This window comes from Barbatula barbatula (genome assembly GCF_947034865.1).
Source record: "Barbatula barbatula genome assembly, chromosome: 19".
Lineage (NCBI taxonomy): Eukaryota > Metazoa > Chordata > Actinopteri > Cypriniformes > Nemacheilidae > Barbatula > Barbatula barbatula.
In genome coordinates, this window is record NC_136782.1 from 11291754 (window position 1) to 11545644 (window position 253891).

A 253891-nucleotide genomic window follows, 5' to 3' on the forward strand; every position below is an offset into this window, starting at 1 on the left:
GCTCAGGGGCAAAGTAGGGCTGAATGACTTTGAAAAATACTAGCGATCTTTTTACCAATATTGTGATTGCGATTTAATATGCTTAATATTCTGTAATATTTAATAATGAAAATCAATAAATCATGGTAACCAACGCAATATTAGACCGATTTACCATAAACTATTGGCCAGTTTTATTATGAAACCAGGCGATGCATGAATTGATTGAAATATTTTTACATTTATGCATTTGGCAGAGGCTTTTATCCAAAGTGACTTACATTGCATCAAACCGTACATGCATTCTGGATCGAACCCATGACCTTGTTAGCGCCATGCTCTCACCACTTATCTAGACCAAAGCTTTTATAGATCTACCTGAATCACACTGGTATATTGAATGATTTGTTACATTTCTGGTCGTGTAAATATATCGTAATTATCATGACATAAATCACTGACAAACAAGGTAGGATTGGCAAATTGGGAGGACCTGGAAGACTCCCGATGGTCTGGTCTGTTTTTGGGCTAGGAGTGCCTGTGTAGTTATGCTAATGCAGATGCGAACTGGTACGAATCACGAATCGCAAATGCAAGGGCCGAAATGCAAATATGGACAGATGGATTAAACAGATTAGATTACAAACATGAGTCGGACTGACAGCACACAAACTTCTGCCCCCCACCCCAGTAGCATCATGCTCTCTTCGCTCGCAGACAGTCACCATGAGAGAGCAAGCTCCCTTCCTGAGCACTTTGGTGAAAAAGCCACGTGTTGCGCCTTTTCCATGCATTTTTTAATGCGTTTGAGATGATACTAGTCAGCTCCGGGCAGGATCGCATCAAACTGTACATCCCCATCTTTGCGGATAGAAAATATCACAAATGCAATTAATCGTTCAGCCCTAGTGCAAAAAGTTATTTCATTCCTCATGTTTTGGCTATGTTTCTTCGTTAGGAATATTCCATACCAATCCATCTCAACAAAATTTTTGTGTTTCGATTGGATTTCATGATTTACTACATTTAAATCTGACAATTTGATAGTATAATATAGGAATTGTTTCGTAGTTAGTTTTATTACTCACATAAAGCCACGTTTTGCTTGCCTTCAGTGCCTGGCAAGTGTTCATATTTTACCCCGGTGATTGAACTACCCTCTTCTTTTACTCTCTTCTTCCTCTGCTGGGTCTGCCTCAAAAATGGCCTATTTATTATTATTTCGAAAGCCCTCCAATCAGAGCCCATTGTCACTCGGACATCCGTTAAAATAAAACACTTAAGTACAACAAACACTTCTCTCCGCCTCATTATATATCTCGGTTCGAGAATACGAATGAATAATTAATACACTTATCATTCCAGCTTAAAGGAAGAGACCAAACAACAACAACCCAATATGCCCCAATCATCAACCCTGATTGCAGATTCACATTGTTTTCAATCAGGAAGGTTATTTTGGGGCACCTTGGTATTTCTCTCCTTTGAACTTCCTTGAACTTTGTGTCTGGTCAGTTCACAGGACAAGGTTATGTTCTGCGCTTGTTTGTTGTGAGTTGTTTAATATGTGCAGTGTGCGGCTAAATCAATACTCGCAGATACAACTTTACTGTTTGTTTCTGTGCTCGTCTCCTCTGTATAGAAAACACTGCAGAACAAGAGATCATTATTTTCACAGCCTTAACATTACCCCCGCAGGATAAAACCCATTGAGAAACACTGTATACATTAAACAAAAGCTAATTAGAAAAGCGGTAAATGCAGTGCATTAAATAAATACATAATAATTAAACTGTGCACATCAGTTGTCAATGTCAATGTCAAGTTTAATTATACAGTACTATTTAACTCAACCGAGGTTGACCAATGTGCTGCACAATAAAACTGATTCAAATCGAAACAAACCGTACAGAGCTGTTTAAAACAATAATAATAATAAAAACAGCATAGTAAAAAGTTTCAATTACAGAAAGCCAAGTCAAACAGGTGAGTTTTCAGCTTTTGAAAATGTAGATAGTGAAGATGCAGATCTAATGCAGAGGGGCAGAGCATTCCCCAATCTATGGGCAGTAACACGGCCACCCCTGGATTTTAGCTTAGACTTTGGGATGCATTGTAAGGTCTGGTTGGACGAACGAAGAGATACGATGGGCCGATGTTTAGTCTGTATGTCCGATAGATAAGAAGGGGCAAGACCGTTTAAAGACTTAAAAACAAATTGTTAAATCAACTCTACCGCACAGGTAGCCAGTGTAGAGAGCATAAAACTGGGGTAATATGGTAACGTTTTTTGGTATTTGTTAACAGCCTAGCAGCTGGATTTTGAACTAACTGCAGACGGGATACGGCTGATTTACCAATCCCAAAATACAGGGAGTTGCAGTAAACTAATCTAAATTTAATACAAGCATGAAATACTTTTGTCAAAATATTTACGGATAAAATAGGTTTCGCTTTAGCAAGAAGTCGAAGCTGAAAAAATCACTGTTTATCAAATCTTGATCCATCATCAAAAATAAAACCCAGATTTTTAACCCAAGGCTTTACCGATGAAGTTAAATCGCCAAGATGTACATATAAAGTATGTGAGTCTGATGGACCAAACACAATAATTTCAGTTAGCTAAAATTATTTTCTGTTTTAATCTCAAATTTAAAGACAACCAGGCTTTCACATCAGACAAGCAAGACATTGGTGCTTCCAGACCATTTGTACTCTGTTTTAGGGCAGATAGATTTGGGTGTCATCTGCAATGGAAAAGACAGACCATGTTTCTTAAAGATGGAACCCATTGTGAGCATATACAGAGAGAAAAGAATAGGAGCCGGAATGGATCCCTGGGGAACATCACAAGAGGTCAAATCAACTATATTTACTCTAAAACTTCGATTTGTGAAATATGATTTAAACCAGTTTATGACACGCCCTTTTATCCCTACACAGTGCTCTAGACGCGTAAGCAGTATAGTATGGTCAACAATGTCAAAGGCGGAACCCAGGTCTGTTACTCAGTTGGACAAATGCTTTTTCATTTCTAATAATTAACTTCACAGAGATCCACAAAAATATTATAGCCTTGAACAGCAGGGGAACACAAATACATTGAAGAAATACCACCACACCTTTGATGTTGACAGATTTCTAGAATGCATAACAGATATTACATTTAGTCAGTCTTGAAAGAGAATCTGACAAGATCATAAAGACGTGCAGACATGCATGCGATCAGACACGGCGCTTTATTTTGTTGTATCAGGGAACGACTCACTGAATCTGACAGAGTGGTCCACTTTAATACAAGACTGCAGTAAGAGGAACAGACTGGTAAAATGGGTTTGTTTCACTGTGGGCCAATGAATGTGCTGTGTACTTTATCATTGTGAATGTCATCGCGGTAGAAGCTATCTCTATCTTAGCACACACACAAACACAGTAATACACTGTCAAAAATAAAGAAGTTTACTGTTATTTTGTCATAGATTTTCATGTATAATGTCCAAGAAAATGTAATGTTACTGTTTTATTTACAGTTTTTTGTTAGTTTTAATATTTAATATTTTGTTATTTATTTTTAATATACGGTCCAAAACGTCAAATTACTGCAAATTTACAAGAAACATTGGGAAAACGTGTCATTTTTATGGGACAAATACTTTAAATTTTACCTTATATTTCTGGCGCCCCAGCTTTTTTTTACGAGCTTTTTTTAAATTGAGTTTTATCTACAATCCTGTGAAAAATATATGCAATTATTGACTAATTTAGGAAAGTATCAAAATGAGGGAACCTGAGTAGGAGATGTCCAACAACACCTCAACAGTTTCTGACCAATTTCTTTTCCAAATAATAATTTATTCATTCTTTGCAGTGTATACTGTATACTTTCATCTATTAATTCAGTGCATGCAGCATGGCTTACATCATTTCAATAATGCAGTGTGGCGTAACTGAAGCACTAGCCCACTAGCAGTGAATTTTGAGTAATATCAGACCCGTAGTAGCAAGTTGCAGCCATTTTTGTCCAAAGCAGTGGAAATCGTAAACATGACATTGGCTTGATGTTATAAACATCTCCAATTGAACTTTAAGAGCACCCCAGGCACAGAGGGTTAGATGTTCTCTTTTTGTCTAAATCATAATAACGCTTTGTTATTTCTTTGTCTGGTAAAAAACATACTGTGCCATCATGTTGTCCCAGAATGTTTCACTGGATGTATGATGCTCTTGCAGGTGAGAAGAACTGTAATCCTTTGGTTTTCTTGACTCTTTTGTGATTTGTCTTTTATGTATTCCTGTAGGTGCTCTTATGGTGACTGTTCTCTTATGTAACAGTTCCCTAAATGTGGTTTTAGTGAGTCTGGTAGAGATGGTTGCAGTAAAACCTGTCTGTCCTAAATCTAATTAGCAAATAAAACGTTGTAAATTCCTGTTTTTCACATGGACCAAATAGGCAACTGGTGATTTATTAGAATAAAAATATGCTTTGTATTTTCTTGAGTGATATAAAATTTGATTAGATTGTATTATCTATGAAACTATTTCCTGGCACTGCATCTATTTGCAGTATCTCATTCTTTCTTTCTTCATTCATTTGTTATTTCATATGTAATGTTGACTATACGTATACAGCTCGACTGAACTCCGCCAACTTGTGATGAATTGTGGGTAATATCAGCCGTTTGAGGGTTCATGGATTTGCACTTCACTGGGTACTTTGAGAGTGCTTGTTTCAACGTACAATGTATGACTTTCTTTCTTTCGCAAAACACAAAGGAAGATCATTTGAAGAAAGTTGGTTACCGAACAGCGCAGGCACCCATTATCTTCTTTTGTGTTGACACAAAACCAATGCAATTGAACATGTGACGTTTAACAACATTCTTCAAAATATCTTATTTTGTGTTCTGCCGAAGAAAGAGGGTGAGAAAATGATTCATTTTTGCCTGAACTATCCCTTCAAATATAAGGTATATTTTCTAAATGGCCAGTTTATACACTCGTAAAGTAATATTCCTTCAGACTTTGAAAGACTTTCTGTCAGTGTTTGTGTAAAGGGAAGTCCCGAGCCACAGTGAGCTGCTCCTATTTTTGCAACATTGATGGAGAACTCTGTGACCGAGGATGATCTGAAGCAGTGATTTGAAACAGCCCCAATGTTTCTGTGTTTTTTTTTCCACGCATCCCTCCACATCCATCGCCAAGGCCTGATAAATTGGTTAATGCCTTTTAAATCTGCCACTGCCACCGCATTGATACGATGGGCAAAAGGAAATATGTGGCACCCCGGCATGAGGAATTTATGAGTTTTGTCAGCATTCATTACTGCCATAGCCTCAAGGCAAAACAAAGGGAATTCAACTGTCTTGGCTCTCCGTTTCTCCTGCCGTTCCCCGGAGAGTTCAATGGCACACCGCGGTCACCTGCACACACAAACATACACACACGTGCACCAGTGGATAGGACTTGCGGTTCAGTGGTCTTATGTGCCGCAGGGATCAGGCTGAGCTGTGACCAGCCTGCACTACAGGGAAGCTTCAATCATCCAATATACCGTCTCAGGATTCCTTGTTTTGTATGATTTATGTTGAGCCTATGACTGTTTGGATTCACTGAAAAATCTCAAAGTTTTATTGGACTGTGAATTTTGTGTGTTTGAGTGGATGAAAAGTTAAATAAGAATCATATAAGGCCAAACGGATAGTCCTGGTCTTTTGTCACCTCTGACCTTTTCACTGTGTCACTGCTGTTGGTTATTTTAGCTGTATACATTTTTTTATTACCTTCTTTATTATGTGGTGATAACATTTTTTGACTTTGTTGTAAATATGGTCTGAGTTAGTTGAAGGTGCACGCCATTTACAATCTCTCATACTTTATTGCTTATTTTAACACAGCAAACACTGTACACAAGAAGAAACTAGACAGCAGAATACACAGAAAGCTGTTCAGTGTTCTGCAGACTAAATGTAATTTATAAAAAATGCCTGAAATAAAGTATGAAAAAAGGAAGCAAACCGCAGTGTCTTATACAGCCCAGGCAGCTATTAACTAGTGCTTGTTTACCTTGCTGTTATACAATATCTTGCCGCGGCGTTTGCTACCTTGAAGAACGTTGGAGTTTGCAGCCTGCCATGGCTGCCATAGAATGAGGATTGACACGTAACACTTAGAAAAAAAATGCAAATAGATTGAGAAATTAGATGGCATTCTGTCTGCTCGGCTACTTGAACTGCCATGGCAATACAAACAGGGCAGATGATGCACTACAGTCTTCCAATCCCCTAAACTTCTCGGCTGTAATATTTTTATGTGTGTGTATGTGTGTGTGTGTGTGTGTGTGTGTGTGTGTGTGTGTGTGCGTGCGTGCGTGCGTGTGTGTGTGTGCGTTTTCTGTTTTTCACTATATTTAAGGTTGAGTCAGAGAAGTATTTTTGGGTAGGTTTAGCTTTGGTGTTCCAGTTGCGAATTGTTGAATGTCCTTTTGTTAATGTCATTTATGATTCAGTCTATTTGTAATACTTAAGGTATACAGAAACACTCAGACAAAATGCAGCAACCTTGAACTTAAACCTGAATAAATGCGTGCTAGTTTAAAACTGGTTGTGGAATAAAAACATTTTAATACCTTGATAAACTGGCAATAACCTAATAATCAGCAAAATGTGTAGCAACGTTTTAGAGCCTTCAACATAAGTTTATTTTTTAAATCATTCTCTTACAAACACAATACCTGTGAAAGTAAATGGTAGTTACTTTAGAAATATACTACTTTATTATATATTATTAGTAATTTATATACAATATTACTGCATCATATTAATAACCCCTGTTCTTCATAATACCATTCAGCTTAGGCTGTAGCCAAGGCAGGCTCATTTTACTTTACATCTATGCATTTGCTGGATGTTTTTATCCAAAAAGAAAGAAAAACATTCTGTCATCCTCAATTCGTTCCAAACCTGTATAAATGTATTTGTTCTGTTGAACACTAAGAAAGATATTTGGATGAATGTTAGCAACTGAGATTTCTGGGGCACCATTGACTACCATAGTAGAATATTTTATATTAGAACAAGACACTTTGAAGAAACTAGGAAAACAAACAGTTCTGGGCTACCCCAGAAATTTCGGTTGTTTTCATTGTTCTAAACATCTTTCTTTGTGTTCAACAGAGCATGTAAATTCATACAGGTTTGGAACTACTTAGGGGTGACTAATTCATGACAGAATTTGTATTTTTGGTTGAAGTATTCCTTTAATTATTCCTGTTTATTATTATGTGTTTCCCTGCAATGCCGTGGATTGAAGCGCGCGCAAAATAAAGATGAGGCGGAGCCGATGTCTGCCGCTGTTGTCATATGTTGTCGTGTGTTTCCCAGATATCATAGCTCGTGTAGAGGGGGCTCAGCAAAGGGGGTTGCCGAGATGTTGTTGCATGTTTTATAAAGATTGCAATTTCTGACTGTTTCAATGGTCAGCCCTCGGGCCTCCCTCAAAAGCGGGGCCCCAGGCAATTGCCTGCCTTGCCTGCCCCATTCCCACGCCTCTGTATAACCTTTACATGGCAAATGCAATGCTCTAACAGTTAATCTATACTTCTAGTTCATTATGCGTGCACCTGAAAATCTAGTTATTCTAAAAGTTATGATAGGTTTTACTATATAATAAATTACATGTTAGGTAGGTCAACTAACATTACATTTATCATATTGCAGTGTACCGAATTGCTAGTACTATAGGCCTACTAAATAATTACCATGAACTGTGCACTTAATATGTGATTATTGAACATTTTTGTATTCCTATGATTAAAGTAACCTGAAACATAGTCTCTACGATCTGTAATGTAGTGCTGTTGAACAAAATACACTTAAAATGTGATGTTAAAATCTGTTCTTCAGGCAGTGGAAAACGGGATGCTTAAGATTTAATTTGCATTACGCTAACTTACAATGACTGACAGGTTAATGCGGTAGAATGCAACCGAAATGATTGCGCTCATAAATCATTACAAATACTCATACACAGATGGATGAGTTTTCGCCGTGATTTATGGGTGAGCAGCTGGACAACGGCAATGACATTTTTCCCCATATCTTTGTGATGTCACTTCTTTTTGTTGTTCTGCTCCTTTAAACAATTTGATTTGTTTTATTCTTTCTGTTTCTGTAAACATAATATATATATACATACACATATTGGTAATGATAAACATTTGAAGGTAAAGTTGAAGTTAGTTGACTGTGAATTACGAGACTGTTACGCACACTCTTGAACACAGGGGGCGCTGTTTGTGTGTGAAACGCTGTGATTTCCAGCATGCGCCAGGGACAGCCTTGAGACAGTCACATCTGACCAATACATACCTTTTGTATATTCTACTTTCTAAACCCATTGTATGAACGCATTTAAATTCAGTCTAAACTTCAGAGATGTTCAAAACGATTCTTTGTCCGCAACAAATGTGTGCTCCGTACTGTCACCTATGGAAATGCAGACAGTTACAGTAGTTCAAATGGCCAGTTTTAACACCATTTGTCATAAACGGCACGATATTACGTTTTAAAATACATGAAGGTAGAAGTACCTATCAGTCGCTTATTGTATTTCTCATGTGACAGTGTTTGCAGTAGAATTGCACGTTTAGTGCGCGGGTGCGCGAGTGTGCCCGTGTTTACTCCCTCCTTTCTCCGCATCTCATTATCCCGCGAGCGTCTCTAGGTGATATAGCGCCGCCAGTCTGAAGCAGGTGTTCAACATGGCGATCTCGGGATTCGGATCTCACTCTATTTCACTCTTTTTCTACGCGATTTTAGCAACGTTTCTGCACACAGGTAAGACAGCGGAGTGTGCATGCACGCCTGTGTGTGATGTCTAGGGCAGTGTGGTAACATATGCAATTCACTGGAGCATGATGCTCTCCATATAGTATTTTCTCTCTATACATTACGCTTAAAGATATCTGCGTATTGAAGTGCGACTTATAGTTGAACAGTCTGCGTGGGAAAAGCCAAGAAGTGTTGTTAACCACGCTTGACAGTTCTGCAAGATGTTTGTGGTTCTTCAGGAAGAGAAAGTACTCTCCCGTACTCTCTAGGCTTTAGGATGCCTAGTGTTGCTGATGCGAGGGGATAAGTCCATTTCACTCAGCCAGAAGTCAATACTGCACGCTGGTTGTCTAAAAAATGCAAATGCGCATTGTGGATTTTTGTAATGTGATATAAAACAATACATTTAGAGAATGTTTTATTACCCAGAGGTAAATGCCTTTAAACTACCAACGCGCGCACTGCAGAATAAAACAGTCCGCTTCAATTTACTTCACGGAGTGAGAGAAACATTGTGCGCAATATCATGCATTTCATTTTTTTCTAACTTGAGCTCTCTTCTATTTCGTGTGAGGTTTTTATGGACTCTTGTATATTCTACTAGTTAATGCAAAATGGTTTTGGTATACTTAAAAGATGCTTATTGTGCTTAACGCTCCTCCGCTGTACCGAGATTGCTGCGAGATTCGCTCCGTGCGCTTCCCGTCCATCAACAGGTTTTCCGCAAGTTACTGCGCGTGCTGAAAATAATCCTGCCATGTTGGAGTCATTTTCATGTATTTTATAAATAAACATTTCGAAACATGCCCTCGTTTAAAGCTTAAACTCAGTTGTCATAACTAAACTGACTGTAGCAGTTAACAGCGCATCGCAGGAGATACCTAGAAGAGCAACAGTCAGTGTGCTCACGTTAGTTTGAGACAGATCTTTGGATGCATCTGCCGCCTTACTAAAACAGCATTATGGCATTCTGTTTCTGCATGCATGACAGGTGGTTTTCCTGAAAAGCCACTTCATTTTTTTCCTCCTGAATCCTGTCCTCGTATACTGTGCACTAAAGCGTCTCATAAGAGTCCCTCCAATAGCCTATCCTTTCTTACATATGACATGAAATGCTTTTGAGATGTAATGATAATACATGCAGTTTTATTCTCAAATATGAATTGAGAAATGTGTATTTGTTGGCTTGCTGAACCTTTAAAGATGATGTAGTGTAGTAGAAATATACATACAAAAACATACAAAAACATACACACATATATAAATATATATATATATATATATGTGTGTGTGTGTGTGTGTGTACTGTATATGTCTGTATATATGTGTTTGTGTATAAATGTCCGTATGTTTGTATGTATATGTAAATATATATATATACACATTTATACTGTAAGTTCACAATTTTAGAAAAAGCTCCACTAACCAAACAACTAGAAAGAAGCTAAAGACCATGTAGACTGCAGTGAAGAGCCGGAGTCTTAAAAGAGAAATGTATATTAGTTTTACATTTAGCAAATACTGAGCATTATATATATATATATATATATATATGCACATTTGCCCTACTAGACCAATAAACAGTTCATCCATATGTATATAAATAGAGTAAGAGATAATACAAATTCAGAATTCTCACAGGTAAACAATGCTATAGTACTGAAATGGGATATTCATGTAAATTGCCTTATGTCAAGGGTAATTTTCAGTGTGCGTGACTCACAGGTAAAGTCTCCATTGGTCTGTGAGGAGCTGGAGTTGTAAATATTAGAAACGCACTGCAGCTTTTGCATAATTCACGATGTCCCGTGATGAATGTTATGGAAGATGAATGTTCTGACACTTCCCACAACAATCAGCGCTAATTTACAATCTTCTAAAATCATGCGAGAAACCCTCAGAAACATAGCCGGAGAGAAAAGACTAGTCAAAGAAACGGAGTGCGTATACGGTTGCGTTTGAAACCATTTGCGGTGAATTGTGTTCCTGCACGCCTGCGCTGAGATTGTCACACTGTTACTTATTTGTTTTCTCAAAATGGCCTGAATCCCAACAAACTGGTGATTGGCAGTATATTATAAAACGTATACCCCCGGTGCATTCGGTTTCCAAGGCATCATTTTCCTTTCTATTTAAAGCCATAGAATTTATAGCTCATTAGATTTACATTATCCCTGCTTAATAAGCCTTGTGCTGATTGCTAAATAATGCACAACACTACATTATGGTCATACCAGATGCTAAAGTTGCCGAGACAAGTTTTCATAAGAAGTGTGAAGATGATGAGGTGTTGTGAGAAAGTTATGCTGCGCGGCAAAATTCATGTTTTTTTTTGACGTGTCATTAAGGAACTTGAATGGGAATAAGCGCATCTCTCTTCAAAGCAGTCTTTTTAAATTCAAAGCTGCCTTTAAAGTTCTATAATTATGACAGCTCACCAATTCTGCTTCATTTTTGTTTATTTCATAGAACAGACCGACCATATTTTAATATGAGTCTGCAATCTGTTATACAGCTCCATTGAGGTTATTACATATTGCTCATCCACTTACATAACGTTCACAACAGAACCCTCTCCGGCGAGTAAACACGCGAGCACAGAGGAAGATTCAAAGAGCTACAAAAACCTCTCCTATCTTGCTTTTCTGTTTATACCTCTGTGTTACTAAACATCAGAGCTGAAGTATCCCTCGTCGGTACTAGACCGTAAACAAAATGATGCTTGAAGCCGATAGACTATCTCTGCTTTGGAAGGGATACTGGTGGTGAACTATGCAGCGGCACATAGTCAATTAGTTGTAACAGATTGAAGAAAACCCCAGTGGTGAGTGAATGCTTCATTCATGACACTGCTGGAGTATTGAGAGTGGAATATGATGATGGGAGGGGGCTCCTGTCTTCTGCGATAAATATTGTCATTGTTCGCATTCTGCCCTGTCTTTCATGGACCCAGCTCATTCCGTGTCCTAGTTGTTTGGCACTGGCCATGAAAACATTTCGTTGTTTATCAGGGTACAAAGTTCACGGTCTGCTTGGTTTAAAGCACACTGAAGAGCTACGGAAAGCTATGTAGCAACAACCTAGACGACGTAGATACAATTGATCGGTTTGTAACGTTCTTGTCATTTCGGGAGGTATTTTGATCGATGTCACCAAAAGTAGATGCAATTTGTAAGGGTCATTCTTATAGGGGTAGTTAACTAAAAAATGAAAATGATTTTATCATTTACTCATCCTCCTGACTTTCTTTCTTCTGCAGAACACAATATATATTTTGAAAAATGTTGGTTCCCAAACAACATTGGAGCCCATTGACTTCCCTTGTATGGACACAAAACCACTGAAACATTTCTCAAAATATCTTCTTTTGCTTTCCAAACAAGAAAGAGTCATATACGTGTTTGGGGTGATAAAACGATGACGGAATCTTTAACGTTTGGATTGAATTGTTGCATCAATGAAGATTTCTGTTATTTCTGTGAATGATTATTTCAAAATAATCCCTTCCAACCACCTGTCATATTTCCTCACTACTTTTTATGAGCTCATCGATTCAAGGTAGATAAAATCAAATACTATCTCACCATTTTCCTTTATTCAACATCCTGGTTTAGCATTTCAGTTTTTTTTAATTATGGCACATTACGTAAGCAAAACAGCATATGAATTCCATTTCTTTAAATAATAACTAGCTGTAAATTATTTTCCTTCCATTCTTTGAGATCTGTTCCAAAAACCCAAATTTGGAGATCATGGTTAACTCCTGTATTGTACTGGTATGGTTCGAATCTGTTTACAAACGTTGTGCTTCCCATAGACCTTTAAGAACGTGTCTTTATACGCAAGTTGTGATGACCTAATTCATGTCGCCGTGCTCTGGAGTGTTTGTCGAGAAACAATTTCAGAAACATTTGAACGATGACATGCCTCCGAAGCTCGACTCTAGATGTGACCCACTTAGCCAGTGATGGAACCTATAGTGTCTCAGCCTCGTCTCCAGAGACCCCCGCGTTCACTCAAGCCTTGTTTTTGTTTTGGTCTTTGTTGTTATATAGCATCTCTTCCTCCTCCCCTTAAACAAAATTGATTGCGATCGCAGCGCTTTAAAATATTTAAAGCAGAGAGGTGCGAGCTAGTTAGAATCCGCTGTGACATCGTGAATGCATTCTCCAGCGCAGATCGCATCACCATCGATCAATTGAGACGTAGAGTGGGACTCCAGCTGTCTGAGTAAGAGAGAGTGACCAATCAATAGAACATACAGATGGTGACTCAGAGGGGAGGTGCTATTCAATAGAGCTGCTAAATACCTAAGAATGTCAGGACGCTGGATATTCACAGTGGTTGATCTCATCACCTCAAGCAGAACGAGGTTCTGGGACGGAAACATCTGTCTGCACAGTCATGATAACATCCGGTAAAGCATATGGATACTTCTTATAGAATAGTGCTTCTTGAGTACTTTTGCTTAAGGATGATGGGCATCAAGTTAAATAAAATGGTACAAACAGTAAAATGTATTTAAGGGGTAGTTCACCATCTTTCTTTCTTTGGAAGACAAAATAATAAATTGCGATGAAATGACTCAGTGATTTTGTGTCCATACTGTTTAATGGAAGTCAATGGGTGAAAGTGTTGTTTAGTTACCAGCGATCTTAAAATTCGTATTTTCTGTTCTCCAGAAGAAAGAAAGTCCATGAGGGTTAGAAATGACAGAATGTTTTATTTTGGTTGTAATATTCTCAATAGGGCTGGGCGTTTTATATCGCGATTCACCTTAAGCATATATGTCTAAATCGATTCTGTGTTTTATGCAGTTTTTCGGTGAACAATGGCTCTTTGATCAGTAGGAAGTACATGTCGAGCTAAAATCACTACGAAATTTAGTTTATTACGTGCATTTGAAAAAGCAACATTCGTCAAACATCATCATTATAAATACTGTAATACTGAATCAATTGTTCAGAAAAACTGAAATACTGAAGATACCTGCAAAGTTTCGAAGAACAGCGATAGACTATGGGACTGTGGGTACATACTTTTCCACTTTTTCCTCGTCTTTTTGTAGAATAAATAGTGGGAGTAGTTTGTTCACATTGAAAGATCTCAAAAAGCGCACTTTAAGTTCCCTAATGATGCACTTTTTCAACCGAAAATATGAAGTGTGGAACTGTGGACACTTCACACACTCAACGGTTGCAGTTTCACTTACGTACGTATAGTTAGTTGCATTTCATTGTTTGCATTTAGCATTTTTCATTTCCCGTCTTATGCCCTTTTTGTCTGACAGACCCTTTAGGAAACTGCAGATCGAATGAACTGCATTGATGTGCACTCAAAGTTGGCTAAAAAGTTGTGTGCTTTTTGAATAATTAGGTTAATATCAGATAACGTACCACACTTGTAGTGCACAGCTTACTTATGTGTAATGATATCTAGTGTGTAGGCATAGTGTTGCTATAATTTGACATTTATTTAGCTGTTGTCTGATAAAATACACAGTACCGCATAACTTGTGACTTATTAAAGATTCGATAATACACAATAATTGCAGAAGGGCCACAAACACAGTTTCTGTCAAAGGTTTTTAAAAAAGCTCAAAAGCTGTGTTTTCTTTATCCTATTGGGACACGCTATCTTATTTACAGTTTTACATAGGTCTCTGTGTATTGATCTCTGGTCCAGTGGGGGAATGGTGTCCACGTACTGATGCCTCTTGTGGTTGATTGAGTAATGGTACAGTATCATATGTGTCGGATTGAATAACCGTAGGTCGGCAGAATTACACAAAGGGATTTTTCTCTCAGTTTCATAGGCGTTTGTTTGGCATGACATGTTATTAATGTCATTTCACAGCATTAAGAACACAGCTGAAACCTTTTCCTTGCTGTAGATGTCAACCCTTGTGTAAGAAGCGTGCGCCTGTCTCATTCATTTCAACAAATGTTAACGTAATGCGCCACGTGTCCGTGGCACAGTTCTGATAATAAACTCGCCAAGGTGTTGTAGAACATAGCGGTGAACCATTTCCCTGTAGGGATATTTGCTTAATTGTATTAAAATTGTCACGTCACTTGAATAAATCAGGTTCGCTTTTATATTTCTCCACTCTGATGAAGTCTGTGGTGGCTTTTAAGGCGGGGATTTAAAAGATAAACTTCAGGACAGTCATATTCTGAGACATCACACTTTGGCTTGGTCTCTTTTGAAAGATCTTAGTAGTTTACTTCTCATCTATTCAATGGGGATGTTATCTCTCTCCTCTGCTCTTCTCTGTCTTTTTCCATCCAGAGCTTTGAGCACTTAACACAATAGCTATTTAAATGTAGCTGAACAAGGTTATTGATTTGTGTAACACAAAGGCAGAAATGTAATACAGGGGAGTATCACAACTTAAGTTAGTTTGTTGTTTCGCCTGACTTTTATTTGGCGTATAATAGAATTCCAAATGTAAAAGTAAATTAGATGATAACACCAGCAAAACGGTGTGTCACCACTAATATATAACAGTTTTTTCCAGTGTTGCGATTTTTGTCAAGTGAGTAGAGATTTAGCATGAGATAATGCAACATCTCCGGATCACATGGACCGTATAAACCTTTTTGCTAAACGTAAACAATACTGGTCCAGAAGTAGTTTAACACTACACAAATGCTATATACAGTATATTGTATACACATATAGACTGCTCTATACCTGTATGCATTGTCGTTCTTTGTTAGAAAGTGAAGAGAATTGATTTGTTTGGATGGTTCATTCACCTTTTGTTTATCGCGAAGTTTTCATCTCTTACAAATAAGGTTGTTTTCGAGTTGTATTGTGTTCAAATTGTTGTTTAAATGTAATGCTTTCAACCTTGAAATGCCAGTTTAGTGCCTCATAAATACGAATCAAATCCCAGATAGCACAGGTACGTCTGTAAGATGTCTGCTAAAGATCTGGAAAACATCTGCTGTGTAAAAACATCTAATAAACATCTTAGAAAGGGCAGCCGTTTTCATACTGTATGTCACAGACATGGATCAAAACCAGCACGTGTCAGAGAGTGACAAGCTTGAGAAATATCTAAAATGGGTAGGAAGAATATTGTGAACCAAAGCCAGAGTAGTTCCACTGATAATAGGGGCTCTTGGGGCTGTGACACCCAAGCCAGAAAATGGCTTGAACAGACATCTCAGTCCAGAAGAGTGCAATCCTAGCAATAGCTGAGATACTCGACAGCATCCACTTGTTAAAAGATTGAGAGGAACCGGGCAGTGAAGGGATTGTGTTTTTATTACATACAGTTTTATTCAAAGACATAGTTGATTTTTTTATTCAAAACGGTTGACAAATTGTCAAAAACTATAATACTAACTTTAAAGAGCTTACCATAGAAAATTATTGATAGTGAACCTTAACTATATTGCAACATAGGTCCCATTTTGGGATACAGTCAACGTGACTGTAATTACAGCATACATCATATCCCAAAATGCAAAGCCATCCAACATACAAAACATACAGTAAGTGAGAAGGATGCTTCATGCCACATAAACTTTATATTAGGCAACAAATGTGACGCAGATAGAAGAGAGCTCTGACTGGCCTTTGAGAAACAATGGCTAATTCCTCCTGACAGGGAAGAGGTTATCTTAGCCTCTGTAATTGGTTTGCTGCCATGGAAGTTGGATTATTTGTAAAACCTCATTCAGCCCCTCACATTTTATCAGCCGTGCGGCGTCGAAAGTAAAACTCTCTTTTTCTTTTCTGGAAAAGAGACGGCTTAAAAAGAAGCATGAGGACATTCAAACAGTGCTCTGCTTGAGATGGGAAATAGAAATGTGGAGTTTCTCTTGAAATTAAATAAACCATATTCCAATCCCCATTTGCGACAAAATGTCCCAGATAAAAATAATTTATATATTAAGTGTATTGCAGAAAATGAAGGATTACATAGAAATGACTAAAATTGGCTTTTAGATAATTATATATCTTTGGTTTCAATTCAATATTATTGAACATAAAACCATAACTGCAATCCATTTTTCAATCTGATTCTTCAATCTGTTTTTTTGTTGTCAGACGTTTCTGCGTCTACTCCTCACATCTTTGCCGAAGGACATTTATATTTTAGGACATTAAACCGAAATTTCAACCGCCTGACCATGAAGAGTTCGATAATGAAAGTTTAACGCACACGGTCATCTACTAACTGCTAATTAAATCATTTGATGAGATTTGTCGGCCGTCACAGCTTGAGCGTATTTGTTTATTCACGCTAGTACAAGGGATGATTTGACAGGGATGATTCAAATTTAATTTTGGATGGTCTCATAAACATAGCTCAGGTGAAACAGCTGTCCGGATGAATCTTTCAGAGGGCTAGTTTTCCCTGCCCCGGCACATGCTGACAAACACTGAATTTTAATGGTTGTTGGGTTTTGTTCAATCAGTGTTTGTACTGTGTTTCCCATCGTAAGCAAACAGTCATCTTCAGAATTTTGAACATGTTGCCATTTGTGGAGCAGCGTGAACCACGGAGAAAAAACTGCTGATTTTGAAGATGAAGAAATCCCGATTGCACAATAGCAGTTAATAGAGATTGTCTGCACAATTTTAAAGCACATGCAATTGTTTGCTGGGGTGAGTACCTGCTCTTGATTTTGGTCCTCAACATCTTTTGCTGAAACATATGTAATTCGTTCCTGAGATGTTTGGCCTTTTCTTGTGTCTGGCTGAAGGCATTCATTTAGGTTAGTGATATGGAAAATTACCAAGCTGATATGGAAATGACAGTCAACGTGGAAATATCATAATATACAATGTATATTAGATCTTCACTTGAGTGAAATGTTTCTCATTATGTTAAAAGGTTTTGATCTGAAGATATATGCTTAAAAATGTGTTTCATAGATCAAAATATAGCAAATTGTGCACATTTTTTTTGAATGATATTTTTTAAATGAAAGACTGACAATATAAATTCCCTCTTATTTTAGAGATAAATTATGGTTAGGGTTTGGGGTAAGTATAGGCTTTTATACAAAATGTTGTTCAACATACAAAGTACGTTGACCAAAGAACATCTCTCACTTGGAAAATGAATTTCGAGCGAAGAAGGTCATATTCTCTATTGTATCATTTTGTCATTATTAGATGTTTTTACTCTTGCTTTCACAAAGCACAAACGCTTCCACTTAAATCTAAATGCACACGCCGGACCTTTGCTTCATTCTTTATAGGGCTAAATTGGTTAGTTAGTATAGCCATTATTATGATGAATCACACGTTCCGGGTGGTGTGGGATGTTCGTGGCACGAGGTATTCCTTGTTCGGTGCTTATGTATAATTATGCACGAAGGTTTCGGAGACACAGGGGTATGTCATGTACAGACAGAAATGTATGTTTGTTTTTCTCTCCCCATTTGTCTTCTTCCAGTCAGTCACCTTTCTGTTATTCATTACGTCTCTTCATTACTGACATCCGTTAAATCTCTCCCAGCGAAACCTCTGCGTCGCCTTGATGGGGATGTTATCATACTTTTACAGTGGTCTAATTATGGTGCATTAAGCCAACACAATGACATATAAGCTTGTCACCGTATGCAAAGTGGTGCGACGACACCGTTCTTTGTTTCTTTTAACAGTTGTCCGAAAGGCTGGGAGAGGGTTTGTGTTCTGTCGCAGATGTAATTAGAGCCAGAATTTATGGGACCAATCAGGCTTTCAGTCAAGCACGGCCTAGTTGAAGGTGACATGCGGATGTATTGCTCCATAATGTAAACATCCTGTCAGAACCGTGGCGCTCGCCGGCATGCTGTCACAACCCTTTTAAATGGGCTTGTCTCCACAAGCCTTTTAAATCATTATCAGTCTAGCTGGTTAGGTCACATGGCGTGTAGTATATACGATAGTCTGGCACATCTGGGCCCCCGAGAAGTGACTTTGAACCGGTGCTGAGGGTTTTCTCTAAGAAGGAAAGAAGGTGGATTGAAATGGGGTGCCACATTTTTAGGAAGGGAAATCAGTCTTTCGGGCTAACTTGGAACTCCATGGCAAAAAAGGTTTTGTAAAGGTGCTGTGTGTAATGTTTTGGATAATCTGCAATAATAACACACATAACTAAGTGTTCAGAGGTGTATAAAGACATTACATTATGAAGCGTTATGTTTTTGTTACATAAGACTGAGCTATTTCTATCTATACACACCGCGGGTCCCCTTACATGGAATTCACCATGTTGTTTCTACAGTAGCCCTAAACGGACAAACTGCTCTAGAGAACACATGTGGCGAACGTGACGTGACGACCATTTTAGTTCTGTGTCAGCCACCGCAGTGCTTCGAAAGGGAGGGGTGGACTCAACCTCAGCTAGATTCCGCAAAAAATTCATGTCTTGAAATTAACTTGTTGATGTGGTTTTCCTTGTTTTACTTCAAGTGAATGACACGAGAGTCACGTGACTAAATGATGATGCTCGGGCGGTTAACCTCTCCTTTCATGATACTTTGTATTTTCAGGTCGACCTTTTCTACACAGCTCTTATGGGTCTCTCACAATTATTATGTGCCAGCCTTTCCATGTGACCCCTGTGTCTTTAGCTGTTCTGTTTTTTCCTTTGACAGCTTCTGGGCACACACTCATAAATTTGCATTCACATCCTGGGTGGCTCATAATGAATACGTTGAAACTTATTTTTGAGTGCATTTGCTGATTCTACCCCACCACGCTTACCGGAGGATTCATGGTGCTGTGAAAAGCTCTTCTCTCAATTCTTAGAGAGCTCTGAAATATTGAATGAACATACATTTCGCAAACATCCTATTTTATCGAGCTTTGTTGTGTGCCTTTAAAGGACCGTTTGACTTCTGCCTTTAAGGACTCTCGAATAAAGCCACTGACCGTGCCCCGACTTCCTTTTGTGAAAAGAGCCCATTATGGGCTAAAACGATGGAGCTGTTTTTAAGGTGCGAGCATATCTCCCCAGGTGAACCCACCATAGGCCTGCCAGATATTTCCTATCTGCAAGGACACAGAAGGATGAATGGCTTCCACCGAAGCTAAGCGCTCTCCAAAGCTTTCATTTGCACCTGCAATTTATCAGCCATCACCAGAGAGCTCCTTAATGTCGTGCCAAGGATCTTATTAGGGATGTCCTTTATGAGCTTTAATGAGACTTATGTCTTCCTTGAGTATTTCATTTTCCTCACATGAGCTTTTTGGTTAAACCTCTAGGTGAAGGAAATCTCTAAACAACAGAGCCCAAACTTGGTGTTCTGGTGGTCAAAATGTAACAGGTGAAGGGACATGTGATCGATGTGTATTGTGTCTTATGTCCACGATAAAATAAAGGAACCACTCCAATCTTGCCTTTAATCAGTATTCCTGCATGTATTGTGTCAATGCAATGTGGAAGGCTGTGAGGATGCAAAGATGCATGAAAAATCAAGCTTATTCCGTTAATCTGGTCAATGTAAAATTACTATTGCGTTGTTTAAACGTGAATATTAACTTGTTTTCCTTTGCAGTATTCAAGATCTGACAAAAACTGCATCTTTTACCTTGTCTGAAGTTTGTTGTGTCTTAAATTTGGTAGAAATGTTGAACTAGTTCAGAGATTGAAACAAAAATGATAGTTTATCTTAAACACATATATAAATAGTAAGCAAGAAAATAACTAACTGATACTAAAATCACAACCATAGATAAATGAATATTCTACTTTTTTTAATGCACTGTGTGTTATAGTAGCTATATAAACCGCTGGAGGTTTTATGTGGCCAAACTTAACTTCCGGTAGACCTCGGCAAAGAGTCAATAACTGTTAATTAATTGTGATTTAATTTAATACAATTACTATACTGTGCAATAACATAATAAAATACATTTATATGTATATAAATTAAATCTCAAATAAATTGTTAAATAATAACTAAACACAGACTGGAAGTTAACTTCCGATTAAAACCGTCTCCACAAGTAAGAAAACAAAAACATGTGCTTGCATTATCATTAGCAAATACAGAAGCAAATATGTCATAAAGGATAAACTAGACTGTTAGCTAAAGCCTAATGCCACATACAGCCCTGAATACCAATAGCAGGATAATGTCATAAGAATCATTATGTAAGTTTCATTAGCACAGTCAGAGCAATATCACATCATAACCATGCATGACTATCTAAGTACTGTAGAAGAGCCAGTGAAGCAGGCAAATAGATTCAACGTTACAGATCAATTTATCAAATTAGATTGAAGCTGTTTCCATTGACAACAGTTATTCATTACGTGAACCCAAACCTAACAATATAAAAATATTAAAATGTGACTAAATGACAAATACAATGCAGTCAGACGACTATAACCAAAACAAACTTTTCCAGGAAAACAATGCTGGCGTGACGGAAATTGAAAGCCACGGATGAAAGACCCGTTCCTGTGGTGTTTTCCTGTGAGATTTTAATTAGAAGTGTCAAGTCAAATTAGATATGATGATCTCAGTAGATACAAATGGCTTTTTGTGTTTTGCAAACACGGGCCGGCTGAAGTTTCAAAAACACTCTGCGCTCCGTATCCTGCTTTAAAACTGCTGCTGAAAATATTTCGCCCTTAGAAATAGGAACAACAACTCCAAAAATACTTCCAAATGGGTGGTTTTCTCGCCGAGTTCCCTCGCTACCACCAAAGGCTGCCAGTGAAAAGGTTGAGGAGCCATCTGTCAGCATTTGTGGTCCGCTCCAGCAATCTGCTTTGGTCTTGCGGACCATGAGACTGCCTGGTATCCGGTTACAGAGCGGTTCGCCGCCTCACACACAGAGGCGTGGACCTCTAAGGCTCGCACCTCGGCTGCCGGGACGTCTAATAACAGGCTCGATCACATCTGTTTACTAGCGCTGAGCTCCGGGGGGCTTTTCTGGTTTGGGGCTGTTTGGTTAAGATGGCGACGGCGGTTAATTAGTTTATTCATGTTAGACAGAGAAGAGATAATTGGGAAATTGAAACACTGGCGAGTGAGAGGCAAGTTTATGGATTTTGTGTGTAAACAAAAAATTTTGTGCAAAAAATGTGAGCTCGTGCAGGATTGATGGCTGTTTGGTGTGTACAGGAATGATAAGAAGAGGTTCTTGGTTTGTGTGTTATACAGCCGCGGAAAAAAATAAGAGACCATTTTTTCCAATAATTCTCATTTCTCATATGAACTCCCAGGATTGTTTTGTTGCTGAGCTCAGCAGTGTGTTGTTTTATTCTCAGAATATACCACATTGTTCACATTGTTGATTTGGACGCTCTTAATGTTCCTGGCATCCTTCTGATAGATTTGTTGTGTTTTTGAAATCTAACTATGGTCTGTTTCACTTGCATGGAGATCTCCCTGAACCCCATGATGTGAGTTCCAAACGCAAACACCACATGTAGAATCAACTCCCTTTATCGTGCTTCATTTAGACTACACCTAAAAATATGCTTCAGTCCAAATATTTATGGAGCTTACTGTATATAGATTTGAGTTTAGGTAAAATTATTATTTTGTGTTATTCTGTGAATTACTAACTATCTTTCTCCCAAATTTCGAAAAGAAATATTGTTTCTATTTGCATTCATTTTCAGAAAATGAAAACTGGAGAATCAGGTCAAAAATAAGAGAAAAGATGCTCTGTATTTCAGTCCACAAACACTGCAAAGAAAACCAGTTCGTACCGTTTGTACAGTGCCTCTGATTAACAACTTCAAAGGCCATTTTCTCAATATTTAGATATTTTGGACCCTCAGCTTCCAGAGTTTGAAACGGTTGTATCGCCGCCAGATATTGTCCCATCCAAACAACCATACACCAATAGAAAACTAAATTATTAAGCTTTCAGATGATGTCAAAATTTCACTTTCTAAAAATGTGTTGTCCAGGGTCACTTATGTGCATATTGACTTGTATCGAATATACAATAACAGTTATACTGTAAAGTTTCACACCCAGCGTGCGTTTAGCTCTACGCCCGGCTCATTGTGAAAGTCAAGAGACCCTGTAATGACACCTGGGCCTGAATAAATGTAGCGTCCCTACAAAATTCAATTCTACAGTCAGTTTGAAAATGAAGGGAGGAAAATTGGAGCGTAACTTATAATAACCTCCCATCTGCCGGTACCAAAATAGAAGGGTATTATTATGTCCCTGCCAGAGGGAAACGCCCTGTGTTTAGCCTGGTGTTGCGGCTCTGTGGTGATCAGAGGCTGCGTTCTTTCGGTTCTAGGTTTTTTTTAATGAAGCTCAAATTAGCCCGTCACGGTCAGCCTATGAAAATCTATTCAAGCTTGTTTTATATCGACTCCACGGTCCCCAACTTTACGGGGTAAACATGTGTCCTCAAATCAGAGCGGGTTGTTTTTGTTTATAGTCGTTGGTATTATTTAAAAAACAACAATTGATTGTTGTTTACGTTGGGCGTTTGTTTGTGCATAAATATTATTTGCCGTCGTTCCCTCTCCCGCATTGTTTGCCATCTAACTCGTGTCAGACCAGATTAAACAAACCATGATCAAGACGCAGTTTCTGACGTTTTCACGGGTCTCTATTCATATCTGTGAGTCATATTCCTAAGTAACAAAGTCTCTGGTGTCTCATATGATGCAATTCATTGTAATGCACTGTGCCTTTGAACTCTGTCTTTCATGTCAGTCAGCCAAACAGCCCATTTTCATTGTTTTATAATACCCTTTTTAGTCAGTTTGGGCTGTTGAAAAACATGGTCATGCCACACTGCTAGGCTCAAGTTTGCTTATTAAAGGCATTTGTAGAGTTTGCCATCGCATCTTTAGAAAGATATTGTGTAACATAAATTGTGGCTTACAACCATGTTGAAAAAAACAAAGTTTTATCTTAAAAGGAGAGTTCATCTAAAATATCAGATTTTGTGTTCGGTAGAAGAAAGAAAGAAAGAAAAAAAGAAAAAAAGAAAGAAAGAAAGAAAGAAAAAAAAGAAAGAAAGAAAGAAAATGACAGGTTTTAAATGACATGATGATGAATAAATGATCAAATCATATTCATTTTTGAGAAACCCTTTAGGTTTTCATTTGCTCTCTTTTTAACATCATTGATTCGTATAAGATATCAGAGACATCTCATCTGTAAATGTTCTCTCTTATGGGTGACCGACCAATCGACTAGTCGATCTTCCTGAAGCCGTGTATAATTTGGCTGGTTTCTGGTTAACCTTACCCTAAACAGTCACTGTTAGTTTTGCATTACCCGCATTGAGGTTTAGTTCTATGGTGTGGGTTGGGCAGCATTGGCACGGTAGTTATTAAGTGAGACCTCCGAGTTCACCTCCAGCTGGAAGAGGGTCCCGCTCGGTGACCGTGTGGGGGTGTGGAGTGCATTCTTGGAGGAGGGAGGTCAGCAGATGGAGCGGGTGACACAGATTCCAGCCCTCTGAGCCGGTCTGCATGGGCACCAGCATTAGTCATGGTCGAGCAGCGCATCTCTGATGACATCCAACACACTTTATACACGAGCTCATCGACACACCTGCACAGATGGAGAGAACATTAGCTTTTTATTTGTTCTTTTATTTGGCTTTAATGTTTAAGTAGCATCATTTGAGGTTTAATGTGCACAGATATGAGTCCATTTATTACCTTGTCTGTTTTATTGCTATTCAAGATCTTTGGAAACATTTTTTTAGGTTTCTGCATGCCGTATGTATACGTATACCCAGGGCAGTATGGAGGGATAGGTATTCGTCACTTTTGATCCTTAATTATTTTCAAGCTCTCCTGGTACTTGACTCATACAAGGAGGTCAAACTGTTAGGCCAAGGGAAAAACACACCATATTGCATTCAGCCCCTTTTATTCAACCACAGCCGACGGGCTTCACTCGGCCGGTGGAGATTTGGACAACCCCTACCGTCTCCACCACCTGTGATATTTTCCATCTCTGGAGGGAGTTTTTACGGCTGGTAACTCTCCTCTCATCGCCTCTACACCTCAATGCGGTTCTGCAACTTAAGTGGGTCGGATGAAAATGTTAGATGTAAATTATTCAGAGTGGCACTTTCTGAAAATGAACTGGTTGAATAGACCCTTTTCCCTGTTTTTCCTGTTGCCTGTGTTAAATGACATGTCAGTCACTCAAGTAGGTTTAAGTTCACAAATTACCTTGCAAAATTCATGTCATGTATCATGCATTAGTGTGGGCCCTGGGGTATCCATTTCAGGCATAACCTTTGTTGCATTTGCTCGTATTAGTTCGGCGGGAAGAGGCTTTTTAGATGTGCTTAAAAACGCTGACGCGCGTTAACATACAGGAACATGATTCAATGAACAAATGTTGGATTTTTATATCGATTTCAACCTCGTTGACATCTTTTATTCCCTTTAATAGTGAGCATTGGGCCAACAGTGCAGCTCTTTGTCCAATTGTTACACTCTTTATGATGTAGTACATTAGAAGCGTGTCTGTAAATGTATGTTCCCTCAAATCAAACTGGGTCTCTTCAACAGATATACGCTCTTCATTGTTCATCTCTTTTTTGCTCCCAAATATATCTGTGCTAAAATAGGTCAGAAAATGATGCCCTCGTTGTAGTTTACCACAGTTTTTCAGCATCCAACCATTGTCAAAGGACATGCTTATGATCTGGGACGCGCAACATTAGCTTGGCATCGTGAAACGGCATGGCTTGGATCAAGAAATCATGCTTAAAACTTAATTTTCTGGGTTAACTAGTAAAAAGTGTAGACCAGTTAAAACATTCCGGTCAATTTCAAAGGTTCAGTCTTGTTTATTCTTTTCCAAGCATGCACTAGGGCATGAATCATTTATTTGGTTGCATTGTTCGCGAGTTTTATGTTAATTGTTGTGATATTTAGAAGATATTTATCTCTACTCATTTGTAAGTTGGTTGTTACTACTTGTTTTGTTTTATAACAAGGGTCAAGTCTAGTGTAAAGTTTTAGGTACCCCATGTGATGAATGTAATAAATATTTATGTATTGTTGTCAGTAGTTTAAGTGTTTAAGTGAAATTTCATCACGAATAACTCCCCTCAAGTTGTTCCAAACCTGTATACATTTCTTTGTTCTGTTGAACACAAAGAAAGATATTAGGAAAAATATTAGCTACTGACATTTCTGGGACATCGTTGACTACCATAGTAGGAAACATTTAAATGGTACTCAAAGCTGCCCCAGAACTGTTTGCTTTGCTTAAATTCGTCAAAATATCCATAATAATTTTGCGTTTAACAGAAAAATACCATAATATTTTCTATACTTTGGTAGTCTATGGTGTAGAAATGTCAGTTGCTGACATTTTTCCAAATATCTGTCTTGTTGTTCAACAGAACAATGAAATCTATACAGATGTGCAACAACCTGGGTGGGTAGTTTATTAAAGAATTTGAATTTTTGGGTGAACTGTCCCTTTAAGTTTATGCACAAGCCATAAAAACGATTACATTTATTTTATAGTGTCTTGAGTTTTTTAACTTGGCTCTTAAGTTTATGCAAAAGCTGTTTCCTTTATTTTTTAGGGTCTTGTTTTTAAGCACCATCAAACTCCTGCACATTTAGCATCTGAACACGGTTGTGTCTGCTAAGTTGGAACATGAAGGGAATAAACACAAAATACAATTCCACGGCACACAACCCGAATTTCAGCATTTTATTGTGTACTATTTTCCCAATGCCTCCTGCAGAAAATAGCATATGATTGTGTGTAAGAGACAGGAAAATATTGATCAAAACCCTGTAATGCATTTATAAAAACACGATAAAACACAATATCGGTGCCCCTGGCTTTCACAAGTTCTTAATATGACAGCGAATGAATCACCTCATTTGTAATGCGTTATGTTTCTCACGATGGCTTATAAATAAAATGATCACCTCGTTCTCACAATGAAATTTCTACCTCACTTCCCACTGGGAACGATCTTATTGAAAGTTTATCAACTGGAAAATATACTGTGCGATTTGCATAACGATGCTGGAAAATTACAAAAGATGACATTCCGTTCGTTCTTAGTTTGTGTGTTTCATTGAGGTGGCTGGATGAGCTGAGCAGTGGAGAGATGCATTAAGAAAGACATGATATTCGCTGGCTCCATCACTTGGACTGTGTATTAGGTCAAAGTAGGTCCTGCTGGTGGCTAGAGGCAGCAGCTTCCTCACCCTGTCATGTTCTTTATTAATGGGCTTTTAGCAGAAAGCCAGGGGGGAAAGAGACACGCAGTTAATTCCTCAATGTACACAAGTGAACCTCCTCATCCATAGTGACCTGTCCTTCATTGGTCTCTTGGAAACTGGCCAGAAGCAGGAGCAAAAAGTGAAGGGCCATCAATATGACCCTCCTCTATTAGTACAGTGGCTTAGCAGTTGGCACTTGAGAGCCTTTATGCTCATATGGGGAATGCTGATTTGAACTTTTACGGATCCCACCCCGCTTAGTTTTTTCAGATTGTTCTAGACTAGTGTTCTTTTTCTGTTTCTAAATATAAAAAATTAAATAAACATTTGACCAAAAATCTGTATTTAATAAATGGTTACATCAAAAATAAAATAATATCAAGTAGATAAAACATGAAACCAAAATCAGTATTTAACAGATAGTTACACAATTTGTTTTAAATAATAATAATAAGTAGATAGATAAAATAAGACATGTTATATACAAAATAAGATAAGATAAGTTAAAATATATTTTTTATATTTAATTAATTAATATGAATTCATATTGAATCAAAAGTCGGAAAATGTATCTTTACTGTGGCTTTTCTTTCAATTGACATCAGATTGGCTACTTGGGCAGAATATCCAATAATCGCTCTTTTTCGGAGTAAACCACCCACTTTTCTAGACCCCGCCCTCTTCTTTCTCATTCAGTTTCACTCAGGAATATGTCATAATACTAAAGTAAAGGCGACTGTGACTTTGTTCACAGAACTTCTCGGATAATCCGTTATTTGCTTTCTGGTCAATTATGCAACATTACCAGGTTGCAAGTCCAATTCAATGTTGCCTTTTAACTTCATTTACAATTTTAAATAATACTCCATAAAGCATATAAATCAGTGGCAATCTTTTGATGGTAAACGTCTTCGAACAGAGTATGACAGCTTTTTATCATTTTACTGCGAGAGACGTGAACAGAATAACTTGTCAACATTTGCATTAGCCTGGCACCCTAACACACGATATTCGGAAAACCGACTGTGGTCCGTAAAGGTCAGATCCCGTCAGGCTCCCATTTCCTTCCAGCCGATCTCGGCCCTGTCAGTCGCCCTTGTACGTACACTCTTCCTGATTTAGCCAGCGTCTATCCATCATTGACATGACGGTAATGTGGGGTCGAGCTTCTCTTCAGTTCATCCCGGCTCTGAGCGACTGAGTTGTTGTTATGGCATAATGTGTCTGTCAATCTGTTTATAATTGAGCTGTGAGCTCTATTTTGTCTCACTGCGGCGCGGCGAGCGGGGGTCAGAGAGAGAGTAGGAGGTCCAGCCTCTGGGTTCATCTATCAGAGGTCTGCATGTCTGATGATTGCCTCTGTCTTGCAGACATTGTGGGGAAGATGGCCGTTGATGGTCGGCCCGTCTCACCTCTGTGGTCAGAAAATACATTTGACTCCTTTTGTGTTGTGGTTTGCTGAAGAGCCGTCTAAAATACCCACACAAAAGGAGATGCACCAGATGTCCCTCTCTCAAGTGTGATTGCTCTCAATCGAGGGGAGTAAGAAAGGGCCTTTTGTTGTTTTGTGTGTGTACTGTACACAAAATGTATTTGTGAGTGTTTATATGTGTGTATACGTGAGCTTTTGAAAAAATGTCATGGTCATCACACAGCAATTTTTTCTCCGTATCTTCAAATTCCTAATATTAATTATAAAATGTATTTTAGTACCTGACAAAATTTGGATTTTTTTATTTATGCTTGCAACAAGAAAAACAGCATACAAAAAGTTGTTCTATAGCTGCAATTTGTAACTTTTGCTGATATTTTGCCATCTCTGTTTGTAACACCCAACTTGTATTTAAAAAAACATTTTCAGCTTTTTGCCTTTGTTTTTAAGAGGACAGAGACTGGAATAAATGTACAGATTGCAGAAATGTATTTTCTAAAGGGATATTCACCCAAAAATGTGTATTATGTAATTTGCTCGCCCACTTTTGATTTCAAACCTGTATTACTCTCTTTTTTCTGCAAAATACAAAAGAAGGTATTTTGAAGCTGTTGCTCTGTCTTCAAAATATCTTCTTTTGTGTTCTGATGACAGAACTTACATTTTTGGGTGTACTATCTCTTTAATATCTTTTTGCTTCCGAAGTAAATTCTTGTTTTCGGAATGTTCAGACCTTTTTTTTAAAAGCGCAACACAAAACCGGCATGATATTTTGTCGTGTATAAGATACACCGGGCTTTCTTTTTTAAACGATGCCCTGGAGCTAACAATATTTGAACATTTTTGCCGGTAGGCTGTGATTTCATGATTAGTTTTAAATGGAAAGAACCCTGTATCTGTTTTATGATGTTACCAGCCCGACATTCTATTTGATTTTATGAACACAATTCCATAGGTGAGGCTTCCAGGATGTATGTGGGAGAGCCGTTGTGTCGTGCTGATAGCATCCTGTTCCATAAGCAGTTGAATGAGGCCTGTAAGTGCTAATGTGTCGCATTTCCAGTCGATGTTCTGATGAATCTGATTTTAATGGTAGGCTTCATGCTGTTTCGGAAAGAAAGGCATTCACACTCGCGACAGAACAGTCACACTGTATACATTACGAGCCATTAGACAGACCCACTGACATCAACAGCGTGGCGCTTGAGATGTGCTGATTCAGCATCATACTGAACAAACACGTCTGGTAAGCAATGATGATGCAGTACAGCACAAACAACAGTGAAAGCTCATATTATGTGCACGGACTCCTGAGCTCTCGTGTTATTAATTAGAAGTGGGCAAATTAGTCAGTCGTGCAAACATCAAAATCTCTCAAGCGTTACCGTTATTATTATAAGGTGCATTCAGTTCAGAAATACAATATATTAAGCATATACTCACACGCACAAAAGAAAAAGTATTTACTGTTATTGGATCCGAAAAATGAACACAATCGCACAGCAAAAATGTTACTGTTTTACGATAATAACGGCGGAATTCGTATGAATTCGTACAATATCATTCATACATTTTAGTACGGCTTGCTTTCGCTCCAGTAATGTTTGGTTTATGGGCAGGGTAAGGCTTCAGTATTGTACGTCTTGGTGTGATTCGCAACGTACAAATTCATACGAATAGTTACCTCGTGAATTCGCATGAAATCAGGTTAGAAAAACTCATCAATGGCGGGGAAGAATTCATTATTCATGTAGCCTACTATAATTGGCACCACAGAATTAAATTCTTCAAAATGAGAAACAGTATAAGACGCACTGCAAAATGTGTATCTGTAAATCGAAAAATATTGAGCATTTGTTATTCTGATATTCTTGCATTGCACATCTGTGTGGAATAAGTTAAAATGCTGCGGAATCCTCTTCCTGTCTCTCTTATTCAGCATCCTGTTGAGTTTATTCCAATTAAATTCATATGCTCATGAATCGAAAGGAAGACGATTCAGAATTTAGCCACCACATAGCGTTACACCTGATGCTTGTGGCGTTTCTTTAGTCATTCAAACAGATTCGTTTTCTCTCTCATTCCCGGCGTCAGCTAGAAACGCAGATTGGGTCTTTTTGTCTCTGTATTGCACACCTCCTTGTTAATTTCTCTAATGAGAGCTGACGATAAAAAGCATCCCACTTCTCTAACTCCGTCGTCCAACCTGCGGTTCGCTGCAACATCTGTCTCCTGTCTCCAGGACAATCTTGAACGTGAAATTAATGGAGGCATTGTGTGAATGAGGGCCGTAAAAGCTACTATAACAGAGACTGTTTTTACTTCCGCCATAAGAAAATGAGAGCAAAACAGGAATAGCTCCCAACAACAATTTGACATCCAAAGGTTTTCTTTTCGCTTAAATGCTGAGATAAAGACTCTTGTCGCTCTAAGCCGGTTTCTTTCCCACTTGGTGTAAACGTTCGTAGCCATTCTTTATTCGGCTTTCATTCTTGTGAGTGCTCGTTTATATTTCGTATAGCTCTCACGTTAATTGCTGTCTTCATTAATGTATTTTCTTCAGAAAGAAAGACAAGCTATCATGTGTATAGTGAATCGTGCTATTGTGTTGAACAGCGCTAATATGAACCCGTTCTTTGGCTCTCATAATGGGCAAGAGGCAATTAATTGGTATCTGGGGAGGACTCAACATATGTCCCTACATTGACAGCTGTAGCTAAATGGATAAATTGTGCATTTTTCACAGGAACACAGAGTGTGGAAACAATATGCGGTAATGATTACCATATCCTAAAGACATATCCTGAATATATATACAGTATATGCGTTATATCTTGATGGCTGAAGGACGTGTGTTTTAGATAGTGTTGTAAAAGTAAATACATTTACATTTAGCAGACGCTTTTATCCAAAGCGACTTACAAAGAGTTCAGGGATTATTAAGCGATATGTCATACAAAAAGCAATAGTACATTAAGTGCTACTACAAAGTTACTAGTTTCAACAAAAGCTAGACCAAAGCTGCCCTAGTTCATAGGACATACTACGTATACAAAACCAAAGTGATGTCATCTTTACAAAACAGAAATTGCAAGAATTTATTTCTATAGCGTCATTTGGACATGCACTGATGATTCGTATATGCATTTGATGTAGATTTTATGTTATTTCAAAGGCTTTTTTCTACTGAACATTTAAAAACTTAATGTAATTTCAAACCTAATACGTTTCTTTCTTCCACAGAACACAAAAGAAGATATTTTATAGAATGTTGGTAACCAAACAGCATTGACTTCCATTGTATGGGCACTAAACAACTGAGGCATTTCTGTGTTGCGCAAAATGATTATTTTGGGTGACCTCCAAAATTTTAAAACTTTCAGTATGCATTCTTGTCATTTCAAACCTGTATTTCTTTCTTCTGCAAACCGCAAAAGAATATATTTTGAAAAATGTTGATATCAGAAAACTGTTGGTCCCCCGTTGACTTGCATTGTTTTTTTTTTGGTTACCAAAATTTTTCAAAATATCTTTTGTGTTTTGTGGAGGAAAGTAAATCACACAGGTTTAAAATGACAACAGGGTGAGTAAATCATGACAGAATTTTCGTTTGGAAGGTGAACTTCTCCTTTAAGATATCTATGACCTTTGTTATGATTGGCTTTGAATTCAAAAACTACATTTGTAGTTCACATTGCAGTTCATCAAAGTGAACAAAAATGCTAAATTTCAAGTTGTAAACTAGGGGATATCAACCTTTTTGACCAAGCTGCAGTATCAACCACAGCACAACCCAGCCATAACGTATATGCCACTTATAAATCAAATATAGATTTTTCAAATCTTGTTTGTGCTGCGTTTATAATCGTGGTTTCTGTAAATGTTAGAGTGCATACTATAGTATGACAAATCTTTTAAAGCAAAGAAAATCTAGTCCATTTTGAACTTCATAAGGCCCCATGCACACCATGATTATTATTGCCCATTGCAATACGCTAAGTAATGCGCGGTCACGGTGAACGGCTCCATCAATACAGTTTGCAGTTTCCAGTGTTATTGCAGGGGTCTGCTGCGATGTGAGTGGATTGATTCTGCTTTGCAGTTATAGGTAATGTTGTGTTGGGCATGACAGATGTTCATGCTCCAATGAGAATGAAAGTGAGAGAGGAAGAAGTGGCTGCTAAACTCTTGGGATGCTGCCAGATGCTTCGGGTCTCCATGACAACTCCCCACACTGCTCCTCTCCTTTTAAACTGTTATATATTTATTTTTTTCTGTCAGCACTTCCAAAATAAGTTAATTAAAGCTGAGGAAGGGGAGCATGCTGGGTAAGATGACAGGAGTGCTAAGATGATTTGTGATGGATAACTGCACTCTCTCATTTATTTATTTATGCCATCAGAAGCTCGCTGTAATTCCTTAATTGGTAAGAAGTGCAAATGGTAATTTTGAGAATATGTTGTCTATCTTGGAGACTTTATACATTGATGTTGAATAAAAAAGTAATATCTTGGACATATTAAATAACACGTTGGGTTATAGATGCGTATCTGTATACACGCGCGTCACAAATCACCGCTGTGGATTAAAGAGCCTTGATTATAAATGAACGTTATTGCTCAACCTTCATAACGCAAATGGAAAATAACTCAGACAGAATATCTCAGTGTAATTATATATGTAAATTAGTCGCCTATAGATAGAGAGAGTGGCCTCGTATTGACCCGGTCAGGCAAACAACCAAGACTGAACACAGGATGGATGCTATATATTAGTTTTCAAATGCCTCAATACAGCAGGAAAACAACCATGTGTATGAATTTCTGTTTGTCTTCCCTAAAGGGATAGTTTACCCAAAAATACAAATTCTGCCATCTTTTTTTCACCCTCATGTGATTTAAAACCTGTGTCCCAGTGGTTTTGTAGCCATACAGTGGAAGTCAATGGGAGACAGTGTTGTTTTGTTACCAACATTCTTCACACCAACTTCTTTTGTTTTCTGCTGAAGGAAGAAAGTCATACAGGTTTGATATGACACGAGGGTGAGAAAACAATTAAGTCATTTTAACGTTTGGGGACCTATCTTTCTATCGATCAGCCTATCCAAACCCCTAAATACATTTGGCAAAATGTGTCCTGCGGTGACCCCAAATGAATACTGGATATATATAATCATTTTCTTGCAAGTCAGACGTACGAGATGACAATCTTCTGGTAATTACTTCTTAGAAGATAGAAAGGACAGGCCACTTAAATTACTCTGTAGGGCAATATTGTACTGGCTTGTTTACAACAGCTAAAGAGAAGCACTTAACTGACTGAATGTCCAACAGACAGCCGATCATGATGACAAATGAAAAATAAACATTCATTGACAGGGCATATTCAACAGAACATATGTAGAACGGGATGTGATGGGAACAGGTTGGAGAGAATTGCTGCCGTCCTGAATCACTATTGCTAGATGTTGGTTTTAAAGCATGTGGCCTTGATGATGTCATTGTAAAGGCTGAACAAGGTACTACATTCGTGATGATTGATGAAAGACATTTTCTGTAAGGAAGGTTAAAGGAACAGTTCACCCAAAAATGTAAATTCTGTCTTCATTTACTCATCCTTTAGTTGTTGCAAATCTTTATAAATGTCCTTTTTTTGATTCGAAAGATATTTGGAAGAATGCTTGTAACCAAAAAGTTCTTACACCGTGTCTACACCGGACGAGACTGGCGCGATATGACAAAAAAGACACATTAGAACTCATTATAATTTTACATTTTGTTCACACTGGATGCGGCACGGGAGCAAAAATTACTCTATCAATGTCTTTGTCCTGTTGAGCACAGAAGCATTTAGAAGATATTTAGAAGAATGTAGAAAAGCAAAAAAGTTCTGGGGCACTTTTGACGACCGTTGTAAATGTTCCTACTATGCTAGCTATGGTAAGCACTCTTCACAATATCTTTCTCTGTGTTCAACCAAACAAAGACATTTAAACAGATTTGTAACCACTCAAGTGTGAGTAATTTTCATTCTTGGGTGAACTGTGCCTTTAACAACAGTGAGCATTCCGATCTCTTCTATTACAGACACAACGTCCACCCCAAAACTGGATTTGTTTGTGAAACCGTGATACTGTCTCGGTGCTCGCTCTTTGATAACAGTTTTTTCTGCAGGAAGCTCAAAAGTAGAGACAGATAGATAGATAGACGGACAGAGAGATATGAAAAGAGAAGGGGTTATCCATCAAAGACTCCAACTAAGATTTGGATCCTCCGTAAAGATTAGGCGCGTTAAAGAAAGATGGATCGCTATTGTCACAGCTAAGCATCATCCCCCAAATGCTTAAATTAAATAAAAAAATTCTCAAGGGTGGTCTAAATTACATCTGTAATAACTGCAATGGGCCTGGTCCGGCCCGGGTTCACTCATTATCAGAAACACACAGGCAGGATTGCAGCTTGACAAATGAATACTATTTACTTGCATTAACTCCATTGATTAGTGACAGGAAACGGGGGCGGCTTTGCATCTGGCTATATAAACAAAGGTGAAAACACTTTTTTACATGTTTTTCACTTTAGAAAAGCAAATTTATTACACAATTTTCACAGATTATTGACATTGTTGTGTTTTGCAGTCATTTGTGTTTGAGCTTCTGTAACATGCTTTCAAACCAACCTAACACAGAACTGTTTTTTTACGTTTCAAGCAATTCCAGTGTATGAAATGTAGCGTCATCTAGGCATCACTCTACGCCTCCCTTTCGAAGTACTATGGCCGCTCACACAGGACAATGATGTTGACGCGTTTCCACTTCTTTGCGAAGGAGATAACATATTGACAAAACGCATTCTGTAGAGAAGTTTGTCCTTTTAGGGCTCCTGTAGAAACAACATGGAGAATTCCATGTAAGGGGACCCGCGTGTATGTTGTAAGTGTTGAACGACCTGAGATTTTTTGAAGTCTTCTATTATGTGATACAAGTCGATGTCGACTAGTGGATGACCTCAATAATAAATCAAATAATAGTGAGGGAGTAAATGTTTTGTAACAGGATTTGATGGGTGTGGGCAAAGACACTTGTATCTGCCGGCGAGCTGCGGGAGAATGGAGGAACTCCCACAAAAAAGCATCTCGATATATACTGTAGTATCCAAATACAAATAAATGTTTACTGCAGATTACTATGCAGTAAAATAGCAGCAGGTGGATCTATACAGTTTCTTCATATCTGAAGCATGGGTACAGACCAAACTTCCCTAACATTTACAACAAGTCAACAGGAAGGGTCATGTGCACTAATAGATGAAACAACAGTAAGATGTGCCAAGTTTCTTTGTGACGGCATATGATTTTAGAATCAATATATTTATTAGCTAGTGCAGCTGACGCTTTATCATAGCGGACATACAAATGCAGCACCTCTGTGATAGCAGCCAATATTCAATACAAAAATTGCATATAATATGAAAAGATCTTTGTGTAGAAGCACAGCGCACTGAAATCTATGTAAGTTAGGCTTTAACTGTACCTGCAAGCTTTTGCAGCGTCAGACCAAATCGTGAATGTTGTGGATGGAAACAGGACACATTGTTAATGATGCGTGCCGAAACAGGACAAGATAACATATATTATTGCCGGGAGTGTGACAGAACCCTGCTGGAGGGAATGACATCCGTCCCGCGCACAGCTCTCTCGGGACAGTGTCAAAATTACATGACCCGCAACTATTCAACATCAAGCTTTAAAGTGGCCCTAACTTACACAGATCTGTGTATCTCATGTTAATCTTGAGTACTTACAGAATACTATCGCACCCTTCAAATATCTGCAGAGTCTTTAGTTTGATCAAGTTTATAAAATTGAAACAAGTGAAAGTCCTTCTCCTGCTCTCCATGGTTGATGTGTGGCCGTGCCGCGTGCCTTTCCGGTAGAATTGTCCAATAAGGGACTAAGAAAAGTTGTTGCGTAACTATTTTTCACTTTTGAAAAAAACGTTCACAAACAACCCTTTAAAGTTCGCGTTAGAGCCCCTAGAATGTAGATAGAAATAGCTCCTTCTAAGGTCATAAAAACATAATGCTTCATAATGTGAGTTCTTCATACACCTCTAAAGACATATGTATGTTATATTGCATTTCTTTTTTGGAGATCTTCGAAAAAATTACACACACCACCAGAAAGGTGATTTGTGTGTTTTGTCCATGTTTGAATACTTCTTTTGTTTTGATTATATGTACAGGGTAAGAATTATGGCTCTGGGGTCAAATGTACTTCTTCATTGACTTTCATGATGGTGTGAGTTTAAAGCCGGACTGCATGTTTTTGCCCAGTCCAGTGTTTGGGAAATCTTCTTAGGGAAAACATTTATTTCTAGTGGAACAATGTTTTCGGCAAAGGCATGGGTTTCGATTCCATGGAAACACACACAAACTTAGCTTGAATTCAGTGTTATATGTTACAGTTTTATCTGCCAAAGGCATTGATGTAAATGTAAAGCACACTTGAAGTTTCTCTGTAAGTGATAAACGGTTTTGTTTCTGCATTGCATGTTCCCGTCTGCTATAATTATAGACTTCTACAGTTGTTTTGGATTGAGGTGTAAAGTTTTTCGACTCTTTTACATATTGATTTTGACAAACTGCTGTATTTCCTACTGTATTATAGACAGACACATTGATCCTTAAGCCAGTGCCAATGCTAGGAACTATTCGACATTTCTTTGCTTTCATATTGGCCGATTCCACTCTGTACCTGACAGGCCCACATCCACCTCTATATCCACTTCAGACTATGAAATTGCGAGATCCAGTTGAAGTAAGTCATAGGAATCGTGTGTTCCTGGGTAATCTCTCAAAGCTTCACCATTCTGCTACCATGACAATGAAACCAAATGCACTAACAGAGCTGGCACAGAGCGTGCAGAGCCCTCGGGGAGACAGCTCAGTTTTTGACATGTTTCGGAGATGTCTGTCATCCAGTCTGGCAGCCGGCAGCACTCCTAAACTAAGCTCAGTCCACCTTGTATTAGCATACATTTCCTTTGCCACTGAATCTATGTGAACAAAAGTTATTACTATAATTGTGCTTAGTCTGGATGGCCTGGAGAACAAGAGTGAAAGTTGCAATTAGCACACATGGTATTACCTTTAAGTAAAAGAGGAACATTTGTTTTTTAATGAATTCTATTACATTACATTGTTTGTTTTTTAATGTGTTTAGAAATGATGCAATGATTCACTCAGCTCGCGATGCCATTCACGATACTGATCTCACGATACGATTTTTTTATGATTTATTTTAACAAAATGAGTTGAGATACTTTAGAAATGAACAACTGCCCTTGTATTATTTCTCAAATGCTGCACATTTCTTTTTAAAATGAAAATATCTTATATCTGAAATAACAAAACCAAACTGCAATTTTAAAACAAATTCCAAATTGAATAAAAACGTTATATTACTTTAATATCTTTAATATAAACAAACTAACACTTTATCTGTGCTTTTCTTGGATTTTACATTGAAGAAAATTCAGCATGTCCACGTTTAAGCCTACAGTAAACACAGCGGCCCCTGCTGTTCAAAACATGTATTGCGATTCATTTGCCATCTCAACCGACTTGAATCATCACATATTTTAATCGATTTTCAATCGGCTCATATCCCTAGTGTTTAGGCAACTATTGTTCGGCGTTGAACATAACAATCGCCATCATTTGTGTGAACTATAATTCTTATAATCTTGAAGTAAATTAGAACTCACACATTTTTGATCAGTGATTATGTAAATGAATGGGTTTAATAATATATCCCCTTTAATCCCGGATGGTGATCATTACCAGCCAGAATGTCTTCAGGATGACTTTGCGAGAAATTTGGAATGACGCGCCAAGCATTTGGCTCGGTACATGTTGCGTCGGCTTATCCAGATTTGAGCATTTCGGATGAGCGGCCTTAAATGATCTCTAATGAAAATCTATGCCATTAGTACATGTGTAATTAGTAGCAAGCCGGTATTGAAACCCTTGAAGGCCTTGGCCTTTTGGCTCTCTGCCTGCCCTTCTATGAGACTGTCTAAATCCTCATTAGCTGCATGGCGTCCTTTTTTTATGAGCAAGGCCTGTTATGTTACACCTTTCATCTATTCTACAGAGCCTGTCAGTGATCATTAATGGAGCTCTGAGGTTCTATTAGTTTAATGCACATGATGAATTGTACTCAAGTGCCCTGCTGGCAATATCCTGTAGACAGACTTCTTATCTGTTTAGTTTCAAAGTCCTGTCCTGCTACTAAATGCAAAAGATGATTAGAACGGTTTTCCATTGTTGTCTGTTTAATTGGTGTAATACATCACAAGCTGATCAGACATGTATCAAGAAAGAAAAAATATTATTCTGAGTTTCTGAAAGTACATTTCTCATTCTTATTCAACAAATGTGAATTCTTTGCACAATTAAATTAAGATTTCAGGAAAAGCCATACGCAGTCTTCTTGGCTGACACACATACGGAACTAAACTAATAATGACAGACATTTCGGGTATTAACTAGATAAACACGCACATACTGAGCAAATAAACAAATGTGCCAGCGTTTGAGCATATTAAGCTCTTAATACAATAAAATGTATACTAAATATTAAATGGATATTCAAGTTCTTATGGAAAATGTGAACATGGTCTCTATGATTTTTACTTTGTCACTGATGTATTTAATTGCCTGATTTTTGTCTGAAATTGTTTCTTCTAAATATCAAAGAGATTATCAGTGAGATTCAATGGGGAGCAAGAGAAGACTTTGAGACTTCAGTAATCTCACGTATGTTTCCTCTAGAGATCACAACTGTGTCACAAACCGTGTGTGCCAGATTTGCCAAGATACAAAGGTCTGCCATCCAAAATTATAGAATTCAATGTAACCTCTAATATACATTTTTTCAAACTTGTGTTATCATCATAAATTGTATACCCTATCACTCTTGAGGTTCTGATGGAATTTCCCTTTTTTTAAATGTAGTTAGTGAGTAGCATTGCTATTTGAAGCATAAACATTTGCCAAGTCGCAACGCTCAAAATACACAGAAAAAAGAATATATTTTCTTTTACAGAAATCACGTTTTAAAGACTACAATAAACAGCTTATTGGGACCGCAACAAACTTTTTCCTGGGTAAGTGACATGAACCCCAAAATTACATTGATCCTGCCATCTGGAACATGGATGCGCGGGACATCTCAACACACACTCCAAGCGATAGATCAATCAAAAGAGACTGGCTCGGCTTGACCAATCAGAGCGTTTCAGAAGGATGGACTTTATAGAACCAGGAACTCAACAGCCTGAAACACTATGACGGTGTAAAACACATGCAATATATAAAGCATTTTTTACAAATTGAAAAAAAGAACACCTATTGTTTAGCACATCATAAACATAATAAAGACTGATAGCAAAAAAATAGGAATAGGACCCCTTTAAGAGAAACATAATGATCTTTTAGGAGAACAGTGCACCCAAAAATAAACATTAGACTTTTACTCGCCCTTGTGTTATTTCAAAGTAAGTTCGCATACAATGTAGGCATATAATGAAGCTGTGCTGTGCACTATACAGCTTAAATGAATCACGTCAGCTACTAACAACTTAAATTTTGGTGTGTTCCAACAAATATATCGTATGGCTTCCGTAAGATTTGTAATATAGCATAAACACCATCTAGACTGCTTATATGATGCTCTTATAGTGTATAGCTTGACAGCCCATCATCACTTTAAGCTGCTGTTGTATGGAAAAGATGTGAATATTCTTTGTTTACAGAAACCCGTGTGATACAGGTTTATAAAAACAGTAAATAATGACGGATTTTTTATTGTGGGGTAAGCTATTTGTTTATGTCTCCTGAGCTGTGAGGAAAAACAAGCACTGAACAATAAAATGTTCCTCTGGGTATAACAAAACAATGTTGTGTTTTGAAGAATACCTCGGATAGTAGTTTACAACAGAACACGACAAATGATGTCCAGCAGATTGTGCAAAAACCTTCATCCATGTTGAGTGTTTTGCTGAAATCAGTGCGCTGTTGTTTTTCCTATTCCAAGTGCAAAAGGGCCCAGCCCCTGATGAGAGAGAGCTCTAAGCTCAACACAAGACAGAAGATTGAAGGCAATGGGGTGACAGACATTTGCATAATGTTGGGGGAAAGAAAAGTCCAAACAAGCCACCACTTCCTGTCTTAAAGTGATAGTTCACCTGAAAATAGAAATCCTGTCTTTGTTACTTCACCCTCATGTCATTCCCAACCTGTTTGGAGAATGAAGAAGTTTAACTGAATTCTGCTTATTGTCACACAATCAAAGTGAATGGAGACCAGAGACTGTCGAACTCCATCAATGACAAAACCTTGCACGAGGAACTGACCAAAGCTGTTATTTCCTTCTCAAATCTCATTCACGTTTGAGTATATTGCAAAATATAACACAAAACATGAAAGCTTTTCAGTCCATAACTTTCATTTGACTTTGTCCTTTACATAAACCTCTTGGATAGTAGGGTCGACTGTGTGGTTTTTCAGTTTCTTCATAATAACCAGTTCTGTAGGCCAGACATGTATCGTACATGTATCGTATAAGAGTCCATAAATTAGTGGCTACCCTTTGAGCATATTTAAAGCCATCTGGGTTTCACTCGAGACCAGTCCCTATGGATATGTAAGAGAAATGTACTTTTTTTTCAAGCTGCTGGATGGCCACGTCGGCCTCTCACCCCACAGTAAACCCTGACATGAATAAAAGGACTACGTCAACATGCTAAGAATATGCCTCAGAGCCGTATGCGGTTAAAGGAGCTGGCTGCGTATCGATCGTGCCGAGTGGATTTTGTTGAGACTGTAGGCGCTGATGTAGCCCTGGTCCCGTCTCTTTCCTGTCACAGCTCAGCTCACTTTAATTAAATGGCTCTCGGTCGCGTACGAGAGTGAACGGACGGCGCCGGCAGACTGCGTCATTTCCCCAGTTTCCTTTTCTTGACCTTTCCTCATTTACTTCCAGCACTGGCCCAAAGCGATTCTTAAGGGTCTTAATTCACCTTAATTTGCCCTGTTTCTTTCAGTTCAACCTGGTGCCTTTCTGACCCTTATTCGATAGTGATGTCACCGACGTCTGCCAGTCCCCGTTTCACCTGACCTTCTTTGTAGTTACCACAGGCTCAATTCATCCTGGCCAAGCAGGGATCATTACAGTTGGTTTTGATGGTAAATTTGTGGAGAATGAGATCATTCATACAGTATGTGCCTGTATTAACATAAGTACTGTGCTGTTAGGCCTTAAATGTGTTTTCGGAAGTGCCGGTGGTCATTGTAAGCCGGATTTCTGTTCCGTGTGTACTGTTTGCGTGCTCTGAATGGGTCCAGGGAGAGTGCTTAGAGTTGATGCTGTTGCTGACTAAGAATATTCACCGGAGAGCTCCAGATAGATACATCAATATACATAATGAACTTGGTGTCCGTGCAGACTTGGTGCATTTAATTAAGCTGTCTTAAAATGGTCGGGCTGCCAATAATGGACAATGCAGAATAACAATGAATATTTAGCGCAGCCTTCCAGCACTCGGGTCATTCAATGCATGTGCAATTGCTACTGTACTGTATGTATGATACGATCCTCTTTAAATGTAGGTTTGGGTAGTTGTAGCCAAATGCAATGTTCCGATTCTACAGGACGATTAACAGCTTAAAGCCATTACAAGTACTATTTTCCTTATCCTATCAATCATCAAACTGTTGGTTTTTAGGAAACACTGCCTCCGCTGGTGTGGAGGTTTGGTATATTTCCCTGAGGTTCTGTTTAGACAAAAAATGGGAAAAAACACGTTTTGCTTAAGCTGTTCGGGTGCCAAGTCCTCTCCAGGCTTGCACGTATCTACGTCTCTTAGATGGACCATTTTCTTTTCACAACACTCTGTTAGCCAGTCAAAATGTCTCTCACAGTTAGTTTTGGTCAAATGGAGCACTCGCCTGGCCTTTTTTGATCTCTCAGACAAATGAGAGGTCTCTCTTCCAAAGAGCGAGTGTTTTCTGGCTACTAAAACAGTGCGAGGTCTGTTATCTCGAAATGTTGAGGAGCACGTCTGTGTGTTCTGCCACGCAGTAACTTGATTGCAGTGTTCGGCAAATGGGTGCTCGGTTAAAACCTATAATGGCAACCCAAGGTTGTTGCTGACTGTGGAAGCTGCAGCGGCGTATGTTGCCTTATTTGTTTTGTTGCAAGTGCAGTTCTTATTGAACTTTTCCTCGTTTAAGAGGAGAGATGTGAACATTTGTTCATGCATTCTTTTAATGTGCATGCGTGCGTGTTTGTGTGTGTGTTAGTCTCTATCACAACTGTGGAAGGTAGGGGAGATAACAATACAGCTATAATATATATATTCATTGATTAATAAACAATAAAATGACAAAAGCTTTTATATTGAAAAAGTTTGTGTTAAATTTAACTGAAATAATCATGCAAACTAAAATTATTAAAACGTAGTCTAGTTCAAAACATTAAAAAAACAACATAAAACAAAATAAAACAAAGACAAGCACTGTAATGACTTTGCAACCTCTCCTTAAGGACTCACTCTATTTAAGTATTGATGAATATCGTAAAGCCAAAACAACTGATCTCAAATTCATAATGAAATGTCTAGTTAAACCCCTAGTGGCTGGTTGAGGTTTATACATCCATTAGGGTGAATTTTTTTCTGGTCTGTTTTGTGGCCTACTCAGTCTGCTTGGTCATGATTTTTCTTAAAGCTTGTTAAGGATATTATATATCAAATTAAAGGATCAGTTTTACCCTGTGTCGCCTACATGTACACTGATGTAATGGTCTTTTTCTTTGGCAAGCAGTTCTGAATCCGTTAACAGTCGTGGTTACAGTTGATCGGTGCCAATGAGGGAAAGCAGTAATGATTAAGGAGACGTACTGCAGCACTGCTACACTAAATGCACACAGAATGGACGCGTACACATGCTAGCAGGTGCTGACTCTGCAGCACAGTATGTATGAGCCTTCACCACCCATCAAGAGCTGACCGCTGACTCAATCTGAGCCCTTATGAAACCCAAGGCTGTTTGGTTTGCTGCAAGATGAATAATCTTCCATTATGAAAATGACTACGGCCTCCTTTGGGAACACGCTGGGTTTGTTTTAACATTAGAGGCATACGAGATTTGGCACCTTCCGCAAATAAGCCACAAACACAGCGCCTGAAAGTAATTTGATTTTTTCATCAAATGGTCAGTGAATGGATGTGACCTTCAGAAAATGTTACCTGTGAATTTCAAGAGACTAAACTACATTTTTTTTGTGTAACACTTTACAATTAGGTTGTAATTGGTAACATTATTCAATGCATTAGTTAACATCTGCTAACAATGACGTTATGTTTATTGCTAGTGTTTAGGGTTTTGGCTGTAATGAAGCGCGCGACAAGGAGACGTAATCCACAAAGGTATTTAATGATAATCTATAGGCGAGAGACCACAGGAACCACGCAAACATAAACAATAACCGACAATGAACAGATGAAAACTCAGGGCTTAAATAATGAAGAGAATCCAATCAACAGGTGTGAACTAATAAGTAACTATGGAAACAAATGACTAAGAGGAACCAAAACACAGAAACTGAGTCGAAGCTGATGAACATTAAAACAATGTTCTGCAAACATAAACGCGACAGTTAGCTTATGCTAGCTAATGCATTAACGAAAGCATTTGATAATCTTAGTTCATGCTAATTTTAGCATTTACTAATACATCTTTTTTAATTAAAAGTTCTAACTGTTAATATAAGTTAATGGGTTAACATCGATTGTATTTGCATTAGCTAACATTAACAAAGATGAATAAGCTGTATAGCTCATTGTTAGTTCATTTTAGCTAATGTTAACAAATTCAAACTGTTGCTATGTTTTGGAATGGGGAAATCATGCATTTTTTCTGTGAAATAAAATAAATTAAAAGCATATAATTTGTTATTTTGGTGAATTAAAAATATTTTTACGTCATTTTATTTTATTTTAATAGTCAAAACTGCTGTACAGTGTGATTTTAATGGTTGGATACTGTTGAGCACGACTTGACCTCTGAAGTTAAAATCGCCGTAAACCGGGAGTTGCGATAAGTTTTACATCCGATTTTGGTGCGTTTCAGAGTGAATTGGAATATTTAAAGAGAAACATAGTGGGTGTGGCTTTCTTCTTTCTCTGTGATTTGATTGGATGTATGAAAACAGCCGTTGCATTTTGAAATGGAACTAGCAGCAGACTGATAGTTGAAGGGGAGGAGTTAACGGATGCTCCACCCAAGCCATCTAACATCCATCATTTAAGATGGATAGTCATTACAGGAAGGAAGTGCATTTTTAAAGTTAAACTACAGATTATGAGAGCACACATTTTTTTCAAAAAAATTAACCACATTGATAAACTATTTACAATAAACACGGCAATATTTCTTGAAAAATAGGCATTGTCATTTTTACTTTTACTTGATTTAAAACCGTTTTCAATAGGCTTAACATAGTTTAAAACTAGCTACTCTTCCTACTAAGATAATTTTTTTATTTTAAATGTTAACTTTTGTGTGTAGGAAAAACAGGGTTTTCCACATAGAGAGTGTTGAATGTGCTGCACCTTTGTCTGGCATTATAATCAGCTATTTTATATTACCTGAACAACTCGGAAGGCTCAGGAAAGTCAATGTAATACTTTTTATGAGTCAGTATTTATCACGCACACCTGACAATAATCTCCAGCTGTCTCTGGATCTTGACAATGTGATTTCTCTGACAAACATTGTCAAATAGTATTCACATCATTATCCATTCTGCCACTAGTCCAACAGTTGTGTCTGAGACAGATGGCTCTGAATGCAGGAGGTACGTGTTTCCATGTGCCATATACTTGTTATTGCCCACTTACGGAAACTAATTAGATATCTGTGCCATAAGTACATTTGTGCCATAAAGTTCTTTTGATTTGCCAACTCGCTCGAACTATTTCATCGATGTATTTTTGTGCTAACCAGTCGAGATGATGTCAGGCCATTAGAAACAAGACATTGTATCGGTTGCTTGGTTTCTGTGGTGTTATACTGGGTAGGTACTTTCATGTTAATACTTATTGTACACCAAATGGATTGTGATTGACATCACTCGACGTAACGTTGGATGATGTGTGTTATAAGAGGCAGCAGAGAGATCACCCGCTGGAAATAAAGGCTCACGGTGTAATAGATTAAGATCATAATGATATTTCAATGAGGTTATACCAAAAGTCTTCTTTTATTGATGTTAGAAAGCATCAAAATCCAATCGTAAAAATGTAAATGGTTTTCTAAAGCACCTGCACTTAATAGCAGTTATATCTCTGACAGTACAAATGAGCAAGACATCCATTCATTCAGACAGCGCGTGTATTTCATTTTCCGTTTTGTGAAGTTATTGGGTCGTTATGGTCTTCCTGTACGATAAATTGGAATATAATGGTAGGGGAGTACAGATACATTAATTATATTAAAAAGTAAAAGCCTATCTAAGGGTGCTTTATCTGGGTGATACAATGTCTATGAATTTAGCTTGGACTATACCTGAATCATTAGTTTTTAATTTATAATCACAGTCTGAAATGTTAAATCAGGGCCCTCTTGAAATATTTTCACAATGCCAACTCAGCGCAGATGAATCTGTGTGGCTAAAGAGTTTCATTTGTTTCACTTTAGTAGTTCATCTGCATAGTTTTATTTAACTAATTGGTTACGCAACTTATTTCTCTCATTCGGAACATCCAGCACGGCGAAACCTCTTTGTTTACAGAACTAGGTCAAGCACGCACTTGAAGTAATACACATAAAAAAGACAGTGTAGAATGTTTTGGAAAGCTTTTTGAGTTATGTTCACCGTAGCTGCACTTGTCACAACAGGTCATGTCAAGCTTGCACCATTTCATTGTTATAAATGAAAGGTTTGTTTCTGTCGCTTACATCATAGGTCTCTTAAGGGCTAGTCAACAACTGTAATGAGGCAGAATAAAAATATATTTTATTAATAATGGACCAGATCACACACTTATTAATACTGGAATTTCAAACTTGAAAATAGAGTATTGGGTCAAAGCCAATTAGGGCGATCAGGAAATATAGAATGGTGAAAAAAGTCAAATAGACTTGTGAGCTAAAATAATCTGTAATAAATGCATGTACAAATTTTTATCTCTGGTTAACAAAGTTTTACATAAATTTAAAAGGATTTACAGTATAAAAATGATTTGCATAAATGTATTTATACCACAGCTTTGAAGAGTTTACTATTATTTAATGTATTCATTTAAACAGCGCAAACAGTGCACTGGATCACCTGTGCTGACATAATGTGGAAAATATTTTTAACTTGTGAACAGTAGTGTATCCTTTTTGTCAGACAACAAAAGCTCTGGTGTTAGGTGGCAGCAGTCCGCAGTTCATACTTTCACACCAGGTGTGACTATAAAGCCCAATACTATCAGAGCAGAGATCAGACCCCTTGTAGATCATGTCAGAGAAAGGGCACGTGAATGTTCCAGACCCTTGGTGATTTCCAAATGGCAACCGTGACCTTTAGATGGGGTTAAGATAAACAATTGAAGAAGAAAAAGCCTGGGTGTGAAATGAGTGAGTAAACCTGCCATTACACACCATCTGCTTTTGGAGCAGATGGCAATAAGATCCACCGGCACTACCAAAAGATACAACGTTGTGATCTGGCTGAACGTTGAACGCCTGCCTTCGTTTGTTCTTGATACAACCAGGCAAGACTTTGTGTTGGCAAACACACAGTAAAAACACATACTTGGCAAGTACACGGTTTCACACAGTAGCGATATTTATGGACTTGGAATCTGTCTGTGAGGATTTGTACAGTCTCTGGGAGACATTTCTTCACAGGCAACTTTTAAGTGCGTATTGCTTGGCATTTGAATCCTCAAAAAGTCAAGAGGGCGGTATGGAACTACAGGCCTGACTGGTGAATATTGGAGACCGTTGGGTGACCCTCAACGTCCTTCTGGGATTTTAATATTTAGAATCATTTTCACATATTAACATAAGGGATGGAGAATTTAGGACATGTAAATCAGGGCCTCACTAAACACATTGAAGAGCGTACGGGGGCTGTGCCCCGATTTTATAATTTTGTCCCAGGCCCCAGGAATTCAAACAAAGACCCTTTCTAGCAAGTAGTCATTACAAGAACATCTCGAAGGTCTCCTTTACATGGCATCCCCCATTCACACTTCACTCCCAACGTGCTAGCACATGTCTCGGCTGCTCGCAGCTTTGATCAAGCCTCCAGCGATTCTTGGATATAATTTTATAGAACGGCATTCGCAGCCTGTCTCCGAGCTTGAGAGGAGAGATACGTTTTGAGCGGGTCAGTTTGATGTGAGCTTTCATAGTGTTATTTAGAAATTTAATGAGACTTCTGTTCTCCTTTCTAGACTTTCCCATTGATTTCCTCCTGCTGAGCAATCCATCATCTTTTCTGTTCAGCCCGGTACATATCAATCCTTTGGAACTCAAACCATTAACCTCTTTTTCATAAATCCTTTTCGCCCCCTTGCTGTATTTCCTTATTCATTTATGTGTGTGTGGTTTATTTTGTAATATGTATCATCTTTAGTGAACAATTACTTTCTATCAAAGCTGTGCCTTGTGGGTTAGGTAGCATAAGGCATATTCATTATTTCACATGGGGATGAGATGTGAAAAGAATTGTTTGAGAACTGAGAATCAAACACGGCCACTTACTCAAAATGTTCTTCAATTATGCTACAGAATTTACTGTAGGAGTCATTTCTAAACCTGTGGTGGTTTGTACTGTTGCTTCTCACCAATGTGGGCAGAAATACATATCGCTGCTGTCCTTCTAAAACCTTGTATTTCAGGATAAATGATTATTATTAGTCACCTTTTATCTTTGTCACTGGGTTTTGCAAATATCTAACAATACAAATATTTTCAAATGCTTTTTACAGTGTGCAGTCATTTAAAAATTACAATGTTTTTTCCATTTCCTAAAAAAAGAGCTAATTTGGACATAAGAGGAGCTTGTTTGGATCGCTGTTTAAGGTTCTTTAATTTAATAACATGTCAAAAAAATGACCAAATAATGCTGTTGTCAGTGGAGATGTGGGCAACTTTAAGATTCAACCCAATTTATTGATTTCTCTGTCTTTAAGTGTGAAGGTTTTGCTGGCACAGGCCAAAGAGCAGAAAACATGACTCCCCAATAAAAGTGTGGAGTGTGTGTGGTGTGTTCACTTATTGTTTTCTTGTATTGCTTTCTTTTCGTGTTATTAGGGATTGGGGAAGTATCAAACAAAAACGTGATACCCTCACACATACACAATAAGCGGCAAGCTTCGCTTATGATGTGTTTTCTGTAGACCTGAGAGGCTTTGTGGAATGTGCCATGAAGCACAATTACGTCCAATTCTACAGATTATTAATATCTGTTTAGTATGATGATTAATATACAGCATATTTTGTTATTCCCTTGTATACTGTATTTATTCAATATTTTGTTCAATATCAGTTTTAGCCAAGTCAGATATTGTACCTACACTAGTGAGCAAAAGTGATTTCCCCCAGATTAAACTAACAAAATATGAGTCATTTAATGAACAAAACCGTCCCAGTTATGTCATGATTCTCGTGGTGAGACACGGAGAGAGGACCCAGGTGCAGACAGCGGGTAAGGGGTTAACAAATAATTTAATAAATAATTAAACAAAGACCCACGAGGGGGTAACAGAACAAAACATGGATACAATAACATGACTAAGACTAACTACACAAAGACTTAACATAAACTCAAAACAAGAACTACAAATACACTGAACTAGACTTGACAAGACACATGGACTCACCACACAACCACAACGAACCAGCACAAGACAGAAGACACAAGGGCATTAAATAAGGGAGCAAATCAAGAGGGAAACAGGTGAAGGGCATTAATCAATAACGAGGGTAACGAGAGGATGGGAACAAAGACGAGACAGGAGAGAGAGTATGGAAGGCCATAAGAACAATAATTGCCTCTCTCCACACAAAACATGAGGTTCTGTCATGATCCTGCCACTATACTAAGAGAAACATGACATGATGCAGCAGAATCATGACAAGTTAAACTTAAGGTATTTAAAAGTTTGCAAAAAGGCAAACTACAATATTCTGAATCAGGGAAAGTTGGTTTTATTTGATTATACAAAATCGCAGACAAGCTTGGAGGAAATTAAGCATGCATTGAATACAGTTTTATCAGTTAATATTTGTTGATCCTCTCTAGCAACAGGTTGCAGCTATTCTTGGGGGCCATGACTCAATAAACTTTGTTGTGTTGAATATTTGCCAAGCCTCCTTGAATTCCTCTCAAAGCTGAGCTTCAGTTTATCCCCCTGGCACATATATGCAACAAACAGTGTTTCTGATTCATCTTTAATAATACATTTAAAATAACAAGCAAAACGTCACTTACTGTGTGTTCACATAGAGCGCGAATGAGGCGTCAAAAACGCGCTATTCGCGAGTAGTTTGACACTTGAACATTTTGTGTTTACTCGCTTCATTCGCGTCATTCGCGTCATTCGCTTCATTCGCGTCATTCGCGTCGTTCGCGCTATTCGCGCGTGAAAAACACGTCATTCGCGCTATTCGCGTCATTCGCGAGTGAAATTCGCTTCACGAAAATGTTTTTACAATTTACCGGATTCTCCGACCTCCTCACTCACTTTCTTCCAAGCAAGATCCTTTTTATTCCTATTTTTATGAACACGTATCATATAGCTCCGGGTGTCCACACACTGAGATGAGCTTGTCCTCCATTTTTTATTTCTGCCTCTGCTCGCTACGTCGTCTACGTCACTACTCAAGCAGGCGCCTGATTGGTTAACGCGGCGCGAATTTTCGCCAAAGTTCAGATTTTTCAACTCGCGCGATTCGCGTCATTCGCGCCATTCGCGCAATTCGCGTCATTCGCGCCATTTGCGCTATTTGCGTCATTCGCGCCGCCTCATTCGCGCTATTCGCGCCGCAAGCGCGTCTATCGCGTCTTTGCATTGACTTAACATGTAAATCACTCGCGCTTGACGCCTCATTCGCGCTCGGTGTGAACACACAGTTAGACACCACTTTGGCCAAGACTGGCCTGTGTGTTACATACAGCAGTAGTTCCTTCTCTTCCATTTACTCCCCCCCTTCTGCCCCCATTAAAGAGATACTCCATCCAAAAATTCTGTCATGAAGTAACCGCCGAAGTTGATGTTGAACACAAAGAACGATATTTGGAATAATGTAAGCAACTGACCGTCATTGACTGCCATAGTAGGAAAAATTCTAATGGAAGTCAAATGTGCCCCAGAACTGTTTGCTTTCAAAAATATTCTTCAAAATATCTTGTTTTGTACAATAATTCTAAATGAAATGAATACAATGACCTACTATCATATTCAATTATGTCAAAGAAATATCAGTTGCTAACATTTTTCCAAATATCTTTCTTTGTGTTCAACAGAACAACGACATTTATACAAGATGGCTTATACTTAAGTTTGAGTAAATTATGACAGAATTATTTGGGTGGAGTATCCCTTTAATTTGTGGTTATTGAGTAAACAGCCTTGTTGTCCACTTTATAGACCTCATGATGTCAGATTCCAGCTACAGGCTAATGAAGTTAATAACAAAATGAGATTTCATGAGCAGAACCTCTGAAGCTCTAAAGCTTCTCCATCTGAAGTAATTACGCAGAGCCGACCGCACAGACTGGTGTGATCTCAGCGTGATCCAGGCTGCTCCGTTCTGCTTGTTAATTTCACCTTAACATGACAATCTAATACAGCAAAAGAAGATTCTGTGTTAATAAAGGCTCAGTAAAGGTTAGGTCAACAGGAGAAGCCAAACCCGAACTGGACCCCTCACGTATGTACCAGTGCAAACCAGGGGCTTAATGTCACTTCTCTGTCTTTTAATGAAGAGAGGCCAGGGTTTGCATAGGTTGAGTCAAGAGCCTGGGGACGAGCATCATCATACAGCACAAATTTCCTTGACTTTATTATTACAAGGGCTGTGTTAATAGGGCTAAAACTGGAGGATAAGAGAAGTTTGATATTCTTCCCGTGTTTTAAAATGCGCAATAATTGGTTTGATCAGTTACCTTGGCAAAGTCATGTCTGGAACTACATTCACAAGTAAAATACATATTGTGAATGCTGTGGCAAAATAGATGAGCAATATACAGTACATGACATCATACAAATGATTAAAACAACAGTTCCCTTTCTGTCGGTCTCTCGACGTTGTGTCGACAGAATGGGGTTTGACTTGAGAACCTACCTTCTCTGACTGACTTGAACAGGCCAATGAAAATTGGCGAATGAAATTTGCATGCCGGACTCCGCCCCCGGATATCCGGGTATAAAAGGGAGCCGGCGTGCTGCATTCATTCACCTTTTGTTCTTCGGAGCCTTCGCATCTCATGCTGACGACTCTGCAGACAATCTCTACGTGTTGCTGGTCTTACGACGTGGTGCAGCGGACTGTCCCGATTCCTGTGACTTCCCCTGGGCGTCTCGGCAACTGCCAAAGCGTCTTTCTAAAGAGCGAGCCCTTTTCAGGGCTTAAGACATTCTACAGCGCGGCATGTCCCGCTGTGCTCGTGGGTGCGGCGCACTCATTGAGGAAGGGGACGGACACGATGTCTGCCTCAGGTGTCTGGGACTCCAGCACGCTGAGGCGGCATTTGTGGATACATCTTGCCCGCACTGCGGGCGGATGGTGATTCAGACATTGCGGTCACGGGTGGCTGCGTTCTTGCGAGAATCAGCCACCACCTCGAGTGCTTCCCGTTCTGCGGCAGCAGTGGCATCAGCCCTGCCGTCCGCTTCGGCGAGCACCGAGGGTGATTTGGGAATTACCGTGAGCCTCAATCCGTCAGCCACCGGCTCGCGGACCGTTCACGCCCCACCTCGCTTGTCTGACCGTCCCGGAAGAGGCGGTACGCCGCCTTGTTCCTCCGTCACGCACTCGGACACGGGGCGTGACGACGATGAGATGTCGCTCGCAGCATCGGAGGGCGACCTCCTGGCATCCGACCCCGACGAGTCCTTGGAGCTTCCTCCCCCGGGGGGTCGAGCTCAGGATGAAGCGGACGTCGAGATGTCAGCCATGCTTTCCCGGGCCGCCGCGAGTATTGGGCTGCAGTGCACCGCACCGCCTCTTCCCCAACGCTCGCGGTTGGACACATGGTATCTCGGGACCGGCCGTGACTCTAAGCCACGGTCGGCCCCGGTACCATTTTTTCCGGAGGTGCATGAGGAGCTCAGTCGGACTTGGAACGCCCCCTTTTCGGCGCGTGCACGTCAGACTGGCTCGGTCGCCCTGACTTCCCTCGATGACGGGGCAGCTAAGGGCTATGTCGACATCCCACAGGTGGAACGTGCAGTCGCGGTGCACCTGTGCCCGCAGACAGCTGCCACCTGGAGGGATCGACCAAGGCTCCCTTCCAAGGCGTGTAAGTTTTCGGCATCGCTGGTGTCGAAGGCTTACAACGCTGCGGGTCAAGCTGCCTCGGCTCTTCACGCCATGGCCATCCTGCAGGTCCATCAGGCCAAGGCGTTGAAGGAGTTGCACGAGGGAAAGTCCGACCCAGGGCTAATGCAGGAGCTCCGCACTGCCACTGACCTCGCTCTCCGGGCGACGAAGGTGACGGCGCGAGCCCTGGGTCGTACGATGTCCACACTGGTGGTCCAGGAGAGACACCTTTGGCTCAACCTTGCGCAGATGCGGGACGCTGAGAAGGTTCGCTTTCTCGACGCTCCCATCGCGCAGGGTGGGCTGTTTGGTGATACGGTCGAGGACTTCTCTCAGCAGTTCTCGACTGTAAAGAAGCAGACGGAGGCGATTAAACACATCCTGCCCCGCCGCGACCCGGCCGCCTATCGTCCGTCGAGGTCCCGCGCGGCGTCTGCTTCCCAGCAGCCCCGCCCCTCTCCGACTCAGACTCCGGCCCCAGCGCCCCCTGCACAGGCGGCCTCCCGGAGAAGGACGTCGAAGAGGAGAGCACCATCCCGTCACCAACCTCCGCGGAAGCAGAAGCGTTCCTGACGGGGTGAACCCAGGGAGATCGAGTCCACCGGGCCCGACCCAGGCAACTACATCGCCGGAGGGTCGGATTGGGACGGTGCCTGCCCCGTCCCAGCAACACCAGCCGGGCCCTTTTCAGGGCCTGGTGCCCACATTCTCACGAAAAGAGCTGTCTCTCCCCCTGGGTCTTTCTCACAGCCGCTCTCACCCTCCGCAGGACGGTGCTCGGCTACCCCACGTTGTGTTTCGGCGAGACACACGGTTGGGTATAACTCTCAGTGGCCACCAGCACCCTCAGTCAGACGGTGCGGTATGCCGCGATATCGCCCGACAGGCACCTCGGCAGAGCCGCTCTCCTCCCCGGGGTCCCCCCCGCGTCGAGGGAGCCGTACTGCCAGCCATCGAACCACCCCCCACGGGGGCAATGAATCAGATCGAACCTCTGGTCCCCCTGTCTCGGTACCTGGGAGCCTGGTTGGCTCTTCCCAGACCAGCACGGTGGCTAGAGCGAACGATCCGTCTCGGCTATGCGATTCAGTTCGCCAAGCGCCCACCCAAGTTTCGGGGCATCCTCTTCACATCAGTGGGAGTAGATGCTCCCGTGCTTCGGGCCGAGGTCGCTACCCTTCTGGCGAAGGGGGCGGTCGAGCTCGTCCCTTTGGCCGAGATGTACTCCGGGTTTTACAGCCCGTATTTCATTGTCCCCAAGAAAAGTGGCGGGCTGCGCCCCATCTTGGACCTGCGTACCCTGAACAAGCACCTACACAAGCTGCCGTTCAGGATGCTAACGCAGAAGCGCATTCTGACGTCCGTCAGGCGTCAGGATTGGTTCATGGCGATCGACCTGAAGGACGCGTACTTCCATGTGTCCATCCTCCCTCGTCACCGGCCGTTCCTACGGTTCACTTTCGAGGGACAGGCATATCAGTACCGCGTCCTCCCATTTGGTCTGTCCCTGTCTCCTCGAGTCTTTACGAAGGTCGTGGAGGCCGCCCTCACTCCCCTCAGGGAGCAGGGGGTGCGCATACTCAACTATCTCGACGACTGGCTCATCTTGGCGCACTCGCGAGATCTGTTGTGTACACACAGGGACCTGGTGCTCCGGCACCTAGACCATTTGGGGTTACAGGTCAACCGAGAGAAGAGCAAGCTCTCCCCTGTGCAGAGCATCCTTTTCCTCGGTATGGAACTCGACTCTGTCTCCATGTTGGCACGTCTTTCTTCCGAGCGTGCCCAGTCGGTGCTGACCTGCCTGAGGAGCTTCAGGCAGCAGCCAGCGGTCCCCCTGAAACATTTTCAGAGGCTCCTGGGACACATGGCGTCCTCGGCGGGGGTGGTCCCCCTCGGGTTGATGCACATGAGACCGCTACAGCACTGGCTACAGAGCAGAGTTCCTTGGAGTGCGTGGCACTCCGGCAGCAGGCGCGTCCCGATCACGCCCTTCTGCCGGCGCACCCTAACCCCATGGTCTTCAATGACCTTTTTGCGGACAGGGGTCCCTCTTGGGCAGGTTTCGAGGCGCGTCGTGGTGACGACCGACGCCTCCCTGCAGGGTTGGGGTGCTGTGTGCAACGGGCACGCAGTGTCGGGTCTCTGGACGGGCCCCCGCCTGCGCTGGCATATCAATCGCCTAGAGTTGTTGGCGGTGCTGCTTGCACTGAGGAGGTTCCTTCCCCTTGTGCAGGACAAGCACGTGCTGGTCCGGTCGGACAGCACGACTGCTGTGGCGTATATCAACCGACAGGGTGGTATTCGTTCACGGCAGCTATCGCAACTCGCCCGACGCCTCCTCCTGTGGAGCCAGCAGGTGACGAAGTCCCTGTTAGCCACTCACATCCCGGGCGACCTGAACCAGACAGCCGATGCGCTCTCTCGTCAGTCGACGCCCCGTGGAGAGTGGCGGCTCCACCCCCGCGCAGTCCAGCTCATTTGGGTGCAGTTCGGGCAGGCACAGGTGGACCTGTTCGCCTCCCTGGACACCACCCATTGCCCGCTTTGGTACTCCCTGACCGAGGCCCCCCTCGGCACGGATGCTTTGGCGCACAGCTGGCCGCGGGACAAGCGGAAGTACGCCTTCCCCCCAGTGAGCCTCATTGCACACGTCCTGTGCAAGGTCAGGGAAGAGGAGCATCAAGTGCTACTAGTTGCGCCTTACTGGCCCAACCGGACTTGGTTCTCGGAGCTAATGCTCCTGACGACAACTCCCCCCTGGCCGATTCCCCTGACGAAGGACCTTCTTTCTCAGGGGAAGGGCACGTTGTGGCATCCGAGACCAGACCTCTGGAACCTCCATGTCTGGCCCCTGGACGGGACGAGGAGATCCTGAGTGGTCTACCCCCAGCGGTGGTAGAGACCATTGTTCAGGCAAGGGCCCCGGCCACGAGGCGGTTATACGCTTTTAAGTGGCGCCTCTTCTCGTCCTGGTGTTCTTCTCGTGGAGAAGACCCACGGATATGCTCGATTGGGAGCGTGCTGTCCTTCCTGCAGTCGAGACTCGAGAACAATCTCTCCCCTTCCACGCTGAAAGTGTATGTAGCCGCAATTGCCGCTCATCACGAACCAGTTAGTGGGAAGTCTCTGGGACAGCACGACCTGGTCATTAGGTTCCTGAGGGGCGCGAGAAGGCTGAATCCAGCCCGTCCGCGCTCCGTTCCCTCTTGGGACCTCAATGTGGTCCTGGCCCCCCTTCGAGCCCCTCGGAGATGCCGCTCTTTCTCATCTCTCGATGAAGACGGCTCTCCTAGTTGCGCTCGCTTCCATCAAGAGGGTAGGGGACCTACAAGCATTTTCCGTGGCCACGGATTGCCTAGAGTTCGGGCCTGGTCAATCTCACGTTATCCTGAGACCCCGGCCTGGCTACGTGCCCAAAGTTCCCACCACTCCCTTCCGGGACCAGGTGGTGAACCTGCAGGCGCTCCCTTCTGGGGAGGAAGACCCAACCCCTTCCGTGTTGTGTCCAGTACGCGCGCTGCGCCTCTACTTGGACCGCACACAGAGCTTCAGGAGCTCTGACCAGCTCTTTGTCTGTTTTGGAGGTCAGCACAAGGGGAGGGCTGTCTCCAAACAGAGGTTGGCGCACTGGATCGTGGACGCCATCACTATGGCTTACCGATCACAGGATCTCCCGTGCCCGCTTGCAGTGAGGGCACACTCCACCAGGGGTGTGGCCTCCTCGTGGGCACTGGCGCAGGGCGCCCCTCTGGCAGACATATGTAGAGCTGCGGGTTGGGCTACGCCCAGCACCTTCGCGAGGTTTTACAGCCTCCGCGTGGAACCAGTATTTGCCAGAGTCTTACGAGACACCGCCAGGTAAGTTCCGGCAGCCGGTGGGCGTACGCCTGCGATAGCACCCCTCCACAGGTGAGACGTGGTGCTATCCAGCCTCCCCTCTTCCCCCCACGTGGGCGAAGAGTAGGCATTCCATCCATCACTAAGCACTCCTCGGCGGCGGGCTCGGCGGAGCAGCCCTGCCTCCCTTGGCCTGTTTCTGAGCTCTAGCAGTGACTCAAACAAGGCCTAGTGCTCCACACGTGGTAACCCCCCCACAGGGCGGTTCCGTCTGATGTCTGCTCATGAATGGCTCTCAATCAATGGCCCATGACCTCTCCCAGGTGTACTTCACCTGCTCGCGACACCATCTCGTGTCTGCATGTCTCCCACGTGCTCTCCCCTATCCGGTGAGACCGTGTGTGAATCTCCACTAAACTCCTCCCTGCGGTAGGAAGTGGTCTCCGTAGCGCGTTCCCTCAGGGGGGAATCACGCTTCCCAGTGGCCCTTACGGTGCCGGGCGGCTTCTCGCTGTTAAGAGAACTAGGCCGCCGTCCGTGACGGCCGGAGGAAGGGGCTCCCATCTTGTAGGTAAGCTCTGGACCCCTTCCCTTCCACTGGAAGGTTGCAATTCATGCTAGCGCCCACGTTTTGACACGCCCAGGCCAGTCAACGTCGCTTCGCGAGGAATTGTGACGCGGCACAGCGCTGTGGCGTTTTCCGAGGAACCCCATTCTGTCGACACAACGTCGAGAGACCGACAGAAAGGGAACGTCTCGGTTACGTATGTAACCTCCGTTCCCTGATGGAGGGAACGAGACGTTGTGTCCTTCATGCCACAACGCTGGCCGCCCGCTGCAGCAGTCGGGGCAAGATCCTCAGGCTCCTCAGCACAAAAGGTGAATGAATGCAGCACGCCGGCTCCCTTTTATACCCGGATATCCGGGGGCGGAGTCCGGCATGCAAATTTCATTCGCCAATTTTCATTGGCCTGTTCAAGTCAGTCAGAGAAGGTAGGTTCTCAAGTCAAACCCCATTCTGTCGACACAACGTCTCGTTCCCTCCATCAGGGAACGGAGGTTACATACGTAACCGAGACGATTTCCAGAATAAAAAGCGCATTTTCTGATACTGAATAGTTTCAAGACAGACTTAAAAATGTCAAAATAGATTAAAAGGGGATAGTTCACCTTAAAATGAATATTCTTTCATCATTTACTCATCCTAATTTCATTTCAAGCTTGTATGACTTTCTTTCTTCTGCAGAACACAAAAGAAGGTATTTTGAAGAATGTTGATAACCAAACAGCCCGGCCCCCATCTGCTTTCATTGTATGGAGACAAAACCACATTATTCAAAATTATATACAGAGTCATACACAGGTTTGGAATGACATGAGGGTGAATAAATGATGGCAGCATTTTCATTTTTGGATGAACTTATCCTTACCGTAAGTTGAAGAGTTGTTAATAATGACATCATTTGCTTTTGTAGAGCACACAAGGCACTGTTATTTCACCTTCATTGAATCATGTTTACCAGCCAAATTCCTTGTGAATAACGACCCATAATCCCACAGAGAGATCCAATCAGAGTTGGCGTTACCATGGAAATAGGATTTGCAGTAAAGGAGTTCATGTGTGACCCGTCCTATGAAGCATGGCAAATGATGCAATCGAGTTGGCCTCTAAATGATTTACATAGTTCTTGTTTTTAGTCATAAATCAGGAGTTTAATGTACTGTCAGTTTTAATTTGATTAAATATTGATATATTGGCAATGTTTTATGTGGTGCAAAATGTGCCTGGTATTTTTTTGCTTAAAGAATTACATAAGTAGGCCTACATAATCATATTAAAATTTTTGTAAGACTTAAATACTTAACATTAAAATTGGTCATTTTGTGAAGTTTGTAACCAGACCGTTCTATTCATAGTGCTGGTAAGTGTGTGTCAAATTTTTTTATACTACCTGGACTATAAAAACTCTTGAAACGTTTTGCCCATTTTAGCAAATAAATGCAGTAGAACCCAACGCTGCCAAAAGTGAGCAGACCCTCTCAAAACCTATTGGGTAATATTGAAAATCTCAAATACTAGGTATCTGGCTTAGCTTATGTCTATCATCATTTTGAACACATTTGCAGTTATAGTATTCCAACCCTGTCTCCAATACACAAAATCATTTCTCTGTAATAACACGAAATGTTGTCCGATTGCTTTACTCAACAAGGCTTCAATCAGAATGTATAAGCATTTAGTGTTAATGGACACTTTTGAACAGCACCCAACATCTTCAAGCCGCAGATCTCTCTGATTAGATGGATTGACAGCCATGACCCTTCTGCCTCTCTCTGAACTCTCGGTGTTGGTGTTGGTCCGGTTGCTGGTGCTCTTTGTTGCACGACGCCCATTTAGAATTCTCATTGATCTCCATCCACTGTCAAGGTTTCTGGCCCCTGTCAGATTCATTGTCGTATTGTTCTGCAGTCAGTGATTGCATTTGGCTGTTGCTGAGCATGGCTATCACTTCCTTAACCCGCGTAGCTTCTGCTTGATGGCTCTGTTAACTTACCTGTAAATTGAAAAAAGATTAAGTGCAGAAGCACATTCACAGTTGTCGGACACACTGCAAACGCGTCCTTGTTCTGTGCGAACTGAATGAGGCACATATTAATAGTCTTGTTTTTTAAAGGAGCAGTGCACACCAAAATATATGTTTTACTCATTCCCATAAAGATCCAAACCTGAATTACTTTATTGTATACTTTACTTTTTATTTTATTAAAGGTGCTTAGATTTTCTAAAAATGTTATTATATTTATTAAATGTTTATTAAAAATGTTAACTTGTATGATTTTTTCAATGTTTTGTGAGTCCCTATTCACTGTAGTTCCACAGAAAAACGACCAACTAGTGCATTATTCAGATGATCTCCTCCTGTGTTATACAGAAAAAAGAGAAGTCCTGTGGGTTTGGAACAGCATGAGCGACAGTAAGCGATGCCAGAACTTTCATTTTCGGGCGAACCGTTCCTTTAAGCTGTTTATGTGTTCTGAGGATCTAGTCATCACCCACATTCTGCCCATAATAAGAGCATGCAAGTATTATTTACACCCGATGAATGTTCCTCTGTGCTCTCGGAGAGCGAAGTTGGTGGGTCTGTGGGAAGTTCGCTCATTTCAGTCTCTGCTCTCGTCCCAGGAGGTCCACCATTGGCTGATTGTAGTCCGCTAACTCTCAGCATGTTATGATGGATGATGGTATTGTTATTCAGCATTTCTCCTGCACGCTTTTCTGCCAAAAGCCCGTCTCCTCCGATGCCCATTGTTCTTCATCCACAGCGAGAGTCACCTCTATGCTGTGGAAATAAATGAGAGATAACAAAATTGAGACATTAATTACTGAGTTTATCTCAGGTGAAATTGCACCAATAGATGACTTAACCAAGCATCCATCATGGGCGTGGCTTCTTTGTGTGGCCAGGTTGGAAGACAGAGGTCAAAGCGAGAGATGAATTATGTCTCAGTGGTTATTTTACGGAACTATAAACCGGGCAAGAATGATGTACTGCCATGTGCTCTTTCTCTCCTCGCAATCTGACTTTGCTCAGGAGGCTTGTTTGCACACTAATTTCACCTGTTCTTCATTGGCCCAGCGGTGCCTTTAATTTCTGTTTCTGATGAGTAAAACCTGCTTCTGTTGGGCAAGAATCTTCAACCACCTAAAACACATTGTGCCGTTCTTTACAATGAAATATATATTTGCCAGGGTATACATATATATCAGATTAAAACCTGCAGACATTGCAACCCTGAACTTAAAATAACAAAATTGCATAGTAGTTAAACAACATAGAAAAATAATACAAATATATATATGTTAACTGTGCTTAGATGATATATTTGCAGTATGTATGCATTAGACAGAGACGACTTACTGTGAGGTCAAAAGTGATGTCAGGCTTTGGACAATTGACGTCTTCACTTTTTATTCAGATATTATTAAAGATGAATTAAAAACGTTGTATTCAGGTTGCATACTTGTACCTGGGGTATAAACCCAAGCTCCGCTTTGAGAAGGACACTTGGCAAAAAAGAAGGCAACACATATGCAATGTTTATGAGGATAGCTCAGTAGAAATGACTAATACAAGAGAGGATTAACAATATTAATAACAGATACATTGAATTGTATTCAATGTTTGCTGTCCTGTAAGCTTTTGTTTGTCCGTCAATCTTTTGTAAATTGAAATGAAACTCCATTATTCCCTGATATGCTGTATATTACATTTTTGAGGGCATTAAAAGCAAACATTGTAAAAATATGACATCACATTTGGCCACCACGGTATATAATTTTAACACGATTTCCTACCATATGAAAAGTCTTGAAATGCTACCTCACCATTTTATTTTATAGCTGAAACAAAATATCACATATTGCAGAATTATTCATCAATGCTTAGATGGACTCCATAAATCCTGTCCATTTTTTAGCTCTATCTGATTCAACAAATCTCTGGCCATCAGTCTTTCTCCGGGACGGGATTTTCTCAGAAGCGTGCGACCTGCACCAGAGCTGGAACCATTGTGAAAGTCTATCTCTTGTTCCTCCAGAGTTACATGTCATTATTTGCTTTGACATCCAGTTTTCAGAGGCTTTGACAGGGGTTGTCAGACCCAGACAGAATGTCAGTGTTTGCAGGAGGGATTTCCAAGCCATCTGCATTTGAGAGGTAATATATGTCATGTTTAATATGAGTTTTATTATCAGCATAGGCTTGCAGTTATTTTTGTTAAAGATAAATGCGATGCCAGTGCTCATGTGGCGCAATATGCTTGTGAGAAATCTTGCAGGAGACTTTATATTTATATTGAAAACCACCCTCTCCTTATTAAAATGTGAAAATGCTTTATGAATAACGCTCTATGGTTGGCACTACTGAATTTTTGGAAAATTTTAAGGAAACAACACAGCTAAATGTGATAATTATATGCCCAATGTGTATCGTGTCAACAAAAATATGCACATACACTGTATCTGTTCAGATAATGACCTCTGCATACTCGAGGGAGGATGTTTTCTTGTGTTATGCAAAGCATCGTCTTCTATATCGTCTGAACAGGCCGCATACCCGCTCCGCTATTACATAATGCTGTTCCTTCATTTAAACAGCAGATATGAAGTCTCAGAGGTAGTTAGATGTAATGACGAGTGGTAAGTAGGTTTTCAGTATCCCTGGAATGTGAAAGACTGGCGGAGGAGTCTACAGGTACAGTTTGATCACAGGCAGGTGGCTAATGAGGAGCACCTGATAGACAGACACGCAGGTCCACACGGGAGGAGTATGTAGTGCAGTGTGTCGGCTGCTGCGCTTCTTATATCAGACACACAAACTTATGAGAATGACATTGAATCGTGAGGTTTATGTTTTATCTGTACTGAAATACAGGAGATTTTTAAAAACAAAAGCAAAAATTCCGTAAACATCTAAAACAAAACTGTAATAGGGATGGGTCATGGTAGTCGACAAATCAAATGAGATATTGTTAATAGTTCACGTGTTTCCTTCCAGCTTCAAAAACAATTGGAAAATTTTACTCATGTCTCTTAAAGAGAAAGCCCCCAGTAATGTCCCCAGAGATTGCGACGATGTCTCAAAATGTGCTCAAATTTGCCAGAATGTTCCGTTATCAAAAGTAGGTCAACACGATAGAAAAGGAAAAATTGGATAACTTGCGATTAAAAGCGATACACGTATATGTGATATACTGCTTTAACTGTGTTAAATCAATTTGAACTATATTTACATATATTTAAAAACTAAAAATGTATTACAAACCAAGGGTGTCATGATAACGTACAAATAATGCTATCACTCACATTCATTTTTCATTTAGTTTTTTCTTATGTTGGCCAATAAATCACACTCAAAATGCGAGTGTAGGTAGGTGGAGAGAGGGGGTTTATCACTGTTGTGGCGCTTTTGTAGGCAAAACTGTTATAAGCAACATTTTAAATGGGTGATATTGTGTCGCAAATTGTAATTTACGATATTGTGTAGAAACATCACAAAATTTACAATCAAGAATTTTTATCATCAAATTATCATCAAAACCGGTATACTGTGACATCCCTAAGTTTTGGACAAACGTTTACAGCTTAAAGAATCTGATTTATTTTTGAAAAATACAATTCTTTTTAGACTTTTGTTCTTAAAGACAGAATGATAGCTACATCTATATAATTAAGCCAGTTCGTAATACTTTTAAAGAAGCCAAAGAAAGAACATTCTGGCATGAACTACTCACTCTCAAGTCGTTTTTTAAAAAGTCAGTTGTGTTGCTGTTCATGGGGCCGTCAGAAAGCTCCTGGAGGTCTTAATAAGCCCTAGGGTTGCCGCACGACTTTAGGTTGCGTAATTCATGACCGATGTTAAATTATTTTGGGCAGAGTATCCCTTAAATACTGTATAATGTTACCTGGAAAATTTGTAACCGTTTGTTTTGCAATTGTTGTTGAAAAGTTTGTTGTTTGATCTGATCCTCCCATATCTTTGCTTTTTCAGCATCTTCTGCATATTTGACCCTTGTTCACCGGTGACTGTATGATGTTAAGATCCATCTATTAGCACTGACACCTATTATCATTTTCAGAGGTATACACCCATATCAATTTAATTGTATGTTGTGAGCATCTGGGTGTATAAATGCATTTTCCAGATTTTGTATGGATTTAAACTTTTGAGTTTTTAATATGAACGTAAACATTTCTGTCATGATTCTGCCTGCTCTTGTCTTGATTTTCTGGTCTAGGGGCAGAATCATGACAGACCCACGTGTTTTATGTGGAGAGAAACATATTATTGTCAATCAGGACATAATATGCGTTCTCTCCTGTCTCGTCATTTGGCCCCGCCCCTCTCGTTCCTAGTATAGCTTTCCTCCTGTGTCGCATTACCCACTCCTGCCCATCGTTATCTCCTTTGTTAGTCTCCCTATATAATACCCTCTTGTCCATTGTCTTGTGCTGGTTGATTGTACCTGTTTCCCGTACATGTATCCTGCCTTGTTTCCACGTTTCCTGCCATGTATGTAGTGTTCCTAGTTCATGTATGGTTTCAGAGTTCCTTGTTTGTTAGTCCTAGTTGTTTCTTTTTGCCCCCCTTGTGGGAAGTCTTTGTTTTCAGTTTTGTATCTTAGTTTTGTTAGTGTTTTCCCCCATCGAGGGTGTTTTTGTTCTTGTTTGTATTTATTAAAGTCTTGTTAACCCCTTCATCGTCCGTGTCTGCCTGCAATTGGGTTCTTCTCCTCACACATCACGACACATTTCTCTGTAAAGGTGTTGCAGTTTTCATTGTTTTATAAAAAAGTTATATTTAATAGTTTTATAGTTATTTATTGCATATCTGATTTCCAAAACACGTACTGTAGTTTCACACACCCTAGTCAGACTCAGCCACACATCGATGTTCTTCGGACTGTGTTCAGAATAATTTGACAATACACAGAAATCTCATTGTTGGCAACTTTGCGGGATTGCAGGCAATTGTGATTATGGGTGAAGTCTTGATTTGTCTGCACAGATGGATCCAGACAGCTTTCAGTTTTGTGTCAGCAGCTGTATGACAACCCAGTAATGACAGCGCCACTTTGACTTGGGAGGCAGTGCTTCAATAATTAATGACCACACATCATGCCCTTATTCATATTAAACTCCACTAATGTACAGTGCCATGTCTGTGAATATTTCTTTGTGACATGCTGGATAGCTTGTGGGAACACATCGATGATGAACGAGGGATCGTACGTAAACCATCTCGGCCGAATGGGTGATTCCTCAGTCTGATGAGAAACATGCAGAGCTATAGCTATTGGTCTTCTGTGACACGAGTGTATTGGAAACGACACGGTGTGTTTGGTCTCACAGGTCGTTGGGCCCATTGATCACGGCAGGCGTTTGAAGGACACGGTGCCACTTTTCCAAGGTGCACTTGATAACTTCAGTTGGGCTGAGATGCATCAACTGGCTAACTCCTGCTTTTTGTGTCACAGTGCTGATATGTCAGGAAAGCAGCCAGAGTGACAGGTCAATCTAGGAAGAGTCTGTTCACAAGCGCTCGCTCTACATTTTTTATGGCGGCAGCTCGTGGATAACGAAGGAGTTATGGGCGTCCGGGGGGAACGCGTGTCGACTATAACAATGGATCAAAAAGGAAAACTGTATCTTCACCCGACCATCAATGAATAACCGAAACGTGCTGTTTAGCGAAATACAGTATGCCTCTGGTGTCTTACTGATACCCTCCTTCTTTGACCTTGCCACATGTCCTTAAAATCCTGCTGGTGAATCTCAGTTTTCTACACGAACTGATGCATTATCAGAATGTCGACATGATGTGGAGATTCAGCTTTAGGTGCTCAGATTCATTTTAACTATTTAAAAATGCCTTACTGGTGTTTCATAATAGGTAAGGGGTTGGAGTGAGGTCTATAATGTAGACATTCAATATTTGGCAATTATTAAAAATATATTCCAAGACGAATAATATATGTTACGTTATCTGTGAATACTTGCCAGTGATGCGCAGTCGTAGTTTTATGGACAAAATATCCGTGCGTCTTTTTGGATTACCTTTGTTTCCATTTGGATGTCACAGATTTTGCACTGCTTTAACCTCGCTATCGCTTATGCAAAAAACTGCACCTTATAAGGTAAGACATGTTTTATTTTTTATTGTGTTTGCTGTTAATTTCGTTTAATGTTTTAGACTCGTACCCGATTAACGTAGTCCTTGGTGGTTGTGTGGTGATTGTCACCCATAGTATAAATGACAGATGGTTTAGTAGATACAGTATTTTGTCAGAGTCGCACTTTTGCTGCAGAATTATAGCTTTAAAAACAACATTTTAAACGATATGATGATATTTGTTATCTGTAAGTCTCTGTGTATGTTTGTGCATTTTTTTCAGTTTCGTGGATTCTTGTACATGTTTTGTTAAGATATGATGTGGTATAATTTATGATTCCTTCACTTTGGAATGTCATTGTTTTATAGCAAGAGGACATTTTGCCATACCCTAGGTTTTGATGAAACTCTGCCAATGTTCATTGGTCTGATTCAAACAGCTTTCGAAAAGATCCATGACAGGTTTAAAAAAGAGGTGAGAATAAAAAAGGAACACGGTTGATGCATAACCGACGCTTTCCATCGTGGACTGAAAACTACATTAAAGAAAAACCATTTCTTTGGCTTGTGTTGTTTTTTGTACTTTACTAAGAGTAATAGCCTAAAGCACAGTTATACTCTGTTGACAAGATTGTTAAAAACCAACACCGTGATTTTCACGCAGCATGAATTTGAACTGTATTTCAGCTTTACATTTAAAAACGAGGCAAGGAACTTTGGAGCATTCGTTTTTTGTGGTGTCGTAGGCAGTCCAAGGCCAAGATCTTGCCCGTGGCGTTGAGCTTTGTTTGTGTAGAATCTTCCTCACATGTCATTTAACTTATCAAAGCTGTGACTCTGGATTGTTGCCAGAAGACATTTAAATCTGTCTGGCCAAAGGTCATGAATGAAATTTTCCTGCTTAAGGGCAGAATATGCAGGTTTATAAATTGAACAAAGTTATTAAAAAAGCCTTCCTGGTGGCGTGCCTGAGGGACTGTCTGTGTGCTTGTTTGAAATTGAAATATGTATAAACTGAAACGGTTTGTTTTTTATTTAATTGCATTTATTGGCGACGTCCAAACATTTCTGCTGAGGTGAATCCATTGTGCTGCATTATTTCTGAGTCCAGGCCTTTTCTGGTCAAACTTTTCAAATCTTTCAGTGAACTTCTGTGTTACCTCAGACTTAGTTTTGAAATACAATAGTCATGGCTGCCCTACTGACTTTGAAGCATGATTTTAAATAACAAATCTTTTCAGACCAGAGCAAAGCAAGCATGTTACTGCACCGGTGGTCTCGCGTAGCCATACCAAAAAAAGCAGTCATATAGGCCATATGACTGACAGGTAAAGCAACCAATCACGGTTCGTCTTGAGCCGCATTAATGTTTAGAGTAGAGGACTGCATTGGGATTGGGATCCCGTGGGTCCCAATGCAAATCTCACGGGAGCGGGCGGGTTTACCTTTGCCGAGGGCAGGACTGGGTAGGTAAAACAAATAGCGCGGGTCCCGCAAATTATTGCTGCCAGCCAGCAAAGATGGAGCCGGTAAACGAAGTAGAGAGGAATATTAAAGCCTGGACTTACTGCACAGAACAGAAGTAAGGAAAGTCCGACATTTGGACCAATGTATCTATTGTTACTGACAAAAGTGATAAAGAATTAGAATTTGTAAGTTGCAATAAATGTGCAAAAGCGTTAATATACAACGGACACAAATCTGGCACCTATATGGGTTGAGGCGACATACCTGCTCGATTATACCTGGTCAAAGTAAGCTCTGCTTCAAACATTAAGCACTTCTCCCTGCATGTGTTAAGCAAGATATACTTCTTTTCTTTGTTATTTGTCTGTTTGTTACGATTGAATACGGTGTGTGCTGTATATACAGGTATAGCCTTTCAGAAGCAAAAAGTTTTATTGGTCTAGTAAAAAATGTATTTGTCCAATGTCATAATTTTTTAAGTTATTTGTCGGGTGTGGTGCTTAACCCTCACATGGACACATTTCTTTAAGCTCAATTTTTCGCAGGTGCAGGCGGGAGCGAGCGCACAATTTTTTTGGAACTGGATTTCCCCTTTCAAATGTGAAAATGTTAGAAGCAGCTTTCAGTTGATGAAAAGAAACTTCAGGCAGCCATAAATGCTACCAGCCTGAAGTTGTAGAGTATTACATGAACTTCTACATGTGATCTTCTTCAAACTCTCATCAATCTCAAAGTTCCCCTCCCAGCATCAATTGCAACCTGCCAAAAAACGAGGTCTCCATCCAGATCGGCCCGCTCATAATGAATTATTAAACAGAGATCCCTAATATTATGCAGAAAATAAAATGTTTTGAGTCTCATCGCAATTTACCATGCAGTTCAGAAGTTCCCTCTTAATTGCGCCTTCCAGTCTGAGGGCTGGATATGGTACTTCACATTTCAAGTAATTCCATCTGGATGTCCCTGCCTGACGGGATGGCGCATGCGGCTGCATTTGTAATGCTGCATATTCAGTTTCCCCCACTTCTTTGCTCCCTGATGTCTGCTGGTCCTCATTTATTTGACTCTCTTACAGTTAAAGAGCTGGAAGTGGGATGAGAATTAGTCAGCGTAGCATACATTTTTCACTTTTGCTTTAGTTTAACTGTATGTTCTTTTACTTCATGTTGTATTGTTTGTTGTTGAATAATCGTTTAAAGTGCCAGGCCCTCACCGAAAGAATTGTAAATCGCAAATTCACTGTAAGATTTCAGAATACGTTTTTATTATTTCACTGTAGGCTTTGTTTATTACACTCACCTAAAGGATTATTAGGTACTAATAATACTGTGTTTGAACCACTTTCGCCTTCAGAACTGCCTTAATTCTACGTGGCATTGATTCAACAAGGTGCTGAAAGCCCTTGTTGGCCCATATTGATAGGATAGCATCTTGCAGTTGATGGAGATTTGTGGGATGCCCTTCCAGGGCAGGAAGCTCCCGTTCCACCACATCCCAAAGATGCCCTATTGGGTTGAGATCTTGTGACTGTGGGGGCCATTTTAGTACAGTGAACTCATTGTCATGCTCAAGAAACCAATTTGAAATGATTCGAGCTTTGTGACATGGTGCATTATCCTGCTGGAAGTAGCCATCAGAGGATGGGTACATGGTGGTCATAAAGGGATTGACATGGTCAGAAACAATGCTCAGGTAGGCTGTGGCATTTAAACGATGCCCAATTGGCACTAAGGGGCCTAAAGTGTGCTAAGAAAACATCCCCCACACCATCACACCACCACCAGCCTGCACAGTGGTAACAAGGCATGATGGATCAATGTTCTCCCTCTGTTTTCGCCAAATTCTGACTCCACCATCTGAATGTTTCAACAGAAATCAAGACTCATCAGACCAGGCAACATTTTTCCAGTCTTCAACTGTCCAATTTTGGTGAGCTCGTGCAAATTGTAGCCTCTTTTTCCTATTTGTAGTGGAGATGAGTGGTACCCGGTGGGGTCTTCTGCTGTTTTAGCCCATCCGCCTCAAGGTTGTGCGTGTTGTGGCTTCACAAATGCTTTGCTGCTTATCTCTGTTGTAATGAGTGGATATTTCAGTCAAAGTTGCTCTTTTATCAGCTTGAATCAGTCTGCCAATTCTCCTCTGACCTCTAGCATCAACAAGGCATTTTCGCCAACAGGACTGCCACATACTGGATGTTTTTCCCTTTTTACACCATTCTTTGTAAAACCTAGAAATGTTTTTGCTTGAAAATCCCAGTAACTGAGCAGATTGTGAAATACTCAGATCGGCCCGTCTGGCACCAACAACCATGCCACGCTCAAAATTGCTTAAATCACCTTTCTCTCCCATTCTGATACTCAGTTTGGAGTTCAGGAGATTGCCTTGACCAGGACCACACCCCTAAATGCATTGAAGCAACTGCCATGTGATTGGTTGATTAGATAATTGCATTAATGAGAAATTGAACAGATGTTCCTTATAATCCTTTAGGTGAGTGTATATGTTCAATATAAAACAAATGTGTACATATTACCTTTATGTGATTAAAAAAATATAATTAATATGCCTACTCTTGTCTTGATTTTCTGGTCTAGGGGCAGAATCATGACAGACCCACGTGTTTTATGTGGAGAGAGACATATTATTGTCAATCAGGACATAATATGTGTTCTCTCCAGTCTCGTCATTTGGCCCCGCCCCTCTCGTTTCTAGTATAGCTTTCCTCCTGTGTCTCATTACCCACACCTGCCCTTCGTTATCTCCTTTGTTAGTCTACCTATATATTGGCCTCTTGTCTATTGTCTTGTGCTCGTTCCCTGCCATGTTCCCTGCCATGTTCCCTGTCTTTGTCATCATTAATCTTTTGTGTCTGTTGAATATAGCTGATATAAAGTCATATTGACTACTTTCAGATATTTTCAGATGTCGTTCAAAAGATGTACTTATGAGTCTTTCTTCTGTGGAACACAAAATAACAAATATAGTGAAGTGACACAGTGGTTTTGGTCATACAATGGAGGTCAATGGGGGCCAATGTTGTTTGGTTACCAACATTCTTCAAAATATCTTGTTTTGTGTTTTGCAGAAGAAAGAAAGTCATACAGCTTTGAAATGACACAAGACAGTTATCCTTAGTTATCTTCAAACTAGTTGTCATTCTTTGCATGAACAGCCCTTAACAGCCTCCGATCACCGTCCACTTTCATTGCATGAAATAGAGCGAACGTTTTCATTTTTGGTTGAACAGTTCCTTAAACCCTTTAGAAGTAACTTTTGCCATCTGAATAGTCAGGCTGAATGCAATGGATCTACTGTAGCTCATCTTGTAAGTGCTTTCCTGCACTGTAGTCATTTTCCTTTTATTTTCAGCATCCAAGGCTAAGCAGGATTGGAGCAATTAGCACAAATCCGTGTGAACTTTGCCAGCCGCCGTCCCATTACGTCCAAGACCTCTAATTACTTTCACATCTCAAACGCAGTCGTCCGAGGGCTCATTTCATAACTGCCACGAAAAGGTGGGCTGACACCTGGGGAGGGGGAAATTGATTTTTCTGTCAGAAAGGGCATTATGATAGGAAATCTAGCTCGCCATGGCTGGAGACACCTGCTTACTCAATGGCAGCCCTTCAGGGAGCCAAATCTAAATTAAACAGTTTTACAGTGTCAGTACAAGGATTAGGGCCCTCAAGGGACCATCTTGGCTGGGTGCTGGCCGCGCCGCTGTGCCCGTGTTAATTTGCGAGGGTGGCATATCAGGGCCGGCGTAAAAACTGAGCTGTCAGTGCTGCGGGCGCAATCATAGGGAGAGATTTTCTAAACTCAGCCCTAAAGGCCACCTGTTTTTGCTGTGGAAAAGCGCCTGCTCTCGGGCTCTGATTGAACATGCTGTCCGAGCACAGCATCGATTGGATGGAAAAATGGATGGGCCGCGGGCGACACGCGGGTGGACAGTTTGGACAACACAAACACGGAGGTGACAGGGGGTTGTGCTGCGGGCCACGGCGTGTAAGGATATAAGACTGTGAGAAATGAGCCGGGGTGGAGATTGCGCTGCAGCTGCGGGCCGTGTTGGGTGGCCCATTGTTTTTCACTCACAAAAAATACACGGTCAACCATTTCCAACTGCTCTTTTTTTGTATAGACTGTGAGAATTAAATGTGCCCACTATTTGCTAGCGCTTTATATATTTTTTCTGCTAAATTAATTATTCAAATTAGGTAATGCAGCAAACATGCCCACAAAATGACTGTTGATGGCACAGTTCCTTATCTTGCAGGCCGGTGTGAGGGGTTATAGGGGATGTACTGTATATCACAATCTTTCACAGGGACTGTACAAGGTTGCCCCAGGCACCTTGACTATGAAGTGCTACAATACGTGTCTGGATATGTGCCCAGTTATAATACTCTTTTCCATCATTTGATGAACTACTGCTAACATCGGTCAAAATATAGACATTGTTGATTTTCCTGGAAAAGTTTCTTATATAAGATACTCACAATAGTAGATTTGAATGGCATAGTAAGGAGGCGTGTTAGCACTGAAAATAACAACAACAGCTGGTAACACTTTACACCACGGGTGTATTTGTTTATAAAGCAAATACATCAGCTAGCATTAACTAACAATGAGCAAAATAGCTTTCTGCATTTATTCATCTTTGTTAAAGGAACGGTTCAAATGAAAGTTCTGTTTGTAATTTACTCACCCTTGAGTTGTTCCAAATCCATATAAATGTATTTGTTCTGATGAACACAGAGAAAGATATTTGAAAGAATGCTTGTAACCAAACAGCTCTTGGCCACCATTGGCTTCCATAGTAGGAACATTTTCTTTGTAATTTTCTTTGTTCTGTTGAACACAAATGAAAATATTTTGACACAGTTCAGGGGCACTTTTGAATACCATTGTAATTGTCCCTACTATGGTAGTAATGGACCTCAATTTGCACCATTATACCACCATTTCTTCTGAAACCAGAGGCAAGCACAGCAGTTCACACAAAATGAAACACATTTGTCACTCCGCATCTTCTCTCAGACGTTACGTCAGCATCAGGTCTCCATGTTAACTATCGCTAGGTTTTTTTAAAGAGCGAGATACCCTCCTGCCCCCGGTCCTGGTAGTGGAGGGGAGGCACAGAGCTTCTCCTGAGGTTGAAAGTTCAGGTTGGATAATCAGTGGATAGTGGAGCTCATTTTCAGGCAGCAGAAGAATGTAAGCCGCTTCTCAGCGCCCTGTGTTCACGAAGGGCACTGAATTGAATGGAAATGAAGAGTGATTAATTCTATCTAGTGGAGCCTGCTGGATCCTTGACAGCCAGAGTGTTTGAATAGCAGAAGAAACTGAAGCGGTAAGAAAATGGGAGTGGGGGGCTAAGCCCAGCACTTCTTCACAATTGTTAAAACGTTCTGTGTTCATGTCTGCAGCATGTGGAAAGGGAGTATTTATTCGACTGAGTTTTCAATGAAGTTGCAGTAGGGTTTGATGTGTCTGTCGAGTTAGTTGGTCTGGAATGGAAAGATGTATTTGTTTAGCTAGCAGGTAAAGTATGTATCAGGGTTAGACTGCCAGGAGAATCAGCAATCCAAGTGGTCGAACTAATTTGAAGAAACATAACTATCTTCAAGGAAACTTGGAAATGATCCGAAAGAAGTGGTCGTGTTAGAGAAAATGTAACAGCTTATGCGTAAAATGTATTTAAAATTCAAGAAATGCATTTAAATTCAGTCGGCTGGTTCCTTTTTGCCACATTCCGCGGTGGAGGAAATTTCTGGGAGCGAGCTCTCAGCGAAGCCACCGGTTCTAATGGAAAGAACGCACATTACATTAATCTGACTAATGATCTATCACATTGAATAAATAAATCTACAAGAGCAATAATGTATTTTAATAAGAAATGCTAAAGGCCATTTAAATGAAAAATTACCTCTCAAAAGTCTTAAACCACGGAATTAATCAGATTTTCTAAAATTGTTGACAAAGGGATCCATTTAAGGCTGATTTTAATAATTGATCACCTTGAAGTGCTTTGGAAGATGCTGGCTGGAACGAAAGACAAGCAAATGGGTTCAGGACTAGATGCTTATGAACCGCTTAGCCCCCGTTTGGAAAACCATATAGTCTATAAGACATGAAGTGGCACATTAATCTCATGCATGTTGCAGCGATTTGACAGACACCGTAGATAACGCTTGAACTATTTAAAGATATCACAGTAGCCTGTTGCCAGTTAGGAGTTGAATAACTTACAGCCTGTTGCGCGTTACAAAATGTCAGTTTTTAAAGAGTCACGCGATTTGGCTCGAAAAAGCTCATGAAATGGCATAATTGGAGCAGCTGTAATTTTCAGTAATTAGCAGGGTAATTTCCTCTCCTTTCGCCTTTAGTTTAGAAAAGAAGTTGCGCTGGGAGGCGACAGCGTTGCGGCTAATTTGTCGTTCTTCTTTAGTCACTTTGCATTGGCACTTGTGTTATCTGTCCGTGCAATCTGTTAGTAATTTGAGAATGAAAGAACAGCTGCCCTAAAAAAAGACCGAGAATGCTTTTTTTCAAGTGTACAATAGACCCTGTGAAACCACACGGGCTACTGCTGTACCCAGCAATCCAAAGGATATGAACGTCTGATGGACTAGGATGAAACCGCCTAATTGAATTGCCTACTTAATAAGCCAAATTAATCAAGCTTTCATCTAGTACTGCTGTGGAACATTGACAAAGCACCATCAGGTTCCTCTCTGAATGTTTATTACCTTCCACAATAGACTCTGAGATTGTAAAAGCGCTTGCTGGGTTTTAATGGGTCTTGTTTTGTTTTATATTCGAACAAAAGATTGCGGCAGCGATTTTCCCCTGTCACTTCGCTCGTGATGTTCTTTCTTACGCTAGTAAATTAAGATTCTCTAGATTCATTGTGGGTTGGTCCTTAATTAAACAATAATGTATGAGGTGTTTTGTTAGGGATGTTGCCTGCAACTGCGGCTTTGACTATATTCACAAAAAAGCATGGTGAATATTGTCTTATAGCAAATTATACAGATTGAATATTTCATTACTATCAGGTAAATTCTACAAGCACCATCATTTTTCTGACGTAAAAAATATTAGCATACTTTGTTTCATTTAGCTAATTTTGCAATCTATTGGTATACAGATGTTTTGTTATAGCATCATAACTGTTATGTATAGTACTGTAAATAAATTAAACCAAACACAGATCAGAACTCAGGTAATCCATAACATCAGAAAGCAAACACAAGGGACATGACAAAACATTTAATTGCAAACACCAGGAACATGACAAAACGTTCAATGGCTGTGTCTCGATTCGGAAGGCTGCGTCCCCTGGAGGTCTCATTTGAAGCCTGCTACGTAATCGAGGCTGCCTCGTTTCATAAAAGCAGGTAGGACACTACGTGTTCACCCTTCTAATGCGACCTACTTTCACGAGAATTCGGAGGACACATGACATCAGGTGTATCCTTCGTTGCTAGAGATATCACACAATTCTTTGCGTCAGCCAACGTCTGTTATGTGAATAAACGGCAGCAGCTGCACCTTCAATCAAATATGTGGTGTTTAAATGTTATTATAAAACGGTCAATACTGGTCCTTGATTCTGATTGGCTGAGGCGAGTTCTATCCGATATAAAATACCCCGATTTATAATGGCTGACCCCGCATTACATAGCCTAAATATCATTTTATTTACTTAATTTTATAAAACCTTGCTACACATATGGAATAACCTTTTTATAAAAGCAATAAGCTCCGCTAAGCAGGCACTTTTAGGCACTTCACTCCGTGCCACAACGCCCTTAGCTGTTAGCAAGCAGATGAAGTAAATAGATTTACAAGTGTTTAGTGATTTTTAAACGTTTAAAATTGACATTTGTTTAACTCTTTTGGCATTGTTTAGGGTAGAAGTAACACATATTTTCCCGATTATATGTCATGTCGAAATCATTTAAATTATTTTGACAGGTGTGCGAGTGCAACGTGTTGTCATAGCAACTGCCAGCCTACTAAGGACTAAGGACGTCTCGTTTAGTTCTTGGGGTGCGTTCCACTTCACTTTTTGACAGACCCTCGCAAACTTCCCTAAGCACTTCCCCTCAGGGGATTCCCCTCGGCCATTTTGGAGTGCGTTACACTTCATGAAGTGATCAAGGGAAGTTTATATGGACAGACCCTCATTCCCTCAATTTTGACCAAGGGAGCTAGTCTTCTTCATATGTACACTTCAAGCTGCTCTATATCCCACAATTCAACTTGATGTAAAGTCACAGCAGATAACTCAACTGTAGTCTATGGTGTATTCATTGTTTTGTGAATGAAACACATAATAACATATATTACATATTGCAAGATTTAATTGCATAATACTTCTAGCTAGCTTAGCCTATGTTTACAGTCAAAGTTTATACTATTGATGTTATTATTGTGTTATTTTATTTATAGCTATCTATAGGATTTTTCAAATATTTTCTACAGCAACTGATATGTATATAGAATGGTGCATGAGACAAATTCATAAGCGAATAGGGATTTTTTAAATTATTCAGCTTCAAAGTGAATACGAAGTGATCGAGGGCATAGTGCGTTCCTTTTAAACCTTATCCACTAGTTCCGCCAGTAGTGGGCACTTGTGCAACTTAAGCAATGACGCACATCTGAGTCAATGAGACTGAGGAAAGTTTGTGAGGGAAGGGAATACAAATTCGTGTGGAATGCAGCCGTTGTGTTGAGAACCCTCCGTATAGCGCATCCTTTAGAAGATGATACCTCTGGAGGTCACAAGGACGCAGCCTTATAAAACGAAACACAGCACACGACTGACAAAGGTACATTGGAAACACTGGGGCTTAAATACACAAGGAATAAGCAGAAGACAAGAAACACCTGGGGAGACGATCAACATGGGCCAATGGAGAAAAGGAACTACAAATAACTACAACATAAAACAGGAAACAACAGTAACAGAGTCCAAAGTAACAGGGGGAAACAGAACAGATCGTGACAACAGTATTGGTGCCGGTGATTGAAAGCCAGTGACCAGGGCCGATATATCCTGTTAACATTGGGAAAAGTTAAGAAATATGAATTGAATCTTTAGAATCATTATCGGCAGATATCACTCTGAACAATCGTATTGGTAGAGAAATTTAGTATCGGTGCTCCTCTAGTTTTTGATCATGGATACCAGTTTTATGAACTCTTAAATGAACATAAATGTTTATACCTTTATAGTAAAAGTTGAAGTGAAAAGGTGATTAGTTACAGGACCTACAGTAAGAGACACACCTCCCCTCTCATAGAGTTCCAAGTGTGAAGTAGTGATTTTTCTCAGTGACCTAGTGGGCAGTATGCTGACATATTCAGAAGAACTGCAGGCGACCCAAGTTTGAGTCCTGGCTCTCGTTCCTCTCTCTTATATCACTTCTTGTCATCTCTACAATGCACATAACAAATGTATCTAAAATAATGCTGTAAAAGCCAGAAAAATCTAACGACACATGCATAAACTACCCATACTGTCCAAGTATAGACAGTAACATACTGTACTGATGGTAAAATACTGCTGAACAATGATAAAGTGGTGATTAATAAAAACTGATTGTTGTCAGTAAGCTCTTGCAGTTTGGAGTTTGCTGCAGGACATATATGAATCATTATTCTGTCATGTGGGCTACAGTCCTTTAGCGTGGGATCTGCTGCCAAACCCTGTGGGGTGAACAGACTGTGACCTGGGTGGTTTGGATCTTGCAGTAAAGCATCCAATTTGCCGTGGCACCAGTCACAGGAGGTCAGGGAAAGTGTCCTGCATCTTTTTTCTTCTATTTGACCTCCTTGTCCCGCATTTTTATTGGGCTAGATGTTGAGACTGTGCTGCGATTGAGACAGGACACTGGTTTCGGGGTTAGAGGTTCTTCTGTGTTGACTCACTGGCACCAGACACTTTGAAAGACTTCTGAAACGGAGACACACTTGTACCTTTCTCACGGTGCAGAACTCAGTACCAGAATCTCTGTCTTTTTCTTTCCACACCTCAGGTTTCAGTCTTTCAGACATTCAGAGCCAAACCTGAACTGTGCCAGTTAAATCAGCAGTGAGAGCTGCTGGAGAGACAGAAAGCGAGAGAGAGGAATGGAGGGGGGTGGGTGGAAGCAAGGAATGAAAGGATTTATTAGTTAATTATTAATATTAGTCTCTAGACTGCTTTTGTATTATGTTATGACCAGCATGTTTTAATATTAAACCTGTGACCAATAATTATATCATTTAATTTTTTTATTGTACATTTGTTTATTTTGGACTAAGCCTGTGAATTGATTAAAAATATAAGCAGGGATTAGCGGGAAAATGAAAGCTTCAGAAGTCTAAATATTTTCTATGTGGTTTAAAATATGGCTTTTACCGGCCGATAGTCTATAGCAGTGGTTCACGGATCAAGTACCACCATTAATAATATTAGTTGTTCCAAGTACCACCTGTTCTATGACCGCCATAGAAAATCATATGAATTAACACTTAAATTGTGTAAACTGTGAATATTTACCTGTACACCTCGTAAACAGGGTTCTGTAAATTACTTCTTGGAGGATTTATTAACTTTGTGGGGACTTGCTGAAAGACTTCAAACTCATATTAAAGACAAACAATGTGGAAAGAATATTTAACTTAATTATTTAAGATAAATAAATATAGGTTTACTTAAACATCAAGAGAACAGCTGTTTATAACAAACTTTCACTTTACTGCAGCGGCTAACCAAACTGAATCACAACTCGCTCTTCATTGATTTAACCTTGAGAAGATTCAGACGCGTGTTGAATTAGCGCTTTACAACATTAACAACAGCTTTAAACAACGGTTCAAGTGCAGAAATACATACAAGAAGCTTAATTTACAAGCAGCTCATCGGAAGAGAGAAAATGAGATCACAAGCGCCTGTCTGCTCCCGCTCTGTGTCTGAGCTGCCTGTCACAGGCCTGAGTTACATCGACCAATGATAAATAAACAATAATTCATACAACTATGTTCAAATTTCACATACTGTAGGCTGAGAGGTATTCTGCATTTATGGATCATGTATTAAACTTTTTAAATTGTATTTAAAACATCTAAGGTTAATTCAAATATTTAGTATTTAGTTTTATTTTCTGTCTTGTCACGAACTCTTTAAGTTCCACTAGTGTTTTTTTTTTTAAGTTCCACTAGTGGTACGCATACCACAGTTTGAGAACCACTGGTCTATAGGAATGCCTCATACTGTCCGGCTGTCACTCATTCTAATGTGGATTTAGGGGCTGTTCATAAGAGACATTATATTTGCTTTATTTATATATATATATATATATATATATATATATATATATTTATTTTTTTATTTTTTTATTTAACCTTTATTTAACCAGGAAAGGTCCCATTGAGTTACAATAACTCTTCTCCCAGGGATTCCTGATATACTGTAATTCATTTTATCTCAAATTTTTTTAAAAGTGGCAGGCTTAATGTAGATGCTTAAAAGTTCTCAATAAAAGTTCATTACCTGTAGTGAGTATGAGATCACATACTCACTCAATCTCTGTGTTTACACTGCAAGCAAGCATCATACTATTTATCAAATATTACTACTTGCAATATGAATTGGACATGAGACTTGCATATAGTATAGTGTATGTACATTGCCTCGTGAGTATATGACAATGGCCTCTGTAATCGTTGGCTAATCTTCACATGCTGGTTAACTACTGAATGGATTTGAATATTTCGTGGTTATATGCTAATGTACTCATGGTTTAGCCATTTGTAGCTGTCTAGATGAGGCAGGTTAAATTGTGAATGTAAGACTATTTCTGGTAGCACACTGAACACATTCTTTTATTTAAAAAGGATAAAAACAGGAAATTCTCTGTTCCATATTTTATGTTATAATGTTAACCTTAGCTGCTTGACTATCGGTTACTTGTCAAGTAAAAAGAGAACTGTAGGATGTTGTTTAAATCAGTGGCGGAGCTAGAGTTTTATATATGGGGTGGCCAGGGGGTGGCCAAAGGCTACTTCAGGGGCTCCACGGACCATGACAGAAAATGTGTGTTACTGTAACCCTGATAATTTCCTTCTCAATGTATTTACAGTAGATTAAATAAATTATACAATATAAATAATGAAAATGTTGAAAACATAGTTAAACCATGATAACTTGTTTAATTTAAACAGAAACAAAGCAGCACCATAGGTGTCTTTAAACTAATGTGAAGCAGAGGAGCATATATCTGATAAAACATATACTCATTCCATAGGACTGAAAGATTAAAACAAAATCATTGATGCTGATTATTGCCCATTGAATCAAATGCCTCTGATTGGCCAATATATTCATACCATGAACTCGATTGGCTGTAATGCTCAAAGCTGTAGCAGACAGAGAGACGGTGTCATCCACATTCGTTCATTGTCACCTAATCTTTTATAGATTGCAACTGTCGTAGATATTTTTTTATTATACAGGGAGCAGTTTTTTTCACCTTGTTGTAATTTCTTTCCAAAGCCTCTGTTCATTTCCGACCCTGATGTAAGCAATATATGTTGGGAACCGATACTATCTGTTAACGGAGCATAACGTTAACTTACACAATGAAAAGTTCCTTAGGAATCCGAAAGCCAATGCTAAAGAGTGAAACTTATTTAAAACATGATGCTTCCTTCTTGAGTATTTCTAAAGTTTGTTTAGAAGTACACCTGTCAAGATGTTAATCAACATATGTATTGAATCACATTTTGGGGTGGCACCCAGGGTCGCAAATTGGATGTCCTCGGACCCCCACCTGGCTCCGTCACTGGTTTAAATGTCTTCAGCACTCCTTTGTGCGAAAGCCCATAATTTACCACAACAAAACAAATGTAAAAGTAATTGACAAATAGAATTGTTGCCTTGGCAACTCCTTGGGTTACAAGTTGGAATGGCACTGTAGGTGGACCAGTTGAACCGAGGGTCTTTAATTCTGCTGATCTCAGTGAGGCGTCTATGACGAATGTCTCCCACAGGTTTGCTCTTAATTATTTACCCATTAATTGGGCGCCGACTTTTCGAGATATACTCTTGCTTCTCACTGTCATTACCTACGCATACTTTTCTAATGGGGACTGAGAAAGAAACAGTTTTTAATTAGCCATGTTGTGATAGCGTGTGACAAACATAAGCTAATTCAGTGATTTATTTTTTCCATTTATAACCCTTCAAACTCTGAGACCAGTTTTCTTTTCTTTAAAACGAAATGAACCTTTGCCTTCATTACTTACAGACTACTACAAATCTACCTGCCATATTGTGATGTAAGAAACCTATTTATGTGCCACAGAAACGACTGTATTTTATTATATATTCTACACTCCAACATTAGAGTATTATATTGATCCTTGTCATAAAGGTGGGAAATAAATGATAATGGCTGTATCTCAAATGAGAGCACACTATAAATGAGTGCAATATCATTGCTTTAACATTTGAATAATTTTAAACTAATTATGGAATCATTTTCACTTTCATATGGTATTATTTAAACTTTTAATTCTGTCAAAAGTAATGTGTTTAAAGTACAAGGCTGAGTTGGACATTCATTATAATTATTCACAGTAGCTGAAATCATTTTTATTCAAATATATTAATTAGCTGATGACTCAATAACGGTCTTTAACATACGCAATTATGTTCTTTGTGAATTTCAAGTTATTTAATCATGGACTTTTAATTTCAACCATAGTGTCACAATTGCAGTGATCTGACATGATGGCATTTGGTAGAGTAGCTGCAGTACTACCGACAGTGTTTCTTCTGCCGTTTATACCGTTCAACCTTAAATAAAAAAGCTTGAAATAAAATATTATTTTGAATCAAACTTTTATCAAACCTTGAGACAAAAGCAAGAAATAGTATTACCATACTGCAACATTTTCAAAATTGTATTACGGTAGTATAGTTCGTTATTTAATGATGATAATTTATGGAAATTCCTTTGGTGGTGGAAACTGTTTGTTTTTTGCAGTCTATTTTCTCTCTGAATATGGAGATCTTAGTCTCCGGCAGTCACAGGAAGCAGTAATCTCTCACGGATCGAGGCAATAAATCAGATCACCTAGCTTCCTCTAGTTGGACTGTCTGCTTGGCCTTTTCTCATGATTTACAGAAGCCATTTTGTCACTAACATCCTTTTCAGTTCGACCAAAAATCAGTGGCAGTGTCATCGCCTGCGCGTTGATGGTATATTGGCACGGCTAGTGGCCCGCTCTTCTTCTGCAGCACACGATACCCTGCCGAGCCGGTAATTGCCCCGTTCATGCAGTGAGAAGACAGGGCAATATTTAAAAGTGATAAACACCACTTACTTACTCAACTTCCCTTCACATTAGCATCTGTGAACCTCATAGGTTGGTCCGTAATGACTGCCAGAATGGTTTGATTTCCGGTTTAGCTGTTTAACGGCTGTTTTGTCAGAAGTGACTGTGGTTTTTGACCTGGTTATTGGTTAACGTGGTCCGGTTAGCCCCTGGTGGTAGATGTCATAGCTGCCTCTTTGTGGGGGCAAAACGATTGTTCTCTATTGACGGCATTTTAATATAGTAGCTGTGTGATATTACAAAATCACAATTAAACCACATTGTTTTGCATATATAAATGTGACATAAATATAACATTATTGTGGTTTTGGTAGTGAGCAAATATTGAGGGCTCTTAAAAGTTACTTAGAATAATACAGTACTTTGCTTTTCATTGTTTCATTCATTAGTGTGGATCACCTTGACATATAGCTGTGTTAGTAACACAACTTCCTCATGCTTACCCATGCTTATACGTTTCCACAATCAAAAATATACAGCTAACTGTTAGCAGCAGCGTGAATTCGTCAAGGTAGCGCTTGCTCAGATGAAGCATTTGAGGAGAACCGCAGTATGTCACATCAAAGGCCGTTTGAACATCTCATCTCACTCAGATGATGAAGGCTTGATATATCAGAACTGTCTAAGTCTCCATCACATTGCAGAGATCTGCGGTACGGAAATGCTCTGCACCTTGAGTCATAGAGATTGAGTTGTTAGTCACGGCACGGCCAGCATCACTTAACTAACATCAATGTTCAGCCGCGCACTGGATCCTCTATCGGAGTCAGGCTGTGGATGCCTGTAGCACTGTTCTCTCTCATAGCAATCTGATCCACTCAGAAACAGAGACAGAGGAATAAAGACAAGTCTGTGGAGAAAAGACAAACATTCCCAGAGGAAATTCCTCATCCTTGTTTGTTTTTGTCTGTTATTATTTGTTACTCTGTTTTGAATATAGGTCTAGTTAGGCAAAATTGGGAGGGCATTGATTAAGTTTCTATAGAAACAATTGAAGGATTCTGGCTCGGATGAAGGTTGTACTTTTGAGAAAGCACCAAGTAGTTTAAAGTGGACTTGAAATAGAAAGTTGCAACAGTGTTTTTTTCAAATTGTGACATATAGGCTACCCAATTGAAACGGCTTCTGTGATGGGGAAAAATGTGGGGTGGGACCAAATTTCAAATAAAAATATTGTTTCTGTTTGCATTTATTAGCAGAAAATGAAACTGAAATAACAGAAAAGATGCTCTGTATTTTCCCTCAAATACTGCAAAGAAAACAAGTTCATATGTGTACATGTATTTAGAAACATTTAAAAAGAAATGTATTGTACATCACTGTTTTCATGCGTTTTGTCATTCTGTCACATTGCTGTCGGATGACTTTGGGCCCTATTTTTTATTATCTAAGTGCACAGTCCAAAGCGCATTGTCCAAGTGCACTAAGGGCGTCTCCGAATCCACTTTTGCTAGTTTAGGGATGGGGAAAATGATCGCAGCGCTCAGCGCATGGTCTAATAGGATTGTCTCTCCCTATTCTCTTAATGAGTCATGGGTGTGTTTTGGGCAAAACGTGAAGTAAACCAATCAGAGTCTGTGGCCTCAAAATAGCAACGTGCCAACAACGGGCTTGGACACACAAATTCACCCATTCGCCTCTATACATCATAGCCTCATACTCATCCCCATTTGTACTAAATGTACGTAACTCTCTCTCCTCTCCACCAATAAGCTGGTATATGGTGGGCATTCGGGCGCATAATGGCTGCCGTCGTCTAAAATGTGAAGTGACAACCAAAGGGTTGTTTTTAAACACATAAAACAGTTGTTTTACCAGTAAGGTTGAGATGTGTTTTTTTTAAAGTAGATATTTTCTACATAAATCTCCAAATTTGATTATTAATAATTATTCATAATTCATCAAATAGCAATGGCAAAAATTTAACTAGAAACTAGTACTCCGAAAAGTTTCTGAGAAGAGTTATTTTTACTCACTTTTTTAAAGCCTGTACTTTTACTTGTAATTGAGTACAATTTCAGCAATGTAAGTACAAATTTACAGTACTCTTTCTACCACTGAGTAGATGTGATAAAATGTTATACTGTCTGAAGAGTTTTTGTACTACAAGAGTCATTTGGAGCAGTGGTTCCCAAAGAATCTCAGGTTTCTTCCAGAATGATTTAATAATCTTTTACATCATATTTTAAAATATAACAAAACACCAACATACGAGCATGTCCATACGAAAATTAATACGTGAAAAAACACTGATATATTTCATACACATGTAAAGTTTAAATATTATTTTTATCGCACTTGGACTGTTCCCAGGGGAGAATCGCTCTGCTCGGCTCCTCCCACTGTACTAATTTCCGTTAGTTCGACTTCTCTCCCCTGCCCCTTGTGGACTTAATATAAATATTTTTTGGGGGGGTCCGAATCGTGTTTAGTTTACGTCATCTAGCCTGCAGCTGTTTACCCTGTCGCTTGTAACGACGACACAGGAGCACAATTTTCTTCACAAAAGAATACGTCATTGATAGCGGTTCACTACAGCGATTTGGCAAGATTGCGTTTCATATCAACAGCGAAGCGTACTGGAGTTCACATGAACCACACAGCCCAGACCTCTCTTTTTAAGCGGACTCGGGTACAGTTCGGAAGACAGTGCCAAACGAACCGAATCTGACGTTAATCGAACCCGGGTGCGCACCAAAAGATCTAATATGAAAATCTATAAGATTTGTTTACATGACAGACATTTAATTTGAATCAGTTGTTTGGGTGCCGTGGGGAAAAAAACCTTTCAAAAAGTTTGGGAACCTCTGATCTGGAGTACACTAGTTGCACTGTATAATAGGTGTGTTGTCATGTTTGTGTTGATTCAATACAAATATTTATCATCTACTTAAGATTCAGACTTTATTTCAGAATGCAAGCACACAACATCATTTATTTTACGCTATTGCCATGGATTGATTCACTACATTCCTTCTACATCACAACCATCTCTATTCTGAGGAACCAGTTCTCGATTCCCAGCCCTAGCCGTGATACAACACAGTCTGTTTTTCATTATTTCCTTCCTTTCTGGAACGGTTTGCGTCTCGCACTGCGAGTGCAACGGGGACATGTCAGGTGTTCTTGTGCAGATCGTCGCATCAAATGCATCTCTAATGCACTGATAATGAGTTGGCTCCAAGTCACAAGCATGTAACACGAATGCATGGCCGATGTTGCTTCATTTTCTATCTCACCTGTAACCTCATACCACATACCGAGTGCTGAATACATTACTTAAAGCTGAACTCAGTTCAGTCGCGCCAATAAATGAGCGCTGTGTGCTGCCTGGTCTGTTGTCGGCTGAACTGAGTCTCACATGGGGAGCGTATGGAGCTTCACCCCACCTGTCAGATGTGTGTATACAGGCGATGGGAGCCCCTGGGGAGGAGGCGCTGATGTGCCAGGTGACGATCAAAGGCCTGGTTTCCTGCCTTTCACTGACAGCTCATATGTCTTCCTAACTTTAGACCTTTTTCAACTAAGCTCTGAATAGCTGTCACAGAGGCGGGTACCGTCACAAGTTCATTACTCACATCTGCAGCAATTACAGTTTGTAAGCGGTTGCCTGGATTCTTCAGACGATGTTTGAAAAAAATCATAAAAAATACTTTCGTAATGGAGGCATTTGTTCATAGTATTTTAACCTCTTATCTGCTAAGCACCCATAGCTACATGCTAACATTATAGCACTATTTAAATGAACTGAATGATGTTTGTTCCAGCACAAATTTGTTTATAAATTATAATTACAATAACTACATTTTATATTTTTACATTGACATTTTATATACATATTTATTACTTTATTAATAAATTTATAACTTCTTTGCTTAGTGCTACCAATGTTGCGTTTACCTTTACAACAAAGAAGTTTGTTCACGTGTGCTATTAGCATATATGTATTAAACAGAAAATAAGAATGTATGCTTTTAATGTACTCTTTATTTACTTATAAGTATACTTAAAATTACACTTTCACCTTGAAAATGTCACCATGTTGTTTCTACAGTAGCACTAAACGGACAAACTGATCTACAGAGCGTTACATAAATACGTTATCTCCTTCCATTAAAGATGATTTCATTTCAAATGTTTTCCATTGGTCGTGGGAGAGATCTTGCAAGATTTAAAATTACATTACTCCAATTTGCATAATTTGCATAATTTCATTAGTAAAAGGGAGGTAAAACAACACAGACGGCGCAAGTAAAATACAATGAATTCATTCTTACTGAATTGCCATTATGTATACATAATGAAACTCAGTTCTGTTCTTACCCACAACCTTTGAATCCGACTCCATCTCCACAAACATACCATAAAATAACAGTTTGCAAGAAAGAAAAGGAAGATAAATGACAGTCGGGGAAACTTTTCTTTATTTAATGGCCGCCGCATTCCTTAAAGTGGCGTTTTAGCTAAATCGGGAATATATGTTTTATGCTTCTTCACTGCAAAGACTTTCTTTTTACGAAAAAAAAAACAGATTAACTGGATTTATACCTAAATGAGGCTCGCTTCCTTTCCTGAATATTTATGATAAGCATCCAAAAAGCATGAAATGTATTTATGGCAGACTTAACAATCAACTGAAATGAAACCGTAATAGAATATATGCACACATATAAGGAATACATCACTATACATAATATGCAAGTTGCATCACGCTAAAAGTCAATAAAAGAATTGCTTCATGCGCTCAAGCAGAGCAAATGTATATCATGCTTCTTCGTTGATGTCACAACTTAAATGACACACTACAGATTACACCATTTTTTAAATCTTAAATGTGCCCTGCTTGCCATGTCGTCGTCACCCAGCGTTGTACAGCAGAACGCCGATCGGCCGACCAAAGCGATTAATCTGGCAGACGCTGGTGACTTTATAGACCGGGCTTTAAAACCTTATTTTAGTGCCATGGCTTTAGCTTAGACATATTTCTCAGTAACACGCTCGCACACACGACGACGTAGAAGCCAGATGGAGGGATAAACAGTGGCTGCTGAGCACCAGGCTCCTCGCCAGTCAAATGTGATTGCTATCAGTGGTACATTAACAACAAATTAAGCAAGCGTGTTGGGTAATTACACAGTCAATCAATAAGACATACTTTACACTGGCATCAGGTAAAATGGTACATAAATAGCAAACTGGAATGAATTAATATTGATTAGAATTTTCTCCATACAAAAGTGTGACTGTTATGTCTCCGCTGTAAAAATACTGTTAAAATTGTTTTTTGAACGGTGCGGCATATGTCGCCCAGAGTTAAAGGAGCGATTCATCCAAAAAATGAAAATTCTGTCATTGTTGAATCATGTTGTTGAAAACCCGTATGTGTTTGTTTCTTCAGTGGAACGCAACAGGACATATTTTAAAGAATGTGACGTTGACACTCGTGAGAATGATTTGTGGTTTTGTGGTATTATTAGCCATCACTGTGAAATAGTTTTGTGTCTATTTTAAGGCAATCATATTGATTTTAGTTCCAGAAATAAAAAGGATATTTCCCTTAAAGTGCTTTTAGCACGAGGTCCCGCGGCACAAGGTGAATCATTAAGCCGACTGACACGCAGTTTGTCAGGCGACTTGTTTGCATCATCACGTCCCCTATGATGCATGGAGAATGGAGCTCACGTTAAAAGACTAACCGTCATTTATTCCTTTAATATAGCATAACATTCCCTGCCATTCGTTGCAAGCGGAGAGGCTCTGCAGGGCCGGAACGGTGCACACATAATATTTAGTCATCTTTCTGAAATGTTATAAATCAACCATGGCCGCAGTTTGCATCTTTTTAATATTCATTTGCATGCACGCCGTGAGCCTTTGAGAAATGGACTCTGATGTCAAATAACAGTTGCGGTTTGCTTGCAGGAGGATAATGACAAATGGTCAATAAATGCCTTCAGTCAGGAAACATGTTCTGACAATATAATGGCTGTTTATTGTGTCACGGAGTCCACCATGCGTTCTTTACATCTATGCGTGATGTCAACAGTGAGGTCATGAGAGGAATCCTCTCAAGTCAACGGAAGCATTTGAAAGGGTCTTCACAAGACGTCTAGTGCCCCTTCATTTTCGTTTCATTATAGCAGTTTCACATTTGCACTCTCAAGTTTCGCTCACAAAACTGAATTTCTCAATGCTTAAAATAGGATAATCTGAAAATGTTCCATTCAGATCAAATCAGCAATCGTTTTCCTTTCTGTGTGATGAGAGGTTTATTTATTCTGGCTGCATGGTACAGTAATCCTATATGGAGCAGCATCACCATTGCAGTTACACTGGGAGAAATCTCAAGTCACCTGTGAATAACACCAACTAATCAAAATTTTGCATCTCCTCCGGGACGAAAAAAGAGGAAGAAAATCTAGAGGTGTTAAAACAAATAGTGCTAAAACTACGTCTGTTTGTTTTTAAAGATGACTTTTTATGTTATAACATAAGCATAAATATTACATTTCTATTGGGTTGTTAATAAATTACAAATGCTCATGTTGACTTCTTTCTCTGTCAAACCAAAATTATTTTGTTTGTGACCTGCAAAAAAGAAAATATTTGTTTAATGGCATTTGTTCTGTGCATGGTTATTAATCACTGTGACAAATACAATGTCTTGGTCCCTGTGGACCAAATACAGTCCAAACATTAGGTCAGAAAGAGTACCCTTATCAAAATGATTACAAAATAATATAAAAATACTACATTTTCAACATAATTATAATTGATTATTATATCAGTTCCATTCGTCGTATTTTAATAACAAAGCAGTGTTCCGACTGTTGCGATTTTTTGTTATAGCTTGTAATATACAGCAGTGGGACATTTCACAGTTTGTGTCACTCTGACTGCCTGCTTGAGAATGATCATATGTATGAATGTACGTAAATATTATGAATTGTTTGAGTTATGGTTAAAATGTTACTTCTTTATTTATTACATATTTTTCCACATTTTAAAAGAATAGTAAACTTATCAAAAGTATTACCTACAGTATGATATATTAAAATATACATAATATATATAAGAGCATCTTATCTGTTATTTTGACCTGATTCAATTGTATCGGAATCACAAATGCACTGATATTTATTACAATGGTATAATGGTGCACATGTGACGTCATCTTCTTATGTTAAATACATTTTGTCGCAAATGAAATGCATGTCAGACAGAAACCTTGACCTCCCAAAGGTTGAATAAAACAACTATTAGTTATCCACACTGTGTACATTTCCACAGATGCTTGACAAATGAGGCCTCCGTTAGCCGAGATGTTTGCTTCATCATTCATTTCCCCCACCCACGGCTGATTGATCGCTGTGATTTTATTAAGAAAAGGAGAAGGGGAAATTGAAAAATGCTAGTTGCGGCGTGGAAACACAACGTTGATTATAAACTGATAGACGGGACCAAGGTGGCCAACTTTCCATTTTTCAGCCCAACAAATATGCAGCAGGTGTCTCTGACAGATGTCTCATTGCGCTCCACAAAAGACATTAAAATAGCAAACAAATTGATGCATTTCCTGCCTCTCGTGGCAACTGGAGTCGGTCCTGATGGATGCTATTACCATGAGATCTGATGGGGCGGAGCGTGTGACTGAATAGCACAGGTGTTTTATGGACAGAAGAGTTTGTGTATCTGTTGCGCTGAATGTCCTCGCTTAAATCATGGTGATATCCTGAAGTGTATCTGTTGAGTGGTTCGCTGTGGCAGTGTAATTAGTTTAACCTTTCAAATGGATACATGATTTCCCATAGTACGACCCTTATGATCGAATTATAATATCCATAATGAATGGAACATATTCAGTCTTCCTTGCAACTGGGGCAGGCTTAAATCATTACTTGCAAACTGAAGTAATTACCCACAAATCCATCTCGGCATTTGTGGAGATGTGGCGATGCCCGATGCCACCGATTGGAGTTTCGCCGCATTTGGAGGAAATCTGAGTGGACGTGGTCTACAGCGAACGCTGGGGTAATTTTAATGTGAAGTCCAGGTGGGCGAGTGCAGGTTTAGTGACTGTTCTGTGACCTGTGTTCTGTCGGTCGTGGTGGGAGGATGATGTTCCTGTCAGCTCCTCTCACCCTTATGTTCTCATTATCCACCTCCTGTCCCTGCTCCCAATGACAGACTCTGACACAGCAGCACATAGCCCTCCATGAGAGATTATTATATGGAGAAATAACAGACAAAAAGACAGAACGGGGCTAATAGATGACCTTCCATGAAACAAACCTTTCATCAGTATCATTTTAGGAATACCCCAACAATTATCATTTCAATTCATTACTTACTCAATCTCTTGAAATGTCTGCGGAACACAATTTACAGTATTCACCGCCATATCATTTAAACCTGGCCCTTTTTCTCTGTAATACACAAAAGAAGATATTTTGAGAAATATCTCAGTGGTTTTGTTTCCATTCAATGAAAGTGAACGGGCGCCAGTGTTGTTTGGTTACCGACGTTCTCCAAAAAATCATATTTTGTGTTCAAACTCTACAGGTTTGGAATGACATCAGAGTGAGTAAATGATAAAAAATGTTTAGAGAAAACTATCCCTCTAAAAACAATGATTGTTTATGGTAACTTTGACTGTGAAAGTTAATAAATCTGTACGTTATGTGGCATAATATTTGCTGATAGTTTAATAACCTGGCTGTTTACTAACAGCTATTTGAAACAGATCAGTGATTTGCGTAGAATCTTGCTCATAACTTGTATGGGCTACTTTTTGATGCTGTTATTAAGTTTTTATGGAATACAAGGTTCGATAGTAAAAGAGCCCATAACATACAGACTTAATATAAGTCACACTTTATATTAGGGTCCATTTCTGGCTATTCAGTAACCATTAACTACGACTTTGCCTTATTAAACTAATTCCAGTTGTTAGGTTTAGGTAATGGGTACAGTCAAGGGATATAGAACAAGGTCATGCAGAATTAGGCATGCATATGCGCTTTATACATTCCAATAATAAGGTCACCTGTGCATGCTAATAAGCATGCTAATAAGCAACTGGTTAATGGTGAGAATTGGACCCTAAACTGAAGTTCAACCAAAATCACACATAGCTTTATAATGACAAGAGGGTTGGTACAACTAACAGGATTTTTTTCAGGATTTTTGCATGAACTATTCCCTCAGGTGGGCATAAACAATTCAGTTTATCGTCTTAGATCTAGTGGAAAATGGCCAGCATCTATACAAGAATAGTTGTTTTTCACACTCTTTGATTACTCTTCACACATACGAATGAGGCCGCTATCAGCACATATGCAGTCTGTTGAGAGCGGCGCTTTCTCCTTGATCTCACAGAAAGCACATACAAATGTTTCTTCATCATAGCGACTGCATGACCGTACAGACCACTGGCAGGTTGAATAGCCTTTTATTTGTTCCTTCAGATTGAATTACATGCTCGCTGGGCACTAGGAACACACTTGATGCTGGTGAAGGAAGGTAATGTGAAAACATAACATGAAACCAGGCGACACTCTAAAGACCTATGATGCTATAAAACAACATGATCTTTAACGCACCTGGGGCCTCATTTATAAAACTGTGCGTAGGAACCTTACTAAAAGTGTACGTACGCACAAAAGCCACAAATGGCGTACGCAAAAAAAATCAGATTTATAAAACCGTGCGTACGCACACCTGCACGCAATTTTCACTTTATAAATCACAGCCTACCTGATAATTTGCGCACGCAAAAAAAAATCATTTACCGCCCTTTCTCCGCCCACATTCAACCATATATAGACAATGCAAATTACCTCATTAGCCATGCATATATTAAAGGAGCAAGGAAATTTGTGTTTTTTAAAAACAAAATCATGGAAGCAATGGAGAGCAAGGGCAAGAAGCGAAATTATATATACATATAATTTGCACATTTATTGAATGCACATGTTTGCGATTCACATAAATGAATTCATCTACATATGGAGCCCTTTACATATGGAGCAATATGAGTGCAGTCGATTGCGCTGATTACATTTGGGAAACCGGACATTGCTGCAAATTGCCTTTTGATATTGGCCTGTCCTCCAACAGTGTAAGGAAACTTTATGTATCGATTGGTCATTTGAATAATCCCTTTCAAAACTGCAGGCATTAATGAGTTTAGGGATGGCTGTGAAATCCCAGACCTATGACAAAGTAATAGGAATGGTAAAATCAATAAGGTTTTGCTTAAAAAAAAGGTACACTTGTCGCCTATTTCCTGCTGATATGTCCCGGTTGCCAAAAATCCTAAAACTGAAAGTACTTGGGTTGGTACCGGGATGGCGCGGTTCCGTGTTGTTGGTCTTTGTAATGCTGGGCCAAGTTCAGCACACAGATCCAAGATCATGGCTCTAGGAAATCTAAAGCGGCTTATTAGCCACTCATCATCATGGGCTAGGAAATCCTCACGGTCCCTGAATACTCTTTCCATCCGAAGTCTGCCATTGGCATAGTCTTCCAGCAGTGCCAGCGCATCCATCATACAATATGCACTTAAATGTTGCTGCAGTAGGCAATTTATGTTTTCAGCGATCAGATTTAATCATTTACACCTTATCACATTAATCACATAATGAGTGATAGGCCTACATCCATTTAAGAATGGAAGTGAAAGAAATAAAATTTACGTACTTTCAGCATATAGTTCCTTTAATGTCTTTAAACTAAACATGCATGTATGTATCTTTAGGACCCATAATGGTGATTTAATGTTATTAAGTTGGCTTGAGAAAGCCAACTTACTGAAATCCTATGTAAACTTCTTCTTCTTCTTCTTTTCTTATTCTTCTGACCCAAAATTTTTCAACTGTAACTCCTCCTAGAGCTTTAACTCTACAAACTCGGGTCAGACCTTCAGACTGTTCTGACTTGTGCTATATCTTTTCAAACTGATTTGATTAAAAATTAATATTAAAAATCAATCTAATCTATCTATCTTTCAAACTAACTTATCTTTCTTTCTTACTAATCTATCTATCTTTCTAACTAACTAACTAACTAACTAACTAACTAACTAACTAACTAACTTATCTATCTTTCTTTCTTTCTTACTAATCCATCTATCTATCAAACTTTAACCTACTTTAAACATCAAACTACTTTAAACTTCTTCAAACTCTCTTGTCCGGCTTTCTCAAGCCAACTTAAAGTTTGTCTCAACAAACTTTTTTTCTAGTTTGTATTTTTTGTTGTAACCGGGACCTATGAGCAACTTGTAAATATTGTAAATATAGAAATATGTCAAACAGAATTTTGCCATTTTGCAAAGGGTTAATTCCCTTTATCCACAGTCAGTTCCTCAACTCACCATCAGTGTCGCCAAACTGCTTTGTCTTCAAAATGTGCGTACGCATGGGTCAGAGTTTGCGTGGAGGTGCGCATATTTTCACGTCAAGTTTTTCTTTATAAATCCCACCTTTTGCGCAGGAACTGGCGTACGCATGTTTTCAGCCCCGTTTTGTGCGTACGCAAGCTTTATAAATGAGGCCCCAGACGTTTTGCACATCGCCTACACCGCTTTGAAGTTTAATGTATGCACCTCTTGGGGAAAAGTTAATTATTATTACCTGTTAATAGAGAATTAGGGTTAAGAGTCAATCTGTAGTGGCATATAAAGTTTTATAAGGGCATTATGTCACTTCCTCAAATGATTATTTTTAGACTCAAAACTTTGTGACTACGCGGTGGTCACAGGACCCAAACGCGTGTCCTTGGGCACACATGGCATGCACAGATTTTTCCATCAGATGTCTGTTCAGGTGCACTTTGAAACTCCACCCCTACCCTTTTAATTAAATGAAGGCACAGCGGGTCACCTACAAGCTCAAAGTCACGCCACGGAAACGGACAGAAGCACATAGCATTGTGCTCATGGTCAGAATACACAAATATGGCCGCTCAGCGGGGTAACTAGAAATATAACTGTGAATTTAAAGGGGAAATGAGCCGGATATCTGAAGGGTACATTTCTCAGGTCAACTTTAGAAGATAATGCGACTTATGTAAATAACTGAACACTGTAGTGTAGTGACAAATCAGACCAAGGAGCTGTATATCTTCTGTCAGGACTTTCCGTAGGACAGAAGTGGATCTTTACAATATACATTTTTATTTTTCTGCATTATGTATTTTGATGTTTGAGCTTAATTTTGTTGAATCTAATGTAATTGTACGTTTCTGTTGAAAGACCACAGTGATTCATTTTAAGATTGACATTTTGCTATTTTGAAAGCTACTCAGTCACGTCTATGTTTTGTCTGCTTTGTTGTTTTAATACATTAAAGCGTTGAGTGTTAGAAAAGTCTGCGCTTTAAAAATCGTCCTCTTTGAATGATGCCTTGATAGCGCAGCTGTCTACACTCGGATGGCATCAAATGGGCTTCTGCTGAAATCTGACCATCAATATCTTGTGAGAAGACTGACAGTAGTGACATCTAATCACTACCCTACTGACATGCCATAACTCTCACCTGATGCATGTCAGCCTGAGCAGCTTATTGACACACACATCCTCTATTTTATAGTGCTGTAGCTGGATGAGACCCTTAGACTTTTATAGGATTCATTTGCCTCACGCTGTTTATCATTATGTTATGGCCATGTTAAATGATCCGCTTACAATCTTTAAACATCTGTGGATGTGATTGTGAGCACGACTGTGGACGTCTGTTAGATACAGTGTTTGTCAAAATTTATTGACGATTAATGATCATATTTAAAAATACAATAACATGTATTAAATATTACATCTTACCAAGGGGAAAGCCTACATATTCTATCACTTCGCTGGAGGTTGTGATATCGGTGCAAGCGCTGGGGCGTTTAGATAGATCCCCAGTCAGTCTCTCAACACAACGTCGAGAGACCGACTGATGGGGAACGTCTCGGTTACGTCTGTAACCTCCGTTCCCTGATGGAGGGAACGAGACGTTGTGTCTTCATGCCCCAACACTGCGCCGAATCACTGCAGTGACCGGGATGCCCTCTCAGGTTCCTCAGTACAAAGGGTGAGTGTATGACCGCCGCCATCTTCCTTTATACCCGTATGTACGGGGCGGAGACTGACGTGCGCGTGCCATTCGCCAAGCCCATTGGCGTTTTATAATTAATTATCTCGAAGAAGGTAGGTTCTCAAGATCAAACCCCAGTCAGTCTCTCAACACAACGTCATCAGGGAACGGAGGTTACAGACGTAACCGAGACGTTTTCAAAAAACGTGCTGAGCGCTTTTTTAAACGCCAGCGCCAGCGGCAGCGTCTTTTTCTGCAATGAGATTTTGAGGTTGAAAAAAGTTCAAGTTTTCTGAAAAAAAAAACGCCCTGCGTCAAGCTCCTTTTTCACAGCTAACCAAAGACAGAGACCTGTCGTTTCCATAACAACATGTGTGGAAAATGTGTTTGTTTGAGAAGATAATAAAAATAAAATGGCGCACAAAGCTCCCCTTGGAGCATACTTTTGTATAAAAGGTAAGTTTAATTTTCACTTTCAACAACATTTCTAGCGAGAAATGAGTATTGTAGTGTAAATATGTGATTAGTTATTGCAAAGACGCTCTCTGTTTAAAATTCAAATAGACTTCCGCTACGCTGCCTATCTGTTTCTCTGGGCTGCCTCCGAACTCATGGTGTTCGGTTGCTATTTTTATCCAAACGCGACCAGCGTTTTCTGTACTGTACTGGTGAATTCCATGTAAGGGGAGATAGAAATAGCACATTCTAAGATAATAAAAGCATGCTTCATTATGTAAAGTCTTTATACACCTCTGAAAACAAAATTAAGCAGATTATATTGCATATATGTCAATAAATCCTCCGACAAATTTCACCTGATAACTTAAAGCCTGAGGTACTGTAGGGAAGACTGAGGAGCAGATGAACTGTGATGTTTGTTTTTACTCCACTTTGTTTTAGAGTGAATGTTCGGGACAACATTCTTTTACAGTATTTTATAGAGTAGGCTTTTTTCACTTGTCTTACCTGTAAAGAGTTTTGTCATGTACATTTGTGTGAAATCCAACAGTAGTTGAATGCAGCATTTTTAATGTCAAGTTCAATATGAACCGCCAACATTAAATTGTCATGTATTGTTCTCAGCCTTTTCCTTTCAATAAAGTCAATCAAGTACTGAGGTACTAGAGGCTGCTATTGTACCAAAGCCAAAATTGTGCGATCGATCCGAAGCTGCTGTCTTCTCTCTCTGCTCTATCTTTGATGTCCAGCACTACAAACTCTACATAACCCTTTCTTCTCAAACAGTCTCCTTGACTTTAAAAGGGAATGGCAGTTTGCCATTTATGCAGGACATTCAAACACACCTACTGTACTTGAAGGAGATGATAATAAAGGAAAAGAATTGTGTGATCTCACCCAGCAGTGTGTTGTCATTTTACATATGCAATCAGATTCAAATCCATATCATATCAAATGAAAATGTTCTGCTTTAACAATATTCTGTGTCCTGCCTTCTCTCCTTATGCTTGCTCAGGAGCCTCTGAGATCATACCAGGTACTGCTTTTTCTCTTCCATCTGGATCACCTGACCTCTTGGGGTGACCCAACCACTGATTTTTCCTTTTTTTGCACGTTATTTTTCCAGTATGCATGGTTTGACGGCTTGCTTTTGAAGCACCTTGCATGTTTCTCAACCTCAAATGTTTCTTTGTTCGAATTCCAAGAATCTATCTGTCATACGTATTTTCGATATCTGCTTTATTGCTGTTTTGGAAGTTTCACATTAAACCACTTGTGCCTATCACATACTAAAATAAAAGATGAAAATTATATTTTTTTCTTTTATAAACCTCAACCTGCAGGGGAAAAGACACACTATAATGAAAAAAAACTAAAATGGAATGAAATAAAGTAAATAACCAAGATTCTTTTTCTCATGTTGTTTTTAATCTGTATGACTATTTCTTACAGGGTACACAAAAGCTGACATTGTAGAAGAATGTATAGTTGTTCAGTTCATAACTAGTACATAATCGGAGCATTTACAGCTGAAAGGAGCAGTCTAGCAAAATTGTGGATTCATGACTCAAGAAAAGGGTGTCAAATGAAACGCCTGCATGAGATTTAAGGTATTACTGTAGGGTGCTACCTGAATCAGTATGAAAAATGTAAATGAGTGGGAGTTAGCAGATGAGTCACAATGAACCAAACCACCAGAGACAAAAAGATTTGACAGTTCTAAACCAGTGACTTTGAGACAAATGCACATAAGCCTTTCTAGTATTTAAACGAGTCTGAGATGTGGAATCTATTGCAGCTAACTTTTTCACAATGCTTTGTAGTTCTCAACCTTCAGTTTCAGAATTTGCCTGACAAACCCAGGTCAAAAACGTTCTTTAATGTAGGCATCCATGTGATATGAAAAGGGTACATTTGAGTCTGTTAAGTAGTGCATTGAACACATTAAAGGACGGTTCACCCAAAAATGAAAATTCTGTCATGATTTGTTGTTTCAAATCTTTGTAAACTTCTTTGTTCTGTTGAACACGGAGAAAGATATTTGGAATAATGCTTGTAACCAAACGGTACTTGACCACCATTGACTACCATAGTAAACAAAAACGGCAATGGTAGTCAAAAATGCCCCGGAACTGTTTGCTTTCCTACATTCTTTAAAATATACAATTTTGTGTTGAACAGAACCAAGAAATGTATAAAACAGTTATTCCTACTATGATAGTCAATGGTGGCCAAGAACTGTTTGGTTAAAAGCATTCTTCCAAACATTCTGTGTTCATCAGAGCAAAGAAATGTATACAGATTTGGAACAACTTTAGGGTGAGGAGACAGAATTTTTATCTTTAACTGTTCCTTTAAATAGTTTCATGTGAACCTGTTGGCATTTTACTTTTGCAAGCAAGTGAAGATGCCGAGTTATGGTTTGTCTTTAATGATTTTCTTAAATTAAGTTTTTAAATGAATTATTAAGCTACCTCTTTTAAAAGTATTTGCAATAATTCATATTTCTTATATAATATAAAATGTATAAAACAAGTTCCCGAGGTACCTTTTTAATAGGAATCAACCTTGAGAAGTGGCTGATGGAAATGTGTATATTACCCATGGGATGTGTTCTTTAAAAAGGCTTTAGAAATGAATGATATTACACTATCATGAATCTTCACATGCATTAATTACATTTGTGAGCTCTAATGCAATTCTCAAGCAGTAGAGCATTTCAGTCCCCTGCCTATAGTCCAAACAACCTTCCCTGTGTAACAGTGAATATAAAATAAATAGACCTATGTAATATATGTATTATGTATGCATTAAAAAATATATATTTCCCCAAAATATCAACCTTTTGAGCTCCCTTCCTAGACATCATTGTTGAGCATCAAAAGTCAAGAACGCAGTTCGTCTAACTGAGGGGAATGGGGCTGATGTTTATTTGTCCAGGGCTAAAGGGCAGCTGGTAGGGTGCATTGTGGGATTGCTGTGATGTAATTGGAGCAGACCAGCCAGTCTTCCCCTGAGGACTGATAATGACAGAGGCTGTGTTGAAAGCACACGGACACAGGTGCCCTATGCTCTGCCTAAAGTGGCCTGTTTTCACATAATGTAATAAAAAATACATGATGACAATTGAATTGAAATGATCAAAATAATCATGTAATAAGAGTTGTGGAGCAGATGTGTGAGGGATTGTTTGCTTATTTGCTTTTGGAAGAGGTTGTTTTAGTTTTCAGGGCTTATTGTTAAATTAATTGGGTCCTTTTTGTAAAGCCAATCAGAGGTGTGAGGAATGGGCACCTTGGCTGGGTTATGGGGCAGAACTGAACCAGGCTATCAGGGCAGACACACCCTTGAAGGGCAAATAAATTTGTTAAATCGCCATCAATCTTTTATCCAATCAAATTTGGGCTTGGTTGAGGTGACACACACCAAACTCAAACAATAAAAAGTGTCATGTGCACTGTAGTTGAATGATTTGATTCACATAGACTACATACAGAGACAAATATAGTGGCATTGAACAATAGGGACCCAAATTTATCAATCTTACTTTTTAAAGAGGTCCAGATGGGTACTGAATGAAATCCGTGGGCCGGAGTTCCACAGTCATGTTGAACAGTTGTTTTTAGTGAAGAACAAAAAAGAACTACAAAAAAGATTGTTGCAAAAAGGTTGTTTTGCACTGTATTCTCAAACAGTGTCATATACTAAATAAAAAATGAGCGAACTGTATTCAAAACTGAAACTGTTTATTTACTTGAGTTTCAAGAACACAAATAAAATAATTCAAAGAAGTCACTGAATCCCAGAATTTTAGGTAGGCTATATTTTGCAAATGACGTCAGGTTCCCCAGTTCTGTACAAACTCTAGGTATGATAAAAAGCAAACAATTGGAAGAGCGTAGCTGGTAATTGCCAGAACAAAGATAAAGAAAAGTACAAAGATAAGATGAAGTTTACCTTACATTTCTTTATAGATAAAAATGTACCAGTGCTGTTTTCTACGTATAGTGAAAGCATGGTATACTGAATCAAGGCTTGTTGAGATGGAAGAAGCTGCATGAATATATAATACTGTATATCACCATAATCAAGCACAGATAGGAAAGTAGCTTCTACAAGTTTCTTTTTGGCATTAAAAGTAAAATTAGACTGTACATTGAACAAAACAAAAGCTTATCATCAATCCAAATGACAAGGTTCTTGTAAAAAGGTACTCTTTCAATTATCTTTCCATCAGATGTAAAAATACTAAGATTATGAAGTACTTGTTCCTTAGCTTTTGAAAAAAACATAACCTTTGTTTTCTGCGAATTTAAAACTAATTTTAAACCAACCAGAGCATCTTCCAGCAACTGAAATGCAATTTAAAGCTCTTTCACCGCCTGTATTATAGATGGAGCAAGTGTATAAATAATCCTATCATCAGCATAAAGTGTTTTTTGCTTGAATGGCCTTACCCAAATCATTTATAAAAATAGAAAACTAAATAGGTCCTAAAATGGAACCCTGGGGGACCCCTTTAGATATATCAAGAAAATCAGATTTGAGATCCTCCACATAAACACACTGAGTCCAATCTACGGAATAATTTCTAAAGAAAAGGTTCTGTAGGATAATATATATATATATATATATATATATAATGCTAAAATAAGAAAGAAAGAAAATAAAGACTCTATTTGGTGTATTTTCATACATTTTAATATTGTTTGTCAGAAACATTATAAACATGCATATTAATAACCAAAATAATTTCGAATTTATTGTATACACAGTCATTAATACAATGCATTTTATCCAGATTTTGACTTTTTGATATTGAAGCCTAACGTTATTGTCTTCTCTCCCTTGGTCATTAGCTGACGGGACCTAATATTCACATGTGCTCTAATACAGAATAAAGCATCTTATTATTGTGTTTATCATTATATTCTCATAAGGTATAATGTCTGCGATTATAGTGAATGCTGATTTCATAAATAGTCTTAAATGTCTTAAAGGCGATAGTGTAAAGCTATGATTTAATGCACACTTACCTTGAACAGACGCTTACTGATACTGAACACGTTTTTCTTTTATGGCAGTCAAGAGGACATACCGCCACCTACTGTCCCAGTGTGTTTATATATCTAATCTTATGTTTTACGTGTTATATTTTACTGTTATTTATGGAAAACATGTGTGCTTCGCAGTTGCGAAAGAGAACAGGTTTCGGTTGCAACCATTTTACATCACAGATTTTGACACAAATACATTGCGGCCTCCAAGTAAAAATATATTTTCAAAGTTTATAAATACTGTGACAGTTAAACTGTTTTGTTTTTTCACTATTATATAGTCAATGCCAAAATCCGAAATCTAAGGAGTGTAGAACACTGCTTAGGCTTAAAACATACTCATTAATAGCATTCATGAATGTTGCTTTAAACTGAATGTTCCTTCATGTTGCCAGGATTACTGTTTAAAAAACTATTTTTATTTGTCAAGTGTAATGTAAACAGAAATAATGAATAAAAGTTTATTCAAATAGTTTTGTGGTCAACAGTTCTTATGTGTTTAGTGGACTATAACAAACAAAACAACTCCACAGCTTAAAGTTTTGAGGTAACCCAATTTATTGTGTGGTTCTGTAGCTGTAACGTTTGTTTCAAGATCTCTCAAGGATACATGTTAAGAAACGTCTTGCTACTGGTTCCTTCTAAATTGTTTCTTTTTCAAAAGTGTATCCTAGTAACACAGAGTTCATTATAATTTTAAAGCATTTCAGCAAACATCAGAATTAGACTTTTACTCGGGTTGAACGTGTTTTTTTTTCCAGCTGTACATGTGCTTAAGCACTGTGAGCTTTTCAGTTTCCCAACAGTTTGTGTTCTTTTTAGCTAGTGTTTTTTTTCCACTCTCTTTTGTTTGACGTGATTGTGGCAGTGTGAAACCTGGCTTCACGGATGTTTAACGTTGGGCACGGCCGGACACCGTGGCATTATAACACCTCTGATTGATGTGCTTTTTTAGTCTCTGTAAATGTCACGAGGGTTTGAAGGCGTGTGATCGCTCAACTGCGCAAATTTTGTCTCACATCTGTCATGTTTTAAAGCAATTTTTGGTTCTTTTTTGTACCTTTGTGGATGTAAATTTTGAACAAAGTGACTTGCTTTTCTGCTGAATGCATCTGCAAGGTACTGATGCCCGTTTTGGATGTAAAGCATGGTTGGAGCAAGGTGTTGCAGGCTTACTGTGGAATGTATCAGATACTTTGTGTTCACTTCGGTGTTTGCAGAGGTTGATGTTGGGGTCTGGGTATTATGCTGTTGAGAGGTGCTGTTGATTGCCAGCTTCCATCCCCTCGTGCTTAGATGGAGAGGTTTGATAAAGTTCTGCCGTGAGGAGCAATTACCAGCCCTTACCCTCTCGCTGACTGAGACCGACATTCCACACACACCCCAAACACACAACGCTGTAAAATCAATACATCCAAACCAAGAAATGCACCGGCATGTCTTAACATCACACACAGAATCTGATGCATGGTGCAACTTATGTATACAAAATGTGTGTGTTTTGTTTCTTGTTTTTTCCACAAATTCTTTTTTGATTTGATGTTAAATCAGTGTTTAGAATTGAACATTGATTTAACATAATATAAATTATCTTTGCTAACTAGGTTTACACACATTTAGCAGTGCCATAGCACTATAGTGATATAATATATAGTAATATAATTGTTCTGTATTATTATGGTCTGTATATGGGACTCCAGGGTACTTCAAAGAATCAAATGGTATCTTTAGTTACTGTTCATATATATATATATATATATGTTATGATGTCTTAAACAATATTTACTGTAGAGAAACGTTTTGAATTGTAGATTGATTTCATAATTAACATCCAAGGTTAGATAAAAGGTGAGGAAAAATGTCCTCATTAAAGCCATTTCCATAAAAAATGTATTCCAGAGGGCAAATAGTGTCCCTTAATAAAAAAGTTAATTTCTAACACAGATTCATATTATACATTAAAACATCAGTATTCAGATTTCTCATGAGGATTCGCATTATCATGGCAGTCATCTATTCAGCTTCCGCCTCGACTTTTACAATTTCATGATACAAGAAAAGAATGAAACAGGATCCGCATAGTAATAGTATTTTCATATTTTTTTGTGGTTAAAGAAAGAGTATTATGATTGCCTCTCTGAAAAGCAAGGCAACAAGCAAATGAGAAAATGTTGTTTGGGGGATGCATTGTAATTACAATCCAGATATAACATCACTGAAGTATTCCTATGTAAGGTTTTTTTATGTTTTCTCTGGCTTCCAGTGCAGGGTCAGAACCTGGTGACGAATAATGTATCTGTGGTCGAGGGCGAGACGGCAATTATCAGCTGTCGGGTGAAAAACAACGATGACTCCGTCATCCAGCTGCTCAACCCCAACAGACAGACCATCTACTTTAGGGACATGAGACGTAAGTCGAATGTTATTATTCTGTTTTCTATTGTGGAAAGTTGTGTGTTCCTAAAGAACGTCTATAGCCAGCAAAGCAATCTACCTTGCAATGTGACGTCACGTCCTGTATAGCTAAATATAAGCCTTCTGAAAACTTGGATGTCCAAATATGCTGTTTTTCAGAAAATGGAAAAAACACTGTACCTTGTAAATTATAAAATTATATGTTTTCGAAGTTGAGAAGCACTTTTTAAAACGTTTTATTGGTTAGATATTTGCAAAACCCAGTGACTAATGAAGAATCTCTTTGGAAAAAGTTACAAAGCATGGAGATACAAGGTTTAAGAAGGATAGCAGCTTTTTTGTGTGTATTCATTTACTGTGTATAATATGTACATTTTATATATCAAATATTTTATAACAGCAGTTAACTACGGTGGCCCACTGGTGCACAACTTCAATTTAACCATTTTAAAAGCAAATATAAGTTCACAACACAACGGAATAAAGCCACAACACAATGGAAATGCTTTGCTAATACTAAGGGAACCAAAGTTCTTAAATTGTTCTATATTTTTAGGGGCACATTCGGCAGTTTCATGCTTAGTTCAGTGCATACAGCAACAGGAGAGAGATCCGGGAGAGCATTAAGGATTTTCACACTGATTATTAAAACCGAGGACAAACATTCTAAGACTCTTGACTCATTCACACTTAGCGTTAACAACTTTTTCTTTCTAGTCTTCCTTTCTAGCCGATTGTAGTCTTTGACAGTCGGGAAAGAGCACACGACCGCCTCAGACCACTGCCTCAGACCATACATTAAATGACTGATGACGACTGGACTTTCTGCCAAACCAACAAATCTATTGATCTATGTACTGATATACTAGATGAGCAAGCTTTGCATTATATTCCCATTTCATTAGTCATAAAACAAAAATGCTCACATGTTTTTTATGCGTTCATTTTTTAAGAGGTTATGCATGCTAATAAAGGTTAAATAGATTTGAAAAGAAACCAATATTTAATAGAGCAATAATATTTTCATAAAAGTAAAAAAACTAATGCAGTTTTGCATAGGCTTAATCCAGAGCTTGCAAACTGAAACTGAAAATCTGGCGTCTTTTGCATCTAAATGCTAATTTAAAGTTGAAAATTACTTTAATCAAAATAATTTACAAAAAAAATACAATGCGTTTTCATCGATTTATTCTGTACCCTTACACACACACACATCGTAAACAATAGCTTTTATTTTATCCTTTTTCATGAAGAAAAACATTTGTTTTAAGTACACCTGCTTTGTGTTTTTCTGCATTTATTAATAATAAAACGTGTTTTTTCCTTGAAATCAGCCGTCTTTGTCATTTAAAAAGATCTATATAATAATAACCCAATGATAGCTTATTCATTTGTATTGTCAGAATTTCTCCCCTTTTTCCTGTCTGTCTATCCATAATGTCAGTCCCGGATGGTAGTCGTAAATATACAACATGTTTATATTTCTTTACATGCTGTGTAGAGTAAAATGCACAATGTTTGCAGGTTTTTGGCACTTTTTGTTTTAGATTTAATGTATGCAAAGTTTAAATAATGTTGAAAATTATAAATAAATGTTGACAAAGCCATTTATTTCCGAATTCCGTAATTTTTAGCTTAAGATGGTGTAATCAAGGAAAAAGCTTAATGCACCTCATAGCTGTTTGTTGTTCTGCATTTACCAAAGAAAGTAATAGATTAAAATAAAATAAACTTTCGTTGCTCATCATTTCATTTCTCATAAAAACAATTTTTAAAGACAACCATAGTCATTTAAAGTTTTGATTATTTCAATGCATATATAAAAACTACACACAATAGAAGCAAAGCATGAAAAAAATATTTTCATTTAAATCTTTAATTTACACATTAAATAACTAATTTAATTAAAACGTTAAGCCTATTGTGAATACGACCAATGTATAACTCACAATACTGCTTCTTGCATTTAAACACATGCACAGTTAAAAAACGTCTACGATACCCTTGTATGTCAGTGGTGGTTTTGGAATTGTTAGAAGCAGCGGAGGTAAACTCATATACTGGCAAATGCAATGCAAATATACTCTTATACATAGTGTTTTTATATATGATGTTTGTGTAAACTCTGCTGGTCAAGGTACTCGAAGTACCGGGATTGTCCTGTGTAATTAGTTTTAAATGGCAGTTGCGATTGTCTAGCTCATTTTCAGTGGAGACATGTGGTAAGCGGCAAAACGCGGGGGTTTCGTTGGCAGATTGGTGCGCAAGCAGTGCCCAAAATCCTGCCATTTCCCCTGGCACGGCTCTCAGCATCAAGCGCTCTTTTTATGAGCAGCATCCATGCTGGCTTTAACCTATCAACATTTTACTGGGCTCAAAACACGGAGAACATAGTTTTAATAATGGAATTCCCAGATTTATACGACCGAAAAAAAATATATTGTTTATTTTAGTAAAGAATACAGAGTGGGTTGATTTGCAAGTTAAAATACATGATACGTGCAAAATGTCAAACTGTATATAACATGAGTGTCATTAGAATGAATCATTACCATAAAAATGTACTGCATATTTAAAAATATATAAACTTCCGGCAGGTGAGTGACCTTGAACATCCGCCCAGAGACAAAACATTTTCACGACGAGAGACAGCAGCTGCCCAGCTACTCTACAGCTCGCCAAGTCTGATGAAAGGGCCATTACATACATTAGAATGTAATGACTAGCCAATCAAAATCAAGCATTAAAAAGCGCTGTGTAACAAGTCTCTAATTTGTTCATATGAGATTGTTTTCCAACAGTAGAGCACACGTTCCTTTTAAATGCTTAAAACAAACAAAACAGGCTACCAAAACCTCTAAAACAACACCCAAAGCTGCATCATGCCGGGAGGTGTGCGTTTTGCTGGGTGTTTTACCCCCCTAGTGGTCAGGAGCTTTTCCGTTGGGTTGTGGCTTTATGCCATTGTGTTGGAGCTTGATTGCGTTGTGAAGTTATATTTGCTTCTTAAATGTCGTTATGTTGTGCACCAGTGGGCCACTGTAGTTAACCTAACTTATGTATTTGATTAGAGAACAGTGCTTTACATTAATACAGCATAACAATCCATTACATTTCCATTAGAAAAAACTTTGTAATGAAGATCCATAAAAGGGACGGAAGGAGGCAGGAACCGGCGAACATTTAACGTACTTTAATGAAATCAAATAAACAATAAAACAGAAGTCAAACATAAACACAAACTTTACACATGTCCGAGCCCGGTCCTCCCTCGTCAACAGTCCTGCCGCTCGTCCTCTTAAGCTCCCGATCTCCTCCGTGAGATATGCGGGACCGGTGTGTGCACAGCTGATTCTAACTATCACTCACGCCACCGGCCCCGCCTCACGGCTCTCGTCCCGCCTTCCTCACAACAAACGTATTTTCAAAGTCAACTAGTTCCGATTTTACGTGAATATGTGTATGGTTACTCTATCAGATGCATTTTCAAGGGTGTAAAGGTTGGACAGAATGCGTTTTGATTTTACGCGACAAACCGTCCCAGCATCCTAGTGCAAGTTCATACTTTGAGCCTTGACACATCGCAGCTCGTCTCTTATCATTTAAGCGAGCAGCAAGGCATTGCAATGTTGACAAGGTCCTTTTCAATAATTGAGTGACGGGGTGTAATTGTGTCAGGCTAATTAAAGTGCTCTGAGGGTCCATTTAGATTCCTGCCTTGAGATTGTTTAGAACCTCAATGCCGCTCTGCATGCAAAGCGTATAATCTTGCTGCCGCTGCTAAATAAGGGCCCTGATGAGCGTCTAAGTGATGGTTTGACACCTAAAGCGTTTGGATTTTACGTGAGACCAGTGATCCCAACCAATATTCGCTAATGTGTGAGAATCACCTCCTCATTCCCTCTTATGGATCGTTGTCAACTTTTTTAACAACGTGAGATAAGCAGACCCACATGATAGCAAACCCACAAGATAAAATATCTACAGCAAATAGATGTGAGAGGTACAGTATTTCATGACATTTATTTCAAATGCACCGCACATGTACAATTGTTGGCTTATCTCTCCGTGGGATCCCGTATCCCGTGGCTTGAGTAAATATTTGAGCATTTGTGAAGCGTTTGTAGATTTTCTTCCATTTTGGCTTCATCCTCACAAGTAAATGTTGAAATTTTTATAAACGCTCTGAACTAATACTCTGATAACTGCGTTCGTGATGACAGACATTGCAAAAATCTGTAACTTCTCCCACACATTTATGTCATTTTGGTTCAAGGATTTAAACAGTTCCCATGAATGCATGTTCTTTATTTATGCATGACCATATGTGCTTTGTGTCAGGGTTTTTTTGTTAAAGATTGGTGTTATTTGACCTTTCGCCCAGGGTTTCATAGCTTCAGGGGGAACTTGGTACATTTTATACACTTTTCGTTTAAAAATAACTCTGACAGATTTCAGTCAAAAACACAATTGCAAAGTATATTATAATTCCAATCGTTCCATCTTAACATTTCAGTGAGAAAGAACACATTGCTAAAAGATCAGGTTACACTTTTTTTCATCATGGTTTCATCTAATTTAATTAACGTTTTGGTGGTACCTAATTCTCCTAGTTGGCACATTTTGTGCCAATTTCACCTGACAAGCGCTTTCCTATCTATCCTTTCGGTAAAAAGACAGGATATGGTTTGGGGTTTAGGGGAGAAAGATAAACACAGAGAGAGAGAGAAAGAGAGAGAGAGTTCTAGCCGCTAGCTCTGACATTATTCCTATGGATGTGACTGGAGGGAGGCTCAGCCTTCAAACTCTTTAATGCTGTAATGTATTATTCTGTCTAATGTTTACCAGCCTGCCAGTTCAGTTTGTAGAAAGTATGACCACTTGAACAATTCATAGTTTATCCCTTCAGCGCAGATGGCTGTGCATCCAAAATGACATAGAGAAGAAATGTGTCTTAGCTTATACAGCATGAAACGCACCTGTGGATATAGTCCGATGATATATAGCACGGTATTTTTCATTATATATTAGCATTATGATTCGGTGGTGGTTTATTGCTGCTGGCATGGAGCGATAGCTTGGGGTTTTTATCACATTACATTCAGACTGCCATTCTCATTCCCTGTCACTTACGGATGAGCCGCTCTATAAAGCCTTTTTAGAACAATTTAGAATAAAAATGTGACCTGAACAGCGATAGCTGAAGAATTTGTTATTTAAATTTTCTGAAAACTTAACGCTATATTACATTTCCCCGTGCAAAGATTTTTATGTCACTTTGTTTAAATGAACTTTCATTTCGCTGCACTGAATAAGCAAAATTTTATGCTATTAATGCCAAATATATGATGACTGTTTTAATGTTGTGCTAGGGACGATTCACATTTCGCTTATAAAACCGCGCAGAACACGCAAGACGCTTTCTCCAGTCAAATGACCAGCTGTGCGTGCACAGCACTCAGAAACGTTTAAGTGTTTTCCTTTCGATGTGCCGCGTCGCCCCCTATTAGCGCATATTAGCGCAAAAGATGCGAAATGTGAATCACCGCTTATACGGTCGACTGTACATACTATATATAAATCACAGGTCATTCCCTTATTTAAAGGGATAGTCTTCACAAAAGTGAAAATTCTGTCATCATGTATTCACTCTTCTATCATTTCAAACCCATATGACTTTCTTTCTTCTGCAAAACACAAAAGAAGATATTTTGTAGAACGTTGGTAACAACCGCAGTACCCGTTGACTTGGTTTTAGTAATAGAAGTGAAAGGCTTCCGCTGTTGTTTGTTTACCAACATTCTTCAAAATATCTTCTTTTGTGTTCTGCAGAAGAAAGAGAGTTATAAAGGTTTGAAATGACAAGAGGCTGAGAAGGTATTTTTGGGTGAACTATCGCTTTAAGATAATCACAAAAGGCTTTGAGATTTGTGAAATTTACCATTATTCCACATCGGTAGTCAGTTTTGAATCCAGCCAATTATTGGAGCCAAAAAGTAACATGTGACTAATAACTGTCATGACAAAAATGTACCCAGTCCTCAAGTAATTTGACTCTTTAGGTTTTCCTTTACTTCATTCATTTCCATACTGTATTGAATCTTTAATTATCGTTCAATAAAAAAGTACTTTGACTCCCCTGATAGGAGAGAAAGGGGCACATTACATTTGAAGTTACACATTACATTACAAAAACAGTTGGGCACTAAAACATTTTTTTACATGGTTATCCGTTTTTTGGTTTATCTAACGTGCTATATGTAATTTTCTGAAGTCCCCTTTCTTTTTTTTTCCAATCCTTGTGTGAGTTTGGGATAGAAGACTAGGGACAGCCGAAGAGTGTCTCAAATCAGCTGGGACATGAAACAATCACATTCACTTACTGTCAACCTCTTACAGGCTCGGGTGCTTTAGAATTCCTAATGCACTCTAATGAGCCCCGTTCATGTGAAGCCTGGCTTTCAGAGATTTATATTTCTCATATTCTCTTCTACTGTACTGATGTAGAGAAATGGCAGCCTTCTGGCATTACCTTAAGACTAAAGTCTCAGAACTGTTTGATGCATAGTGCATAAACTTCCCACATCAATTGCAATTCAGTCCAAGTTCTGAGAAAATCAGGCTTTTCAATCCACGCCCACTGCCTTTTTGCTCAAAACAAGCTAGCCTCATCATTATTCTTTGGAAGAAGGCTTTCGAACGCTCCCCAGGTTCAGGGTTGGAATTAAGAGAGGGTTCTTAAAATACACCATCAAAGGTCTTAAACTTGTGACGGGATTGCTCGGTTAAATTCCTGACATTCTGAACTTCCAGAATGCGTCAAAGTTCAGCCCACTCATTTAAAGCAGTAGTTCATTCCAAAAATTAACATGTCGTTTTCAACACAAAATCGGCTCTTTCACACATTTATGATGAATGGAAAACTGTAAAAAGATGTTACAAAATCGCTTTAAGTTGGAAAGAACTTCTCTCAAACTTTTTGCTATAGCTTTTTGACCGAATTGACTACTTCCTGTTGTGACCATCATCTGGATTGTCGTCGTTCAGTCATGGCTGTTTAACTCACTCTTCCCGCTTCTGTTTCGTCAGCCTTGAAGGACAGCCGGTTTCAGCTGGTTAACTTCTCAGACAATGAGCTTCTGGTGTCATTGTCCAACGTGTCACTCTCGGACGAGGGACGGTACGTGTGCCAGCTCTACACGGACCCCCCACAAGAAGCCTACGCAGACATCACTGTGCTGGGTATGACGTCTACCTTCTGAATGTTATTGATGCACCTTATTGATTTGTTCTCTAATTGAACTTGTTTAATTGAATCTCACTGTGACACAATATCCACTGATCCCTCTCATGTCGTTTCCAACAAGGCCGGCCAAACAAAATGGAACGGATGTTGCGCTATTGATATTGCCGTAATATTGACTGAATTCCTCTTAGATGTTGAAAAGGCCACATTGAGCGATTCTGAAGTTAGCTTTGTGCCGTTGTGAAGCACTTGTGCTGAATGACGATTTGAAGTCCTGGAGAGCCGAATGGCATTGAGTGCTCTCTTAAATGGTGCGAGTTTTATGAGGATATGTGTTCCGTCGCAGCATGTACGTAAAAGCATGAGGCTGCCGGTAGATATTAGAAAAAGAACCAATGCAACCAAAGCTTTTATAGAGAGATTTTAACGCCATCAGCAAAGCACCATATGAGATAATGTGCCATCAGCTCTCTGCTCTGAAACAAATATAAGGAGTAGTGTGTGATCTGTTGTAACCAAATATGAATAGGGTAGAATTGCATGAATGGGAAATATTGAGTGTTGCTTGTCATTTTCCTGCTGAAAGACCAGCACTAGTTGCCATTTTGGACCAGGCTAAATTGTTGCTGGCGTCACTGGTAGAGACAGCCATGGAGTTCACCTGAAGAATTTAGAGGTCATCCACAAGGAGATGCGATTAGCTGTATACGTAAAGATTTTGTATCATATGTGCGTTTCGTCCAGACGAACTCTGCATTTTGGGAGCCTTTAACCGATATGTTTTGAAACCGGGTCCCAGAGTGGATAAATCTGAAAACGGCACCCTTGCCTTTTCGCGTGTACAACCGATCCGTATATTTTCTGTAACGATGATCTCATCACCCCGGGCATTAAGTTTATGTTCATGCTCCAAGCGTTTTTTTCTCCATTGTAAGTGTATCTCTGTGGCAGAACAGAGCCACATACTGATTTGGCGTGTATACATATCGTTTTAAATCGGTTTCGTGTGTACGCAGGTATTTCTTGAGACGACGCATGGAAAGAAATAAATAGCAAATAGGGAAAGTTTTCGCAAGATAAAACTCCATGTAGTGGTTACTGTAAGTAGAATAAAGAAAGAAATCACAACGAAGACTTCGATAAAGTCTTTGGATTCTTGCATCTGTTGTATAGAGCGAGACTTTTGCTTAACCCTTGTGTGGTGTTTGAGTCTGTGGGACCTGTTCAGTTTTTAAAAGAAAAGTATTTTCAAAACATAAACATGCTTTTTCACCTATATTAATGTGAGATTTAACAAAGGTATAGTAAATTACATACATTACCCATATATGCTGTTTTTGTTGTTAATTGGGATAACATAAAACTATTTTTGTGACTTAAAAGTTGTATTTTAACAATTATTTTTATGACTAAATTTATTTAAAAACTGAATATCGCATACAAGGGTTAAGCCAAATCCTTCAATGACCACATTTTTTGTATTTTTGCTGTTTGTCAAGAACTGTTTCATTTGTGTTTGTATTTCGCTAAAAGATTTTACAGACATAGCTGACACTTAAATGGACTTAATAAAGTCTCCTGAGCTTTGAAAGGACAACCTCAGAGCACTACGGTTTTTCTTCTGGGCATCCCAAGCTGGGGCTTATAGCGTATTTTTACATAGTGTGAGAAAGCAGCTTCAGACGCACATCACATGCTTACACATTTTGCACTTTGACTGATTTAACTTCTCGATACTCATCGGCAGATCTTAGTAAAAATAACAAATTGTCCTTCAGCGAGCACACAGATAACAACATCGATCCAGCGCAGAAGAGCTGCCGCACCATCTCTAATCCTGCTGTCGATCTTCTTCCAGTTCCACCAGGCAACCCAATCTTAGAGTCCCGGGAGGAAATTGTTAGCGAGGGGAACGAGACGGAGATAACCTGCACCGCCATGGGCAGCAAGCCTGCTTCCACCATCAAATGGATGAAAGGGGACCAACCACTGCAAGGTTTGACTCCGATTCAAAGTAGATTGTGCTGATAGGTCCGAAGCGATTACCGAATTCTCTGATCTGCACCGAGCACGCTGCATTTTTGGATTCTGTCATAATAAGGTTTTTAATTAAGTCTTCAGAAGGCCAACGGTGCGACATGTAGGACTCCAGAAGAGTATTTCTTCGGGTTTCAGTAGAGCTTAAATAAGTAGCTTTGATTGAACTCCAACTGTTTACTGTACCTCCCACTCCGCAAATCCTGCCCACATATTAGCAGCGCTGGCATGAAGGAGTGAGTGCGCAGGCTGGTTAATGTGCTTATAAACAGCTTTTCTCCATTAGAAAGCAGGGAGGATTTGTTGAATAACATTCACGTGGACTACCTGGGGAAAGAGAGGCAAACATGGCATATCATATGGCGATGTTTAAACAGAATCAGAGTTGAATGTGTCAACTGTTTATGGATTATGAATATGGCAGCTTTATTAAATGCAGTCGAGCTGCCGCCTGAGCTGACATATTTTTCATGTGTGGAAAGGATCAAAAAGTATTGTTAGGATCACAGAAATACACAAATTCAACTAATCACTCTGCGTACAAGGTGAAAATGACAGTACAGAGACATATTGTATAGACAATCGAGTCTTCATTGCCTGGTTGAATGAAGCTTGTCTTCCTTGTTTTGAAGCAGGGGGGCTTCAAAACTAGGCCTGCAGCAAAAAGCAGGGGGTCTGTCAATTATTGTTTGATTTCAAACCTTTTTTGTGGAAGAAATATTTTTTACTATTACAATACAATGAAATGACATACAACCAAAGCTAAGGCTTAGCAGGATGTTTCATTTTTCCACTCACGATTCATGTTGTAATGTTGCATTGTATGGTACAACAAAGGCACATGACTCCTTAAAAAAAAATACTTGGGCCCAGTTTGCAGCACACTCCCTAAATTAAGGAACATTTCCTTGTAAGAGCTTTGTCACTAAGGATTTAACTGTGCAGGCCATTATTTTTGTAACAGTCATGTGCAATCATAATCTTTAATCAAAATCTTGAATATAACCTTGTACATTCCTGAAAATATAATATGCAGCAGCAGACCCCTGCTCTATATATATCGTTGATCTTAAAAAGGTTGAAGACCCCTGCCTTTAAGTGAGTTTGATGTACATTAAGTGAAGTATGTTTTGTAATAGTGTCTTATTATGCGCTAGCAGCAGGAAAGGGAGTTGAGCTATAGGTCAATGCCGAGCTGTAATTATTTCCCACTTCATTAGGTCCAAGTAAACCGTTATACGTTGTGCTGTAATTAGCTCGATGCCCTTGAGTTTTCTAACTGTCTTAAGATGAGGGTTAACGTGGTAGGAAAGAACCCTGCATGCAGCTTCTGACCTCTGGGCTTCTTCATTGTCACATGTCCTGACCATCCATCATAAATTTGCTCCTGGGATTTGTACACATCACAGTAATAATCTGTGTGAATGCGAATTCTACTGCACGCTGTTATGTCATCATAGTCGAAAGAGCTTTTTTAACCTGGGTTATTTTGTTCCATGTTCATCACACATGTGGCTCAGATTGTACCCCACCGTATGCACGCTGTATTATGTTGTCATGGTGGAAGAACGGAGAGAGGCCCAATTGCGGTGAAACAGCTGGTTTTATTTACCCTGCCCACAGGGGACACAAGAGAGCATACACAACCCCGAAGGGAGAGACAAAAACCCCGAAGGGAGAGATGAATGACCCCGAAGGGAGAGATGAATGACCCCGAAGGGAGAACTCTCAGGAGATCCTCTATCGAAGCGTCTGCAGCACAGGTGGTTGTCACACCCGGAGAATCCGGGTTCTAGACGGCGGCTGCGGACCGCAACGGTAGAGGCAGGGTCTGGTGCTAGGCAGGGTATGCTGGGTCCCAGACGGCGTGGCTGGGTAAAGTCCCGGGGAGCTGGTGGGAGAGCTTCGTGAGCAGCCGATGCAGGGAGTCACTGGAGCGCCGGCGGGAAACTAGCGGGCAGATGAAGATGAGAAAATAATAGGAGGAACACCAAACTATCTAGGGAAAATAACAATACTAGAAAAACCTAACTAGACTAGACTAAATAAATAACGCTAATGACAGATAGAGGAAAGCTTGTAACGCAAGTCTAGACACGACTGGACTGGACAGGACAAGAAGTCAGCTAACGGTAGTGCTAGTATAAACACACAACGGACTGACGAAGAACAAGAGCACACGAGGGAATGAAATAGGAAACCTCTTAATTACGTAATGGGCAACAGCCGCGTAGCGCAACCCGCGAGCGGGAAGCGCTAGCGAAACTCGCTACAGGTGACAGGGTGATCAGCGGAGTCGTGAGGGAAACCCAGTGAGGGAGACACGGGGGCGGGGCTGGTGACGCAGACACAGAACACGCGGAAAACTGTCAAACAATTCCCCACGTGTTCAACATGAAACAAAACACAGTCACGCAGGCAAAAAACTGAACCACAGACCCAGAGTCATGACAGTACCCCCCCCCCCAGCTGCGCCACTGGGCGCTTAGGGAGGGGGCTCACCTCGTCGCCGGTGGAAGTCCACGATCAACGCACGGTCCAGGATGTCGCGAGACGGCACCCAACACCTCTCCTCTGCGCCATAGCCCTTCCAGTCCACCAAGTATTGGAAGCCCCTGCCACGACGGCGCACGTCGAGCAATTTCCTGACCGTGTAGGTCGGGGACCCATCCACCAGACGAGGGGGAGGGGGAGGGGAGCGGGACCCAGAAGGATTCAGGTGGGACACAAAGACAGGCTTCACCCTGGAAACATGAAAAACAGGGTGAACTCGACTAAGATTGGGTGGGAGCTTGAGCCGGACAGCCACCGGATTGACCACCTTGGTGATGCGGTATGGCCCAATGAACTTGGGAGCCAGCTTGCGAGAAGGCACCCGGAGAGGCAAGTCCAAGGTAGAGAGCCACACCCGCTGACCACACAGATAGGTAGGATGGGAAGACCGGTGACGATCGGCTACGGTCTTACTACGGCTAGCGGATTGAGCCAGGATCCTCCTAGCCTTCCTCCACGTGCGTTTGCAACGTTGGACGAAAGCTAGGGCTGAAGGGACCGAAGAGTCGAGTTCCTGGGAAGAGAACAGAGGAGGTTGGTAACCCAGAGAACATTCAAAGGGCGACATACCTGATGAGGACACGGGCTGGGAGTTGTGGGCGTATTCAATCCAGGCCAGCTGTTGACTCCAGGAACCGGGGCAGTGTGAGGTCAGGCAGCGGAGTCTCCGACCGAGATCCTGGTTGGCGCGCTCACATTGCCCATTGGTCTGTGGATGGAATCCGGAGGAGAGGCTAGCGGTGGCTCCAACCAGCTTGCAGAACTCCTTCCAAAACCGGGACGTGAACTGAGGACCCCTGTCGGATACAACGTCAACTGGTAACCCATGGAGCCGGAAGACGTGATCCACCATCAGTTGAGCGGTCTCCCGGGTGGAGGGAAGCTTGGGGAGGGGAACGAAGTGGACTGCCTTGGAGAAGCGGTCTACCACAGTCAGAACGACCGTATTTCCCCCGGAGAGTGGAAGGCCAGTCACAAAGTCCAAAGCGATGTGTGACCAGGGCCGAGAGGGGATGGGCAGTGGGCGGAGCAGACCAGCAGGAGGGCGATTAGAGGGCTTACTTTGAGCACAGACAGAGCACGCCAACACGAACTGCCCGACGTCTTTGGCCAATGATGGCCACCAATACCTCTGGCGCACCGTAGCCAGGGTGCCCCGATTGCCTGGATGGTTGACAAACCTAGAGGAATGGCTCCACTGAAGGACTTCAGGGCGCAGTGCAGTCGGCACGAACAACCGACCCGGCGGGCATCCCCTCGGCACTTGCACCCCCCGTCCGGCCTCCTCTACTCGCCGTTCGAGTCCCCAGGTAAGAGCCCCGACCACCCTCCCCTTGGGGAGGATGGACTCAGTCGCCGGCTCCTCCCCGAGAACCCCAAACAGACGAGAGAGAGCATCAGGTTTGATGTTCTTTGAACCGGGCCGGTACGAGAGGGTGAAGGAAAACCTGCCGAAGAACAGAGACCACCGAGCCTGTCGGGAATTCAACCTCTTGGCCGAACGGATATATTCAAGATTTTTATGATCCGTCCAGACCAAGAAGGGTTGTGTCGACCCCTCCAACCAGTGACGCCACTCCCCCAGAGCCAGTCGCACCGCCAACAGCTCCCGGTTACCGATATCGTAGTTCCGTTCTGCAGGGCTGAGGCGGTGGGAAAAGTAGGCGCACGGATGCACCTTCCCATCGTTAGCCGTTCGCTGAGACAGAACTGCGCCTACCCCAACATTGGATGCGTCTACCTCCACAATGAACTGTCGTTCAGGATCTGGAAGACAGAGCACAGGTGCAGAGACAAACCGGGACTTAAGATTATCAAAGGCTACCTGTGCTTGAGGATTCCACCTGAACAGAACCTTTGGGGAGGTAAGCGCGGTGAGCGGCTCAGCCACCTGGCTGAAACCCCGGATGAATCGCCGGTAGAAGTTGGCGAACCCCAGGAACCGCTGCAACGCTTTACGAGAGTCAGGGACAGGCCACTCAGCGACGGCCTTGATCTTGACCGGATCAGGTTCAATGCCTCTAGGGGAGATTATGTGGCCAAGGAACGAAACCGAATCGGCGTGGAATTCGCACTTCTCCGCCTTAACAAAAAGTTGGTTCTCGAGAAGACGCTGGAGGACCTGACGAACATGCTGGGTGTGTACCTGGAGAGAAGGGGAGAAAATCAAGATGTCATCCAGGTACACAAAGACAAAGCGATTGATCATGTCACCCAACACATCGTTGACCAGGCCCTGGAAGACGGCCGGAGCATTGGTCAACCCAAAGGGGAGAACCAAGTACTCGTAATGTCCCGATGGTGTATTGAAGGCCGTCTTCCACTCGTCCCCCTCGCGGATGCGGACAAGGTGGTAGGCATTGCGGAGGTCTAACTTGGTGAAGACCTTGGCTCCCTGTAACAATTCAAAAGCGGTGGACATGAGAGGTAAGGGGTATTTGTTCTTAACCGTGATCTCATTCAACCCTCGGTAATCGATACAGGGACGTAGGGAGCCATCCTTCTTCTGGACAAAGAAGAAGCCCGCTCCAGCCGGCGAGGAGGAATGACGGATGAGCCCAGACTGAAGTGATTCACGAATATACTTATCCATGGCCTCTCTTTCAGGACCGGAAAGGGAATATAGTCGACCCTTAGGCGGAGAAGTGCCTGGAAGGAGGTCAATGGCGCAGTCGTAGGGGCGATGCGGAGGTAGGGAGGTGGCGCGTGCCTTGCTGAAGACCGAGCGCAGACCGTGGTATTCCTCCGGGACCCCGGTTATGTCGGCCGCTTCTACCTGCAAAACAGGGGAGACAGAAACAGGAGACAGGGCAGGACCAAGACAAGATGCATGACAAGAGGGGCTCCAGGCCAGAATGGAACCATTAACCCAATCCACGTGAGGATTATGCTGTGACAACCATGGGTGCCCTAAAATGATAGGTGTTTTGGGGGACTCTAGGATGTACAGCTCAATCATCTCACAGTGGTTACCAGAAAGAAAGAGTCTTACGTGGGGGGTGACGTGAGTTATGGTGGCAAAAGATGGACCCGCCAGCGTCCAGACCGGGATGGGTTGAGTCAACGCTCGAAGAGGAATCCCCCATTGGCGAGCCGTGGAGGCGTCGAGGAAGTTGCCCTCCGCACCCGAGTCCAGAAGAGCTTGTCCACTGTGTTCCTGTCCCCCGTAGGAGACACGGAAGTCCAAGACGGTGCGTGAGGTCGGGGAGGAAGTAGGGATGGCGCCCACACGGATTCCCCGAACTACGGGTGGGCGCGTGCTTTTACTGGGCACTGGATGGCTTGATGACCCGGACCTCCGCAGTATAGGCATAACCCATGCAAAATCCGGTGTTCCTTCTGCTGTGGAGTGAGGCGGGTGCGGCCCAGTTGCATGGGTTCGGGTCCTTCGGCAGGAGGGGCTGTGACCGGCAGGGACGGTGTGTCGCGGATACGCCAAGGGGGTGGTGAGCGTTGTCTAAGGCGACGGCGCTTGAGTCGGCTCTCCACTCGGAGGCACAGGTTGGTGAGCGCTTCCATATCCTCGGGAAGGTCAAGGGTGGCCATCTCGTCGGCGATAGAGTGGTGGAGTCCCTCTAAGAACCGTGCCCGTAAGGCAGCTGTATTCCAGCTGCAAGCTGCTGCCAAGGTTTGGAACCGAATGGAGTAGTCAGTGAGGGATGACCTCCCTTGGGAAAGACGAGAGAGCTGGGACGCCGCTTCATCACCTCTGGCTGACCGGTCGAAGAGATGGGTCATCTCAGCCTTAAAGGCCTCAAAAGAAGAGCAGCAGGGAGCCTCAGCCTCCCAGACGGCAACTCCCCAGTCACGGGCTGGCCCGGTGAGGAGATTCAGGACGAAAGCCACTTTTGTGTCCTCCCGGGCGTAGCGGCGGTTCTGCAGGGTAAACACGAGCCCACACTGGGCCAAGAAAGGGCGGCAGGCATTGGGCGCTCCGTCATAGGGGGGAGGAAGATTGATATGAGGCTCCGGCTCCGGCGGGCTGGTGATGGTTGGACCTCGACCGCTGGCGACAGCCCCCTGGACCTCCTGCAGGGCAGCGCGCAGTTCTGTCATCTGCCCGGATAGGAATTCCATCCCCTGGGAGGCTGCGGTTAAGCGAGTTGCCTGTTGTCCCAACAGGACCCCCTGTTGCTGGATAGCCATCCGGACAGGGTCCGTCTCCGCTGGGCCTCGGGTTTGGTCAGTCCGTTCTGTCATGGTGGAAGAACGGAGAGAGGCCCAATTGCGGTGAAACAGCTGGTTTTATTTACCCTGCCCACAGGGGACACAAGAGAGCATACACAACCCCGAAGGGAGAGACAAAAACCCCGAAGGGAGAGATGAATGACCCCGAAGGGAGAGATGAATGACCCCGAAGGGAGAACTCTCAGGAGATCCTCTATCGAAGCGTCTGCAGCACAGGTGGTTGTCACACCCGGAGAATCCGGGTTCTAGACGGCGGCTGCGGACCGCAACGGTAGAGGCAGGGTCTGGTGCTAGGCAGGGTATGCTGGGTCCCAGACGGCGTGGCTGGGTAAAGTCCCGGGGAGCTGGTGGGAGAGCTTCGTGAGCAGCCGATGCAGGGAGTCACTGGAGCGCCGGCGGGAAACTAGCGGGCAGATGAAGATGAGAAAATAATAGGAGGAACACCAAACTATCTAGGGAAAATAACAATACTAGAAAAACCTAACTAGACTAGACTAAATAAATAACGCTAATGACAGATAGAGGAAAGCTTGTAACGCAAGTCTAGACACGACTGGACTGGACAGGACAAGAAGTCAGCTAACGGTAGTGCTAGTATAAACACACAACGGACTGACGAAGAACAAGAGCACACGAGGGAATGAAATAGGAAACCTCTTAATTACGTAATGGGCAACAGCCGCGTAGCGCAACCCGCGAGCGGGAAGCGCTAGCGAAACTCGCTACAGGTGACAGGGTGATCAGCGGAGTCGTGAGGGAAACCCAGTGAGGGAGACACGGGGGCGGGGCTGGTGACGCAGACACAGAACACGCGGAAAACTGTCAAACAATTCCCCACGTGTTCAACATGAAACAAAACACAGTCACGCAGGCAAAAAACTGAACCACAGACCCAGAGTCATGACATTATGTATTGTGCGCTCACACGATCTGTTTCTCACAACAAATAAATGTGAAATTTGTATGTAGGTGACGATATCAGTTCTCATTCCCTGTTCCCTCTGCCGCTGACACGGGGTTATTATGGCAGACCTGAGATGGAGCGCGCTCGCTTGTTATGGCTCACATGTCGGTCTCACGCTCATTCCCAGGTGAGGCGACTGTCGAGGAGTTATACGACGGGATGTTCACTGTCACCAGCCGGCTCAGGCTTACCGTCTCTAAGGAGGACGATGGAGTGGCCGTCATCTGCATCGTTGACCATCCAGCCGTGAAGGACTTCCAGGCTCAGAAATATCTGGAAGTGCAGTGTGAGTCATCAGTGTTTAAATTCTAGCTGCAAATAAGCCTCGAGGTGTGATCTCCTCACCTGCGTGTGGAGGCTGTCTGACTGATGTTGTAATGAATGATAGAACTTTGTGTTACAAAATAAGCTCATTTTAAAGATATGATTTATCAGAAAATTCAGACATTACTGTGTACTTATACTAGGGTTGTAACAGTATGAGATGATAACTCCCTGTGTAGGGAGACAAAGAGAGAGAGAGAGAGAGAGAGAGAGAGAGAGAGATAACCATTGTTGTTTTTTAAGGCAAAAATGTTAAATTGGTGAAAAACCACCACGTACAGTGTAAACATTATTTGCAATATCATACTGAATGTGTACGATTAAAAATAACACAATATGAGTAATCATGGTTATTAATATTACGACAAACTAAATTAACAGCAACAAAGCAACATTAATAATATTTTTATGATATATTAATTCATTAATATATAATAATGATAATCATACATTTTTGGTCTGTTTTAGGGCAGAGACAATTCGGACATGAGTTTGAATAAAATAACAACTGAAGTTTAGTTTTTCCCTGAACTATTCCTTTATCCTGAGCGAGGTCTAGGCAAGGGCTTTCAAAACAGACACTGTCAAATTACGGCTAACCACAAAATGCTGTCTGCTAAATAATGCATTGATTAAGTACGTTTGGCATGCGCTCTTTTGTGGCACGAGAAGTCCTGGAAAGGTTAACCTACCCTTTTGTAATCTTGGCAGAATATTAATTTATTCAGATAGCTGACTGCTCAGGGTGACCTTTGAGAAGAAAAGACAGGAGAGATCGGCTCAACTATAACAGCTTGACATTTTGACTAACATAGATAAAAGAGAAGAAAAAAAACATTTTACACTACTGTTAAGTTGACTGTTTAAATTCATAACACTCTCCCCCTCCTTCGCAAGCCTATAAAAAAATCACGTACTGTCATGTTCATGCTCTTTTAAACTCACCGGGGCAACTTAATGCAGTGTAAAGTGAACGATGAAACCCAGAAGAGCAATTAAGATCTGCTGCTTTTATTGTCGTCTTTGTATTAAGCGTGAATGCGTAACATGCACACGGATATAAAAAATGCGCAATCTGGAAACCTGTCGGGGATGTTTTCTAATCCGAGCGAGAGGCAGGTATTGTATCTGGTCATAGAATGATGATTAGATACAATGGGCTCAAGAGTAGCGAACTGGATCGATGCGCTTGTGTAACTAAAAATGAGTGTGTGTTTGTCCCTTCTTTTGTGTCTGTTTGGCAGATAAACCAGAAGTGAAGATTGTGGTGGAGTTCCCAGAGGGTTTGACCCGAGAGGGGGAACATCTCGAGCTCACGTGTGAAGCTAAAGGCAAACCACAGTGAGTCCTGCGTATCACTTTGTTACGTGTTCTTGAGTTATCTTGGAGATCTTGAGATGGTGATAAAAACAACGTACAGGGATACTGTAAGACTGATAACAGCAGTATTTTATAGTAATAACCCCCACATGCAAAATAAAACAATAATCCACAGCTCAGATTTCTAAGCAGCATGCACATTTGTTTGTGCAGGTGGCGATTTTACATCAGTGCTAAAGTTTTCCTGATTAAAGCGCATTATCCTCTCCTCGTCTGTCTGAGCATTTTCACACTGAGCACTAAATGATTACTCTGTATTGTACAGGCCTCATCAAATTAACTGGCTCAAAGTGGATGATGATTTCCCCTCCCACGCCGTGATAACCGGCTCTGATCTCTACATCGAAAACCTAAACAAGTCGTTCAACGGGACGTACCGCTGCGTGGCGTCCAACTTAGTGGGAGAAGCCTACGATGATTACATCCTTTATGTTTATGGTACGTACTCAAACCACATCTTATCTGTGTCTTTAAACAAACTATTTAAAAGAGCAATTCCCCAGTCGGTTAAACCTGTCTTGGATAAAATGACACTGTTAATGGCAAGTTTTGTTAGTCTATTAGTGTCTTGGCTTAACCTGTGTTTGGACAAGCAGCCCTCAACTGCGGGATGGTGATCATAAAGTGCGTTTATTGTTTCAGCTACAGCTGTCTATGTTGCTTTGAGTGAAGTACAGAGGAGTTTAACCTTGAACAATGTTGCCTCTGGGTTTCTTCTAGTTGCAGCACATGACAAATACAGCCGCAGTAAAACTGAAGAGGCCATGCCAAATTTTCATTTAATCATCATTTCTAGATGTATTGTGGCCATTCAGTGTCTGCTGAATTTCGACAAAATCAAACCACAGGAGTGACATACAGTGCCTTCATCCAACAGCAATGTGAAAAGCTGACAGCATGACAAGACACATGAAAACTGTGATAGAAATCACAGTTATCAAAAAAATCACACGCACAAATATTACTGTTGTATTGCAAGTGAATGTGAACTTGTTTGAGGTCTGAAAAAATACAAAGCATCTTTTCAAAAATAATCCTTTAAAACATACCGGCTGTATAAATAGAAAAACTGACAATAATTTAAACATTATCTCTATTTTTCTGTGGCTGTATATGATGACAATACAATGGTAAATAATGAGGGGATACCCCGTTTGTTCACAATGCTTTCTGTCTCTCTTCATTGAGCTAGTTTTTGCTCGGGAGAACTGTCTTCATGAAAGCATTCTTTATTTTATTTATATCCATCAAAATATGAGTCATATTTATTTGAGTGCAAACTTAATTATCAGGTCATTATCAGGAATATTTTTTTATGTTTAAAGGACTTGCTTAAATGTGTTTGTTGCATAAAAGCACCATTGTGGAATACATTTGTAGTAGAAATGGATGCAGCTGCTACTGCTGTGGCATAAAGTGTATTAATTATTACATAGTGTTTTTATGTAAAATGTAATAGATAAATACAATTTGAAGGTCCAGTGTGGGAAATTTAGCAGCATTTAGTGGTGAGGTTGTGAATTGCAACCAACGGCTCAATCCTCCCTCCCTTTCGAGGTATGTAGATAGAAATAGCTCATTCTAGGGTAAGAAAAACATAACGCTTCATTATGTAAGGTATTTATGCACCTCTGAAGGTGTATATTAAAATGCATTTCCGTCAGTAGATCCTCCTTCATCTTACACATTGCACCTTTAAGTAATTCTATTAGATTGTAATTTTGCAATTACTGTGAACATACCTAAAAATTACCCATGAAACCTCCCAACATTATTTTTTTAAGTTTTATTAAGTCTTTTGTACATGTTTCAACAAATGTTGCTGTCATAAAGCATGCATTAGCGAGATTTTTACTAAATATGAGTCACCTGAGAGTTTTTCATGCTACCAGTCGTATTAATACAGACAGTGCATTGTGTTCTTTGCATGTTTAATACTTCAAAAGGGCCGACAGCTGGATTTTTCAAAGTACGAGCAATAATTGCTTTGACAGCGCCATTTGACGGCCAGGATTTAACAAAGCCTTGCTTTAACTACAGGAGAATTGAAGTGTTGTTTTGGTTTAAAGCAGGTTGTGTTCAGGATGGCTAATGGGCAGCCAGCTGCAGCTTTAACAAACTGTCTTGTTTGAGCAAAAGGCATTACCCTAAAGAGATGGAAAAGGGTGGCCTGTCATTGAGGCATTTTGCTGCCATAGTTATTAGTCTCTCATAATGCCGATGTCAGAGGCAGGTGTTTGGAAATGATGTCTCAGGCACGGATTAATGCACAGGCTTGCCTAGGCGGCAGCCTAGGAGCCCCACCTGTTTAGGGGCCTCTTATTGGCAAGATTTTTTATTTTTAACAAAAAATAGACCCTCATTGGTCCATCAGAAATATTACCAAAAAATAAGCCTGTGATTGGATAGATGTGACATTTGGAGCAAAAACGGAAAATACAAAGGTTAAAAGAACAACGTGACTAAGATTGAAACAGATGCAGCGGGATCCTTAGCTATTGAAGCAGAAGACTCATGTGTTTTATTGAAGTAAATACATTGTAATTGGCTAAAGCACATGCGCATAGTTTGGTACCCTGGTGCGTACTTGAGCTTTTACATTAGCGATTTTTCTGTGCTCCGATCTGACCTAACCTGCAAGCGTGAAAGGCACCTGAAAGCCATCTAAGGGGGTCCTAACCCAAAGAGCAGCCTAGGGGCCCCAGACCACCATAATCCGCCCCTGTTAAATGGGGGACTGTTGTGCGTGTCATGCCAGGAAGCAGTTATTCTTCTCTGTGTCTGTATCCTTTTCCTAAGCGAGAACCACCTGCTGATCCCTTCACCTTCTCTAGTTTCACAGGTGCATGCAAGATTTCATTCTGTTTATACCAGTGATTGATCTCAAACAGAAAATCCAAATGGCATTAAATTTGTTATGTAGAAGTGCAAAAGTATTGATAACCTCCCTGTCTGCCAGTGGCCCTTTTATTGCGGGCTCAACTACTTTAGACCTAAAAAACATGGTTATGGTAGAAATAATATTCAATTGTGAAAGTTGACTTTCTAATGCCTGAAATGCTCACACTTTGCATTAAATAAAATAGTCGTCTCATGGTGCATTTGTAAATCAATTTATACAGGCAATTGTGGAGCATGACCTACCTCAGAGAACTCTAACAAGTGGAAAGACCTCTTGTAGCTTGATAATCCTGAGCACACTTTATTCTTCTGCTGCCTGTCAGACTTACTTTTAATGCTGCTCCTGGGGGGATGGCAGCTTTTTTGCTACACAGCATTTCCTTCTACTGCCGGAGTAAAGCAGCGACATAGTGGCTGAGTAAACGCTTATGGCTCCTCATGTTTGCGATTCATTTTTCCACTTAGTTTTTTCATTAGGCGGTAAAGAGAAAGACGTGGAACCAAGCAGATGTTCATTAGCCAATTTGTGAGTATATTGTATGCGTCTAAGTTTGCTAAAATCACCTGGCTTTTATACGGTGATGCTACAAGAAACTCTTAGATTTTGTTATTTAGCAGACACTTGGCACATGGATGGCATGCAGTACAGTTTTTTTCATTTACACCTTGTATATTTCATCACTGTATTCATTGCATTCATGAACAGAGCTGTTTGATGTATAATCAAATAAGTGAAGGCGAATGGGAATTTGTGAAGGGATGGATACATGTCATAACTTGATAAGCTTGTAGCATATAAAAAGCCAATGAAAAGGCGTCCTGTTACCCAAGCTTCTCGAAGGAACTTTATTGGTACTTTTGTTAATTTATAAAAAAAAGCACAGGCTGTATCTTTTTCGTGACTTGGCAATTACATTAAAAATGAAAAAGCCGGGTATTGAATTGAATTCTGGTGTTAAAGAAATAACCAGATTTGGGCAAGTGCATGCAAATGTCAACCCTAAGGTAAAAAAGGTAACTTTTGTTGCAGCTTGAGATGTTAAATACAGGAGAACAAAAATGTTCTACGGCATAGGTCCTATGCATTACTATAACTTGCCCTTTAGAAGAGCCATCCCTTTTACAATCTAAGCTTGAGTATGAATGGGTGCGCTTCAGCTCATTTGAAATGATACCGTATTTCTTTGTACGTTGGAATAATGCACCATAATTATCATCCCATTTTTCAGAATCCAGATGTGCCATTTTGTGTCCTCTTTCACCCGTCTCTACTCTGCGTTCTTCCAAAACAAATTAAAATGGGTCTGCAAATCTTGTTTTAAAGCTTTGTGAAGTCTTCTCCAGCGCAAAGAAAGTAAAGAAACTTAATATCTTTTCTTTGATTAATGCTCTAAAGCATTGTAAATTGTCCAGAGGACCTATATGCCATGACAAGTGGCTAATTTTGTTTGGTGAAGAGGTGAAGAGGTGCAGGGTTGAAATCGGCTCAGTCCAAAGACGTCAGTACTGTGAATTGAAAGACATAGGCTTTCTTGCTCTTGAACAAGATACTTCACCTCTTCAATGCAGGATTAGCCTATTGCTGCCTGTTTTCTGTCAGTAACATAAGAGTTCAGATATACAGGATTAAGAAGCGTGGATGCTTTGTACACTGGACAAAGGTTGAAAGTAAGAGGCACTTTGTTGCAAATCCAGGGTTGCTGTTTTCCAGCACATATCCAAAGACAAATGTAAAACTAGCAGGACCTTAACGCACGCTTTCATATGCTTTGCTGAAAGTTGCTCTAGGAAATACGACAATTTCCTTCTTCCATTGACATAACAGATTAAAAATCAATAGTTCTTAAAGTTCTTAAAGCTGGAGAAAGACCTTCTGACTAAAGCAAAATCTTCCAAAACACTTTCTGATCTCTCCGTCTTTCAGAAAGATGCCAATCGTAATGGTTTCCAAGTAGGTGATTTAGCCCACAGATGAAAACCTGCTCGCCTGATCAAGTACTATAATGCAGCGGTTGTACATTTCTCGTCATTTATCATTATAATGAAGTTGTTCAAAATTATCTAGAGACTCGGCCGTAGGGGATATGTGACACATCATTTGGATGCTCAAGGTCTACAGCCTTGACTTTCAATTCATGCTCCATTATGTTGTGTCATTCTAAATGACTTTGTCTTCATCTGCACTTTTTTCTCGAGTCAGATTGAGTCTGTGATGTTGTCAAATCCAATTGTGCCTTGTTAGCCTTTATTAACACAAAACAAAATCCTAAATTAAATTATTTAAAAAGCTGCAGAGGTTTGAATGTGTTAATAACGGCTTTCATTACATCGGAGACTCTTTATGTTTACCTAAAGTATTCTAAAACCAGGCAAATGCGACTAAATACACATCGGCGCTCACAAGAGAATTGATTTCCAGCGCTAATCGTGCCTTCCAGATTAATTAGTGCGTATCTATTAACAGCCCGTCTGCATTTTTAAGTACAGTATTCACGGTGGAATATTGCTTGCAGGTATAATTCGGGCAATGCTTTTCATCAGTCCAGTCCAGCTAATTGCACATTTGCTTTTTAGTCTGTTTTTTGCTTTAAATTGTCGTGTCCGTGTGTTTTGAATTGCCAGTCACTTATGATTAAAAATGCTTAAAAGGGTAGTAAATCCAAAAATGACAATTCTGTAGGCTTTTATTCACCCCCGTGTTGTTTCAAAACCGTGTGACTGACTTTGTTGCCTGGAAGACTAAAGGAAGTCTAAAGGAGATGTTCAACAGAATGTTAGTGAGTGACAGCTTCAATTCCCAGTCATTATAGTTTTTTATATCCGTTTTACTGTAGTTTTATGAAAATAGTTAGGATTATACTTTTTATACTTTTAGTTTTCAGGTTTAGTTCAGCAATTCAGTTATGTTGTTTTGTCATGTTATGATTTATCTGTTTATTTTGATATTACTATTTTAGTTTAATTAATTTTTATTTAATTGTTGTTTTCAGTTATACTGTAAATGTATTATTATTTTAAATACACTTTTTTCTTTTTTAATGTAATTTTAGAAATATTGTGGTGTGTGCTTATTTATTTAATAGTATTTATTTTTTGCTTTCATTTATTTTATTTCTGAGGCAACATTTCTAAATTTAGTTTAGCATACATTTTTCAAATGATATTTAAGCAGATATTTGATTTGATTTCAAGAAACAGACATGTTTTAATAGATTAAGTCTTAGTAAATTTCTATAGGCGTAATTTGGGTGGGACATGTCCTCACCACTTTTTGGAAGAAATTTAGAAATGCTTACGGATGGGGCCATTAACATCTTAAAGTCGTGGAAAACGCAGGCGCTTTCTAACAATCTCCCGTTGCTCACACTCCCGTTGCCAGAAGGAAATGCTCGCATCAACCGCATTCCTGTGATTGCTTGTGCATCCAGTGTCCAGTGCATCCAAAAACGCGTAAACCAACGAACAAGTGACATTTTTAGTCATAGATTAGGAATAAACTGTTTTTTAAGTCGAATGCAACGCAACAGCCAAGTGACCTTCACCAAATGACAGGTTGGGAACCACATACTTTTTTCATTTTTAGATGGACGACAGTATGCTTTAATGTGATTTGAACAAGCTGTTGGATCAACAAAGGTCTAGTAGTATTGAACATTGAAGAAGATTGCAAGCATGTTCGCTCATAAAATGAACAGCCAACCTGATCTCACGGGAATTCGTAGTTGTTTTACAAGGTGGCTAATTTGTATGATTTCATACAATGTGAATCGTACAAAAACTTATGATTTAGCAAATCTCACAAGCAAGTTAAGCTTAAGTTTATGACTTCCAGTTACAGTAGGGGGTTTTAAACAAACTCCTATTGCAGTATGAGAACAGTAATGGAAATGTGGGCTTTGACAAGCACCACTTATTACACATAAGCTTTATTTATTTACTGTATTATTATTACACGCCCAACAGAAATCTCCCTCGTGATTACATTTATATTTATATTCATAGCAAATGAACCCAACTATGAGGTTGTATTGCTTCTCGCATTAGCTGTGCTCTCCTGACAGGTTGTTCTGTATGTGTTAAAACCTTAAAACCTGAAGCTTATATGTTTCGCCTGTATGAAGGTTGGCAGTACCGCCGTTTGTTTAACCATTGTTTGTCCCAGTGGGAACTGTGTATGTTTAAATTACAGTCACCTGATGTTCAATGCTAAAGCCTGTGGGGAAAGAAGAAGTACCGACACAGACCATGTCCATCATTAACCTCCATATTCAGTCTCCTTTGGGAGATGTTCTCTCAGACAAACTCATGTAACACCGGCTCTTGCTAAAACGTAAATGTAAGCACAGACTCACAGCACAGCAAACACAATGTTATCTGTTTTCTCTGACTGTCTTAGACTCTGAATGATTAGCTCCGTTCTGTGAGGTTTGAAATGAAGCCAAAAAGAAAAGCAGTCTGTCGTGTTTGCTAATATGCGGGATGTGAGAGCTTGTGCGCTGTGTATTTAACGGTATTAGACAGCCTTTCAACCGCTTTCATTTCTGCTGTGACAGCATAATATTTTTGACATTGTGAATATGCATTGATATACAACATAAAGGCAAGCAATTGCACACAGTTAGGGCTTTTCATAAATTTGCATAGATCATTTAACATGCACTCCAAGGCTTTGTTCACACTGCACACAAATCCAATTTGGTTTTCAAATCGGATCTTTGGGATTGACTGTCTGCATTGTCATTCTGCAAATCTGTTTGTTTACATTGTCTATCTGCATTAGTTGATATGCATCACTCGTTTTTTCACTTTATACTGTAGTGAATGTCACACAGTTGACTGTATGATGAAAGAATGTGTGAAACTTTGTTAGGGATCATACATAGTGCACTATGTGTTGGATCTGTGTACAAAAAAGTATTGTTCAGGTTTATTTTATTAATTATACTTTAAGTATGTAACAGTAAACTGTGTTTTTAGTTTGTACTGTAACTATCCTACACGTGATAATTTACTGGATCGATACATGATGTTTTATTAACAAAGTTCGGGAGGAACCTAAGCATATAAATCAGCCCGATGTTCCATCAGCAGCAATCACCTATCAGCCGAGCACGCAATCTCTCCTTAATTATCTAGGCTGGTTCACCATCAGCAATCACCGTATCTACCCTATCAGCTCCAGCAAGCTCTATCATAAATAGACAAACAATCTTACCTGTTGCATCTTGCCAGATAAGCATCGTCAAGTTTCGCCACTATGTCAGAGTCTCCAAAGTAGCAAACGTTCCAGAACCGTCGGTGCCATCATGCACTTTCCAGCTCAGGGTCGGATTATACGGACTATTCCCAAGTTTCGCCGTGGGGCCGCCATCCCCGGACGTCCCATTCAGCAGGCGGATGTCGAAACTAGAGCTCTACACCCTCTACGTGTCGTCCGAGGTCGACGTCCCCTCAATGAGGTTGGCACGATCGGCTGCCAATAACAAGCCAGGCCCGGCTCGGGGTCCCGTCCATTCCAGGCTCGGGCAGTCTACATCCGCGGCTCGGCATGGCCTCCCTCACTCGAGCCGACGCAGCAAGGCTTCGGCAAGTCTTGGAAGCGCTCAGGTCACTCTGGAAGTCACGGATATCCCATTCAAGCACCTCCGGCAGCCCGTGGTATCTCAGCTCAATGCGTGGGATAACACCGCGACTGCAGATGACCGCCCCGGCCAGGCTGGCCAGCAACTCTCAGGAGCCCTGGCTCACCCATACGTCTCAGGCGTGAGGATGCCTCCGTTAGAGTCACAGGCCTCGTTCCCTGGGCCTCATATCTTCGGCGCCGCTGCCAACGCTAGCACGAGCTTGTCTCCGCACAACGCGCAAACGGCTGCCATTCTCTCTCTTCAACAGGCACGCCCCACGTTTTCATTGGCCACAGCCGCTGCAATGCCAGCACCTCCACACGCGCATGCGATGTAACCTCCACCAGTCTCCAGCAACATCAGAGCGCAGATTTTTGCAGAAGTCCAGGCTGCCGGCGCTCGAAGCAGACCCCATGCCTATTCCGGTACAACCTTATCAGGAGTTGATCTTCCAGTGAATCACCCACTGCAAACGCTTCTCGATGCCTCTCTCAATTCCATAACTAAGGCAGTTTCCCCCAGGACCCTGCAATCATACCTCACGGCATGGAGAAGCTTCAGATCGTTTCACCAGGCTTTCAGCATTCCCTTCCCAGAATTTTCTCTCCTCACAATTACCTCATACATCTCATTTCTCAACACTGCAAAAAACCTTCAGGCCAGCTACATCAGAGGTTACCTCAGCGGACACCAGTTCTTCCATAAATTGATTTTCAACTCCCCGTAACCAGCCATAGCAAGCTCCCAAACATCAATGGTTATCCAAAGCATACGAAGATCCCAACCCGCCCGTCAGGATGCCAGGAGGCCCATTACCTTGGAGATTCTCACCAAATGCATCTCCACCCTCCGCAAGGGATATCACTCCACATGTTGCCCGCACACTCGACGCCATGTTCACATTGGCGTTCTTCGGTTTTCTACAATGCTCAGAGATCACGATCCACATCCAAATTCGACCATTCAGTTCAGCCCACCATGAATGACCTCCAGGTGCTGGATTTGGAGACGATTTCTTACTCGATTAAGCAAAGTAAGACTGACCAGACCAGGAGAGGCCATTTCGTCTACGTTTTCAACATCCATTCACCGATTCAGCCGTATCGAGCCCTCCTAGCCTACCTTCGCTACAGACAACCCCGGTCAGCGGCCTTATCGGATCCCCTCTTCCTCGACGACTCTAAATCGCCCAGGCCTTACGCTTCTGGTTTCAGAAGCACCTCAAAGCCGTCCTGCTCCAAACTGGCATCCCAGCAGACAACTTTTGCTGTCACTCCTTCCGCATAGGCGCAGCTACCACAGCTGCCCAAAAGGGCCTATCCAAGCGAGCTTCCAACAAGTGCTCTGTAGCAGCAGACACTACTAGCCATGAAGCCAGTATCGCAGGAGCGACCGCCCCCGCAGGGGTCCGAGCTTCCAACAAGTGCTCTCTAGCAGAAGACACTACTAGCCATGAAGCCGGTATCGCAGCAGCGACCGCCCCCGCAGGGGCCCGAGCTTCCAACAAGTGTTCTGTAGCAGCAGGCACCACCAGCAATGAAGCCAGTATCGCAGCAGCGACCGCCCCCGCAGGGGCCCGAGCTTCCAACAAGTGCTCTGTAGCAGCAGACACTACTAGCCATGAAGCCGATATCGCAGCAGCGACCGCCCCCGCAGGGGCCCGAGCTTCCAACAAGTGTTCTGTAGCAGCAGGCACCACCAGCAATGAAGCCAGTATCGCAGCAGCGACCGCCCCCGCAGGGGCCCGAGCTTCCAACAAGTGCTCTGTAGCAGCAGACACTACTAGCCATGAAGCCAGTATCGCAGCAGCGACCGCCCCCGCAGGGGCCCGAGCTTCCAACAAGTGCTCTGTAGCAGCAGGCACCACCAGCAATGAAGCCAGTGTCGCAGCAGCGACCGCCCCCGCAGGGGCCCGAGCTTCCAACAAGTGCTCTGTAGCAGCAGGCACCACCAGCAATGAAGCCAGTGTCGCAGCAGCGACCGCCCCCGCAGGGGCCCGAGCTTCCAACAAGTGCTCTGTAGCAGCAGACACTACTAGCCATGAAGCCAGTATCGCAGCAGCGATAGCCCTAATGGGCCCTCATCCTTTTGTTTTTACTAAATTTCAGGTTGCACCTCCATAACGCACAGCATGGCATTTTTGGGGGGTGTATGCGTACTTCGGCGGTTGTCCAGCTCTATTTTGCATTTGGGGGGTGTGTTCTGGGCTCGAGCCGGTTCCGAGCCCGGAGTACTTGCTCTGAGCAGGGTAGAGTGCTCCGGGTTCGGATAGATCCGGCGAGCTCGGAGCCCACTCCCTGTACAACACGCCAAATCACATAACCTGCATTCCCATGCTTTACCATCTATCCCAACAAGGAGCTGTTTATCGGCGAGAGCGAACTCGTGAATTGCAGCATGTAGTATATTTTAAGGATACTTTATGTAGTAAGTATACTAATATTGTATCAATGTGCTAGTATGTTTTGTAAGAGCATTATTTTAAATTTAAATTATTTGTGACTAAATTGGCCCACTTTTTTAGTTTGTAAAAGTATACTTTTTAGTATGTAACTGTAGTTTACTTGGAGTACACAACTACTTTGTTTTTCATTTATTCTGTAATTACAAGTGATAGTTTACTTGATCAATACTTGTAGCATGTAGTTTATTTTAAGTATTCTTTATGTATTAAGTATGCTAATATAATGTCAATGTACTAGTATACTTCTATGTGAAATATTTAAAACTATATCATTACTACTTGGTACTAAACTTGTCATGATTCTGCCTACTCTTGTCTTGATTTTCTGGTCTAGGGGCAGAGTCATGACAGACCCATGTGTTTTATGTGGAGAGAAACATATTATTGTCAATCAGGTTATAATATGCGTTCTCTCCAGTCTCGTCATTTGGCCCTGCCCCTCTCGTTCCTAGTATAGCTTTCCCCCTGTGTCTCATAACCCACACCTGCCCATCGTTATCTCCTTTGTTAGTCTCCCTATTTAATGCCCTCTTGTCTATTGTCTTGTGCTGGTTCATTGTTCATGTATCCTGCCCTGTTTGGAGTGTTCATGTTTCCTGACGATCCTATTGAGTATTTGCTAGTCTTGTTGAGTGTTGAGTGTTGAGTGTTTAGTTTTCAATTGTGGTATCTTGTTTAGTAGTGTTTTCCCCATCGAGGGTGTTTATGTTTTGTTCCTGTGTTATTATTTATTAAAGTCTATTCGTTAACCCCTTCATCCCTGTGTCTGCCTGCAATTGGGTTCTTCCCCACACAGTTCTTGACAAAACTGGCCCACGTTTTAGTTTACAAAAATCTACTTTAATGTAACGTTAAATGTAACATTAGTAAACCTAAGTACACAATGTCTTTACAACTACGTTATTTCATTCGTACTGTAACTACAAGTGATAGTTTTCTAGATCGATATTTGTAGCATGTAGTATATTTTAAGTATACATTGAGAACTAAGTGAACTAATACAGTATTAGTATACTCGTAAATGTACTATTTCAAACTGCATCATTACTACTTGTTTCTAAATTGGCAAATTTTTAGTTTATGAAAGTACACTTTGTAGTAAACCACATAACGGTTAATTAAGCTCCGCTTTTATGTGTTTTATGCTTATTTATTTTGTAGACATTGCTCTAAAGTGTCTTATAAAAAAGACAGCGCTTACTGAAATACTATAAGTATCTGCATTTGCTGAGATTTGTGCTCATGACCTTGGCATTGTTCTCTACCAGTCATTACTTGAGGAAAGCTCTTGAGTATTGAGATGTATTCACATTATAGAGAAAAAACCCCGGTAAGCAACCTGGAGTATGTTTAAGCCTTGCTTAAGGGAACAATGGTGATCACTAATGGCTCATTCCTTGTTGAAATCAAACCAGCAACCTACTGGTATTCACCAGCCCTGGGTCTTAAACACTATAGCACCCCAACCCCTGTTCTTTATCCCTGGTGTTTTTAATGGTTTGTGAGATGGTCTAAACTAATTCTGTTACCTCCATTTACTCTACCAGAATAGACAGATGCATACAGTCACACCTAGAATTTCTTGGCAGAAGAAAAAAAGCCTGTCTCTCCATCTGCCAGTTCCCAATCTGCCTCAGTCATGAATATTTACTTCCCTTTAAGATCAAAGGGTTTATCCAATAAATGCTATTGTTATAAGAATTCAAATCATTGCAGTGTGTCATTACAGGTCACAAACAAACAGTGTGTTGGTGTAATGCTTTCACCACAAATAACGGCCACCCTAGCTCAGCTCCAACACTGACCATTAGACTGATATTTAACACATTCAACATTACTGAGAGGCAGCGGAATAGAGCCAATAGGTTTTATGAGGACACGTCTTGCAAGTGTTGTCAGAACAATCCCGCTCGTGATAAGTACTCGTATCGTCTATTTTCACACTGCGTGATTGGAATTTCATATTTCCGTCCCTCACATATGAATGGAAATATTGCACGTCCAAACACATTCACATCTCGGTGCTCATAACATCTAGCCAGGAGTCACCCAGCCTGCAAATTGCCCATGGAAAATTCTTGTTTGCTTGAGTATTATGCATGCCACATCCCATTCAGACCTTTGTGTTGGCCGTATCTCCTGAATGCACAATTTCAACCGCGGGAGTATGACATTTCCCCAACGGGCCTGCGATCGGTCATGGCGACACGAAATCCCAGAAATATGCGATGCGTCTCCATGCATCTACATTCAGAGATATTATCCTGTCCTTGGTGTTTTATCATTAGTTGGAAAGTGTTTGGGCCCCTACTGAGATCTTTTGATGGAGCACAGACAATAAAGTGATGGAGACAACTAGCCAATTTCGCCTGCTGAGACTGTTCCACAGCAAGGCGCCTCGGTATCTGTGGTAAAAGCGGAAAGATAGTCACATCGCACAGTCACAGCACAGTAGCTCGCCCGCATTTTCCAGCACGCCATTATTTCGATGGCTGTGTGCAAGGGCCGTGTGGAATATGGACTCTGCGTGTTTATTAATAAATGATTCTCATAATGTCATTTCTTTTGCCTTCCCTCATTTCCTTATTTGCTGAATAACAGGACAATGTGAATCATGCCGAGTGGTTCAACGTTTCGCAGGGGGTGCCGCGGCAGACTGAACGCTAGGCTGTTGTGAAACCTCTTCCCTAGAGGCTAATGGCCATCTCACTGTACATTATTCCACGTATTATCTGGCTACATAATAAATAACCCAGCTACCAAATAAAGTAATAAATGGGCATGAAATATTAATTTGTGTTTGAATTAATTTTACTATTAGACTTTTAGATTAGCTTAAGGCGTCCATTACCAAAATATTCCATTACATCTTAGAAAGCAATTACCCAGAAACATTGCTAACAAAGATTACGAAGAATCTTTCAATATTAATTTATTGCTTTTTATAATTAATCTGCAATTTTGCGGTAAATACAATATACCAGAATTGACAATAACCATCATAATAAGAAAATGATGATTTTCGATATTGTGTTAATACTACACATATAATAATACTTAAATTATTCTGTGTGCGGTTAAATATTTTAGCACAATGTTTACAAACGCTTTAGTCTTATTTAATTAACACTGCATATAGGAATTTATAGTGTGTCTGATATTTGACCTGTGTTTTGACTTGCATAACGTTTTATGTTTTGCTTATAGTCAATGTTTTCTTGTACAGCTGCTTTGTAACAATGAAAATTGTTAAAAGCGATATATAAATAAAGCTGACTTGACTGTAGCTTTGCTTCACTACACTCTTATTTTGAGTGTGATCCGGGCCGGTTCTAAACATTAGGAAAATTTATTTTGGAAGCCCCTCACAGCCCCCCCCATCCCCTCCACCTTTTAGAATAAATTAAGTATATTATTACACTGTAAAAGTGTACAATTTTAACAAGTTAATTATATTATTAAAAATATGTTTCAATTTGAAATTGCTCTAAATAAAATTGTAAAATGTGTAAAAAGAATATGTTGTGATGACAAACAAAGCCAAAGACTGTAAAATAAGTATGCGGTTAAATGCTCTGCGCAATTCGAGCTGCATGTGAGGACAGGTGCGTGCAGAAAAGACTCAAGTAGACTGCTGCGTATATGCTTTCAAAACACTGCTGCAGTAGTTTGATGTTATGTGCATCGAAGTTGGAGACGTTATAAACCATTTGGGGCAGTCGTGGCCTAATGTATAGAGTCGGACTCATGACCAGAATCTTGCCGGTTCAATCCTCAGGGCCGGCGGGTAACTACTGAGGTGCTCTTGAGCAAGGCACCTTGCTCCATTGGCACTGCAGTCATAGCTTCCCACTGCTCCATGTGTACTTGTGTTCACGACTTGCTGTGCGTGTGTTCACTACTCTCTGAATGGGTTAAATGCAGGGGCCACCATATCTGACAAATAGGTCACATTCACTTTTTTTCAGAAGAGAGATAGAAAAACACTCCTTTGAAATCACTTGAAAAGACATTCACATGATCAAACACCAGTGCATTTTGGTTTCATTTACCATTTGTATGTCATAGGGTGAACCCATATTTCTTGTTCGGTTCTTTTGGTTATTTTGGTTCGGACCAAAAAAGAAAAAGAATAATTTAGCCCTGATTCGATTAGCGAACCTAGAGATTTCGAACCCAATAGGCTAACGTGTAAAGTCGCAACGTGATTGGACAGCCGTTATGATTTCTATTTTAAAAAGCAACTTACAGGAAATCTAAATCAATGCTGTGTGCTCAGTTCTGCATGGGTTATACATGCTCAGTGTATGCCTGCGCATATGAGGGTATTTTAGCAAGCCGGTAACTCGTGAAGACCTCATGAAGTGTTTAAAGCAGTCAAAATTGGGCCAGGAATTCCTCTGTTGCATGCGGAAGCACAGATTTAATAAGATAAGATTTTCGGGGTTGTATATTGTTATCACTTCCTGTTTTTGGTTCGATTCGATTCCTTTGGTCCGCCTTGTGTTCCTATTTAAATCAAACCGCGGCAGAGCTCGTTTGAAAGTAGATCGAGACCCATCTTTTCAGCGGTCCTGCCCGCTTGTTTGGTGCATACCAGGGTTTGGCTGGAAGCATTCCCCCTAACACAAATAAACCGCACTGATAGAACAATCGCACCAGAGTTTGTTTTAATCTAACCAAACATGGCATATTGACACCCTTAGAGAAAGTGCTTGTTTCATACTAACATGCAGTCTTTCTGTTACGGCCTTCGTGACTTCTCTCCTCCATTTATTACCTCTTATGTGTGTTTCCATTTTTTCCATCTAGATGTTCACACCACAACCCCCACACCCACCACTACCACCATCAACCCTGATGCCTCCCAAGGTACAGTACATCTCAGCTTCAGGGTTTCTCTTTCCATCTCACCCTTTTACTTTTCTGTTGTCTCCAGTGTCCTGCTGCGTGTGCATCCGTGTGTATGTGTGTGTAAATACTGCTGATGCATGTTACTGTCCGTGAAGGGGTAAAGTGCAGAGTCTCGCTCAGAGTCAGACGGGCCACACTAATAAGATCTCAACGCGGATAGTGGGCTCCGTGGTCTCGCCGTGCCGTGCTGTCAGTGTCACTTGTTGGGTTATGCTTGTCACATACTTTTCTGTCATACGCCTGATCTTTCGCCGTAGAGATTCTTTTTTGATGGAAAATCTTATCAGTATCTTGTCCAGCATTTCGGCAGGCCTCAGATTAGGATTACAAATGTCCTAGGCCTTCCGTAAAAATGACAGCAATTTATTCTTGAAATGGTTTGAAGCAATGTTCCCTCTATGTTTTGCCGCAGACCGATCAGTGCAGGCGGTCAGGCGGTCAATTCTGCCATTCATAGTCGATTTATGTAGATTTTAAATGGATTTCAGTATTTTAAGCATTTTTCCGAAAACAATGAATTTCTTAGTACTTTTGTCTTGTTTTTCAGCAAAGTCTTCAAAATGCTTTTATTAAGATCAATTTTACTGACAAAGTAAAATTACATAAAATATTAAATCTGGGTTTACTGAAAAAATTAAGTGACATTTCTGCCAAATGGGTAAGAAAAATACACTTGAATTAAGTTAATTTTTTCTTACTGCATTGGGAGATATTTTTAATTATATATAAAATGAGTAAATTCAGCGTTTTTATCAGATTTATTTTTGGCTAAAGGGCAAAGAGAGGACAGGAAGCGATGTGGGACAGATAAGGCGGGCAGGATCAGGAAAGGACCACGAGACGGGATTGAAACTCAGGTCACCCGAAGCGCAAACTATTGCCTCCGACAAGTAAATTATTCTTGACTTACATTTTTTTACATTTGTAATGTTGAGCGAAAAATAAAGTATAAAGGGACTAGGAATTCACAGCAAACAAATCAATGGCGGATAAATTGTTCTACAGAGAAGTCGAAGTGAAATATATTTTTGATGATCTTCCAAAGAGTTAGAAAGGATAGGGTGTGCTCTACTATAAAAAGAAATCAATTAAGCCATAATGTCTCACTGAAACACTCCCCAGCTTTAGGGGGTGACATTTAGAGATGATTGCCATTTTTAAAACAAAATAGATGGCTAAATGGAAGGACCCTGTACACTGATAGCGACACCTTTCACATAAGCTATACTTTTCCCTCTTTTAAACCCATTCTTAAAATTGATATGCACAGCATGTGGAGCATTCTGTGATCATCAGGCTGAACTAAGTCATATCTGTTTCTCTTTCTATGGAGACGTTCTCCTGCGTTCCTCCCCAGCCTGATGTATTCTCATCCAGAGTAAATGTGCGAGAAGTTTTATTGGTATAACAGTCTTAACCTTGGATTACCATTCGAGCAGAACTTGCTTTCAAGCGGCCACGGAGGGTAATCCACACGCCGTGCGAGTACAGGAGAGCTCGAGGGAGCCAACAGTCAGTGTTTTATCTGATATGCAGTCTAATCGTTAGGGTTTGGATTGGAATAGTGGATGTGTGGCCATCTGTGGCTGTCTGAACATGACCCTGGGGCGCTGGCATACGGGATATATCTGTGCTACAGTACCTGCAGCATTACGAAACAATACAAATTTAGGTTTGATGTGTTGGTTAGTAATGTTTCTTTAGCTGAATTGAAAAAGAAAAATGGCATCAAATCAGACCTAAACTGAACTAAAATGTCTCACTATGTTTTGGACTGTTTGAACTGTTGACCCTTTAAAATATTTTCTTCGCTGCACAAGCTTGGATTACTGATGCGTAAACGCGTTGTTTCATAAATTACGTTCTTAAGCATTTGTAATCCATTTCAGAGTATTTTCTTTGATATCACTTCTCTCTCGTTCACGTCACCCTAAAAATGTTTATTGATTCGTTCCAAATTTATACCCACTGCCAACTTTCCGGGCACTTGCTGTAGCCCACTAGATTTAGGTTCAACATGAAAGAAAATCAATTCGCAGACCACAAAGAAATTGGACCCCATTGACTTCACATTGTATGGACACAAAACCACTGAGATATTTCTCAAAATGTCTTCTTTTGTGTTCCACAGACAAAAAGAAAGTCATGCAGGTTTTGAATAAGATTTATCCCTTTAAAGAAAGGACTAGGTTACCTGAACGGCATCATTGTTTTAACTGGAAATACTATTTAACTCTCAAACGTAACAACCTGGAGACGCAGCCCTGTCTCAAGGTTCATTGTGCAAAGATTTGCGACATGCCACTGACCCTGGTATTGCGGATTTTGTCTACGGGCGTGAAGGCTCAGCATTATTTGATTTCAAGGGGATTGGAGCTGCCATGGATCAGTGATTAATATTGATAGGTGCAAGTGGGTGCCAAGCTGGATTCTGTGGAAGGGCAAAAATATGTACCATCCGAGTGGATATATGGATGCCCTGCTGCGTAGTGATGAAATATAAAACAATACAGCTGAGCTCAGGTTCAGGTGGGCTGCATGCGGGTCTATATTTTATAAGCCTGTGTCAAGTTTTTTTCTGAAAACGGCTGCTAGATGTAGGTGAACATACTCATCAGCACCTGTAGATGTTCTTCTCCTCTCATTATCCGGCATCACTTTTTTGGAAAACTTCCCTGTCCTAGAAATCCCCTCCATGAATCTCCCATACAATCCAATTAAGGTTGGGATGGTGAGACAGGTAGCCCAAAGTATCCAATTGTTGACTCAGTCACTTTCAGCTGATTTGTTTTTGCCGTGGAAAACCACAGACATTTAAAGGTTACTCAAAATGCAGACTAAAGATTTGGTTTAATACCCTTTGAACAGACGAAAGATGGTGTGTCCTTGCTCCGTATGTAGACATCAGCAATGTTTTCCTTTATAATGAGTTCCTCCTTAGATATTTTTCAAGGCTTTTGCAATATGTCCAGGCTGAGCTCACAGCGCCTGCAGGTAAGGCAGAGGGTGCCGGGCTCATGGATCTGTCTGCTGAGCGTCATTTATGCAACTCTGCGTGGGAATGATAGAGTTGCTGTCGGCCAAAAACACACAGAAGACTCTGTGTATCATTACTCCTAAAGCAGGCTCTCCAGTTTAGTTTGTGACTTAATTTGTCTTCGGGACGAAAGTGCAATCCGTTCTTACTTGTGTATGCCTTTCACAACACAACTTACTGTTCGAAAACTCTACAACTACTATTGGAAAAAAATGTGTTTGTAGAACATACTAGTTCATTCTCCAAATATTAAAGTAACATTCACTATTTCTCAAACATTTACATTTACTATTCCTTCGTTTTTATCCTGTTCCTCACGCGCTGTCATAAGGCTTTAAAAGACTTAAAAAAACACACAAAGTATAAGAATTGCACTCAAAATACTTGCTATTATGGTATTTGTCTTTTTTCGTTTCTCATTTTCTATGAAAACAAATAAGCCATTATACCTAAAATCTTCTTTGTGTTTCATAGAAGGAAAATCAATGTCAAATCGATTATCGATACTGTAGTATACAGTAGGATCTACTGACAGAAATGCAATATGATATACATAACTGTCTCTTCAGAGGTGTATAAAGACGGTAAATACTGAAGCATTATTTCTATCTACGTACACCGCGGGTCCCCTTGCATGGAATTCATGTTTCTACTGTAGCCCTAAACGGACTGACTCCTCTACCGAGAGTTTATCGTAAAGATGTTTTCTCCTTCGGCAAAGAAGCGAAAAGACGGCAACATCTCTGTCCTGAGTCAGCCACTGTAGAGCTTCGAAAGGGAGGAGGTTGTGGCGGGATTTTTGCAACCTCTCCGCTAGATGCCGCTTAAATCTCCACATTGCTCCTTTAAAGAAAGGCTGGGTTGTCTCAACCCATTTTGGCTAAAATGTGGACAAAACCAACCGCTGGGTTATAATTTTAAATAATATGTCCATGCTCGTGTAACAACAATCCAACACAGGCTAAGTTATAACCCAACGATTGGTTATTATGTCCATCTTTTACCCATCATTTTTTAGGATGTAATTATTTACTTTGATAACTCAAATAATATTTCTTGCTTTGTTAGGAATAGTTAGTAAACCCACAGCACTACATTAACAAACTAATATATTATTCTCTCAGCAAGAATCCTATTTTAAGTGACATAAGCTACACAGTATCATTCTATTCTGGCATTGTTGTCAACCACATTTAATATGTAAGTCTTCTTAACTGACTAAGACGAGGCCAGGTCTATAAAAGAATGTAGTGAAATAGATATGCACAGCAGTGACTCATTATCAGGCTCCACTCATTGTAACTGTATGGTGTCACACAGCGAGCTTCACAGTGCCCACATAGAGGAAATCGCTGTGAATTCCCACCAGATGCAGATGCACTATATCAGATGTGAAAACGGTTTATCAGATCTTGCCTTTGGTCACCCCATATGAGCTCATATGAGACATTTGCTCTGTTGATTTTTGGAGATCAAAGAACAGCATCAAATGTTGAAATACCACAAACCGGTCTGTGTTAGATCCACTGTGGCTACTGTTTCCAGCATGCAGAGTGATATTGACATGCTCCAAAGTTATATTTTGCCCTCATTTATCGCTACATAAAGATGTGGAAGGAAATACAGGCTACAATACCAAGCAATACCATACTCCTACTACTATTTCCGGATAACAGGCAAATCTAAATGGACCCTTTTTAATGCATGGTTGTATTTGGATGCATGATGGAAGCTTGACTCCAGTGTTGACTCCAGACGTAATGTAATATAGTCATGTAGCTAAAAAAAAAAGCAAATGCACCCTATTCCACATACCAATTTTAAACAGGCATTTTACACCAAGCAGTGCATTATTATTTCATTCTGATCATAGCTTTCTATGTTTATACAGACATTTACTTTCATTGATCATTTTCACTAGTGGGCCATGCAGACCACCAAACCATAGACTTCCACCCAGCTTTCTGTCATAAACCTTTATACTGTTGTCTTTGAAGCCTTCTCATGTTGTTTTTTGTCTAGTTGCTTCGCCCGGGCCCGTGTTTGTTATTTGTCCTGTTTATTTTCATCTCCTCTCTTTTTGCACGCTCTTTCCTCCTACCTGCCTCTCCCCTCATCGTGAGCCGAGACAACCCAGCACGCTCCTCGACTCCTCGCGCATATCTGAGGCGATTCTGCTTTCCTGCAGCTTGCGCTCTTTCACGTCCAGCATTAATACCGCAGCCGCCACCATGCTGCGGCCATACACGTGCGAGAATGTCACTTTGCTTAAACACGCAGAGATGAAAGAGCCGCGAATCGATTCGGCTCATGAAGCTTCCCATTTCGGTGCTGGAAGTAATGGCCGAATGATCTGCCATCAGAGGCTGATGAGAGGACGTGACGTGACGCTCGCGCAGCGGCACGTCCTTCGGGGAGAAAAGGGCCACCCCTGTACCCGCGCGTGATTGAGCTGTGAAATATCTGTGGTTTGTTTTGTGCGGGGGAAATATGTGACTGTCACGTCTCTTTTAATTATGTGTCTAGATGTAAAAGGCCACATTAGGAATGACATGCTTCAGGGACTTTTATTGTCACGCGTGAATAAAATAAGAAAACAACAGCTAGGGTTGGAAGAATATTGCTTTCGATTCAGGAGAGGGAATTGAAATTGAATGGATCCCCATTGGATGTTACATTCGAATTTAGAACGTAATGACAATAGTTTACACATTTTACTCTAATTTATAAACTCAGCATACAACGTAACAGAGTCACGGTGTGGTGAATTTGAAGAACTTGTAAATAAAGTGTTTAAAAAAACACTTGCAGAAGTTTAGAAATTCATTTTTGTTTTATTATCTATTTATCATACCTGTGATGTCATAGATGTCAATCCAAATTCAGTTCATATTCAGGAATTCGAAAGGCATTCTCAGTGCGATCCTAAATGTGACAATGGTCCTCTATGGTGATGTTAATCTCATACACTTACAGTATATTTTTACTTGAAACCACTGCTGCAATACAGTATAAATGTTTTATACCCCACATTTTCGTATTCCTTTTCAGTGTCATTCTATCACGGGAACATGTTTTGTTGAAGGATCGCTATTCACCGAAGCCGCTACACACTTCATTTTAATTGAGGTGTCTTTACAGGTGTCAAACAGCACACATCTTTGCCTCCACTTTTGGTTTTCCACCGGTACGCAAGACATTTAGTCTTTCATACGCAGTTTTTGCTTTCACACCCCAAGTGCACGTTTCTCTTTTTTGATAAGTGTTTTATTTTCCATCCCTAACTGTGTAACCTAGCAACAGGCAGCAGGCAACAGTTCAAGGCCTAAATATGGTTTTCTATGGAGGAGGAGCAAATGCCATGCTGAAACACACTTAGTAATTTAAACATCTCGGAAATCAAACAGCTTTTGCTGTACCTGCCTCCACAATTTGTTTATTTCACTTCCCAGAAAGCCTCGGGCTCGAAAAGAGCCCGATACAGTCAAGCTTTTGTCCTGTGTTTAATACTGGCAGAAAGTTTGTTTCGTACCCCAGAGAGACCAATCACCTGTGCTCCGAGGACACAGGCTTCAACCAGACAGATAGATCAAATCCCCGATGGTTTTACAAAGCACAATTCTTGGACCTCACAGCTTCTGTCTATTTGTAGTCCGGGCAGATTTGCTGGAGATAGGGATTTAGATCCCTCAGGTACGGCGGAAGCTAATTTCTAGACAGGAAAGGTGTGATGTTGAGATACACTGATGATGGATAATGGTGAAAACTCCAGTAAGGTAAACAAGTTCTTTCTCTCACTTTTTTTGCTGTTTAGCAGGCGGTTGTTGAATGATGATTCGCTAGTTATGTGTTCTTTTTATAGCATTGCAGATTGTGAGTAGCTAGCGACACATGGATCTGATTAGCAGTGTTTTTTTATGCCAGCTCAGTATATTCACAGTTTTGTTTGTTTCTGTTTTTCACTGTGGGCTGGCCTGCAGGTACAGTAGCTGTGACTGCTAGCAGATGTCTGAGTGTCATTTTAATTTAGCAAAAACACATATCTAGACAATGAAGTACTGTCGTCTTTACATGGCATATGCCAAGACAATCGCATAGTAATTTGAAGTGGCTGATTCATGAAATTGTAGGATCTTATTGTATGTAATCTTGTATCTGTCTTATATCTTTCTTGAAATTTTATTGTATATTTCAGTTTATAATGAAGTGTATGATAACTGCTTTTTAATGTCCTACAATTGATGTCAATTTGTTATTTCATCTGATCATTTGTGCTACATAGAAATGCTACTTTGTACATGAAAATTCTACTTTAAACTGAGCCAGACAATGTTTACTTACAGATAAAACCCAAATTTTATTTTTTCAACTAAGTAACCCACTAAATGATGTTTAATTACCAAATTTCAGAAGGAGCCGGAGCATATAATCAGATAGGCTGGTCTGCCATCAACGATCACTGCATCTTCCCTATCGGCCTAAGCGAGCTCTTTTATAAATAGACAAATCACCTTACCTGCTTCATCTCTTTGGATTAGCATCCCTCCTCTCATCCCTCCACGCAGGGGGTGTGCGCTGGGCTCGGGCCGGTTCCCAGCTCGGCACACATGCCCTGACCAGGGTAGAGTGCTCCGGGTTCGGAAAGATCTGGCGAGCTCGGAGCCCGCTCCCTGGACAGCACGTCAAATAAGCATAACCTCTATATCCACGCTCTATTAATAGCCTCGCACCATTGCTGTCATCTGCTCAGGTGAAGTTGTGAATTGCTGGAGATTTGTCTGTTTGTAAATGCATTAACGCCATAGACCTAGACGCCCTGTTTTACTACCGGTTACATTTGTGACCTGACAAAAAACATGGACTTTTCAATTATTTTTTACATAATTTAAATTGTTCTATAGCCTAACAAATAGCATGAAAATTAAAATGTCATCTCTGGGAAAAATTGGTTTGTGAAGTAAATTACGCTGCTAGGTAGATTCCTTCTGTGAAATGTGAAACACCTTCAAAAGTTAACATTAACAAAGTTGTATTTTCTTACATTTCCACTATTTGAACTCAAATGAACCTTAAGACAACATCATTTATTCTCTTGATAATGTTTAGATTTTTTTACATTCGCTTTAACTCAAAGCTTATAATAGTAATGACTTGCAAACCCCGAAAAAAAATAAATACCCTTAAAATTTGTGATTGAATAGCACCAAAAATTAGACCAAGTGTGAAGAGAGAAGAAAAATATCAGTAACAAGCAACTCTCTACAGTCACCTCTTATTTTTCATCTCTCTCTGAAAGAAATTATAATTTCTTTCTAATAATTACAGAAAATCGTTATGAATTCTCTATCAGGATGCATATGCTTGTATAGGCCTAGTATCTAAAGCCAAATAAAATTCCAAAAATGTCATGCTTTAGTTATTTCATAAATTCATAAACAGTATATTGCTTCATTGCAGTTTGCAAGTCATTGATAGATTATGTTCCCTGATGATAATCTTCTGCATGAACTGTCGTTGCGTTTCTCTTAGTATCAAATAAAAGGACGCAATTTGTCACAGCTGACATGTTAAGCCATATTGCTCATGTGAAAAGGGATGGACTCAAGTCTGGCTTGCGACACATGTCTGTCATCGTCTTTCTATCTCTGCCATGCAAATTTCTAGTCACTTTCCTCTGTATCTATTTCAAAAATAAAACAAAGACAAGAAAGGGATTACTTTCTAACGTTATTCATCCGCTTAAATCCTACAGTAAGATGGCTGGTCTGACAGCAGTTATTTCACCGTAACCAGCGGTTGTTTTACAGACCCTCACGTCTGCTTCTCCTCTTCAAAGTCGCATTAGGCATGGGCCAGTAGCTTCTGTCAACCCCGCTTTACCAAAGCGCTCTCTGCTTCATCATAGCAATGTTTGCCATTTTCTCAGGTGATTAATTTTCAGTGAAACTTGTTCCTCCATTACAAACAGGTTGCTACCATTTGAGCTCCCATTTAGCAGTGCGGTTTTAATTACGCCTGTCTGCCGAGGGGAACCTGCAAGCAGAGCGGCCGACACCATGGATGTCTGCGCGCTACTCCGACACGGAGCACATATGGGTGCAAATGAAGAGGAGATGAGTAATTCATGGCACGGAGTCAAGTTACTGTGCCCGAATTGAAATTTAGTCCCGTTTGGCAGTGTTCACCTGAGTGCCAGCAGAGTTTACAGCCCCTATCATCTCCCATGAGATGTCATCATGACTCGAGAGCGCATGGAGCCTTCTTCTCATTCCCCTCGTAGCATTCTTATTTGTTTATGGGCTTATTTACATCTTTGCTCACTGTCAGGAGTAATTCTGCCGGCTGGTGAAATGCATCAGGATTTAGGTATAAGACTGCAGTGGTGGAGATGGCAAACACTGTTTGACGGAGCTGCCTGTTAGAAAGCAATGACTCTTAAATTGTCAGGGAAGAAAAGGAGATTTGGGGACATTTTGCTTGATGCTGATTCAAGTCACCTTCGTGAGAATGCATCTGCTAAGAGCAAATTTACATCAGTGGGCATCATTTTCCATTGTTTGCCTGTTTGAATGATAATGGTATATTGTAGTTACTAAAGATTGACAGCTGACTCCATTACCTTTATAGAAACTATATATATATATATATATATATATATATATATATATTTAAAAAAATAATAGCAATAATATAAAAAGTCTATTTAAAAAACTAAATAATACAAATATATTTACAATAACAATAAATGTTTTTAATAATACATACAAATAAAATAAAACAATAAATATTTAAACGTATGTAAAATATAAATATGTATAAAGAATATATAAATTTTAAATAAATACGTAAAGTCTAATATAAAATAAAAACTTCTTTGCTGCTTTAAGGTCAATTTGGCATATTTCAGCTTTGTTTACAACACATTCAAATCATTTTAAAGCATACCCAATGGAAAATACGGATGCAGATGGCTGCTAGTTAGTAGTTATCCAGTAAAACTTTCTTGGTCACAGGAAACAGCAAGTTACCAAGCTTATAAGATTATCTATCTACACTACTTACTATTTACACTATCATTTATATAAACCACACTGCACCGCGCTTGAGCCAACGAGGTCAGTTGTTTGTCGAGCGAGTTGATGCCGTTGAAGAGCTACAGAAGAAAGTCTGTTGGCTCCTGAGAAAACACAACTGCAGAGGAATCAATGGAGGATGAATGTACTCATCGCTCTCTAGTGACAATGTCAGTGTCAATGTTTAGTTCCCGTTCTATCACTCTGCTGTCAGAATTCTGCCATAATAAAACATTACTCACAAGGCACATCAATGAAAAACGACATTTTATTTCAGCACATAGACCAGCGCAGTCTGCAGCTGGGGCGTATCAACTGTTATCTAAAATCAAACCAAAACTGACAGAATTGTTTCTAACATAAGCAAGATTAGTGATTTTTCACAGCGAATATGAGCGGAGTAGATCGATCTGTGCGCTGTGTGTCGTTGTCTTGCTGTGTTTGAGAAGTAATTGTGTGCTAATGAGATGAACTCATGAGAGACATTTCAAAAACAAATTGAGTAGAGCAGGTGTTTGTTGTCTTGCATGTGCTTGAGTGTTTAAGATAATTACCATTGCATTGTACTGCAAAATATTCTCCGATTCGGTTTTGTCTGTTTAATTTAGCTCGATTGCAAACCCTAAACTAATCTTCAGCGTAATGGGAGCCAAACGTGTACACTTGTCTTCGCCAGTATTGACAATAAGGATTCTACATTAACTATGAAAATCTTCCAGGTGTTTGCACTCAAAATGAAGGAAGACTGCAATGATATCATTTTTTTACCTTTTGGCTTTAAAGGTCCCATCTATGAAAGTTAGTGGCATCTAGCGGTGAGGTTGCGAATTGCTACCAACTGTTCAGGCCACCCCTGCCCCTCCCTTTCGAAGCAATACGGTGGCTTTCACAGAATTAAGATGTTGTCTCGTTCTTCGCTTATTTGCCGAAGGAGATAACGTATATACGAATTACGTTCTGTAGAGCAGTTTGTCCGTTTAGGGCTACTGTAGAAACAACACGGTGAATTCCATGTAAGGGGACCCGCAGTGCATGCAGATAGAAATACCTCATTCTAAGGTAATAAAAACATAACACTTCATCATGTTAAATCTTTATAGACCTCTGAAGACATGGCTATGTATATTTTATTGCATTTTTGTCTATAGATCCTATTAAAAATTACACAGCTGTGGCGCTTGTGAAGGTTAGTTTTCAAATACGCCATATATCTTGCCAATCTATTTCTTGACTGATTCTACATTTTATTTTGTTGAAACATTCACACTTACATTTCTTGGGTACATCCGGTACTAAATTGTGTACAAACTGCTGTTGTTTTTAGGTCAAAGCCAGCCACGTCACTCATTTAAGATGGTTTTTTTGTCACATTATTGTTTAGCCAGTAACACTGAATTCATTACTTATTATTTCACAATTTGTGCATGTTATTTGTCAGGTTTAATAAAATAACTGCATTTGACTGTTTCTCCATCATTTTGAGGAGATATTCACACTTAGTTCCTTTGCATGACACCTGCGGATCATAGCAACAAGATATTCAAGAAACTGAAACCGAATCAATGGATTTCCAGTAAGTATATAGCGCCGTAGAACAGGTGAAGTGTTTTTTGAAGTGTAATTCAATTAAAAAATCGAAAACTCAAATGTTTTGCCAGAAGTTCAAGGTTTTGCAAGGTTCTGTTTAGTCTGATAGATGCCGTAAGTATTTTGTGGGGGCAAAAAGCATCTTTTCCATTGGCAGCCATTCAAAAGTAGCTCTGTATTCTTTTGTTTTCTTTGCATGGTTGAATCAGTCCTCCAGTAACTAGTATGTCTGTTTAATTTTTTCATGTATTCTTGTATTTATTTAAATGTATTTATTAGTAATTTATAGAATTTGTGTTTAACCAAAAGACATTTTTGAGACATTAAGTTGCAAGTAAACAAGTTACAAGCTACTTTACCCACTCCTTGAACATGACATATAAAAAGCAAATTTCTGGCAAGCTTTATGATTACAGGTTAGCAGCTTTTGATCCAGAGTGTGTGCTTTGAATTATATTCATGCAGCAAAAGTGGACGTGCTAATAGTGTAACATGTTAACATATCCAGGAATAATTTAGTTGAGAACGCTATAAAGAAACGCATTAACTGTAATCACTGCCCGGTACAGAACTTAGTTACCATAATCACTTTCTGTTAGAACTAAAAGAAAGAGTTTGCGGCAGTAATAATGCATAATCACAAAGGTCAGACAAAGCAGTATTCAGCAAAGCCGTGAAGTTCTCCATTACTCATTGAAACACTACATAACTTCAACACTTCTTCTTTAGTCATGTTGCCAAAGATAGCTCAGCAGGCGGTGAGGTGCCAAAACAAGTGTGGTGGATTTGATCAAAGATGCCACTTCTTTTCATTGTGGGGTAAACAAAACGTCTACGGTATTCAGCGGAGAGGATGTGCTCCAGTTTAACTGTTTAGGGAAGGGTATACACGGAATGTCTGTGATCTCTTTTTTGTTTTCACTTCGATTGTGGTGCAAAAGAAATAAAGTATTATTTGAAGTTGATTTATGTTCTTCTTTTTGATTAAGCCAAGCCAGTTCCGAGCGGCATGTTACAAATAAAAGCAGAATGTTTTTTTATTTGGTAAAAAGGCATCGTCACCAAACACTATGTGCCGAAAGTAGAAGTTGGTTAGGACCGCTGACGTATTTATCATTCCATCTACACAATTCAGAGGAAACTGTCACCGACCATATGCTTTGTGGCATGTAGCGGGCCGCTCTTAGAGCACATTTTGGCAGACTCTTGCATTAACAGACTTCACTATGTGAATGTGATTTAGCTCACAGAGAGGAGCAGATAGTAGCAAATGTCTTTGTCACCCCTGTGGCCTGCTAGTTCAATTTAGAGACAGCGGGGATGAACTCTATCAGGAAAACATGTTTCAAACGCTCCACATGCTCAGGGTCCCAGCTTTGTTTGGAAAGGTCTCGCTTTGTACTTGAACCTTGGTACGATGTCCCTCAAATCTGAACGTTTCAGAGTTCACGTTCAGCTTCCTCTACGAGTTTTTCTTTGTGAATCTCCTCGCTCTTGGAAAATCTTTCTTTTGAAGGCACCGCGTGACTTCGCATGTTAAGATTCATTGTTTTGTCGCTTGGGCGATTCATGACTAAGCTGTGATTTGTTTAAAAATAAATTTCCCTTTTCATTTTATCAGTGTGGCTCTCTCTCTTAGCACAGAGTCTAAACTTCTGGGAATTACCTGTGCAGATGCACAAATCTAGATTTAAAAATCCAATAAAAAAGGAATTCTGATCTATCTTCTTCCCCAGATTATTTCTTCAAGTGCCTTTTTGCAGCTCAAAATAGACTTAAGATAAATTAGATGTAAGATTTAAAGGAACACACATGCTGTATCTTTGATCTTAGGTCGGTCACGTGAAAACAGCACGGGAACATAAATCAAAGATATTCGCTTATGTGTTTATACCGCTGTCCACAACCAGAAAGTACTCCGGTCGCGGGGAAAAGCAGAAGGTGTCGGTCTTGCTGTAACATCGGCCATTTCCAGTTGGTCCACAGCTGCTGCAGTGACACTGGCCTGTAGTTTAATTACTCACTTTAGCACAGATGTAGGATGAGACTCATAAAACATGAGCTCTCGAGGCCAGCAGCAGTGCAGAAGTCTCTCCTCCCACCTCAATGGACTGTAAATCAGTGAAAAGTCCTCTTCATTTCCCAACGAATTCCAATCACAAGCCACGGTCTGCTTAACACGAGCGCGCTGAGTAAATCTCAACACGTGGCTCTCTGCTGTGTCCTGTGCTTTTAACGCAGGCAAATGTGGGATGTGTTAAAGCAGGGTTCCATTTTTTTCATAACTAAAAAAACTATAAGAACTTCCTGTTTCAGTTCTTTGACTCTACACAAACGTTTGAACAAAATACAACCATCAGAATATTTTTAAACGGTTTGAAATATAAGAAAAATCTTTGAGATTTAATTGCACATTTAAAGGCAGAGTAGATCATTTGGAAAATGCTACCGTTGCCTGCTAGCAGTGCAATCATACGATCCCTCCACCTCGCGAATCACCATCCAAAGCCATCTGGATGGTTTCTCCAAAACACATGAAGCTGTTGGATCGGATCCAGTGATGTCATGCCACATTCATATACATTTTATACTTATTGTCAACATTTTATATTTCATATTCACTGATGACTTAATTATTGAAATGGATGTTCGTTCAATTCCTAAACATACACCATTTATATATTTGGTTGAAGTTATTATACTCTTTGCATCAAATAAAATGTGATTTTTTTTACTTCTTTGGTGTAGTCGACTGCGACAATGCGTCTTCTCATTTTGACACAGGGAAGAGATCATGCGGGCATGGAAAGACTGTTGAAATGTCTTATTTATTACATAAAATAAAAGCTCTGTGGATTTTAAGTATAAAAAGAAGGATAAAAGTCTGGTTGAGCTTTCCAGCAGAGACGAGTAAGGACCCGCGGGAAGGCTTTTAGTGGAGATACTCAAAGATATCTATGGAGATACTTTCCAGCAAGATCGTCTAAAAATCACCCCTGGGGAGGTTGCTTTGATTCGGATCAGCATGTGAGTAACATTGGTTTTCTGTTTGTTAGAACCAAGATATGATGTTTTAATATTAGCTGTGTGACGGAGCAGTTTTAAGCGTCATTGTTTGTCTGGAACCGCTTTTTGTACACATCCAGATACTGGAGGGAGAGAGCAGGAGTGCGTTGGCGCTAAAACTGGAGAGAGAGAGAGAGAGAGAGAGAGAGAGAAAGAGAGAGAGAAAGAGAGAGAGAGAGAGAGAGAGAGAATGAGAGCGCGTTTTACAGGGCAGAGGAATCGTGTGCTGTAGAGTTGTTTGTCCATTTAGGGATGCTGTAAAAAACATGGCGGCAAATTCAATGTATATATAAATAGCTTTTTCTAAGACATTACAAACATAACGGTTCCTCACGTAAGGTCTTTAAACACCTCTGAAGAAGTAGTTTTGTATATTATATTGCATTTCTGTCAATAGGTCCTGTTAAAAAACATGTATTGTTTCTTTAAATACAATAAAAAAAGAGTGTAAATTAAAAAGAAAAACGCGAAAAAAATATTTTACTTTATTTTCGAAGCCCCAGCTGCCAGAATCTTTTCACAGGATTTTCTACAATGTTAAACTTAAGAAATAAATTGAGAAAATAAGAAGTCTGAAACCCAAGACGCTTGTTCACAGTTCAGAAATTTTGTACAACCTTCTGGCTATTTGCTGGATCCCGCCAGGGGGTCAGCTGACCCAATTTTGAGAAACACAGACTCAAAAGGACTGAGGTTCTTAAATGAAGCCCGAAATACAAATTATGAAATGCCCAATGGGGTGAACGAGCACCACAACTTTCATTATTACCCTTCAGGAACAAAATTATGTTGCTGCCAATTGGTGGTCGTGAACGGGTGTGAGGTAAGTGAGGGGCAGAGCCTTGTCTCTTTACAGTAACGTGTGTGATGTGCCTAACAGTCAATCAGTGACACTTAATTTATCCGTAATCACGTCAAGTGTATCTCTATTTATAAAGCCAATCTGGATGAAAATGTATTCGACCCTAAATATTCAGGGTTAAGGTATCCGTGCTCCTGGACAGTTAATTTGTCTGATGGTGTCAAGCAGGAAGCAGAGGGAGATGGAGAACAGGCCAGCTGAATTTTGGAGAGGGGCGGTGCTGTGGGAGAATGTGACAAAGCTGCTCTGCCGTGTTCATTTTTAGTCTCATTCTTATTAAAAAGCGGCGTCTGGTGATGACATGATGAAAGCTAGGCATTCTTGTCCTATATGAGTCTCGTATCAAAGCTGCATCTTAGTAGACCGTCCATGTCATCCTGCTTTTTTCTCACTGAACTGCTCATGTAAAAGAACATTGACTATATAAGACATGGCAGCAATAGCTAGTTGGTGCTTAATAGGCATTAAGATTTTTACCTAGTGCTGGTTCATTATAACAGCTCCTTTTTGCATTCTTTTTTTGTACACGCTTTTAAAGGATAAAATATGAAAATTTACTTGTCTTAGTTTTTCTCCGAAATGTCAGAAAATATGCTTGCTTTTTTCCAATCATTAAAAGTTATTTGGAGGTTGAGTGCCCTGGTCACCAATCACTTCAACTGATTGGAAACGAGACGCGTCAACGTTTAGTTAAACTTCATTTGTTTTCCACAGAAAAAAATAGGAATCATACATGTTTGGAATTATAAGACGTCAACTAAATTGCTAGGTGAACTAACACAATAACACAATCTGTATTATGTTAATACTACACATGATAATATGAATCATTATTTTGCCTTAAATATTATGTTCAAACAATTCTGTCATCATTTACCCTTGAGTTGTTCCGAATCTACCTAAAATTTCATAAGACAGAACTTTAAATTTTCGGTGAACTGTCACTGAGCTAATGGTTGCAAGCTCTCTCTCTCGCAACACGTAATATAAACCAAATTAAACATGGATTGATAACATTATTATTTTTTTTTTTAAAACATGTCAGAACATATTGCAGACCTGATCTTGTGACAGTCAGGATAAACTGGTAACTTTACTTCGCCAGTGTCTACATATCTTCAGACGGATCAGACCGCAAACTATATTTGAATGTGTGTTAGTGTCTGACATTTGCTATTTTCACATTTGCAAAACTGGTCAGATACACTATTATGTGAGAACTGTCAGAAGCTGATAGGTGTTTTCTGTTCTAAAAATTCAATTTCTTTTGCCATCAGGCAAAGTGTTGATTTGAATTAGAACAGCTGTGCATGAATAGGAAAGATGACATTAATGTGACTTCACTTGAAACAGAAGAGCATAATTTGGCAACCATTCCAGGGAATCTCATTGAATTCCCAAGCGACCCTGTGACAACAGCACAAGATGCCTTAATTTGTTTGTGTATGTTTTTCTTGTGACGCAGATACAAGAGCAGATGGAGTGCCGCAGAAAATTGATCATGCCGTCATCGGAGGTGTTGTCGCCGTGGTTGTGTTTGCCATGCTTTGTCTTCTGATAATTCTCGGCCGATACTTCGCAAGACACAAAGGTAAATCAAGCACAAGGCTTGCCTGATTGTGGGTTGTGTTTAATCTCAGAAGGAAAAATGTTCGCTTATTCCTTCTGTATTCAGGTAGGGGTGAGGATGATGAGACCATGTTATATTAATATATAGCATTTTTGGTCATATAAGGTTGTGAAAAAACAGCGTCTGTTGAATTTCAACAAAATCAAACCTCAGGAGTGATATAAAGTCATCCAACTGCAATGTGAAAGACTGACAGCATGACAAGGCACATAAGTATAAAAATTTAGGTTAACTTTTCCTAAATACATGTCCAAATATTACTGTTGTATGGCATAAAAGTGAATATAAACTTGTTTTCTTTGCAGTATTTTACTTTTTTAGTGTATTACAGAAAGATTGTAACTTAAAAATCTTATCCTATCTGTTCGGTAACCATGATTATTTCAGTTAGGACCTCATTTAGGACAAACGCTATTAACTGCACTTCGTAAGACACATTATCGGCCCACTCCCTGTCTTTGTCTTCGTGAGTGAGCGAATGTGAAAACTTACCAAATAGTATCGGCTTTGCCTTTCCTACCAAACTTATTAAAGCTTCTATTTCTGCGGCACTAAAATTTAAAATTTATTTTGACCTGTTTCTCCAGTTTTCATTTTCTGCAAATAGATGCAAATAGAAACAACAATTTTCTTTGAAATTTGGTATAAATATTGTTAGTAGTTCACAGAATAAAACAAAAATTATAATTTTACCTAAACACACGTGGTCCTATAAATAGTACATTTTAAAATCAGAAAAACAGATTTTGAAATGGTCTCTTAATATTTTCTGCAGCTGTAACTTTATAAGCATTCTTTGAATGGTGGTCAGTGTTTCCTTTGTTTTCAAAAATCTAAATTTCATTATGTACTCACCCCAATTTCATTCAAAACCTGTTAGATTTCCTTCTTCTACAGCACACACAGTGTTTTAAGTGAATAAGGACTGGAACAAGGAGTGTTTTAAGTGAATTCAGGACATGAATCAGACATCAGTAATTCTTTCTTGAATGCGAGGAACTGGAAAAAACTTAAATGGAGATCAAGCTATTTACTAATTATATCACATATCAACTGTATATCAGCTATATTCAGTGCATTTTGAGAGTGCGGCTTGAGAGTTCCCTTTTATAGAAAAGATGAATCCTGAAGTGGCCAAGATTTTATTTGAATAATGTAATAGGATTCTCATTTTTGATTTACCAATAAACAAATAACAAAAAACAAAATATAGAATTACTTTCTTGCCGAAATAAAAGAAAACAGTTTGAAGAGTAATAATATTTGTATTATTATTACTATTTTAAGGCACCTATTTCACCCACGAAGCCAAAGGAGCAGACGACGCAGCAGATGCCGACACCGCCATCATCAACGCAGAGGGTGGGCACAACAACTCAGACGACAAAAAGGAATACTACATATAACTCAGACTGGACCTGCTAGCTTCCTGTGCTGAACAGCAAAACTGTGGACTGCTGGGTTGGGAGGTGGGGGGTTGTGGGATTCAATCAGGCTGGATTCACACCTGCGCAGCGGATGAGACGACGATGAAGGTCCTGCCATCACTGCGGACGGGGTGTGGGATGGCTGAGCACTGGGAGAGCTCAATTTTAGACCGCTTCACCATCCGACACCTCCCGCTGGGGCCGGTTTTGTTCAGTTTAAACATTTGCTAAAAATTTTGTGCCTTGTTCTGTTGTTACTGAAGTACCCACTTTTATCAGGACACCCACGAGCTTCATACCGTCTCGCGAATGGTCCAAACCCACAATTGTTTTAATTGCCAGCACATCAGTACATTTTAAAGCTCTCACGCTGTTCTGTCTGCAGGTCTGAAAGAAGCCACACGGTTTAAATGTAAGCTAGAGAACGAAGGCTCGGGTTGTTGACATGGATTGGCTCTTAGTGATTTATTGCCTGTTATTCTACTTAGTCCCTCAGAAATGAGTTAGAAATGTTAAAAAACTTTTTTTGTGACCGACATAGCTACAAAACATTCTGAGGCATTATTGTGCCGTTGCATTATTTCTTAAATATACTGTATGTGATTCTAATCGGCTTGTGTTTAAATACATTCTGAGTTGTATTGCATCGTCCCCACCTGCCCCACTCACCTTCTAATTTATTCTCAATTACACCCGGACTTTAAAAACGAATGCCAAAGCAAACAGCTCAATGGCTCCTGTTTAAGCTTTATGAGAAAGTTGTTGAAAACGTTCCCTTAGAAATAGAAACAGTGTGTAAAATAGTTTTCATATTAAACCTGTTCTCGGTCTGAGGTTAAGGTCAGTGATTAAGTGCTTCTGTGAGCTTTCATGGTTTCAACGATTCTAAAATAAATAGAACGAGCCTGTACTGTATGTTGTAAGCCATACTCTGTGTATGTAGCCCTCCTACACAGTTCGGTTAGCAGAGCTTTTATTCTTCATTTCTTCAATGAAGCTCATGTCTGGCTGAATGTAGTAACTCTACAATAACGTAATAGTTTATAAAAGTGTGCAAGTTACGTCTGTTTTATTGGCGCACCGTTTTACTGGCGATGTATGTGTGCGTTTGTATTGGGGAGAATGCAGGGAGGCCTATTATGTTCTGTCGATGTATTCAAAATATATAGAATTTATTAGAAATTATTACATTAATGTAGAGTTGGTTGATTTATGACACTATTTGTCACACCAGGCATTATTTTTCCTAGCTTGGGCCTTCACACACCATCCTAGAGAGTACAGATACACATTGTATGTGATTATATTGAGGATGTTACATTTTGAAGTTGTGGTGAGATTACGGTCAACATTGTAAAATTCTTGTGACTGCACATTGCTTGGTCATAGCGTTTACATTAATTTGTGTATTATGGAGTGCTACTTTTTCGTTTGTTTGTTTGTTTTTCTTTTCTCAGTGTTATTACGGAGATTATCTGACCATTGTTTAGATTTTTTTAAATGCTTATTACTTATGGTATATTTGTGCAAGGCTAGCTAATGCCTTTCTTTACATTTGGTTATACAGAAAGAAACTTTTGTTCTGATTGTTATTGTGTGTTGTACATAATTGTGTGGTTTTATACAGCACAAGTAGATTTATTTGAAAACGTTTTGAATTAAAAAACTACATATTGATTTAGTGGGTTTATTGAGTGTAATGGAAATAAAAGGTCAAATGACGCCACCATCAACTCAGACATGTAGTTAAAGTCTGTAATTTGACTCAAAGGTATACTCCATCCAAAAATGAAAAATACAACATTAAAAATTGAAACAGTATATTGTCCTTCTGTGATAATCAATGAAGTTCCAGAAATGTCAGTTGTTAACATTCTTCCAAATATCTTTGTGTTCAACAAAACAAAGACATTATCACAGGTTTGGAGGAATTTTGGGGTGAGTCATTTATGACAGAATGTTTTTTTATTTTTGGGTGGAGTATCCTTTTAAAGGTTTTAAAGATATTCTTACGTGTCCCCTAACTAACATGTCACGCATGTAAGAAAAAAAATATCAATTAAAATGTATCATATTACTAGTTTGACATATTTTAGACATAGTTTAGAATTGTTTAGTTTTAAAACATTTCAAATAAGGAAGTGAGGGCTACATTCAAACAATCATTCAACAAAGACATTGAATTCGTTGTGGTGTTGTGTCCAAAAGATCTCTACAAGAAGCAATATGGGTTCCTCCCATATCTGGTTAAAATCAACCCATACAGCCATAACACCATTCATATCATTATTTATTATTCTTTTAATAGTTACTAATCTAAAACTGCCCACATCTAAAAAAACATCACTTTCAGTGTAGGTTTAATTTTCCCCCATCTCAGGTCTTTGGTTTTATGTCGTTTTGCATCTCAGGTAGAATGCGAAATGCCCCAACTAACTTATTATGAATTAACACAGAGTAGAGCATGTTCCATTCGACATGTTTTATCTGTTCTTTAAATACTGTGCACTGTGTAAATGTTTATATTACTTTGTAAAGATATGTCGCAGCGAACTACAGGTGTATTTAAAGAAAACATTCAACTAATTTTTGACAACTTGTAAATCATGCGTCCTTCCTTGTTTCCATACGTTTTCAGTTGAATAGTTTGTCTCATCTATGTAGTTTGTATTTCTGTGTATTTAAAGTATTTACATTTCCCGATAACACTTTGTATTTGAACATGAAAATACATTTTTACAGAAATGGAGCAGTACTGTCTTAATAAAGAAGTATTAATGTTCAAACAACAGTTGAAGTGTGTCTAATACGTTCACCGGAAACTATAGACCATAGACTAAAAATCACACTCTGAGTGCTGCTGTATTTGGAAAAGGTGGATTTCAGCTTCGAATCGGGGTTTAAACGCTCCCATTTGTTGTTTGGCAATGCTGTAAACATACGTTGTAAGTCCAGTGCCAAATCTAATTACAATATGTAAAACATGAAAAAGCTAAGCAGTGTCTTTTGGAAAAAGTGCATGAGTAACTGAGCACACGTTGTGTAGAACGGACAGAAGCGTGTGACAATTTAAGAGCGTTTATGATTAATATGAATCATTTAAAATGTATCTATCTCCCCGCTTATACAATTATTATTAATATGAAGCTGTCTGATGCAAGTGTTACTTTTACTATTGTAAAAGAAATGATTGCACACCTGTCCTGTACAATAGTGATAGTAACACTTGCATCTAACATCTACAAGATTTACATTTATGCCTTTGGCATTCTATCCAAAGCAACTTATATTGCTTTAATACATTTGTTTCTAAGTATGTACAATCCCTGGGATCAAACACCTGACATTGGTATTGCTTGCGCCATGCTCTAACCAGTGAGATACAGGAAAGATTTATAGTTCCACTTCTGGATGAAATCTGCTTGAAGAAATCTGACCTTAAAAAACGAAGACACTCTAAATCTAAATGATGCTCTGAACAAGTTTATTGCAAAATTAAGTGTAAATCAGAAAAATTACACAGTTTTTATTTGAGTCCATTACAGTCTACATTGCTGTATTATACAGTAGCATTTGGTCCAGTACAATGCTTTCCCACAGACTTTAATTATAGGCAACTGTAAATGCATTTCTGTAAACATGGTTTATGATGTTTTATAAAAAATCATTCAGATTTATAGATTAATCAGAGGATATAGATATCAGGGAGGCGATGTTACGTGAGTAACCGAGTACGTTCCCATCGATACTTCACTCGTACTGCGTAGCTGGAAGCTATGGGGAGCCAATACAATCCCACCGTGCTACAAGAGAAACGATAACTCAAGACCACCCCGGAACAAGGTTTGGGGCCAACCATGAGCAGGGAAGCCCTGCCGAGTGGACTGGGCCAAGCTAAGAGGTGGCCCTGTCCGGTAATCGTCCCTTAGACAGTGTGCCTAGTGCCGGCACGGTTGGAGCAACCGTAGGCTGGCAACCTAGTATAAGTCCTTAAGCAGAGAGGACCCGAGCCTGTTAGGCCGGGACATCCAGACTATATAATCTGGTAAATGTGGACTGCGAAGCCCAACAGGCCCACCCACAAATCTCTGCTAAAGACACACCGCTAGACCAAGCCCAGGACGAGGGGATACCTCTAGTAGAGTGGGCTCTAACTCCCGTGGGGCATTGAAAGCCTCCAGGCAGTTGATGTGCAGGCCTCATTCCTGTTCCAGCCAGTGGCAGAAAGCGGGCATGCCATCGCACAGAGCCCCCAAACCCGTCTGCGACTGCATGTGGTGACCAGGGACACACCCTGCTACAGCCAGAGGGGATTCCTCCAAGGAGCTAGGGCAGCGAGGCAGACTCAGTCCACTTGGACGCGTAAGCCTCCAAGACGCCCATCGGAATTCTCGGTTTCAGACAGTACTGAAGTGGCCATATGCAGAGGATGCCTAACTGCAGTACTGAAGATGCGGAGGCCATGAGACTCAGCCTTTGGCGATAGGGATCGATAGGGAACGGTTTTCCTTTTGTTACCTTTCAAGTTCATCCATCCTGTTATGTAAGCTGACAAGTCACACCAAGCTGTAACAGAGGAGTGCAGTATCCTGCCCTGTTTGGGAACGAGGGTTAATGTTTACTTTTAAGAGTGTGAGGAACTCAGCAGTCAGCTCAGCTGGGGTGTGCTACAGCATCGTTCCTGACCCACATTCTGAGATGAAGCAGACCGCAAATAAATATCTTCATCGCTGTCACTGGCTGTGTGTCTGGAGCTTGATCTTTCCCATGGCTGCTGTCAGGGTTGCAAAAGGAGAGGCGGCCTGCATCAGCACAGCGGAAATATGAAGCAGCACAGTTTGAAAATGAGTCATCTTCGTTTGTGGGGAGCCACATAATATCTAGAGAAAGTAAACTTCTCAAAAGATTATTGACACGTAGGGTCACGCGGAATAACACCTTTACTGACCTGTAGAAAGCATGTGAGGCGGCGTTCCCGGCGAGGTTTACCGAACTGGCTGCACATCAAAAGACTGGATAGGTACCGAAAATAATCTTTGATAAATGGCCTACATGACATTAACAAATGCAAGCGCTAGTCTCATACATCACGTTCGGACGATGTCCCCCCCAGGCATGTTTTATGTTTCAGATACAAGGCAATATTTCAAAGCTGTAAATGTCATGTTTGACTGTGCAGTTTATCATTGGCTTGTTCCTTTCAAAGAGCGTTAGCTTTGATAGAATGTGGAATTGATTTTATTGAAAAGCTTGTAACTGATCTTTACAGACAGCTTGTGATTCAATCCGGCATAAAGCCAAGTAAAATGTGTCATTGCACAAACAGCAATGGCTAAAGGAGTTGTCTGCAATTTATTATCTAAAGATTGACACCACTAGATCTACTCCACTATTGTGTGAAACTTTTGAACTGGCAAAGTCACATCATACAGCACTCGAATGAACTATCTTCAACAATACAAAAATAGATGGTTAAAAGTCTAATTAGTTTTTAGCTTAATTAAGGTTTGTAATGAAGTATCCCATACTTGATTTTTATACAGTAAAGATATTCACATTGTGTAGTCGATGCATTTTCACTTCTCCGTTGACACTTTTGGTCTATTAGTGCAGTTTCTGTTGTTTTTTAATTAATGGGTTTTTTTTGAGAATCGTTTTTATAAACCTGAATAAAAATTAGCTCTTTTTAAGAAGAATAGGAATATATAAAACAAGTTAAATCATATTAAAGTGATAATTATTTCTCTCATCTTTTACTCACCCTTTAAAAACCCAAATGACTTTCTTGCTTCGGTAGAACATAAAAGAAGATATTTTGAAGAATGTTGGTAACAGAACAATGGCGGTACCCATTCACTTGCATTGGTTTTTTGCCCATACAATAGAAGTGAATGGGTGCCGGTGCTGTTAGGTTACCAACATTCTTTAAAATATCTTCTTTTGTGCTTTGCAGAAGAAAGAAAGTCATACGGGTTTGAAATGTCAAGAGGGTGAGTAAATGATGACAGAATGTTTAATTATACAAACACCTGTCTAAATAATAGTTTAAATGATTTAGTAGTTTTCTTGTTTAAAGCATCTAATTCAATTATTTTAGTAATATAATACAATAATAACTACAATATCGATTGTCCAGGTGGGGTTTGAAATGTTGTTTCTTACTGTTCAAGTTTAGCTGCAATATAGGATGTTTAACAGCAGGTCACCATTCTTACGATTAACTCCTTGTATATGTGGTCAGTAAGGTCGCTCTGAATCAGCCTCCGTGAAGTGAACTGTATCTTTTTCTTTGGCGATAATGGTAGAAAAGTCTTTAATAGCCTTTTCGCTGCCAAGTACAGCATGTGCCTATGCAGAACTTCTGACCTGAGTTTGGAAAATAACTTGAGAAATAATCACTGGAGTTAAGAGTTACAAATAGCCCCCAGCTCCCCAGTAGTTAGTTTTTCCAGTCTGTATAATACGATTATCTAGAGTCTCTTAAAGAACCCAAAATAAATATAACAAAAAACTCTCAGATGATGTCCTAGGGACAGTGACGTTCAGATTTTTGTCACCAGTCAACCAATGATTTAAAAATACTATAAGTAATTGACATTCAATAGACGAGTATGACATTCTGCCAATTAACAATAAGTGCTTCAGGATATTTAATGTTCATGAGGGAATCTGGATTTAGGTCTTGTACATTGTAACCCATTTGCAAATGCACTGCTGTTTTACCCCCAAGAGCTTTGCTTTATCTCAAGCCATCATGACAGAAACTGTCCTTGATGTGACATCAAAGATTGAGCTCCGCACACCGAACAATTCCTATAGCTAATGTTACTGCGACATCTATTGCTTCTCTATAGCTGAGTGCACAGTGATTACCACTTCGGCCATCTTATTTCTCACCCTTTCTCACTGCACATCACCCTATGGCAAGCCATTTTGTCATTTAATCCTTGACGTTTACTAGTATCTATTTATAGGCTACTAGTACTTACTAGTAACTATTCCCTTAGATACTAGTACTATTCATTAGATACTAGTACCTAAATATGAGATACTACTGCTTATTTATTAGATACTAGTACTTATTCATTAGATACTAGTACTTATTCATTAGATACTAGTACTTATTCATTAGATACTAGTACCTACATTTAGATACTAGTGCTTATTTATTAGATACTAGTACTTATTCAATAGATACTAGTACTTACTCATTAGATACTAGTACTTATTTTTTCAGTTACTAGTGGTTTTGCGGACAAAAGATATCCTTAACATAATAGATACTAGTTTACGTTTATGATCAGTATGCAAATAATATGTTGAATATAAATAAGACTTATATGTAATAACTCGTCAGTGTTTCTCTAAAGCCGGCACTGTGTTTTCTGAAGTCCAAGGTCAACGCAGCCGTATACCAGGAAGTTTTAGAGCACTTCATGCTTTCCTGCTGCTGACCAACTTTATGGAGATGCAGATTTCATTTTCCAACAGGACTTTGCACCTGCACATAGTGCCACAGCAACCAGTACCTGGTTTAAGGACCATTGTATCCCTGTTCTTAATTGGCCAGCAAACTTGCCTGACCTTAACCCCATAGAAAATCTATGGGGTATTGTGAAGAGGAAGATGCGATATTCCAGACCCAACAATCCAGAAGAGCTGAAGGCCACTATCAGAGCAACCTGGGCCCTCATAACACGTTTCTGATAAATAACTACTAGTATCTAATGAATAAATACAAGTATAAATAGAATAAATACTAGAATATATTTAATAGGTACTACTATCCAATGAATAAGTGCAAGTATCTAAAAAATAAGCATTGGTATCTGTTTGGCAGGTTCTAGTATCTTGAAAATAAGTACTTGTACATAATAAATACGTACCAGTAGCTTATGAATAAATACTAGTAACTATTAAGTAGGTACTAGTGAACATCAGAAGACACACTAGTCAGAACTGAATAGTTGATATCCACATAGAAATCAATGACAAAAATCTGAAATGTGTTACTAGTAACAATAGAAAAATTACTAGTCACTGATGTAATAAGTACTAGTATCAAATAAATAAGGCCTAGTATCTATTAAATAAGTACTAGTATCTAATGATTAAATACTAGTATGCAATGAATAAGTACTAGTATCTAATGAGTAAGTACTAGTATCTATTGAATAAGTACTAGTATCTAATAAATAATCACTAGTATCTAAATGTAGGTACTAGTATCTAATGAATAAGTACTAGTATCTAATGAATAAGTACTAGTATCTAATGAATACATACTAGGATCTAATAAATAAGCACTAGTATCTAATATTTAGGTACTAGTATCTAATGAATAGTACTAGTATCTAACGTAATAGTTACTAGTAACTAAACAATAAGTACTAGTAGCCTATAAATAGATACTAGTAAATGTCAAGGATTAAATGACAAAATGGCTTGCCATACTCACCTATTCCTGTGGACAATCACAGGACAGGAAAATAAAACGCTTTAGCCCAGAGTGGCCTGCTTAGATATGTCGGCCGTACCATGTGAGTCCGTTTTTGTATCTGTTGGCTGCAGTGGGACTTCAGAAACAAACAAGTTTTTAGTATTGTAATTGTAGGTTTTTAGGGGCCAAGCCCAAAGGGCTATAGCCCCTGCTGTAACTGTATGTTTTTATTTTCTTCCCATAGGAGTCTATGGCAGCCCTATGAACGGAACATAGGAAAACGATGAAATTTAGCAGACTTTTAGAGATGGCCATGAATAGTTATCTGACTAACTTTGGGGTCTATAGAACCCACTCTATAGCTCCACCACCAGTTCAAAAATTGAACATTGAAATGGTTATAACTCCTGAACCCCTTGTTCTAGATAAATGAAACTTAGTACACCTGATTACTCTAATCAAGCTCAGACGATGTCAATTTTGCCAGGATTGATTGGACCACGTGTCCGCCATTTTGAAATTTGTCATAAATTGCAATATCTTTTGAGCCATTGGACATATCTGCACAAAAAGGGATCAGGAACACAATGTCCCGGAGGTACTACAGAAGTTTGAAGACAGCACCACCTATTGTTCCATAGATATAACGATTCTTGAAAAATCGCTTTTATCTTGTTTTTGAAAATATTGTCCAAAACTTTTCATTTTTATGTCGTTTCATTCCCTGGGTTATGCCGATTCTGACAATGTCTCATTTGTCATTTTCCAACATCGTGTCTGTCCACCATGTTGAAGCAAATGAAAAAAATCCTGCAAATGTTGTTTAATTTTGTCCTAAATCTGATCATACGATCGTTGGACAGAGCCGCAAAGAAATGACTGAACAGATTTTCGATATTCACTACCGTTCCCGAGAACTACTTCGGCAAACTAGAGCGTGCCTGTACTTGTGGATTTATGCTAGTTAGGTTAGCTTGCTAGCCGGTTGCCATGCATTCTAATGTAACTTTTATGCTATCAGGTTAACCATAAGCAACATTAGCATTAAGTTACCTTACCATACTAATCTATCTAACATGCATTTGTGTGCTTATTTTGACACTAAAAGCTGTCTTCAGCAGCCTGATGAATTTGTCAACCAAATGATTCAATTTGTTAAGCTATAGGCTCCAAACCTTTCAGGTCAGGGGTTTAAATCCAGTCTAGCACATACCCAGACCACTAGACATACAGTGGCAAGTAAAGGTGCTTCAGTTGTTTTTATTTTTGTTCCACGTGTACCTTTAAGAGTGACTTAAAATGGTAAAAAATGGTAAAGTTGATTTTCACTTAGCCCAAGTGTTTTAACGGTGGCACAATGGGATGAGTGACAGGCACCTGACCCAGACATTGTGGGTTTGATTCTCATGTGATACAACTTCAGATGATTGTGTAATGTTCTACCTTTAACAACTCAAGTCCGCATAAAATTAAGACAAACCACTGTGTATGACTGGCATGCTGTGTTAATAAGGCTCTAGTTTTGAAGGTTTTCTAATAATTCAATATGTAGCAACTGTTTAACAATGGGAATTTTGCAAAGTTTAATACGTTTCCAAATTAAATCCAAATACGTCAAACATGGCAAAAAGGGGCTTGTCCCCGGTAATCACTGCACACAGCTATATTTTTTATTATTATTCTCATTGGGGAAACAAGAATCAAGTGGTTTCTGCAGGATGGTGATTGTTTATTAAAAACTTCTACCTAGGCCATGGTGCTAGGCTTCATTTGTAGTTCTGGAAAAAAAATCACTATGTTGTAATTTAAAGTGTTTCTACAAGAGTATATCAACAGAGTTTTGCACTTCTTTGTAATACTGTTTAGAAAGTGAACGCTGACATTTTCTAAATTTTTCATAAACAGTGTTTAAGGGATAGTTCACCCAACTTTCACAATCTTTGTTCTGTTTAACATAACAGAAGATGCGAGAAACTAAACAGTTCTGAGGCACCATTAACTAACATAGTAGTTTTTTTCCCTTTTAAAGTCTATAGTGCCCCAGATCTGTTAGGTAACATTCTTCCAAATATCTTCTTTTGTGTTAAGCAGAACAGCAAAATGTACACAGGTTTGAAATAACTTCAGGACTTGTAAATGTTGACAGAATTTTTGGGTGAACTGTCCTTTTAAAATGAAATGGAAAAAACTGGTAACAAACGACAAAGGCAACATTCACCTCTAATCATTCTAATGTAAAGAACAGCCTGTGAAAATATAACCATAATATCTTTAATACTGATTAATTAGTGTTTTTGTGTAAAATATTAAAACAGTCTCAATGAAATCCTAAATATCAGTATATAAAATTATTCTTAAAAGAAAATTTAAATACTTGAATGGGTTAACATTCAAAAACATTGTGAACTAAACTGTTACACTGAAGGTCAGACCGGTACCTTCATTTGTATTGTTGTTGTTGCCTGATCAAATATAACAGCAACAATGAGAATACATTTTTGTTTGAGGGAAATATACTAAACCTCTGGTAGAAATGGCCATAATTTATCCATTACTCCACAACTTTTTGGCAGGCAGCGCCTCAACCCTGGCATGCAGAGATATTAGTGGACATCTGGCTAAATGGACAGTGATACAGAATTATAAATATTCAAGTCTGCTCTTCCCTGCGCTGCGTATTATCATAAACTCCATAAACAATGCAGATGAATAGCTTTCAGAGGTTTGTCAACTTAAATCTATTTCTCTTGATAGATTTTTACTCCTGGTGTCAAGGCAAATCAGACCCCTACATTTGCGGCTGAGTTATTCCAGCGCTCGTCATAGATAATCAAGCCATCAGCATGCAGATGCCAAAGCCAGAGGGACAATCTCACACGTATAATCAGGGTGAAATGTGCGTACAGGGCTCTAGACTGCCACCAAAATGCTCGCCAATGCGATCGTTTTTTATAACATCTGAGGTAAAATTTCACATTGGTGCGAAACAAATGTTTATCCAGCCAAAGATTTATTTGAACATTTAATGTCATTTATGAGTGTTGAGTGACGCGCTTGTGATAAGTGCAGGAAAGAGCGAACAGGGAGCTTCTGCACTCACTCTGTTTCCAAAGTAACTAAAGTGTGTGTTTGACTTCATTCAGTGAAAGGCATAAGAAAAAACGCTCTCAGGGAACATTGATGTCATATTCCGATCATTCTGCGCAGCGCGTAATGAAGTCGAACACGTCGGTATCTGAACGGTCTCTCTCACTCCCACACATTTTAATGAAACGCAAGGTCGGAAGACAGAATCAATGTTTCACGTGGAGAATATGTTTTTCCTGAATTACAGCTGGGCCTGAATGTGCTCAAATACAGGCTCTCCTGATTTTGCCAAGCGCTTGATGTCCTTAGTGCAACATCATGTGATTCAGATCACGATCAGAAGTTGAATCTTACAACCAGGATTAGGTGTTTTTAGACCACGTCTTTTTCCCTTCTCATTTCCCTCTGATTTTAGGGGTAAGTTACAGTTCGGGTTTGTGGTTTGGTGTCGGCTAAGGTTTGGCTAATTTATTTTAAAATGTTGTCCTTAGGTCAACAAAATATGTTGCCCTGAGGACATCAACTACTCGGTAAAATCAGGTCGAGCTCAAAAACATGTTGCCTTTTCTTCCCTGACAAGTGTTCCGCGCATGCAGATGACATAAAAGAAAAATCCTATCCGGTGAAGTGTTTTCCTTCTTCTGTCTTTTGCGATGTCCTTACAGCTGTGAAAAACAATCAGGGTGTCAATGTTGCAAAGAGGGCAAAAAAGGAGGATTGTAAAGACTTATAGCCAATATATAAAAGTAAATTTTCATGGCCAATATATAAAAGTAAATAATAACAACTGTATAAAATAACAAATACAAAGTTTCTTTGCAATTATTTTAAGATTTATTTGGCAAGTGTTAAAGCATAAATATAAAGCGGTCTATAGTTATTTTTGATAATTTTAAAAGACAGAGAGACAAATGACCAGAACGATTCATCAACTGAGGTCATTATGATTACTAAAAAAAGGTTCTGACCACATTGTAAGTTGGTGCGACTAGTGGGAAAAACTAATCTAGAGCCCTGGCGTATGTGTGTGGGTCACATCTGAACTTCTTTCAAGACCTCACTTTGTACATTTTGAATTTTTTAGTACCACCATCGTGCTTTCGAGAGCTTCGGCGATGATGGCCAAATGTTGGCCCTGCTCATGTTAGATGGCTTCTATTCTGCTCTCTAATAGCTGTATTTAACGTTAATGACAGATCAGCAGCTAAGGGCATAGGTGAGGCTTTGTCTTTTTAACTGTCCATCAATGCTAGCTCAGACGCTCGGGGGCATATTAATAAAAGGACTATCTGAACTCTGAGGGCACAGGCGCTAGTCTTTTGATAACTGTGTTATTTCAGGTAAATGGATAATCATTTTGAGTGCTCTTTTATCAGCCTTCATAGAAATAGAATGGATTTACATGGTTGGGTCTCAGGTTTGAGGTACGTGTCGTTCTCACCTGCCCTGCAGGACTCTTTAGCTACTGTAGCTGTAATACATATATGGTTTTAGTCCATACTAGATCCAATTCTAATCAAACATAACATCCGTCTGAACCAGAAAATCAAGGTTTGGGTGAACTGTCTGAAAAGGATTGAATTCAGATTTTTCAAATCGCAGTCTCTCCATGCTTCTCTACTAAAAAGACTCAAAAAAATTAATGACTCATCTTGCACTACACAAATTTCTTCCAATCAAATACTGCTTATAATTAGAATAAGATAACAAGCTTTGTTATTGCCTTGACATAGACTATATGTAAAATGTGACAAGTTCCAAACGTCCTTAAACGTCTCATCGTTTACCAATCCTCTTGTCATTTCAAACCTGTATGACTTTCTTTCTTCATTAGATAACAAAACAAGATATTGAAAGAACGTTTTTTACTGAACAGCGCCGGCACCCATTCACTTCTATTGTATGGACACAAAACCAAGTCAGTTGGTGCCAGTTACCAACATTCTTCAAAATATCTTCTTTTGTGTTCTGCAGAAGAAAGAAAGTCAAACAGGATTGAAATGACAAGAGGGATGACAGAATTCTCATTTTTGGGTGAACTATCCCTTTAACAAAAAATATTGTGTCACCACAAAAAAAATTTACTGAAAGAAATGGGGTTCCAGCAACATCAGAACAATGTGATGACACAAAATCCTTTATTTTTGCTTTTCGCATGATATAATATGATGAAACGCAAGTTTAAAAGATTTACCAAAGACATTTCAGCAAGCAGCGCGGACACAACACTGAATACACAAGGATGGATACCACTTCAACATTCAGCTCTCAATAGAGCATGTCTTTGATAACCGTCACCTGAAAGCATTACAAAACCATCAACACTCCAAGCGAGGCCATGCAAGTCTAATATAACAAGTTTTTCTTTCTGCTCAGATTTCTCTAAATGATAATGAAAACAACTTTTAAATCATCGGGTTGTCTTATGTTTTGATCATGAATGCGTAATGAGATCATGTATGATATAGCGTGAAGGGCAAGTGGACGTAAAGTAAACAAGATTCAGGCTGGTTGCATGTAAATTCAATAAGACAAGACATTGATCAGAGATAAGCGCATTTTAAATTCAGTTTCCGTGCAGATTTCTCAACTACGCAAATTAAATAATTTTGCCCACTGTCTTAATTATTAACAACATAAGCCAAAAAACGCATAAACAATTGTTTCTTCATAGATTTCCAATAAATGGTATTATTTTGGCATATACTACACATGTATTATTTATATTGAAAAACTGTAATTGATGGATGTAAGTAGAACAGTTTTATGCATTTCATGCATCAATGCATAAAATGTAAAATATTCACAATTTTGGTTTATAATATAATGCAGTTGCCAAAGTAGGGGGGTCGCAAGAAGATTTCCTGAAATAGTTTTTTATTATTAGGAATAGCATATTTTGTCAATAGTCAAGAGTGTAACAAAATACACAAATATTAGTTAAAAATAAAACAACGCAAATAAAAAGCCATTGAAATTTCCTCCCCCTCGATCGTGACCCCTGAGGTGATTAAGTCACATTGGCTGCGGCATTACGTTAGGTGCAGCGAGTCAATTTACAGTACCATGCACGTTAAACATTCCCATACTATATGCTCGCAGATTATTTTTCAGGCTTTAAATTTAGTATATTTCTATTTATCGAAATAAAACATTGGTTAATATCAACCAAAGATAACGCAGGGAGGCCAGCGGAGGAGGAAAGTCAGAAAGGCTGTCGTCCTCAGGTACAAAAAGAGGAAGCGTTTGCATGAAGAGGACATCCATCAGCACTCAAATCAGTTTGATGAAAGGCTGTGTTCTTTTGTGTTGTCATGATCCACGTTTGGATAGACCTAAGTAGTGCATGTGCGCAGTGGCGTGCAATGTGTGTATACAGTACCCACCCCAGAGGATAATGGGGGTTTAGAGTCCCTGGCACTGTTATTTTGGGGGTAGCGGGCTGAAAAGTTTGGGAACCCCTGATCAAATGAATGTGATTTTATTTCATCCCCAGAGCAACTGACGTGAGGTGATCTTATTTCAGTTCAGGAGTGTCATGTATTCGTCTGAAAAACATTATAGAGAAATTGTTGAGCAGAATTATGCCAAGTAATAGTCATCAGCTGTCATCTTACACAGACCAAGCCAAACACTTTTCACAGAATAAAGGTGCTGTCATGTCTTTTTGAGACAAATTTGCATCCCATTACCACTTTGATTCCAAGAAATATAAGGAATGGTGGACAATTTGTCTGAGCCAATAGATGGAGAAAAGATGGATACTAAAAATCCTCCTGTACCCCCAGCTGAACACATGACTATATTTTAAGTCATGTAAACTTTGTACTAGGAATGTTGGTTTTGAATAGAAAAACTCATGCTGAATGCAGCGATTCTTCCTGTGGAACACGATAGGATGAATACATGAAGAATTGTTATACTGCATTTGCCATACAAGTACACTATATTCCAGTGACCAGAAGCTGTCAAGCTTAAATAAACAAAACAAAAAACTGCATGAGAAGTCTGGTCCCTGTGTGCCCTGTCAGCAATCCTACCCTCCTGACCACGATAAGATGTGGGAAACTTGTTGAAAGCTGCACTTGATCAAATTGATCAATGTTAATGGACAGAGGGCCACATGGCTACTGAAACAATCCAAAAAGCTGCATGAAAATGGAAGGAATTGCTGCCCTAATGGAAGATAGGACAGCATGAAAGGGGGTTAGTACTGTGCTCCATTCATTTATGTTTAGAAACTCTTGTGGTGCCAAATTAATACAAGCTGGGCTCATACTGCTACAGAAAGTGCACACATATACTATACTCTTACTGTGTAGACTTACTGTATAAGCTGAGCAAACTGAAGCATGCCACGCAAAGGCGAATGCTCTTTATTTGCAACAGTATGTGACGGCACCTTTAAGACTTTTCTCTGTGTAATTGATAAAGTGTTGTGAACCCAGTATGCCCAGACTGGTTATACCTGCACACATTGCTTCAGCACACCGAGTGTGCGAGTATGCCAGTAGATTCAATAGTCTAAGCATCTGTTGGCTCTAAATCTCCTCACAAAGCAGATTTCTGCAGCTGTTAGTGGCTCTTGTAAAGCAATACTTTAGTTTTACACAGCACATTCCCACTTCTAAAATCATCATTTTTACAGCCGCCTAGCCACTTTGACGCACAACCAACGTGACGTGATGGGATTTCAGCCCATGCAACACAACCAGTTTAGGTTGAAAATTACACAGAAAGCAATGACTTGAGTTACTGTTACAAATCGTGTGTTTGTGGTTGGCATAAGTACCATTGCTCAAACGCAAACACTTCAAATCAGACATGTGAAAACTGCACCGGTTTCATAATATCATTTTGCTCAGGCAACGTCTGTTTAATACAACACGGTGTATTATGAGTTCCACACCTTTCTGCTCGAGATCTGCTTTCTTTAATTTCAGACTGCTATGAATTATTTGTCTGCAGCCTTCAGAAGCATCAAAAATGCAGCTAGCCGGTTTCTGGATGGAAGTGCACATTGAATGTAAAGATTAGATTGCTCCTCCGTAAGACAATTTCATCGTGCTTTCATATCGCCCTTGTTTTTGTTCAGGTTATGTTAGCTGTTACTTTAGAAATGCATTTGTACAGCGTAGCTAACAGCAAAATAGGTTAGAATGCAAAAACCAAAATATTTTATAATAAACGTACGTAGTAAGTGGAGATTTGAGGCTTTTGAAACAGATTTTATATTACACATCAAGAAACAACAGTCGTGGGTTGAATACAACTGCGAAAAAAATGCAACTAATCAAATTGTGCATGTCTATGCCTTCCTGGATTACGCTTCTCATAAGTAGCCAGACACATTACCTTAAAGGGATAGCATAGTACTCCCAAAAAATTCTGTCATGATTTACTTACCCTCAAACCTGTATACATTTCTTTGTTCTGTTGAACACAAAGATATTTGGAAAAATGTTAGCAACTGGGATTTCTGCAGCACCAACTACCATAGTAGACAAAATACGGCAGGATTATCTATAATATTGACAAAATTCACATTTTGAAGATGCAGGCATTCAAAAGGACAATCTAGCATGTTTCAGTATGCATCGTATACCAACAGTTCTGTATTCTAAACTCCTAATACGTTGGACAATGTACAAAAAAGCGATCTTGCTGGAATAATAATTGAATTGCATCAGAAACCCGGGGCTTTGAAACCTTTGATCTGCCTTCATATTAGTTCACACGGAGGAAATATCAATGCTGGAGCATCATTACAGTAAATCTTCAATACTTCAGTGCCCTCTGCTGTTCACTGCTGCAGGTGTGTATTTCATATTAATCAACATTAAAAAAAAGGGGTACATGTTAGTGCTCTTATCCTTCCTGACACCAAGAGTACATCATGGAAAACTTTAGGGTAGTACTTCCGCACATAGCACAATAGCATCTAATAAAGGACAGGACATTGGTTTTATCCAGAGACGGGCCTGGCCTGAAGTTAATTTTCGGTTGGTGTTTTATATAACAATTTATGGTGTTTTTTATAACAATTTATTTCATATTTAATTAGATTAATTGTAATTTATATGACTATTTTATTGTATAGTAATTGTATTAAAATAAGTGAAAACTACTCAATTTCTGATAAGACCTTTAGAAAGAATCAATAACTGTTAAGTTTGGACCACATAACGTTTCTTTATGTTTTTGCCACTGTCTATACTTTGTCAAGAAACAAAAAATGATGATGTAAGCACATGTACATACATAATGGTTTTGAATAAATAACTTTAATGATCAAAGCAAAGTGAAAACAAAACAAAATTAACGAAAAAGGACAGTAGGCTACACAAAAAAAACTGTATTTGTTAAGTACAGGTATCAATACGACAGTATCAATACAGATCTTACCAAACATGTTTACAACAGCTCACTCTCACCACCGTTATCACAAATAAAAAATTATGCGGAAAAGTGAAAATGTCTAAAGTGCATTTTACATAAAAACACAGATCAACTATAAGGTGCACGATTATAAAATGCGGAGATGCTGGAGATGAAACAGCAACAGATTTCTCTTTCACAAGTTTTTCTAGTAATTTTCTTTAGAAGTCAGATATGCTGATGTCATTGACGCTGACGCCATGTTTGGATTCCACAGTGATGTGAATACATAATTATGCTCTTTATAAACAAGGCAGTGGTTTCTCTATATTGCACTGTTAATTTTCCTAATAAAGATTTTTGCAACCCCTGACCTATAGTTACAAAGTGACAAATCTAACACGACACACTTAAACAAAGCATCAATAAAGCCACATAAACTTCGTACCACAAAACTAAATTCCCAAAATATTTATGCAGTGTTAAGTCATCAGAACTCTGTTCATTTATAGAGAATGCAGTGCATAACATGTTTAAAACCACTTAGTGAACAATTAAAGCATTTGGAGACTTTTATTTTGAATTTTAAATATTTTTTTATCTAATTAACAATAGAAAACTACTGCCCTGCAGAGGTTTTATTTTCTGTTTATTTATTTTACTTATTTTCTATTCATTCAGCATAAATCTGCCTCTCAGGCCTGATCTCTATCTTATGAAACCCCGGGTGACCCACAGCAGTCGAGTACAGTCTTTTATTATGAGGCGGCATGCATCCATGATTCAGGAAAATGCCGGATCCCGTTCGACTGCTCTTAGGAACCTTTGAGTGTGCAGTCACGTAGCTTTCTGAGTAGTCTGAGCGAGATGGCACGTACATGCTATGAGTTCTCGTCCTACTTTGGGTAGAAAATGACTGTCTGTGATCCCGCTGAAGACCAATTCGGGTTTGACCCTGTTGATGGCGTGTTTTTACACTCTGTGATCTCTTAGACCCCTGAAAGTCCCTGCTCATTGCCCTAACGTACTGATAGTCATCTTTAGAGTAGTGTCGGAATGTGTTATACACCATTCTGTCCTGGTTTGGGTGTGTGACAGAAAAGTCATCACTGGACCCTGTGTGTTTGAAATCCGGGCAGCTGTATTCCTTATGAAGGGTCAGGTTGCGGGGCAGTACTGTGGACTCAAGTCTGTGTTGCGGATAGTTGTGCATGGATCGACTCTGCTTCATCATAAGAGAGGATCTGGCTCCCTGCCCGCCTCCATAGCGGTCAGAGTGATAGGGCGCATGCACATTGGGATCACAAAGCGGGTGCTCTGGGGAGTAATGAGACACCATGGTTACCCTGTACTTCCCATCAGCCCCTTCAGTGGAAATCAGCATCTCTTTTGCAGAGTTTGATATGCTCCTAGAGCGCATCGTCTCCTGGCACTGCCGACTGCCTCTTATAACGTGGGGCGCAACTGGACCCAACAACCTCTCTTTGGCTGAGTTTTCACGTCTAATGGACTGGCTGAAATGTCGATCAGACAAACCGGAATTTAAAGCCTCAAAGAGAGAAGGATTCTTCATTCTTGGCTGGACACCAACGTCTCTGGTTATAAAGTCAGAGTCATTGTTTGGTGGAAGGTTGTGAAGGAAGTTTTCAGTGCCGCTTATGACCTTTGACGGATGTGAAGGCAGTCTGCTAAGAGTGTAAGAGAGATGACTACATTGATCCGCTTTACTATGCCGAGCTTCTGAGTAGGGGCTGTACCTGTACCGAACTTTCCCATCTTCAAAGTAAGGCCGGATATCTGATGGAGGCGGTTTTGGGAAAGGTTTGTTCTGGAGGAGGTAAAACTTGTCCTCTGGTGGAGCGTGCATGGAACGCACCCTGCGGATAGTGGGATATACAGAGGCTCCATCTAGTGGTGGATACCTCGGACCACCTTGTCTGTAAGTGTATTCTTCCCTTTGACCTTTGTATTTAATAGACTGGTGCAGGGATCGTGGTGCAAGGGTATTGCAGTAGTTTTTTGAGAGGACTCTGGGATGAGGATGGCTCTCGTCCAAATGATAATAAGGTGTGCTTTGTCCAACTGGGCTTGACCAGTGTTGGGAGTGAGCTGATATTTTGTCTTTCGGTTGGTACTGATAGAACAAACTCGATGCAGGAGTACTCAGAGCGTGCGGAAGAACTTCATGCACCGAAGCAGGCATGGCAGATTCCGCCAGTATGGCTCTAAAGTTTGTGGCGTTCGCAGACTGCTTGTTGTGTAGCGCATCGATGGCTGACTGGCCACCCAGAGAAATTTGCCCTGAGAATCTCTCTGATGGCTGCAAACTTCTGCACACCTCCATCTCCTCATCTTGGCTCGTAGCACCCCCATCCGTACCAACTCCAACATGGCGGATGTTATCTCTCATAGCAGTGCTGCTCTCTGGAACCAGCTGAATCTCTGGATCTCTACGAGGAGAGGGCGCAAGTGTGCAGTGGCTACCAGCTGGTGCGTCGCAACTGTCGGTGAAGCTAAGGCCACTTTCACTGCCGTGGCAAGCGCAGTTGCTGTGTAGACTGCCCGCATCGGTGTGACTCTCAGTTGACATGGTGCTAGAAAGATTCGGGATAGTTCTAGTAGACAAGTACCGTTCCTCTCTATCAGAGGATGTTTGGAGAGGACGTAGAGGAGGAAAATGAAGCGTGAACAGTGCGTTTGGATGGTGAACTGGAGAAACAGGTGTGGGGGGTTCTGAGCTCCCACGTTTGCTGATTTGAGTGGCTTGCTGGGCGGACTCGGCGAGTTCTAGTGCTAGCATACGGGCGGCGCTCTTCAATGCAGGCTGGGGAGTTATGAGAGACACAGACCTCACCAAGCCGGGGGTACATTCAAATGTCACTGAACCTAGAGGAAGGAAACAGAAAGTTTAAAAATAATATTCTAAAAGGAAAAAATCTGTTTTTTTAAAGGAAAACAATTTAAGGGAAGCTAAATTCTGCTGATTCCTTAGTTTTATAGGCAGGAATATTTTTTTTATTTTGAGGAACACAAGGAAAGGTGCTAACCTGACTCTATCCTTCTGTGCTCCTTGACCTCCGCTGGCTTACTTTCTGTCTTACAGAAGCTAGCAGATCGCTGATGGCCTTCACTGCTTCTTGAGGACACACTGGGTTTTTTCATGAGAGACATGATGTCGGATGGACAGGACACAGTTACACTCTTTGTCGCTGAACTCTTTGTGTTTCTGTCTTGGCTTGCCTTAGAGCTTTCCAGCTCCAGCTTAGCTTGGGCGACTGGCACTTCAGAGTGGCTGCGATTTTTATCTTCCAAGCGCGGCAGGATGAGATCATGTGGCAGGGAGGGACTAGTGACTCTGTCTACAGGCTCAGATTCAATAAGGCTGCCTCCCGCCTTTTTGCGGCTGCCTCGTTTCTTTCCATCAGATACTGTAGGATCAGTCAGCTGCGTGCTGCACTTGAAGGCCAGCGGGTCTATATCTGAAGAAACTATGCCTATAAACTCTGAATCCGCTGCAGAGTGGGGAGGAGATATAAGAGCAGGCACACAAGAAGAGGAGGCAACTGTGTCTTTCTTGAGGTCTTTGAGGCTGAAGCGAGAGTCCTCAGTTGCTCTGCTGTCCAGAAGGTCCTCATTGAATGAGATAGACAAAGCGTCACTGATTGAGAGAGGTTTGCGCGGACGATACACATTTGATCCACCTGAGAGAGAATGACAGAGTTCAGGAGGTTGATGGATACACAGCATTAAGTGAACAACTGGCAAGTCAGTGAAAAAACTTTGCAGCAAAGGTGCTTCAAGCAATTTCAGCAATTTCTCTCAAAGTCCACGCCCTCCAAAGATTGACAGGCAGAGAGTATTCTGATTGGCCAGTTCATTTCTGATAGGCCAGTAAAATAAAATACTGTTAAAAGTTACTGCAAAGTTAGTCAAATTAAAGACAGGCCACTACTATTTTGATGTATTCCTGTTTGCAGTAGCTAAGGCTGTCACTGACAAAGGTATGATTTTTAAGAGACCTAGTTCCTGTGATATGGTAAGGACACTTAATGGGTGGTATTTGGAAAAGCATCACTTGCTTTTTAAAAAAGTCAAGTGTTGAAGATTTTACCTTCAAAGTTATGCGAGGAGGACAGAGATTCTTCACTTTTCGCAGATCGTAATGTTCCAGTCTCTCCTCTTCCACCTGTAAAGGTTAACTACAGGTCAATATCATTTTTAACTTTAATTCATTTAATACATTTTTATTTTACTTTAATTTAGCAGACAGTAGTACTATCAATACATTTAGGACTGAATAAAGAGGTACTACAGTGCCTATAAACAAGATTTTTAGTCCATTCGATAATGTTTTGAATATTATACAAATATGTGTTTATACAAATATGTGTTTTATTCAATAAAATAATAATATTTTAAATAATTTTTATCAAATACATTTTTCACATTTCTAGGAAAGATAAACACTGGTTGATTATAAAGCAGAGCGAGAGCTTGACCTGGGAGGGGTGCAGTCTTCATCTCATTGGGCTCACTGGGATGTCTATGTAATTTGGGTTTGGCAGGAGCGGAGGACTTTCCCATATTAAAGAACGAAAGCCAGTTTCCAACCGGAGACTTTTTGGATTTGGTTGAACCCTTTTTCCTAAATTCACCAGCAACAATTACCAGTTACTGCACCACATCTCCATCAATTTTCGGTCCATGATGAAAGTACCACAACGCAAAAAAACAACACATACCTCTCAGAAGGAAATTCTATAACCGTGTGGAACTTGCCCTGAAGGGCGGCTGGCCCTTCCCCGACATCGATGTACTTGCTGTCAGGAGACACAGGAGAGATGAGCTGGGCTTGGGTCCGGGCCTGAGCTTCCTCCAGTGAAAGCAGTTTGGTAGACGGTGAGCTGATCAGCAGAGATTTGGGCCGAGCTAAAGTAGCGTGTCCTGGCAATAAAGATCACAGTTATGTGCTTCCTTAGTGTTTCATCTAAAATAACATCCTGGTGGTAGGAAAATGACAGCGGTATATTTCTCACCTGTGCTCTGTCGGATCAAAGTGCTGAGTTTTGGACTGAAGAGAACATCGACGTGATTGAGAATGAACTCCACAACAACAGACTGAACACGCACTTCCATGAAGGCAGAGGTTCCACTAAAACACGCTGACTCAATCTGTTTAGACCTGTAACATTTCGGCAAGAGATATTAAATATTTAAATAAAATATCTTAAAAACAAAACTAGCAAGACGCAGAAATTTGCCAGCCACCTGAGAAGATTTGGAGCCCAGACTATAGCGAGGTTTTTGCAGTGCATGTTGGTAACAGTACTGTAGGTTCCCATACGGGATAAATGTCTCATGAGAAACTCGAGAGTTCTGCAAGCAAAAACATTTAAACATAGTGAAAAATAGGTTCATAGAATCAGAAAGACACATTTCACATTTATTTAGCACGTAACCCTTCAGAAAATGCTGGGAACTTTTAAATGTGCTTATATAAAAAAATCGATATAAATACTTAAGTGCTTAAATTAAATACAATCAAATTAAGTTAAATAGTTTTATACATTCATTTAGCAACTAATGTGCATAACGTAGATGCATACAATGGAAATACACGTCCAAAACTCCAAAATAACCAGAATGCATCTTTGTGATCAAGACGATTCATAAGTTTCTTCAAAATGTGATCAGGTATCATCATATTTATCCTTTATTAGAAAATTAACTCTAATTTGAATGAATGCACTAAAATGCATGAAAGGATATAACAAATCTACTAAAATCATTTTATTAGTCAATACTGAATTATACGTAAGCCTCCCTAAAAACCCTTCCCACGCTGTCAATAATAATCATTTTATAAAAAAGGAAACTGCACTCTTTCTCATCACTAGAGGATGCCGTGCTCCATTCTAACCTGTAGTGTGGCGGAGGCAGCTGCTGTATGACATCATGGACTTTGACCAGCCTCTCCTCATCAGTGGCAGCTGATACAGCAACCTGTGACAAATATGCCAAAACATCACTTCCAGTATCAATACTGTTGAGTCACTGGTGTGTCAGTGTTTGCTTACAGAGAATTTCTCATAGAGCTGGTAGGTAAGCAGTGGGTTGGGCAACTCCCGGAAGTAAAGTTTACACAAGGATCCCACTGAATGAATGTCCTGGACGTAAGTGTCCTTAGTGAGATCAGGAACATGCTCCGAGTCAAACTCGTGCCTGCACACAAAGGAAGTTAGAAATGTATAGAGATTTTGAATTATTCACAAAGTACTTAAACATTGTTATAACTTGCGACTGGCGTCTCACCGCAGTTTCTGAATATTGGAGGAAATTCCAGATAAGCGGTAAATTCCATCCACCACTCCATATCTCTCAATAAACTCAGTGCAGCTTCTTATGACCTGTGGGACTGTTGAACCAACACACATTAAATCTGCAATTTAGATATGAATTACACGTCATCAGATCTTAATAGAGCAGTTCATGATGTTCATTTGTAGCCCGACCTGTGAGATTCTCAATTTTAAATGGACTTTTAGTATAACGACTTTTAATTTTTATTTAATTTATTTTTACGTATTTGGTTTACATAACAAATATCCAAATACGATCTTACCGTCATGGCCTGAGTTAAGCAAATGTTCTCCAAGGTCACAGCTGAACACCCTCTCTTTCAGAATACCACGCTGTTTTAGTTTCTGCTTGGTGGGGCGGGATTTCATAAACGTGCGCAGAAATGTGATCAGCTTGCCGTGCTTCTTTGACACTGGAGAACATTAAAAAAAAGGTTAATATCAATGCTAAGACTATACTCCTAAATATGTGAAGGTTCATGTCTATTTGCTTGTAATAACAAGACAGTTTGGATAAAAAAGGCGTACCTGGCTTAACAAATGAATTGGTCACGTTTGATGGGATTTTCTCACTAATTAGTTCCACACATTCAGAAGGGAAAAATCCCACCTGTAAAGGGAAAGAAAGAAAGAAAGAAAGACAAATTTAAACACTTGTATATTTAAAAATAGGAAAAGGCACAAAATGATTACACCTGCTTCCCTTAAACACTTTTTAAAACCCCTTAAGGATACAGATGTTTGTGATTTGCCTCCTTATAAAGTGTACAATCTTGCTGCAGCAGAATATAAATGTATTATTTATGGACTTGTGTATCACAAGTAATTACTTCACGGCACCATAAAGATTCCTCCCTTATCGGTAGTAGAGCTCTATGAGTCTGATGTGACATTAAATCTGCTAAACAAGTCTCAAATTAACACTATACATAACTGAAAAGTGAACCTTGTTTTTGCAATTACGGCTTTTAATAAAATGACAGATGTATACTGTGCTGCCATTAAGCAGTAGGACAAAAAGGAAACTTGTATATAGAAATAATACAAAAATCCATTGACAAAATACAGGATTTCTATCTATACACAATATTAAACTAACCTGAAAACCATGTTTTCCTCTCCACCAGCCTGTGTCACCTGTAGGAGGCATATCGATCACCGAAACTATATCCCCAACCTTTAAGAGAGAGATTGGGCTTGAGCTACTACTAATCTGAAAATTGGGCACAACACCAAATCAATAGTTAAAGAAAAGAGAAAACACTACCTCAAAAGAGAGTTCATCTGCTGCTTGGGCGATGTAGCGCTTTACGACATGGGCTGCAGCTACAGCAGGAACATTAATTGATGACTCATCGTGAACCAGCAGGTGGTTGCCTTTGTTGTCAATCTAAGAGAACGAATGCAGATGCGTTAAACATTAAAACTTTGTTGTAAAATAGAATCTTTTGTAATGTGATGTTGCAGTTTTGCTATCATTGGTCAGGTAAAATGTAAAGGTGTGACATCAGTAAAAATGAAAATACAAGATGATGGGAAAGAGCATGCAAACAATTTGTTAAAGCGTGTCGAGACGAGTTGAGTCAGTCATCTTTAATTTTGGTCATGACTAACAGCATATAGGAGGGTACGCGTGAGTTAACAGGTGTCTCAAAATGGGAAGGTGTTGAATGAGGCAACCTGTGAAATCGTTGCTGTTAAACCAATTAAATGAAGCATTTCTGTATCTAAAAGGCAGGACTTGGGCAGGTAGCTACAGGACTTTTTGGGCACAGTTTAGGATTAAGACTGGGAGCGACACAGTGTTGCCATGACAACCTAAAAAAAGCGACTTGGGGAACGTTTTGTCAAAATATGGATACACTCACCTCCATCCATGTGAGTGCTGGCCCACAGTTGATCTTATTATCAGCAATAGCTGAGAGGCGGGAAATGTATGCAGTGAGCATCTGGAAAAGTGTCTATGGATGAAGAAAAGAAACAGTGAAACTTATATTGAAATATATTATATAACAAGAAAACATACCTTAATATCACTAAAAACAGCATGCCTTCTCTGAAATGTGTTTCTGTCAAATCCAAAGTAAAGTTACAATTTAGCTGTCTACTCTTTTTCTTTTCAAGGAAAGGGGGAATATTCCAAGAGAAAATGTCTTGAAGTCCAGTTTGTGAAATTTAGAGACATCTAGCAGTGTGGTTGTGAATTACGGTAGGCCTACCCCTCCCTTTTGAAGCACTAACGTATTTGCGATACGCTCTCTGTAGAGCAGTTTGTCCATTTAGGGCTACTGTAGAAGAACATGGTCAATTCTATGCAAAGGGGCCCCCTGTGTATGTAGACAGAAATAGCTCATTTTAAGGTCATAAAAATAGAATGCTTCTTTATGTAAGGTCTTTTTACACCTCTGAAGACATATTGTAGTTGTGTACTGTATATTATATTGCATTTCTTTCAAAAGATACTCCTCCATCTCACATATTGCAGCTTAAAAGCTTTCTTTTGACTGATAACTTTCTTCCTGTGGGGAAATTCATTTCCCTAACCTGAATGTTCTGTTATAGTTTCAAAACAGATGTAAGATGCCCCATTCCCGTGACAATGGATCCTCAAAAGTGACTGTTTTAAATGCTTTAAACATTTAGTTTTTTCCATATAAAAAGTACAGAAGATGAACAATCGATTCCAGCAGAGTTAGCATGCTGCTAAGCTAATCGCATAAAGGTCTATAAATATTGTGTAATATCCCATTTATGTTTACAGTCAATGTTTCTCCCAACGTATTTTCTGGGAAATCTGTATAGGCCTATTCAATGTATGTTCTGGGAAACCATGTAGTACTTTTGATACTTCTTTTATACGTTTTTGAAACTGAGTGATTCATTGCATTGGGTTGTCTCAAAGTCATGTCTTTTTTTTAGGAACAGTCGGCAGTGTGGTCTACCAACCTTGTCCTTCAGGCTGTCTAATCGGGGCAATTCAGGAAGCTGAGAGAACCTTCTGTCATAGATACAAAGGTGGAGATGCTTGTCAAGGACACGAAACTCTTCATATGAGCGCTTCACAATCCACTTACGACCCTGAGACGCAAGAGGAGAAATAAGAGTGAAACAAGGAAGCGAAATATTTTAGTAAAAAATGACGAAAGAGAGAGGGACAGATGAATTGAGTATCTCTTTGACAAAACACCTATTAAAGGGATCGTTCATTCAAAAATGAAAGTCTTCATTTACTCACACTCAGATTGTTCCAAACCTGTATAAATGTATTTTTTCTGCTGAACAGAAAGGAATATATTCGGAAGAATATCAGTAGCCAAAAAGATCTCATCCCCCATTGAATACCATTGTGTTTATTTCCCCTAGTATAGCAGTAAATGGGGGATAAGATACGTTTGGTTACTCACATTCAATTTAGTTTTAACTATCCCCTTTAACAAGCAGATTTACATGTTTTGTTTGTTTTATGATCATATTGTAGTATTTATACAGATCTTAACAGTACATTATATACTGTATATCACAATACCATTATTTTATGCTGAATAATTCCTATTAAAACTTTCGTATATAACAACCATGTGCTAATGCCTACTGTATTTTTGCACCAAAATGAATATCAAAATGAACGGGTTTAACCTAAACTATATACACAACAACCCCTGTAAGTTATTCTTGAACTTAAAGTCTTTAGGACATAAACATGTAATTTCTATATGTAAATAATGTGAAGCAGTACAGACTCCTGGCCACTGATAGCCCTGTAGATTTATCAACAGTATTGAATATAGAGTACCCTAAAGCAGAACCACCTCTCCTTCTGTTGACATTTTCATACTTGTTTAGTATAATAGCCAGACCTGATACTAACAGTGGTTTGGTTAAATAGGCTGGATTTGGAAATGGAAACAGACAGATGGAAAACAATGATATTAACTACAGTAAAAAAGGGGTTTGATGTAACAGGCTTCCTCCAAATCCTTTCAGCTTTCACATGCACCAACACAAAAACAGACTAAGAATCCTCTTCTTAAAGTTTCACTTTGAAACAATGTCAACATTATCCTAACACACAAAACAGGTCCTTTGTTTCAACATAGTACAGGCCTTTTCAGCAGTATCCTATATGAAATATTTGCCCTGAGAATCCTGTCTTTTACTAAGCCCTGATTCATGAAACAGATAAATTGCTAAGCCTGCATGCGGTCAGCCTCCCTGTTCAAACTGAACCTCTTAAAGTTCTTTTTATAACGTCTCTTTTTTTCCGAGTATGGCAGCAGGATTAGCTTTTGCTCTGTTGCCATAACAATTCACTGATCCAGGGATATATTTTCTCTCCTTTGTCACACAGACAGAGATCCTGTTCTTTCAGTCTTTTGTCAATGTGTGGGACAAATTTACCTGGCAACAGATTTGGACCAGATACACCACCTCCCTTGAGTCAAGACCAGTGTGTGTGAGGTCGTTCTGATCTTCAGCTAAAGACAGCTGCGAAGAGAAAGAGAACAGTTTAAATCCTTCATTGTATGCTCAAAACACACGAAACATTTTTATACTCGAAAGATGAAGTAAGGGTTTATGTATAGTACTCAAAAATAACTGCATTTAAAATCAATGGCCATTCTTGGCATGTTCTTATTTAATACAGAGAAGCCACTCTGGCTTACACCAAATTAAACTTTTAATATACCTATATTCGAACACAATGAAAACCCAAAATAAACATTTGAACTTACCATTCCTCAGCAATATGTAAATGAGCACGTTCCATATGCAAATTAATCATAAAATAATGAATGCCTTTGTAATCTCTAGAGAAGTCTTTATAGTGTCTGTTGTAATTTACTTCTCTGTATCCTCTCAGTAATGCATCATTCAATAGACTCACTCACACACCAGCCTTCCACATCAAAGAGAATAACTTATGCCTTTTAATGATAGAAAATGCCAATCCAACACCGAGCCACTTCAAAGGTGCATTAAACAAATTAAAAAATGGATTACTAATAACTACGTAAACTTACTGAATCATTTAATGACCTACTTGGCTACAGCAGTATAGTAGTAGACAAACTGCAGCATAAGCATTAAATTTACAACATATCTATTACAATAATTCACCCAATATTGATCGCAACTCCATTAAAATAATGCACATTAAGCATCTGGTTGTATTTGTTGACCACTATTTATAGCCTCTAGTACAATTTATTAGCTTTATTGAGTTGTACTAACACTCAAACACAATAGATGCTTGTCAACAGTAATACAAATTATAGCTGTCAAACGATTAATCGCATCCAGAACAAAAGTTTGTGTACTGTGCATATTCCTTTTGTTTTTATAAACACATACACATTTAGGAAATATTCACATGTATTTATTTATATTTACCAATCATTTTTATAGTCTACATTTTTCTTAAATGCTTGTTTGTTTATGTGTTTATAAATACAAAATGTATAAATGTTTATAAATAAAAGAACACAGTACACAAACAACACAGTACACAAACAAAATATGTTAACACAAACATTTATTCTGGATGAGATTAATTGTTTGACAGCCCTAATAAAAATATTTAATAGTTAAACCACACCAAAGAAAATCTAAAATATGGTATATTCCGAAAAAAAATTATACGATCTTGACCCCATTTCTTGAAGAAACGGTTTGAGTACTCACTGCAATGCTGTGCCTTCTCTTATAATCTCGGCCAGACCCATTCTGACAGACATAACCCGAGAGTTCCCCACGGTCCTCCACCTGAGCCTTTCCTCATCCAGCCGTCTCTGCGTGTGACAGCCGTGCAGAACAGCAGCAGACGCAATAACCCCTCGCACACGCCCCCACAGACCAGCAGTACGCGCTCAGTCAGCCCAGCTCATCAAAAACAAACCAGATTGAGAGCAGAGCAAAAGATCAGCATTGCGCTGAGGCGAGGCGTCGCATTGCATCTCTGCTCCCCGTCTGAAACACGGCTATTTTGCAGCCTACTGCAATCTCCTGCAGTAGAGGGATGTGCATGCTCCTGCGTCTCATTACAACAGAGGTAGAGGACAAACATAGAAATGGTTACCCCCGATCCTCCTAGCCCCTCCCTCTGCTGGATGACGGCCCTCCCACTGAGCCCATGCAGAACACAGCTGCACCCGCAGACGCTGGGAAGAGCTGATCTCAGAACAGTGCTGGCAGAGGTAATGGGCAGGGCAGCACTAAATCATACTCTTGCGGACATAATACAGAACCCAGTTCACATGGCATTATTGTAATGTTTTGTAGAGGCCATTTTAAACTTCATATGAAAAACAATTTGCAGAGCTATGGCAACTGTTCTACGACAGGAAGTTTTTCAACATGTGACCTGAATCAACATAAACTGAAGTTAAGTGGCCCAAACATAACTTTCGGTAGACATTTGCAAAGAATCAATAGTTGTTGAGTTGTTTTAGTTGAATTTAATACAATTTAATTTAATATAATCAATATATTATACATTTTTATATTCATTGCATTTACAATTAATGAAAATACAATTTAATATGAAAAAACTGTTATATAAATAAACACAGTTGTGTGTGCCTGATGAAACCGTCTATCTAATGTCTGTGAAAGCACCAATTTTTGGGTGCTTTTACTGATTTAAGGTTTAAGAAGGTTTAGCTTTCTAATTCCTTTCAAACATGTGCTAATGTGAACTAATACGCACCACTCAAATGTTTATGACCGTCTAAACCATTAGTTTCAAAACTTCCTGGAAAATTTTACAGAACAACCATCCACTCAAAACTTGCTATAATACTGAAAAAAGGACATAAGCGCATTTCTCCAGTATTTGAAGCATCTGGTCTTATTTGCAAATTCCAATGGTTAATGGTCACGCTGGAACTAAACCGATTGTTTATGTCATACAATCTGAGGATTAAAATTCCACTTGTGCATAATTGCAGCATAAGCTTTTTGGAAAGAAGTGGCAATAATCCTCGAGGAAATTCCCCAAGTTACATAAAAACAACAGTATGAAAGATTAACCCAATGGTCATCCTTTGACCTTTATTCTTCTCTGTCCTTGCTGATATAAGAATCTCTCTACAGAGCCATAAATTACATCAGGGTTCACAGCAATTCAATTACATGCCCTGAAAATTTATATCAGGAGCAAAGAGGAACGGTAAACTTGTTGTTTCTCTCGGAGATGAGCCTGAAATCTTGGAAATCTGAAACTATTCAGGCTATACTACAGGGATATATAAAATACATTATATACAATAATCCAGTGATGACCCATTTAATTAAGTGAACTCCAAATATCTTCACCATAAGGCCAACTACACCATTCATGTTTTCTTATAATTTCTAAGAAATTAAATGAGTATTATACCCATTTAAAGGCTCAGTGTATAGATTTTTTAGAAGATCTATTACCAAAAATATACATAACTATGAATTGATTTTACATAAATATTAATGAGCTATTATAATAAACATCACTACAGTCTTCAGGGGTGTATAAATACCTTACATAATGAAGCATTTTTGTTTGACTTACTGTAGCTCATTCTATCTACACCACGAGGAATTCTCCATGTTGTTTCTACAGTAGCCCTAAACGGACAAACTGCTCTACAGAGTGCGTATCGTAAATATGTTATGTCCTTCGGCAAAGAAGTGAAAGCATGACAACATCTTAGTGCTGTATCAGCCTCTGTAGTGCTTTGAAAAGGATGGGTGACGTGAGACGTTGGTTGCAATTCAAAAACCCGACCCCTAAATGCTTTTATACTTCATACGCCGGACCTTTAACAGTGACTATAGTAAATTAACCCAAACTAAAAATAAACAGAATCTTCAACAACTTCTCAGCTAAACAGTAAGTTTATATCTATATGAAACACTGCGAAAATCTTCTACGCTGTTCTAAAAGTACCAATTCTGATACTACAACATCAGTTTGGGAAGATCAGTATCAATATATCCAGATGGATCTGCCAATCTTCAACACAGGCAAAAGAGAACTCACAGAGGTCAGCATAGTTTAGACAATCTTGTAAAACCTGCATGTTTATATCCATTCTAATGAAATGGTGGCGAGTGAGGGCTGGATCTCCACAGGAGGCCGTACCCTCAATCTGACAGGATTTATAGCTGAGGAGATAGCGACTTAAATCGATGTCTCAAACAGCTGCTCAGATAGAGATGAAGGTGAGCAGATGACGAGCTGCTGGTCTCAGATCAGTAGAGGCTCATTGCCGCATCACAGTATTTGGCCTACTTCCTCCTTCATCTCCATCTCCATCTCTGGCAGGGTGGAGACAGGAATACTAAAAGCTCCTCTGTAAAGCTAAGCGGAGGAATGTGGAACAGTCACGCCACCTCTGGGAATGACACCAACTTCTGCATGAAGATAAAACAGAATTGTAGCCCAATACCCAAGGCTTCAACACAGGAGAGGAATCTAAAGTGGCATTTTACAATGTGACTATGAGAAATTACTGTAAGTACCATCTGAAAAGGAATATTGGCTGAGTGTAGCTCAAGTTTAGGATTGTTGTTTAACTTTCGCTAAATAAATTACTAAACCATTTTTTTCATTAAAGATGACCTCATTAAAACAACATTTCCAACAACAACTGAAAGTGATTTGTATGGTTGCTAAAAGTGAAACTGACTATATAAATTGACAAAGGAGAAGCTCAGAAACACAATCCTCCTACGAATATGAGTTTCTGTGTAGTGTAGCGAAAATGACCTGAGGTCAATGTGCAGTTTCATCTGTTTCACCCACATTCAACTGAAATGAATGTGTTAATTATTTACATATTTAGACCATTACACTGCTCAAAAACAATAATAATTCCCTACCTAATAAATTTGAAATCTAGTAAAAAACAAGATGGATGTACTTGAGAAGCAAACTGTGTAGGACAATGTCAATACAATAATTCTAGGATATATTTAGGATATTTCAACGTATTTTCTTGACATGTAGTCTGAATATGTCATGCAATTTAACTTCTCAAGTTGACCCTGTCCAAAACAAAATACTGATTTCCTCTATAGTTTCAATAATTTGGCACATATGTGGCCCTGCCAGTGAAACCAAGCTAATGGGATTTTTTGCTTTACTGTTTTCTGCATAAAATCATCCTGCATAATGTAAACTACATTTTGTAAATCATTATTTTAAAAACAATTTGCACATTGGAACTGACGATCAACTTCTGTACTGGTAACACTACAGGTAGGCTACATGAGCATTTCAGTAGCAGTATCTGCATTAAAATGAGTTTAGATGACAGAAGTGCACACCAGCGAGACAAATGGCCTTTGTATTTCACATCATGGCATAAAAATGCAGCAATCTGATATGTCTATTGATATACTATTGTTCAGCAAGAATGTGCACGAGCTGCAAAAACAACAAAAGAGAGATAATAAGGAGGGCGCTCCTTGTAAAACATCAACCTTTGTGTGTTATTAGAATGTTTGGAGTGGGACAGTAGCTGGAATCCAGAACCTACATTTTTTCTGACCACCTGGCCACCGTGTGTCAGTGTAACCTGCCTAGGAGACTGAACAACAAGCTTTAGGACACTACAGAAAACACACAGGAGTCTGTGACCTTGAAACACACAGGATGGTGGATGCAGAGCTGTTGAATACACTTCCTGTTTCGCAGCTATGACATCACACCCTGTTCATGATGATACGCTGAAACCAACACACCTCTGTTATTGGGGTCTCAGTCACTTTACAGAGAATGATATCTGCTGCTCTCTGCTGGAACTCGAACAGCATAACATAAATATGGCTAAATTACAACATACGCATTAGTATAGCTGCGTATCATCATGAACATGGTGTGACCCACTATACAGACAATTAAGTCCAATAGAATAGTATGATGTGCTGTGTAAAGCAAATACAATTTCTTGAAATAAAGAAATATAGATTGTCCAATCCACTCCATTGTTGTCAATAATGATGGTTACTATGACACAAATTCTGAGAGCATAACATCCATCAAGAAACGTGGTCTGCCAATACAGTATGTCTGAATTACAAAGAGACCATCTATGTACAAGAGTCAGTGAGAGGATGGAAAATAGTGAGGTTTAACAACTTTCACACATTTCAAAATGATTGTAAAAAGGTTTCACCCTTGAGTTGTTCCAAATCTGTATAAATGTCTTTGTTCTGATAAACAGAGAGAAAGATATTTGAAAGAATGATTGTAACCAAACTGTTCTTGTCCACCATTGACTACCATAGTAGGAAAGATTGCTTAATACATTTCCTGGTTCTGTTAAACACAAAAGAAGATATTTTGAAGAATTTAGAAAAGCAAACCGTTCTGGTAATATTTTTCTACTATGGCAGTCAATATTCTTCCAAATTTCTTTCTTTGTGTTCATCAGAACAAAGACATTTATACAGATTTAAAACAACTCTATGGTGAGTAAATGATGACATGATTTTTGGGTGAACTGTACCTTTAACACGTAAAACAAATAAAAGCAGCAACTCAAGAAGTACAATATATTGTAGGAAAGCAGTTAACCCAACAAGGCCTTACGTGGATTACTCATCCCTTAAAACAACAGCCCAGATTTTCATGTGATGGATTTCATACTGCTAGCCAAACCAACACCCCAGCAAATTAGCACATTCCCATTAAACGTGACTAAGCCCTTCAAGCAGTCCTGAGTTTACTGTAAAACCCTCACCTGCACAGAGCCAAAGTCAACGTTCTCATAGTGAAAGTGAGCACACTCTTCCAGCCGGGGGAAATGGCCTTTGGTGAGGGACAGTCTGGAAAATACGAAGAGATCATCAGTATTCTCCTCCATCTAAGATATAAACTATACGTGTAATCACTTACTTTTTTATGTTCTTGACCTTCATGCTGGCAGTGCTTGCACATGAGCGCAGGGAAGATTCTGCAGGCAGGTCTTCAGGCACCATCGATGCTCCTCGTGCCTGCGTACACATATACACAAACAAATGACAGCACAGCTCTCTAAGCAACACATGAAGCTACAGATCCACAATGATCGAGTATACGGACTCGCACCATAACAGCAATGGCGTCTTCCCAGCCTGCAGTCTCAGCTGGCTGCCAGATCCTATCTTCCTCCCCCTCATCATCCTCTGGGTGGGGCCTTAAAGAAGAGAGGATCGGAGAGGGTTATGTTGAAATAGACTTGTGATGTATACCTCTGCATCACTTCACTTAGGGCAGAGCAATAATATCAATAGCATGAAATAACTGAACTGGGATTCACCCAAAAATCTAAATTCTGTAAGTATTCATGTCTTTTCAAACATATTCTCAAAAGAATAAAGGAAATGCAGTATGATTTGTGTAAATGTATCAGCTCTGACACATTTAGAAAATTATGATTAGTTTTTGTAATATTATGACATGGAATGGTCACACAACTACTGACCCACTTTATGTTCCTGAGAGGTAATCAACAAACATGGCTCAGAGGTGCCATTCATTACCCTGAACTCCTGACCTGTGAGTATGAGGCAATAACCAAACAACCTGCTGCATGCTGATCAAGGCCAGGTTCTGTCAATAATATACTTAACTGAAGCTCGACAAAGCACATGCCAGTCCTTAAGCATTTTCAATGTGTTCATTATGTACTTAGATATGGAGAGATAGCTCACCAAACATAAAAATTCTGTCATCATGTATTCACCCTCATGTTGTTCTGTATGAAAAACACTGTATGAACTTTTTTCCTATGTGATACAAAAGAGAAAAAATTTAAAGAATTGTCTTAGTGGTTTTGTGTCTTTTCAATGGACGTCAATGGGGGACAGTGTTGTTTGGTTGCCAACATTCTTCAAAATATCTTCTTTTGTGTCATACAGATTTGTAATGACACGAGGGTGAGTAAATGATGACAGAATTTTCATTTTTGGGTGAAGTATCCCTTTAAGGATGAAAAAATCTGATTTGTTAATACTGGAATGTCTAAGGCCAGATAGGACTAATCTGTGAGAAAGTAAGAGTTTACAAAGCAGTCATTATGAATTATACACAAACATTTCATTCATTCATTCAAACCAAAACTTTGTTCATAAAAACAGAAGCTCACTTTCATATATAGGCATCCTTTGAAAACTCCACCTACTTTAGATAACCTCAAGAGCATTACCCAGTTCACCCTGCAGCTGAGAACATTGCCAAGAGGGTCGAAACAAGGGGACATTACAGATCATGTGATCAGCACTGCCAAAAAGCTGACTATTGTGTGTGTTTTGTGGTGAACAAGAATATCGCTTGAATCAGTCAGTCAGTCACAAAAGAATCCACCCTAAGTAACAAAAGAGATGGAGAAACGAGAGGCACTCCAGGGGTGAGGAAAGGTGATCCGGAACAGCTTAAAGGGTCGGGAATCCTCACAGAATGGGAATAAAAACTGGAATGAAAGGCTGGAGTTTAGACGATATACTCATCAGACAAAAGACGAACTCAGTGATTCTCTTTTTGTTCCAGAATGTCCCACACTCTCCCTTTCCACCACAACATGAGACGATACTTTGTCCCATAGAGGAGGATACAAAATTACAGATATTTTAAAGTGCATTAAAAAAGTACAAATAATAGAATAGCTCACGCAAAAAGTGAAATTTACATAATTTGTTCATACTTGTCTTTTGTCAAAACCTGTATGAGTATCCATCTTCTGCAAAACACAAAGAAGATATTTTGAAGAATGTGGGTCCCCATTGTTGTACTGATACAAAACCACTGAGACATTTCTCAAAATATCCTGTCTTTTATTTTTTCGTCGAACAGAAGAAAGTTATAAACGAATTTGAAACAACATGAGAGTGAATAGATGAATGGATGATGACAGAAATGTTCTTTTAGGTTGGACTATTCCTTTTATAGCGCAAGATAGGATTTCCACATAACAAATTACACTAAACGGTGTCTAATTCGTTGGGGCGGTTAAACACATCTCCTTTCATTGATGACTGTACTTTCCGTGTTATCAACACAGTAGGGCACCAGTTGCACACATATCACCACTACAATCTACACCACAGGGGAAAGATTCACATTTGCTCCATGCTGCGCTGTTAAAAATATGCTGTCTCAGAAATAGAATAAGGTGACTGATCACGTGACACACAAAATGCTTATGTGTGCAAAAAAACACCAGTTTACATGCACTGCAGCACAGATTATGCAGACATTCAGCCAGTTGTAGCGCAAATGCCTCACCTAACCTTGCAGGAAAGGCACACGCATGCATGTACGCAGTATACTGCATAACTAATGGTAATCTCCTGCCGCAGCTACCGTCCGAGCAAACCCAGAGGTGTGTCAGAAGCTAAGAGGCGAAGTATGAGGGCTGTTACTCACCTTTCACAGGGATCATGATTGCATGCATCTCTCAGAGATGCTGGAGCTCTGCCGTGCGTCCCTGCTGCAGTCCCACTGCACGCCTCCATGATACTGAAACACTGCAACAGCTGCACGTCTGGGAGTGAGGGGAGGAGATTTGACTTTTACTTAAAAACCTCGGCGAGAGGGTAAAAGCTAGTTAAACCACTGTTATACCCACACGTGTGTCACAGTCACGGTTGACATTTATCAAAATGGCATTATTTTTAAAGAGACAGTTCCCCCAAATTAAAATCGTTATAATTATTGCAATAAACCTCATGATGTTCTGTAACTAGTATGACTTTATTGTAAAATGTTCTTTATGTGCTGTACAGTTATGGTCGTTTTTTCCCATGTGGTTAAAGTGAATAGGAACTGAGGTCCCCATATGACTCATCATTTTATTTTTACTGTATGTTAGGAATTACACTTGTATTGACAATTATGTCATTATTTTCACACCATATTGTCATTTCAAACCTGCATGTCTTTCTTTCTTCTGCAGAACACAAAAGATATTTTGAAAAATGTTGGTAACAGAAGACTGTTGGTTCCCATTGACTTGCATTGGTTTTGTGTCCATACTTTAGACATCAATTGGGACCAACCGTTTTTGGTTACCAGTATTTTCCAAAAGTATTTTTTGTGTTTTGCAGAAGAAAAAATTTCACACAGGTTTAAAATGACAACAGGCAGGGTGATTGTAATCGGATCGTTGAATCGGTGAGTCGAAGAGCAAGTCATTAAGATCATTTTTACTAAACTGATCTATTGATTCATTAAAAAAATCTATTACTTTTTTCTGGTGGTTTTGTGTCATTCTGAGGTTTACAATCCCAGTCTCCATGCATATTACTGTGTGCTTTACACAGAATATAGAAAGCCAAATGGGTCTGGAGCAACACAAGGTTGAGTACATGTTTTATTTATGGTGCAACTAATCCATTAAATCAATAAAGTTTAATAATGGTGAATATGAACGCTAAAATTGAACTGAACACAATGAGCATGATTCAACTGAATGTTTAAATAGCACCAATGATGCATGACTGTGATGAATACAGGTCTTATGTGATACGACCCAAACAAGCAATAACTGGCATACCCCAATCCATCAATAATTCACGTGTAATTTACATGATAAACAAAACTAACTCTGAAATGTTTGGCCACACCCTCACTGACAGTTTCACCACTTCAAACCAAGAAAACTCATGAAAGACATCAAAGATTTTATTAATGCAAAGAATATATGATAATAGGTCTGGTAGCGGTGAACAATTGGACATGATATGAATGACACAATGTTCTTCTGTAAAGGCGTTATCGTCAAATGGGCTGACAGAGAGAAGTTTGATGTTGACTAAGCAGAATGAACCTACTCTGACCAGAAAGACAGCTCAGAATGTGCATGCAGACACCAGAGAGGGATAACTTCACTTTGGGCTTATACTGTACTGCAAGCACACACTGGTTTCAGTGATCAAACCAAAACTATTCACATAGCCTATGATTAAGTGTAGAATTCAGAGAGGCTCCCATTTGAAAATCTAGGATTAAGATTTTTATTTAATCCAGGAAATAATTAATGTTTTAGGATTTATTGTCCTTTTTTGACAACAAACACTATCAATCAAAGTAACACAAGATTCTGCACTTTTTTGTTGCAAAAATTATTACACTTTATACTTCATAAAAATGCAGCTGCCAGAGTTCTAACCAGGTCCAGAAATACGATCACATAACCCCAATTTATCAACCCTTCACTGGCTACCTATCAAGTATCGTATTGACTTTAAAGTTCTTTTAATCACTTATAAAGCCTTAAAGGGTTTAGCCCCTACCTACATAACAGAGCTTTATAACACTACAACCCATCACGCTCTCTAAGATCTCAAAACTCCAGACTTTTGATAACACCTAGAATAACTAAATCCACCAAAGGGGGCCGAGCTTTCTCATACGTAGCACTTAAACTCTGGAATAGCCTTCCTGGTACTATTCGAGGATCAGACACACTCGCCCAATTTAAATTTAGATTAAAGACACATCTTTTCAGCCAAGCATTCACCTAATGCAAAATATGCTAAATAAACCACCGGAAGACTGCTGACATTAGATATTATTTACTAGGTGTTTATGTAACAAGTCATGTACTGTGTTTTACCTTTTTTGTGTTTTTCTTATTTTCCCCTGTAAAGCTGCTTTGGAACTACGCAAATTGTGAAAGCGCTATATAAATAAAATTGAATTGAATTGAATAAAATAACTTAATAACATGAATATTATAGATAATATGATGATTTAAAAAATATGATCCTTATTGAAATACAAAATGCACAATAGCCGCATTTCAGCTATGTGCTCAGCCTTTCGGACACTAGTATTCAAAAAGGCTGAACGGGATTTATTACATCATGTTGCAAGACTACAACTCGTATATGGGATTCTGTGAATTCTGATTGACGTTGGTGTGGTTGCTAAGCAACAGATTCTCTCGAAATCAGTCTTTCAGTTCGGGTGATGCGTATCTGATGGGTGAATGTTTACGGACGAGGACTCGTTCTGCGTGGATTTGTCGAATAAGCAGGTAAAATGTGAGACTTCTGCGTCTCGTGTTGTTACGATGGAGTATTAAAGGTTCTGTTGCCATTAGCAACGGCATGTGACATCAGCGCTTCCGGGTCCAGGTCTCTATCACAGGTTCTTGAAATGACTCTCTGGCGTCTTTAATGAGAATCAGTTACGCTGCCGAAACAGATGTTTTTATTGTGTTTCTCTGCAACCGAGGAAAACTGTATTGATGACAGTATTTAAGACACGTGTCGTCTATTATAACGGCACATGTATGACCAGAAATACCCAATGTTTATTTCAGGAGCAGTACCCTACTCGTCTTAAACCATGATGGCTTCGAATCCATTAGCCTCAAGTTCATTGGGCTCTCTCGTATATCACCAGACAAAAGGCAATCGGCACTTACCTGTCTGCGATTCAGCGTTACTCTCCAAATAACATCGAGCTCCTTGAAGTTGTATAAACCTAAATCACATCCGTCAATGTAGGTCAGGTGAAAAGAGTCCCGTCATCGACAAAATACCTCTCGTCGCGTTTAAATGTGGGATCTGTGAGAGCATGACACATGAATGAATGAACTTGTTCTCCAGGCAGGTGTACTTGGACAGGACACGGGAAAAGTTTATGGAAAGCCGTTTGGGTCATATTTCGCCATCAACCAGACGCCTGGTGTTCAGATGACGCCTGCTTTTACGGCGTTTAAGACGTACAGACGCCGTAAATTACGGCGTTTAAGACGCACAGACGCCGTAAATTACGGCGTTTAAAACGTACAGACGCCGTAAATTACGGCGTTTTAAATGCAATGCGAAACGCCGTTCATTTCGACGTTTGAACTTACATATTACGCCGTAAATTACGGCGCTTCCGTGTAACAAAGACGCCGTAAAAAGCGGCGTTTTTTATAATATTAAAATCAGCCCCGCCTTTTCTACACAGTCCAGCCCCTCCAATGAACACAAAGACATGTGTAGTAGAATGTCGATCTGAATAAGTGTTCCTGTTTTTAACTTTATTGCGAATAATGCTTAGACTTTCATCATGTGATATTTTTCCATTGGGCGCGTTTATCCTCCTTTTCGTTTATCATATGTGTACGAGCGGCAGACTTTTGAACGAACACGTTCGTGACACTTTGTGAGTTTATGTGACTTCGAGCTCATCGATCTTGTCGTCCACGGTGGCGTAGTGGACTGCGTGCGCGGCAGCGAAACTTCATCACTTTTAACGATTGGAGTTCGACTCCGCGGTCCGACCATATTCTTCATTCCTTTTGAATTGTTCTATTGAGTCGTGTTTTTAAATGTTGGAGCACTACCTGTTGCTGGCAACTTATTAAATGACAAGAAACGCTTATTACAAGCCTACGGTCTAAGGCCTTTACGCATGCAATAGCTGCGGGCTAAGTCTGCTACTGTGGCTGTTGTCAGTATGTTTTTATTGATTCAAATTATTCCCATCTACGAACCCGTTTGTATTGCCATTTACATATAGACTGCATATGCTGCATGCATTCAGTATAAACCTCTATAAGATTTTGACGATCAAAAATCTTAAAATGGAGGAGATTGTTCACATACAGAAACAGTAAGGGAAATGCTGACCAAAAAAATATTGTTGCGTTATTATTATATAGCAATTTTTAAAGGAAAATATAGGCCTGTTTTATAACTTACTTATTGGTAAAGACATAACAATCAGCAAAGGTGCAATAACGAAAGTTGCAGGCATCTTAAGCTAAATTGTCAAACAATAAAAGCCAATTAAATAAATAAAAAATTAATTAATTAAATAAAAAATAATGTACACACAGTCGCCTAACTGGGCAGAACGTAAAATGTATGCAACACAAAAGCACTGGATATTTAGGTTATTATATGCTCCATCCACATCGAGCTGAGTTTCTTTATTGAAAAAATACGTGCTTTGACGAGTAAAATAAATCATATCTAAATTCAAGTTTGTTTCTCATTCTCAGTCTGTTGATGCCGGCTGCGGAGAAACGCGCTCTTTGAGGCGCGCGGCTCCCTACATAAATACTGCCTTTCTTTAGAAGTTGCTAAGCGATCATGTTTGTTAAATCGTTTTGTATTTTGGGATGGCTATTTTGACGAGGCCGCGTTCACTTATCTTAGTTTTAGTGTGGGACTTATGCATAACTGCATTATGTAAGTGATTGTTTATTTATTTTTACGAATAATATATAACTCCCTTAACTCTTATTTGCTTAACCAAATTATTTAGCCTTAATTATGCGTGCGTGTTGTTCTTTTATTATATTTATATAGGCTATTATATAATTTAAAGTAATGCATTAATATAATGAATTTATAAATGATTGCAAAATTAAGATGTGTTTTTCCAGAACTGTATACTGTACATTATAAAATAACCCAACAGACTACTCAGATCATTAGAATCAAGTCAGTTAGAGATAACAAAAGTTGACTCAAAACAAGGTTCGTCAGCGATAAGAAACTATGCCACGTGAAGCCGCATCAGATGCTCTTCAATATTAGCTACTTTTACATCCAGATTAAAAACACAATTAGTCGTTCATTTGTCTTCCTTTTCCTTCCGTTGCACATTTGATTTCCTATTTATTGTTATTTTCTATTCTTAAGTATGTGTGATTTAAAAGAATTAACGCTTTTTGAAGATCTCTTTTGCATATCCTTCTTTTTTTGTAATTTCTATATAAATCACCATTAACTGTTTGAAATGTGCTATATAAATAAACTTGCATTGCCTGTATGTAAATCATTAAATGGACGCCAATTGACAACAAGCCTACCCCAATTCTAAATGTACCGCAAACTCTTAATTTGATTGAAAATAGATGCCCTTACGATCTGATGTGAGATGTGCAAAAAGAGGTAAAGTATTCGATGAGCGCTCTTACGCGCCACCCCACTAGAATGAATGCGCAAAAAAGTCGTTTTTCATCGTGACTTCAGTCAACATGGCAGGCTCGATCCCTATAACATTACCAGTTACGCAGCATTTGTTAAAGCGTATTACTCAGCGGCGCCGCTCCCACCAGGCGCATCTGTGCGTAGGGGCACCATAGCCTAATAATTTTTTTTATCTAATGTTATTTCATTAGGATATAGAAAAATCATAATGGAATTATGCTTAGGGCACCAAAATGGCTAGCAGCGGCACCGGTATTTCTTGTACAAAGGAATTGTTAAGCAACTTAAAGTAGGCTATTTAGCATTACAATGACTGATCGCCGTTTCAATGTAATATTTACATTGAAACGGCGCTTCAGAGCCGCAAATACCAGGACAGTCAGGTACAGTTTCTTCCCCCAGGCAATCTACCTCATGAACAGTTAAATGTTCCCCACTTATGCAATAAAAATGTGCAATATCCTTATATTTATTGTTACCCCTCCATCGGTACATCTCTGCATCTACTTAATCCTATCCCATTATAATTTCTAGCACAATTGTTTATACACTTATTTATTTGCCTATTTCTTGTCTGTGTGTTGTTGTCTCTGTGTACTGGAAGGTTATGTCACAAAAACAAATTCCTTGTATGTGCAAGCATACTTGGCAATAAAACTCTTTCTGATTCTGATTCTGATATTTATATCATTGTTGTTGTTATAAGTGCCCTTAACAGACAATTACAAGACAAGGAAGTTTTGCTTTTTATACTTCGTTGTCGCAGCACCACACCATCATACACGAGCTTGAGGTTTAGAAGTTAACTTAGTTTTTTACCTTTCACGCCAAGAACAATCAAAATGTGAATTTGTCAGCATCATTACTCCAGTCTTCAGTTTCACATGATCCTTCAGAAATTATTTTAATATAGCAGTTATTAATAATGGCTCATATTATCAATTTTGAACATCTATTTTTATATTCCTGTGCAAATCAGCATACTAGAATGGTTTATGGAGAATCACGTGACACTGAACATAACGATGCTGAACATTTTTGATAACGTATCACATATTAATATAGACAACTGTTATAACAATGAACTTTTTATTACAGCCTCAACTAGCAGAATAAAATGTACTACATAGGCTAAACTCAAACCTCAATTAGCACCATGTAAAATAAACAATATTACGCCTTTCCAAAGCCTATGGAGCCTTTTATGGCAAGCTACAACAGCCAGTAGCAGTAGCAGACTTAGCCCGCAGCTATTGCATGCATAAAGGCCATAAAGGCTTGTAATAAGCGTTTCTTGTCATTTAATAAGTTGCCAGCAACAGGTAGTGCTCCAACATTTAAAAACACGACTCAATAGAACAATTCAAAAGGAATGAAGAATATGGTCGGACCGCGGAGTCGAACTCCAATCGTTAAAAGTGATGAAGTTTCGCTGCCGCGCACGCAGTCCACTACGCCACCGTGGACGATAAGAACGATGAGCTCGAAGTCACATAAACTCACAAAGTGTCACGAACGTGTTCGTTCAAAAGTCTGCCGCTCGTACACATATGATAAACGAAAAGGAGGATAAACGCGCCCAATGGAAAAATATCACATGATGAAAGTCTAAGCATTATTCGCAATAAAGTTAAAAACAGGAACACTTATTCAGATCGACATTCTACTACACATGTCTTTGTGTTCATTGGAGGGGCTGGACTGTGTAGAAAAGGCGGGGCTGATTTTAATATTATAAAAACGCCGCTTTTTACGGCGTCTTTGTTACACGGAAGCGCCGTAATTTACGGCGTAATATGTAAGTTCAAACGTCGAAATGAACGGCGTTTCGCATTGCATTTAAAACGCCGTAATTTACGGCGTCTGTACGTCTTAAACGCCGTAATTTACGGCGTCTGTGCGTCTTAAACGCCGTAATTTACGGCGTCTGTACGTCTTAAACGCCGTAAAAGCAGGCGTCATCTGAACACCAGGCGTCTGGTTGATGGCGAAATATGACCCAAACGGCTTTCCATAAAAGTTCTCCCCCAGTCCCACACGTCACTTGATAAACTCAGTGCGCCTGTGTCTAGGGCGTGGCTATGACCAAGGTGTATTTACTTAACCAAAACCGTACCGTGCCTGTGTCAACTTTACCTTGGACAATCGGGAAACCGTCATCCTTATCACCATATCACGTGAATTGTCAGATTATCTGTCTAATGCGGGAGTTGGCAATTCGACTTTGCCAGGACGTTTGTCACGGTGACTTATCTAACCTCCTTTAAATGGGCGCGGGAGAGGGAGTTGTGTCTTTTATAGACTTTGCGCATGGATGACATTTTTTTTCTTGATGACAGCTGTATCAGTCACTGAGGCAAACGTCTGGATAACACCTTCCCTTTGAGGCATTTCGCTTCATGTGTTGAGAAAAAAGTTCAACGTCCTTTGCCCCTTCTGGATTAACATTACGTGACAGCGGCCTCTAGTGGTCAATTCCAGAATTTAGTCGAAAGATCACTCATACAAATAAACATTCTTATTTTTTTATTATATCAAAATACAAAAATGTTTTACGGGGTTATTACATGGTGCAAAGCGTTGAAAAATGTCAACCTAACAGAGCTTGCCAAAATGAGCATATCTGGGCATCTGGTGATGTAAACAATGCAAATTGAACGGCTCCACTATACAGAATACGTACATTTGGGCTGTTAAAGACAGAACGTGGACAAACGTAACACTTGCATTTATCGTTTCCCGGTCCAGTGTGTCGTGACTCTAGGGACAATTCATTTGTCAGGATAGCATATGTCTTTTTGATTGGGATTTTATTTTCTTGACAATAATACTTATTGATAAAACTAAACAAAATAAATAATTAAAACAAAATAAACGAAATAAGAAACCAACTGAATTGTTCTTTATTCTGATAATGCCATTGCTTAGGGTTGTTCCCTTTAAATATCAAGATGCTGAATCAAGGTGTCCAACTCAGTTATTGTGGAGGTCAACGTCACACTTCAGATGTTGGTTGTACAGATGCAGTAGGAAACATTATAAACATTTACTCCTAGCAGCATGAAGACACACCAGGCACCATATCTTTAACATCTGAGTATGTAGAGACACTGAATGTCCATGAAAAATAATTTTACGTATTAATCCAGGACAAGAAGATAGAGGCACACTGCACTGTGTATCATAATCAGTTTTGTCTAACAATTTCTTGAGAAGTCCTTAGCAGTGGCAGATGAATCAAACAATGCATCATGGTATTTTACATAAGGCTTTGGTACAGCACCATACTGTTTCAGATTAATAGTTGAAATGAATCAGATTACTTAAGCCTCAAATCATTCAAGCATTCAATTAAATAAATCTGAAATAAAAAATCAATTTTATGAAAGTCTCTTATACATTGCATTTTGGATGTCAAGATGAAAAACATGTTTGCCCAGAACACATCTTCAGATAATATAATCTGTAAACAATGTAGAACACAATTTTAAAAGCAGTAAAAAGCACAATAATGTTGTTTAAAATAAGCTTCCAATGAGCTCCAAGTATGAGGTTTAATGTTAAAACAGTCGTAAATTAGTGCATAATGCAGTATTACATTCTAAGTTTTCAGTGCTGGTTAATATGAACAGCAAAGAATAAAGAACAGAAAGATGCACTTTATCTAAAACATGGCAAACCGGTCCGAACAATGAAATCAGAATAACTCTCTCGTGTAAGGTTAGTTCTGTTCAAACGAAAAAATTATTAGAAAATAAAAAGTTTCACAAAAGCACCATAAGTAGTAAGCACACAATCAAACAGGCAATCAAAGAGATGATATGACAATTCCTGCAAATGTGCCCTTTTAGAGACCGCTCACACAGGACACGCTCCTGCGATCAAAAGCAATGCAGAAGTGCGCAAGAACATGTCCTGTGTGAATGGTCCTTTAGTCTTGTCTCTACCAAGAAAAAGGGGGCATGTCTGCCTGTACAGTCTCATATATTTAGAGAAATATCAGTTGAGTTCTCCTTTCAGAGACCAGGGGTTCTGGATAAAATACACCGTCAATCACCATCCGCAGATATACGGCAACACTCCATCTTAAATCAGACTGACAGATTTATGCTGGGATGTGTCACTGCAACTGTGTCCAAGAGAAACACTATAAAACAAAAATGTTGTCGCTTGAGGCGCCAGACCGTCTTTCAAACAGGTCCTTTCCATGCTAAATGAAAACATTAGTATCATACTTCATGAATTATACATTGATACGCTGCCGCATCAAGACAAGCAAATTCCTCTTCATAAATCTTTCCATATACTGTATGAACTTCTTGTGTGTTTGGTGTTATTCAGCAAATGATCACTTAATAATGTAAGCACGTTTCAAATTTGTATGTCAAAGCTGAACGGTAAATTCCTTTCCATAGTGAGCGCACAGGACCGTTCCTGTGAGAGAAGTTTTATTGCTTACAGTCCTACTCACCAGAACTCAATACAGGAAATCCCAACAGAGCTAGTTTAGTTAGTTAAAGACAGAGGACTGTGTTAACCTCTGAACCACAGCACCACGAGTTCAAAAGGACATAGCACCAAGTCATAATGTGTACGATGTGCCTACATCTTTGCACGTTATTTCTAGATCATGTAAACATTATGTGGTTTTTGTAGGACTTATTCAGCAATGGGTTCCTGCAGAATGTGTAGCAAAGGTTCAGTATTTCTTTCCTGACAGCTGAAGGCAGGTACTGTAATAAAGATTTTCTAAAAATAGCCACAGCCTCTCTCTCCTCCAGGAGACTAAGCCTTACTAGCAGCCTTACGAGTTGGTACGCACCATATGGGGGTAAAAAAGCAATAGCTTAAATATGCATCATCGTTTTGTGAGAGGTTTGAGTATTCCTACTGTGTTTAGTAAAATGGCTACATAAAATGAAACGGACTAAAGAAAGTAAACAGCCCTTTGGGCACTCAAATCCTCTAAACTCAACCTCAACATTTTTTTGTAGTCAATAAAATGGCTTCTCCATGAATCTTTGTGCACAGAAATGTGTGTGTCTTTGTGCATCTGATTCAAGTACCGCGTGACATTTCATTCGATTTCCTACAACACTGTACCGTATTACTATATTTCCCACAAAAATCCCATAAATGTTTGGAGAAAGTTCATTTGCACAGGTGTCTAAAGGAGCTAAAACAGAGAGAAATATCACATTAACTGTACTGTAAGTCTTCAGATAAATCTGATTTCTAGGAGCAAACCATACATTCACCATCGGTTCAACTAAACTAGCATACAGCCCGGTTAGCTTTTACAGTAGGTAGCAGATCAGCAGCTGTTAGTGAACTCAATAGACGTCCTTCTGAAAATACTAAACTCACCATTAGTAATTCAAATAACACAAAATTTGCTATGTCCGATGAGCTGTGATGGATGACTTATACTAAAGATTACAATACAATCTACTTGCAAATTGTTTAAAAAAAAGAGCAGTCTAGCTACTTTTGGAGGTTCACTTTTGTACGTAGAAAGTAACTTAATAGACTGGTCAGTTCTTTTTCCACTGATTAAAGTAAGGATTATTTCACTTTGCTAAGTTATACTGATATTAGTCTGCACAATATCTACTGTACTTCCTTTGTGTATATCTAAAGCAACATGTCAAACGATCATTTATCCTCAAGGAAGTTACGGAAAGATTAATAATGGATTTCACCACTTCTAACTACATTTGTGCAAGACAAGGACCAAATGATTCTACTTTAGCACTTAACATTTGTAATTATGTCATCTGAAAATGTCAAAACGCATGAAGCATTATTCTACCTCCAACCACCTAAGATGTCACATTCTTAAATTGATCAAAAACAGTGCCTTAAAGCTGTCCAACGAGAGCAAAATGTAATAAACATGGAAATCATTTTAAAACAATAAACACAAATTAATGTTTTCTCATCCACTTGGAATTCAAACTGGCTTAATATCAGTTGACATAAAACTAGCTTTTCAATGCTATTCTGTGCTTTACATTTCATGTTGAATAGCTTATTGAGGAAAATATGATTTAAACTTTCTTAGCTTACATGAAACCCCTTTAATGTTTGTAATACTGTTAAAGCTTTGCCACAAACAGACAACATATGTCATTTGAAAACTAATTGTTAGCTTGCACAAAACATTGTAGAAGTGCTGAAATATGTGCCAGATTATTTCTTTCTTTATCTTTTTGAGGAATATTTTGTAGAAGGAAAGAAAGAAACCCTGTAGTAACTATCACGTCTTGAGGACATACTTGTATGTAGAGTATTAAACTCTCTATCCTTCACAATATACACTGTACACAATTTTTACGTTTAACAAAACCTAAAGTGGCCAGCAAGATTTTTCCTAACATTGGAAATCCATTTTTTTACGAAACAAAGCTTTTCCTGTCCTTTTACTACTTCTTCGAAAAGAACACCCCTGTAACTTTAATCCTTTGTGTAAATTTACAGAAAATACAGATATGTGTAGGATATTGTGCCAAACGGAGAAGGTAATAAATCGTATCTAGTTTCGACTGGTTACAAAACAGCACTGATAGCGTGTCCATCAAACATTTTTGCTAATGGACAAGATGAGCCGGCCAAGGTTTTCAAGGCTTTCAGAGCAGAGAGCCGTAGTTTGAGGGGACTGGGTTCATACTGGCCAGAAGTGATTTCTTGTCTTCTCTGGGGTGAAGCCAACGCAGCAGAGGGGACATATGGAGACATGTGGACTTTCTGAGTGGACTTTTCCACTTTTTCTTTGAGGGAGAGCTGAGATGTTCTCGTTGCTCAGAGGCCTGAGATGCATGCGGCTGCTGGGTCTGAGAGGAGGACACATCTGAAGACAGCAAAGCAAATGAGACACAGAGCTAACAATGTACAAAACATACAAAAAAAGATTGTGCTTGGCGTGGCTGGTTTCCAGGATGTTTCTAGGCAGTTTCAAAGCCTTTTTTGCACGTCCTATGTGGATGCTAGGGCACTGCTAATGTACAGTAGGTGGTTGTTTTCTGCAAGTTTATTGGATGTTTTTCCAACCTTAAAGTGAACTGAAAATAAAAATTCTGTCATAATTTACTCACCCTCTTGTCATTTCAAACCTGTATGTGCTTCTTTCTTCCAAAGAACACAGAAGAATATATATTGAAGAATGTTGGTAACCGAACAGCGATGCTACCCTTTCAATTCTTTTGTATAGAGACAAAACAATTGCAAGTGAGTGGGTCGCTGTTTGGTTACCAACATTTTTCAAAATATCTTTTGAGTTCTGTGGGAGAAAAACTTTCAAAAAACTACAGGTTTCAAAGGTCCAGAGTCATGATCACAGAATTTTCATTTTTGGGTGAACAATCACTTTCTTAGTTTATCCAATTCAGAGATAAAGATCGCGAACACATGTAGGTGGCTGTGAAACTGACCTGTCCTTTTCTTGAATCTGGAGTTGTTGTTCTTGTTGGCTGTTGATTTCTTGGCCTTACTTATACAATAATAAATCAGTGCTTCAAAGCTCTCAGACCCTGCAGGGGCTCTCGCTGCACCTAGATGCTCCCTGTGAGACAAACATAATGATGCATTACTTCACACAGCCACCAGGGTACGCTGCCCTCCAACGGCATGATCAAAATGGCAGGAAATTTCACCTTGTAACAATGCCAAGTACACTGTAAATACCTTTGTGACAACAGTTCCATTTATCAACATATGCTGTGCAATTTGGAAATGAATCAACTTTTGACAAGTTGCAAGAAATAAATCAGTTAATTAATATAATCGGTTGGTCGCGGCCTCTCATTGGTAACCAACACGTAAATTAAAAGAATAGTTCAATGTGAGATGTAAATTATGTCGTTTACTCAGCCTCATGCCGTTTCAAACACATTCAATTTATGTTCTTCTCTTGACCTTAAGAGATGTTGCGCAGAATGTTCACGCTGCTCTTTTTCATACATTGAATGTAAATAGTGACTCGACTTATTTTATGATGCTTTTTTTTATCAAGGGCTTGTTGATCTTTATCCACTCTCCAAGAGCAGCTTAAACATCCTACCTAACATTTGTGTCACAGGAAAAAAGTCAAACTGGACTGAAATGACACGATGGCACAATTTGTATTTTTGGGTGAACTTTAAAATACCATTCATGTAATTAGATGCAGCGTAGATACTCTGCAAGTTAAAATCATATCGTATTAGAGTTCAGTCAGTCTGGTAAGGAGAACCTAGCATTTGTTCTCTCATTTTCTACAGAAAATGAACCTATATTAGCATGATAAAACCTTTTACCTCATGTTGCACACTGCTGCCATGCTGCCAGCACTGTCCAATCAAATTACAACTAGCCAAAAATCTCCTGTTCCCCAGCTAAGCGCACTGGGTTCGTATTAAACTGACCACAGGGTCACGTTTCCTGTAAAGTGTTGTCTTTTATCGTATATGCCATTCCTTTATCATGGCAGAGATCATGACACTCAAACGTCCATACTGAAGAGTCAGCCAACAACTCATGGGTTCACAAGGCACAGAAACACAAAGCGTTTATAGACAGTCTCCCCTGCTGCTGAAGCTGTGGAAAGAGAAAGTGAAAGTGATTAATAGAGGGGGGAGACATGACCGAGCACTACAGTCCGTCACATCAAACACACTCTGGTTACCATGAATACACTGTACGGTGGCTTCACCATGCTGACAGGAGAAGAGATGGCAGGGAGGGGAGAATGGCCAGTAAAGAACAGTCACGTAAAAGAAAGGAACCAAACCACTAAGACGACAAATGTGACAAGAAGTTTTTAGTTTGAGAACTGCTGTTACTGATTCGGCATCGAGGAAGAGTATTTAGACAAGGCATGCATGATATTTTTGGACATGGAAACAGTATTTTAAAGGGGAATATCCAAGCCTCAGAAAGGGCGAAAGTGTTTCTAAAACAAAACTAAGTATTCTGTACTTGTATAGCAGAATATTTTTCTGAAAAACATCCCAAAAGTTGCTAGTGCAACCAAACACCCACGTATAACTGATCAGTCCTTAAATGCTTACTTTTCAAATCTGTCATTCCCCTTTAAATGAGAATGATTTAAGACCTCGCCTGCAACCCCCTCCTCTTTCAGACATGGATTCGACCCTTACCTATTGTGGTGTAGAGGACCTGGTCACAACAATGCTGCCCAGATAGCTGAGATCAATCAAAAACAAAGAGGGTAAGACTACCAGAGCCTCCAGAGAAAAAGCGCGGTCTCTACTCTATATGAGGATGAGTGTTGCAAGAGATGAGTGTTCGCTCATCCCTGGCAATGAAGGCCGCCTAAGAAGGCCACCCTGATGGTCAAAGCCCTGAGTTAGAGGAAGTGAGAGAGATGAAAGAAATGAGCTTGAGAGGGTGAGTGACGTGGTCAGCCCACGAGAGTGGACAAAGAAGGAAGAGCCATGGGATCATCATGGATGCACTAGAAAACCATGAGAGACGTTATACACTACGATCAATTCCTATGTAAATATTACACTGTTTAAAAGGAGAATAGGCTTTTGGAAATAAATAAAAGTATGGAGATTTATCCTGTGAACCCTGAGGAGTTATACTGGAGGACATGGACATTTATAAAATCTTATAAAATGGATATGAAAAATTTGTAATTAAAATAGCAAAAGCATGAAAGCATCGCTTTTGCTGCACAATGATGAATAACAATCTCCTTTGTCATTTTGGAGCCTCCAATGGTATGGTTCACCTACCCTGGAGAGGGTTCTGAGGGGAGCATCTCCTCATCTGTCCTTCTCTGAGATGGCATCTGGCCGAAAGCATCACTGCTCTCCGCAGAGGGTGAAGGGGACTGGGAGGGGTAGCTGGCCGCTGCCGTGGCAAAGGCCATGTGTGCGCGATAGCTGAGGCTGGGCCGCTGGCCGCTCTGGCCTTGGGTGGGTGAAGTGGCGGGGGAAGAGGAAAGAGACCTCCGGGAGAATGAAACACTGGCGGGGTGACGGGCGCTCTCTGGCATCTCTTGAGAGCGGGAAGGCCGCAGGATGCTGGGACGGGGAGGAGGGCGGACGAGGATGTCTGGAGAGCCGGCGTGGGAGCTGGGAGGGGTCTGGGTGAGCGGGGAAAGCCGCGACGGCTGCAGGACCACCTGCTGCAGGCCGAGTTCCATCCTGCGCGCCGCCCTGGGACTCAGCCAAGGCTGGGCCTCGGACCTCCAGCCGTCTGAGCTTTCGCTGTGCAGTGTGCTTGGGCTTCCCATGCGGGCCGTGGCGCCTGGGTAAGGCAACACTGGTACACCCATACCGTGGGCAGTGTGTCTCAACTGCCCCAGAGTCTGGGCCTGTTGCATAGTTATATGCTTGGCTGAAGGGCCCTGAGGTGGGAACCTGCCTGGAGATCTGCTAAGGTGGGCTCTAGGGGCCTCCAGCTGGAGGAAAGCAGAGCTTGAAGGGAGCTGAGAGGTGGTGCCAAGAGTGCGACTATGGGAGGCGTATGGTGGGGGCTCGGGGAGGTCCCGGTGGAGATATGAGGAATGGCGAGGTGGAAGAGCGAGACGGGGACCCTCCTGACCTAGAAAGGGGAAGTCAGGAGGCTGCCAGGTCTCGGTCGAGCGAGAGGAGGGAGGGCTATGCACCAGTGGGAGGGCGTGGCCGGAAGTGCCGAACTGATGGATCCTCAGCTCCTCCCTCTCCTCTGGGATGGTGGGATGGCGGAACGGCCCCTCAGGGGGGTATGATGGTGAGGAGGACATGGCAGAGCTACGTGGGCTAACATCAGGCATGTAAAAAGGAGGGTGAAGCTCCACCTCAGCGCCACTACCTATATAGCCGTAGAAGGGGCCTGGAGGGAAGACCCTGTGAAAATGGGAGACCCGGCTCTGCCCTGTGGCCTGAAGCCGACTACCCTCCGAGATGCTCATACCTTCCATAGGCCTCTGGAACCGGGGACTGTAGGCTGGGGGCTGCATGTAGGACTCCTGGCTGGAGGACACAGGGGATATCTGGGGCCTGAGGGTGGCCATGACAGGGGGTAGGGGCCCGGGGTCATCGTTCTCCTCGTCTGACTGGCGGAACTCGGGATACAAGTCTGATTCCTCCACAAAGGGAAAGCCCTCAATGCGCCGGGGCTTGAGGGACGCGCCAATATCACTGTGGTCCATGATGAAGCGGCCGTCGGGTCCGCGGCTGATCAGCTCGATGGGTGTGGTGACCTCGGCCTCATGCTTGGACACGCTGTACTTCTTACTGGTTATTGCTCGCTTGGTTTTCTTATAGAGTGAAAGCTCTTTCTCTTTCCTAGGGCTTGGCAAATTCTTCACGTAAAGGCCGGGACCACCTAGGCTGGCCAAAGATGGGGGACGGGAAGAGGTGATGCTTTCAGGGCTGATCTTCCCGGAGGACAGCCTATCAATCAAAAAAGACATGGGGCTTAGGACAAACCCTGAGGATCTGAAAAGAATAAATAAGAACCACAGCTAATTCTGAACATAATCTAAACAAAACATTGCATTTTCATGTGTTTTATAGTTACCACTAAACTTTTTGACCAAACATTAAGGATCATTTAGCAATGCCTCATTTTATAACAGTAGTTACATTGAACATTTAAAGATCATTTTGAATAAGAGAAGTGAAAGACGGTGTAAGGGTGAGACAAAATGGAGTACAACAGAATGAGGACAAGACACAGACATTAGAGTCATACAGGCAGCGGTGGCCTAGCATAAAATAAGCTAAACGTTACCAAATTCTTCATAAAAAAAATTACCTTCCTAACTTTAATGGGTCAAATGTGTGTCCGAATAAGGAGCAGCCAAGTGTTGAGGTTCTTTAGTCCCCCAAAGTAGCATTTTTGCTCCGCACCACTAACTAAAAGCATGCAGCTAAGGCGGACAGGCGCGTGTTAACGCCCACCGCAAAGAAAGGTGCAGGTGCAGGCACTCACTGAGGGCTGGTGGATGGGGGTCTGTAGCTGCTCCTGTCTGGCTCTTCCCAGTAGGGCTCAATGCCAGGCAAGGGGGTAAGAGGAGGCCTGCGGTGAGAAACAAAATAGAGACGGGGCAGAGTCGGCCGTCAACCAGACTATGGTTCCACATTGCTATGTGGAAATGAGTGGGATGGGAGCATGAGACTGCAGCTCTATGAAGACCACAATGAAATCGGATATTAGCGCGAGTGCCAGTTTGGACTGTGCTACCCTTAATGTTCTCCATTTCCCCCTTAGCTCTAAAATTGACATGCTGCCATGCCTGCACTGATTGATTTGGAGGAACTGGTGGGGGGGTAAGGCTCATGTTGATACTATATTGAAAGGTTTTGCGACAACATGACTGAACAGCAAAAAGGGAAAAGCTCGAAAAGATTGTAATGGCAAATCAATGCATCTCGGTGCTGAAAAGCAGAGGTAAGCACAGATGCATTTATAGCAGCCACTTTAGTGACCACTCAAATCCTCCTCTATGCATCCCTCAAGGTAACACAGCAGCTGCTGGGGTCAGCCCAAAATTCCCAACTGTGCATGCTCTCTCTCTCTCTCTCTCTCTCTCTCTCTCTCTCTCTCTCTCTCTCTCTCTCTAAAGCCATGTGCTGAAGGGATTCCGGGGTGTCAACAGATTTGCCAGAGTGCAAAGTATGATGGATGTTGCCATGCACTGGTACTTACGGAGATTCAATGCTTTTCCTTGTGTGAGTAATCGATAGTGGAGGGTCTACGGACAAATGCAACACAATGCCACATCAGCATGACAATATGCTTCAGGTTTTTTTATCACATCCATGCTTTAAAATGCAATAATGCAGACATTAGGTGTGGGAATCAAAGAGGATCTGGCAACACAAAACTTGAGCAATAAGGTATGAGTGGCTTTGCTATATTTAAATATGGAGAGAACAGGATAATAGTCTTAAAATCAAAAACTTGAAAAAAATCAGATGACAGAAGCTTTGGCATAAAGAAGTTTTATAATCCAGGTCACACATTATGCATGTACTGTAATCACTTATGGACTTCATAAAGGTTTATCTAAAATTAGCATTTTTGGTATTCTTGGTATATCCCTTTCTTAGCATCATAAGAATAGCCATGATAAGTAGTCACATTGCTTTAATTGTGTATAATAAATACTATTTATAGGTATATATAATTACATATATACTTACGTATATATTATAACTTTTTATACATTTTATAGTGTGTTTTGTCCTCTCGTCTCTATTTCCTCCAAATACTTTTTTTAATTCCTGACATGACAAAATCGATACATGAAGCAGTACTTTGAAACGCGAAATCTATAGTAAGGTGACCAATAAACTATTATAGTTTTCTAAAACTATTAAAACACTTTTGTTTTAAATAAAATCAAATACTGGCCAAAATATTATTTGAAAAACTTTACCTAAACAAAAATTGGGAATGTTGCCTAAGCAATAAACTGAAACTAAAATACGTTGAAGCACTACAATTATTAAATTAAATTGAAATAAAAATAAATGTAAGAATAAAATAAATGTAAGAATAAAATAAACTAACAATAATTTTTTTTGCTAAATATTAAACTCAAATTAATAAAAGAAAATCAGAATATTAATACAACAACAATAAAACTGAAAACAAACCTTTAATACTACTACTCTATATGTGTCTTTCACGAAGACCTACCTCGCTTGCGTTTAAGCTTGCGTCGATGCTGCTTGTTGACGAAGCACGCCGCGAGCGTGCTAAAGAGGATGGCAGCAGCCAAGAAACAGATGGTGGCTACGATTCCGGCCACCACTGGCCTGGCCAGCCCCTCATCTGAGATCTCTGTGGGAGGGAAGGGGTCTGAGAAAGGAGACACACTCCAGAACATGTAAAAAGATGGGATGCAGCAAGCGTGTATTAAACAAAGCAGCATTTATTGTGAATTATAAAGCAGACTGGTTATGCCAACATTATGACATCAGAAGTGTCATTGTCTTCGATTCATTGAGCCAAGTAATTTTTTTTATTAATCATATCTTATTTTGAGCAGCAAGTGATCCATGACACCCCTGTATCATTCAACAAACATAGCAACAGAAAGCATAAGGGTATTAAATATAAGGACCAGCAGGGGGCAGTGAAGCTCTAGACAGCTAAAGCAATGAATTGGTGCATTTGAGCGACGCCCCTTATTCTCACCTGTACTTGACACCCCCACCACATTACTGCTCTCACTGACAAGATCGTCCATTACAGCCAGAGCTCTGAATTCATACCAAGAGTCCTGGGAGAAAGAGAAACAGGTCAGTGGGTCACGAATCCACTGAGGCCAGTAGGTGTAAATGTCGGAGCTACCAATTTAAAACAAGAACATATGTCGCAGACTCTGCTGGTATGTATGTCAGACTGAATTAAAACTATATATCCTTTGAGCTTTTTAGCTGAAAATGCATGCTCTCAGTGCATCTATCTTTTCTACCAAATCTTAGTAACAACATTACCAGACAAATTCATCTTGAAACAGAACTATAATGTAAATTATTTGTAGGTATAGTACCTTTGCTTATTCTAAATTGATAATGCACAGGATGTGAGAGATGCCTCTGCCGGAGGCTACTTTAACTTGTATTCTGTCACTAGGAAATGTATGACTAGCAAAGCCCCCTATACACTTCTGCTGATGTTAGTAGTAATGTTATAGGAGCAATGGTCACCTGAATGAGGTCCCGTGCTATGATCTCAGTCTCGGTTGCGGGAATCAAGTCGTCCAGAACATCCCACTTTTCTCCCAGACGGAACTCGATGATGTAACGGTCGATCGGTGAAGAGTGATTGGCTGGAGGAAGCCATGTCAACAATACACCCTGCTGTGTCCGGTTGGCTGTGAGGCATCGTGGTGGAGTTAGAAGCACCAGTGGTTCAGGGGTACTTATAGGATACCCTGGAAGATACAAAGACTGTGCTGAGCAAACCTAAGTGAAACATTTGATATCAAGGGTCATTTAGAGGTCAATTACAAAACACTGTTTGGGTAGAAGTGTCACCCACCTCCTGTAGTCACCGTGACTACCTCACTGAAGGGGCCGGTGCCCAGCTTGTTCTGGGCCAACACACTGAATTGATAAGCAATCTTTGGCTCCAACCCCTGCAGCACCAACCACATCTGAGAGCCAGGCACAGGTATGGACAGCCAATCATGAGGCCCTAAATCGTTTTTTATCTTCCTAATGGATAATGACAAAGTTACATTAAGACAATGATATATGTAAATTGTGTTTTAAATTTATTTTGTTCAAAGTGACTTTCAAGATACAGTGTACATTTGATCAGTATGTGCGTTCCCTGGGAGTCGAACCCACAACCTTCTCACTGCTACCACATGAGCTATAGGAGCAAATGTCAACTTAACAGAAAAATATCTTTAGGTATGTAGGTAGATACTATAGATATTTTATAAACATTTATTATATCATTTTTCTCAGGGTGTTAAATTGGCCATTTTATATTCTGTTCATTTTATATGAGGTTTGGAACTTTATTATCAAAAATGCAGCTTTAACCAAAAAATTACACAAGCACATCAACCACTAGGTTTATGGTCATGGTTTAATTATTTAAACAAAACCATATTTTTAAGTGAAGTGTTGATTCAGCCGAAAGACAGGTAACTGGATTCCATCAGTCATGTCTATCCTATTAAAACTATTTAAAAAATACATTTTAAAAACAAAAATTGCTCTGAATATCACATTGAATATCACACCAATTGATTCCTTTCATTTACAAACCTGCCTCTAGAAGCAAGGAGGGGTGGTTTGAAGATGAACGCTTCAACACATCAGGGAAAAAAATTGACTCAGCCATGTCACGACTCGATTCAGAAAAAAAGGCGTGGAAGTAGCTATATATAGCGTGACTTACACCGGGCCGTACCAGACGGAAAACGTCTGTTCAAAGCCTCCGTCATATCCAGGTTCCCAGGAAACGTTAGCGGAGCTTGTGGATGCTGACACATGGACGTTATTTGGCGCATGTGGACTTGTGCCTAAAACAGAGTTTTTTGTATTAATGAAGTTTCTTTAATAATGGGGCCAAAAGCCCCAGCTAGCGACCAATGAGAAAACCCAAACAACCAATCAAATTTGATTAATCTTTTACTAATTGTTTTGTATCTTTGACCCAGCAAATGTCATGCATATGTAAAAGAACAGTTCATCCAAAAATAAATATTCTGTCACTATTTATTCACCTTTATGCATTTCAATCGTGTATTATTTCTTTATTCATGGAGCACAAATGTTTTGCCATACAAAGTAAATAATGCCCAAAATTCAAGTCAAGTATTTTTTTCATATGACCATTTTTTCATTACAACCTTCTCCATTCCTCATCTAAAGAATTGCTAAACATAAATGTTTGGTTTCCACAGGATGATGTAGGATGAGAAAGTAACAGTATCTTCCTTTTGGGGTGAACTATATAAGTACCTCAAATAGCTAAACATAAGTCTTGAGCCAGGCGGTTCGTCACAAAACAACTGTTTTGAGATTTATATAAAATTGAAGATGGGATCCATTCCGTCTGTCCTCACCCGTTTCTTATGTTGTCTGACCAGACAAGTAAACAAGCACAGAATGTAGACTGACCCAGTCTGATAAGAGCAGGAGATTGTTGGAGGATAGCTGAAGATGCTGAAGTCTAACCCATCTCTTATCAGCACACAGCAGCTGCAGAGGATCTGTTAATTACTCCCACATTAAGCAAAATCTTTGGACTGTCATGACACCAGTCCACAGCCAAACAAACAACGCATGTGTGGGGTACTGTACACGCTGACACATCACTTAGGGAGATTTCACAGACGTGACAGCCGAGTTAGTCACTGCGAGCTACATGCCATTGAGAAATCACATTACAGACATATTTTGTGTCCTTAAATCCCCCGCAATAAACTGCCAGATAAACTGTGCCAGTGTAAAAATGAGACACTGACCTTAATTTTCATAACATTTGAACAAGCATTATGTAATGCGTATTTTAGTATTTAATTTAGATCTAAATATATATGCAGTGTGAGTCGAAAAAATATATATGCAGTATGGGCCGAAAAAAGGAAAAAGAAAGAAACATTATGACTTGCATTGAATAAGAAATTCCACTATTGACCCCAACGTTTTATTTGAAGCTGCAGTACAAAACTTTTGGCCTCTCTATCGCCACCTCTGTTTAAAATATACAATTGCAAGTTACTTTACATGCTGTATTTCTGTATGTTAAGAAACAACTTCCTTTGAAATACGACTTTATAAACCAAATTATAAATTATTATAATAGGCTTAAAATATAAAACATCTATCAAAAAAGCTATTCTTATTTTTCATAATAACTATACTTCTAATACTTATTCTATAGTTCTAAGTTCTATACTTATTCTATAGTTCTAAGTTCTATAGGTCCATGTTTCTCTGCTTACGTTCTGAAAAGTAAAAAGCTAAATGTGAATCGAATGCATATTCAATTTGCGTGCAGACAATCATTTACCTATTACAAAAAGATGTGTGCTGGCAGTGATGCTTGTTACTACGTTGGTGGCGACACAATCCCACTCCCCATGATCCTCTTTGCTGAGAGACACAAACTGTAAGCTACCACTTGGTAAGATGTTATGCTTGCTTCTACTGGGCTTCCCGACCTTGACGAAATACAAAATAAACAGTTTGCTTATATCATATATTTGTATATGCAAAACGAGAAAAACATTCTATTGAAAGTCATGGTGGGTATACCTTTCTCCATACGATGGTTGGAATCTCAGGATCTCCAGAAGCAGCGCAGGGGATGACCAGCTCTCTCCCTGCCTCCTGACGATATTCCCCGCCGGGCCTCACGTTGAAGTAAGGGGGGTCCTGTGGACACAAAATTATTTTAAATGTAAAAAAATTCACACTTTAGCAACCAACCTTTCACCTATGTCAAACTGGAAATAAAGGGGTCAATATAATGCATTTTTATTACATTACTATGATATAGTAATGAAATTATATTACGATTTTAGAACTAAACTAACTCACCTTTAGCACCAGAGTGGCCGGAGGGGACTGTCCCATGGTACCTAGGACATTGTAAGGCACACAGGTGTAGGTGCCAAGGGAGTCTTCAGTGACCTCTGCCACCCTAATGCTTCCATCCGCCATTTGGCTCCATCCAGGATACTATAAGAGGGGCAGAAGGGCACAATCAGTGATGAATAGAGCTTTCAAAGAAGCCTGAAGTGAGAGTCGAGAGTCTTGACATTTCAGACATCAACAGTCAACAGACTGACCTTCTCGATTCTTAGGGGGTATCCATCCTTCTCCCATCTGACTGATATGACCGGGGGGTTGGCGTCCACCGGGCAGCGAATGATTCCGGGCAATTTTCTTGGGACGTAGATGACAGGTGGCATGTTCACAACACGGGCGGGGTCTGCGGACAGCAGAAATGAGATAAATGAGACTGATGACTCATCCTGCACCACACAGATTTTTAGCCAATCAAATGCTCTCTAGAATGACAGTTTCTCTTTCCCTCATGCCATCTGCTAGCGCATGATGCTTTCATTTAGGAGGCAATTATATAAAGTACTTTGATTAAATATTGCTTGTTTGAAATAACACGCATCGGTGAATTTTGCAAGGTAAGATTGGGAACACAAATAAAGAAAGACACAACACTTCGTTTTGATAGCATGTAGTCTTTAAATATTAAAACATTTTGCTTTAGAACAAAGTCAATGAGCGCTTTTCCACCATAGCGCTGAACCGCTCTAAGCTCGGTCTGAAACAGTTACAGTTGTTTCTATGTGAGCCTGGTTCAACACAGCATGATTACAAACTGTTCTCAGAATTTTCGGTACGGTTGTCTGACCGTTATCTGACGCATGGAGTGGAACGATTAAGCTGCGAGGACGTTGATGTCATATGATATGGGTGACACAGATGTAAGTGTTATTTTAAGCTCTTTCCTGTAATGCTCTATCACCTGTAGCAGGTCGCTGACTGATGAAGCACAACCCCAGAGGTGCAGACGCTCAATTTGCTTATGAGAGAGTGTTCTGAATAAGACACATGTAACATGGCTTCCTATAACTGATGTCCTCTCTCTTGATATGTTTGGACTGCTGTGCAACATTACCCCTTGATAAAGTTACTAAGACCCTCTGCCACCCCCCAACATCCTTTCTTTTATGATGATATAATTGGTCATAGAGACATTCTGCCATCATCTAAATAGTTCCAAGGTCATGGGTTTGCATATGCCAAATGCGTAAAGCGACATGTAATACATTAAACAACTTGCTTCAGTACAATTTTTGGCTGCCTTTTCTCACATATTCATTATTCCACATTTGTCACGGTGATGGCGGTATAAGATCTGTCTTTTCCAGCCAAAAGTGAGACAAGGGACAGATATTAAAATAGACAGATGGACAGATTGACAAACACATGCCTACTAAGACAGAAGCACAGCTCAGAATTCCTGCAGCACCACAAGAATCTTGGTGCAGATGGAAGTGAACGCTCAAATGCTCCAGAGACATGCCTGGCAACCACCACAGCATCTCAAAAGGGTGTAAATAGCACCATCCCTTTACGTGACAGACACCAATTACCCGCTCTATTGGCACCACACTCCACCCAAAACACTTCCGAGACATGCAGGGCAGGTTTAGATTTCAGACACAGGGCTATTCGGGAAGTCAGGAATGTAACTCACATTGCACGGTCAGGTACGCCGAGGCGGAGGGGGAGATGCCCAGACTGTTACTGGGACTGCAGGTGTATTTCCCAGCATCCTCTGGCTTCACTCTGTAGATGATGAGGGTTCCATCGATAAAGATGCGTACGCGGAGCTTCAGATCACTGCGGGGAGAAGACAGATAATCTGTTTGAGAAATATATTTATTATACGGAGAAGAATTGGGGCTCTCAGAACAGAGTCTTTGCTCCGTTATTTGGTAAAAATGCTCGAGACATGATAGCAATTTAACGGGACAGTTCACCCCAAAAAGAATCTGTCGTGATTTATTCACCCTCATGACATTCACATGTGCAACACAAAAGAAGATATTTCGAAAAAAGTTGGTAATCAAACAACATCGCCCCTCATCGACTTCCATTGTATAAACAAAAAAACTTTTGAGACATTTCTCAAAATATTTTCTTTTGTGTTTTTAAGTTGGGGTGAAAAAATATCTCTTTAAAACATCTACAGTTAGGAACTATATTACTTTTACAAACTTTCCTATTTTGTTATTTAACTAAAATCAAACCTCTTTCAGCTCTGTATTTTTATTGTGCATTACATTTTTAGAGAAAAACGGCAAATAGGTTTAAACATCACAAAATTTGACTTCAAAGTAAATAAAACAACTCCATAGGTTATTTCCATTGATATAATACTGCAGAAGGGGTGTGATATAAGTCCAGCACTATTTTGGCCAGCAGTCTGAATGTTCCTGTGAATATCCTTCCGTTCAATAAAACCGGAAACCGTGATTTCGAAACGCTATTCTGGACCATTTCCACAGAGTGGGAACACACCACAGGCCTGCATATAGAGGGTCAATACGGACACACTTGGGGGAGTCAGAGCAGCTTCTGGCTGCACTTCAGATGGTCAGCATGTTTTTTTAGGCATGTGATGACACAAGCAGTGTCACAAGATGTTCCCATCCCTGCACAAAAACCTGCTGTGTGTGCCTCCACGTCACTGCGCTACCGTTCGCCCTTATGCAGCTGTAGGGCCTGAGAATCAGGGATTCTAGTTCTAAAAATATATAAGGCACTAATCTAAACTGTGTGAACTAGAGGTCTTCTCGGGTCCAAAGATCTTTACCCGACCCGAAATGACCCGAATCACTTTTACCCGAACCCGACATGCCATTTTTTTTTAAAGCCCCGAACCCGAGATAGACCCGATAATGTTAGACCCGAGTCCGACCCGAGTCCGACCCGACCCATCGTATATTTTTTTTCAAACCCGACTAGACCTAAATGTAAACGTTATTAATGGAAATGAAATTGATATGGCAATGGAAACGTTGATCCTCTTGTTTTGCTCTGGCAAATTGCGCAAACTCAGGCTAAATAGCCTACGCAAAACAGTATAAAGACACAGCTTAATCCAGTTTCCTGATTAATCCCCTGCACAGATCTGTTTTTTTCGGGCCGGACCTCAGGTTTTCGGATCTAAGTGGACCCGTGAAGACTTCTAGTGTGAACGTGGCCAACACACACACCCAGGGTAAGCGTGTCCATTTTCAAGGCACAGTAGTGAACTTGATCATAACTTTACTTCTTGAAGTAGACGTTGTCCTCCTCCCAGAACCAGGTATAGGTCAGGTTGCCAGGATACGCCTCTGCTTGGCACGTAAATTGGGCATTCTGGGATATGTTAACAGTGATGTTTTCAGGTGGTGATACGATGTAGGGAGGACCTAGTGGAGACAGACATTCACGTTATAGACAGAAGGTTATTTCAGGGGTTTAAATGCCCAATTTATACTAGGAGTGTAAAAATAAATCGTGCTGTATATTGTAGAGGTTTGGCAATTTTCTAATGACATAATGGTTTTACAGTGTTCTTTTACTTATGTTTGCATGTTTTGTGTCTGTGTGTTTGCTGTTTTGAAAAGTTCTATCTTTGGGTTTAGCTTTTAAATATTTTTTTTAGTTTTAAAAATATGCTTTTTTTATTTTATAGTGAAAACCTATGTTACTGTATGTTTGGAAAATTGTTAGTGTTTGGACATAATTGTTTGAATTGAGTTAACTTACTTAACACCGTTCCCATTCATTACACACACCGCCACAAGTGCGGTTTACCTCCAATTATCCAAATCCTTCACTGTGTTATAAACCTGTCCACAAAAGGCCACTTTCTGTGCAGCAACAGGGTTCTACTGTTGGACTAGCCCACAGAGAATATTATGCAACCCACATGATGCTGTCACTAAAATTGCCAATAGACTTTTAATTAGACGTGTGGGTAGGCAAACGTACTGCCCTGCCACCGCGACCGGTGTGAGATTTGCATGTGCTCTGTGCAAAGATCCAGCACGTTCTCCGCCTTTAGCATAGGCAAACCTGTGACTGGCTGTGAGATGCAGTATCTTCTAATCTTAATGTGTGGAGCTTCCTGGATATTTTCTTAAAGTGCAGTAAAATAACGCGGTATCCGAGGGATAATTGATAGTGGCACAGCTTTGCTTATTAAAATGAAATCGCAAAAGGCATCACTTGAAAGCGTCTAAAAATATCCATGTGTCGTCCAATGGTGTTATTGAAGCAGTGCCTCTCCAGTGGCTTCAAGAGAATATTGCTTTTTGTAAAAACAATATTGCTAGTTTACAAAACAAAACAGCCCGTGGCCAAGGCAATTTTGGCTTGGCGCGGCTCATATGTGTCTCCATCTGACTTGCTGGTGCTCAGACAAGAGAAGATGATTTACTTCTGAATCACTCCAACTGAACATGTACTGTCCAGTCACTGATATGTGTTTTGATATTTATTAATTATTAGACGCCCTGAATTAGTTATTTTCATGTTTACATTGTCTATTGAAAAGGGGACGTTTGGGTGAGACATTAACAAAAACAAGCTCATTTATTCTTTGAAATATGCTTAAGTTACATCCCATTTTATAAAGCATTAACAAAATTATCAAAATTATTTAAAAAAATATATATAAAACTCCAAATATCAAGTATGCTTTCCAGTAAATGCTGCACGTGTGACCTGTAATCGCACATGTCCTCTAAATTCTTTGTGCTGCCAGTAAAGGCTGCGGATTGGTGCGATGTGTTATGTATTCACGGCCATGCTCCACTGCCATAAATCTGACTGCAGTAAAAAACACAAAGCCAACGACAGGCAGTTTCCTCATGTTCGCTGTCATACTGTACACAGATACTAAACTGAAATGCTTTATCATGCTGTGCTAATGCTGACGCCATGTGAGGAGGAGCGAACGAGGATTATTCTGTTTGCACATGTGTGCAGCACACAAACACACATCAAACAGATTCCCCTCACGTCAATCAACCAATACAGGTCACATCTTTCTGGTGTCACATGTGCCATGATCTGCAGTATTGAGTATCGACTCCAAATCCTGCTGAAGAACTATAATGGCTGACCACCTCAAGGTCAACTATTCTGGAAGATCAGCTTCTTGGTCTCTCATTGTAAATTTGATCACAAGTTGCTCTTTCAAAGATGATGAGACTAAACACTGTTTGACAGATGAGAAATAACTAAATGTAAAACTTTCTTTTAGTATTTTGAAAAAAGATACATTTTCTTTAGAAGCAAAATGACCTACAATATTAAAGGGACAGTTCACCCATAAATCAAATTCTGTCTTCATTTCCTCACACTCAAGTCAAATCTGTATACATTTATTAGTTCTGTTTTAAAGAATGCTTGTAACCAAACAGTTCTTGACCACCATTGACAACCATAGTAGGAAATATGGCAATGGTAGTCAAAAGTGCCCTAGAACTGTTTGTTTCCTAAATTCTTTAAATATCTTCTTTTGTGTTCAACAGAACAAAGAAAGTAACATAGCAATTTTTCCTACGTGTGGTAGTCAATGGGGGCCAAGAACAGTTTGGTTTACAAGCATTCTTCCAAATATCTTTCTCTGTTTTCATCAGAACAAAGACATTTATACAGATTTGGAACAACTCGAAGGTGAGTAAATGATGACAGATTTTCGGGTGAAGTGTTCCGTCTTGTTATATCAAATAAAAATGAGTTTATGGTTAAATCAAGCAAATGTATCTGCCAATGGGTTAAGAAAAATAAACTTTAAATACACTTCACATATTTATTAAGTACTTAATTCAAAGTTATTTTAACCCTAAATTCCTGCATGTTTTAGGCATATACTTAATTATATACATCATTTTTATATTTTCTATCAGAAAACAAGAGCTAATACCTTGGGCCACTTGTCAAGATAATGTTTCCTAAGTATTTTAAGGCATTTGCACTGGAAAATAAGACAAATACTCAATTTCCTCTCTACTTATTCTCAATTCTGTCCAGGAGAAATAGCTGGTTTATCAAAAAGATTCACGATTTTCCCTTCCTGTGGGACACCAGCTAGAAAACCAGCACTTAATATCCTGGCCAGCATTATAGTTCACACTAGTTTACATGGATCTTCCCAACAGAGGTGAAACTGCAGAAAAGATATAAAACCTCCTTATACTCTATGAACTACAAGAGAATATATTAGAAATCTGCTCTCAAGGTGAGGGAGTTTGTATTATGTGCAAGCGGTAACCACAAACCTGCAGAGTAACCTCCGTCACTCTGAGCAGGGCTGTAAACAGCTTCTACTGGAAGGCTCCATTAGTGGCTGAGTGACAGGAAGTGATCTATGCAGATGGAGAGGACTGAGGGTATTGACTGCCGCAGACGTGCTCAGAGTGACGAGACATAAAGGCCAGACTTTGACAACACTGATGTGTCCACACACACACATTTTCATCGGAAGAGACTAATTAACCAGGGAGCAATGAAGGCTTTGCATCTTTTTTCACAATATCGACGAAAAACCACAGTAGCATGTAGTGTCCACAGTAGTGAGAAACAGAACAGACACTGACCTTCACATTCAATGACTTTTCTTGACTAACAGTTATTTGTGTGTGTGTTTTATACGCAAAAACTGTTTCTAGTGCATATTTCTTGTTTTGAAATATCTGACATTTGAGTAGAAAATATTGTGCAAAATAAGCATTTAATTAATTTAATTTTGGGTACATCTCGAAATTTAATGTGTAAATAAAATATAATTTATTCTACATCCGTTACTGTTTTTTACACACTCAAAAAGTATATATATATATATATATTTTTATAATTTATTTTAGACAACAAGGCTTAATTTCTTGTCATTTTGTTTGTTAAAGGGATAGTTCACCCAAAAAAACAAATTCTGTGATAATTTTCTCAGCATCTTGTCATTTCAAACCTGTGTGACTTTCTTCTGCAGAACACAAAAGAAGATATTTTGAAAAATGTAGGTAACCGAACAATGGTAATTCACTACTAATGTATGGACACAAAAGCAATGCAAGTAGATACAGGTAGAGCCATGATGACAACATTTTTGAGTGAACAAGCCCTTTAAGTAAATGTATACTAATATAAGAATGCTTAGATCTTTGTAATTGAATACAAGACATAATATAGTGTGCAATGCAACCCACAAAAACACTTATACTTTATTATAACATACTTGTATTGGGTGAGCTCTGGGGTCTCCAACAATCTCATCTTACCTTGCACCAGAAGGCGGGTGGTGTGTACCGCCTCTCCCTGGTCACTGTGGGCGCGGCAGCTGTAGGCTCCCCGGTCCTCCCGTGCAATAGCCTGCATCGTCAAACTACCATCACTCACCTATAGAAACACAAAACACCCATTATCTATAAACTACACGAATCTGACTGCCCTGAACGGGACACTGGATCGGTTCATTTATTTACTATACACTGCACAAAAAGTGATCTGATCATTCACGCCGAAATGTATGGACAAAGATCTAATAGTTGCTGTTTGTTAAAAATCCCTTTCATCTTAATGCGTATTCAAAGTATTAAAATTGTCAAATCTGGTTGCTTCTGGGTTTGAAGGAACAACGTAATGTGACGGATAAAGTGAGTAACTGCATGGATTCCTCACTCCTGACAAGTGGGTTTTATTTTATTCCCTGCATGTCAACTCTAGCCAGCAGAAACCGTTGCCTTGTTCCTCCCTGACAATATCCCAAGGTGTGTCAAGTCCTGCTGCACGGTTGAGACGATACTCTCTTCCCATCTATCCCGTTCTGTCACTGATTTACACATCACACTGATGACCCAGACCAGGGCAGGTAATAAACTCTCTGAAATGCTGTGTGTGTGGCGAGAGCTTTATTTAAACATGCTCGGCTGTGAATGAAGGCTGGGTGAGAAACAAGTCCAGCGCATTGCATCGAGACATCTGTGCCTCCTGCATTTCACCCTCCATATTACTTCACAGCATTCCTGCTTTTCTCCAGCTTCTACCCATGGCAGCAGGGAACAAAATGGAGGACCACCAACCGCCTCACCACTGTTCTTAAAGGTGGGGTCATGACACTGTGCTTTTGAGTAAATATCTGAGACTTCAGCTGGTTGGCAGCAGGAACAGCTTTTAGAAGCAAGAGTTGAAGGGTAATCCTTTCGCTTTACAGAAAGAAAATTATGTATTTGATGCGATCTAGTTGCATCCCCATCCAGATTCATATCAGCATATGGAGCAATATTCTAAATGTGTTGCGAGTTGCTTAGGCTTCTGCCAGCATTCAAGTTCTCTGTGCCATAAAGGTCCAGCGGGAATGTTTTTACAGAGAGGTTTTGCAGGGACTAATGCTGCAAACTTAACGCACACGTATGAAACAGCAATGTCAAAATGCGATCATCATCGGAGGGATTTATTTTATAGTTCACCAAAAAATGATCATGACTATCAATCATGTACACACACCCTCATGTCATTCCACCCTCATGACTTTCTTCTGCATTACAAAAAAAGAGGACATAAACTGAACATCATTCGGCACCACATTTCGCAAATATATTTTTAAACAAAATGTATGTTTTCTTATTAAAGAAATTACTATGTTGGCACCACTTTATTTTTGTCTACCAAGTTAATTTCACATATTTAAAACACACCTTCAGATGAAAAGACTTCTAAGATCACGAATAACATATCCGGTAAGACCACTGAACTTTTGGACGCAAAACTACTGAAACATTTCTCAAAATATCTTCATTTGTGTTCCACAGAAGAAAGAGTCATATACTGGTTTTAAAAGAAATAGATGATGAACCATGACTGAATTTTATTTTTTGAGTGAACTGTCCGTTTAAGAAGCAGAGATAAAACTATATTACCCATAATTCTCCGGCTGCATAAAAAGGAATGCACATAAGTAACACATAGATCAATTTAACTGGATGCGCATTTAATGCACATCCTTTGTGCATTTTGGTTTTTTGCATTAGCACTAAAAGATTTTTGCCTAGGAAAAAAAACAGTTTTCTCTGCACGAAATCCCTTGAATCCACATCACCTCATAATTTCAATCTCATAAACTCCCAAGAAGATTCAAATGCAATATATGCAATTACAGTAGTTCAGAGACTTTTATCTCCATGGATTACCAACCAAACAGCTTGCAAGACGTTGTGAATGTGCCTTTTTGCGAATGCGCTGTGGTGCCACAGAGAGCAGAAGCCTAAGAAAGGCCACAAGGTTATAGAGTAACCTTGCTAAAAAGCAGTCAGCCATCAGCTCTTGTTCATCACTGCCGGCTGAGTAAAAGCGGCAGCGAGAGTACGGCAAATGGCACAAAAACACGCCCACTGTGCATTGTAAATGCAGAACAAGTGGAACACGGCTCGCAAAATTGGTGCAGGTGGCTATTAAAAAATGGACCAAAGTGAACGTTCACACATAAAACACAGAAACGGCTATGCCGCCTCTCTCTGGTCTTTTATTTGTGTGTTTCCTCAGGGATAGCTCCCCTGATGTGCTGAGAGGCAATGCCTGCTGGAGCCAGACTGACTGCCTGTTCTGTCAAATCCTGCGTCGCCTCCTCCCTCGCAAACTGCATGCAGTGTAAGGTGGAAACACGCTTGTCAGTTTCCGCTGCAGGCGTATGTTCCTCATCTGACAGGCCACCGACACAGGCTTTCGACTGACAGAGCATTTTCCTACAAATGGCTTGTGATGATTCATGCTTCCATTTCCAAAAGGAAAAGGAGACAGTGGGATTCACTGGGGACCGAATTCAACCATGCTATGTTTGGAGTCGAAAGTAGATCATCAATTCTCTACATTTTCAAGGCAGCCACTTACTAAAATAAATGCTAAATCATCAGGAACTATGCAGTGCAAAAGGAAAACGTGCATGAACGTCCGTTGATAAGATTTGAAAGCTTTTTTTGTGTATTTCTTCCATATTTTAGAAAAAAAGTAAACACATCAAAAATATGGAACACAATTGCGGCTAAGAGCATCAAAGCTGTTATTTTCCGCCCTCTTTACCCTTTGCCTTAAACTTGCAAAATCGTACTCTTAGCATTTTATTGGACTGCTTTTAAAGGGATACTCCACCCAAAATATAAATGATGTCATCATTTACTCACCTTCGAGTTGTTCTTAATCTGTATGAATGTATTTGTTCTGATGAAAACAGAGAAAGATATTTGGAAGAATGCTTATAACCTCCATTGACTCCCATTGTAGGAAAAATTACTTTTCCATTTTTTGGTTATGTTGAACACAACAGATGATATTTTGAAAAATCTAGGACAGCAAACCATTCTGGGGCACTTTTGACAACCATTGTATTTTTTCTCCTACTATGGTAGTCAATGGGGGGCTGTCTGGTTTTAAGCATTCTTCCAAATATCTTTCTAAGCATTCAACTCTCATTGCATGAATTCACATACTGATTTGCTGATGTGCAAAACTCGTATGGGAACGCTGGGAACCGTCTTTTGGTGCAGGTGTGTGAATGTGTTTTGCACAATATTCACTGCAGAAATTGTAACAGAAAATGTGAGAGCACGAGTATCTGAATAAGTAATTTGTAGAATTGGATTTGTGCACTTGCACTGAAGGATTCATGAATGTGTAACTGTTGTGTTTGCGGAAGAGAATAAAAAGGTTTACAAGTGTGCAACTAGTTTGCAAATTTGAACAGTAATGTACACACAGTTTTGTCTTGTTTCTAGCAAGAACATAAACAACTCCTTAAAAATACTTGACAAGCAATATTCTTGTTCAGACCACTTCCTTTCCTATAAATTTTGGAAGATTCAAGCATAAAACAGCAAAGAAAATGTGTCAATGGAGTTGGAAGTACATGCAATATAGACTGCCAAACACATCCCTTCACCCATTATGTACTTTGAGGATTTAGTTTCAAAACTGTGGTATTGTCAGAAATCTTCTCTAACAGCCTTAATTCTCTGGAGGCATCACTAAATGTTGGAACTGACTGTGGGGAATTGCTCCCATTCCGACACAAAAGCATAAGTGAGGTCTGACACTGATGTAGGCCAATGGGGCCTGGCTCACAGTCAGCATTCTAATTCATCTCAAAGGTGTTAATTAGGGTTCATTGCAGGCCAGTCAAGTTCTTCCAGTAAATCATTCTTTTATGGACCTCACTTTGTGTACAGGACATTGTCAAGCTGGCCCTCCCTTGAGTTGGCAGGACACGGTTCTCTAGAATGTCACTGTATGTCAAAGCATTTAGGATCTGTATTCACAGGAAAGTAGGAGCGAGCTTTGAGTCTTAATATCTCCTCAAATGAATTTATCTTGTTTAAAGGATGTTTAGAGATTTTTAAAACAAACAAACAAAACAGAAAATTGCAAACTACCATACCGTGTATTTCCTGTTGCTGGTCAGCTGATCTCCCTCTCTCAGCCAGGTGACCACCGGCTTAGGGTTTCCGAAGGCAGTGCAGGTCAGAGTAATGCTGCCGCCCTCCCTCGCCTCCACATACTGCGGTGGCGTGTCCGTGAACGTAGGGGGCGCTGAGAGAGAAACAAAAAACAGAGTTGAGCCTTTCATTTTTAATACACGCTTGGGAAGCCACAGAGAGACCATAAGACTCGCTGTAAAGTGGTGCAGTCACAGAGAACAAGACCTACCGGCATCTCTGCACCAGAGGGACTGCAGTCTGCAGCACTGACGCTATGAAGGGAAATAAGTCAACGAGTTCGCACTTGAGAATATTCCCATAGTAACAGAGTGTTTAAGAGCAATTTACTTAAGAGTTTAAGCAGAGTATGTGACATCTGCCCACTTCTTCACTTTTGATTTTGTTGATCGTGTCTGAGGCGGGTTTCGGAACTCTGTGGAACGGGTTTGAATGTAAATGGTAAATGGAAAATGTGTTAAATGGTGCTGAGATAGTAATGTGTTACATTTACTCAATAACATTTTAGAAAATACACGCTTTTATGCGTAAATGTAAAGGTGTTTACTTTTACTCAAATGTATTTCGAATGAAACTAATGAACTTTGACTTTGTTGTGTAAAATCAGTTTAGATATTTCATACAAGTGAGCAATGCAGATGTTCTCAATTTAGCAGATTATACTTCCGGATTCAGTGTTAATGTATATATTTTATAGTATTTTCAAAATCGTACTAATAAAATGAAAGAAATGTAACTATTTTTAGCATTACACTCCAAAGTGGTCTATATGCATTGTGAACGCAAAACTGTGCAGGTTAACTTTATTTTGACATTCGATAATATGTTTTGATTAAAGTAATTTCAGAAATTCTTGTTTCTTCTTTGCGTATCTCTTTAGTCTAAATGTAAGGAAAGCTTAAGATATCTACAGGTTTGTTGCTTAAGAATATTTTGGCAAATGTATTCTTCATTTTAGCTGCCAATATGAGAAGAAGGCCACTTTTGGATTCAAACAATATTTACCATCTGGTAATATATTGACCGTTTTACCATATTCAAATCTCTAAAAGAGAATTTCCTCATAAAATGCAGGAAAATATTTGATGATTCTATATGTGATCCTATTTGACATTCAACATAATAAACAGTATAAACAAGCCCTAAGAACATGCTTTTGCTTTCAACGGCACCCACATCTGGAGACCTCCAAACATCTGTCCATCTGTGCCTATGTTTTTTTTTCAATCTGTTAGAGACAAGACACAAGGGGAAGCATCTAAAAAATCTTGCTATGGTCAGCAGTAAATCTTCAACAAATGAATATGCACTAAAAACTAATGCTTCTCTCTTTCTGTGGACCGTTTACATCTTGAGAGGGTACTCAAGCAAACTTCAAACACCTGCCCCACTTACTGCTATGTTTGAGAATGGTGAGCTTACACTGCGAGTGACATAGAACAGGTGTATTTCACAGCGCACTTTTCTGAAGGCCTTTCCACAAGAACAGATGGTCTGGATAGAGCTCAGTGACTTGACTCGCGGCACCTCAGCTTTCCTCTTTGCATCACTTCAGGATTTTGTGTGTTTAGGACTTTCTTTCTGTCTCTGAAATCAATCGTATCCTCCAGTACTAGGTGTTCCCATCTGCACTCTTTTTGATCTGCATAGCGTCAGGATATCTTTGGCCATTACATCATGTTTGTGTTTTCATGTCGTTTCTTGTGCCAAGAGCACAGGAAAAACGGTTCGGCACATTAAAGTCAGTTTAAATAGATGCCATCGATGCCGAACTGTTTAAGGACTGATATGCACAGGGCATACACCGAAAAGGAACATAAAGGAAACCGGTCCATGAACAGTCTAGAGCAAGTGTGTGTCTGCAACCATATTTGTTTGAACATAAAATGTTACGTGCTGCTGTATAGACCGAAACATTTTTATTGCAAAACACAACACAAGATGAAGTCAATAGCTTACACGACAGTTTAAAAGAAAAAAACAGTTTCATAGTTAATGCATAACACACACATTTTCACCCGTGAAAGGTTATTCAAATTCTTTGGTAATTTAAATCACTGCGCAGTGTTGTGGCATCTTGGAATCTCATTGATATTTGCTGTGAGTGACAACAGCAACTAAAATGGGCCAAGATGACGCATCTGGAGTGGAGTGGTATCTACATATCCATACCTATGTCAAACACACACTGCCCAGATAGCACAGGTACGTTTGTAAGATGTCTACTAAAGAGCTAGAAAACAAATCTGCTGTCTTAAAACAGCTAAACATCTTAGTAAAAGCAGTTTTACATACATTCCGATTTTTAAACATCTTACAGACATGAAATGTATGTCGTCTGTCAGGAAATGTCTCAGAGATGTATTATAGATGATCATCAAACAATCCATTAATACATCTTGCAAATGTAAAAGCAGACTCCGAGATGTACACGTGCTATCAGTGTGCACTTTTGTTGCTGCATACAGTATGTGTTGCTTGACAGCCACATTGTTGAACTGTTTCTGAAGAACTACACGGCTTGGTGGAAGACCAACATTTTTGATCAATATCATAACATTTTTGTAAGGCTACCATCCCTTAATTATCATAAGAAACATAAATAGCATGCACACAGACAAACGTAGCTCTCAAATTCTAATTGATGTACAATTAAAATATTAACACCTGAACCTGTCAAACACTTACAGTAAGTGCTGTTCCTTTGACAGGAAACCACAGAGAGATATGATCTGCTGCAGATATGTAGCATGGAGGCTAAATGTTTTACTGGCCTGTCTAATAAATCAAATCCATATCAGTGTGTCATGTTCAGGTTTGAACTGTGAATAAAGTCCCACTGCTGTGAGAATCTCTGTCAAAAAACACACCAAGTTTATTTTATATAAATATGTGTACGGTAAATTGCATGCACTTTTTATTCATCAGGCCCCTGATCTCCGTTTTGGCCTGAATTGACACCCAGTATGAGAAGCTAGTGATCTGTGCCCGCAGTGAGGGATGGGCAGGATGCACTGAAAGACAAGTGTGACTGCAACACTGATGAAGGCGAGGCTGTGTAGTGACCTGCGTGCCTTCCACAATGCCAGTTCTGTTCTTTGAGCATGTACATCTGCCCGGCTGACACCTGCTGTGCCCACGCGGGCAGCCGACCGCCCTATCACCCCATCTGGCAGGAAGAACAGTCACTGCCCACATAGGATCCATACACAATGGATGCTAATATCCCCGGCCACAGGAAACCAGTGCTGTCAGTGTTTTCTGCCCTTGTGAGGCCAGACAGCACCTGCCCAGACACAGCATCTTTGGGACAAGAGGGGCAGTCTGAATACCAATGAAACACCAGCTGACTTATAAAACTTACAAAAGACACGCTTATGCTGTAGACGTATGAATAAGAGTTTTTATGTCAAATTGCTTCGTTTTTATTTTATTACTATTGCTAAAAGACTTTTACCAACTAAAATTTGGTGCATCTCGTGGAGTCTGTAACAGCCTCTGCAACAGATTTCAATACATAGATGGGTGTGAGTTTTTTTAACTTGTATCGCCATCACATTATTATTTATTATCTTTATTGGTACGTGTTCTTAAAAATGACAGCCAATATACAGTGTTTGAGAAAATGGTTTGTCTTTCCCAAATAGAAGAGATAAAAATAGGTTTCCAGATTCATGAGTCATGACTCACCAAAACACCCAAACAGGCAAAAAGCATTCCATCACCAACTGACCAAGTCAGTATAGAAACTAGTCCTTAGAGGAACGTTCCTTAAACACCAGACATAAACACCAACAGCTATAGCCTATAAAAAACCTCATCCGAGAAAGTACTGGTAAGAGAGATACTGTATCTATTTCCTTTTTTCATGTTTCTTAAAGGCCGTAGCGCAACAGCTTTGAATGTTATTTACTACATTCAAAGCTGCACTGCTTGTAAATCTCACCACAGGTCATTTAGCAAAAAGGCTTTTGCATGTTTTATTGTGAAATGCCCTGACAACATAAAAAACCACACACGTTCTACAAGATGCAATCACTGATATTGACATTTCAGAAAGCACCTTAGTGGCAGGAGTATGAACAAGCATTGGGGGAATGCTACGGAGTGAACAGAGAACCGTGCAGTTCTCTTAAACGTATTGGTTTGTGATACCGATTCAAGTTTATCTCAATCATTTATCAATAAAACAAAGGGACAACCAATGAACCTGCTAACTGACCGCGAATGCAAACAAGCGAGTGCATGTCCGCTGTGGCAGTAGAGAGGAAATGGAAAAAAAACCTTCACAGATGTTCCTACTCGCGCCGCCCGCCACAGCTGCACAGGTGACATTTCTCTGGCTGAAAAAAGATGAGGCAGACACTGAACTCATTCACCCCGTGCCAAAAACACACACACCCAAACAGCCGCACGGAATAATACACCATTTACTTGTGCCCCCGTCTCTCACGCTGCAGCTCTGAAATGGCTACTGTGCACTTTCCAAATAAGTCAGTGCTTTCTGCAAGCAGACTTTTAACATGCAGGCGGTGCGGCAGACTGTTACCCTGCTGCTGTTTGGGGTTTGGAATATGCACGAGTCTCACCTCACAAGCATATGTTAAATGAACAGATGAAGAGTTTGGTTCCAATATGAGATAACACATTTCAAAAATCATGTTTTTGAATATGTTATAAAACTAATATTTGTATTGTGATTTATTGTGTTCATCAAAACAAACCAACTGCAGTTTGGTTAATGCACAGTAAAAAACAAGATTTTTTATTTGTTGTTATCTCATTTTCGATCCAAACTCTTCAAATATTCTGCTGACAGGCCCGTGTTAATTATATCGTTCCTGTGGATCAAACCTCAGTGTCTGATAGAAACCAATTAAAATATCCGATGCGACTTCATTTCACAACGAATAATCAACATAACCAAATAAGCCAGTCACATCCACTGCAAAAACAACTTCTACCAAAGTCTGTTTACAGAAGTGATGCCACTCGGCGGCCATGTTTGCAAAGCCTTTGTGCATCTATTTACGTCATAGCAATTCCACAGTCCTATGTACTTGAATGGGGAGTGCTGATATTTCTAAATCGCTGGCAAACATTTAACAGATTAAATTAAAAACAATTAAACAGCATATTTCCGATCAATAATTAACATTAGTTTGCAAAGGTTAGAATGTGTTTTTTGAGGTCGCCTCATCTACTGCCGCTCATCGCAAGCTTTCGATGGAGCTACCATATTGAGCGTTGTATTGCAAGTTCAACTCAAGTCAGATATGCTGAATTACCGCTATATGTTATACTGTAACAGCTTACATACATCTTACAAGTACGTAGCCTATAATCTTTAATACAAACTTTTCTTTATTGCAAAATTTGGGTTATTCTATTCATAAATAAACTACATGTTGGATATTGATAAAAATATAGGTAACACAATAAAGGTTGTGTTTGTTGACATTGTCTAAATACATTAGCTATTATGAACTAATCATGGACAACATCGTTTTTCAGCATTTAATAATATTTGTTAATGATACTTAATGGAAATACAATTGATCATATTAGTTCAATGTGCATTAACTAATGTTGCAAGTTTTTATTTAAATGTTTTAATAAATGCAGAAATTAACCTAAATAAAGGGGAATAAACATAAGTAAAGAGGAATAAATGCTGTAGTTATGTTGATGATGTATGAATGTTAATGTTTGCTAATGTATTAAATATTGTTATCATATATGATTTACTATATATGGTCCATAACTTTGTCAATAACCACTAAAAGTAGGAAATTTGGGAGAGTTAAAACCATAAACATCAACTTTTTTTCTCCATTCTTAAATAAATCACTGTTTATAAGAAGTTTCAAAAGTTTAGCTTCGTAATATTTTTAAACAAATCTAAATCACTCCACCCAACTTCCACCTTGAACCGTATTAAACATAATCCCCAACTCAATCGCTTTATATCCGACACCAGTTTCCTCATTAAGCACAATGGGTATATTAAAAGTAACTAATATAACTTTTTGCTCATGCTAAAGTATTTTATCACGGATGCACCTCCGCTGTATCTTTCCTAATGCACATTTCCTCCAGAAGAACGTTCAGTCCCTCCACTGCGATTTCAATCAAAGTGGCCGAATAATTGACTGCATGCTTTCATCGCTTCCTCTGCGCCTCTGTCTCACTTTCGGCTGTAATTCAATAAATGCCAACCATAAAGGCCTAACAAAGTTGCATAATGTATCACCTATACATATCAAAACGCCAAACTCCAACGATTTCTTGCACAGGCCCTTTAATGACGGCGGTAATTATCTTTAATTCTTCTCCCGCTCCAGCTCATATACATAAGTCATAGACATAAGCAGCCATCATCAGTATGCAGTGCGGTCCGTATACAAGATCGAACCTGCCACGTCAGCACTTGCTTTAAGCCTATGGCGGCACTGTGATATAATTAATATGCGACCAAAGGCCTTAGATATTGACCCCAGGCAATGATTAAGGAGTTGCGAATCATGATAGTTTACATATTGTCTTAATGGATCGTATTAATTTCATCGTCTAATAAAATGCAAACACTCACCGTGAAGAAGAGAATATATTTCTAGCAGTGCTGGACCAAGCCCATAAATAATATATCAGGCAAAATGTGGTGTTCGAGTGGAACAAGAGCGAGGAATATGACATGACCAAGGCCTTGAGCTTGCCCAACTCGGCCTCTGTAGTTTGGCACTATGGAAGACATCTCCATTAGTGTAATAGATACCGCGGGTGCACTGCCTGGTGAAATATTACTCCGTTTATTAGACACAATGGCATGCAGATTCCAGAGCAGGCTGAGGCGTTCTGTTTAGTAGTCAGCTCCTATCCAAAGGCTGATAATGCTGTTTTTTTTATATTGAGATTTACGCAGTACCTTAAGAACCAAAAGTCAAACTGAGTTTACCGTTGTTCACACGAATACAGTGGATGCACAACAGAAACTAAACATAACTGTCGTGCAGCGTGTTACGAAGGAGGTGGCAATAACGTTTCCTAATGGAAACACTGGCAGAAGATCTAGTACACTAGGCCGTGAGGAATATTGCTCATTCACGCAGCCGTGGTGTAAGTGCTGATTTTGTTGGGTCTACCACAAGCCTTAATCACTGTGTGAATACCAGCAGACAGTCGTGAGTGGTAAGTCGGTCACCTCCTCCTTCGCTTCTCACAGGTCTGATTCACTGATCGTATTAAAAATGAATATGAAATCAAGCCAAGAGTAGTCCTAGTCCACCCACAATTGCAGACATCTATTAAACAGGCTGGAAGACACAGAGAACACGGAAAAGAGCGAGCAGAACACAGAGAAATGGATGTCGCCCCCTCCTGTAGTGTGTGCAGGGTTTCAAGAGAAACTGAGAATACACACACACACACATACCGTGTCTACACCGGACGCTGCGCGACAAGACACGACAAAAGGCAGTAGAGCACATTAGAACCCATTATCATTTTAGATTTTGTCCACACTGGATGCGACGCAACACAACCCATTATGAACAATCTTTGTCTTGTTGCGTCGCACCAGTCACGTCCGGTGTACACATGGGTTTACGCTAAATTAGCATCTAACACCTTGGTCCAGAATAAAAATTTAATTCTTCTGACCAACAAAGTAGCAAAGCACAGTTTTAAACACAGTTGAAGCAACAATACCGCCATTTAATTTCAGTTTACCCCTTTATAGATTGTGCCTCATTCATTAATCTGAGCCTTCTTTGCCCGGAGCGATACCATTGTGCCACAACTGCCCACATAAATTGCAAAAGAACAACAAACAGTTACAAGTTTGCTTAATACAGACGTGCCTTGTAAACAAGCACACTTTGGGCATTTAAAAAAACAATTAAGGTGGCTGAACGCAGGGTTCAGCCATGCTATACAGCTCCTGTAAAATATTGTATGCTTTATAACAGTACTCTGCTGTGTCCATCACAAACAGCACTCAAAACCGATCTGGACATTCACAAATGGTTCCAATATGCTTCCAAAAGATGTTAATGTCTCTGACACAATGCATAGTAAACAGGTGACAAGACAGTGACAAGTTGATGTACTAACCGTTGACTGTGAGGTGAACCCAGCTGCCGTTGTGAAAGGTGTCGTACTGCTGCTCCAGCATGAGTACCCTGCACTCGTACCAGCCCTGGTCCTCCGAGCGTACCTGGTCGATCTGCAGAGATGCTTTGCCATGCAGAGTGGCTCTACCTGAAAGCAGCACATAAGCGGTGTGTGAATGCTGGACGGTAACCGCTGGACCGACAGACACAAAGATGAACAAAAAATAAACTCAAAGCATCACAGACAATTGATTGTGTGTAATGTGAAGCATGTTGCATCCATTCAACTTCACACATGATGGACGGTGGGTTTCGAACTGCATTTAACTTTACACTGCATCTTTAAATATGTAGAAAAATATGTTATCTAGATTATTTTACAAACTGTCTGTTCGTATTAATTTCTCAATTTGCTGCAGGGTTTATAATCTGCTTTGTTTCAAATAATGTTATTCTCACTTATTCGTTGCTATCACCACATACTGCAGTATAATGCTGAAACAGAACAATTATGTCTAATTATCTGTCTGTGTGTAATATTGGTTGGTGAAATCTATTATTAGTTGTTATCTCGATACAAAACAGCAGCATTGCCTTGTGATTATACAGTTTATCACTCCAGCATATAAAGAGCATAAAAAAAAAAGACGCCTGAACTTCAAAACTGCAGCTGCATGAAATCTTGAGAAAGGCACAAATGACTTTTGTTGAATATTGTTAATGCGATCACCCCAAAATGAAAATTCTGTCAACGTTTACTCTCACTTCAAACCTGTATGACTTTCTTTCTTCTGCAGAACACAAAATAAGAGGTTTTCAAGAATGTTGGTACAGGGACGGTACCCATTAACATTTTTATTGTATGGACACAAAACCAATGCATGTGAACGAATACCATTGCTGTTTGGTTACCGACATTCTTCAAAATATATTTGGGGTTCTGCAGAAGAAAGGTTCCAATAGTTTAGTATAGTGTTTTTTCATGTAATAACATAGATACAAATGAACATAAACTAGTTGACCTTACTCATCATCTATTTACCTAGCTGGACAACCAGATGACCATTGCCACACATAGTGTTCTTTTGGCCAATATTACCTGAGTGTCTGACATATTTACGTTCTGGCTATCCGTTATTTCACTGTGTACTGAGCAGCAGATATCATAGCCCTGGGATCACAGCCGCACCTGAGAGAGGAAACTGCAGGTTTCCAGAGCAGAAAATCAATACGGCATGGGGCAGAGAAGGGCTGCAGTCTTGCAGTAAAAAAATGTGGCCTTCAAAATCGCAGCTATTTTCGTGCGAGGTGATAAAGTGCTCAAGTGATCGAGCGATGGCGTCAAAGTAAGAGAGCGTGTTCCTGTCGAATGTAATAGCCAACAAAGGTGTTTGCGGAAACAAACCTGCATGCAGAAACCGCATTATTGCCATTCCCACTCTAAGCCTGAACTTCATTGTATTGAAGATCACGGTTTAACCACAGCACTCGGTTGAAGAGCACAGTGTTTAATTACCAAAATCCCACTGCAGGACTCTCGCCAGCAGCGTTCAGGCCACATTTGCAAGCTGCACTTTAGTGGCCCGTAAACCGGGTCCTGAATAAAAACACTCTGCCCTAGCTAAGAATCACTTTAGGAGTGTCGGCGTAAATCGCATCTAAACTACAGCAATGATTGCCAAGTAGATTGTCAGTCTGCAAGACAATGAGGGCTCTAATACAGCAAATTGGTTGAGGAATCAGACCCCGAAGCTGCGACAGCAGGCAACAGGGAGAGGGTTTGGGAATTCTGCAGCAGAAAATTGCATTGTGACTTACAGTAATAGCCTTTGGAGTTCAATGGTAATTGTGTGCCAGTCCAACCAAACTGTGAGACTAAAACCTTGTGGCGGAGGGGAACAAAACTAATTGAGCTGCCATGGAGACGCTATAGTACCCGCAGGAGACAATGATGTACAGTCAACCCCCTATGCAATTTAAAGCAACACTAGGGAGTTTTTCGACCTTAAAATAATCTCTATAAAATTATTTAGTGGTAGGACAACCCTTAACTGGACGAATTTGAGCGACAGTATTTACGACACTGAGCCAGGCAATTGCGCTTATCAACCATATGGGGGAACCATAAGCAAATGTTCTCTAGTATTGCTTTAACATCAGATCTCATTTCTAATAAAAAATGTGATAAGGCTACAACCAAATAGTGGAATGATAGTTAATCTCTCTCGCACTCGTAAAAATTAATAATTTATTGCATTGGAGAGGAGGATTTGAAATGACAACATAAAGATGTGAACAAGGAAGTAAATTATGTTCCAAAATGTGGGTCTCCTTTGAGCTTCGACCTCTCATTACATTTAGAGAAGCAGAAGCACTGTACAATTAAAACAGTGTACTGACCACTGTAAATCATCAAAGATGATCCAGAATGCGGCGGCAAGAGTGGTCTTCAATGAACCGAAGAGAGCGCATGTAACTCCGCTCTTCATCAGGTTACACTGGCTCCCTGTTGCCGCCCGCATAAAGTTCAAGGCTTTGCTCCTGGCCTACAAGACCAACACCGGATCTGCACCATCGTATCTCCACTCGCTAATGCAGATCTATGTTCCTGCCAGATCACTGCGGTCTGCAAAGGAACAACGACTAGTGGTACCATCCCAAAAAGGAAAAAAGTCACTCTCCCGTACCTTCACTGGATCTGTTCCACATTGGTGGAATGATCTACCAGCTGCTACAAGATCAGCAGACTCGGTTGCCATCTTTAAAAAACACCTAAAAACGCATCTCTTCCGTCAACACGTCGCTGATTGATTTTTCCTAATTCTCTTCCCTTTCCTTCTTTATAAAAAAAAAAAAAAAAAAAAAAAAAAAAAAAATGATTACTAACCTCACTATTCTTAGCTTTTATACTGTGCTAGGCTTTAATGGACTAGTTTGATGCACTTATGTATTTTTCGTTGCCTATGTTGTTATAATTGCTTCCAATGTTTCCTCATCTGTAAGTCGCTTTGGATAAAAGCGTCTGCTAAATGACTAAATGTAAATGTAAAATGTAAGTGTCACGATCCGGTTTTGAGCGGGTTTCGTCGCCATGGTAACTTAGACTTCAAGGCTAACCTGCTCCGGAGCAGGTTTTATTCTAGGTTAAGGATCGCAAACCAAAACTGGACCAATCAGCTGTGAGAACGTGACGGTATATGTTTCGGATTACTTTCCAGAATTGACTAAGCTTCCTGCATAGACCTGCATAGTTTTGGCCAGTAACTCTCATTTTTCCGTAGAACACAAAAGAAGATATTTTGAAGAGTATTGGTAATCCTCAAAAATATAGAAAGATTTTATCAAATTAAACATCAAATTAAAAAACAGAATGTTGCTGTTTTTAAATAGATTAAAACTATAGTTTTACTGGGATTTCTTATTACTGTGTATAGGGTTTCAATAGCAACAACCTAAGGCAATATTATGTGGCCCAAACTTAGACCTCCGAAAAGAATCAATAACTGTTGAGTAATTTTTATGTAATTTAATACAATTCATAAAAATAAAATATTAATATAAAAAATAAGAACATAAATTATATTATATTATATTCAAGCACAGATCAGACCAGACGCGTGCGTCCAATGAAACCGTCTATAATTTGCCTTGAATGCTCAGTCACCGTAAAGATGAATTTAAATTTAAACCAAAATCCAATCTCCACCACATGCTGTTTTTATACTGTCAAAAGTGGCATGGCACAAGCTTTATATACATATCAATTTTCTCTCAACTGCAGACGGCACAGAAAAGTGTGACACAGTAGTGATCAAATAATCTCAAACACTTGCAGAGATGGATGCGTCTCGCACAGCTTTGCGCCCCATGTCATGGAGGCTGCGTGCTTTGAGAAGTGCTGAGAAAAGGTGTTTTTTCACCCAGACTGCTGCAGCAGATCAGCTGTAATTAAGGTTCTGTAATGCACCTTTAAATAGAATGAGCGGTGTGCTAGCAAGCAGCCATTATTAAAGCTTTTCACAATCCATGTCGAGAGCTACTCAAACTCTTTTTCTGTGGATCGCACATAGGCCTCGCTTTCACGCTAAGTAGCAAACAAAGACAAGTGCTTCAACAAATTTGAGTATGAAAATGAGTATGTTAGATTTAATTCAACACGTGTTAGCATGCGTCCACCAAAAGAATACGCTTTGTTTGTAATACTGTATACTTTCTATTGTATCAAAACTTGTAATCAACGACTCATTTGTGACTGAAATATGAATTCTTCTTGCTTTCTTTAAAAGTAACATAACCATGTAAGTTGAACAATATCTGATGTAAAGGATGGGGTGGGCCGATACCAGTTTTTCCTTTACCGATCCGATTCAGATACCTGAATTGGAAGCATCGGCCGATACCGATCCCATGTATTTTATTGTATTGAAAAAAACAAAGCGTATTTATGTCTAAGGTGACTGTCTTTATTTTTATTAAAGCAAAAATATGGCACTTAACATTTACATTTAGTCATTTAGTGGACGCTTTTATCCAAAGGGACTTACAAAGAGTTCGGGGAGCAATAAGCGATATGTCATATAAAGAGCAATAGTACAATAGGTGCTGATACATACACTTAAGAAAAACTCTTCTTAAGAATGTTTTGTGAATCCGGGCCCTTGGATTTAGCAACAATGTTGGTGCTTACCAGCGTACTCAGGGTCCACATGAGGAGGGTAGAAACGGAAGTTGATGAAGAAAGGGATAGGCACTCCGAATTTGAACCACTCCACCACATAGGGAGTCTGCTGGCCGTTGAGGGGGTGGCTCACGTCACATCCCAGAACAACGCTCTCTCCTACACGGGCCGTCACAAACTGGGGCTCCTCTCTCACTCCGTGGGCACCTGAACCCCCCCCAGAAAAATGACAAAAGGAATCAGTTTACAAAGAAATTGTAAACTTTAATTAGCACTTTCATTCATTTTTTTGATAGGAAAGTAAAGAATACGTCATACAGGTCGATACGCAATACCTCTCTAAGATGTAGTACATTAAAGGTTCAGTGTATGAAATTGTATGGGACAGGTAATCAGTTTGTGTGGGACAATGTGGGACACCACTGAAATGTATAGTGTAAAACTGTGATATAATAACTGAATGAAAAAACTTTATAAATATTTTTTGTACCTTTGAGCTTGTTGAAATAATTTGTTATTTAGTCCATTTCAACTACAACATAATTAAGGTATAGATCAAATGTTATTTAACATTTATAAAACAATTTTAATGGCGATTTCAATTTAAGGCTCTTTAAATTTTGAACACAGATTAGACGCGGAGTTATTATGTTGTACACTTTGAAGATCTTTCTCAAAAAGAGAAAAGCTAAAAAGAATAAAGATCAAACTAATAATGAAAAATAGGTTCTGTTATAAAACATATTATTGTTAAATAATGCATTTCATTATTTCCAAATCATTTTTAATATGCCAACCACAACCTTTAGGCAAAACACAGTTTCAAAGCCACACATGTACGATGTTTTAGTGACTTTTTAACAAGCAAGTTGACATGGGAGGATCACCACCCGATCTACGGACAGACCTCGCAGCCTCTTAATGACTGAAATCACTGCCGTCTTCTCGTACACTGGATAGAAGTCAGGTTTTAAGAAAATGTTGCGTTTGTATGAGCTTGTTGGACACTGGTGTGCACTAGGTTGCTGCTTTAGACACAGCGCTGTTAAATAGTTAAATAAACAAGTGTTTTTAAAAACCAACTGACATTTTATAAATATGCGACATGTTGGACAAGGGGGTGAAAATGCTGTGCAGTACAAACCAAAGCTGGATGGGTGGTTGCCCTACTCCACCCCTCCCTTTCGAAGGCTGACACAGAACAAAGATCTCATCACGTTTTTTATTCCTTCCCAAAGGAGATAATGTATTTACGAAAACAAACACGCTTTATAGAGCGAAAGTCAAACATTTTGGGGAAACAACATGGTGAATTCCATGTAAAGGGACCCTCGGTGTATGTATATAGAAATAATCTGGTGCATGTAATCTTATTATCTTTAAAAAAAAATAGGTTTAAAAAAATATGTGTCGACCAGTTCATTGTTCTATTAAACAAACACTGTATATGAGAACATGGATGCTTTCCCCGAATCCTGTACGTCTGAAAGTTCTCTGGTGATTATTATTTCGAATTAAGGCCAAGCAGGTGAAAAGTCCTCTATCCAATTAATAAAATGACAAAGAGGCTTATCCGCACAGCTCATTGATCTGATCTCAGCTAAATCACACTTGGACAGGCTTTACAACAGACGGGCCAGAGTTTTAGTAATCAATGCATGAGCACGTCCCATGCCTACGGGTGACCTATCGGAACGCTAAAGGTCATTGTACCTGCCTCAGCAGAAAATATATTGGGGGGAATGGATTTTCTCCAGCGAGCTCCACAACGCCCATTGAGCAGTCTCCTCTCTATCAGAGTTAGCATGACTTCAGCACCTCAATGAAGTAGAAAATCACCTCCGGGATCAAAGGACTTGCTGACGCTGCCTTATTCAGCGTGGACACAATGTATGGAAAACTAAGTGATTCAGTAACAGTACAGAATTAAAACCAAGTAGACTATGAAACATCATTTTTCTTTCTCTCTCTTGTTTCCACACCTCTCAGTATATGTCTGTATGCGTATTTAGTGTTTTTTATGTTATTTGCTGCCCTCTCTGACTCTTTTGTTAAAGTGAAAGTTCAACCAAAAAGAACATGTCTGTCATTATTTACTCACCCTCAAACCTATATGACTTTCTTCTGCAGAACACAAAACCAATGCAAGTGAATGTTTGCCACTTAGCAACATTCTTCAAAATATCTTCTTTTGAGTCCAAACAATAGAAGTGAATGGTTGCCAGCACTGTCAGGTTACCAATTTTCTTCAAAATATCTTCTTTTGTGTTCTGCAGAAGAGAGTCATACAGGTTTGAAATGACCAGAGGGTGAGTAAATGATGACCGAAATTAAAAGTTTCTGTGAGCTTTCGCTAAAACAAAAGAGGCCAAGAGGGCAGCAAATAACATAAAAAAAATCACACACAGTTTTGGGTGAACTCCCCCTTTATGTGTACCCATTTTCCTCAATATGATTTACTTTAATCCAATTGCAGATTACGAAAATACGGTGTATGTGTCCCATTCACTTAAACATTTACTTGGTTATTATATATTTTATGAACAGAACTTCTCCATAGGCACACAGCCAGGGTTGCTAGATCTGCTTTTTTTCAGCAGAATTCAGACATTCCATTATAAACATGCAAATAACTTTGTTACAATATTTTAAATATTGCTATATTTCATAAATAATTCAGATTTGTATGAGAACCACTTTCGACTCCCAACCAAACTCGTATATAACAGTGATTCTGTTTACCAGTTTAATCAGCTTTATCCAATAGAAGAGTTAATCCACTTTATTTGATTTAGCTAGCACAGCTTTCGGACTAAACAGGGGAGATTTAATTAAATTACTCTTTTTCCTGAAGTGTAGCTGGAGCCTCCAGTCACGGAATCCTCTCTACTATGAGTGCATAAGGGTGAAAAGCGCACAAAGAGAGCAGCTTAACTTTAATGAGAGAGAGACCAACTCATAAACACACTACACTCCGCACATGACCAGCACCAAGCAGTTTAACAGAAAGAATTTTGGAAATGAATAAATGTGGGTCAGCCTTACGTTTAGCCTTGTGAGGATAGAGTAAATGTCATTTTGTAACACTTCTGAGCTGCTGAATGCTTATTAAAAAAAGATGAAGTATTGCCCATTGTGATCTCACAAAATTAAAATTTGTCACTTGGTCTGCTAACCAACCTTCATTTTCATCTTAACTTGTATCAAATGACCAGCTTTGGTAATTGCAAATCATTTGCAAACCATGTTGAAATTAAAGCGTAGCAAGAAGAAAAAATCATTGCATCGATTGCAGCTTTTAATAATCACTTATTATAACCAATAATCACAAATCATAATATATTTTATGCATACTTTGGTTTTTGGGTAAAGGAATATATTTGGATATTATTATAGTAACTATATTTTGGATTTAAAAAGGCATCATGTAATTTACTTAAAGGGATAGTTCACCCAAAAATATAAATTCGGTCATCATTTACTCACAAATCTCTATAAATTTCTTTGTTTTGATGAACACGTAGAAAGATATTTGGAAGAATGTAGGATGTTGGAAGAATGTCACCAGAGCAAAGAAATGTAGATTTGGAGCAACTTGAGGGTGAGTAAATGATGACAGAACTTTTGGGTAAACTGTTCCTTTAAGAATTGTAATTAAATTGCATCGGGGCAAATATTTACTGCACACCCTGACTGCACATTGCACCAGTTTTATATCAATTTAATTTCAAGTCACAGTCACCGGAGGTATCTCGTATAATTATTTTAAAGAATGAACTAAAAAAAGACTACAGCAAACATGAGAAATAAAAGTAATTCTGAGCGTCGGGTGCCAGCAACAGCTCAACTCATGTGACTGCTCACCCATTTAATCCACTTGCGCCTGCTTCCCCTCCCAAAAGCACAACAAAGACACATGACCCTTTCACCACGTATAAACACACACATCACTCACTCCACACATCTACACAGCATTAAACAGGCACATGGTGATCCTTATGGTTTGGATATTTCTCAGTTTTATATCTCAGCATACATCACACATAAAACCTAACATTTGTATGATTGCATGTTTTTAAATAGTACACAGCTCTGATAAGGAGAACTGCCATCCAAACTACAGTTAACACAACTGCCCGATTATTAACTCCCTCAGCATCCTCTTTATGAGGTCATAACAAGGGGAACAGCACATGGTCCAGTCAGTTCCACTGCTGTTTTCAATTCATTAATGGAACTGTAACACTGACCTGGCACAGTTTATTTAACTGAGGGAGAAGGCTATTGGAGACAAACAGGGAGTGTAGGGCATACAAACACTAGATTTATACAGTCAATGTATGTCTATGCTGAGGTTTGAGCTGAAATTCCCTTTGCTGAGCACAGACTGCATTGAGTTATCATCTAAAATCATTATTTATGCGGGCATTTCTAATGAAGTCAATTATGAGCTTATAAAAGTCTTACCAGGAAATCAAGGATTCAGCTCCCGGGTTCTTATTTAAATTAGGGAAATAGGGAACATCGCTAGTAAATTATTCATTGTTGAAAAATGCAACACTTGTAGGGAAGACAGTCTAATTACATCAAATATTTACTAGGGTAAACTTATCTTGATAGCAAAGAGGGAGTAAAATTGTTTCTCAAGCAGCATACGTTGTATATCAACATAGCTATTTGACTTCATAAAATGAAACATTAAGACTATCTACTGTATTTGCTATTAAAGGAACTGTCCAAAACTGAAAACTGTCATCATTTACTCACCCTCAAGTTGTATACATTTCTTTGTTCTGATGAACACCGAGAAAGAAATTTGGAAGAATGCTTATAACCAGACAGATTTTGGCCACCATTGACTGCCAAACAAATTGCTTTATATTTTTCTTTGTTCTGTTGAAAACAAAAGAAGATATTTTGAGGAATGTTGGAATGCAAACAGTTCTATCCCTTTTACACTGATGAATGAAGAGAAATACTTTGTAGATTTTAACTGCCCAAAAAAAACTACAATCCAGACCAGAATGTTGATGACTCATCTTGCACTTTAGGGATGTGTCCACATCTTTTGTCCAATTAAATGCTCTTTAGAATTATATTAAGCCAGAGCCATTAAGAGAGAGTCGCAAAAAAAAGTGTCATGGGATTCATGGAGCCTTCAGATAGTTCCAGGAAGTTTTCTTTTAATTCTTTATTTCTTGAATTGTATTGTTTCTTAAATGACTTAAATCTTTAAATGTGTTAAAAGTTTACCACAGTTACTAGCAACTTCTGGGAACTATTGAGAGGTTCCATGAACCGGAATTGGTGTGAAAAAACTATTCCATTGGAGTCAACGAAGTTGACGTGACACTCCCTCTCTCTCTCAATGGCTCTGGATTAACCTTCCCCCTCATACCACCTACATTGTTGGGGTTTATTCAAATAAAAAAACACACTTAGGCTATTATGAATTTCTACCTCTTCCCCATCAACGGAAAACTTCTCATCATATTTACTCAAAGCAAAGCCCACATAAAACCAATATAAATATTACAGAAGAAACTTCAAACCATGAATATTGAATAAGTCAACTCAGATGGGAGCGCCCAGCACTTACAACCAAAACTCCAACCTAAAAACCAATTCTGCCAGCAGAAACAACGATGCAACTTGTGTGCTTCCAGCATGTTAGCATAATTCGATTGCTTCGTTGCTTTTTTCATACTTCATACTGATAGTGTAAAATAATACTTTATAAAACTAGAAGCAGAGAATTGAGTGTAAATCTGTGCAATGTTAGTGTCAACAGAGGCTTTGGGACACATCATGAATAGGCAATCAAACAGAAAACACAGCAGAGGTGGGTTTTCAAGGACACTGACCCATTCAGCAGCAAAGGCTTTGGACAAACATTTAATTGAATGTAAGCCTGCCTGATGAAGGTCACTTCAAGAGCCGGGAGTCAGAACTGCCCAGTAGTAGCACAACACAGACAGACGTAAAAATGAGTGACCAGGTTATAAGCAGCAGTGAAGGTGAGATATGGACATTGCAGACAGCGTGTTCACTTTGTTTTAATGAGCAGGTTGTGCAATTTCAAATAGAAATTAAAACGAAATGGATCAGATGTCACTTCCTATCAGAACTCGTGGGAAAGGAAGAGAAGGTTAAACGGTCAGGCGACTGCATTTCAGGTTGACTTCAGGTAAGACCGAGGCAAATATTCTATGTACTGCATGATAAAAGTAATAGTGCCCTCTCCATGACTCATAAAGAGTAAAAAAGAAAAGTTAACAGATGAAATAGGACACCTCTGGGACACCAGATGGCTGCTTTACTCAATGGAAACACAAGATCCCATCACTGTAACGGGGCCGTAGGTGTCCATCTGATGGCGTGCATGGCATACTCATCACTATGTCCCATCTGGAGGATGGTGTCTCTGAATTTATCAATCTGTTCTGAGCCCCAACATGGATTTGATGGCACCGTATGCTAAAGATCGCCAACTAGGCACTGATTTAAATATACTTTGATCACTACTGACACTGCTTTTTTGGTTCTTGGGTAGACAAAATCCAAAAAGGAAGTAGTACAGATTTTTTGTTAGCTGGAAATTTTTTACTTGCCCTTTCAACACTTTACTGGCCCTAACACAAATATAGCCTTCCCCAATAAAGAGTCGGTACAAAACATTCTAAAATGATTTTCAGTGTTTATAGATATGTTTTACGTTGAAATGATCCCACTCTGTGAACTACTAACAATATTTCTCCAACATTTCAAGTACAAATATTGTTTCTATTTGCATTTATTTGCAGAAAATGAAAACTGAAGAAACAGGTGAAAATAACAGAAATTATTCTCTGTATTATTTCAGACCTCCAATACTGCAAAGAAGGTACTGCAAAGTTCATATTCACTCTTAAGCAATACAACAGTTATATTTGTGCATGTATTTAGGAGAAGTCACTCCTTAGGTCTGATTTTGTTGAAATATTAGACAATGGACTAGAATTGCCACACAGTCTTAAAATTTTCATCTACCAAATATTCATACAACATTAAATTAAAGCACTCTCTCCCTATAAAGCAAGTGACATTTCTCCAAAACCCTCACACCTTGTCCGGGCCATCCTCGCTGTTGAACTCAAGTAGTACACAGTGTAATCTCAGTAAATCAAAGCTAATAAGAAACTCAAATATAGAACGAACACAAATAAAGACAGGAACACAAAGTCTCCGATCGTAAAGTTCACTGCACCATGCCAAGATGCCTGAAATCTTGAAATGGCATTTGATTACAGTTACGGTTAAAACTGATGACAGCTAAGAAAGAAATGCACATTCTCAGCAGGAAATCCCATGTTGAGGAAAAAACAAAAGCAAAGCATCAGCATCTTTTTCTACATTACACTGAGCTACGATAAGATCATAAGGCATGACGACACACCAGCCAAACAGAACAATATAAGGTATCTTCTTAATAAGACGTCATCTACAGTAAAATATGATGAATAATGAAGCCGGCAAGCCTGCGTTACAATAAAGCGTCTATTGGCTGATGTATAGAAGCAACGCCTGGGGGAGAAGAAGTGGAGGACGGTTAAGTATCCCTGGGGGAGGAACATAGAGCGACTTGCTATCTCTTAAGCACAAAATGGCAGTGTAATATTTCACAGGAACGAGGCAAAAAGATATGCGATGACAAATTAACCGAATGCAAATTACCAATGTGCATGCTCTACCAATAAAGAGCAATGCACCCACGTCGGTAGGCCTATACAGTACTAGTGCATTTTAATAAGGACAGACTACAGCAGTACGCAGTCAAGTGCATAAGGCTCTTCTGCTGTATTGTGATGTGAAGTCCACTACGTCTGAAAAGACTGCTGAATATTTCATGGCAGTGAGGATAACGGCACGAGCTGTACCGGCGGTGCGCCGGCTTATGGAGGCCTGGAGACAGTCTGTAAGGTGAGACAGGAAGAGGGTGTAGGCAGTGTCGTGGCAATGTGCCCAACTTGGCCAAACGCATCGCTACATCTCACCCCTGTCTTTCAAGAGCTGTTAGCAGCACTGCGCTTCACTGATTGACCAGGAAAGGTGGACAGTGGATGCCTATGAATATACTGTGGTCTTTTCACCACTGCAATAAAAATCTAGCAACATGAATGTTTAGTTACTGGCGAGGTTGCCAGATCTGCATAACAAGACCAGCCCAATGGATGAGCACCAAACTATCACATATATATATGCATATATATGCCATTTATATGCCTAAAACACTTTATATACTTTACGGTCATTGTTATGCATTACACACACACTTCTTATTAAAAAAACATTGTATAGTAGAAAGCATTAAACACTTATAAAAAAACTAAATGTTACCTACAAGCCACAGCAAATTCCATTGAAAATAATAGATCTGGCAACCCTGTTAATGGGTGCACTGGCCTAAAGGTGTGCTAGGTAATTTTTCTCATAAAAAATATAAACAATGAAAACTTAACAAAACGTATGTTTATAACTGCATGAGATCAAAGCTATACATCATATCAGTAGCCTAAGAAATGCTGTTTTATTTTATTACAAAAAGCAGGTCACCTAACACATTATATCACAAAGCACAATCTCAGTAAACCCAAACCACTGGACACTACAATGGCATCAATAACAGCAACATTTAGCCTTTTTGCTTTCAAATGATGCTTGTCAATGTAGATTGGAAAAATATGTTTGTTAAACTGTATAACTGAACGTTATCCCATGCAAGTATGTGAGATAAATGTCTCAGAAGAAACATTGAGCGGATGAGAAGGCTTAAAGTAAAAGTCTTCATTGGCTGTCTCTCGTTGCTCTCTAGAAGCCTTTGGATCAGGACCCTGTCACAAACCAGATGGTTTTTACCATATTTACTGTTCTAACATTTATCAAAAAGGGACTCTTGGGCCACTGCTGTCCAAGCCAAGACATCGCACTAGACTCTAGTCTAGACTTAAGCTTTACTGTGTTGCGTGAATCTGCAATCCAGTAAGGTGTTAGTTTTCACTCTCCCTGAAACAGGACAGGCAACGGTCAGAGGGCTGCGGATCAGTCTAAAAAGACGTATGCATAAGCGTTATTAGATTTTTAAGATTTTACTTAAGTTGCCATGATTTCCTTTTGGTTAGATCAGATCAAATTCCTTGATCATCTCACAATCTCCTCCAACATCTTATAAGGCTGCAGTGCACTTTTCATTCTTTCCAACAAACCAAATCTTTGACTTATGATTAAGCTATTCTCAAATATAATTATAAAAAGCTAAACTGTTACTAACAAATTCATGACAGAATCAAGAAACCCGGACACAAATTGGTCAATAAGTCAAACTCAAAGCGGTAAGAGGTTCTCTTATCAAGTCCTAATTTATGCCACTTGTGCACTAACTTTGTCTCATTACAGCATGCTTGACGCTACCAAACGACAGCCTCAAAATGGCTGATGCTGAATTTCTGAAACAGTAAGCACTAAGCAGGCTGTGGAAATGATTTCAGAGAGTGACTTATGAAATTGCTGGAAAATAAATTCAAAGGTTAACAATGATTTAGCATTTTTTCTTTTTTGTGGCAACAATAGCTTTTATTTCACTGTTGATACATTTTGGTCAAACTGAACGTTAAACTAAGACTAGAAATTAGAGAAATGACTGTCTTGAAAAGAAAACATACTTTAGGCCAATGTGTGATAGGCACTGGAAAGAAATGTTTGCTTTAGATAGCAAATGTTGTTTTATATACCAATCACGCGTTTAATGGCAGGAACAGTGTTACCCATAAATCCGATATTGAAAAGACAGTAGGTTTAATAAGAAAATTACTGATATGTATGATTACTGTAGTTCACGCCAGCCTCCCCTTCAATTAAAAGAGGAAATAGCCCCTCCCACTGGTCAAAGTTAGAAATGCAAGGTTAAGCCAGTCCATTCGTCAACATATATCTAATGCTCAAAATAAAAGAAATGCACGGAAAGAGAATCCATATAAAATCGGTGTGTGACGGCAAAACACGAAAGCAAGTTCGTGCATACAGTTCGCGTACACGCATGCATTGCGTGTAAGCATTAGATTGCTATAATACTCGATTTAATACCCCAAACATGCAAATAAATGAAAACGCCTGCGCTGTCTATGTGTAAACAGACACAAAACACTCTAGTACGTTAGCCCAGACAAACGCAGAACGTCTCCATTCAGCATTGCACGCCCCTTTTCGACATTAACTGCAATTCTGGACATTATATCATCTATGATATTCCGGGTCATTTTTGCATTCATGTCTCAAACCACATCCTACCGATCGATGCGATCTATTTGGTGAAATGATCTTTATAAAACACGGCTGAAACATCATTTGTCATCAAAGCAGTCATCAATCGATTGTTGTGCACAATGTAACAGCGACCGAGCAACACACGCCTTCAATTGTCTCGCTCGTGCCCTAATATGACATGACGTAAAAAAAACACTAGCAGAAATCGTGCGAGGTTGCACAGCCTGCTGTGAACTTTAAATCCCACCCACCATATATGCATATTTTAACAATGTGCATATATAATGCAAAAAAAATGAAATGCTTTTATTTATTATACGCGGTGTCACGCGAAGCATCCATTCATACAACGTGTCTTTGCATAAACGCGACGCAAAAATACTGCACTTCAACTCACCTTGAGCTGCCGTTCCTCGGGTGCTAAAAACACTTGCTATCAAAGTGGCCACATACCAAATCATAGTACTACTGCCAACCAGGAATAATAGCTCAAAGTGCCCCTTTCAATAAATCTTTCATATTGAATTTCCTCGCACCGCACCGTTTCCAATCTGATTCCCTGCTTATCATATCCTGTGCTGTCCTATCTCTGCGTTTTCCTTCATTCTTTCCCCTGCCCGTCCTTCCTATGGCATCCTCCCCGAAGAGACAGAGCACCTGCACCAGCGCCTTTATGGAAGACGGCGATGTTCCGAAGTGCAAAGTGAAACCAAGTGTGGGAATTTAGCCTTTGGTTCCGCCCCCGCCGCGCTCTGATTGGCCAGACGTGAGCATCTTTGGGGCGTGTATTGGTTAATCATCCGCCCCTTGGTAGTAAAATGGCACGGCAGACGCTCGCGCGTATTCAAGGTGAGTTGGAGTGTGCTGGTGGTGTAGTACAACTGCTGCAGTATCATGCGCATTATCAGAAACCAAAGTCCGCACCTCTTGGGATCTTCTCTATTGTGTGTCTTTTCTTTAATGGCACGTGTTGTTTTGCGTTGTTGGGTCTATGTGAGACGTTTTTGTGGACGGGACTGCGGTGCTCGTGAGCGATCTGTGCTGATGGTGTTAATTCAGACTGCAGTTCCTGCAAACTTCAGTTGCGCGTCCACGTTTCTTACAGACATGACACTTGTGATGGAAAGAGCGCACCAACGTTACACACAGACGCACTAAAGAAATGGGTGTGGCTCAGTGCTGCATTATTCGTTTTTACAATTCAAGGATACAATTTGCACCATTTCATTAAATATCATTTTAACACAAGACGTAGACCTTCCCAAGTTATCTGGATGCACCGATAGCAGCCAGCGAGTTAATAACCCACTTTTCATTTTTCAAACTTTCTGTACCTATGTCAGCAAAGCTTTATTTTCTCACACAGATGTCCTTTGTGGTCTGCTCAGCCCACAAGGAAACAAAATTGTCCCACGAGAAAGCAATTATCTAGGATAATGAATGCTTTGAACCAGATAATGCAGACTATAAAGTGCACGTTGACAATTCATTCTGCTTGGAGGCACCATACGTTTCTACATGTGAACGTTAACCAGGCATCAGATAAATCCCTTTTAATTGGTCAGGTTTGTTCTGCAATATAAATTAACAGCTGCCAGAACAAGTATAACATGTCAGTTGAACATTTCAATCACAGCAAATATATTACACTGGGATTGTTAGTGTGTCTGTTATTTGGGTAGGTCATGGGCGAAAAATAATGATTCTTGATGCTGATGTAGATTATTTCTGTTTCGAAGTGGAATTAAATCTTGTCAATTTAATTTAGTCCTATTAGGTTTGTTTGGCATCATTGGGTTTTCAACAATGCTTTATTGGTCATTTGAATCATTTCAAAAGCTAATGTATATAAAGGTTTGGATTGTAAAATTCTTTCAGTTTTGAAGACAGTCTATTTTGATAAACCTTACACATTCTAATAAAAGATCACTGCATTTTAATGTATTGCTTTAGGCCTCAGACACATCTTGATTATTAAAATGTGATCAGATATAGCAACGGCAACATCGTGCTGATCATGTTCTGCATGTTTGCTTGCGGGCATATAGCCTGCCATGAATCAGATGCCAAAATACAATGGCTTTAATGTGTGTAATCCTTCTCTCAAGTGATTCCTGCAAAAGCAGCTTGAATTTGGAATTAAACAGCATTTCCCGCTTGCAGTTAAAGTTCCCCAAAATCTGTTGCCATTAGCAAACACATCTGAAGTAAAATCACACAAAATTCTGTCATCATTTATTAATTTCAAACCTTTCTCTATTTTTAACAACTTTGGTAACTGAACAATGGCAGCAACCATTGACTTTCATTGGTTTTGTGTCGGTATGTACAGAAGAAGGTCATACAGGTGTGAAAAGATGATGAGTAAATGATGACAGAATTTTCATTTTCGGGAATTCTAGCCATTTATATCTGGTGATGAAGTTATAGAGTTTTCTGTATTTTCATTGCCTTGACCAGATTAATGTTAAA

The 253891-nt window shown here is 39.7% G+C and overlaps 3 protein-coding genes across 15 annotated transcripts; 1 reads left to right on the forward strand and 2 right to left on the reverse strand.

Annotated features, from left to right (window-relative positions):
• Window positions 1–8722: 8722 nt before the first annotated feature.
• On the forward strand, window positions 8723–158465 carry cadm1b (cell adhesion molecule 1b). 6 transcript variants are annotated; one of them, XM_079482225.1, is made up of 11 exons: window positions 8723–8813; window positions 95949–95969; window positions 102254–102400; window positions 109495–109647; window positions 111510–111647; window positions 119521–119679; window positions 120962–121058; window positions 121363–121535; window positions 136899–136958; window positions 154091–154216; window positions 155543–158465. In XM_079482225.1, exons 1-11 carry the CDS (start codon window positions 8738–8740, stop codon window positions 155659–155661), a joined length of 1269 nt encoding a protein of 422 aa, XP_079338351.1. In that variant the 5' UTR covers window positions 8723–8737; the 3' UTR covers window positions 155662–158465. The 6 variants fall into 6 exon arrangements, with proteins under 6 accessions (XP_079338351.1, XP_079338353.1, XP_079338352.1 ...); XM_079482227.1 differs by lacking the exon at window positions 136899–136958; XM_079482226.1 differs by lacking the exon at window positions 95949–95969.
• Window positions 158466–173475: 15010 nt separating this feature from the next.
• Window positions 173476–196509, reverse strand: arhgap32a (Rho GTPase activating protein 32a). Of its 2 annotated transcripts, XM_079481456.1 has the most exons (22): window positions 196341–196509; window positions 193334–193451; window positions 191018–191105; window positions 190826–190923; window positions 190671–190755; window positions 184345–184431; window positions 182893–183024; window positions 181815–181907; window positions 181214–181336; window positions 181046–181123; window positions 180475–180556; window positions 180210–180359; window positions 179900–180002; window positions 179665–179809; window positions 179508–179590; window positions 178856–178963; window positions 178624–178769; window positions 178330–178531; window positions 178087–178232; window positions 177699–177773; window positions 176635–177288; window positions 173476–176473 (listed from the first exon to the last, which is right to left on the reverse strand). In XM_079481456.1, the coding sequence occupies exons 2-22, from the start codon at window positions 193420–193422 to the stop codon at window positions 174261–174263; spliced, it is 4980 nt and encodes a 1659-aa protein (XP_079337582.1). In that variant the 5' UTR covers window positions 193423–193451; window positions 196341–196509; the 3' UTR covers window positions 173476–174260. The 2 variants fall into 2 exon arrangements, with proteins under 2 accessions (XP_079337582.1, XP_079337583.1); XM_079481457.1 differs by lacking the exons at window positions 190671–190755; window positions 190826–190923; window positions 191018–191105; window positions 193334–193451; window positions 196341–196509 and adding an exon at window positions 185629–185991.
• Window positions 196510–201386: 4877 nt separating this feature from the next.
• igsf9ba (immunoglobulin superfamily, member 9Ba) lies at window positions 201387–252097 on the reverse strand. 7 transcript variants are annotated; one of them, XM_079481463.1, is made up of 21 exons: window positions 251961–252097; window positions 241130–241327; window positions 236444–236590; window positions 228274–228425; window positions 224129–224246; window positions 220129–220270; window positions 218548–218693; window positions 217115–217257; window positions 216864–217004; window positions 216579–216698; window positions 216334–216484; window positions 214714–214837; window positions 213841–214016; window positions 213507–213733; window positions 212992–213076; window positions 212491–212652; window positions 211495–211540; window positions 210778–210864; window positions 208590–210236; window positions 206280–206410; window positions 201387–205699 (listed from the first exon to the last, which is right to left on the reverse strand). In XM_079481463.1, the coding sequence occupies exons 3-21, from the start codon at window positions 236502–236504 to the stop codon at window positions 205479–205481; spliced, it is 4080 nt and encodes a 1359-aa protein (XP_079337589.1). In that variant the 5' UTR covers window positions 236505–236590; window positions 241130–241327; window positions 251961–252097; the 3' UTR covers window positions 201387–205478. The 7 variants fall into 7 exon arrangements, 6 of the variants coding, with proteins under 6 accessions (XP_079337589.1, XP_079337585.1, XP_079337584.1 ...); XM_079481459.1 differs by having other exon boundaries at window positions 212491–212634; window positions 251817–252068; XM_079481458.1 differs by having other exon boundaries at window positions 251817–252068.
• Between the last annotated feature and the right edge of the window lie 1794 nt (window positions 252098–253891).

Coding starts and splice junctions, on each gene's coding strand:
- arhgap32a (XM_079481456.1), bottom strand. CDS start 193,422: ATGGAGGCGTGCAGTGGGACTGCAGCAGGGACGCACGGCAGAGCTCCA. Junction 181,337..181,814: donor CAGCACTCACATGGATGGAG/GTGAGTGTATCC, acceptor TCGTTCTCTTAG/ATTGACAACAAAGGCAACCA. Junction 181,124..181,213: donor CAGATGAACTCTCTTTTGAG/GTAGTGTTTTCT, acceptor TCTCTCTTAAAG/GTTGGGGATATAGTTTCGGT.
- cadm1b (XM_079482225.1), top strand. CDS start 8,738: ATGGCGATCTCGGGATTCGGATCTCACTCTATTTCACTCTTTTTCTAC. Junction 102,401..109,494: donor CTACTTTAGGGACATGAGAC/GTAAGTCGAATG, acceptor CTGTTTCGTCAG/CCTTGAAGGACAGCCGGTTT. Junction 109,648..111,509: donor CGCAGACATCACTGTGCTGG/GTATGACGTCTA, acceptor ATCTTCTTCCAG/TTCCACCAGGCAACCCAATC.
- igsf9ba (XM_079481458.1), bottom strand. CDS start 251,880: ATGATTTGGTATGTGGCCACTTTGATAGCAAGTGTTTTTAGCACCCGA. Junction 241,328..251,816: donor CCGAGGAACGGCAGCTCAAG/GTGAGTTGAAGT, acceptor GGGGGGGTTCAG/GTGCCCACGGAGTGAGAGAG. Junction 206,411..208,589: donor CCCTCAGAACCCTCTCCAGG/GTAGGTGAACCA, acceptor TTTGTCTCACAG/GGAGCATCTAGGTGCAGCGA.